Raw genomic sequence first — 278,003 nt, forward strand, 5'->3', positions numbered from 1 at the left:
GGTTCTACAAAAAAAAAAAAATCAAATAATATCTAATCTATTCTATTTTATAGTGATTTGAAGAGAAATACTTTATCTCAAAACAATCCACCTGCTTACGGTACTTTCACTTCTCCATGAAAATCTTGCTCAATTTCCCGTTTTATAAATTATTACACAAATTAAATGATGGTAAAGTTGAAGCAGGACGCGTGTTGGGTAACTTTGGTAAAATCTGGTGTCGGCAGGATAAAGAGCCCTGGGGTTTGCCAATTGCCATGCGTTTTCCTGGTCTGCCAAATTATCAATTTTGTTTTCTTGCGCTTTGTATTGTGTGGCTCAGGACAAAAGCCGTTTTTATTACAATTTGAAAAGAAAAAAATTATATCAATGATCTTTTAATTTTAATTTAATTTGAGCAATAGTTTATTAATTAAAAAGTTATAAATATTGATTCCTTAACTCATCAAAACGTGCAGCTATGATCATTTTCATTAACTCCATCAGAATTTCGTCAAATAAGTTATGTTGGAAAGACTATCACTATAGTTGGGTTGAAGTTTAGGGATCATTGCTCCAATTGATTAGAGTTAAAGGATCATTTCTCCAATTGAATTACAATTGAAGGACCATTGCTATAATTTTTCTCATTTGGTTTTCCATTTTTGTCCCTCGATTCATCCTCATGTGCGACATGTGACTCATTTTGAAGGAAGTTCTAACGAAGTTGATGAAAATGACCATAACTGCACGTTTTAAGGAGTTAAGGAAACAATAGTCATGATTTTTAGTTGAAATATCATTAATCCAATTAGATGAAAATTGAGGGACCATTTTATAATTTCTCTTTTGAAAAATTTACAAGTATTTCTTGCTTGTAGAAAGCTGCACACTCCCAAGAGTTTCACTTTAATGTTATGTAGTATTAAATGTTATGATTATTGAATAACCTGAATATACAAAATCACAATAAAAACAATATTTCTTTTTTATTTTGTCAAAATAAAAATAATAATTCAAATCAATACAAATTATCCAATTCTCATAACTTGTAAGAAGTTTTCTTATAATTAAAACAATAAAAGCACTCCTAGAAAGCAATCCAAACCAGATAGAGAAAAAATAAAAGCAAAAGGCAAAAAATTATGGGAATTGGATCCCCTCCTGAGCAAATGGTGGGGATCCTCATGACCCACAAGCAGGGGTCGTTGAATTTCGATCCAACGATTATAATTATTATAATTTTTAGAATGATCATCTGTTTTTAGCCGTTGAATCAAAATTCAACGATCTGTGTTAGTTGGTCATGAGAATCCCCATTATTTGCTCAGGAGGGGGTCCAATTCCAAAATTATGACCCATGGCAATGAAGATAGAGAAAAAATTGGAAAGTACAGCTTTCTTTCTGGTCGCAAAGAGGAGGGCTTATCATAGCAAATTGAATTATTGAAGAGCTCTGAAGTCTTTGTCGTCTGGAATCTGGATGGTCTGAAAACTTTCCTATACAAATCACCAACTGGGTAAAGCACAAAGTTTACAAATTTCCAATTGGGTAAGCTCAAAGTTGACAAATTCCCAATTGGGTAAGCTCAAAGTTTGAAGAGAAGAACCTTATCCCAATATAACCCACAATTTGTGATATTACACTCCATCGTGAAAATCTGGCTCAATTTTCATTTCTTAAACATCTATTCAGGATATGGCAAGTAACCTGTGGAGATTAGTTACAGCCCTTGTGACTAAACGATGGCAAAACGATGGTACAGCTGAAGCAGTCCGCAGTAACTTTGGTAAAATCTGGTGTCGGTAGGATAAAGTTTACCAATTGCCATGCGTTTTCCTGGTCTGCCAAATTATCAACTTTGCTTTCTTTTCTTGTCATTCCAGATGTGTGGCTCACGATAACTAGTACATTTTAATTTGCTCATCATTATAAATTATGATGTACTTCGTTATACATCTTAAATTTTGTCATGTGTTTTTGATCCAACTCTGGTTAACTTATATATATTGAACAATTGATATTATCTACATTAAAGAGAAATGTGAACTTAACCTCACAATAAACTTGTAATAATATGGTTCAAATTCACATTTGACGAGAATCAAACCTAAAACCTTTCACTTACCAGTGAAGATGAATACTACTAAACCACAATACTAAGTGATTAGTTAATTTCTATATTAAATATTCTTTTTTTTTAATTTTAAAAAGTACTTAGAAAAGCAAAAATTTCCCTTCTTTCTTCTTCATTCTAGCGCCTCTTCCTTCTCCGTATCAATAATTGGACTATTATTTGATAAACATTATGACCCCACGACAGTAAAGAGAGAATAATAAAGAGGAAAGTAACACTTTCTTTCTGGTCACAAGAAGACTTACATGGCAAATTGAATTATTGAAAGAGCTCTAAAGTTTTTGTCATCTGGAATCTGGATTTGTTGATTTTCATAAGCGATCAGATCAATGGAAACGCGTCCCTTAATCTTCTTGGTCATCTGAAAACTTCAATTGATGCAGTAAGTTCTTCCAACTATATCTATATGGGAAATCCATTATTTATTCATCAATTATTTCATTTTCTTCATCTTAATTGCAGCTCTATATATATATATATATATATATATATATATATATATATATGGTTTAATGTTCAACACTTTTTGCAGTCATAAGCTCGAGCCTCAAGATTCCATGGAACAACTTAAATCTTAATTGCACTAAAGTTTTCAACTTCAAGTCTTCAACTGATCCTCGGAAGCAAGTGTCCTCGTAATCTGACGACTTTCATGTAAGTTCTTGCTACACATCCGGTCTTATATCCATGCGAGTTTCGAGTTGTGTAACTTGTCGCGTCCTAAATTAATAGATACTTTAAAATTTTGACAATATATCATTTTTAACATATCTGATTGAGCCCCTGTGTACCCAAATAATTAGTTTCATCTGCTTAAATTGTGCAGCTGTGACTCCTTGTGAGTCTTGATTGGTATTGGTCAGGGGATCAAACTTCCCATTCAAGAACCTATGGGGGGAGAGGCTTTTCTTGTGGCATTCCTCCAAGTGCTGGTTGACAAGTTGGCGCATCGCGAGGTCTTCAAGTACTTTGGACTCGTAAAAGGCGTCGACAAGAAACTGAAGAAATGGAGTGCCACCTTGTCTGCAATTGCAGCGGTTCTGAATGACGCGGAGGAAAGGCAACTGACGGCTGAGAGCAACGCACTGAAGCTCTGGCTCGATGATCTCAGGGACTTGGCTTTTGATGCGGAAGACGTGTTGGACAAATATCATACTAAAATGTTGAAACGTCAGATACAACATGCTCATTCCAGCACAACAAACAAAGCATGGAAATCAATTCCTAATCGTGTTTTCAACTTCAAAATGAACTCGGAAATACAGAAGATTGCCGAGCGATTACAAGAGATATCGGAAATACAGAAGATTGCCGAGCGATGACGTCTTCATGGAAGAATGAGGGTAGACATACTTCCCGTGTTGAGACTAAGTTACTTTTATCTTCCTTCACATTTGAAAAGATGCTTTGCCTATTGCTCAATACTACCAAATGACTATGAATTCGGGGAGATGCAAATGATCCTTCTGTGGATGGCCGAGGGTTTGATTCATCATCGACCAGAAGATAATAAGCAAATTGAAGATTTAGGTGCTGATTATTTTCGGGAGCTCGTATCTAGGTCATTGTTTCAAAAGTCAACCAAAAATACTTCAAAATATGTGATGCATGACCTCATTGGTGATTTAGCACGATGGGCAGCTGGAGATATTTGTTTTAGATTGGAGGATAAGCAAAATGATGATGGTGTACAACTGAAACCGAAGGACCTCATTGGTGATTTAGCACGATGGGCAGCTGGAGATATTTGTTTTAGATTGGAGGATAAGCAAAATGATGATGGTGTACAACTGAAACCGAAGGCACGCCATTCGTCTTACCTTATGGGTTGTTATGATGGGGTTAAAAGATTTGAGGTATTTTCTGAAGTGAAATGTTTGCGAACCTTCTTGCCACTAGCAAAGGGTATGCCCTTCAATTATTTAAGTCGTCAGGTTACCTTTGATTTATTGCCAAAATTGCAGTACTTGCGGGTGCTCTCTTTTAATGGCTATAGAATAACTGAGCTGCCAAACTCAATTGGTGATTTGAGATATCTACGGTATCTCGACCTTTCCTACACATTCATAACCAGTTTGCCTAAATCATTAAGTACTCTTTACAACCTGCAGACATTGATATTGGAAGGTTGTTCTGAATTAAAGTCATTGCCTGCAGACATGAGTAATCTAATTAATTTGCGCCATCTCAACAACTGATCAGATGTATCTCGGTGGGAAGGAATGCCTCCAAAACTAGGTAGATTGGAGAATCTCCAATCATTGCCTAATTTTGTGGTGAGCGGTGAAAGTGATCAATCAGGGATAAGAGAGATAGGGCCCCTTTCGCAGCTCCGAGGAAAATTGTGCCTCTCAAGATTGGAGAATGTGACTGATGTCGAGGATGCCAGGAGGGCCAACTTGAAATGCAAGGAGAGGCTTGATTCGTTGGTCCTAGAATGGTCTCATTCAAGCGACACAGGAGAAACTGAATCCGCTGTGCTTGACATGTTGCAGCCTCATACAAAGATCAAGGAGCTCACCATCAAGAGTTATGCCGGCAAGGAATTTTCATCATGGGTTGGAGGTTCCTTCTTCTCTAATATGGTGCTTGTGCGCTTAGAGGAATGTAACAATTGTTTATCGTTGCCACCTCTCGGACAATTGCCTCAACTCAAAGAGCTTTATATTAGAGGAATGAATGCAGTGGAAAGTGTTGGTGCTGAGTTTTATGGCGAGTGTGTCTTGGCTTTTCCTCTGTTAGAGATTCTCGAGTTTGTGGATATGCAGCATTGGAAGGTGTGGCTTCCTTTCCAACTGGATCACGGAAGTGGTGTTTTCCCTTGCCTGAAAAGGCTTTCAATCAAAAAATGTTATAAGTTGGAAGGCAAGCTGCCAGAGAAGCTCGATTTGTTAGCCAAACTTGAAATTGTTGAATGTGAGGAATTGGTGGTTTCGATTGCCAACTACAAACAACTTCGTCAAATAAACGTTGACGGTTGTAAAGTGTTGAAACATACAGATGCTAAGGTTGAGTTTGAGTTATTAGAGTCCTTGTGGCTTTCAAACATTTCGGAGGTGATGTCTCTGGAAGCAGGGGAATTATTCAGGAAGGGATTAAAGAAGGTTAGAGATTTGAAGATTAATGGATGTGAGAAGCTGACGTCTTCATGGAAGAATGAGGGTAGATTATTGCAGCGGTTGACTAGTATTGGCCGTTTGGAAATTGAAGACAACTCTCGTCTAGTTGAAGAATTGGGAGAAGAAGCAGAGGAGTTGCTGCAATTGGAAATATTGGAGTGCAAGCTTGAATGTCTGGAGTTAATAAAGTGCGAAAATCTTTTGAAGCTACCAAAAGGGTTAAATCAGCTGTCGTCTCTTCAAGAGCTTCGCATATACGAATGTTCATCTCTAGTTTCTTTTCCAGATGTTGGTCTGCCACATTCTCTTAAAGACATCGACATTAGAAAGTGCCATTCGTTGATATATTTTGCAAAATTCCAGATTCCCCAAAATCTCAGAAGAATAGAGATAAGAGATTGCAAAAGTTTGAAATCACTAGTAGATGAGGAGGAATGTGAACGACTGGGTTTAATAGCACCGAACGGGTTCTTCAGCGACAACACCAATCACTGCCTTGAATATATTCACATCTGGGATTGCCAAAATCTGAAATCCTTACCGGATGGCTTATGCCACCTCAACAATCTTCAACAGCTACGTATTTACAATTGTGGAAGTCTTGTTTCCATCCCGAGACTGAGTGGGGGGAGAAGACCCTCCAACCTGAGAAAGATGGACATCTACGAATGCGACAAATTGGAGGCGTTGCCCGAAGACATGCACAATCTCAACTCTCTTGAGGAATTGAGCATCGACTACCGTGAAGGTTTGACTTTTCCTCCCAACCTCACGTTTCTTTCAATTAATAAGGTCAAGAGCTGTAAGTCATTGTGGGAGTTGGAGTGGGGGTTGCACAGACTCACCTCTCTTATAATCCATGGTGAAGACCCGGATACGGTGTCGTTTCCACCCGACATGGTACGGATGGAGACGCTCTTCCCCAAAACTCTCACTAGCCTCTCAATAGTTGGCTTCCCGAATCTGAAGAAACTGAGCAGCAAGGGCTTTCAATTCCTCACCTCCCTTCAATCTCTGCATCTCATGTTTTGTCCAAAGCTAGCATCCATTCCAGAGGAGGGTCTGCCTCCTTCACTTACGAAACTTTGGATCTTTAGGTGTCTAGTGCTAAAAGAGAGATGCCAACCAGGAAAAGGACGCTACTGGCACAAAATATCCCACATCCCTTACATATGAAGCTGATGGTCCAGGTATCATTTTCTCGAGGAATGTTTTAATATTATTATTATTATTATTATTAATCATGTTTATTCTTGTAAAGTAAAGTAATCTACAATATTTGGTTTGGGTCAAGGTTTTGGGGGTTGAGGAGTGGCTGCTTTGGGAGGCCTTCAATTGGCGACAACTTGGATATTTCTCGGCCAACGTTTATTCTCATGGATTCCTATATTTGCTTTTTTTTCTTTTTTTTTTGGGTAAACAATTGCTATGTTTGCTTGGTCCCTTTTCACTGATTTGTATTATAACTTTATAAATGTGCTACCTTTTCTCCTAAGTATGGAGTTTTTCCCATTCAGTTTTTTCCCAGCAAGATTTTAACCAGGCCACTTAAACCTGATCTTTTATTTTATTTTAGCAAATTTTGACTTATGAGCTAGTATTGCATTTTATTTAATGCATCGAGAATAAGCAATCAATAAAGAAATGGAAATGCAAGGGGCTCGTTGTTGAAGTTGTGTTGTCTCTAGTCTCTAAACGATGATTAGATTCTCAAAAAGTTGCATTAGTTTCGGTATACTGACTTGACCATTTTTTGACGTGGGAATTAGTTTCCCGATGTGGAATGATGACCGCTAACGCTAAATGACTTCCTTTACTACGTCTTGTCTTCCTGAAAGTAGAAAATATGTGCCAACGAATTTTGGTAAATCAAATCGTTATACCAAGCTTTCGTCACTTATTCAAAAAGTGCACTATTCATTGGTGACGATTATGCGTTTTAATTGAGTTCTAAGGAAAATAGAGGGTAGTAATACATCAGTACTAAAAAGTGAATTTGTGAAAAAACTGGTTCGATTTTATTCATGGATTTAATGTAGGATTGTGTCTCTGCAATTTTCCATTTTTTTATTGGACTCTCAATTTTATTCCAAGCGCACAAACCACGTCAGGGCTGACGCCGACTTAACGGCGATACGAATCATCTTTCTGTTCCCGTCAGCAAAATAACGCCGTTCATCCCGAAACAAAAACCGTTAAAGCCTCATATTCTTTTCCAGATTTCACAATACAATTTAGGCCCATTTCTGGCCTAACGTCTCTCTCTATGTGCTTTCCGAGTCATTTCATTTTCCCGGAAAATAAAAATGTTCTTTCTTCTTTGACCGAATTCATGTCGGTACGTAATCTCTTTCTTCAATCCGAATATAAATTCTTAATCTTTTGTATGGCTTTATTTGGTTTTTGTTTAAATTTAATCTTTGCGATGCTTATTTGCTGTGTTTCTGATTGGATTGAACTCTAATTCATTTAGATTTATTCGTTAATTTGTATTGACTTGATTGTAATTCTCTCAGATGCATTGGTTTTAGATTAATTTCTTAGCAAAATTCATGTTTTTAGTTTTAATTTTTTTGTTTTTATCATTCTTAAAGTAAATACATATATATGATGCAAAATTTGGATTCGTCAGAGGAGCAGATTATAGTTTTTCGGTTTGATTTATAGTTTTGTTTAATTAGGAATATAGTGAAAATGAAAATGAACAGAAAACGGTTAGTGAGAAAATGACAAGTTTTCTTTGTGTTTATTACAAAATTAGCAAGTTGAAATTTTTGAGAGTATATTGCTTCTTGGAGCAGGTATTGTTTCGAGAGTGTGAATCCCATGTCGAGAATTGAAGTGTTATGTAAATAGTTTGAATGATCTCGGGCATCTCCACCCGTTGCCAATTGGTTTCAGGTTGGATGCTCGAATTGTAATAGAATGAAAGGTATTGTTGTTTTTTTATTATCGTTCGTTGTTTGAGTGGCGAATATACAAATTGCTTCCTGATGGTGTTTATGACTTTCTGTATTTACTTTTAATGCTTAGTATATTAATGGCATCGCGTACTTCCTAAGATTTCATGGTCATGTGTTTGTATGGTTCTGTATGTATGTGTACAATCTTCATCCCGACTTTGAATGCATAAACTAGCTGGATGGAGAGGTTTTGTTGTTATTGCCTTGCCCAAAACAAGGATTTCATTGAGGGCTAAATAGATTTCTTTTAACTGGGTTATTATGTGGTCGGGGAAGGTTAGAGTTCTTATGTGGTCGGCCAAGTGCTTTGTGAAAAATGGATTTATGTTGTCTAAATAGTTGTGTTTCAATTGCCTTTTCTGAGCTTCTTCCTTCCTATCTGGTATCTATTTTCTATCCTTTTTCGTAGGATGTTAGCTCCATGGTGACATGGTGTGCTGGTTCCTTTATGTTTGTATATTCTCGTGTTTTTTCATTACAATGTTGAACTCAGTGAAATGCTAGTACTTGTACTTCGAGCCTCGACTAGAAAAAAACGTCGCGTGCACTCGGGATTTTCTCCAGGATGCCTTGTAATATTCTAACATTGCTGGATGCTAGCTACAGATGAGCATTTTTCCTTCAGTTTGTCTGCTAACTTACAGTCCAAGAAGAAGTTGCTTATCACAACATGTTGCCAATGTTCATGGATATATACAGTTATTTCAATGAGTTTCTTTGAAATTGTTTGTGATATTTTCGTGCCAAATAGGATGAGAAGAAAATTTCATATCTCAATTTTTTAGCTCATAAGATTTATATTAAATTATTTTTTCGCCTTTTATTAAATAATACGTTGAAAAAAAAAACTTAAGTGTTCGGGATCTTTTATTACCAATTTCAATACAACTATTAATTTAAGTAACATAACTTTTAGTTTAGGTACCAATAAAAAAATCAACTAAAATACTACTATAATTCAAAATAATTATATGATTGCCATGTTTTCCGACCACCCAACTGTATTAGCAACCATGTCACCCTTACAATCAATCTTAATAACCAGGTTTCAACGAACCTCCTTGTGCTGCATTGTGTTCGCATACATGAGCCCGGGGAGGAGCATTACTATTTGCATTATGATAAATAACCATGATTTTGATGAGTACTGTAGGCTAGAATTTCCAATCATTCCCAAGGGAGAATGGTTCAATATGACCTATAGACTACAAGAACTCAAATTCCCTTTTTGTTATCTTCTATAAACCATCCGCTAGAGTTCTTGGCATGCAGTGACCATATTTGGAGAATGACTAGACACATGTTGGGATGCCATTATGACATCATGGGTGAACAATACAATTTTCGCGTTTAAGTTTCTCTCCACATACATCGCATTAACTTTGTTTTTTTACTTTCTTAGCATGTTTGGGTGCATTTTCAGTTTTTGGAGAGTGGAAAGGTCAAGTTGGTAGCAGATTCACATGAGAAAGACATAAGTCTAAAATTCCTCGTCACTAATTCAGTTTACCGAGCTTAATTGCTCTCCCTTAATCTACCAAATTGTCATAATAAGCTAGTAATTTCACTTCATGAAAATCTTGCTTAATGTTGTTTGACTTGTTTCCTTTCTTAAACATCTAGATGTTCGTTAATTATATGCTAACAATAATTGCTCTTCATCTTCAAATGGATCATAAATTAATATAGCTCTGTGACTAATTAAGTAGTATAACTCCAAAATGGTAAAGCATAATCCATGATAACTTTGGTAAATCTGGTGTCAGCAGGATCATGTTCTTCTTGGTGTTGTGTGGCTTAGGTTGTTTAAGTGTCTTTTACTGTTTTAAATTGATTATATATATTATCTACAATGGCTTACAAAAAACTAAACCAAACACCGTCACAAAATAATATCATTGGTGTTGAAAGGGAATGTAGCTTAGTTGTTTACCAGCAGTCACATTTCCACCCGAAGTTTCATGTTTGATTCCCCCAAAATCGTTTGTATAACTGTGTAGGACATTGGCGATAAGAAAACAATAAAAAAGAGAACAATATTACCCCGCGAAAATTAAGGATAGAGAAAAAAAGAGGATTCTAACTTTCTTTATGGACAGAAAGATGAAGGCTTGTTATATTCAACACGTAATCGTCATAGCAATTGAAGAGTTCTGAAGTAGTTGTCCTCGAAAGAGGAAGACTTGTTATAGTCTTTCAAGTCAACACCTAATTCTCATAGCAAATTGATCCGTAAAGTAGTCAACAAAAACTCAAATTCCATTTAAACAACCTGTTTTATTAACGGGATGTGATATCCATACATCTATTTTTACTTTTCACACACCTCTTGTTAACTTCTGTCATTTGATCTACTTCATTTCGTGTAATCTGACGGTTGAAAATTAAAAAAGTGTGTGAGAAGTAAAAAGATATGTGTGGATATCACAACCCTTTATTAAATCCTAAATTGTATAACTCCTTCAAACATATCAATGGCGAATATGATATTTTCTGTAAATCATCCAGTAGAGCTCTCAGCAGGCAATGACCATATTTAGGGAATGACTAGACACATGTAGGGTCTCATCAAAACACCATGGGTTAACAATACAATTTATGTTTAAGTTTCTCTCCACTTACATTGTGTTAACTTAGTTTTTGTACTTTTCTAGCATTTTCGGGTTCGTGCATTTTCAGCTTTTGGGTAGTGAAAAAGTCAATTTGCTGGGAAACTTATTAGTAAAAAGCAAGTTCACACGGCAGGACATAAATCTAAAATTTCTTGCTGGGAATGTTTTAATATTAATATTAATATTATTATTAATCATGTTTATTCTTGAAAAGTAAAGTAATCCACAATATTTGGTTTGGGTCAAGGTTTTGGGAGTTGAGGAGTGGCTGCTTTGGGAGGAAAATTTTTTCAAGATATCGGGAACTCCAACTCACCTCTGCCGGTTGTTGTTCCGAACCAATGGTTATTAGACAACTGGATTTCTTTATTTTTTTTTATTTAATTCATTCTCTTAAATGCTGAAACTTCACTCCCAAAAAGTAAAAATAAACGGAGTTTACGCGTCCGTCAATAACCTTGCGTTCCGTTCTGTTCTCAGTAATCTTCTTTATTTTTTGATGAAATATCTTCTTGTCGCTGAAAAAAGGAGAAGGGGAAAAGCTGATTTGCTATCATGTTTGTTGCTTGGGACATTTGATGGTCTCTCCTTCGTGGTATGGATCTACTCAAATCTCAGTCCCTCTTCTTTTCTTGAAAGCTCTGCAGGAAATTTACGATTATTTCCGGTGATGGCTTCCTGCCCAACTCTCGTTGTTTCTCCTCCTCCATCTTGTCTGTATTGTAGGTTTCTTTTGGAGTTGGAAGGCTTTGTGGCTTGATTTGTTGGCTTTTATTGTTTGGGTTTTACACCAAAACAAATGGTTCGATACTGAGCAGTGGGTGATCTGTAGAGTAATTCTGTTTGCACTCGTAAATCTGTTCGACGCACACCCTCTCCCTCTCTCAGGCTAGAGTAGCCATGGCAAAGGGAGGAGAACTAGGAAGGCTTTTGAGAGAGAGAGAGAGAGAGTGTGTGTGTGTGTGTGTGTGCGTGTCGCTATCAGGTGAAATTCTCAAGTTTTGGTAGTGAAGTATTCAAGAATAGTACACTGCAATCCTTCTGTTTCATATTTGAGCGCTTTTATACGCACAGATTTTGAAGCTTTTCGCCATCGGGATAAATTCTCAAGTTCGGTAGTGAAGTGTATTAAGGAGATAAAGTATGTGCAATCAGTTATGGAAGAATTCGAACTGCTGTACACATACAGAACTAAGAAAGTGGATGAGTTCTTATGAGCACAAGATTTTGAAATTTACCGGATTCCTTGCGTCTAATTACTCGTGACATTATTCCAGTTCAACTCCTTTTTGATGTACACAGATAAAAACTGTGTACTAGGAGGCAAAGCCAAACCAGAACGTTCTGCAAGTAAGAACTCCGTGCCGATCAAGTAGTCTGCCAGGCCCAGACTCAAGGCAGCAAGCTTGGAGAAATGCTGAACCAGAATATGCAACTTCATTCTTCTCCCTTGGAATCGAATTATGCACAACATCAGTGAATTCTCGATTGCCCTTTTTGTGGTCTCCCTCTCCGATCCTGGTTTCGGATCTTTGTTTTGCAAACAGGCCTTTACTGTTCCATTTCACGTCGAGGATGAGCGAGGTGTATGGAACTTCAGAAGTATCCCTCACAACAAAGCAGATAACTGTATCAATCGCTAAGCGGTTTACAACATCAAGTTTCCGAAAAACATTTCAGTGTTGTGAAAGACCTGCAAATTAGCAGCAAACTGCCGTAGCTTATCAATTGACTGTGATAGAAATAAGTTAAACTAACCTTATATATTTGATCAAGAGCTGCAAAATAAGTCATAAATTCATAAGATCTAATATTAAAAAAATGTAAAATTAAGCAAATACACAGAAAGAAAACGCTTGTGGTGAAAATATTTTTGGAACTAATTTTTTTGTAAAAATACAAGTAAATCCTCGAAAGTATTTCTTAAAAAAAAAAAAAAAAATCTAAAAGAAACATTTCAGTCATTTTTTAAAAGCACTTCAACTTCTTCTCATGAATATTACAATATAATAATTTGTACAAAACTGACATATACTTGCTTCAACTTATTATCACTGCTCCAAGAATCATCTGCATATTATAAATACAAAATCCGCAAGGAAAATAGACTTTCACGGTTTACATAGGAATTAAACAATAATGCGCGCACACATACACAATATCCACAAATTTAGTGATTTCCCTATTAATATATATATATATATATATTTTTTTTTTTTTTTTATTTATTTATTTTTGTATGCAACAATGTTCCTTAATTTTGTGAGAGAATATCTTACTTTGAGGTTAGACTGATGCACATCAGACGACGGTGCTGACAGATGGGAATGTAAGAGATGATGACAGAAGAAGAGAGAGTACACTCCCAACAACGGTAAAGACTCCCTTTAGCCGATGGCGGGTTGTGCTCTCTCTCTTCTGTCAACATATATAAACTCTAACCTCATTCCCCATCGCATCTATACACCCTTAATGCCACAAAACTCATGCATTCATCCCTGTAGTGCAAACCATCAATTAATAGGGTGAGATAATGCATTTGGGCTCATATAAAGCTGATAAATTGTATACAACGCATATTAGCATGTCTACTACCCCTTACATACATACATACATACATATATGCGTATGTATAGATACTAGCGCAGTTGTAGAAGAGATCAGGCCCGGCCCAACACCAAAATTATTTGGGTAGGATATTTATATATGTTTTCATAAGTGTATAAATTTATAAAATTTCGTTTGATGACAAAGAAATTGAGCTAGAAGTGGTGATTTTGTCATTTGAAAATAATGATGAGGGCTTGGGTTCAAAACACTACATGTGCTTATTTACTTTCCAATTTTTACAAAAAAAAAAAAAAAAAAAAAAAATCGTAAGAATATAAATTTATAAAATTTTGTTAAATGACCAAAAGTTTAATTAGAAGCAATGATTTTTGTTGTTTAAAATTAACAAAATTTCCTAAGTTTGAAATGCTATTTGCGTGTTTATTCTTTTCAATTTTTACAAATATTTGTTTGATTATTAATTTATTTTTAGTTACTAGTTAGTAATTATATGGGTTGCTATTTTTAAATATTCGTTTGAATTCAAGTCTAATTTTCTACAAAGAGTAATACGTAGACCAAATTATTAGAGCAAATTCGCAAATCATATGATGTGTCCATTCAAAGGATTTAATTTAGTGTCCATTCATTACTTACACATATTAATTAAAGACTCGAAAACATCATTAATTTTTTTTAGTCTCATGTTGACAAGGTTAGTAAATAAGAAAAAACACCTCAATTTATATAAAAACACTTTAAAAATTCAGATGAAAAACAAAACTCATCATCTATCTACGTGCAAGCTTAGAGTTTTTGGGCTTCCTTCTCTAGATACAAAATATATTAGTCTTTATGTGTTTCTAAATGATTAAGTTTGAACTACTTTTCCATGTAAAATTTTATCGATGTTTTACGTGAGAAAATAAATAATTTTCTTATATGAAGTTAGGTCACATTTTTTAGAATAGTCCCAAACCTTAAAAATCTTTGAACCAGCCCTGGAAGAGGTATTTAACGGCACAAACCCGATTTAGTACAACTTTGGGTCTCGGAGTCAGATTTTGGCCCATGAGTTGCGGGGGACAAAAAGTTGCGCTCAACCGGGTTTGTGCCATTAAACACCTCTTCAACTTTGGGTCTCAGAGTCAGATTTTGGCCCATGCGCTGCGGGGGACAAAAAGTTGCCCTCAACCGGGTTTGTGCCGTTAAACACCTCTTCTACTCACATACACACCATACTCTATATAGATATATGATTTTAAATATCCATTAATTCATTATTATAAGCATAATTTTTGTTAACAGATAAATAATTAAACATAAGAACTTGCCTCTATATGTAGCCAAAAATTAACAATGATCTGGATTTTTTTTTTTTTTCATCAAGCCAATAAATATGTACTGATCATTATCAACATCCATCACCATGAAGGGGAAATTTGTGAGTGAAATCAATACTGAATTTATAAAATTTATATGTATATATAATGTGCTCAGATATGTACTTATATATACCTAATTTATGCATATGCATAAAAAATCAGATTAAAACAATATACCTATTTCCTATTTATCACAGGAACTACTTCATAAAAAATAAATATAATTTACCATGACAGTTTAATCAAAACACAGGCTAAAAATTGAGAGAGAGAGAAGGGGGGGGGGGGAGAGAGAGAGAGAGAGAGAGAGAGAGAGTTTTACTCTTAGGGTTCTTCAACTTTTGCTTCAAGAAGCTGGTCATCAGATATGATTTTCACTGCAGAAACTACTAGTTTCTCTTCACTTTCCATGAAAGATAAAGAGGAAAGAAGAAATACAGAAGTAGATAGAAGCAGAGAACAAGTGTGGGAGTGAGAGATACGTATAAGCTACAAATTCTATACCTCATTGTATCAGTTGTTGATGAATAGTGTTCATCTTATAGGGACCTGGTCCCTGCCTATAACCGGTGACTTGTATTATGACCGGCTAGTGAGGGCAAACTAGTTTCGACACTTGTTTTTATTTTATGATTTAGATGTTGTATTAAACATCATGGGATCGTCACCGTTTAAAATATCGATATAAGTACAAATATCGATATGTAAATTTATGAAAATATAGGTAGATATATCGATATCGGTTTTTTTCACAGATATTAGGGAAATTTGCAATATGGTATTTCTCATTCAGATTTAGTTGAAATTAGAAAAAATTTCTCATAAAATTTCAAAAGTTTGAAATTTGAAATGAGTTCTGGCAAAAAAAATATGTAGTGTATTGGTAAATATTGTAGATATTTATTAATTTTCTATATCTCGCCGATATAGGATGAAGTTGTAATTTAACCCTTCTGTATCGATTCTTAATTTTTTAGATATTTCAACGAAAATATCGATGATTTCGTAAATATTTTAAATACAAGGTAGTATATAGGATTTCAAATCTATTCAAACCCAAACGTTACTATTATCCGAAATTAAACTTACGTTTTAATTAAAAACAGGCTGCCTAATTAACATAACGGGATAAGAAAGAACACTTTTTTTTTTCTCGTGTATGCAAGCTTACCCGTTTGAACAAATTTGGAGTTGGGACTTGGGAGATTCCTTTCAATCGTGATGAAACTTTTCACTGTCAAAGGACTCAAAGTCGTTAATGGCACCAATAAAATTTAAAATGGTATTTAATTAAGGAGAAAATGACGTTGATAAAGAATAATAAGACCCGTGGTGTAAGCAACGTCATAAATGGGTAACCAAATATGGTGGGGGTGGATGTTGACCGGCTATTTCAGGTCAGCCGGATCCAAGAAAGGGTCTTTGTTTCTCTCTCACCTCACCTGACATCACCCGTGATAACCGATAAACCTGTTGCTTTCGTGACTGTGGAGAATATCGTGACGGTTGAGTGGTGACACGTGGAGGACATGCACGGGTTGTAGGCTGGTGATTTGGCATATGAACAGCGACGACCTTTCTCTCACGAATTGTGCGTACTTTATAATTTGCACTTTGAAATTATCATTTTACATATCAAATTTTATATTTAAAAAAAAAAATACATTCGTCAAAAGTGCACGATAAAATTTTTAAAATGTAAATAACAGTGAGCTAATTATTCGATCGGTGCCATGCCAATCTATATGGTTTAGTGAAAGTCTTCGTAATACATTGTTAATAGTATACCAAATCAAATCAAATCAAAATTTTCATTTACAATTCAAACATGTTACTCTTACCACATTTGTACCATCTTTATACTAAAAAGGGGATTTGTATATGTAGATTGACTTTACTTCTATTAAAAAAGTGGTACGAATATGATATGAAAATATAGTTAAGTGCAGCATTAGACTTCTTTTGAGTTCGTGGTACTGATTTTAATCTTCTACTATAATACACCTAAACTTGTTACTTCATCATGTTATTTATTTTTATTTAAATGAAAAGTATTAGGTTCAAATCTCGTAAATGACTATATTTACCAAATAATTTACTTTCCCACCCACCCAGATAGTTTAAATATCATCGTTGTAATGTCATTGTCCACCCTCTAATTCAAATTAGCAGTATTAGGGAGGTCCATTTAATGGGCTCATCAGCCGTGACAAGGAACTTAAAACATTAATAAACTCTGAGCATCTTTGATTGGTCAGTACTCACTAGGTCTTATTCTTGTAGCTATAACTAAAGAGATTTTTCAACGTGTCCAAAACACGAGACTATACATTACATGACATTATACAAATAAAAGAACACTTGAAAAACTTAAAATAAAACTTTTATCTATGTATATAATGACATATAATGTACTACTCGTCTTTTGCATATATTGCAAAATTTCTCAACGCATGTGAAAATAAATGTTTTCCTTTTAAGCCACACGTAAAATATATAGTTCCCAAAAAATTTCAAAAACCAAGAGGAAGCGTGCAATATTGCTATCAGACAGCTCCCCTTATCATCTCAGAGGGTCCTGGGGGAGAATCGATGAATGGATCACAACCGTTGGATCCATTGATTGAAATGTGGGGCCTTCTGCCATGAGACACGTGTTCATGCCCTAGAGATGCAAGTGAAGTTCATGCGCCGATACAGAAGAAAAATGAAAAGGCATTCTGAAAATAATTCAGATATTTTGATGCCTGAGAGCGACCGGAGACATATATCCATTGACGTCATACGTAAAAAAAGTGAACTAACCGTTCAACCTAGTTTAAACTGTGAATCAGCTTGATTATAATCTTGAGCAGTGTATAATTTCTAATTAACCTCATTCTTATTAATAAAAATAAATGAATAATCGTAATTTACCATCGATTATCCTCTATTTTTGAAAATATATCTTAATATATATATATATATATATATATTTATTTATTTATTATTATACGTGGTTGATTGATTAATTGGTGGCAAAAAAAGTATCTCCATTGATGCACAGCCTGGGGAAAATTTTTTTTTTAAAAAAAAACTAAATACTACTAACTTGCCAAAGCCTTGATACAATGGATTCAAGGCAAATGAGATTTGGAAATAACTGGCAATAAATCAGATCAATAATTCATATAAGTATCGGCCTAAAAAAAAAAAGCCATTTTAGTACAGATAATTACAGTTCTTTTCTTCCTAATCTCACGTTCCTAACAGTATAACAAAATCTCAGTGAAGTACAGAACCTACAGATTGCTTCAGGCCAACGTCACAATAAGTAGAAACTGTATGAATTAGTTTGAATCACTAAGTCAGCAAAACCTCCAATCCGGGTACTAATTAGTTCTGATTCGATCGCCTTCAGAAGTAATTAAAGTGTCTATGATCTTATAATGTGAGAGTCGCCCACGCAACGGATCATCTTGCGCATTATCTGTGTTACTTCTCAGTTTTTCGGACTTTGAAGCAGGATTCACATCACTTTTCTCATCGAAGATCTCTCGTTTTAGGGTCTCTGATGCTTCCTTAGATTCAACCAATTTAGTTTTCCAGTTAATACCAACTGCCTCCGCCTGATCTGCAAACAAGACTTTTGCGCTAGCTGAACTGCAGATTTCTTTGTAAGTTTCATAATTAGCAGCTCGGGTGCTTCCACCTTCCAAAAGTCCCGTGAGGGGATGCAAAACCGAGACTGGACCATCACTTCTCTCTAATGTTTCCTTCAACGCCAGAAATTCAGAGACAAATTTTTCCTTGCTAAACTGAATGAATACTGCAGTTTCATCCAAGTGGTAGACAGACGTGACAGAGGTCGGGCCAAAGACTTTTGTGATGCACTCCCTTATATCTCGTGCCTTGAGTTTTGATGGGAATCCCCAGATTAAAGCAATGTTCTCAAACATAATCTGAGCGTACCTCTTTTTGTGATTATTATACCCCGAAGACATTGCTTTCTTCTTACCGGTGGTTAAATCAATAATGTCTCCATTACTCCAACTGAGGTATAAAAGGTTGATCTGCTTCTGGAGCTTCTCAATGTGGGGAAACTTTTCAGATGACAAACAAGCCTGAAAATCAATCCCGAGATGACTGCATGTCTGAGCAAAGACACAGCCTGTCATAAAAGCATCATATCCCGCTTCATGTTTGGCTCCAGAATTCCAGTTGGAGGACCTGCAAAATAGATAATCGTGATATGAAAGACTTATTCCTTTGCTTTTCCTTTCATTTGGATATTAAACGGGCATTCTTAGTTACATTACTAAAACTATCTTTCTCCATATGTAATGGTTATTCTTTTAACCAATATGTAATGGTTATTCTATGAGAGAGAGCCACGTGGCATGCACAAGTATATACATCTCGTAAAGGAAGTAGAAATAGAAACAAATTGACAAACTTATACGAACTTGTTATCTGACAGATTTCCAAAGTTGGTTGCATCTAAAGAATGTAGTGTGTAATTAACCCCGGTCAAAAAAATATCATGCCAGCCTAGTCGTTTTCAGACAGATCTCTAAGCGCCTTACGCCATTATTGAAAGTTAATAAAAATGTTCTCCTTCATCTGTCGGTTTCAACTCTATATCTTTTTCCTTTCAAACTGTGACAATGGAAACCATGGAGACCAACTAAATGAATTGAGCATGGCCGAGATATCATTATGGACAGAGAACGGAAAAAGCAAACCTCAAATCATCCACCTGAACTTCAACTTTGACGCACAATTGGACTTCTGGATCAGTGCTTTTCTTCCCAAGGGCAATTTGCGGACATAACAAAGCAAATGCTGATGAAAGTGATGTTCTAGACTTCTTCATCCGTTGTTGGAGCACATTATCTGTATTCAACAGTACTTTGGTATCAATGATGTGTGGAAAATACTTGTTAACAGCAGAGACAAATTCTTCAGCAGTCGAAGGTAGAGGTCCCAAGAATTTGTTGTATATATGGGCAAGATCTGTATGACAACAAGAAGACATCTTAGTAATATATAAAATCAAATTGACCTTTTTATGAAAGTAACATCAATACTCGTACCAAGAAAGCAATTGTGACCAACAATCAACTTTTGTTCTGAGGAAAGAAGGTCAATAACATGACGAAACCCAACTGCAGCTTGAACTTTCACCTCTGCTTCCCTACGATGTTCGTCCTTAACCTCTTTCTGCAAAAGATTGCATACAGAAAACTTTAATTCCTCCTGTGTAGATGATCATCACATAATAACAAATACACTGACTTCCTTTGGCGATAATTTCTGTTCTCCCTAATGCACCCTCAGCATATGCAAAATTTATGCCCTGATAGTAATTATCATACACACTGCCGTTTGTTTATTAACGAGTGATTAACAGTGTTCAGACATTTTAGTTAAGACTTAGAAGAGAAGAGAAAGAAGAGTTTCAATATCTCTAATGTTTGTTTCGATGGCTATGATAGAAATCCAGAGAAAACTTGTTGATTGACTTATTGGAATACGAAAAAGTAAAAACAACTCCAGGCCCAAACTTCGGACCATCAAGACCTTTAGAAAGTAAATCATTTTCAATAAGAAAACGATCAAAATTCTAATAACCGAAAGTCTGAAAACTATTTCACAAAGTAAACATCCTAAGTAGTCTTTAACAGTTGAAGAGCATTTGAAAATTTCACATCATATAAACTGGAGGACACAGATTACTTACCAGAAGCAAATCCCTGTCATCCTTGGAATCTGTCCGCACAACTAGTTGCAGTTGACACGACTTTTCACCGTTTACCTGAACATATGAAAGATCTTGGAAATGCTTTCTAATGACCTGCAAACGTTAATTTTAATATTCAGCTTAACAAAACCATGACTAAGAAGAAGAAAAAATGTTTTTTATGCATATAGAGTCCATCTCGGCATTATTGTAAAAAGTAAAACAATACTATAACAAAAATTCAAAACCCGGTTTCAAGTTAATTTTCCTTGAACAACCAGGGAAAAGGCGAATAGAGTAAGTTTTTGATTTATTTGAGGCAATTACTAAAGATTACCTAGGATCATGTCATGGATCACATGTCCAAGATTAACTTGTTATAAGTGAGAATCTTATGATAGATGATCAAAATGTAGAAACCAAACCAACCATTTGAATCAACCTAAGCTGATGAGAAGTGAATCCCTTCAGACTAAGAGCTGGACGCATCTTGAAGAACATGGTTTGTAACTGTTGGGAATCATTTGAGTTTTGCTGAAATTGGAATCCTCCATTACTACTTCTCAAGTTCAACAAACCATCACGCCATTCAGTGAATGTGTTCTTCATCCGTTCAGCAAAGAGAGTATCAGCGATCTTCACCATTGGTATGTGAACAGGTTCCTTCAAGTTTGAATATCTAGTCAACAACTCATCATCATATGTCAAGCTCAAACGTCTCAGTGCCTCACTTTCCTGCCCTCTGGATAAATAAGATATTCCTGAGATTGTACAACCAATTAACTTTACAAACTGAAACCATCATAAAAGAAAAGCCAGGGAAGGAACTTTCACACCAGTTACAAAACCTTAACCATTACTTCAAAAAGAAATCAAACAATTTCACTACCTTCATGTATGCAGACATTAAAATCGAACTGGTATTTAGCTAAGAAATCAATTGATGTTGTCTGGCAGAGAAACTCATAAGTGGGGCCTGCAACTGGAAGCTCTTGACGCGGAAAAATGTAAAAATTGTGCCTGTCAGCACACCCATATTGTTACACAATAAAAACCACATAAAAAGTTCAAAACCAAAATACCATCGTTGCACAAACTTATTCATCTCGGAGATTGTGTGCCTTCGCATTTGCTTCAAACTATCCTAGATAGCAAACAAATGTATAATATAATTTACAAACCCGGCGAAGCAACCCATTTTACGTAAAAAAAACATTCAATTTTCAATATTTTTCTCCTTTTAAAGTTCAATTACCAACATTGACCAGAAAATCCAGTCACATTTAGCTTTTCAATCCAAATATCATGATCAAAGCAAAAGACTCAAACTTTAAATTTTCTCAGCAAACTAACAGGTAATTGCAACAGAGAGAGAAGCAATTGCCAATGTTTCAATAACAATAAAATCAAGCAAAATCCCTAATTTTTTTTTTTTTTTTTTTTTTTAACTTTCTTCCTCATTTTCTCGGCAGCCAAACAGAGCACAAACGAAAAACAAGAAAGGAAAAGCAAAAGGCACATACGGATGAGCAATGAAGGAGCGCTTGGAGGAGTCCCAGCAGAAGGGGCAAACTCCGAACTGAAGCACGGCGAACTTCTCGGCCGAGTCCTTGACCTTGAGGTAGCAGACGTCGGCGCGGTCGAACTCCAGGGAGTCACGCCACGGAGCGCTGGTGATTCCGGTCATCTCGAGATCGATGGCTACGAAGTCGGCGGCGGCGACATGGCGGCGCAGGTCGGCGAGGGCCGGCTCGAAGTTGGATTTGGTCACGTTTTTTAGAGGGAAGGTGGAGGATTGTTGTTGTACGGACGACGAAGAGGAAGAGGAGTGGGATAGGGCACGTGATATCGCACGTGACAGCGCCCTCGCCGGGCGGTTAGTGTTCATTTTCTGAGCATTTGCCAGAGCATTCGGCCTTCGGCGTGCAGAGAGTTTTAGACCCAAGGCAGAAGATGAAATGATACCGCCTACGACGTCGTTTCTGCAATTTTCGATAAATCTTTCCTGGGGGAATCGGGTTGGGTAAGCCCAACTTGAAAGCTATATAGAAGGGCCCAGCCAACAAAGGAAGCTGTAAGTTTTGTTTTCTGCCTGGAGAAATGATTTTTACGCATCATTTTCTCTCTTCACACCTTCATCCAAAATATGTATATTGCCGTTCTTGTATGATTCAGCTACTTCTTATTTTGATTCTGATTACAAATTAGCAAACGCATACTTTTGTGCTTAGAATTTCTTGTTACAATGAAACTACAGTTTTAATTTACTTACATTCATAAAGCTCGAATTAAACGAGTAGCTAATGCCCCATCGAGGGGACGCTTTGCTAAGGGGTTGGAGAAATAGAGACGACTAATAAAGGGGACTCCCCCAAAAAATTAACACATTTGATGATGATGCACGATCTAATAGAGGCAGCTCTATTATTGTATATAAAACTCACTTGTTATCATATTAAAAATTGTGTCAGCAAGTGTATCAATTTTGTATGTCTAAATAACATTCTCATTATTCAGTGAGGGAAAAAAGTAAGGACCAAGAACAAGCCATTGCTAGAGCACGTCCATATTGAAGGTTTTGAGGTTAATTTACAAGAAAGGAATAACTTACGTTAATGGCATACACTTTTTGTGCTTGCTTTTTTTCATTGTGATGAAGGGGAAAAGATGTTTTGGGAATATGTAAAGTAACAAGAAACTTGTGGTTTGGTTGTAGAGAGCTATACATATTTATTGTTAAATCTTTTTTGTGTTAGGCACATCTTATTGACGAATGATCTTTCAGTGTGTCGAGAAACAGCTTGATACACTAAATGTAATAATATAATTGGATATAAATTTTAAAAAAAAAAGTTGCGACCAATTGAATTGATACTTGACGCACCAATCGTGTTTCAGACACATTGAAAAATTTCTCTTATTTGACTATTAGGACTAGACAATATATGGCATGATTCCTGAATATGTAAGTGCAACATGGACAACACAAAAGTGTATGTAGGGTTGGAGTATTTATAATTTAAAATTTCTCTTAAGTCCAACTATTTTGCCAAACTTTTATGTAACTTTCTTCCATGAAATGAATTATAAAGAAAGATTGTCAAAGTATAAATTTTATATGAAACACTTAGAGGGAGTTGGAGAAAAAAAACTTATCAATTGGTAACTTGATGTTTTTTTAACTGTTTTTTAGTTGTGTGTCTTTCTGCCATTCTCTAATTTATTATGAAATAGACTTAAAACTCAAGTGGTAAGACACCTATTCTTGTGTTTAGTTTCCTCGCCTCTTAATAGATAAGTCGTAATTCACTATTTATTAATACAAACTATATTATTCTCTAATTTACACTAAAAAGGAGGAAAATTCTAAATTTGAAATATAGTAAATTAACCATCATGGGGTGGTCTAGTGGTCGGGGACAAATTACAGACTCGTATTTCACACGACACGTCTTGTATTCTCTTTTGAAGCTAATGAATCACACGATGGTGCCCCAGGGGAACCTAAAATGCCTTTGAGAGTCTTTTAGACTTTCAAAGAGTGGAATGTCACAACGAAGCAACCAACTGGTCCTTTTAATAAAAGAAACACAATAAAGTTGAAGATGAAAATCCAAACCACAAAATAATCCACTACTTACAATAGTAAATCATTACTAATACTAATATTAATTTTTTTAACAGACAATAGTATCTACATTAAAGGGTGGGAGAGTAGACCTCTACAATGGATTTGCCATAATAATGTGGTTCAACTTTGCCTTTGGCGATAATCGAATCTAAGACCTCTTACTTACAAGTGAAGATGAATACTACTAATCTCAAGTAATAAATGATACTAATAGCAATATTATTTACAATCTTATATGTTCATACTCTATATGCACTCAACTTCATCCTTTTATTCCTACAATTGGTCATCATTCAACAAAGCCCCACATGATGACCCTCCAAATGTCACCATTTAGGCCCTCCAAATTTTGTCCATGTTTCCAATTTTACTTGTTTTCTTTCACCAAAAAGAAAAAAAAAAAAAAAAAAAGCATATTTGGGTTCAATGTTTTGGTTGGTATTGGAATAAAGTTGTCAACCTCCGGAAGCTCTTTTCCTTCGCAATTAAGAAAGTCCCAAAAGTATAGAGCCGAAACATGCACACACACTACTAGTCACCACTAGCCATTTTCGATTTTACCAAGGAAACACACATCATTGCTTTTTTTTTTTTTTTTTTTTCTTTTCTCTTCTCTTCTCCCACGTATACGGAAAGAGATTTTTCAGTGTGCCAAAAATACGGTTTAATATATTAAATATCATAATATAATAATTTGAAATTTGAAAAAAAAAATTTCAATCAATTAAGTCGTGTTCCCGACATACTAGAAAAATTCGCGGTAGGTTATAGACCATTTTCACAAATGCAAACTTGATTGACAATCAAAATATGTACAATTTCTTACAATAAATCAAATTTTTTATGAATTTATTTGGTGGCGCTTTTGTGTGATAAACATGATAAAACAAGTATAAATTAGGCACAAAGAGGTTTATTGGAGAAATTATATGGGTGATGTTAGTAAGAAATCAGAAACCAACAAAAGTAAAAGATCAAAACAAAGAACAAAAGATCAAACACCATTTTTTGTCTGAATTTAGCAAATATTTACTTAGAAGGATATTGTAGCAAATTTTGATTCAAACATTGCTTAGTGAGAAAAAGAATTAATATTGTAATACAATTTATTTATTTTTCTGGATAATAATAAAAAACATAATTTAGAAAAAATTAAGCTACTTAACAAGCTGGACATAATTACAATTATACTTTTTGGACATCAAACAAGTTAATAATAGGGATGTTAACACAATAATCTAGAGTATTGTGTTTTTTTGTCATATTCAATTTAAATTATCTTATTCGTAGTATGAAGATTTTCATGATGGAGATGTGAGTTAAGTAAATGTGCTTATTTGCCACATCCAATTCAATTATCTTACTCGTAATAGGTGAACTTGATGTGCGTTAGACCAATTATCTAAATTAATATGTTACTTTGTCATATCCAATTTAAATTATCTTATTCTTAATAGAAAAAAGACTTTTACGACACAATTACATTGTCACCGTGATTTCGTATTAATGGTATGGTCTCAATAAAGAGAATGAGAGCACAATATATATTTAATTATCTTATTTTATTTTTTATGCAATTTTTTTATTTTTTATTTTTATCTCCTCCCTTTATCTATCTCTGTTTCTTTTTTATTTTCCGAATTTTCCTGTAATTTCCTGCCCCCTCTATATATGCCACACTCTAGCTTCTTTCTCAGTTATTCATTTCTTCTCCAATTCTCTGCTTCCCTTTCTGTCTCTGTGCGATCCTCATCAAAACCCTAATCTTGATCGCGAAGAAGCTCAAATTTCCTCTGATCACTCTCGAAAAATCGAAGTTTGACGATCCGATCGCCGTCAAACCGCCCCTACAAAACGTTCCTCACTTCAATTTTAGTTGCCGCAGAATTTTAATTTCCCCAATTCAGTCTCTGCTCTTCGATCAATTCTTGGTTTGTTAGTGATTGATCGGGTACCAATTCAAGGCGGTTCTCAATCGTGCAATGCTTTCAGTTCCAATATGAAGTTAAAGAGGAGGGCGGTTGAAGTGGTCAGTATATTTCACCTGTGGAATCGATTAGATTCTTTTATGCATACATGCGCATAATATATATATATATATATGTATGTATGTGTGTACATGATTAAAGTACTGGGTTTTCCCTATGTTTTGATTTCGAGAAGTTGATGGTTTTGGGTTATGTTCTTTTTCTCCTTTTTCTCATTTCCCAGTGAGTGGCACTTTTGTATGCAATTGCTTATATAATTCGTTTTGGGCGTCTATCAATTTGATGTTTCTTTGGTTGTTTAACTAGGGACTGATACAAGATAAGAAAGTTTAAATTTTTTTACCTATTTATTGAATTGTTTATATAATTCGGAGTACGAAAATGCAAACATATTCAGCTTATGAAGTGAGATTTTTGCATGAGGATTGCAACCAATACTAGGAAGATCTTAGAGATATGATTGTACATGTTTCATGACCAACCCAGTTGACTAGAATAGTTTCATTATTGTTTCTTAGTTCAAAGAGTTATTTTCTCCATCGAATGTCTATATGACTTTATATGTTTTTGTTGAAATTGCTAATATTGAGAGAGAGAAGAAGAGGAGGTGGCAGGGGGTTTGGTCGGTCCGTCAGTCTGTTTATCAGTGTGTTAACGTTCATGGAGCAAATGTCATGCATGGCAGATTATTTTGTCGAAAAAGAAGTTTTAATTTTTTATAAGGAGGCAATATCTAAATGGAACAAGATTAATTGGTTTTGACATTTATGCTTTAATATTTTGTAGAAAATGTGTGGAAACTGGATAATTGTTACAGCAAGGTGAAGTTCGGAGTTCGTCGTTTTCTTTAAGACTTTCGCTATGCATTAAAATATGTGTGAAGTTAGGAGTTCGTTGTTTTCTTTAAGACTTTTGCCATGCATTAAAATATGTGGGACTTAGATGCATGAATTGTTTTCAAGTTATAAATTTAGTACATTCACATCACACAGATTAAAATTTTGCTCAAACAGATACTGTGCTTAGCTAAAAGTGTGAGATGAAATGGTGAGTGCGTGAATGATCTTAGTTCCTTATATGCATCCCTTTGACGACGTCACTCTTAAGATTTTCAGTAATTAAATTTTATTAAGTGAACGTAACCATATTATGTTAAGGTTCATTAAGGTCAATCCAAGCCACCTCAATCCTTTCTTTAAAGGTACCAGACAAGTGTGGCACTATTAACAACATTTTAACTTGTGTGCTTCTTGAAACTTTTTGACATTAGTTTCAATGTTGTTTATTTCCTGTTGGTAGCATGGTGACTTCTAACAAAGTGATAGGGGGTAATGTGTGTTAAAACAAATTATCTCTAGGATATGGTCTTGTTTGCACTATGTTGTGTGTACCCTTCTCATTGTTTGCACACCTTGTACATCCCTTATTGCACTTGAAGAACTTATTGTTTACAAATAAGTCATCTATTTCTTGTTTATTTGTTGTCTCTGTGGTACATGGGTACTAATTTTATATAAAAGCAATTTGGCGAGTCTGCAAAGTACTAACAACTATTTGTACTTTTTTTTTGGTCTTGTTTTGTTTCAGCCCCCAAAAATTAGATCCTTCATCAATAGGGTCACTGCTGTTCCCTCTGAGAATATAGAGGAACCTCTGAAAGGTTTCATCTGGGAGTTCGATAAGGTGATTTTATTACCTTTAACTGTTACATTAATACAGTTATTTACATGCAATATGATTTATATGCTTTTATTTCTGGTGCAGGGAGATTTCCATCATTGGGTTGATCTTTTCAACCATTTTGATTCATTTTTTGAGAAGCACATAAAATCCAGGAAGGATTTGCAGGTTGATGATAATTTTCTAGACACTGATCCTCCTTTTCCGAGAGAAGCTGTTCTTCAAGTTCTCCGTGTAATAAGGATAATTTTGGAGAATTGCACAAATAAGCACTTCTACAGTTCTTATGAGGTAAAATTTCCATCATTCACCTCTCCGTCGTTGTTGCGTAATTTTCAGTTGTTTATTATTAGTTAGTTTTTATTCCTTCTAGATATACAATTATACCATTATTGCTTTTTGGGGTATTGTATATGGGATGAAGGCTTATTTTTAGCTGGGTTGTGATAATTAACAACTCTGATTATTGTGCATTTGATTGTGTTAATTTTTTTTCTTTACATCAGTCAATTTCATTTATTTTCAATTCCTCCTTTTCCCATTCATTAGTTTTATGTCTTTGTTTCATATGTTATTGCAGCAGCATCTTTCATCTCTGCTTGCTTGCACTGATGCGGATGTGGTTGAGGGTTGCCTGCAGACATTGGCTGCATTTTTAAAGAAAACAGTTGGAAAGTATTCCATTAGAGATGCTTTACTAAATTCAAAGTTATTCGCTCTTGCACAAGGTTGGGGGGGAAAAGAAGAGGGTCTTGGATTAATTGCTAGTGTAATACAGAATGATTGTGACTCTGTTGCTTACAAGTTAGGCTGCACCCTTCATCTTGAGTTCTATGCATCAAATGATTCAACAGGTGACATCCCTGCCAACCAAGGTTTACAAATCATTCACTTACCTAACATCAATACTCATCCAGAGACGGATCTTGAGCTTTTGTGTAAGTTAATTGCCGAGTACAAAGTACCCTCTAGCTTAAGATTTTCTTTATTGACAAGATTGCGGTTTGCAAGGGCTTTTGGCTCTGTAGCTACTCGGCAGCAGTATGCATGCATCCGCTTGTATGCCTTCATAGTTCTTGTTCAAGCAAATAGTGATGCTGACGACCTTGTTTCTTTCTTCAACACTGAACCTGAGTTTATCAATGAATTAGTGTCGTTGTTGAGCTTTGAGGATGTGGTTCCTGAGAAAATTCGAATTCTCTGTCTTCTTTCACTGGTTGCTCTTTGTCAAGATCGATCCCGGCAGCCTACTGTTTTGACTGCTGTCACATCTGGTGGGCATCGTGGTATCCTGTCCAGTCTCATGCAGAAGGCCATTGATTTTGTCACCAGAGATACGTCAAAGTGGTCTGTTGTTTTTGCTGAGGCTCTATTATCTCTTGTCACAGTTTTGGTGTCATCATCATCAGGTTGTTCAGCCATGCGTGAAGCTGGTTTTATTCCCACCCTTCTGCCTTTGCTTAAAGATACAAACCCGCAACACCTTCATTTGGTCAGCACATCTGTGCACATTTTAGAAGCTTTTATGGATTACAGTAATCCTGCTGCTGCATTGTTTCGGGATTTGGGTGGTTTAGACGATACAATCTCTCGCCTACAGGTGGAAGTGTCCCATGTAGAAAATGGCTCAAAGCATGAAGATGATGATTCTGACATCATTGGGAGTAGTGCACAAGTAGCTGTAGGAACTTCTACAGAGCTAGACAGCATGCAGCCTTTGTATTCAGAACCACTGGTTTCATATCACAGACGATTGCTTATGAAAGCTCTATTGCGTGCTATATCCCTGGGGACTTATGCCCCTGGAAGTACTGCTCATGTTTATGGCTCAGAGGAGAGTCTATTGCCACAATGCTTATGCATAATATTTAAAAGGGCAAAGGATTTTGGTGGTGGGGTATTCTCACTTGCGGCAACTGTCATGAGTGATCTAATACACAAAGATCCTACCTGTTTTCCAGTTTTAGATGCAGCAGGCCTTCCTTCTGCCTTCTTGGATGCTATAATGGATGGTGTTCTTTGCTCTGCAGAAGCCATTACATGCATACCACAGTGTCTAGATGCCCTATGTTTAAATACTACTAATGGTCTTCAGGCTGTGAAAGATTGCAATGCTTTGAGGTGCTTTGTGAAGATATTTACTTCAAGAACTTATCTGAAGGCCCTGACCAGTGACACACCAGGTTCGTTATCTAGTGGATTGGATGAGTTAATGCGCCACGCTTCCTCATTGCGTGGGCCTGGAGTGGATATGCTGATTGAGATCTTAAATGCCATTTCAAAAATTGGACATGGGGTTGATGCTTCATACATGTCAATTGATCCTTTGGGCTCTTCTACTCCTGTTCCCATGGAAACAGATGGAGAAGAGAGGAATTTGGTCATGTCTGATAACGGGGAATCATCCAAAACGGAAAGTTCAGAGCAGACTGTGGAGCCACCTTCTGATTCTTCAGTGGGGAATGTTGAAATATTTCTTCCTGACTGTGTGAGCAATGTTGCTCGTCTTCTTGAAACAATACTTCAGAATGGTGACACATGTCGTATATTTGTGGAGAAGAAGGGGGTTGAAGCTGTCCTGCAGTTATTTACCTTGCCCTTGATGCCTCCTTCTGTTTCAGTTGGCCAGAGTATTTCTGTCGCATTTAAGAACTTCTCACCACAACATTCTGCTTCTTTGGCTGGGGCAGTATGTTCATTCTTGAGAGAGCATCTGAAATCAACAAATGAACTTTTAGTTTCAGTTGGAGGGACTCAACTTGCTTTGGTGGAATCTGCGAAGCAAACTCAAGTTTTGAGACATCTTTCCAGTCTTGAAGCTATTCTGTCTCTGTCTAATGTTCTGTTGAAAGGGACAACTACTGTGGTGTCTGAACTGGGTGCAGCAGATGCTGATGTATTGAAAGATCTCGGGAGCACCTACCGGGAAATAATTTGGCAAATCTCTCTGTGCAATGATGTCAAGTCAGATGAGAAGACCAATGCTGAACAAGAACCAGAGATTGCTGAGGCAGCTCCGACTAATGCTTCTGGAAGGGAGAGTGATGATGATGCTAATATTCCAATGGTGAGATATATGAACCCAGTTTCTATCAGGAATCAGCCCTTGTGGGGTGGAGAACGCGAGTTTCTGTCAGTTGTTCGCTCTGGTGAAGGTTTGCACCGTCGTAGTCGTCATGGTTTTACACGCATAAGGGGTGGAAGGACAGGCCGGCATTTGGAGGCTTTAAATGTTGATTCTGAATCTTCCTCAACAGTATCAGAAACATCTACTTCCCAAGATTTGAAAAAGAAAAGTCCTGATGTTCTTGTGATAGAAATCCTCAACAAGCTGGCTTCCACACTGCGTTCCTTCTTCACAGCTCTTGTCAAGGGATTCACATCACCAAATCGGCGTAGAGTTGACTCTGGGTCGTTGAGTTTGGTTTCCAAGACTCTTGGAACTGCCCTAGCTAAAATATTTCTCGAGTCTCTTAGCTTCTCTGGGCATTCTACATCAACTGGGCTCGATACATCACTGTCAGTCAAGTGTCGATATCTTGGCAAAGTTGTCGATGATATGGTATCGCTTACATTTGACAGCAGGCGACGTACTTGTTATACTGCAACAGTAAATAATTTCTATGTCCATGGTACTTTTAAGGAGCTGCTTACAACATTTGAAGCTACTAGTCAGTTGTTGTGGACACTACCATACTCCGTGTCAACGTCAGGTATTGATCCTGAAAGGACAGGTGAAGGAAGTAAACTGTCCCACAGTTCGTGGCTGCTTGATACTTTACAGAGCTATTGCCGTGTGCTCGAGTATTTTGTTAATTCTTCTTTACTCTTATCCACAACCTCTGCTTCTCAAGCACAGTTGCTTGTTCAGCAGCCAGTTGCAGTTGGTTTGTCAATTGGGCTTTTCCCTGTGCCAAGGGACCCAGAAGTTTTTATTCGTATGCTGCAGTCTCAAGTTCTTGATGTGATACTTCCTGTCTGGAACCACCCTATGTTTCCAAATTGTAGTCCGGATTTCATTGCTTCTATTGTCTCGCTTGTCATGCATGTATATTCTGGTGTTGGAGATGTGAAGCAGAATCGCAGTGGCATTGCTGGAAGTACAAACCAGCGATTGACCCCACCACTTGATGAAAATACTATTACCACCATTGTTGAGATGGGTTTTCCAAGGGCTAGGGCAGAGGAAGCTCTTAGGCGGGTGGAAACAAATAGCGTTGAAATGGCCATGGAGTGGCTCTTTAGTCATCCTGAGGATCCTGTGCAGGATGATGATGAGCTGGCTCGAGCACTTGCTCTTTCACTGGGAAATTCGTCAGATGCATCTAAAGCTGAGAGTGTTGAAAAGTCTGTTGATGTGCTGGCAGAAGAGGGTTGTGTGAAAGCTCCTCCTGTTGATGATGTCCTTGCAGCGTCGGTTAAATTACTTCAAAGTAATGATACCATGGCATTCCCTTTGACAGATTTGCTTGTGACACTTAGCAACCAGAACAAAGGGGAAGACCGTCCAAGAGTTGTATCTTATCTTACTCAGCAGCTAAAGAATTGTCCATTGGATTTTTCTAATGATACCAGTGCGTTGAGTATGGTGTCGCATGTTATTGCATTACTTCTTTCTGCGGATGGAAGCACAAGGGAAGTCGCTGCACAGTATGGTATTGTGACTACTGCAACAGATATCTTGATGAACTTTAAGGGCAATGATGAGTCAGGCAATGAGCTTCTTGTCCCAAAATGTATCAGTGCTCTACTGCTTATTTTGGATAACATGTTGCAATCAAGGTCCATAATTTCTGAAAAGGTTGAAGATACTCAGACAGGGCCTTTACCTGAATTATCTGGAGAGCGTGTGTCAATCCCTGCATCAGATACAGAGAAAAAACAGCTTATGGATGCCTATGAAAAGGATTCTGCCACAGCATTTGAGAAAGTATTGGGGAAATCTACCGGTTATTTGACTATGGAAGAGAGTCATAAAGTGCTAGCAGTTGCTTGTGACTTGATAAAGCAGCATGTCCCAGCAATGATCATGCAGGCTGTTTTACAATTATGCGCACGCTTGACAAAAACTCATGCTCTAGCTTTACAATTCCTTGAAAATGGAGGCTTGGCAGCTCTATTTGGCCTTCCAAGAAGTTGTTTTTTCCCGGGATATGATACTGTTGCATCTGCTATTGTTCGCCATCTCCTTGAAGATCCACAAACACTGCAAACAGCAATGGAATTGGAGATTCGCCAAGCCCTGAGTGGAAACAGGCATGGTGGGCGCACTTCTGCACGAACATTCTTGACATCAATGGCACCTGTAATCTCTAGAGATCCAGTAGTTTTTATGAAAGCTGCTTCTGCAGTTTGTCAGTTGGAGACATCAGGAGGTAGAACCTTTGTTCTGTTATTGAAGGAAAAAGAGAAGGAAAAGGAAAAATCTAAAGCAGTAGGTGATGAGGCTGGATTATCTTCCAATGAGTGTGTACGGATTTCTGAAAATAAGATACATGATGGATCTGGTAAATGTGCAAAAAGTCACAAGAAGATCCCTGCCAATCTCACTCAAGTGATAGATCAGCTTCTTGAAATAGTCTTCAAATACCATTTCCCAAATAGCCAGGAAGACTATTCAAATAACCCATCCGCTATGGAAGTAGATGAACCCACTATGAAGGTGAAGGGTAAATCAAAGGTTGACGAGACAAGGAAAGTGGAGTCAGAATCTGAAAGATCTGCAGGGTTGGCTAAAGTTACCTTTGTTCTCAAATTACTGAGTGATATCCTTCTTATGTATGTACATGCAGTTGGGGTTATACTTAAACGGGATTTAGAAATGACTCAGTTGCGGGGATCTAATCAAACAGATGGTCTTGGACATGGTGGTATACTTCACCATGTAACTCATCGATTGCTTCCACTCACCATTGATAAATCTGCTGGACCTGATGAATGGAGAGACAAACTGTCCGAAAAAGCTTCTTGGTTCCTGGTAGTTCTGTGTGGTCGTTCCAGTGAAGGGCGCAGACGAGTAATTAGTGAACTTGTAAAGGCTTTATCCTCGTTTTCGAATTTGGGATGTACTTCCACCAAGAGCATCTTATTACCGGATAAAAGCGTTTATGCTTTTGTTGATTTGGTGTATTCAATTTTGTCTAAAAATTCATCATCCAGCAACTTACCTGGTTCTGGGTTTTCACCAGACATAGCAAAAAGCATGATAGATGGGGGAATGATTCAGTGTCTGACTGGTATCCTCCGGGTGATTGACTTAGACCATCCTGATGCTCCCAAAACTGTGAATTTGATACTCAAGACGTTAGAAAGCCTAACAAGGGCTGCTAATGCTAGTGAGCAATACTTTAAATCTGATGAGACAGGCAAGAAAAAATCCACAGGGTTGAATGGAAGATCTGATGATCAGGTAACTGCCCCATCAGCTGATACTACTGTGGGGGATAATCAGAATGCAAGCAGTGAACAGGGTGTGAGAGACGTCATACAGGTTGTTCAAGGGGATCAACGAACTTCTGAAAGTGAAGGTAATCCTGATGCAAATCCGAACCAGTTGGTGGAACTAGATATGAGGATAGAAGTTGAAGGACCAATAGCTTCTAATCCACCGATGGAGCTTGGGATGGATTTCATGCGTGAGGGGATGGATGAAGGTAATGTACTACACAACACTGATCAAATTGAGATGTCTTTTCGTGTTGAGAATAGGGCAGATGATGACATGGCTGATTTAGAAAACGACATGGGTGATGATGGTGAGGATGACGATGAGGGAGAGGACATGGCTGATTTAGAAAATGACATGGGTGATGATGGTGAGGATGATGAGGATGATGATGAGGGAGAGGATGAGGATGAGGATATAGCAGAGGACGGTGGTGGCATGATGTCACTTGCTGATACTGATGTGGAAGACCATGATGATACCGGCTTGGGAGATGGTTACAATGATGGGATGATTGATGAAGATGATGATGATTTTCATGAGAATCGTGTCATAGAAGTGAGATGGAGAGAAGCCCTTGATGGGCTTGATCATTTGCAGGTACTTGGACAACCTGGACCTGGAAGTGGTCTCATTGATGTTGCTGCTGAACCTTTTGAAGGTGTTAATGTGGATGACTTGTTTGCTCTGAGAGGGCCGATAGGTTTTGATCGCCGCCATCAGACAAGTAGGTCTTCCTTTGAGCGATCTGGTGCAGAAGCAAATGGATTTCAACATCCTCTCCTTTTAAGACCATCCCAGTCTGGGGATTTGGTCTCAATGTGGTCAGCAGGTGGAAATTCATCCAGGGATTTAGAAGCTCTGTCATCAGGGAGCTTTGATGTTGCTCATTTCTACATGTTTGATGCTCCTGTTCTACCTTATGATCACGTACCAAGCAATCTTTTTGGTGACCGGTTGAGTGGTGCAGCACCCCCACCGTTGACTGATTATTCAGTAGGTATGGACTCATTGCAGTTATCGGGGCGAAGAGGGCCAGGTGATGGTCGATGGACTGATGATGGCCAGCCTCAAGCAGGTCCTCAAGCTGCTGCTATTGCACAAGCAGTGGAGGAACACTTTATATCGCAATTACGCAGTCTTGCTCCAGCTGATATCCCTGCTGAACAACAGTCCCAGAACTCAGGAGTGCAGGAGAAACAGCCAGATCTCCCTCCTTTAAGTGATAGTCAAGTAGCAGGGGAGCGCAATGACAGCCATGAAAGAAACGAAGATCAGCGTCAAGACGGGGTTGATGAAACAACACATCAAGTTAACTCAAGTTCTGACACTGCTCCCTGTCAAGAACAAGTCAATCCAGAATCTATAGTCGAAGGTGCAGGGGAGTTCTTACAGGTACCTGAACCAATGTCAATTATGCCACCTTCAACCAACAGTACACCAAGCGATAGCATGGACATTGGTGATGGAAATGGTGCTGCTGGTGAGCAAGTAGGGTCGGTGGCAGGTTCTGTCAACTCGTCTGCAGAAATAAGTGCTGGTTTACAATGTGAACGGGGTTCTGTGCCTTCTAATCCCCATGATGTTACTGTGGAGGCTGTGGGTTATGATAGATCCTCCAGAGCAGAGGGTCAGGTTGGTAATGTGTCGGCAAGTTTGGGTTTCAATGTGCCTAATCCAGGTGATTCTCATACTTCTTTGGTGCCAACAAATATTGACATTGATATGAATTACATTGGTGAAATAAATGAAATTGGCCATCCCATGCCTACTTTTGAAAATCGTACAGATGAACCATCAAGGGAAAACACAACTGTTGCTCCAGAAGCTAATCAGGCTGAACAAGATTTGAATAATGAGGCCGCTGGTGCTAATGCAATTGATCCGACCTTCTTGGAGGCTTTACCTGAATATTTGAGGGCCGAAGTTCTTGCTTCGCAACAAGCTCAGCCAGTTCAACCTCCATCTTCTGCGCCACCTTCTGCAGACGACATTGATCCTGAGTTTTTAGCAGCCCTTCCTCCAGATATCCAAGCAGAAGTTTTGGCTCAACAAAGAGAACAAAGGGTTGCACATCAGGCTGAGGGACAACCAGTTGACATGGACAACGCTTCAATAATTGCTACTTTTCCTGCTGATTTACGTGAAGAGGTTTTCATCTGGAACTGCATCTTTCATGACCTTGATTGTAATGATTATTTGTCTTGCATATGTAATTTTTCTCTTGGTCCAGGTACTTTTAACCTCTTCAGAAGCAGTTCTGTCTGGATTGCCTTCTCCATTGCTCGTTGAAGCCCAAATGCTAAGAGACCGAGCAATGAGTCATTATCAGGCTCGCAGCCTTTTTGGAACCAGCCAGAGGCTAAATAACCGGAGAAATGGATTGGGTTATGATCGGCAGATGGTAATGGACAGAGGTGTTGGAGTCACAATTGGCCGGAGGGCAGTTTCTGCTCTTGCAGACAGCTTAAAGGTTAAGGAAATCGAAGGAGAGCCACTTCTGGATGCCGATGAATTGAAAGCTTTAATTAGGCTATTACGATTAGCGCAGGTAAATTCATATTCCAATTAATGGTAATTGGACTGTTTATAACTGGTTATGAAAGTTTTATGTTTCGTTGAAATATGAATTTTAGGTTTTCTTTTAAAAAAATCCATATATGGTTAGAAAGTTTGGAGGTGTGTACTATTCAAGTGTTAAAGCTCCTGTTGATGGAAATAATAATGTGTAAAAAACGTCATATGAAGAATTTTCGGTTGGCTGAAGAGTAGAAAACCAAGTGGGTTATATTTTCTCAATTTGTGCTTTAAAAGACCTCAAAATAACACATTATTTGAAAATCGCATGTACACATACATGTACTACATACTGTCACATAAAATCATTCATTAAATGACTATCTTCTGCTAACATGATCCATTTATTTTTTTGTGTGTGGTTAGCCACTTGGCAAAGGACTCTTGCAGAGGCTCTTGTTGAACTTATGTACCCATAGCGTTACACGAGCAATCTTAGTTCGTCATTTGCTTGATATGATCAAATCTGAGGCTGAGGGCTCAGTCGGTGGATTAGCAGCTATTAATGCCCAAAGGCTTTACGGTTGCAATTCAAATGTTGTTTATGGGCGATCACAGTTGTTAGATGGTAAGTCATCTGACGCTCCAACAGTTATCTGCAGTACATTTGTTTCTTCTATTTATGGACTAACAATTTGTTTGCTTTATATTCATTTTCAATAGGTCTTCCTCCCTTGGTGCTACGTCGAATTCTTGAGATCTTGACTTATTTGGCCACAAATCATTCTGCTGTGGCAAATATGTTATTTTTCTTTGATTTCTCTGGTGTTCCTGAGTCATTAAGCCCTATCCGTATGGAAACCAAGAAGGACAAAGGCAAGGAGAAAATTGGAGAAGGAGGATCTTCATCAAAACCGTCTGGAAACACCCAGGATGCGGACATTCCCCTGATATTGTTCCTGAAGCTCCTGGACCGACCTCATTATGGCACTGCTGATCTTGAGCAGGTACTACCTACTCTATGGTTAACCAGTTTAAAATGACCTCGTGGAGAGATTAGTTGCTGTTTGTCTATTCATTTAAAAGTGTAGTGTGTAAAATCCCTTGGTAGTTGTTAGGTATCCACATATTCAGTACTTCGACTATACATGAGAGCTTATATGAATTTAAGATTGGAGTAATTCAATTGTTTGTAATGTCTGACTTGTTAACCATTCTGGACAAAGGCTAGTACCTGCTCCATAATTTTATTTCTCTCCTTAAAAATTAAGAAAAAAACTAAGTATATGGTAGAGAACGTGCGTATTGCTTGCCTTATCTCCTAGTTGTACATATGGAGTCATAATCTTGATTATTTTATTGCTGAAGCATGTCCTACAGCATGATCCTTTCAAAAAATTTATAATTCAGCACCATCTCATGTTTTTATGTTTTTTTTTTTTGTGTGCTACAGGTGATGGGCCTGGTTCAGGTTGTTGTGTATACTTCAGCTTCAAAATTAGAGGGCCAGTCTCAATCTGAGAAGGCAGATAAGCCTGTTGGTGAAGCTTCAGGAGATGGTCAAAAGGTTCCTCCTTTGGAATCAGAATCTAATCAGGGAGAGAAGCCTGTTAGTGGTGAATCATCAAATTCAGATGTAAAGAGGAGTACGGATACATATAATGTTTTCTTGAAGCTACCAGGATCTGATCTACACAATCTTTGCAGCCTTCTTGGTCGTGAGGGGTATTATTAGCTCACTAATTCTTATATGTTCATTCTTTGAACGTAGATGCAGTATTTGTCAGATTAACTACTCTCTTCTTTGTGCTACTATATGAACTGTTTTTTTATGAGTGTCTAATCTGAGTCCATTTACTTGATTAGGCTTTCAGATAAACTTTATATGCTTGCTGGTGAGGTCTTGAAGAAGTTGGCCTCAGTTGCAGCACCCCATCGAAAACTATTTGTCTCAGCGCTGTCAGAACTGGCTCATCGTTTGAGTGCCTCAGCTGTTGGTGAGCTTGTCACTCTCCGGAACACACATATGCTGGGTTTGAGTGCTGGATCAATGGCTGGGTTAGCAATCTTACGTGTATTACAAGCACTTTGCTCTCTCACTTCACCTAGGGCTGGTGAGAATTCAGGATTGGAGAATGATGCGGAGCAGGAGGAGCATGCCATCATGTGGAAGCTAAATGTTGCACTTGAGCCACTGTGGCTAGAATTAAGCAACTGTATAAGTGCGACTGAAACAGCACTGGGTCAGAGTTCTTTTTGTCGAACCATGTCTATAGTAAATACTGGGGACCATGCACAGGGTTCTTCTTCGTCTCCTCTCCCTCCTGGAACCCAGAGACTCCTGCCTTTTATGGAGGCCTTTTTTGTTCTGTGTGAAAAGCTACAAGAGAACCTCTCTACTATGCTGCAAGACCAGGCGAATGTGACTGCAAGAGAAGTCAAAGAGTCCTCTGGAAACTCAGATCCTTCAACTACCAAGTGCCACAGTTGTGGGGATTCTCAGAGAAAGCTTGATGGTGCTATTACATTTACAAAGTTCGCTGAGAAGCATCGCCGGCTTTTGAATGCTTTTATCAGACAGAATCCAGGTTTGTTGGAGAAATCCCTTACTATGATGCTGAAGGCACCAAGGCTAATTGATTTTGATAACAAAAGAGCGTATTTCCGGTCAAGAATTAGGCAGCAGCATGAGCAACATCTCTCTGGTCCTCTGAGAATAAGTGTTCGGCGGGCTTACGTTTTGGAGGATTCTTATAATCAGTTGCGCATGCGGCCTACTCTGGACATGAAGGGACGATTAAATGTCCAATTCCAAGGGGAAGAGGGTATTGATGCTGGAGGTCTGACACGAGAGTGGTATCAATTACTGTCAAGGGTCATATTCGACAAGGGGGCATTGCTTTTCACCACCGTAGGAAACAATGCAACTTTCCAGCCAAACCCTAATTCTGTCTACCAGACAGAACATCTGTCTTATTTTAAATTTGTGGGCCGTGTGGTAATTCTTCTGGACTATTATTGACTTTTTGAAACTGGCTTTATAAGCTTCTTCCGTCTGTGTTAGATTTTTCTTTAACTTTTGCTGCTGTGATAATTTATTCAGGTTGCAAAGGCACTTTTTGATGGGCAACTTTTGGATGTTTATTTCACTCGATCCTTCTATAAGCATATACTCGGTGTAAAGGTGACTTACCATGATATAGAGGCTGTGGATCCTGATTACTACAAGAATTTAAAGTGGATGTTAGAGGTTAGCGTGCTTTTGATCACTCTGATTTTTAAGAGTTCAAGGTTGGATTGGAATGGGTTTCGTTGTAGGTTTTTATATCTTTTTAACTGATCTAAAATGTGTCATATTCGTTATTCTGAAATTCTGTTTCTGCAGGATTAAGACTCGGTTCCTCTATTGCGTATGTTTCTTTAATTTGATTTTTTTTCTCGTGTCCAGAATGATGTGAGTGATATTCCTGACCTGACGTTTAGCATGGATGCGGATGAAGAAAAGCATATCCTTTATGAGAAAAACCAGGTATTTGAATTTATATGTAACTTTTTAGTTCTGTTCTTTATTTTTGAAAGCTTTTGGGTTTTCACGTAGTGTTATTGTAAAGTCTTACTTCAATGCCAATCTGATTTTCATTCAATGTTATAACATTAAATTGAGCTCATGGGTTTGACTAATGTTGTACTTGTTTGTTGTGTTTTCCTTTCTTTCTACCTTCTTGAAAAGGTTACTGATTATGAGCTGAAACCTGGAGGAAGAAATATTCGGGTTACAGAAGAGACGAAGCACGAGTATGTTGACCTTGTAGCTGAACATATCTTGACAAATGCTATCCGACCTCAAATTAATTCCTTCCTGAAGGGGTTTGATGAATTGGTCCCGCGAGAGCTTATCTCTATTTTCAATGACAAGGAGCTTGAGCTACTTATCAGTGGTCTTCCAGAGATAGATTGTGAGTTGCATTTAAATTTTTAAAATGAGCTTATTACATAGTTGATATGGTCTTTTGTTTCTCTTGTGATATCTGAATGGTGGCATTGTCCTTACAGTGGCTGATTTGAAGGCCAATACCGAGTACACTGGCTACACATCATCATCTGATGTTGTTAAATGGTTCTGGGACGTGGTTGAAAGTTTCGACAAGGAGGACATGGCAAGACTACTGCAATTTGTGACTGGAACATCAAAGGTAACTGTTTGTACTACAAAAGAAATATGAAAATAGTATATATACTTCTCCATATCCGCTGGTTCACGACTAAAAGGGATTTTGTATGTGCTTTTGTACTTTCTGAGTGTATGCAACCCCTCTTTTCCCTTGTCCCATCCCTTTTTCCCAACAACCCAACCCCTCCCTTTATAATGTTCATAACTTTTTTCACAGGGTCCCTTGGAAGTGTGACCTACGTTGATTTTACCTTGATATCATTTGTCAATTTCATTTCCTTTTTTTCACAGGGTCCGTTGGAAGTGTGACTTGCGTTGATTTTACCTTGATATCATTTGTCAATTTCATTTCCTGTGAACATGGTTTTTGACAATGCGCATGTTGTCTCATTGAACTTTGCCATTGTATAATGATTGGAGATGGCATGCGTAGCTAATGATTTAAATGTATGCTTGCAACATGATGCGTATGTGGGGGCAAATTTTGGTACTCGGTAAAACTAACATATTTGTGACTTTCAGGTTCCATTGGAAGGTTTCAGGGCTTTGCAAGGTATCTCTGGTCCTCAGAAATTTCAGATCCACAAGGCTTATGGAGCTCCTGACAGACTACCTTCTGCTCATACATGGTTAGTGTAAACATAATTTGCTTTGGCCCCGTCTTTCCAAAAATGTTAGTTTCTTTGTCCCCTTCACATTCTCGTCAAGCTCGATGTTTCTAATGTAGTTCTATGTCTTTTTCAGCTTTAACCAGCTTGACCTTCCTGAGTACACCACCAAAGAACAGCTTCACGAACGATTGATACTTGCTATTCATGAAGCTAGTGAAGGATTTGGCTTTGGTTGACAGAAAGAATCTCAGCAGATATTTCCCCAGCATTCCAGTCATCGGTCGTATAGTTAGCATGTACATGTCAGTTCGACATCTTTTTTCCTTCCTTATTTCGAAAACCTTGGTTAATCTTTTCTGAAATCAACTTAAATTGTAATTCGTTTGTTTCTCTCTTATTCTCCACCATTCTTTGCGCAGGTCAAAGAACCGGTTCTGAATTTTGTCTTCCAGAATTACAGCAACTTCTGAGGAAACCGATGATGGATTTTGTAAAGAATTCCGAAAGCGTTATCTATTGACAGGAGGCCGGCAAGCTCCTCGGTGACAATGGATTGGAATCTTAGAAATTCTTTAGCGGATTCTTTACATGTCGGAAAATTGGGGATTCGGTACAGATGGATGTGGATAGAAAATCTGTTTTGGTGTTCATATTAGATATCTGTTTTAGATTAGTCAGTTTTCACTTTCTCCTACCTGAATGTTTGGGAATATATATATGTATAAGTAATTCCAGATGGTTTCTTTTGGGTTTCAATTTATTTAAAGGCGAGAAGGTGATTCCAATTTAGCTCTTCAATTTTATTTGTGCACTCGGACATGCTGACATGCCCTCTAGTTCGTGGTTCTTGCGAGAGAAACTCGTCTGGCTTGGGCAGTATCCTAAGCCAAACCGTGTTTTGACATTTGCTAATGGCAATGCGTGATTAGCTTAGGATACTGTAACAGTTACGTCCTCGTTCTTGAAAGTCCTTGTGATTTTCCGGGTTCGTAACCATTTTTCGACAATGCAGTATGCAAGGAGGAATATTTTGGCCAATTTGCCTGACTGACGTATGCACGACACCATCCATAAGCCTTTTTGCCATGATTTTCTGTAATTTTTCTTTGAATGTTCTAGAAAATTATACTTAAAAAAGCTCCACACACTTGAAAATTTATTAGTTTTCACGAATGGAGCAAAAATGCTTGATTTTCCATTGACATTTGCTTTGAAATATAGAGAAAAGAAGGGATAAGAAAGAAAGGGCTCGTTCGACATTGTTTTTGGATGCTTTAGGCAACGTACAATGTCGTTAGGATTATAAAAACATTTTTTCAGTACTTTTGGGACAAGGTTCTTCGATAAGTACTTCTAAATGCTCTTCCACAAGAAATTGGATTCTTCATGAAGAAAATGGAAGTGTTGTTGCATTCTCGTTTTCACCTCTACACTTCCACGTCCACCCCACCTCAGCCGTACAATTGATCCTAATAACCAGTTTGGCACTCACCTCCTCCTACTCCACTGTGTTCCTAGAGCTATTCTTTCCGGAAACGTCGCAATGTTCGCAAAGACGAGCCAAGGGATGAGCATTACTATCTGCATTATGACAACCATGCTTTTGATTTGTACTGCACTGCAAGCTAGAATTTCCAATGGTTCCCAAGATGAACGAATTAACACGTGTGGTTGGCATTTGTATTGGGCTGGTGTTGCTTGCAGTTGCAGATGATACACTCGCTTGGGCTAACACCTTCTTAATATTCAACCCATCTATGAGAAATAGGGCCAGCCTAGGCCCAGTGCTGGCAGGACGACCGTTTGGAGTCTGCACGTGACTTATTTTGACGGAAATTTTAGCGATGTTGACAAAAAGAATCACAGTTGCATATTCTGATGAGTTAAGAGATCAATAATCATAAATTTTGAATTAAAAGATTATTAATCTAATTAGGTTAAAGTTAAAAAACAATTGCCATAATTTTCCCAAACTTAAAAGAAAAATATAACAGTGTAGGACGAGATAAGAAAGCAATCAAAATGATAAAATAATGTGACCCCACGAAAAATAAAGAGAGGAAAAAGAGGAATCTAACTTTCCTTTTGGGCAGAAAGAAGACGACTTCGTTATGGTCTTTCAACACCTAATTATTGCAGCAAATTGAAGAGCTCTAAAGCAGTCCAGATCTGTGGATTTTAATGATCTATGGAAACAAGTCCCTTCATCTTCATCATCATCTGAAAACTCCAACGCAGTAAGTTCCTGTTGCAACTATATATGCCAAATCCATTATTTATTTATTTCATTTTTCTTCAAGTTTGTATGTTTTTTAATTAATTATTTCATCAATAACCAGCTATATAATTTGTGCACTTTTCAGGCTTAATTATTCCATCGTTCAGTCTGGATTTGTTGTTCATAAGTGCAAACAAGTGCCCTCATGACCTGATTGACTCCCATGAAACAGCTTCTTGCTACAGATCATGTCCAATATTCGTGCAAGTTCAAGTCTTGAAACGTAGGATTGCAAGGTAATCCCAAAACTGCCCATTTATTTGTTCAACATATTAAAATTTAAGAAAAATAATGTATACTAATATACGATTTTTGCAATCATATATGGTATGTTTTATTGTGGTTTTTCACTTAAAAGAGTAATGCTAGAAAAACCACATATTTATACTATATTAGTTTATCATCTCATATTTATACACTAATATAGTATACACATGTGGTTTTTCTAGCATTACTCTTTAAGTAATAAAGCAAAATGAAACATACCATATATGTCATCTCATATTTATTTTTTATTGGAACATACAATATCAAGTTATTAGAGTACTTGGTAGTACTATATTAGGGACTGTATACCTGGCGAGATGGTTATGATGTAGACAACCTTGATCTGAATCCATCCCGTTGCCATCTCTAGTCCCAGGTTGTCACCTCTAGAAATCCTTACTAGGAGTCCATTAATTGATTATTTCACTTTTACCATGAATTTGTTTATGATTGCGCAGGCATCAATAATTACTTCTCATCATTTTAATTTGTGCAGTTGTGACTATTTCTGAGCCCCAACAGATCAAGCTTCCAACTTTCCAAGAAACTAATTTTTTTACTGTTACTCTTCCCGAAGGGAGTCAGATTTAACTTCCAATGTAATTTCTTACTAGTCAACTGAATAATACATTAGTTGTTTTTTCATTTTACTTGAACTACTTTTTATTCATTTGTTTCTTCACTTAATTTGTGCAGTTGTGCACCTCAATATTGCTCAAGGACGGTTCGTTCACTATTTCTTCGACTGCTTGGAGTTCTCTTTGCTCTTAACATGGCACTCGGAGAGGTTTTTCTTGCGGCGTTTCTACAGTTGCTGCTCGACAGGTTGACTCGTCGCGAGGTTCTCAACTATTTTGGAAACTTCCGGGGCGTTGGAAAGAAGCTGGACAAGTGGAGGGCCACGTTATCTACAATCGCAGTGGTGCTGAGTGACGCCGAGGAAAGACAACTGGCTGACCATCTTGTGAAACTGTGGCTGGATGATCTCAGAGACCTGGCTTATGATGTTGAAGACATGTTGGACAAATTTGCCACTCAAATGTTGAAGCGTATGATAGAGGGACGTGTCAGCGCGAGCGACAAGGTGCGGAACTCACTTTTCAAAATTAAATTCAATTGGGATATGAACTCCGAAATGAAGAAGATTACGGAGCGGTTGCAAGACATATCTGCACGGAAAGTTGAGTTTGGTTTGAAAGATACTGGGACATCTGCTAAGGAATCGCGAAGTCTACCAAGTTCAGACGTGTTAGATGAAAAGCTTCTTGTTGGAAGAGATGGTGACAAAGGGAAAATTATTGAATTGTTGTCAAGAAAATACGAGCATGCAGGTGCTGTCAATTTTGGTGTAATTGCTATAGTTGGCATGGCCGGAGTTGGGAAGACGACACTTGCTCAACTTGTATTCAACAACAAAGATGATGCCATGAAGGATTTTGAGCTCAAGGTCTGGGTATCTGTGTCCGATGACTTTGATGTGGTGCGAGTGACAAAGGCAATTCTTGAATCAATCACATCCCGACCCGTTCAAGTGGAGGAGTTTAGTAAAATGCAGCATGATTTGAGTGAGCAATTAAGAGGAAAAAAGTTTTTAATTGTTTTAGATGATATCTGGGACAAAGATGACTATGATCTATACGATCTCTGGACAAGACTTCAATCCCCTTTTGGCGTCGGAGCAGGAGGAAGCAAGATAATTGTGACAACCCGTGACAGGAATGTTGCAAAGATTACGGGAGCCGCTGGAGTTCATAATTTGGAGTGTATGGCAGATGATGATTGTATGGAAATATTTGAGCGACACGCGTTCGGGGAAATTAATAACGGAAAACCAGTAAATTATGAGGTAATTCGGACGAAAATTGTTGGAAAATGTTGTGGATTACCATTAGCTGCAAGAACTCTCGGTGGTCTTTTACGTCGCCAAGAAAAAGAAGAGTGGGGAGAAATATTGGACAACAAATTATGGAATCTAGCAGATAAGAGTGGCCTTCTTCCTGTACTAAAGTTGAGCTATCACTATCTTCCATCACATTTGAAGAGGTGTTTTGCCTATTGCTCAATACTTCCAAATGACTATGAATTTGGGGAGAAGCAGCTCGTCCTTTTGTGGATGGCAGAGGGCTTGATTCAACAAAAACATGACGACAATAAACAAATGGAGGATTTGGGCCACGACTACTTTCGAGAGCTATTAGCAAGGTCGCTGTTTCAAGAATCAAGCAAAAACAATTCACGATATGTAATGCATGACCTCGTTAATGATTTAGCACGATGGGCAGCAGGTGAAATATGTTTTAGATTGGAAGATAAGCAAGGTGATAACTTGCAAAGCACTTGCTTTCGAAGGGCTCGCCATTCGTCTTTCATTGCTGGTCAATTTGATGGAGTTATGAGATTTGAGGACTTTCCAAAAGCTGAAAGTTTGCGAACATTCCTGCCACTTTCACTTTCAGATTCCAGGGGATGGGGCAAATTTTTGTCTCGTAAGGTTACTTTTGAGTTATTACCACAGTTGCAAAACTTACGAGTGCTCTCCTTCAATGGCTATAGAATAACTGAGCTGCCGAAGTCAATCGGTGATTTGAGGTTGTTACAGTATCTTGACCTTTCCTACACATTGATAACCTGTTTGCCCAAATCAATAAGCACTCTTTACAACTTGCAAACGTTGATATTGGAAGGTTGTGATGAATTGAATTCATTGCCCGTAAACATGAGGAATCTAATTAATTTGCGCCATCTCAACAACTCGGGTGCATCTTCGCTGGAAGGAATGCCTTTGCAACTAGGTCGATTGACGAATCTACAATCACTACCTCTTTTTGTGGCGAGCAAAGGTAGTGATCAATCTGGGATAAGAGAGATAGGGCCCCTATTGCATCTCCGAGGGACATTGTGCCTCTCAAAATTGGAGAATGTGACTGATGTCGAGGATGCCAGGAGGGCCAACTTGAAATCCAAGGAGAGGCTTGATTCATTGGTTCTAGAATGGTCTCATTCAAGCAACACAAGAGAAATGGAATCCGCTGTGCTTGATATGTTGCAGCCTCATACAAAGATCAAGGAGCTCACCATCAAGAGGTACGCCGGCAAGGAATTTTCATCATGGGTTGGAGGTTCCTTCTTCTCTAATATGGTGCTTGTGCGCTTAGAGGAATGTAACAATTGTTTATCGTTGCCACCTCTCGGACAATTGCCTCAACTCAAGGAGCTTTATATTAGAGGAATGAATGCAGTGGAAAGTGTTGGTCTTGAGTTTTATGGCGAGTGTGTCTTGGCTTTTCCGCTGTTAGAGATTCTCGAGTTTGTGGATATGCAGCATTGGAAGGTGTGGCTTCCCTTCCAACTGGATCACGGAAGTGGTGTTTTCCCTTGCCTGGAAAGGCTTTCAATCAAAAGATGTTCCAAGTTGGAAGGTAAGCTGCCAGAGAACCTCGATTTGTTAGCCAAACTTGAAATTGTTAAATGTGAGGAATTGGTGGTTTGGATTGCCAACTACAAACAACTTCGTCAAATAAACATTGACGGTTGTAAAGTATTGGTACATACAGATGCTAAGGTTGAGTTTTAGTTATTAGAGTCCTTGTGGCTTTCAAACATTTCAGAGGTGATGTCTCTGCAAACAGGGGAATTGTTGAGGAAGGGATTAAGCAAGGTTAGAGATTTGAAGATCAGTGGATGTGAGAAGCTGACGTCTTCATGGAAGAATGAGGGTAGATTATTGCGGCGGTTGACTTGTCTTGGCCGTTTGGAAATTGAAGACAACTCTCGTCTAGTTGAAGAATTGGGAGAAGAAGCAGAGGAGTTGCTGCAATTGGAAATATTGGAGTGCAAGCTTGAATGTCTGGAGTTAAAAAAGTGCGAAAATCTTTTGAAGCTACCAAAAGGGTTAAATCAGCTGTCGTCTCTTCAAGAGCTTCGCATATACGAATGTTCATCTCTAGTTTCTTTTCCAGATGTTGGTCTGCCACCTTCTCTTAAAGACATCGACATTAGAGAGTGCGATTCGTTGATATATTTTGCAAAATTCCAGATTCCCCAAAATCTCAGAAGAATAAGGATTGAAGATTGCAAAAGTTTGAAATCACTAGTAGATGAGGAGGAATGTGAACGACTGGGTTTAATAGCACCGAACGGGTTCTTCAGCGACAACACCAATCACTGCCTTGAACGTATTGAGATCTGGAATTGCCAAAATCTGAAATCCTTACCGGATGGCTTATGCCACCTCAGCAATCTTCAAACTCTAATTATTAGGTACTGTGGAAGTCTTGTTTCCATCCCGAGACTGAGTGGGGGGAGAAGACCCTCCAACCTGAGAGAGATCTGGATCAAGGGTTGCCACAAGTTGGAGGTGTTGCCCGAAGACATGCACAATCTCAACTCTCTTGAGGATTTGAGCATCGACTACCATGAAGCTTTGACTTTTCCTCCCAACCTCACGTTTCTTGAAATTAATAAGGTCAAGAGCTGTAAGTCATTGTGGGAGTTGGAGTCGGGGTTGCACAGACTCACCTCTCTTACAGACTTGGGAATCAATGGTGAAGACCCGGATACGGTGTCGTTTCCACCCAACATGGTACGGATGGAGACGCTCTTCCCCAAATCTCTCACTAGCCTCTCAATAGAAGGCTTCCCGAATCTGAAGAAACTGAGCAGCAAGGGCTTTCAATTCCTCACCTCCCTTAAATCTCTGGATCTCTGGTATTGTCCAAAGCTAGCATCCATTCCAGAGGAGGGTCTGCCTTCTTCACTAGAGAGACTCGCCATCCATAGGTGTCCAGTGCTAAAAGAGAGATGCCAACCAGGAAAAGGACGCTACTGGCACAAAATATCCCACATCCCTTACATAAGTATATGAAGCTGATGGTCCAGGTATCATTTTCTCGAGGAATGTTTTAATATTAATATTATTATTATTAATAATCATGTTTATTCTTGTAAAGTAAAGTAATCCACAATATTTGGTTTGGGTCAAGGTTTTGGGGGTTGAGGAGTGGCTGCTTTGGGAGGCCTTCAATTGGCGACAACTTGGATATTTCTCGGCCTACGTTTATTCTCATGGATTCCTATATTTGCTTTTTTTCTTTTTTTTTTTTTGGGTCAACAATTGCTATGTTTGCTTGGTCCCTTTTCACTGATTTGTATTATAACTTTATAAATGTGCTACCTTTTCTCCTAAGTATGGAGTTTTTCCCAGCAAGATTTTAACCAGGCCACTTAAACCTGATCTTTTATTTTATTTTAGCAAATTTTGACTTATGAGCTAGTATTGCATTTTATTTAATGCATCGAGAATAAGCAATCAATAAAGAAATGGAAATGCAAGGGGCTCGTTGTTGAAGTTGTGTTGTCTCTAGTCTCTAAATGATGATTAGATTCTCAAAAAGTTGCGTTAGTTTCGGTATACTGACTTGACCCCTTTTTGACGTGGGAATTAGTTTCCCGATGTGGAATGATGACCGCTAAATGACTTCCTTTACTACGACTTGTCTTCCTGAAAGTAGAAAATATGTGCCAACGAATTTTGGTAAATCAAATCGTTATACCAAGCTTTCGTCACTTATTCAAAAAGTGCACTATTCATTGATGACGATTATGCGTTTTAATTGAGTTCTAAGGAAAATAGAGCTTCATCCTTCCTGTCTGATATCTATTTTCTATCCTTTTTCATAGGATGTTAGCTCCATGGTGACATGGTGTGCTGGTTACTTTATGTTTGTATATTCTCGTGTTTTTTCATTACAATGTTGAACTCAGTGAAATGCTAGTACTTGTACTTCGAGCCTCGACTAGAAAAAAACGTCGCGTGTACTCGGGATTTTCTCCGGGATGCCTTGTGATATTCTAACATTGCTGGATGTTGGCTACAGATGAACATTTTTCCTTCAGTTTGTCTGCTAACTTACAGTCCAAGAAGAAGTTGCTTATCACAACATGTTGCCAATGTTCATGGATATATACAGTTATTTTAATGAGTTTCTTTGAAATTGATTGTGATATTTTCATGCCAAATAGGACGAGAAGAAAATTTCATATCTCAGTTTTTTAGCTCATAAGATTTATGTCTCTCACGTCACGAGACTTTTACAATAATTTTTGCTCCTAAAGTCTATCAAAATAATAATATTTTAGTAGAGACTAGTAGTTTATTACTGTAAATTTTGTGTTCAACTGAAAGCAGCAAGAACAATGTGTACGTTTTTCTTTTCTTTTTTCCCAAAGAATTTTTTATCCTCTTCCTCTGCAATCCTTACATGCTGGTTTGGCAGTAAAATAAGAGTTTCAGAGCATAAATTAATATAGCTCTGTGACTAATTAAGTAGTATAACTCCAAAATGGTAAAGCATAATCCATGATAACTTTGGTAAATCTGGTGTCGGCAGGATCATGTTCTTCTTCTTGGTGTTGTTTGGCTCAGGTTGTTTCAGTGTCTTTTACTGTTTTAAATTGATTCTCGATATTATCTACAATGGCCTACAAAAAACTGAACCAAACACCCTCACAAAATAATATCATTGGTGTTGAAAGGGAATATAGCTCAGTTGTTTACGAGCAGTCACCTTTCCACCCGAAGTTTCACGTTTGGTTCCCCCAAAATCATTCGTATAACCGTGTAGGACATTGGCGATAAGAAAGCGATAAAAAGGAGAACAATATTACCCCGTAAAAATTAAGGATAGAGAAAAAAAAGAGGATTCTAACTTTCTTTATGGGCAGAAAGATGAAGGCTTGTTATATTCAACACGTAATCGTCATAGCAAATTGAAGAGTTCTGAAGTAGTTGTCGTCGAAAGAGGAAGACTTGTTATAGTCTTTCAAGTCAACACCTAATTATCATAGCAAATTGATCTGTAAAGTAGTCTGCAAAAACTCAAATTCCATTTAAACTACCTGTTTTATTAAAGGGATGTGCTATCCATACATCTATTTTTACTTCTCACACACCTCTTATTAACTTCTGTCATTTGATCTACTTCATTTCATGTGATCCAACGGTCGAAAATTAAAAAAGTGTGTGAGAAGTAAAAAGAGATGTGTGGATATCACACCCTTTTACTAAATCCTAAATTGTATAACTCCTTCAAATATATCAACGGCGAATATGGTATATTCTATAAACCATCCGAGAGAGCTCTCAGCAAACAATGACCATATTTAGGGAATGACTAGACATATATAGGGGTGTCATCATGATTAACAATACAATTTATGTTTAAGTTTCTCTCCACGTACATCGTGTTAACTTAGTTTTTGTACTTTCCTAGCATTTTCGGGTTCGTGCATTTTCAGCTTTTGGGTAGTGAAAAAGTCAAGTTGCTGGGAGACTGATTAGTAAAAAGCAAATTCACACGGCAGGACATAAATCTAAAATCACTTGCTCAATGTTGTTTGACTTGTTTCCTTTCTTTAACAGCTAGATGTTCATTAATTATATGTTAATAAAACTTGCTCTTCATCTTCAATTGATCTAATATAGCTCTGTGACTAATTAAGTATAACTACAAGATGGTAAACAATAATCCATGGTAACTTTTTGTAGGATCAAGTTCTTCTTTGTGTTGTGTGGCTCAGGCTGTTTGAGTCTTTTACCATTTTAAATTTGTTGTCTCAACATTATCTACAATGACCTAAAAATTTGAACCAATCACCCTCTTAATATAATATAGGGTGTGCTATCCATACACTCATTTTTACTTCTTACACACCTCTTGTTAATTTATATCATTTGACATTCTTCAATCCATCTGATCCGACGACTGAAATTTATAAAGATGTGTGAGAAGTAAAAAAAAAAAATGTAGATATCATACCCCTATAATATAATCGATATTGCAAAAAAAAAGCAACTCAATGGTTTAGGAGGAATCATCCTTCCACCCTAAATTACGTGTTCGGTTCCTCATCTCCCAAAATCCTTCGTATAAAGGAAAATAAAAAGTATAACCGTGTAGGACATGGAAGATAAGAAAGCAATTAAAAAAAGATAAAACAACATGACCCCACAAAAAAATAAAGAGTAAACATTTTTCCTTCAGTTTGTCTACTAATTTACCGTACTAGAAAAAGTTGCTTATCGCAACATGTTGCCAATGTTCATGGATATGTACAGTTAACTTAATGAGTTTCTATGAAAATGCTGTTGATATTTTCGTGCCACATGTTGAGTGCATCATCTATTTGTTCTAGCCTTAATTTCTAGTTGCCCTCCAACTATCAACGTTGCTTTGCTTAATTGCAAACCTTTCATCTCTTATTGTGCTTTCTTCTCAGTATTCTCACATCTCCATAGGTTGAGAAGAAAATTGCATATCTCGGTTTTATAGCTCTAATAAGATTTATATCTCTCTTGTTACGAAACTTTTACAATAAGTTTTCCTCCCATGGTCTATCAAAATAATAATATTTCAGTAGAGACTATCTATTACCATAAATTTTGGTGCAATTAAAAGCAACGAGAACAATACCTTTTTATTTTATTTTTTCTCAAAGAATTTTTTTGGTCATTTTCCTCTTCAACCCTTGAGTTTCAACCCACTTTATTTATAAGAGTAAGGAGAACAAATTTTTAAACCAAATTTTGTAAATAAAATGATATGTCACCAATATAAAATAAGTACGTTAATTAATACTTGAATAATTTGGTCTTCTTAGTATTATTCTTAAAATAATGACAAACTAATTTTTTTTGTTTTTTTGTTTTTGTTTTTGTTTTTTTGTTTTTGTTTTTGTTTTTTAGTTTTACGAATGATAGAATAATTTATATTAAACTATTGTTTTGTTTTTTCTTTTTTCTTTTTGTGAACGATAAGACAATAAACTATTCTTTCGTTTTTTATTAAAGAGTACTGAAAAAAGGAAGTTTTTGAGGTCTTTTAGGTACCAATTCCAATAAAACTTTCAGCGTAAGTAACATGATTTTCAGTCTACAAATACTAATGAAAAAGTTAACCAAAATAAATCTACAGATATTACTATACAGAATTCAAAATAATTATACGATTGCCATTTTTTTTTTACCGGTCAACTGTATTCCCAACGACCTTGCCCCGCACAATCAATCTTAATAACCAGGTTTCCACGAACCTCCTTGTACTCAATTGTGTTCGCAGACATGAGCCAAGGTGGGTGCATTACTATTTGCATTCTGATAAATAACCATGATTTTTTATGAATATTGCAGGCTAGAATTTCCAATCATTCCCAAAGGAGAATTAGGGGTAGGTTCGGTTCAGTTTTTTGCGAAAACCGGAAACCGAACTGAAATTACTGTTCGGATCGGTTCGGTTCGGTTTTCTATCGGTTTGTATTCAGTTCGGTTTTCTCGGTTCGGTTTCGGCCCAGTTCGGTTTTTTTTTTTTTTTTTTTTTTCCAAGTAGCTTAAAAAAAGTATATGAAAACAACTTGCAGCCATTTTGTAATAAGTCCTATTTCAACATAATCATCAAAATAAGCATTCCAAATTTCTAATATAATCAAAGACAATGCAAATAAACATTCAATTCAAAGTTCAATTATAATCAAGTGTTCCAAAGTCCAAAGTTAAATAAACATCAAAGTTTAAATCTTCCAAAAGTCCAAACTTAAAATAAACATCAAGGTTCAACTATTCCACATCTAAAATAAACATTCCAAATTTCAAGTCTTCCACACCTAAAATAGCATTCTTTATGTGCTGAAGTGATTTTGGAAGGTGCCCCACAATGAGAGTGATCCACGTACTTTTTCAATGACAATTTGCTTGCTAACGCTTGGGTGGCCTAGGGGGCAACATATCACCTTTTTTTGAACTTCCACTTGCCATTTCTACATACAAATAATAAAAGAAAAGATACTAATTAAAATGTTATTTAAATTAATCTAACAAAATCAAATGCAATAAATAAAATTACCTTTCTCAACTTCTTCACAAAACTCCATCTTCTCAATGGTTGGCTCATGATGTAATGCAACATGAATGGACCTAAGCCAATTTTGAGTACATATCAAAGCCTCCACCATTTTTGGACTTAAAGAACTACGATATGGATCAATTATCCGTCCACTTGTACTAAAGGAGGATTCCGAAGCAATGGTTGATACGGGAATAGCTAAGATCTCTCTTGCAACACGTGCCAAAATTGGGTACTTAGAAACCCCATTCACTCTCCACCAATTCAATACATCAAAGTTCTCCTCTTCTTCTCCTTCATTAGGATCGGAAAGATACTTGTCTACATCATTATGCACAACCCGGGCTCTCTTTGCTTTTTTCATTTCACTTTTTTCTTTCAACTTTCTTTCTATTTCGGTCATGCTTGATGAAGAGTCTCTTCTTGTCGTTTGAGAACTACCACCACCACTTATACTTTGTTGTGTACTCAAAGACATGTCTTCATGAATCTTGTAAAGATCAATCAACAAGTCCTTCACCCCATTTGTGCACTTTCAACCTTTTCTTCATCCTCACCAAATTGTATCTCAAAATAATCAACGACTTTCTCTAATTTGTGGCGAGGATCAAGCACAAGTGCTATAAAAATATGTTGATTCATGTCCTCAAGTGAACCCCAATACTTGTCATATTTTTCTTGCATCAACTTGGAGATCATAGACAAAAGTTCATCATCTTTGTTTTCATGCAAGAGACTTTTGATCTTAAACAAATCACCAAAAGTAGTATGAACGGTTGGAGTATTAGAACAACATACTTTTAAAGTGACTTCATAAAATGGTCTCAAAAAGATTGCAAATATCCCCGCCTCACTCCAATCATTCATCGAAGGTGGCCCCTCCCTCATATTATCATGATTGTCTTTAACAAAGTACGGAAGGTAATGACCATCATCTACTTTTAATCTATCAAAAGCCATCTTGAACTTTAAAGCCGATTCCAACATTAAAAATGTGGAATTCCACCTAGTAGGGACATACAAAATCACAAGCCCTTTGCTCTCTATTCTCACTTTCTCAACACACCTTTTAAAGCTTTCCAACCTTTGGGGTGAAGATTTTACGTACCTAACCGTATTTCAAATGCTTTGTATAGCCGTATTCAACAATTTTATCTCATCATTCACAACCAAATTGAGGATATGAGCAACACACCTCATATGCAAATATTTTTCACCATGCAAGAGTGCATTAGGAATCCCCCACCCACTTATTCGGTGCACCAAGCCCCTTAAACCAGAATCATTTGCGGAAGCATTGTCAACCGTAATGGTTAACACCTTCTCTATATCCCACTCCACTAAACATTCCTCCAAAAGTTGAGCGATGGATTCTCCTCTATGATTTGGAATGACACAAAAATTCAAAATCTTTTTATGTAACATCCAATCATCATTAATAAAATGGGTGGTGAGAACCATATAATTGGTTTGTTGAATAGAAGTCCATGTGTCAGTTGTTAGACACACCCTAAATGTCTTCAATTGACTCTTCAATTTATCCTTTTCGGAATAAAACAAGCTAAGTACATCCTTAGCAATTGTCTTACGACTAGGCACTCTCCACATAGGACATGCTTGCATGCAAAAACGGTGAAAACCTTCTCTTTCAACAAAAGTAAAAGACAACTCATCTATAATTATCATCTCAACACAAGCCTTAGTTACTTCCTCTTGAGAAAATCCTATAGCTTCCAACTTATCTTTCGTGCCGGCAAAGGTTAAGATCTTTTGCCTATTTGCTGCAAATATTTCCTTATTAGGACCGTAGCTTCTACATCTTGCTATATGGTTTCTTAAATTAGTTGTACCATTTTTATCTGGGTCGGCCATATATGATTGAGCGCAATACTTGCACAACCCCTTAACTCTACCACCCTCAATTTTTCTTTCAAAATGCTCCCAAACAGTAGACCTTTCATGACTTTTTAATGATTCCAAAAGAGCTTCTTCTTTACTTACTTGGTCACGTTGGTCACCTTCTTTTGGAGTTGCATCGGCGGGATTTCCGGATCCACCAAGAGAACTAGGAGTTTGTCGAGGTGCCACCATGGTGTTTTGAGGCGGAGTTGATTCACCAACAATGTCCATCTAAAATAAGAGAATCATACAATTAATTTTTCAAATAAGAGATTCATCACAATTAATGAATTAATTATTAAACACAAGGGTAAAAGTAATAGAAAGATATGACTACTTACTTCCGATGGTATACTCGAAGATGAGTTTGTTTGATCCTGAGGGCTATTTGATTTTGATCTCATTGAGTTTGAACTTGAGCTTGAGGCCCCTGAGACCTTTGACGCCTTTGACTTCATCTAATTCACACAAAATAATAAGAGGATAGTAGTTAGTACTACAAACTTATACAAAAGTAAATTGGTGCATATTCGGTTCCCTTGGTATAAAAGTTAAAAAATGCAGCAAGAATGCAACAAGGCCAATGATACAAAAATGCAACAAGAATAAGACAGAACAGGCTTATGAGGTGTATACCGTGATAAACCATTCAAGCATATATCAAATGATATGTAAAATCCACTTAACACTAAAACTGCCTCACAAAATCTGACCGTTGACCATTATCAAAACCTCGTTAACCCAAAAATAACTGCAAACAGAAACTAACATCAAATATTGACATGTACATCCGTACACAAATCAATGAAAACATTTCCGCGTCTTCTCCCAATCTTCTCCGCATCTCCAGGCTCCAACATCCATCTCTCTCTCCATCTCAATCTTCTACTCTACAATATACGAGGATGGTAATATCCAGTCTGGTTTACATTTATGTTCTTTTTAATTTTCTATGTGGAATTTGTAATATCAGTCTAGTTTAACATATCTACTAGACAGACACAAAAAGCACAGTTTTACATGAAGAGGAAAGAACCATTCAGATGCAGCAGAGAACAAGAATTCACTTTCTGATGCACAGTTTTACTAATGCAATTAATGACTTAGGGCTGGTTTGGTATTGCTGTGCTTTGAAAAAAAGCTGCTGTGAGAATAAGCGGCTGTGCTGTGAGAATAAGCGGCTGTGAAATAAAGCAGCAAAGTGTTTGGTAAACTTTTTTGTAAAAGTGCTTTTGGAAAAAAAAAACAGTATGATAGTGTTTGGTAAACTTTTTTGTAAAACAGCTGTGACTGTGTGAAATGACCAAAAAGGGTATAATACTAAATGTGCTATTAATTTAATTTTCTTAACAAATAAAAGTGAATTACTAAATATATTTTATTTTTAGAAGAAAAATATTTATAAACTTTATCTTAAATATTAATTAGTATGATAAACTACTTTAATAAAAATATTTTAGAGTGAATAGCTAGGATTCATTAGTACAATATTGTTAATGTACTTGAAAGTAGTCTAATTAGATGCATTCATCAAACTTGTCGCTATTCTATTTCTTAATGCCTCTATCTCATATGATCCTTCAACTTGATAATTTTGATATTCATCATCATCATCATCATCACTACTTTCGCTTTCTTCGCAAAAGTCCCAGGGATCATCAAAATGACGATCACGTTCAGAATACCTCCGTATGTAGTTATGAAGAGTCATTGTAGCAATGACAATCTTCACTTGCTTATTGAACGGGTAATTAGGCATATCACTTGCGCTGAAAGCTTCAAATTACAAAGGTCAAAGGAATGAGTAAATGCTTTGACGCTCATTCCAAATAGAACATGTCCATTTAAAGAAAGTTTCTCAGATGCTTACAAGCATCGTTCAAAAGATTGGCAGGAAACAGAAATTGTCTTCAAACCTACCATCCGGCAAAGGATGTGTATTGCTAGCATCAATGATCATTGGATCACTCGTGTTGACATCAGCCCCATGAAAAGCTTTTGATTCCTCCTCTTTTATCAAACTAGCCTTTAGAGCTTCTTCCTTTCTGATTCTGTTCTGCTCTTCTTCATAAGCAATTAGTTCATCCCCAACCAAAGGGACCCTTTTGGATATGGTAACCTTAACAGCTTTTGGAGGCGGATCTGCCTGAAGCATGCGAGCTAAACTTCCAAACTACATAAACAGCTGAAGGTGTCAACATATGGTGCCTATTAATGCAAAAAAAGAAAAAAGAAACAAAGAATCTAGAATGCTAATCATAACATTTAACGCCTGAAAATGATAGTTATGTCCAGATAGGATACCTGGGCTCGTTCGTAAAAAGCACAAGATTCTTGGCATCATTTGCCCATTCAACAAATATATCATGAGAGAAACCAGCTTCTAAACTGGCCATGGATGCTAAAACAACCTGTATTGGAAGAATGTGTCATAGTCATTCAAATGGGTAGGCAAACTAGAGATAAAATACTAATGTATATATGCCTATATGGCAAACCTTGGGACCATCAAGAGCATTGTCAAGTTCACTCTTGTTAACTAAAAGTCTGATTTGCCCGCAAATGTTCGCAAACATACATGGTAAATTGTTCAGAAACAATAATATTCCACTTAGTGAATCAAAATTTCAAATAGTCAAGAGTGAACATATATAAAAAAGACCACTTACTTCAAATTAAAAACATTCTCACGTGTCTTCTCAAAGGACTTTGCTATAGCATCACTCATCCACTCAAGGAAACTTTTTACGTAATCGATTGTGCTTGATGCAACGTATGTTAGGAAGAAGATGGGATAGTTCAAATTTTCCTCTGTCCAACACTGCAATTGATGGGAAGAACCAAAATTAATAAATGCAACATACATGACAAGAGAAAACTGTTCTGTTGCTGTAATAAGGATAGAAAACAACACTCATCTCCCCTACCGATTCCAATATCTGGACAAGTTCCATAACCCGCCCGGCAGTATCAACAGGTAATAGCACATTCCCATCAGATCGCAGAGTCTTCTTTATAGTATCTGAAATAATAACCAGAAACTAACAGTTAAAGAATAAAAGAACCTCATATAGATAGTTGTTTGTTCCATACATGTTCTGCAACAGGAAAAACAGAAATAATGAAGAGAAGAAAAAACTTCAATTCCTGGTTCGTAAGAGTAGTTAAGAGACCTGTAAATTCCTTGTCCTTTTGGCGTCTATAAGGCTGATTGTTCAAAGCATTGTAGGCATCTGTTATCAGAACAGCAGGGCGTACGAAGGCTGATTGATTAATTCCATTCAAATGCCTGATGAAAATCACAGCAGTAAGCAGTTCAAAATCATCAATCTCTATTCCAAAACATCATCTACACATACAACTAACCAAATTTCCACTGGCAGTTGAAAAAAAAAGAGCGAAAATTACTTCTCTTTTCGATGGTTGAAGTCCACGGCATATATAACATCCTCTCCATCCTTTGTTATCTTCCAGACGGTACCACCCAAGAGATGTCCAGATACATGGGAAGAAATCACAATGCCCTCTCATTTGCCTACAAACTATATACATTAATACAATCATATCCACTCCACCAATACTTATATATTAATTATGAACAATGTATACTAATAATTAGGGTTTATGGGCATACCAGAAAGATGGTGATTTTGTGCATAGGTTAATTTGGTGACATTTTGGAATGCAGAATCAATGTCATCTAGTGTAAAAAGCTCAAAGTCCGATACTTGCTGCAAAATTAAACAAAAATTAAAACAAAAATAAAAATCCAAATACATCCAATCTTTGAAAGCGGCTTGTAGCTCCGTTTATTAAGAGCATTCACCCTTACACCCGTCGCTTCCGAGTTCGAGTCCCCCTTCCCCAATATCGATTGTATGAATAAAAAATACATACAAACTTTAAATTAGCATCAATTGTGATTTGTGAATTGAATGTGGAGCTACCTTGCGAGAGGGGAACTGATCATACATAGTGAGGAGACCTAATCTGTAAACCGGCTCGGTGGAGAAGACGGGAGCTGACAGGCCGAGCTGCTTCATGGCGTACGGAAGCGCGCCGAGGTGAAGTGTATCCGGATGCGACAACAAGACTGCATCCACCGTCGAAGCTACCCTGCAAACACCGCATTTCCGCCATTGAAGCTCCGAACAGAAGCAGGAATGCGAGAAAGAGACTGAACTGGAGAGAGAGACCTGGAGAGGGGTTGAAGGAAGGAGGGGTCGAAGTGGTCGTTCCAGCCGCAGTCGATGAGGAAGTTGAAGCCGTCGATTGAGACCAAATACGACAGCGGATTCTCGTTATATACGCCGCACAGCGGCGTCACCTGAACTGAAGTTCCCATTCCTCCCCATCCCCAATTTGAAAAATCCAAACAAATAAATAACAAATTTTTACAAGAGAAGCTTACCTGGAGAAACCTGGAGAACGAGAGAGATCGCTAGTGTTTGGAACGAGAGAACGAGCGAACAAGAAAGTGGTTTTCTCCTGGTTCGGGTTATGTGCGAGAGCTCTGAAAGGTGAGAGCGTAGCTGAAGGGAAAGGAGGGCAGTTTTGGGTTATTCAATATTTCATTAAACGTACACTGTTCACCCGTGTGTTTTGAAAATAAGCTGTTTTTGGAAGCTGCTATTTGCAGCTTCTTCTCAGCTTCAGGTTTTGGGCTTTTTTTCACCCCAAACTTTGAAACAAAGCTGCTTTTCAAAGTTTACCAAACACCAAAAATTCTCATAGCTTTTTTTCATAGTAGCTTTTTTTTTAATCACCTCAATCCCAAACTGCACCTTAGTTTATCCCAAACCAACCATTCATTCTGATGCAGTTAATAACTTTAACATCAAATCAAAATCAACATGTATAACCAACAAGGAAAGAACATATCGAATATTACAATTTCTGAAACATGGGTATTCTATGAAATTCAAAGCAATACCCACAACCACAAACAGGTTCTCAAAATCCTAGAAAACCATCAAAATCTTCAATCACGACAAAGAATAATTAATCAAATATTACAATTTCTGAAACATGGGTATTCTCTAATTCTGCATGCAGTTTTAATGATTGGTAAGCAGAAGCAGAAGCAGAAGCCCAGAATCGGTAAGCAGAAGCAGAAGCCCAGATATGAGAGTATGAGACCAACCTTTTGCAGTCGAGACTCGAAGTCGAAATGGCAAGAAGAAGCTCACGGCGAGATCAAAGACTAGCGGCGAGGGCAAAATGTGAGAGATTGAGAGTGAGAAAGGTCTGCGGGTCGCGTACTCGCGGGTCGCTTGGGATTCAAGACTGAGAGAGACTGAGAGTTTGAGAGAGACAGAGAGTGATTGAAGTTAAATACCGAGAGAGAGAGGAGGCTAACCTTTTGCTATCGAGACTTGAAACGGCAAGAAAAATCTGACGGCGAGATGAGAGAGAGACTGACGACGAGGGCGAGGTGTGAGAGATTGAGAATGAAAAGGGTCGCACCGTCGCAAGTCGCCTGAGAGATTGAGAGAGACAGAGCAAGAGAGAGAGGGGGCTCAGGCTGCGCGAGAGGGTTACTACTGGGTTTAAGCCCTAGGGTTCATGAAAGAACTCTGAACTGAAGGTAGGGAACGAGATAGAAGAGGCCAGGGGAATGAAAAATAAGGAGGATGAGGGTTACACCGTTACAGGGTTTTGTTAATTTCCCCATAAAAATTTAAAAAAATCTCACAAATCCTAGAGGCATGAGGGTTCGAACCCATGCCTCCAGCTTGTAAAGTTTCACTAAAACCAACTTGGCAACATGTTCTGTTTTGTTATGATTGTATGACTAAACTATTTATAAATATTAAAATATATATATATATATATATATATATATATATATATATATCGGTTCGGTTTCCGAACCTCAAAAATTGAAACCGAACTGGCCAGATTTGGTTCGGTTCGGTTTGACAATTTCGGTTTGGTTTTTTTGCGGTTCGGTTGTTTTCGGCCTTGGTCCAGTTCGGTTGTCGGTTTTTTTCGGTTTTCGATTTTTTGAACCCACCCCTAAGGAGAATGGTTCAACCATGACATCATGGGCTAAGAATACAATTTTAGGTTTAAGTGTCTCTCCACATACATCACGTTAACTTAATTTTTTCTACTTCCCTAACATGTTCCATTTCGTGCATTTTCAGCTTTTGAATAGTGACTTATTAGTGAAAAAGCAGATTCACATGGCGAAGACATAAGTCTAAAACTCCTTGTCACGAATTCAGTCACCAAGCTTAAGTCATCTATCTTAATCTTCAAAATTAACACAATAAGCTAGTAATTTCACTTCATGAAAATCTTGCTCAATGTTGTTTGACTTGTTTCCTTTCTTAAACATTTAGATGCTCATTAATTATATGCTAATAAAACTTGCCCTTCATCTTCAAATGGATCATAATCCAATATAGCTCTGTTACTAATTAACTAGCATAACTACAAGTCTCCAAGACAACTTTGGTAAATCTGGTGTCGGCAGGATCATTTTCTTCTAAATTCGGTGTCAGCATGATCATTTTCTTCTTCTTTGTGTTGTGTGGCTCAGGCTTTTTCAAAGTCTTTTACAATTTTAAATTGATTGTCTCTACATTATCTACTATGGCCTACAAACAATTGAAACAATCACCCTCCCAAAATAATATGATCGGTGTTGCAAGGGATTGTAGCTTTAGTTGTTTACAACAGATACTTTTTTTATTTTTTTAGTATATCGATATTTTTTTATATTAAGGAAGAGAAGAAGTTTGGTTGAGCCACACAATGAATAACCTAATTTGATATCGAATTCGTCATCTACGAGATTCGAACCTAAGGTCTCTACTTCTAAGTGAAGAAAAATATCACTAGATCGTGGTACTAAGTGGCGCAAGCAGTCATTTATTTGTTTAGAATAAATCTCATATTAATGAAATAAGAGACTTTATATGTGCTTATAATAAGTAGTTGAGGTACTCTTCCTAGTATTGATCGTTTTTATGATGGAACTTCAACCTCTTTTTCATGCTATCAAAACAAGTTGTCTCATGTATGAAGCATAACGGCCTCACGTGATCCACATCTTTCGAGTTGTGTTATCCATATGTTAAACTTAAAATTCGTCATATGTAATGGAACATATTAAGAATAAATTTCATATTAAAAAAAAAAAAAAAAAAAGGAAGACTTTGAAATCTCAACTTTCTTCTATTTCCATCCAAAGTTCTATATTTGATTCCCCATCCCCAAAATCGCTCCTATAAAGAAAAAGAAAAAGTATAACGTACGTGTAGGACTTTAGAGATAAGAAATTAAAAAAAAAAAAAAAAGACAAACAATATGACCCCACGAAAAGTAAAGAGAGAAAAAAGAGGAGTCCTTTGTGGGCAGAAAGATGTAGACTTGTTATCGTCTTTCAACGCTTAATCATCATAGCAAATTGCAGAAAGATGTAGACATTTTTACTTCAGTTTGTGTGCTAATTTACCGTCCTAGAAAAAGTTGCTTATCACAACATGTTACCGGTGTTCATGGATATATGTTGGCACTTGTGTTTTATGTGGGACTCCAAGTCCCACATCGCCCAAACTTTTGTTTTTCTTCACCTTAATAACTGAGTGAACTCACTTATAATTTGAAATGAATTGAGTCAAAGTTATAGACTTTAGAGTTGGAGGGTTTGGGTGTACATATTAAATGTTAAAGATGGGCTTTTGGGCATTTTGGGCTCGGATTGACAAAAAACACAAGTTACATTTTTGATTTTTTGGATTCAGTTTTTTCCGAAAAGATAAAACTGATTGAACAGTTGCATTTGGTTTTAAAAACTGATAAGCATGAATAGTTATATTTGTTAAAGTTATGCTTTTATATATATGGCAATAAAATCATAAACTCCATAATCAATTTCATTTTTTCCTTTCTCCATATTTCACAGAGAAACACTCAATCAATTCGCCAATAATCCAAGTTCGTGTGCAAGAACTTTTGGGCTCGGATGGACAAAAAACACAAGTTACGTTTTTGATTTTTTGGATTCAGTTTTTTTCGAAAAGATAAAACTGATTGAACAGTTGCATTTGGTTTTAAAAACTGATAAGCATGAACAGTTATATTTGTTCAAGTTATGCCTTTATATATATGGCAATAAAATCATAAACTCCATAATCAATTTCATTTTTTCCTTTCTTCATATTTCACAGAGAAACACTCAATCAATTCGCCAAGAATCCAAGTTCGTGTGCAAGAACTTGGATTAGATAGTTGTATCCTGCAAGATAAATGTCCATTTGAACTATTGCACTAGTGTAGGGGCGTATTTATGTCTTATGAGATTGCTACTGCAAGCTTCTATCTTCCTAACCAAGTCAATGTTTTGTGGTTTATTAATTCAGTTTTATTAATTGTTTAATTGTGAGATATATATTGTATCATTGTGAAATTTCTATTCGAAATAAACTGTGCAATTGTTGTATATTATATACTTGACATTTGATTGTTTCTAACAATATATACAGTAAACTTAATGAGTTTCTATGAAAATGTGGTTGATATTAGAAAAAGTTGCTTATCACAACATGTTACCGGTGTTCATGGATATATACAGTAAACTTAATGAGTTTCTATGAAAATGTGGTTGATATTTTCGTGCCAAATGTTGAGTGCATCATCTATTTGTTCTAGCCTTAATTTCTAGGTGCCCTCCAACTATCAACGTTGCTTTGCTTAATTGCAAACCTTTCATCTCTTATTGTGCTTTCTTCTCACATCTCCATAGGTTGAGAAGAAAATTGCATATCTCGGTTTTATAGCTCTAATAAAATTTATATTTCTCTTGTTACGAAACTTTTACAATAAGTTTTCCTCCCATGGTCTATCAAAATAATAATATTTCACTAGAGACTATCTATTACCATAAATTTTTGTGCAATTGAAGGCAGCGAAAACAATACCTTTTTATTTTATTTTTTCTCAAAGAATTTTTTTGGTTATTTTCCTCTACAACCCTTGAGTTTCAACCCACTTTATTTGTAAGAGTAAGGAGAACAAATTTTTAAACTAAATTTTGTAAATAAAATGATATGTCACCAATAGAAAACAAGTACTTTAATTAATACTTGAATAACTTGGTCTCCCAAGCATTATCCTCCTTAAAATAATGGCAAACTATTTTTTTTGTTTTATTTTTATTTTTTACGAATGATAAAATAATCTATATTAACCTGTTGTTTTGTCTTTTTTTTTCTTCTTTTTATGATCGATAGGGCAATAAACTATTATTTCACCTTTTATTAAAGAGTAAACGAAGTTTTTGAGGTCTTTTAAATACCAATTCCAATAAAACTTTCAGTGTAAGTAACAAGATTTTTAGTTTGCATACTAATGAAAAAGTTAACCAAAATAAATCTACAAATATTACCATATAGAATTCAAAATAATTATACGATTGCCATTTTCTTTCGACCGGGCAACTGTATTCCCAACGACCTTACCCGAACAGTCAATCTTAATAACCAGATTTCCACTAACCTCCTTGTACTCCATTGTGTGCGCATACATGAGCCAAAGGGAGGAGCATTACTATTTGCATTCTGATAAATAACCATGATTTTTTATGAATATTGCAGACTAGAATTTCCAATCATTCTCAGGGGAGAATGGGTCAATCATGACATCGTGGCTAAGAATACAATTTCAGATTTTTACTTCTCGCACATTCTTTGTTAACTTTTATCCCTTGATATATTTCAATTCATCCGATCCGACGGTCGAAAATTAAAAGGATGTGTGAGAAGTAAAAGAAGTGTGTGAATATCACACCCCTTTACTAAATCCTAAATTGTATAACTCCTTCAAATATATCAAGGGCGAATATGGTATCTTCTGTAAATCATCCGGTAGAGCTCTCAACAAGCAATGACCATATTTAAGAAATGACTAGACACATGTTAAGACGTTATCGTGACATCATGGGTTAACAATGCAATTTGAGTTTAAATTTCTCTTCACATATATCGCGTTAACTTAGTTTTTCTACTTTCCTAGCAAGTTCGGGTTCGTGCATTTTCAGCTTTTGGATAGTAGAAGGGTCAAGTTGCTGGGAGACTTATTAGCAAAAAAGCAGATTCACACGGCAATACATAAGTCTAAAATTACTTGTCACTAATTCAATTCTACCGAGTTTAGTTTGTCTCTCTTAATATTCAAACTTAACATAATAAACTAGTAATTTCACTTCATGAAAATCTTGCTCATTGTTGTTTGACTTGTTTCCTTTCTTTAACAGCTAGATGTTCATTAATTATATGTTAATAAAACTTGCTCTTCATCTTCAATTGATCTAATATAGCTCTGACTAATTAAGTAGCATAACTACAAGATGGTAAACAATAATCCATGGTAACTTTTTGTAGGATCAAGTTCTTCTTCTTTGTGTTGTGTGGCTCAGGCTGTTTGAGTCTTTTACTATTTTAAATTTGTTGTCTCAACATTATCTACAATGGCCTAAAAATTTGAACGAATCACCCTCTCATTATAATATAGGGTGTGCTAAACCCTATCCATACACCCATTTTTACTTCTTACACATCTCTTGTTAATTTATATCATTTGATATTCTTCAATCCATCTGATCCGACGGCCGAAATTTATAAGAGTGTGTGAGAAGTAAAAAAAAATGTAGATATCATACCCCTATAATATAATCGGTATTGCAAGAAATGCAACTAAGTTGTTTACGAGCAATCATCCTTCCACCCTAAATTACGTGTTCGGTTCCTCATCTCCCAAAATCGTTCATATAAAGGAAAATAAAAAGTGTAGGACATGGAAGATAAGAAAGCAATTTTAAAAAAAAAAACATGACCCCACGAAAAAATAAAGAGTAAACATTTTTCCTTCAGTTTGTCTACTAATTTACCGTCCTAGAAAAAGTTGCTTATTGCAACATGTTGCCAATGTTCATGGATATGTACAGTTAACTTAATGAGTTTCTATGAAAATGTTGTTGATATTTTCGTGCCACATGTTGAGTGCATCATCTATTTGTTCTAGCCTTAATTTCTAGTTGCCCTCCAACTATCAACGTTGCTTTGCTTAATTGCAAACCTTTCATCTCTTATTGTGCTTTCTTCTCAGTATTCTCACATCTCCATAGGTTGAGAAGAAAATTGCATATCTCGGTTTTATAGCTCTAATTAGATTTATATCTCTCTTGTTACGAAACTTTTACAATAAGTTTTCCTCCCATGGTCTATCAAAATAATAATATTTCAGTAGAGACTATCTATTACCATAAATTTTGTGCAATTGAAGGCAGCGAAAACAATACCTTTTTATTTTATTTTTTCTCAAAGCATTTTTTTGGTTATTTTCCTCTGCAACCCTTGAGTTTCAACCCACTTTATGTGTAAGAGTAAGGAGAACAAATTTTTAAACTAAATTTTGTAAATAAAATGATATGTCACCAATAGAAAACTAGTACTTTAATTAATACTTGAATAACTTGGTCTCCCTAGCATTATCCTCCTTAAAATAATGGCAAACTAATTTTTTTGTTTTTTTTATTTTTACGAATGATAAAATAATCTATATTAACCTGTTGCTTCGTCTTTTTTTTCTTTTTCTTTTTATGATCGAAATAAACTATTATTTCCCCTTTTATTAAAGAGTACTAAAAAAAACGAAGGTTTTGAGGTCTTTTAAATACCAATTCCAATAAAACTTTTAGTGTAAGTAACAAGATTTTTAGTTTACATACTAATGAAAAAGTTAACCAAAATAAATCTACAAATATTACTATATAGAATTCAAAATAATTATACGATTGCCATTTTTTTTGGACCGGGCAACTGTATTCCCAACGACCTTACCCGTACAATCAATCTTCATAACCAGATTTCCACTAACCTACTTGTACTCCATTGTGTTCGCATACATGAGCCAAAGGGAGGAGCATTACTATTTGCATTCTGATAAATAACCATGATTTTTTATGAATATTGCAGACTAGAATTTCCAATCATTCCCAAGGGAGAATGGGTCAGTCATGCCATCGTGGCTAAGAATACAATTTCAGATTTAAGTTTCTCTGCACATACATCACGTTAACTTATTTTTTTCTACCTTTCTAGCATGTTCTTTTTCGTGCATTTTTAGCTTTTGAATTGACTTATTAGTGAAAAAGCAAATCACATGACGAATACATAAGTCTAAAATTACTTGTCACTAATTCAGTCACCAAGCTTAAGTCGTCTATCTTAATCTTCAAAATTAACACAATAAGCTAGTAATTTCACCTCATGAAAATATTGCTCAATGTTGTTTGACTTGTTTTCTTTCTTAAACATTTGGATGCTCATTAATTATATGCTAATAAAACTTGCTCTTTATCTTCAAATGGTTCATAATCCAATACAGCTCTGTTACTAATTAAGTAGCATGACTACAAGTCTACAAGATGGCAAAGCATAATCCACGGTAACTTTGGTAAACCAAGTGTCGGTAGGATCATTGTCTTCTTCTTTGTGTTGTGTGGCTCAGGTTTTTTCAGAGTCTTTTACAATTTTAAATTGATTGTCTCTACATTATCTGCTACGGCCTACAAACAATTGATACAGTCACCCTCCCAAAGTAATATGATCGGTGTTGCAGGGGATTGTAGGTTTAGTTGTTTACAAGCAGATATGTTTTATTTTTTTTAGTACATCGATATTTTTTTATTTTTTTTAGGACATCAATATTTTTTATATTAAAGAATAAAAGAAGTTTGGCTGAGCCACACAATGAATAGTTTAATTTGATATCAAAATCGTCATCCACGAGATTCAAACCTAAGACCTCTACTTTTAAGTGAAGAGGAATATCGTTAGATCGTAGTATTAAGTGGCGCAAGCAGTCATTTTTTTGTTAAGAATAAATCTCATATTTAATGAAATGAGAGACTTTGTATGTTCTTATAATAAGTAGTTGAGGTACTCACCCTATTGTCAATTATTTTTATAGTGAAATGTCAATCTTTTTTATGATATCAGAACAAATTATGTGGCTCAGGCTGTTTGAGAGTCTCAACATTATCTACAATGGCCTAAAAATTTGAACCAATCACCTTCTCAAAATAATATAATCGGTATTGCAAGAAAGGCAACTCAGTTGTTTACGACCAATCACCCTTCCACCCTAAATTGCGTGTTTGGTTCCTCATCTTCCAAAAACTATTAGTTTAAGTAACATAATTTTCAGTTTAGGTATCAGAACAAGTTGTGTGGCTCAGGCTGTTTAAGTGTTTAGGAATTGGGATCTTTTAAATACCAATTTCAATACAACGATTAGTTTAAGTAACATAATTTTCAGTTTAGGTACCAATGAAAAAATCAACTAAAATAATTTTATAAATACTATTATAATTCAAAATAATTATATAATTGCCGCGTTTTCCGACCAGCCAACTGTTCGCAACCACCTAACCCTTACAATCAATCTTAATAACGAGGTTTCGACTAACCTCCTTGTACTGCGTTATAAACGCATACATGAGCCAAGGGAGAAGCATTACTATTTTTGCATTATGATAAATAACCATGATTTTGATGGGTAATGTAGACTAGAAATTCCAATCATTCCCAATGGAGAATGGTTCAATATGACCTATAGACTACAAAAACTCAAATTCCTTTTTTGTTATCTTCTGTAAACCATTCATTAGAGCTCTCGGCAGACAGTGATCATATTTGAGGAATGACTAGACGCATGTTGGGGCGCCATCATGACTTCATGGGTGAACAATAAAATTTCGCGTTTAAGTTTCTCTCCACATACATCGCGTTCACTTTGTTTTTCTATTTTCCTAGCATGTTCTGGTTCGTGCATTTTCAATTTTTGGATAGTGAAAATGTCAAGTTGGTAGCAGATTGACACGGCGAAAACGTAAGTCTAAAATTCATTGTCACTAATTCAATTTACCAAGCTTAATTGGTCTCTCTTAACCTACAAAATTGTCATAATAAGCTAGTAATTTCACTTCATGAAAATCTTGCTCGATGTTGTTTGACTTGTTTCCCTTCCTAGACATCGAGTTGTTCGTTAATTATATGCTAATAATACTTGCTGTTCATCTTCAAATGGATCATAAATTAATATAGATCTGTGACTAATTAAGTAGTATAACTCCAAAATGGTAAAGCATAATCCATGATAACTTTTGTAAATCTGGTGTTGGCAGGATCATGTTCTTCTTCTTTGTGTTTTGTGGCTCAGGTTGTTTCAAAGTCTTTTACTGTTTTAAATTGATTCTCTATATTATCTTCAATGGCCTACAAAAACACTGAACCAAACACCCTCACAAAAAGAAAGGGGTCCTCTCCGGATCCCTTCCACCTAATCCTCCTTATTAAATAATATGTATCCTTTAAATTTGATCTAATGGCTAAAAACACGGATCTACTTTAAAAGTTATAAGTTACCGCAGTCACTCTTCCAGCCGAAGTTTCAGTTCCCCCCAAAATCGTTCATATAAAGGAAAAGAAAAAGTATAAGGGAGTTTTAACGAAAAATCCGCGGTACTGTTCATTTTAACGAAAAATCACATTTTTACACTAAAAAATCAAACCTAGTACTATTTATTTTGCCCTTTATTTTATCTTTATCGTTAAAACTTAACAATTTTAAATTATTTTTATTAGTTTTCTTAAAATATAAGATATTGACGATAAGAAAGCAATAAAAAAGAAAACACTATGACCCCACTAAAAATAAAGAGAGAGAGAGAGAAAAAAAGAGGAATCTTTCTTTCTTTATGGGCAGAAAGATAAGACTTGCTATAGTCTTTCAACACGTAATCGTCATGGCAAATTGAAGAGCTCTGAAGTAGTTTTCGTCGAAAGAGGAAGACTTGTTGCGGTCTTTCAAGTCAACACCTAATTCCATTTAAACTACCTATTTTACTAAAGGGATGTACCATTTACACATCTATTCTTAGTTCTCACACTTTTTTTTTTACTTCTCACATACTACTTGTTAACTTCTGTTATTTGATCTACTTCAATTTATCTAATCTGACAACCAAAAATTAAAAAAGTATATGAGAAGTGAAAATGGATGTATAAATATCACACCCTTTTACTAAATCCTAAATTGTATAACTCCTTCAAATATATCAACGGCGAATATGGTATCTTTTGTAAATCATTCGGTAGAGTTCTCAGCAGGTAATGACCATATTTAGGGAATGACTAGACATATGTAGGGGTGTCATCATAACATCATGGGTTAACAATACAATTTGTGTTTAAGTTTCTCTTCACGTGCATCGTGTTAATTTAGTTTTTGTACTTTCCTAGCATATTCGGGTTCATGCATTTTCAGCTTTTGGGTAGTGAAAAAGTCAAGTTGCTGGGCAACTTATTAGTAAAAAGCAAATTCATACGGCAAGACATAAATCTAAAATTACTTGCTTAATGTTGTTTGACTTGTTTCCTTTCTTTAATAGCCAGATGTCCATTAATTATATGCTAATAAAACTTGCTCTTCATCTTCAATTGATCTAAATATGGCTCTGTGACTAATTAAGTAGTATAACTACAAGATGGTAAACAATAATCCATGGTAACTTTTTGCAGGATCATTTTCTTCTTCTTTGTGTTGTGTGGCTCAGGGTGTTTGAGTCTCAACATTATCTACAATGGCCTATAAAATTGAACCAATCACCCTCTCAAAATAAAATAATCGGTGTTGCAAGGAAATGCAACTTAGTTGTCTACGAGCAATCACTCCTCCACCCTGAGTTGCGTGTTTGGTTCCTCATCTCCCAAAATCGTTCGTATAAAGGAAAAGAAAAAGTATAACCGTGTGGGACAAAGGAGATAAGAAAGCAATTAAAAAGATAAAACAGCATAACCCCATGAAAAAAATAAAGATTATAGCTGCATATTTCAATGAGTTTAGAGGTAAATAATCATGAATTTTTAATTAAAAGATCATTATTATAATTTGGTTAAAGTTGAGAAACCATTACCACAATTTTCTTCAAATAAAAAAAAAATATAACCGTGTAAGACGTAGGAGATAAGAAAGCAATCAAAATGATAAAACAAGGGATGTGATATTCACACACCTTATTTTACTTCTCACACATTTTTTTAATTTTCGACCGTTGGATCGGATGAATTCAAGAAGATCAACAAACAAAAATTATCAAAGATTGTATAAGAAGAAAAATAAGATGTGTGTATAGCATATTCCTAAAACAATATGACCCCACGAAAAATAAAGAGAGAGGTAAAGAGGAATCTAACTTTCTTTTGGGCAGAAAGAAGGAGACTTCGTTATGGTCTTTCAACACCTAATTATCGCAGCAATAACCAGCTACATAATTTGTGCACTTTTTGTAAAACCCCACCCCCAAATTATTGTAATTTCTTTTGTTTCTCTAAAAAGTTCGTGAAGTTTACATTTTAGTCCCCATCCATTTGCCCCATCCGGATCACTTTTCAGATTTTCCCTTAAATCCTCACCCATCACTGCCTGCCACGTGGCAGTCTCTCAACTCACTCTCCCTATCTCCATTCTTTCCCCTATACTCTCCCTCAGCAGTCAGCACCCACTCTCTTCTCTCTCAGCTCAACTCTCTCTCTCTCTCTCTCTCTCGGACTCTCTCCCCGATCGAACCCGCACACACCCACGCACACCCAAAGTGGCACCCCGGCAACACCACCACCACCCTCACCCTCGCGAGGATCTCCCCTCCCTCTTCCCCGTCTCAGTGAAGCTCGGTGAAGCCCAGAAACCCAGGAGATCTCCGGCGAAACCCCGTGGCTCTCCAGCGAAAATCCGGCCACTTCCCGGCCACCACTCGTCGTGAAACAGGTACCAATCTCTTCCTCTCACCTCTACCTTCGTTTTGGCACTTAAATCGTAGACTAGGGTGGCGTCGTCCGGAGCTAGGAAGCTCCGGCCTCCTTTTCCCGGCGAGAAACAAACCCAGGCCCTGCGGGCCGTGTCCCAACTTCGGCCCTTTGGCCCACTACAACCTACACCCAACCCTTGTAACTACACAGGCCTTCGGGCCAAGTCACACGGGCCCTTGGCCCAATACTTGGGCCGGGCCTTAAGTCCAAACTCCTCAACTCTCTAAACCCTAAACGCTTTAGAACTAACTGCCCGTTTATTTGTTCAACATGTTAAAATTTAAGAAAAACAATGTATACTAATATATGATTTTTGCAATCGTATATAGTATGTTTTATTGTGCTTTATTATTTAAAGGGTAGTGCTAGAAAAATCACATATTTATATAATATATTAGTATCATCTCATATGGTAAGTGATGGACACAATCAACATCCAGTGAGATATATTCATAAATTGACGTGACATGTATACCTTACTTGCGACATCAGATGGTACATAAATATGACACAAAAATATGTGATCTTCCTAACATTTTCCTAGTAAGTAATATTATGTGGTGTGTTTTATTGTGCTTTATACATGCAATATCAAGTTTTTTATTTTATTTTTTATTGGAGTCCATTAATTGTCACCTCTAGAAATGCTTACTACGAGTCCATTAATTGATTATTTCACTTTTACTATAAATTTGTATATAATTGCACAGGCATCAATAATTAGTTCTCTTCATTTTAATTTGTGCAGTTGTGACTGTTTCTGAGTCTCAACGGGTCAAGCTTCCAAATTTCCAAGGAACAAGTCTTTGACCGTTGATCTTCCCTTCGTTGAGTCTGTATTTGTTGATCACAAGCAGAGTTAGATTTGAACTTCCATGTAAGTTCTTATTATTTATTTGAATAATACATTAGTTGTTTTTCATTTTATTTGAACCACTTTTTATTCATTTGTTTGTTCACTTAATTTGTCCAGTTCTGCACCTCAATATTGCTCAAAAGCGGTTCGGTCTTTCATTGATTGCTCGGAGTAATCCTCGCTCTTAACATGGCACTCGGAGAGGTTTTTCTTGCGGCGTTTCTACAGTTGCTGCTCGACAGGTTGACCCCTCGCGAGATTCTTGAGTACTTGGGCAATTTCCGGGGCGTCGGACAGAAGTTGGAGAAGTGGAGGACCACGTTGTCTACAATTGGAGAGGTGCTGAGCGACGCTGAGGAAAGGCAACTGACTGAAGGTGGTGTGAAACTGTGGCTGGATGATCTCAGAGACCTGGCTTATGATATCGAAGACATGTTGGACAAATTTGCCACTCAAATGTTGAAGCGCATGATAGAGGGACGTGATCAAGCCAGCCCAAGCAGGAAGGTACGGAGATCATTTTATAAAGTTAAATTGAGTTTTGATATGAACTCCGAAATGAAGAAGATTACGAAGCGGTTGCAAGACATATTTGAACGGAAAGACAAGTTTGGCTTGAAATATACTGGGACATCTGCTAAGGAATCGCAAAGTCTACCAAGTTCAGGCGTATTAGATGAAAAGCTTGTTGTTGGAAGAGATGGTGACAAAGGGGAGATTATTGAATTGTTGTCCAGAAAATACGAGCGTGCATGTGCTGTCAATTTTGGTGTAGTTGCTATAGTTGGCCTGCCAGGAGTTGGGAAGACGACACTTGCTCAACTTGTATTCAACAACAAAGATGAAGCCATGAAGGAGTTTGAGCTCAAGGTCTGGGTATCTGTGTCCGATGACTTCGATGTGGTGCGAGTGACAAAGGCAATTCTTCAATCAATCACATCCCGACCCGTTCAAGTGGAGGAGTTTAGTAAAATGCAACATGATTTGAGTGAGCAATTAAGAGGAAAAAAGTTTTTAATTGTTTTAGATGATATTTGGGACAAAGATGAGTATGATCTGTACGATCTCTGGACAAGACTTCAATCCCCTTTTGACGTCGGAGCAGGAGGAAGTAAGATAATTGTGACAACCCGTGACAGGAATGTTGCAAAGATTACGGGAGCCGCTGGAGTTCATAATTTGGAGTGTATGGCAGATGATGATTGTATGGAAATATTTGAGCGACACGCGTTCGGGGAAATTAATAACGGAAAACCAGTAAATTATGAGGTAATTCGGACGAAAATTGTTGGAAAATGTTGTGGATTACCACTAGCTGCAAGAACTCTCGGTGGTCTTTTACGTCGCCAAGAAAAAGAAGAGTGGGGAGAAATATTGGACAACAAATTATGGAATCTAGCAGATAAGAGTGGCCTTCTTCCTGTACTACAGTTGAGCTATCACTATCTTCCATCACATTTGAAGAGGTGTTTTGCCTATTGCTCAATACTTCCAAATGACTACGAATTTGGGGAGAAGCAGCTCGTCCTTTTGTGGATGGCAGAGGGTTTGATTCAACAAAAACCTGACGACAATAAACAAATGGAGGATTTGGGCCGCGACTTCTTTCGAGAGCTATTAGCAAGGTCGCTGTTTCAAGAATCAAGCAAAAACAATTCACGATATGTAATGCATGACCTCGTTAATGATTTAGCACAATGGGCAGCAGGAGAAATATGTTTTAGGTTGGAAGATAAGCAAGGTAATAACTTGCAAAGCACTTGCTTTCGAAGGGCTCGCCATTCGTCTTTCATTGCTGGTCGATTTGATGGAGTTATGAGATTTGAGGACTTTCCAAAAGTTGAACGCTTGCGAACTTTCCTGCCACTTTCATTTCCAGATCCCAGGGGATGGTACAAATATTTGTCTCGTAAGGTTACTTTTGAGCTATTACAAGAGTTGCAATACTTAGAGTGCTCTCTTTCAATGGCTACAAAATAACTGAGCTGCCAGAGTCAATCGGTGGTTTGAGGTTGTTACAGTATCTTGACCTTTCCTACACAGATATAACCAGTTTGCCCAAATCAACAAGCACTCTTTACTACTTGCAAACATTGATATTGGAACGTTGTTCTAAATTGGAGTCATTGCCTGCGGACTTGAGCAATCTAATTAAGTTGCGCCATCTCAACAACTCAGGTGCATCTTCGTTGGAAGGAATGCCTTCGCAACTAGGTCGATTGACGAATCTACAATCATTGCCTCTTTTTGTGGCGAGCGAAGGTAGTGATCAATCAGGGATAAGAGAGATAGGGCCCCTATTGCATCTCCGAGGGGCATTGTGCCTCTCAAGATTGGAGAGTGTGACTAATGTCGAGGATGCCAGGAGGGCCAACTTGAAATGCAAGGAGAGGCTTGATTCGTTGGTCCTAAAATGGTCTTATTTAAGCGACACAGGAGAAACTGAATCCGCTGTGCTTGACATGTTGCAGCCTCATACAAAGATCAAGGAGCTCACCATCAAGAGGTACGCCGGCAAGGAATTTTCATCATGGGTTGGAGATTCTTTCTTCTCTAATATGGTGCTTGTGCGCTTAGAGGAATGTAACAATTGTTTGTTGTTGCCACCTCTCGGACAATTGCCTCATCTCAAAGAGCTTTATATTAGAGGAATGAATGCAGTGGAAAGTGTTGGTCCTGAGTTTTATGGCGAGTGTGTCTTGGCTTTTCCGCTGTTAGAGATTCTCGAGTTTGTGGATATGCAGCATTGGAAGGTGTGGCTTCCTTTCCAACTGGATCACGGAAGTGGTGTTTTCCCTTGCCTGAAAAGGCTTTCAATCAAAAAATGTTGTAAGTTGGAAGGCAAGCTGCCAGAAAAGCTCGATTTGTTAGCCAAACTTGAAATTGTTAAATGTGAGGAATTGGTGGTTTCGATTGCCAACTACAAACAACTTCGTCAAATAAACATTGACGGTTGTAAAGTATTGGTACATACAGATGCTAAGGTTGAGTTTGAGTTATTAGAGTCCTTGTGGCTTTCAAACATTTCGGAGGTGATGTCTTTGCAAACAGGGGAATTGTTGAGGAAGGGATTAAGCAAGGTTAGAGATTTGAAGATCAGTGGTTGTGAGAAGCTGACGTCTTCATGGAAGAATGAGGGTAGATTATTGCAGCGGTTGACTTGTCTTGGCCGTTTGAAAATTGAAGACAACTCTCGTCTAGTTGAAGAATTGGGAGAAGAAGCAGAGGAGTTGCTGCAATTGCAAATATTGGGGTGCAAGCTTGAATTTCTGCAGTTAAAAAAGTGCGACAATCTTTTGAAGCTACCAAAAGGTTTAAATCAGCTGTCGTCTCTTCAAGAGCTTCGCATACACGAATGTTCACGTTTATTTTCTTTTCCAGATGTTGGTCTGCCACCTTCTCTTAAAGACATCGACATTAGAGAGTGCCATTCGTTGATATATTTTGCAAAATTCCAGATTCCCCAAAATCTCAGAAGAATAAGGATTGAAGATTGCAAAAGTTTGAAATCACTAGTAGATGAGGAGGAATGTGAACGAGTGGGTTTAATAGCACCGAACGGGTTCTTCAGGGACAACACCAATCACTGCCTTGAACGTATTATGATCTGGAATTGCCAAAATCTGAAATCCTTACCGGATGGCTTATGCCACCTCAACAATCTTCAAACCCTAAGTATTGTGAGCTGTGGAAGTCTTGTTTCCATCCCGAGACTGAGTGGGGGGAGAAGACCCTCCAACCTGAGAGAGATGGAGATCTATGAATGCGAGAAATTGGAGGCGTTGCCCGAAGACATGCACAATCTCAACTCTCTTGAGGATTTGAGGATCGACTACCGTGAAGGTTTGACTTTTCCTCCCAACCTCACGTTGCTTGTAATTTGGAAGGTCAAGAGCTGTAAGTCATTGTGGGAGTTGGAGTGGGGCTTGCACAGACTCACCTCTCTTGCATACTTGGCAATCAATGGTGAAGACCCAGATACGGTGTCGTTTCCACCCGACATGGTACAGACGGAGACGCTTTTCCCCAAATCTCTCACTAACCTCTCAATAGAAGGCTTCCCGAATCTGAAGAAACTGAGCAGCAAGGGCTTTCAATTCCTCACCTCCCTTCAATCTCTTAGACTCGTGGATTGTCCAAAGCTAGCATCCATTCCAGAGGAGGGTCTGCCTCCTTCACTAGAGAGACTTGTCATCCATAGATGTCCAGTGCTAAAAGAGAGATGCCAACCAGGAAATGGACGCTACTGGCACAAAATATCCCACATCCCTTGCATAAAGATAGATTTTAACGAGATATGAAGCTGATGGTCCAGGTATCATTTTCTCGAGGAATGTTTTAATATTAATATTATTATTATTAATAATCATGTTTATTCTTGTAAAGTAAAGTAATCCACAATATTTGGTTTGGGTCAAGGTTTTGGAGGTTGAGGAGTGGCTGCTTTGGGAGGCCTTCAATTGGCGACAACTTGGATATTTCTCGGCCAACATTTATTCTCATGGATTCCTATATTTACTTTTTTTCTTTTTTTTTTTTGGGTAAACAATTGCTATGTTTGCTTGGTCCCTTTTCGCTAATTTGTATTATAACTTTATAAATGTGCTACCTTTTCTCCTAAGTATGGAGTTTTTCCCATTCAGTTTTTTCCCAGCAAGATTTTAACCAGGCCACCTAAACCTGATCTTTTATTTTATTTTAGCAAATTTTGACTTATGAGCTACTATTGCATTTTATTTAATGCATCGAGAATAAGCAATCAATAAAGAAATGGAAATGCAAGGGGCTCGTTGTTGAAGTTGTGTTGTCTCTAGTCTCTAAATGATGATTAGATTCTCAAAAAGTTGCGTTGGTTTCGGTATACTGACTTGACCACTTTTTGACGTGGGAATTAGTTTCCCGATGTGGAATGATGACCACCAAATGACTTCCTTTACTATGTCTTGTCTTCCTGAAAGTAGAAAATATGTGCCAACGAATTTTGGTAAATCAAATCGTTATACCAAGCTTTCGTCACTTATTCAAAAAGTGCACTATTCATTGGTGATGATTATGCGTTTTAATTGAGTTCTAAGGAAAATAGAGGGTAGTAATATATTAGTACTAAAAATTGAATTTGTGAAAAAACGGGTTCGATTTTATTCATGGATTTAATGTAGGATTGTGTCTCTGCAATTTTCCATTTTTTTATCGGACTCTCAATTTTCTTCCAAACGCACAAACCACGTCAGGGCTGACGCCGACTTAACGGCGATACGAATCATCTTTCCGTTCCCGTCAGCAAAATAACACCGTTCATCCCGAAACAAAAACCGTTAAAGCCTCATATTCTTTCCCAGATTTCACAATACAATTTAGGCCCATTTCTGGCCCAACGTCTCTCTCTCTCTCTGCCTTCCGAGTCATTTCATTTTCCAGGAAAATAAAAAAGTTCTTTCTTCTTTGACCAAATTCATGTCGGTACGTAATCTCTTTCTTCAATCCGAATATAAATTCTTAATCTTTTGTATGGCTTTATTCGGTTTTTGTTTAAATTTAATCTTTGCGATGCTTATTTGCTGGGTTTCTGATTGGATTGAGCTCTAATTCATTTAGATTTATTCGTTAATTTGTATTGACTTGATTGTAATTCTCTCAGATGCATTGGTTTTATATTAATTTCTTAGCAAAATTCATGTTTTTAGTTTTAATTTTTATGTTTTTATCATTATTAAAGTAAATACATATACTTGATGCAAAATTTGGATTCTTCAAAGGAGATTACAATTTTTCGGTTTGATTTATGGTTTTGTTTGATTAGGAATATAGTGAAAATGAAAATGAACAGAAAAGGGTTAGTGAGAAAATGACAAGTTTTCTTTGTGTTTATTACAAAATTAGCAAGTTGAAAATTTTGAGAGTATATTGCTTCTTGGAGCAGGTATTGTTTCGACAGTGTGAATCCCATGTCGGGAATTGAAGTGTTACGTAAATAGTTTGAAAGATCTCGGACGTCTCCACCCGTTGCCAATTGGTTTCGGGTTGGATGCTCGAATTGTAATAGAATAAAAGGTATTGTTGTTTTTTTATTGTCGTTCGTTGTTTGAGTGGGGAATATAATCTTTATACAAATTGCTTCCTGATGGTGTTTATGACTGGTTTCAGTATTTACTTTTAATGCTTAGTATATTAATGGCATCGCGTACTTCCTAAGATTTCATGGTCATGTGTTTCTATGGTTCTGTATGTATGTGTGCGATCTTCATCCCGACTTTGAATGCATAAACTAGCTGGATGGAGAGGTTTTGTTGTTATTGCCTTGCCCAAAACAAGGATTTCATTGAGGGCTAAATAGATTTCTTTTAACTGGGTTATTATGTGGTCGGGGAAGGTTAGAGTTCTTATGTGGCCGGCCAAGTGCTTTGTGAAATATGGATTTATGTTGTCTAAATAGTTGTGTTTCAATTGCCTTTTCTGAGCTTCTTCCTTCCTGTCTGATATCTATTTTCTATCATTTTTCATAGGATGTTAGCTATCAAATATATCAACGGCGAATATGGTACATTCTATAAACCATCCGGGAGAGCTCTCAGCAGACAATGACCATATTTAGGGAATGACTAGACACATATAGGGGTGTCATCATGACACCATGGGTTAACAATACAATTTGTGTTTAAGTTTCTCTCCACGTACATCGTGTTAACTTAGTTTTTGTACTTTCCTATCATTTTCGGGTTCGTGCATTTTCAGCTTTTGGGTAGTGGAAAAGTCAAGTTGCTGGGAGACTTATTAGTAAAAAGTAAATTCACACGGCAGGACATAAATCTAAAATTACTTGCTCAATGTTGTTTGGCTTGTTTCGTTTCTTTAACAGCTAGATGTTCATTAATTATATGTTAATAAAACTTGCTCTTCATCTTCAATTGATCTAATATAGCTCTGTGACTAATTAAGTATAACTACAAGATGGTAAACAATAATCCATGGTAACTTTTTGTAGGATCAAGTTCTTCTTCCTTGTGTTGTTCGGTTCAGGCTGTTTGAGTCTTTTACTATTTTAAATTTGTTGTCTCAACATTATCTACAATGGCCTAAAAATTTGAACCAATCATCCTCTCAATATAATATAAGATGTGATATCCATACACCCATTTTTACTTCTTACACACCTCTTGTTAATTTATATCATTTGATTTTCTTCAATTCATCCGATCCGACGGCCGAAATTTATAAAGGTGTGTGAAAAGTAAAAAAAAATATGTAGATATCATACCCCTATAATATAATTGGTATTGCAAAAAAAAAAAAAAGCAACTCAGTTGTTTACGAGGAATCATCCTTCCACCCTAAATTACGTGTTCGGTTCCTCATCTCCCAAAATCGTTGTATAAAGGAAAATAAAAAGTATAACCGTGTAGGACATGGAAGATAAGAAAGCAATTAAAAAAAGATAAAACAACATGACCCCATAAAAAAATAAAGAGTAAACATTTTTCCTTCAGTTTGTCTACTAATTTACCGTACTAGAAAAAGTTGCTTATCGCAACATGTTGCCAATGTTCATGGATATGTACAGTTAACCTAATGAGTTTCTATGAAAATGCTGTTGATATTTTCGTGCCACATGTTGAGTGCATCATCTATTTGTTCTAGCCTTAATTTCTAGGTGCCCTCCAACTATCAACGTTGCTTTGCTTAATTGCAAACCTTTCATCTCTTATTGTGCTTTCTTCTCACATCTCCATAGGTTGAGAAGAAAATTGCATATCTCGGTTTTATAGATCTAATAAAATTTATATCTCTCTTGTTTCGAAACTTTTACAATAAATTTTCCTCCCATGGTCTATCAAAATAATAATATTTCAGTAGAGACTATCTATTACCATAAATTTTGTGCAATTGAAGGCAGCGAAAACAATACCTTTTTATTTTATTTTTTCTCAAAGAATTTTTTTGGTTATTTTCATCTACAACCCTTGAGTTTCAACCCACTTTATTTGTAAGAGTAAGGAGAACAAATTTTTAAACTAAATTTTGTAAATAAAATGATATGTCACCAATAGAAAACAAGTACTTTAATTAATACTTGAATAACTTGGTCTCCCTAGCATTATCCTCCTTAAAATAATGGCAAACTATTTTTTTTGTTTTTTTGTTTTTTTTTTTTTTACGAATGATAAAATAATCTATATTAACCTGTTGTTTTATCTTTTTTTTTTCTTTTTATGATCGATAAGGCAATAAACTATTATTTCGCCTTTTATTAAAGAGTAAACGAAGTTTTTGAGGTCTTTTAAATACCAATTCCAATAAAACTTTCAGTGTAAGTAACAAGATTTTTAGTTTGCATACTAATGAAAAAGTTAACCAAAATAAATCTACAAATATTACCATATAGAATTCAAAATAATTATACGATTGCCATTTTTTTTCGACCGGGCAACTGTATTCCCAACGACCTTACCCGAACAGTCAATCTTAATAACCAGATTTCCACTAACCTCCTTGTACTCCATTGTGTGCGCATACATGAGCCAAAGGGAGGAGCATTACTATTTGCATTCTGATAAATAACCATGATTTTTTATGAATATTGCAGACTAGAATTTCCAATCATTCTCAAGGGAGAATGGGTCAATCATGACATCGTGGCTAAGAATACAATTTCAGATTTTTACTTCTCCACATTCTTTGTTAACTTTTATCCCTTGATATACTTCAATTCATCTGATCCGACGGTCGAAAATTAAAGGGATGTGTGAGAAGTAAAAGAAGTGTGTGAATATCACACCCCTTTACTAAATACTAAATTGTATAACTCCTTCAAATATATCAAGGGCGAATATGGTTTCTTCTGTAAATCATCCGGTAGAGCTCTCAACAAGCAATGACCATATTTAAGAAATGACTAGACACATGTTAAGACGTTATCGCGACATCATGGGTTAACAATGCAATTTGAGTTTAAATTTCTCTTCACATATATCGCGTTAACTTAGTTTTTCTACTTTCCTAGCAAGTTCGGGTTCGTGCATTTTCAGCTTTTGGATAGTAGAAGGATCAAGTTGCTGGGAGACTTATTAGCAAAAAAGCAGATTCACACGGCAATACATAAGTCTAAAATTACTTGTCACTAATTCAATTCTACCGAGTTTAGTTTGTCTCTCTTAATCTTCAAACTTAACATAATAAACTAGTCATTTCACTTCATGAAAATCTTGCTCATTGTTGTTTGACTTGTTTCCTTTCTTTAACAGCTAGATGTTCATTAATTATATGTTAATAAAACATGCTCTTCATCTTCAATTGATCTAATATAGCTCTGACTAATTAAGTAGCATAACTACAAGATGGTAAACAATAATCCATGGTAACTTTTTGTAGGATCAAGTTCTTCTTCTTTGTGTTGTGTGGCTCAAGCTGTTTGAGTCTTTTACTATTTTAAATTTGTTGTCTCAACATTATCTACAATGGCCTAAAAATTTGAACGAATCACCCTCTCATTATAATATAGGGTGTGCTAAACCCTATCCATACACCCATTTTTACTTCTTACACATCTCTTGTTAATTTATATCATTTGATATTCTTCAATCCATCCGATCCGACGGCCGAAATTTATAAGAGTGTGTGAGAAGTAAAAAAAAAATGTAGATATCATACCCCTATAATATAATCGGTATTGCAAGAAATGCAACTAAGTTGTTTACGAGCAATCATCCTTCCACCCTAAATTACGTGTTTGCAAAATCGTTCATATAAAGGAAAATAAAAAGTGTAGGACATGGAAGATAAGAAAGCAATTAAAATAAAAAAAAAGCATGACCCCACGAAAAAATAAAGAGTAAACACTTTTCCTTCAGTTTGTCTACTAATTTACCGTCCTAGAAAAAGTTGCTTATCGCAACATGTTGCCAATGTTCATGGATATGTACAGTTAACTTAATGAGTTTCTATGAAAATGTTGTTGATATTTTCGTGCCACATGTTGAGTGCATCATCTATTTGTTCTAGCCTTAATTTCTAGTTGCCCTCCAACTATCAACGTTGCTTTGCTTAATTGCAAACCTTTCATCTCTTATTGTGCTTTCTTCTCACATCTCCATAGGTTGAGAAGAAAATTGCATATCTCGGTTTTATAGCTCTAATAAGATTTATATCTCTTTTGTTACGAAACTTTTACAATAAGTTTTCCTCCCATGGTCTATCAAAATAATAATATTTCAGTAGAGACTATCTATTACCATAAATTTTGTGCAATTGAAGGCAGCGAAAACAATACCTTTTTATTTTATTTTTTCTCAAAGAATTTTTTTGGTTATTTTCCTCTGCAACCCTTGAGTTTCAACCCACTTTATGTGTAAGAGTAAAGAGAACAAATTTTTAAACTAAATTTTGTAAATAAAATGATATGTCACCAATAGAAAACAAGTACTTTAATTAATACTTGAATAACTTGGTCTCCCTAGCATTATCCTCCTTAAAATAATGGCAAACTAATTTTTTTTGTTTTTTTTTATTTTTACGAATGATAAAATAATCTATATTAACCTGTTGCTTCGTCTTTTTTTTTTTTTCTTTTTATGATCGATAGGGCAATAAACTATTATTTCCCCTTTTATTAAAGAGTACTATTAAAAACGAAGGTTTTGAGGTCTTTTAAATACCAATTCCAATAAAACTTTCAGTGTAAGTAACAAGATTTTTAGTTTACATACTAATGAAAAAGTTAACCAAAATAAATCTACAAATATTACTATATAGAATTCAAAATAATTATACGATTGCCATTTTTTTTTTCGACCGGGCAACTGTATTCCCAACGACCTTACCCGTACAATCAATCTTAATAACCAGATTTCCACTAACCTCCTTGTACTCCATTGTGTTCGCATACATGAGCCAAAGGGAGGAGCATTACTATTTGCATTCTGATAAATAACCATGATTTTTTATGAATATTGCAGACTAGAATTTCCAATCATTCCCAAGGGAGAATGGGTCAATCATGACATCGTGGCTAAGAATACAATTTCAGATTTAAGTTTCTCTGCACATACATCACGTTAACTTAGTTTTTTCTACCTTTCTAGCATGTTCTTTTTCGTGCATTTTCAGCTTTTGAATATTGACTTATTAGTGAAAAAGCAAATCACATGACGAATACATAAGTCTAAAATTACTTGTCACTAATTCAGTCACCAAGCTTATGTCGTCTCTCTTAATCTTCAAAATTAACACAATAAGCTAGTAATTTCACCTCATGAAAATATTGCTCAATGTTGTTTGACTTGTTTTCTTTCTTAAACATTTGGATGCTCATTAATTATATGCTAATAAAACTTGCTCTTCATCTTCAAATGGTTCACAATCCAATTAATACAGCTCTGTTACTAATTAAGTATCATGACTACAAGTCTACAAGATGGCAAAGCATAATCCACGGTAACTTTGGTAAACCAAGTGTCGGTAGGATCATTTTCTTCTTCTTTGTGTTGTGTGGCTCAGGTTTTTTCAGAGTCTTTTACAATTTTAAATTGATTGTCTCTACATTATCTGCTACGGCCTACAAACAATTGAAACAATCACCCTCCCAAAGTAATATGATCGGTGTTGCAGGGGATTGTAGGTTTAGTTGTTTACAAGCAGATTTATTTATTTTTTTTTTTTAGTACATCGATATTTTTTTTTTTTAGTACATCAATATTTTTTATATAAAGGAATAAAAGAAGTTTGGCTGAGTCATACAATGAATAGTTTAATTTGATATCAAATTCGTCATCCACGAGATTCGAACCTAAGACCTCTACTTTTAAGTGAAGAGGAATATCATTAGATCGTAGTACTAAGTGGCGCAAACAGTCATTTTTTTGTTAAGAATAAATCTCATATTTAATGAAATGAGAGACTTTGTATGTTCTTATAATAAGTAGTTGAGGTACTCACCCTATTGTCAATTATTTTTATAGTGAAATTTCAATCTTTTTTATGATATCAGAACAAATTGTGTTAAAGGAAATAAAATAGTCAACTAACATATATGGCTTGGAGTGATTGTAGGACACAATAAGAGATTGGAGTAATTGTAGTGATTGATTGTAATTAGCTTTCTTTTTACCTAGAATAGCTTCGCATCCTTGTATAAATCACTACCTATGTACAGCTGCTATGATATACAAAATACATCAATACAAGCTATTTTATATGGCATCAGAGCACCGATCTTGGTGACTCTAGAAGGCTTATTTTTGCTTCCGCCACAAACACAACCAGTTCCTCTTCATCAAACCCAGCCACCATAGGCGACGAAAAATCAACTGAGATGATACCTCATGTATCTGATCCTCTCATTCTGCATCATTCAGACTCACCAAGTCTTGTCTTAGTCTCACAACTTCTTGATGGACACAACTATGGACAATGGAGCCGCTCTATGCGAATTGCTCTCAGCGCCAAAAACAAACTAGGGTTCGTTGATGGATCAATCAAGAACCCTGCAACCACTGATGCTAAATATTCAATTTGGCAGAGATGCAATGACATGGTCTTGTCTTGGATTTGGCAATCCGTGCAGGGCAACATTGCTCACAGTATACTCTACTGCAAAACTGCGACAGCAGCATGGAGGGACCTTGAAGATTGATTCTCGCAAGGCAACGATTCCAGGATCTATCAGATTCGACAAGAGATTGTCGAACACCGACAAGGATAGCTATCTGTTTCAGATTATTACACAAAATTAAAAGCTCTTTGGGATGAATTAGTATTATACCATGAGCCCATTGCTTGTGAATGCGAAGGATCCAAGGCACATGCAGACAGGGAAGAGAAAGAGAGAGTCATGCAGTTCTTAATGGGACTGATCGAGAACTACTCAACCATACGAGGCTCTATATTGATGATGAGCCCACTCCCGGATACACGACGAGTCCATGGATTGGTTCTTCAACACGAACGCCAATTGGATGTGGTGAATCGTCGTGAACCCACTGCCCATGCAATGCAAACCAGTCGTTCAACAGCACCAAAAGGAGGCTATGGCGCCCACAACCCTAATTCACGAAAGACTTTCAAATGCAGTTACTGTGACGGAGGACATCCAGTTGAATGTTGTTTTTTCCTTATTGGCTTCCCTGAAGGACACAAATGGCACAAAAAGAATGTGCAGCCCAGAAATAGGCGTGCATCTCCAGCCTCCAACAATGTTGAGACACTACCATTGCCAACTGCTCAGATTGACACAACCAAAGCACCCATCTCCAGCAATCAAACAACGTTCACAACCGAGGAATACCATCAACTCATGGCCCTTCTTCGCAATAAGAATGGTACCAATCTGCCACTTGTACATGCAACAGGTATCTATACACCCAATTGCAATTTTACACAACATTCTCCGCATTCAACATTGTATTGGATCGTGGATAGCGGGGCCACAGATCATATTTCTCACTTATCACCCAGCCATAATAACACTAGAACCCAACATGATTTTGTTGGGTTACCAAATGGCGGACATGCTGCGATTGAATCCATTGGGTCTATTAAACTGTCACCCAAGATAACCCTTGATGGAGTTTTGCATGTACCACAATTTCGTGTGAACCTATTGTCTGTGAGTAAGTTAACTTGGGCATTGAAGTGTGTTGTGATTTTCTACCCCGGTTTTTGTGTTGTGCAGGACATGGCTACGAAGAAGATGATTGGCCTGGGCAAGCAGTTTAATGGACTCTACTACCTCACTCCAACACAAAACCCTCATCTCGCCAACCATGTCAACCATACCTCGACACTGTGGCACCAACGTCTTGGGCACCCATCCTCGGCTCCTCTTCACTCTTTATCCCAGACCATTCCAGAAATTATTTTTGATTCTACACATGTTTGTGATATTTGTCCTTTAGCAAAGCAAACTCGTTCATCTTTTGTTTCCAGTTCAATAAAATCAGTTGCACCTTTTGATTTGATCCACTGTGATATTTGGTGGTCGCACCAAACCCATACACCCTTTGGGGCACGTTACTTCCTCACCATTGTAGACGACTTTACTCGATTCACATGGGTTCATCTCATGCGATTTAAATCCGACACACAAACCATAATACACTCGTTCTTTTCTTGGGTCAAAACACAGTTTAATCGTGACATTAAAACCCTTCGTGCAGACAATGGGGGGGGATTCATATCTCTGCAATCATTCTTAGACACTCATGGCACCCTTTTTCAACACACCTGTGCCCACACCCCTCAACAGAACGGGGTCGTTGAACGCAAACACCGTCACCTTTTGAATGTTGCCTGTGCCTTACGATTTCAAGCTAACCTACCCTTAAAGTTCTGGGGGGAGAGTGTACAAACTGCCTGTTACCTTATCAATCGCCTTTCAACACCCCTGCTTTCCCATCAATCTCCCTATGAAATCTTGCATGGGACACTACCTGTCTACTTTCATCTTCGGGTTTTTGGGTGTTTATGCTATGCTACCAACCTTACTCCCTCACACAAATTTGATGCTCGTGCTCGTCGCTGCATTTTCCTGGGATATCCCCTTGGTCAGAAGGGCTATCGTGTTTATGACCTTAATAGCAAGTGCATTTTCACCTCCCGCGATGTCACCTTCCATGAACACCTTTTCCCTCTTGCTAACTCACCACCAGAACCTGACCACAATTCCCCAGTCTTACCTGTTCCCCATGACGACCCCACTCCTGCACCTTCAGACCTCCTTCCCACTATTGATCTACCTTCCTCATCCACTCCCTCACTTCATTCTGACATCCCTCCTCCAACCCCAGACACCACTACCTCGCCAACTCCTGCGCCCTCGTCTCCTTCGCTGCCTCTTCTTCCCATTCGTCGCTCCGAATGCATTAAACAACCACCTGCCCACCTTCGTGACTATCAGACCCATCATGCTGCTTTGCTTCAGCCCAGCGCCATCTCTTCCACCATGTCCGGCACGCGATATCCTCTTCACCAGTATATTTCTTATGCTCGTCTCTCTCCTGCTCATCGCTCCTTTGTTCACAATGTCTCTCACTTAGTTGAACCAGCCTCTTATGAGCAGGCACGCCATGACCCTCACTGGCTTGCAGCTATGAATTCTGAGCTTGAAGCCTTTGAAGCAAATCACACCTGGACTTTGGTTCCTTTACCCCCCACCAACGCCCCATTAGATGTAAATGGGTCTTCAAAATCAAGTACCATTCTGACGGTACCATCGAACGCTACAAGGCTCGCCTTGTCGCCAAAGGGTTCACGCAGCGCGAAGGTATTGATTACAAAGAGACGTTCGCCCCCGTTGCTAAGCTCATTACTGTCTGCTGTCTCTTGACCATTGCTGTTGTTCGCAGCTGGTCTCTTCACCAAATGGATGTCCAAAACGCTTTCCTTCACGGTGCACTGCATGAGGAAGTCTATATGTTACCACCTCCTGGTTATCGTCAACAGGGGGAGACTATGGTTTGTCGACTTCACAAGTCATTATACGGACTCAAGCAGGCATCTCGCAGCTGGTTCCAACGTTTTTCATCAACCATTCAAGAAATTGGCTTTTAACAGTCTCATGCGGACTACTCATTATTCACTAAGGTTTATGGACACTCTATTACTGTAGTGTTGCTCTATGTCGACGACATGATCATTGCAAGAAATAATGAGGAAGCCATTAGTCAACTCAAGCAATTTCTTAGTGGATGTTTTCGAATTAAAGACCTCGGACCATTAAAATATTTTCTTGGTGTCGAAGTTGCACGGTCCAAAGCTAGGATCTCTATTTGCCAACAAAAGTATACCCTGGACATATTGGAGGAAGCTGGCTTGCTTGGCGTAAGACCTGCCAAGGTACCTATGGAACCAGATTTAGTGTTGACGACAACAGGTGGTGATGCCCTCAAGGACCCGACTCGATATCGACGTTTGGTTGGAAAATTAATATATCTTACCATTACAAGGCCAGATATTACATATGCAGTGAATAATCTCAGTCAGTTCACGCAAGAACCAACACTTCATCACCTTAAGGCAGCACATCATCTTCTCCAATATCTGCAAGAAGCACCAGGACAAGGGTTACTATTTCCTACGGAGAATCAACTTAATTTGATTGGCTACTGTGATGCGGATTGGGCTAGATGTCCGATCACACGTCGATCAGTGACAGGTTTTTGTATCTTCCTCGGTAAATCACTTGTGTCATGGAAAAGTAAAAAGCAAGTCATGGTGGCAAGATCTTCAGCAGAAGCCGAGTATCGCTCTATGGCTGCAACCACTTGTGAGCTTACTTGGCTGAGGAATTTGTTGAATGATTTGCGTGTAAACCATCCTGAGCCAGTAAGGTTGTTTTGCGACAATCAAGCTGCTCTACATATTGCAGCGAACCCTGTGTATCATGAACGAACCAAACACATAGAGCTGGATTGTCATACTATTCGTGAAAAGATTCAGAGGGGAGAGATCAAGACCTCTCATGTGCAGACGGGACGTCAAATAGCAGACATGTTTACAAAGCCACTGAGAGCACCTATCTTCCATTCACATCTTGGCAAGTTGGGTGTTATTGATATCCACACTCCAACTTGAGGGGGAGTGTTAAAGGAAATAAAATAGTCAACTAACATATATGGCTTGGAGTGATTGTAGGACACAATAAGAGATTGGAGTAATTGTAGTGATTGATTGTAATTAGCTTTCTTTTTACCTAGAATAGCTTCGCATCCTTGTATAAATCACTACCTATGTACAGCTGCTATGATATACAAAATACATCAATACAAGCTATTTTATAAATTGTGTGGCTCAGGTTGTTTGAGAGTCTCAACATTATCTACAATGGCCTAAAAATTTGAACCAATCACCTTCTCAAAATAATATAATCGATATTGCAAGAAAGGCAACTCAGTTGTTTACGACCAATCACCCTTCCACCCTAAATTGCGTGTTTGGTTCCTCATCCTCCAAAAACTATTAGTTTAAGTAACATAATTTTCAGTTTAGGTATCAGAACAAGTTGTGTGGCTCAGGCTGTTTAAGTGTTTGGGAATTGGGATCTTTTAAATACCAATTTCAATACAACTATTAGTTTAAGTAACATAATTTTCAGTTTAGGTACCAATGAAAAAATCAACTAAAACAATTTTATAAATACTATTATAATTCAAAATAATTATATAATTGCCGCGTTTTCCGACCAGCCAACTGTTCGCAACCACCTAACCCTTACAATCAATCTTAATAACGAGGTTTCGACTAACCTCCTTGTACTGCGTTATAAACGCATACACGAGCCAAGGGAGAAGCATTACTATTTTTGCATTATGATAAATAACCATGATTTTGATGGGTAATGTAGACTAGAAATTCCAATCATTCCCGATGGAGAATGGTTCAATATGACCTATAGACTACAAGAACTCAAATTCCTTTTTTGTTATCTTCTGTAAACCATTCATTAGAGCTCTCGGCAGACAGTGATCATATTTGAGGAATGACTAAACGCATGTTGGGGCGCCATCATGACTTCATGGGTGAACAATAAAATTTCGCATTTAAGTTTCTCTCCACATACATCGCGTTCACTTTGTTTTTCTATTTTCCTAGCATGTTCTGGTTCATGCATTTTCAATTTTTGGATAGTGAAAATGTCAAGTTGGTAGCAGATTGACACGGCGAAGACGTAAGTCTAAAATTCATTGTCACTAATTCAATTTACCAAGCTTAATTGGTCTCTCTTAACCTACAAAATTGTCATAATAAGCTAGTAATTTCACTTCATGAAAATCTTGCTCAATGTTGTTTGACTTGTTTCCCTTCCTAGACATCGAGTTGTTCGTTAATTATATGCTAATAATACTTGCTGTTCATCTTCAAGTGGATCATAAATTAATATAGATCTATGACTAATTAAGTAGTATAACTCCAAAATGGTAAAGCATAATCCATGATAACTTTTGTAAATCTGGTGTTGGCAGGATCATTTTCTTCTTCTTTGTGTTGTGTGGCTCAGGTTGTTTCAAAGTCTTTTACTGTTTTAAATTGATTCTCTATATTATCTTCAATGGCCTACAAAAACATTGAACCAAACACCCTCACAAAAAGAAAGGGGTCCTCTCCGGATCCCTTTCACCTAATCCTCCTTATTAAATAATATGTATCCTTAAAATTTGATCCAACGACTAAAAACACGGATCTACTTTAAAAATTATAAGTTACTCGCAGTCACTCTTCCAGCCGAAGTTTCAGTTCCCCCCAAAATCGTTCATATAAAGGAAAAGAAAAAGTATAAGGGAGTTTTAACGAAAAATCCGCGGTACTGTTTATTTTAACGAAAAATCACATTTTTACACTAAAAAGTCAAACCTAGTACTATTTATTTTACCTTTATCGTTAAAACTCAACAATTTTAAATTATTTTTATTAATTTTCTTAAAATATAACCGTGTAGGATATTGACAATAAGAAAGCAATAAAAAAGAAAACAATATGACCCCACTAAATATAAAGACAGAGATAAAAAAAGAGGAATCTTTCTTTCTTTATGGGCAGAAAGATAAGACTTGTTATAGTCTTTCAACACGTAATCGTCATGGCAAATTGAAGAGCTCTGAAGTAGTTGTCGTCGAAAGAGGAAGACTTGTTGCAGTCTTTCAAGTCAACGCCTAATTCCATTTAAACTACCTATTTTACTAAAGGGATGTACCATTTACACATCTATTTTTAGTTCTCACACTTTTTTTTTACTTCTCACATACTACTTATTAACTTCTGTCATTTGATTTATTTCAATTTATCTAATCTGACGGCCAAAATTTTAAAAAGTATATGAGAAGTGAAAAGGGATGTATAAATATCACACCCATTTACTAAATCCTAAATTGTATAACTCCTTCAAATATATCAACAACGAATATGGTATCTTTTGTAAATCATCCGGTAGAGTTCTCAGCAGGTAATGACCATATTTAGGGAATGATTAGACATATGTAGGGGTGTCATCATAACACCATAGGTTAACAATACAATTTGTGTTTAAGTTTCTCTCCACGTGCATCATGTTAATTTAGTTTTTGTACTTTCCTAGCATATTCGGGTTCATGCATTTTCAGCTTTTGGGTAGTGAAAAAGTCAAGTTGCTGGGCAACTTATTAGTAAAAAGCAAATTCACACGGCAGGACATAAGTCTAAAATTACTTGCTCAATGTTGTTTGACTTGTTTCCTTTCTTTAATAGCTAGATGTCCATTAATTATATGCTAATAAAACTTGCTCTTCATCTTCAATTGATCTAAATATGGCTCTGTGACTAATTAAGTAGTATAACTACAAGATGGTAAACAATAATCCATAGTAACTTTTTGCAGGATCATTTTCTTCTTCTTTGTGTTGTGTGGCTCAAGGTGTTTGAGTCTCAACATTATCTACAATGACCTATAAAATTGAACCAATCACCCTCTCAAAATAAAATAATCGGTGTTGCAAGGAAATGCAACTTAGTTGTCTACGAGCAATCACTCCTCCACCCTGAGTTGCGTGTTTGGTCCCTCATCTCCCAAAATCGTTCGTATAAAGGAAAAGAAAAAGTATAACCGTGTGGGACAAAGGAGATAAGAAAGCAATTAAAAAGATAAAACAGCATGACCCCATGAAAAAATAAAGATTATAGCTGCATATTTTAATGAGTTAAGAGACAAATAATCATGAATTTTTAATTAAAAGATCATTATTATAATTTGGTTAAAGTTGAGAAACCATTACCACAATTTTCTCCAAATGAAAAAAAAAAAATATAACCGTGTAAGACGTAGGAGATAAGAAAGCAATCAAAATGATAAAACAAGGGATGTGATATTCACACACTTTATTTTACTTCTCACACATTTTTTTAATTTTCGGCCGTCGAATCGGATGAATTAAAGAAGATCAATAAACAAAAATTATCAAAGATTGTATGAGAAGGAAAATAAGATATGTGGATAGCATATTCCTAAAACAATATGACCCCACGAAAAATAAAGAGAGAGGTAAAGAGGAATCTAACTTTCCTTTTGGGCAGAAAGAAGGAGACTTCGTTATGGTCTTTCAACACCTAATTATCGCAGCAATAACCAGCTACATAATTTGTGCACTTTTTGTAAAACCCCACTCCCAAATAATCGTAATTTCTTTTTTTTCCCTAAAAAGTTCGTGAAGTTTACATTTTAGTCCCCATCCATTTGCCCCATCCGGATCACTTTTCAGATTTTCCCTTAAATCCTCACCCATCACTGCCTGCCACGTGGCAGTCTCTCAACTCACTCTCCCTATCTCCATTCTTTCCCCTACGCTCTCTCCCTCAGCACTCACTCTCTTCTCTCTCAGCTCAACTCTCTCTCTCTCTCTCTCTCTCTCTCTCTCTCTCGGACTCTCTCCCCGATCGAACCCGCACACACCCACGCACACCCAAAGTGGCACCCTGGCAACACCACCACCACCCTCACCCTCGCGAGGATCTCCCCTCCCTCTTCCCCGTCTCAGTGAAGCTCGGTGAAGCCCAGAAACCCAGGAGATCTCCGGCGAAACCCCGTGGCTCTCCAGCGAAAATCCGGCCACTTCCCGGCCACCACTCGTCGTGAAACAGGTACCAATCTCTTCCTCTCACTTCTACCTTCGTTTTGGCACTTAAATCGTAGACTAGGGTGGCGTCGTCCGGAGCTAGGAAGCTCCGGCCTCCTTTTCCCGGCGAGAAACAAACCCAGGCCCTGCGGGCCGTGTCCCAACTTCGGGCCTTCGGCCCGCTACAACCTACACCCAACCCTTGTAACTACACAGGCCTTCGGGCCAAGTCACACGGGCCCTTGTCCCAATACTTGCGCCGGGCCTTAAGCCCAAACTCTTCAACTCTCTAAACCCTAAACCCTAAACCCTTTAGAACTAACTGCCCGTTTATTTGTTCAACATGTTAAAATTTAAGAAAAACAATGTATACTAATATATGATTTTTGCAATCGTATATAGTATGTTTTATTGTGCTTTTTTATTTAAAGGGTAGTGCTAGAAAAATGACATATTTATATAATATATTAGTATCATCTCATATGGTAAGTGATGGACACAATCAACATCCAGTTAGATAGATTCATAAATTGACGTGACATATATACCTTGCTTGCCACATCAGATGTACATAAATATGACACAAAAATATGTGATCTTCCTAACATTTTCCTAGTAATTAATATTATGTGGTGTGTTTTATTGTGCTTTATACATGCAATATCAAGTTTTTTATTTTATTTTTTATTGGAGTCCATTAATTGTCACCTCTAGAAATGCTTACTAGGAGTCCATTAATTGATTATTTCACTTTTACTATAAATTTGTATATAATTGCACAGGCATCAATAATTAGTTCTCATCATTTTAATTTGTGCAGTTGTGACTACTTTCGAGAGCTATTAGCAAGGTCGCTGTTTCAAGAATCAAGTAAAAAAAATTCACGATATGTAATGTATGGCCTCATTAATGATTTAGCACGATGGGCAGTAGGTGAAATATGTTTTAGATTAGAAGATAAGCAAGGTGATAACTTGCAAAACACTTGCTTTCGAAGGGCTCGCCATTCGTCTTTCATTGCTGGTCAATTTGATGGAGTTATGAGATTTAAGGACTTTCCAAAAGCTGAACGTTTGCGAACATTCCTGCCACTTTCACTTTCACTTTCAGATTCCAGTTGGCGGAGTAAATCTTTGTCTCGTAAGGTTACTTTTGAGCTATTACCAGAGTTGTAATACTTACGAGTGTTCTCTTTCAATGGCTACAAAATAACTGGGCTGCCAAAGTCAATCGGTGATTTGAGGTTGTTACAGTATCTTAACCTATCCTACACATTGATAACCAGTTTGCCTAAATCAACAAGCGCTCTTTACTACTTGCAAACATTGATATTGGAAGGTTGTTCTAAATTGAAGTCATTGCCCATGAACATGAGTAATCTAATTAATTTGCGCCATCTCAACAACTCAGGTGCATATTCGTTGGAAGGAATGCCTTCGCAACTAGGTCGATTGACGAATCTACAATCACTGCCTCTTTTTGTGGCGAGCGAAGATAGTGATCAATCAGGGATAAGAGAGATAGGGCCCTTATTGCATCTTCGAAGGACATTGTGCCTCTCAAAATTGGAGAATGTGACTGATGTCGAGGATGCCAGGAGGGCCAACTTGAAATGGAAAGAGAGGCTTGATTCATTGGTTCTAGAATGGTCTCGTTCAAGCAACACAAGAGAAATGGAATCTGTTGTGCTCGACATGTTACATCCTCATACAAAGCTCAAGGAGTTCACTATCAAGAGTTACGCCGGAAAGGAATTTTCATCATGGGTTGAAGGTTCCTTCTTCTTTAATATGGTGCTTGTGCGCTTAGAGGAATGTAACAATTGTTTATCGTTGCCACCTCTCGGACAATTGCCTCATCTCATGGAGCTTTATATTAGAGGAATGAATGCAGTGGAAAGTGTTGGTCCTGAGTTTTATGGCGAGTGTGTCTTGGCTTTTCCGCTGTTAGAGATTCTCGAGTTTGTGGATATGCAGCATTGGAAGGTGTGGCTTCCTTTCCAACTGGATCACGGAAGTGGTGTTTTCCCTTGCCTGAGAAGGCTTTCAATAAAAAATTGTTCTAAGTTGGAAGGTAAGCTGCCAGAGAAGCTCAATTTATTAGCCAAACTTGAAATTGTTGAATGTGAGGAATTGGTGGTTTCGATTGCCAACTACAAACAACTTCGTCAAATAAACATTGACGGTTGTAAAGTATTGGTACATACAGATGCTAAGGTTGAGTTTGAGTTATTAGAGTCCTTGTGGCTTTCAAACATTTCGGAGGTGATGTCTCTGGAAACAGGGGAATTGTTGAGGAAGGGATTAAGCAAGGTTAGAGATTTGAGGATTAATGGATGTGAGAAGCTGACGTCGTCATTGAAGAATGAGGGTAGATTATTGCAGCGGTTGACTTGTCTTGGCCGTTTGGAAATTGAAGACAACTCTCGTCTAGTTGAAGAATTGGGAGAAGAAGCAGATGAGTTGCTGCAATTGCAAATATTGGAGTGCAAGCTTGAATGCCTGGAGTTAAAAAAGTGCGAAAATCTTTTGAAGCTTCGGTTAAATCAGCTGTCGTCTCTTCAAGAGCTTCGCATATACAAATGTTCATCTCTAGTTTCTTTTCCAGATGTTGGTCTGCCACCTTCTCTTAAAAACATCGAGATTGCATCGTGCCATTCGTTGATATATTTTGCAAAATTCCCGATTCCCCAAAATCTCAGAGGAATAAGGATTAAAGATTGCAAAAGTTTGAAATCATTAGTAGATGAGGAGGAATGTGAACGAATGGGTTTAATAGCACCGAACGGGTTCTTCAACGACAACACCAATCACTGCCTTGAATATATTATGATCTGGAATTGCCCAAATCTGAAATCCTTACCGGATGGCTTATGCCACCTCAGCAATCTTCAAGAGCTATACATTCAAGAATGTGAAAGTCTTGTTTCCATCCCGAGACTGAGTGGGGGGAGAAGACCCTCCAACCTGAGATATATCTGGATCAGAGAATGCGAGAAATTGGAGGCGTTGCCCGAAGACATGCACAATCTCAACTCTCTTGAGGAATTGAGGATCGATTACTGTGAAGGTTTGACTTTTCCTCCCAACCTCACGTTGCTTTCAATTAATGAGGTAAAGAGCTGTAAGTCATTGTGGGAGTTGGAGTGGGGGTTGCAGAGACTCACCTTTCTTTTAATCGATGGTGAAGACCCGGATACGGTGTCGTTTCCACCCGACATGGTCCGCATGGAGACGCTCCTCCCCAAATCTCTCACTGAACTCATAATAGAAGGCTTCCCGAATCTGAAGGAACTGAGCAGCAAGGGCTTTCAATGCCTCACCTCCCTTCAATCTCTTCAACTCTTGAATTGTCCAAAGCTAGCATCCATTCCAGAGGAGGGTCTGCCTCCTTCACTAGAGCAACTTCACATCTATAGGTGTCCAGTGCTAAAAAAGAGATGCCAACCAGTAAAAGGACGCTACTGGCACAAAATATCCCACATCCCTTCCATAGAGATAGATGGCAGGGAGATATGAAGCTGATGGTCCAGGTATCATTTTCTCGAGGAATGTTTTAATATTAATATTATTATTATTAATAATCATGTTTATTCTTGTAAAGTAAAGTAATCCACAATATTTCTCGGCCGACGTTTCTTCTCCCAGATTCCTATATTTGCTCTTTTTTTTGGGGGGTAAACGATTGATGTGTTTGCTTGGTCCCTTCTAAACTGATTTGTATTATAACTTTATAAATGTGCTACTCTTTCTCCTAAGTTTGGAGTTTTTCCCATTCAGTTTTCTCCCAACAATATTTTAACCAGGCCACTTAAACCCAATCTTTTAATTTATTTTAGCAAATTTTAACTTATGAGCTAGTAATGCATTTTATTTAAGGAAAACTAATGAAAATGACTTCAAAACTTTGAATTTTAACAACAAGGACAAAATAAAAGGTAAAGTGAATAATACCAGGTTTGACTTTTTGATGTAAAAATGTGATTTTTTGTTAAAATGAACAGTACCGTGAACTTTTCGTTAAAACGCTCTTTTATTTAATGCATCGAGAATAAGCAATCAACAAAGAAATGGAAATGCAAGGGGCTCGTTGCTCAAGTTGTGTTGTCTCTAGCATCTAAATGATGGTTGGACTTTCAAAAAGTTGCGATAGCTTCGATTTGCTAACTTGACTAGTTTTTGATGTGGGAATTAGTTTCCCAATGTGGAATGATGACCACTAAATGACTTCCTTTACTATGACTTGTTTTCCTGAAAGTACAAAATACGTGCCAAAGAATTTTGATCAATCAAATCTTTATACCAAACTTTCATCATTTATTAAAAAAATACACTATTCATCTAATTAATAAGTGATAAATTGATGATAATTATGTGTTTTAACTGAGTTCTAAGAAAAATTAAGCGTAGTAATACATCAGTACTAAAACTCGAATAAGCTGGTTCGATTTTATTCATGGATTTAATATAGTATAGTGATTGTGCAATTTTCCGTTTTTTTATTGGAGTCTCAATTTTATTCCAAACGCACAAACCACGTCAGGGCTGACGTCGACTTAACGGCGATACGAATCATCTTTCCGTTCCCGTCAGCAAAATAACGCCGTTCAACCCGAAACAAAAACCGTTAAAGCCTCGTATTCTTTCCCAGATTTCACAATGCGATTTAGGCCCATTTCTGGCCCAACGTCTCTCTCTCTCTCTCTCTCTGCTTTCCGAGTCATTTCATTTTCCCGGAAAATAGAAAGGTTCTTTCCTCTTTGATCGAATTCATGTCGGTACGTAATCTCTTTCTTCAATCCGAATATAAATTCTTAATCTTTTGTATGGCTTTATTTGGTTTTTGTTTAAATTTAATCTTTGCGATGCTTATTTGCTGGGTTTCTGATTGGGTTGAGCTCTAATTCAGTTAGATTTATTCGTTAATTTGTATTGACTTGAGTGTAATTCTCTCAGATGCATTGGTTTTATATTAATTTCTTAGCAAAATTCATGTTTTTAGTTTTAATTTTTATGTTTTTATCATTATTAAAGTAAATACATATACTTGATGCAAAATTTGGATTCTTCAGAGGAGCAAATTATAGTTTTTCAGTTTGATTTATGGTTTTGTTTGATTAGGAATATGGTGAAAATGAAAATGAACAGAAAAGGGTTAGTGAGAAAATGACAAGTTTTCTTTGTGTTTATTACAAAGTTAGTAAGTTGAAATTTTTGAGAGTATATTGCTTCTTGGAGCAGGTATTGTTTCGAGAGTGTGAATCCCATGTCGGGAATTGAAGTGTTACGTAAATAGTTTGAATGATCTTAGGCGTCTCCACCCGTTGCCAATTAGTTTCGGGTTGGATGCTCGAATTGTAATAGAATAAAAGGTATTGTTGGTTTTTTATTATCTTTCGTTGTTTGAGTGGGGAATATAATCTTTATACAAATTGCTTCCTGATGGTGTTTATGACTGGTTTCTGTATTTACTTTTAATGTTTAGTATATTAATGGCATCGCGTAATTCCTAAGTTTTCATGGTCATGTGTTTGTATGGTTCTGTATGTATGTGTGTGATCTTCATCCCGACTTTGATTGCATAAACTAGCTGGATGAAGAGGTTTTGTTGTTATTACCTTGCCCAAAACAAGGATTTCATTGGGGGCTAAATAGATTTTTTTTAACTGGGTTCTTATGTCGTCGGGGAAGGTTTGAGTTCTTTATCCTTTTTCGTATTTCAGTCAATTGGTGTATCTTTCGACATCTGTGCTAAGTGCTTCGTGAAAATGGATTTATGTTGTCTAAATAGTTGTGTTTCAGTTGCCTTCGCTGAGCTTCTTCCTTCTCGTCTGATATCTATTTTCTATCCTTTTCATAGGACATTAGCTCCATGGTGTGCTGGTTGCCCTATGTTTGTATATTCTTGCGTTTTTCCATTACAGTGTTGAACTCAGTGAAATGCTATTATGAAGTGGAGTGGTTCCCATAGTCTTTGAGTGATTCCTATCACAACAATGAGGGAGGAAATCCCTCCCTTATTTTACTCTATGTCTAGGATTATCCAAATGATGCAGCACTGAACAAGAGTTAGGACTTCAACTCAGTGTCGCAAAAACTTACTACTAATAGAATGTTTGTAAGCACTTATATTCCGACTCAGATCCTTACCGAAGTTTTTTTGAAAGTTGAAACGACATAGCACTAGGCCCAAGGTTGAGACCAGGTTAGAATTGTTAGATTGGTGTTTGGCATGTAAAGACTAGTGGTATGATATTGGGATACGTTTTTAGGTATATGGGGCCAGTACCTGTAAGCTTGAAGACAACCTAGATAGGTTCGGGATATAACAGAGTGCTTGTCTATACTTTTGTTTTTGTAGTTAAGAGAATATGTAATTGCCTCGCAATCATTAGATTTGTAAACTTATTACTTGGGTGCCCTTTGCCTTGCTATGCTGAATAACAATGAGAATATATTACTGAATTCTAACAGGAAAAAGGCAGGCCACTCCCAAAATTTGGTGAATGGGACGTCAATGATCCTGCTTCGGCTGAGGGGTTTACTGTGATCTTTAACAAGGCTAGGGATGAGAAGAAGACAGGTGGAAAACCAGAGTCACCAGGAAAGGTTGATCCTAATATCAGGCATGGAGGAGTGGATCCTGGCACTGGCAGGCCTTCGTCTGTAAGATTTTTTTCTCATTTAACTGTTGTCTCGTTTCTTTCTCTAATGATTTGATATATACATGAGTCAGCCAATGGCAATGTATTATTTGCGGTTCTCTTAGGTGCAAGTTATTGCTTTTCAAGTGACGTCAGTAGTACAATATTCAACTATATGTAACACTGCCTTATCTGTCAAACTCAGCGTACCATTTGATGTGAAAATCAATGCAACTGACTTATACAGAACTCTATTAACGAAATGTGGCAAAAGACAGATCTAATGTTAGGGCCAAGATACTTGGAAAATAAAAGAATAGAAGATGATTCGGCTGTTTTATCTGCATTATTCCATTCGAGTGGAATTGGCATGCGTTAACTTAACTCGGGTTCTGTCTCCTTTTTGACAGATGTAGCCTAATTGGAAAATTTGTTTGTTTTATTGTGAATAATAGAAAGAACTAATGGCCCTGGAAATATTTGCTCTTGTCAATTGATCATTGTGTCGGCTTTTCGTTTTCTCTATATGCGTTTTCTGTATCTGCTGCATTTCCAATTAGTTGAATAATAGAACAAATAACTGGAGGGTGATTATTTCTGCTGCCAAAATCTAATATGCTTGAATTCCTCACTCTTTGCGGATGATTTGATTTGGTTTGGTTTGATTTCCTGGTGCACAGAAAAAATGGTTTTGCTGCATTTATCAACCACAGGCAGAGTCTTGACAATGTTGTTCTCCTAAGTGCTCCAATGGAGGAGCATGGTGTTCTGTAACTGGCTCCACCATATATTTCCAAAGAAGATAGGGAGCTGTATAGCAATGATGGATGGAATTTACCATGTGGCGTATAAAACCAAAACAAAAAAACTTGGTGATGGGAGAAGTAAGAACGACAACTACTTATTGTATCTATATTGTCCGTTCGATGTGATGATCGGTATTAGAATATACCGATCTGTTTCTTCGTCTTATCTTTGCTCCAAGCTTTAGAGCTTTGCTTATGACATTCTTTCCTTCTTCCCTAATTGTATTATCAAACCACTCCAGTGTGTGAAATTATTTTGTTTCCGATTTCAAATTCCGAAAAAACTTTCTTCTTTTCCATGTGTATCTAGTTTCGGTAAATAAAGTCTACATTTCAATAAAAAGAAGACGAAGGGAAATGATTTCTTGCTAGATTTGAATGTATGAGCAATACCGGAGGAGTCATTCCGCTTTACTTGCAAATCGCAGTTTAACGCATATGCACAAAATCATACGCATGGAGTAAGAATTGAAGTGTAAAGTTCTTCTACTGTGATTAAGTATTGTGGCTGTGTCAAGGTTAGACTCTGGTCACCCCAAGCTTCTGTCCAAAAAGGCCGCGAAGTAGGAAAACTTGGGGAACTCTGGCACCGACAAGCGCTGCTGACTCGAAAAAATCCCTTATGGATCGCCCTCTGGCCCGTTGCTTCGTTTGCTGCATCAACGATTGCAAGAAACAATTTATATTACGAAAAGATTGAGAAAGAAACTATGCTTACACGGTGCTAGAGAATTATAGCTGTTTATGCACACAATGGAGGATTAAGAATGAGGATATCTGATGTAAAGTAGAAGTGATATTTACATATCTTATTTTACTTCTCACATATTTTTTTAATTTTCAATCGTCGGATAAGATGAATTGAAGAAGATCAACAAACAAAAATTATCAAAAATTGTATGAGAAGAAAAATAAAGTGTGTAGATAGCATATTCCTAAAACAATATGACCCCACGAAAAATAAAGAGAGAGGTAAAGAGGAATCTAACTTTCCTTTTGGGCAGAAAGAGGGAGACTTCGTTATGGTCTTTCAACACCTAATTATCGCAGCAATAACCAGCTACATAATTTGTGCACTTTTTGTAAAACCCCACCCCCAAATTATCGTAATTTCTTTTGTTTCCCTAAAAAGTTCGTGAAGTTTACATTTTAGTCCCCATCCATTTGCCCCATCCGGATCACTTTTCAGATTTTCCCTTAAATCCTCACCCATCACTGCCTGCCACGTGGCAGTCTCTCAACTCACTCTCCTTATCTCCAGTCTTTCCCCTATACTCTCTCCCTCAGCACCCACTCTCTTCTCTCTCAGCTCAACTCTCTCTCTCTCTCTCGGACTCTCTCCCCGATCGAACCCGCACACACCCACGGACATCCAAAGTGGCACCCCGGCAACACCACCACGACCCTCACCCTCGCGAGGATCTCCCCTCCCTCTTCCCCGTCTCAGTGAAGCTCGGTGAAGCCCAGAAACCCAGGAGATCTCCGGCGAAACCCCGTGACTCTCCAGCGAAAATCCGGCCACCACTCGTCGCACACACCCACGGACATCCAAAGTGGCACCCCGGCAACACCACCACGACCCTCACCCTCGCGAGGATCTCCCCTCCCTCTTCCCCGTCTCAGTGAAGCTCGGTGAAGCCCAGAAACCCAGGAGATCTCCGGCGAAACCCCGTGACTCTCCAGCGAAAATCCGGCCACCACTCGTCGTGAAACAGGTACCAATCTCTTCCTCTCACCTCTACCTTCGTTTTGGCACTTAAATCGTAGACTAGGGTGGCGTCGGGGTGGCGTCGTCCGGAGCTAGGAAGCTCCGGCCTCCTTTTCCCGGCGGGAAACAAACCCAGGCCCTGCGGGCCGTGTCCCAACTTCGGGCCTTTGGCCCGCTACAACCTACACCCAACCCTTGTAACTACACAGGCCTTCGGGCCAAGTCACACGGGCCCTTGACCCAATACTTGGGCCGGGCCTTAAGCCCAAACTCCTCAACTCTCAAAACCCTAAACCCTTTAGAACTAACTGCCCGTTTATTTGTTCAACATGTTAAAATTTAAGAAAAACAATGTATACTAATATATGATTTTTGCAATCGTATATAGTATGTTTTATTGTGCTTTATTATTTAAAGGGTAGTGCTAGAAAAATCACATATTTATATAATATATTAGTATCATCTCATATGGTAAGTGATGGACACAATCAACATAAGATAGATTCATAAATTGACGTGACATGTATCCCTTACTTGTCACATCAAATGGTACATAAATATACATAAATATGACACAAAAATATGTGATCTTCCTAACATTTTCCTAGTAAGTAATATTATGTGGTGTGTTTTATTGTGCTTTATACATGCAATATCAAGTTTTTTATTTTATTTTTTATTGGAGTCCATTAATTGATTATTTCACTTTTACTATAAATTTGTATATAATTGCACTGGCATCAATAATTAGTTCTCATCATTTTAATTTGTGCAGTTGTGACTATTTCTGAGTCTCAACGGGTCAAGCTTCCAAATTTCCAAGGAACAAGTCTTTGACCGTTGATCTTCCCTTCGTTGAGTCTGTATTTGTTGATCACAAGCAGAGTTAGATTTGAACTTCCATGTAAGTTCTTATTATTTATTTGAATAATACATTAGTTGTTTTTCATTTTATTTGAACCACTTTTTATTCATTTGTTTGTTCACTTAATTTGTATAGTTCTGCACCTCAATATTGCTCAAAAGCGGTTCGGTCTTTCGTTGATTGCTCGGAGTAATCCTCGCTCTTAACATGGCACTCGGAGAGGTTTTTCTTGCGGCGTTTCTACAGTTGCTGCTCGACAGGTTGACCCCTAGCGAGATTCTTGAGTACTTGGGCAATTTCCGGGGCGTTGGACAGAAGCTGGAGAAGTGGAGGACCACGTTGTCTACAATTGGAGCGGTGCTGAGCGACGCTGAGGAAAGGCAACTGACTGAAGGTGGTGTGAAACTGTGGCTGGATGATCTCAGAGACCTGGCTTATGATATCGAAGACATGTTGGACAAATTTGCCACTCAAATGTTGAAGCGCATGATAGAGGGACGTGATCAAGCCAGCCCAAGCAGGAAGGTACGGAGATCATTTTATAAAGTTAAATTGAGTTTTGATATGAACTCTGAAATGAAGAAGATTACGAAGCGGTTGCAAGACATATCTGAACGGAAAGACAAGTTTTGCTTGAAAGATACTGGGACGTCTGCTAAGGAATCGCAAAGTCTACCAAGTTCAGGCGTATTAGATGAAAAGCTTGTTGTTGGAAGAGATGGTGACAAAGGGGAGATTATTGAATTGTTGTCCAGAAAATACGAGCGTGCAGGTGCTGTCAATTTTGGTGTAGTTGCTATAGTTGGCATGGCCGGAGTTGGGAAGACGACACTTGCTCAACTTGTATTCAACAACAAAGATGATGCCATGAAGGATTTTGAGCTCAAGATCTGGGTATCTGTGTCCGATGACTTTGATGTGGTGCGAGTGACAAAGGCAATTCTTGAATCAATCACATCCCGACCCGTTCAAGTGGAGGAGTTTAGTAAAATGCAGCATGATTTGAGTGAGCAATTAAGAGGAAAAAAGTTTTTAATTGTTTTAGATGATATCTGGGACAAAGATGACTATGATCTATACGATCTCTGGACAAGACTTCAATCCCCTTTTGGCGTCGGAGCAGGAGGAAGCAACATAATTGTGACAACCCGTGACAGGAATGTTGCAAAGATTACGGGAGCCGCTGGAGTTCATAATTTGGAGTGTATGGCAGATGATGATTGTATGGAAATATTTGAGCGACACGCGTTCGGGGAAATTAATAACGGAAAACCAGTAAATTATGAGGTAATTCGGACGAAAATTGTTGGAAAATGTTGTGGATTACCATTAGCTGCAAGAACTCTCGGTGGTCTTTTACGTCGCCAAGAAAAAGAAGAGTGGGGAGAAATATTGGACAACAAATTATGGAATCTAGCAGATAAGAGTGGCCTTCTTCCTGTACTAAAGTTGAGCTATCACTATCTTCCATCACATTTGAAGAGGTGTTTTGCCTATTGCTCAATACTTCCAAATGACTATGAATTTGGGGAGAAGCAGCTCGTCCTTTTGTTGATGGCAGAGGGTTTGATTCAACAAAAACATGACGACAATAAACAAATGGAGGATTTGGGCCGCGACTACTTTCGAGAGCTATTAGCAAGGTCGCTGTTTCAAGAATCAAGCAAAAACAATTCACGATATGTAATGCATGACCTCGTTAATGATTTAGCACGATGGGCAGCAGGTGAAATATGTTTTAGATTGGAAGATAAGCAAGGTGATAACTTGCAAAGCACTTGCTTTCGAAGGGCTCGCCATTCGTCTTTCATTGCTGGTCGATTTGATGGAGTTATGAGATTTGAGGACTTTCCAAAAGCTGAACGTTTGCGAACATTCCTGCCACTTTCACTCTCAGATTCCAGTTGGGGCATTAATTCTTTGTCTCGTAAGGTTACTTTTGAGTTATTACCACAGTTGCAATACTTACGAGTGCTCTCTTTCAATGGCTACAAAATAACTGAGCTGCCAAAGTCAATCGGTGATTTGAGGTTGTTACAGTATCTTGACCTATCCTACACATTGATAACCAGTTTGCCTAAATCAACAAGCATTCTTTACTACTTGCAAACATTGATATTGGAAGGTTGTGATGAATTGAAGTCATTGCCTGCGGACTTGAGCAATCTAATTAAGTTGCGCCATCTCAACAACTCAGGTGCATCTTCGTTGGAAGGAATGCCTTCGCAACTAGGTAGATTGACGAATCTCCAATCATTGACTAATTTTGTGGCGAGCGAAGGTAGTGATCAATCTGGGATAAGAGAGATAGGGCCCCTATTGCATCTCCGAGGGACATTGTGCCTCTCAAAATTGGAGAATGTGACTGATGTCGAGGATGCCAGGACGGCCAACTTGAAATGCAAGGAGAGGCTTGATTCGTTGGTTCTAGAATGGTCTCATTCAAGCAACATAAGAGAAATGGAATCTGCTATGCTTGACATGTTGCAGCCTCATACAAAGATCAAGGAGCTCACCATCAAGAGGTACGCCGGCAAGGAATTTTCATCATGGGTTGGAGATTCTTTCTTGTCTAATATGGTGCTTATGCGCTTAGAGGAATGTAACAATTGTTTGTTGTTGCCACCTCTCGGACAATTGCCTCATCTCAAAGAGCTTTATATTAGAGGAATGAATGCAGTGGAAAGTGTTGGTGCTGAGTTTTATGGCGAGTGTGTCTTGGCTTTTCCGCTGTTAGAGATTCTCGAGTTTGTGGATATGCAACATTGGAAGGTGTGGCTTCCTTTCCAACTAGATCACGGAAGTGGTGTTTTCCCTTGCCTGAAAAGGCTTTCAATAATAAAATGTTCTAAGTTGGAAGGTAACCTGCCAGAGAAGCTCGATTTGTTAGCCAAACTTGAAATTGTTAAATGTGAGGAATTGGTGGTTTCGATTGCCAACTACAAACAACTTCGTCAAATAAACATTGACGATTGTAAAGTGTTGAAACATACAGATGCTAAGGTTGAGTTTGAGTTATTAGAGTCCTTGTGGCTTTCAAACATTTCGGAGGTGATGTCTCTGGAAGCAGGGGAATTGTTCAGGAAGGGATTAAAGAAGGTTAGAGATTTGAAGATTAATGGATGTGAGAAGCTGACGTCCTCATGGAAGAATGAGGGTAGATTATTGCGGCGGTTGACTAGTCTTGGCCGTTTGGAAATTGAAGACAACTCTCGTCTGGTTGAAGAATTGGGAGAAGAAGCAGAGGAGTTGCTGCAATTGGAAATATTGGAGTGCAAGCTTGAATTTCTGCGGTTAAAAAAGTGCGAAAATCTTTTGAAGCTACCAAAAGGGTTAAATCAGCTGTCGTCTCTTCAAGAGCTTCGCATATACGAATGTTCATCTCTAGTTTCTTTTCCAGATGTTGGTCTGCCACCTTCTCTTAAAGACATCGACATTAGAGAGTGCCATTCGTTGATATATTTTGCAAAATTCCAGATTCCCCAAAATCTCAGAAGAATAAGTATAGGAAATTGCAAAAGTTTGAAATCACTAGTAGATGAGGAGGAATGTGAACGAGTGGGTTTAATAGCACCGAACGGGTTCTTCAGCGACAACACCAATCACTGCCTTGAACGTATTGAGATCTGGAATTGCCAAAATCTGAAATCCTTACCGGATGGCTTATGCCACCTCAGCAATCTTCAAACTCTAATTATTGGGAACTGTGGAAGTCTTGTTTCCATCCCGAGACTTAGTGGGGGGAGAATACCCTCCAACCTGAGAAAGATCATTATCAGAAATTGCGAGAAATTGGAGGCGTTGCCCGCAGACATGCACAATCTCAACTCTCTTGAGGATTTGAGGATCGACTACTGTGAAGGTTTGACTTTTCCTCCCAACCTCACGTGGCTTTCAATTTATAAGGTCAAGAGCTGTAAGTCATTGTGGGAGTTGGAGTGGGGGTTGCACAGACTCACCTCTCTTAGAAATTTGTGGATAAGTGGTGAAGACCCGGATACGGTGTCGTTTCCACCCGACATGGTACGGACGGAGACGCTCCTCCCCAAATCTCTCACTAACCTCTCAATAAAAGGCTTCCCGAATCTGAAGAAACTGAGCAGCAAGGGCTTTCAATTCCTCACCTCTCTTCAATCTCTGTGGCTCTACAATTGTCCAAAGCTAGCATCCATTCCAGAGGAGGGTCTGCCTCCTTCACTAGAGACACTGTTCATCAATGGGTGTCCAGTGCTAAAAGAGAGATGCCAACCAGGAAAAGGACGCTACTGGCACAAAATATCCCACATCCCTTCCATACAGATATGAAGCTGATGGTCCGGGTATCATTTTCTCGAGGAATGTTTTAATAATAATAATAATAATATTATTATTATTATTATTAATCATGTTTATTCTTGTAAAGTAAACTAGTAAAGTAATCCACAATATTTCTCGGCCGACGTTTCTTCTCCCGGATTCCTATATTTGCATTTTTTTTTTTTTGGGGGTAAACGATTGCTGTGTTTGCTTGGTCCCTTTTAAACTGATTTGTATTATAACTTTATAAATGTGCTACTCTTTCTCCTAAGTTTGGAGTTTTTCCCATTCAGTTTTCTCCCTGCAAGATTTTAACCAGGCCACTTAAACAGAATCTTTTAATTTATTTTAGCAAATTTTAACTTATGAGCTAGTAATGCATTTTATTTAAGGAAAACTAAAGAAAATAATTTGAAAATTTTGAGTTTTAACAATAACGACAAAATAAAGGGTAAAGTGAATAGTATCAAGTTTGACTTTTTAGTGTAAAAATATGATTTTTCGTTAAAATGAACAATACCGTGAGCTTATCGTTAAAACTCTCTTTTATTTAATGCATCGAGAATAAGCAATCAACAAAGAAATGGAAATGCAAGGGGCTCGTTGCTCAAGTTGTGTTGTCCCTAGCATCTAAATGATTATTGGACTCTCAAAAAGTTGCGTTAGCTTTCGATATGCTAACTTGACTATTTTTTGATGTGGGAATTAGTTTCTCAATGTGGAATGATGACCACTAAATGACTTCCTTTACTATGACTTGTCTTCCTAAAAGTACAAAATACGTGCCAAAGAATTTTGGTCAATCAAATCTTTATACCAAACTTTCGTCATTTATTAAAAGTGCACTATTTATCTAATTAACAAGTGATAAATTGATAACAATTATGCGTTTTAACTGAGTTCTAAGGAAAATTAAGCGTGGTAATACATCAGTACTAAAACTTGAATAAGCTGGTTCGATTTTATTCATGGATTTAATGTAGGATAGTGATTGTGCAATTTTCCATTTTTTTGGAGTCTCAATTTTATTCCAAACGCACAAACCACGTCAGGGTTGACGCCGACTTAACGGCGATACGAATCATCTTTCCGTTCCAGTCAGCAAAATAACGCCGTTCAACCCGAAACAAAAACCGTTAAAGCCTCGTATTCTTTCCCAGATTTCACAATGCGATTTAGGCCCAACATCTCTCTCTCTCTCTCTCTCTCTCTCTCTCTCTCTCTCTGTGCTTTCCGAGTCATTTCATTTTCTCGGAAAATAAAAAAGTTCTTTCTTCTTTGATCGAATTCATGTCGGTACGTAATCTCTTTCTTCAATCCAAATATAAATTCTTAATCTTTTGTATGGCTTTATTTGGTTTTTGTTTAAATTTAATCTTTGCGATGCTTGTTTGCTGGGTTTCTGATTGGGTTGAGCTCTAATTCAGTTAGATTTATTCGTTAATTTGTATTGACTTGAGTGTAATTCTCATTAACTTCTTAGCAAAATTCATGTTTTTAGTTTTAATTTTTATGTTTTTATCATTATTAAAGTAAATACATATACTTGATGCAAAATTTGGATTCTTCAGAGGAGCAGATTATAGTTTTTCAGTTTGATTTATGGTTTTGTTTGATTAGGAATATGGTCAAAATGAAAATGAACAGAAAAGGGTTAGTGAGAAAATGACAAGTTTTCTTTGTGTTTATTACAAAGTTGGTAAGTTGAAATTTTTGAGAGTATATTGCTTCTTGGAGCAGGTATTGTTTCGAGAGTGTGAATCCCATGTCGGGAATTGAAGTGTTACGTAAATAGTTTGAATGATCTCGAGCGTCTCCACCTGTTGCCAATTGGTTTCGGGTTGGATGCCCGAATTGTAATAGAATAAAAGGTATTGTTGGTTTTTTATTATCTTTCGTTGTTTGAGTGGGGAATATAATCTTTATACAAATTGCTTCCTGATGGTGTTTATGACTGGTTTCTGTATTTACCTTTAATGCTTAGTATATTAATGGCATCGCGTGATTCCTAAGTTTTCATGGTCATGTGTTTGTATGGTTCTGTATGTATGTGTGTGATCTTCATCCGGACTTTGAATGCATAAACTAGCTGGATGAAGAGGTTTTGTTGTTATTACCTTGCCCAAAACAAGGATTTCATTGAGGGCTAAATAGATTTTTTTTTAATTGGGTTCTTATGTCGTCGGGGAAGGTTAGAGTTCTTTATCCTTTTTCGTATTTCAGTCAATTGGTGTATCTTTCGACATCTGTGCTAAGTGCTTCGTGAAAATGGATTTATGTTGTCTAAATAGTTGTGTTTCAGTTGCCTTCGCTGAGCTTCTTCCTTCCCGTCTGATATCTATTTTCTATCCTTTTCATAGGACATTAGCTCCATGGTGTGCTGGTTGCCTTATGTTTGTATATTCTTGCGTTTTTCCATTACAGTGTTGAACTCAGTGAAATGCTATTATGAAGTGGAGTGGTTCCCATAGTCTTTGAGTGATTCCTATCACAACAATGAGGGAGGAAATCCCTCCTTTATTTTACTCTATGTCTAGGATTATCCAAATGATGCAGCACTGAACAAGAGTTAGGACTTCAACTCAGTGTCGCAAAAACTTACTACCAATAGAAAGTTTGTAAGCACTTATATTCCGACTCAGATCCTTACCGAAGTTTTTTTGAAAGTTGAAACGATATAGCACTAGGCCCAAGGTTGAGACCAGGTTAGAATTGTTAGATTGGTGTTTGGCATGTAAAGACTAGTGGTATGATATTGGGATACGTTTTTAGGTATATGGGGCCAGTACCTGTAAGCTTGAAGACAACCTAGATAGGTTCGGGATGTAACGGAGTGCTTGTCTATACTTTTGTTTTTGTAGTTAAGAGAATATGTAATTGCCTCGCAATCATTAGATTTGTAAACTTATTACTTGGGTGCCCTTTGCCTTGCCATGCTGAATAACAATGAGAATATATTACTGAATTCTAACAGGAAAAATGCAGGCCACTCCCAAAATTTGGTGAATGGGACGTCAATGATCCTGCTTCGGCTGAGGGGTTTACTGTGATCTTTAACAAGGCTAGGGATGAGAAAAAGACAGGTGGAAAACCAGTCACCAGGAAAGGTTGATCCTAATATCAGGCATGGAGGAGGAGTGGATCCTGGCACTGGCAGGCCTTCGTCTGTAAGATTTTTTCTCATTTAACTGTTGTCTCGTTTCTTTCTCTAATGATTTGATATATACATGAGTCAGCCAATGGCAATGTATTATTTGCGGTTCTCTTAGGTGCAAGTTATTGCTTTTCAAGTTACGTCAGTAGTACAATATTCAACTATATGTAACACTGCCTTATCTGTCAAACTCAGCGTACCATTTGATGTGAAAATCAATGCAACTGACTTATACAGAACTCTATTAACGAAATGTGGCAAAAGACAGATCTAATGTTAGGGCCAAGATACTTGGAAAATAAAAGAACAGAAGATGATTCGGCTGTTTTATCTGCATTATTCCATTCGAGTGGAATTGGCATGCGTTAACTTAACTCGGGTTCTGTCTCCTTTTTGACAGATGTAGCCTAATTGGAAAATTTGTTTGTTTTATTGTGAATAATAGAAAGAACTAATGGCCCTGGAAATATTTGCTCTTATCAATTGATCATTGTGTCGGCTTTTCGTTTTCTCTATCTGCTGCATTTCCAATTAGTAGAATAATAGAACAAATAACTGGAGGGTGATTATTTCTGCTGCCAAAATCTAATAGGCTTGAATTCCTCACTCTTTGCGGATGATTTGACTTGGTTTGATTTCCTGGTGCACAGAAAAAATGGTTTTGCTGCATTCATCAACCACAGGCCTTGACACTGTTGTTCTCCTAAGTGCTCCAATGGAGGAGCATGGTGTTCTGTAACTGGCTCCACCATATATTTCCAAAGAAGATAGGGAGCTGTATAGCAATGATGGATGGAATTTACCGTGTGGCGTATAAAACCAAAACAAAAAAACTACTTATTGTATCTATATTGTCATTTCGATGTGATGATCGGTATTAGAATATACCGATCTGTTTCTTCATCTTATCTTTGCTTCAAGCTTTAGAGCTTTGCTTATGACATTCTTTCCTTCTTCCCTAATTGTATTATCAAACCACTCCAGTGTGTGAAATTATTTTGTTTCCGATTTCAAATTCCGAAAAACTTTCTTCTTTTCCATGTGTAACTAGTTTCGGTAAATAAGGTCTACATTTCAATAAAAAGAAGACGAAGGGAAATGAATTCTTGCTAGATTTGAATGTATGAGCAATGCTAGAGGAGTCATTCCGCTTTACTTGCAAATCGCAGTTTAACGTATATGCCCAAAATCATAAGCATGGAGTAAGAATTGAAGTGTAAAATTCTTCTACTGTGATTAAGTATTGTGGCTGTGTCAAGGTTAGACTCTGGTCACCCCAAGCTTCTGTCCAAAAAGGCAGCGAAGAAGGAAAACTTGGGGAACTCTGGCACCGACAAGCGCTGCTGACTCGAAAAAAAGCCTTATGGATCGCCCTCTGACCCGTTGCTTCGTTTGCTGCATCAACGATTGCAAGAAACAATTTATATTACGAAAAGATTGAGAAAGAAACTATGCTTACACGGTGCTAGAGAATTATAGCTGTTTATGCACACAATGGAGGATTAAGAATGAAGATATCTGATGTAAAGTAGAAGTGGTTACTATTGAAGATAAGATGAGAAAAAATCGGTTAAGGTGGTTTGGATATGTGAAACAAAAATCTACAGATGCTCCAGTTAGAAAATACAATTACGAGACAAACTCAGGACAAAAGGATAGCGGAAGACCTAGGATGACTTAGAAAGAGATTTTAAGAAACGACAGGAATACTTGGAGCTAAAGAAAGACTTGGCGCAAAATTGAGTGCAATGGCATCTAAAATTGATACAGTCGATGCTACTTAGTGAAATAAAACTTTGTTGTTGTTAAATGCACGGATCAATATTAGTTCAATCATCAAGGTAAATAGAGTTGATCAAATACCGATTGCCTGTCGTTCGGTCTGAGCCTCTAGCCAATGCTGCTCAAATGAACGTTATAAAGGCTCCCTAGGACACAGTCCTACAATCTAGTGCCGGGAAGGCCTTGGATTCAGGGGAACTTTGTTTTTCCGTCCACCCAAGCGGACCGCTCCTCGCTCTTAGCCCTTCTCACCTTCTCGGCTGATAGAATGTGAATTATATAGTTTTGGTCCGAGTTTTGGTACCTGTTCTAACAATGGGTTAAAGTGCTCTGCATATCAATCGCTCACCATCTTTTGCATGTTGACCGTAGTACACGGTAAAATGGCTAACATGTATATCGAAATCTATGGTTTCATGATAGGGAGACTTGTTGGTGAAGCAAAACTGATGGACTCCTATGCAATGAGCGAAAAACTCAAACTTTTCAGTAGTCTTTGTCACGAAAAAATCATGAATCTGGTCACCGGAAGGTCCCTTCACCTGAAAATTTCAACGGCATTGTATGATCGATATGATCTTCGATGCATGGATACGGTGATATCTCCTCTATTCATCATGTCGTGCTGTGTCCTATTCTCGTATCATATATGTGTCCATGTCCATGCATCGTATGCTATGATCCATATAACGAACACGAACACAAGGTTTCTGTTTAGCTGTGTATCATGTATGCTCTGAGCTATCTTATCAATTTGGCCAGTAAATGCAGGATATCATACTTTGGTGTTTGTAGCCAAATCTAAAGATTTGGGGAAAGAAAAGGGTAGTGAAGAAATAAGACGAGCATCAACACAACGGTTTCATTTGCTTACTAGTGTTCGTAGCGAAGTTGGTTACAATAGTGTGCCCTTTACTATTAAACTAGATTGATTAATGTATCACTTGGATAAAAGCATGTATGGCAGTTGTTAAGTAATAACCAATGTTCTTTATGGCTTCACCTCAATATGACGTTTATTGTTCCATCTTTCAATTTGAGCAACTTTATGGTATTGTGAAGATATATGACGCATGTGGTCCAATATCTTAGTAGATAGGGTGTTGAGTTTCTACCTATGTTTTTCCGGTCCGAAAATTCCCCCTCCCTAAATTGATATAATAGTTTTGAACTCTCCCTCCTCCCCTTAACATATAATAGTAAAATTTAAAAAAAAAAAAAAAAAAAAAAGATACAAAAATGGAGCTTCAACCTTGTTCTGCGTTGTCACTTTAATTAGGTTTCAAGAGTACCAAACAAAATGTGGCGCATGGATTAAGCCGATGGGCTTGATGTTGCTTCATGTCCCATGAGTTAGATATACAGGCCATCGCCAATGCATACCTATTAAAATTTGGGTCAACAAAGTAGGTTTATTGCTCTTCAAGAAAGCGAAAAGGATGACCCATCTCTAAGTTTAGGTTTCGGATTGGGGAATAGAACATATGGACTTTCGGTTCGGAAATAAATGCTCTCAATTATTTGAGTTAAAAGTTATGCTCTCAATCATTTGAATTACAAGATCATTGCTAATGTAATTATAATTTGATCTATATATGTAGTTTTCCCACTAAGAATTAAACAATCTTTTTTTTAAATTTATTCAAAATGGTCTATGAGAAGTGATCTTTAAGTTTGTCCGTCATCAATTCTTTGGTCATTCCGTGTAAAATGTTTGTTAAATAAAGACCAAGATGACAAAAATACTTCAGTTTAATAAATAATGAACCAAAATAATACGACAAAAATTGGGATATTTTTGTCATTTTACCTTATTGAACAGAGATTTTTCATGGAATAATTAAAATGATTGATGATGAACAAATTTAAGAACCACTTATCGATTTTAAATCTCGGAGACCAAAATAAAGAGTTACGTCAATCTCATGGTCTATTTTGACTATCCTTACTATTTGGGTAAAATTCCGATTCAAAATTCATGATGAATCATTTATTATTCACACCATTTATGCTTGTAAAATATTTAATAGGAGAACATTTAGTACGTGAACGAGACGAAATAAGATAGAATGAAACTTAGGTCAATGGGCGTGGACGATAAGGAATGGAACAAAATGAAATGGGATTGAAAAGAGGTAAAGCAAACACCATTATCCATTATCCATTATCCCACATCACATCATCATATGCATTGGAGGAAAATGATCCTCGCCTTAGAGATTCCGTGATCCAGACCGTTCATCAAATATCGTGTGGTCAAAAATTATTTTAAAATTTAAATTTTAAAATTAAATATAAATAGTATTTAACGAAAATCGATCGTAAGATATACAATAGACAGTCTGGATCATTTAATTCCTAAAATCCTAGGAAAAGAATCCAGGATCCTTTACCATTGCCTCATTGGTTTGACATTTTAGCAAACAAACAACTAAAAGGCAAACTATTCCTTTCACAATTCACAATCTAACCAAACCCATCTCTTTCTCCCTTGGACGGTGCCACGTCATCACACTCACTTGCCCCTACACTCTTGCTGACTGATTTGCTTTAGAGCATTGTTCCTTTTACCAGCTGACCATTTCAATTTTAAAATCACAAGGGTAAAATCGTCCGACGCGTACAATTCGTTATGCAGTTAAAAGACAGGCAAGGACAAGAGAGATATCCCACGGGATACTTCTCCCTCTCTCTCTCTCCTCTTTCGCAAACTGACCTTCTGATGTAATATTTGTCTTCAACCAGCTTTCGAATTTTCAAACCTCTCTCTCTCTCTCTCTCTCAATCCGTTTCTAACGTCCAAGAAAACAAAAACCCGATTATATTTCAAACCCAAAGATCGGTTCTTTTCCCCCTTTTTCTCTGTTTTTATTTTCCAGGAAAAACACCGTCTTTGCTGAGAAAGTTTGAATTTTTCTCGGGAATTCTCGCCCAACTTAGAGATTTTTCTTGGTGGGTTTTGGTTCTTTGTTCGATAATTTGAAAGGGTTTCGGCTTCGGAAGGAAATGAAGATCGGGGAAGATGGTCGGAGTTCATCGTTGCGCGGATGATCCAAGTTGCGCTTGGGTTTCCGGACTCCGGTGATTTCTAGGGTTTATGGTGCGTAAATTTGTGGGGATTTGATTAGGTTTCTGGGTAAGCAACTCTCAGATATTTTCAAGCTTAAATTTTGCTCCTTTTTTTCTTTTTTCTTTCCAATTTGTCCGATGGCATGATGTTTTGATATTTTACCGAATAATTGTAAAGAAATGTTGGAATTTTCAATTGTTTAGATTTCTTTTGAATTTGTTTTGATTTTTTTTTTAAAGACTTGAATTTTGTAAGGACTGTTTCAGTGTTAAAGATGTGTGTTGGTGATTACATGGTCCCATTTTCTTGAAGAATTAAAATAATGTAATGATGTCTTATGATTATGTGAATGTTTATGAATTTTGTTGTTAGTCTTTGAACTCGTTGCGGCGAAGCATCATTGTGGAGGCCTTTTAGACTGTATTATGAAATCGAACTTTCTGGTATAAAATGTCAAATTGAAACTAGTTAATGAAAATTGATTCATCATGTAAAAGGTGAATTGAAATCGCCCCATTCAGTTACGTATAATCGTGTGTGAATCCAATGCCGTTAATGAAACGATAAATTTGGTGCATCCATGGAAATTTGTGGTCTTTTCTGAATTTAAAGACATGTTTCACCTATGGTGTGGACCGTCTTATACCTTGGCGTTGGTGAATTTTCAGAGCGCGAATGTTGTCAGAAATTTAGGTCGTTTCTCTATTACTCTACTGTTTTTTATCCTTGTAACCGTGTCCTGTGAGGCTGTTTGTCTTTCCTGTACTGTTTGTATGAAATCTAATGAGCATTTGGTTGAATTTCATGTGAGTTTCTGCGAGATTTGGTGTTGGCAGCATTTGGCTATCCTCCTTTCTCCTTCCTCTAGTATATTTGTTAAAAAATTTATTTATTATTTTCAGCAAGCAGTCGAAGTTTAAGAAAATAGTAGACCAGTATGGTTGCAAAAAGTGCTACAAGTTCTCCTAGTCCTAAAGTGGAGGTGGGAGAGATTGACACCAGGGCACCTTTCCAATCTGTTAAAGATGCCGTTTCACTATTTGGGGAAGGCGCATTCTCGGGGGAGAAACCTGCTATTAAGAAGACAAAAGCTCATTCGGCAGAGGTATTTCTAATTCCTTTACCCTTCCGTTTAGGAACCACATTTATGTTGTATGTATATTTTTGAAAAACTTCACATACGTTACTCTTGAAGTTATTCTTCAGATGTTGATAACTCATAATATGTCCACCTATCATGAGAATTTATTTTAGTAACAAAGCTTCTTTTGAAGTAAGTTTTATATTTGTAGCTATGGATGTGAATGGTTTAGTCTTGCTCATGTGTAAATCATGCATTCTTTTCCTCCATTCAGTCTATAGATTAATTGAAATTCTTTGTCCTTGTGAGATGATTAACCATACAGAAGTTCTACTCGTTGTAATGCAACTGCTTGGTTAATGCATGCTCTTCTAGTAACCAAATTTATCTTGAGGTGATGTTGTTTACAATTTTTTGTTGTTTTGATGCAGAGGGTGCTAGCCAACGAGACACAGCTTCATCTGGCCCAAAAAGAGCTGTACAAGTTGAAGGAACAACTGAAGAATGCTGAAACTACTAAAGCCCAAGCACATGTGGAGCTTGAAAAATCCAAGGCAATTCTTGAGGATTTGTCAAACAAGGTGAAAGCCCTCGGTGAAAGTAAGGAGTTTGCAAGAAAGGCGACAGAAGCTGCAAAAAGTCAGGCAAAGCAACTTGATGAAGCAAACTGTGGCAACCTTGCAGGAACTGATGGTGCTTGGAAACAAGACTTGGAATCTGCAAGAGCACAGTACAAGAGTGTGATTACTGAACTTAATTCTGCAAAGCAAGAGTTACAGAAAATCCGTCAAGACTGTGATGCATCCTTGGAAGCAAAAGCTGCTGCCATCAAGCAGGTAGCAGATGCTGAAGATGCAGCCAAGGCCAATGCGGAGAGGGTTAATGAGATCTCGATGGAAATTTCGGCTGTACAAGAATCAATTGGGGAAGTGAAGCTCGCGTCTATGGAAGCCCAGCAGGAGCAAGCAAAGAAGTTTGCTGAAAAGGATGTTTTGAGGCAGTCCTATAAAGGTACACTGGAAGAGTCAGAAAAGAAATTGCTTTCTCTGAAAAAAGAGTTTGATCCAGAACTTTCTAGAAATCTTGAAGCACAACTTTCTGAAACTTTGAATGAAGTTGGAGCATTGCAAAAGCAAATGGAGAAAGCAAAGGCTTCGGATTTAGATTCTCTCAGAAGTGTCACTTTGGAGATAGATGATGCTAAGGAATCACTGAATAAAGTAGCCGAAGAAGAAAGCAGCCTCAGAAACTTAGTTGAAGCCCTCAAGGTGGAGCTTGAGAATGTGAGGAAAAAGCATGTTGAACTGAAGGAGAAGGAAGCAGAAACAGAATCACTTGCCGGGAATTTACATGTCAAACTGCGGAAAACTAAGTCTGAGCTTGAAGCATGCCTATCAGAAGAATCTAAAGCAAGAGGTGCGTCCAATGAAATGATAGCCACACTAAACCAGCTTTCTTCGGAAACCAAGAATGCAAGACGAGAAGCAGAAGAGATGAAGATAAAAGCAGAGGAGTTGAAGAAGGAAGCAGAAACCATTAAACTTGCTGTAAAAGAAGCAGAAAAGAAGTTGAGACTTGCCTTGGTAGAAGCCGAAGAGGCTAAAGCCGCAGAAGAAAGGGCCCTTGAACAGATTAGAGTTATATCTGAGAGAACAAACGCTGCTAGGGCATCAACTTCCGAGTCTGGTGCCAAGATCACCATATCAAGGGATGAGTACGAGTCTTTGAGCCGAAAGGTTGAGGAGTCTGATACATTAGCAGAAATGAAAGTGGCTGCTGCCATGGCTCAGGTGGAAGCTGTGAAGGCTAGTGAAAACGAGGCCTTGAAGAGGTTAGAGGCAACCCAGAAGGAAATGGAGGAAATGAAGGCTGCAACTGAGGAGGCCAAAAAGAGGGCCGAAATAGCTGAAGCCGCGAAAAAGGCAGTGGAAGGAGAGCTCCGAAGGTGGCGAGAAAGGGAGCAGAAGAAAGCAGCTGATGCTGCACTGCGGATACTGGCAGAAACAGAGACGTCAGTGGAATCATCCCCACGGCATTACAGAATTCAAAAGCAGAACCCTCACACGAAAACTATTGAGGCCCGGAAGTTGAACAAAGATAATACATCCATTACGAAAAAGACACTCTTGCCTACTCTTAGCGGCATGTTCAACAGAAAAAAGAACCAGGTCGAGGGCGGCTCCCCCTCTTATCTCCCTGGTGAGAAACCCCTTTGATGTTTGCGTTTGCCACACCTGTGTCGAATTACGAACAAGTTTGGTTGCGTCGGCATTTTGTGAAAGTCTATGATCCTAGTATGTTTGGGCAGAAAGAGAAAAAAGAGTGATGTTAGATTAATGAGATTTGGATGTAACTCCAGGGAAGGTGTGATTTTGTATATTGAGACGAACAATTCTCGGATAATCGGTTGAAGATTTTCTGTGGAAATGAAGTGTCTAGTATTTATAGCCTTTTGCTTTCATCATATTCTTGTTGGCTGCAGCTTTTGGTCCACTATGTACAACCACCTAAAACTGCTACTGCACAACACAAATACTGAAATCACTCTGGTTCTGAACTTCTCTTGCTTTTACGACAGAATTATGTACATCACACTTCTACTTATGACACGTATACTTGCCTTAAATATGTATTAGAATTACTTTGATTCCTGACTTTCTCTAAGTTTACTTGGAACTGAAAAGTAAAATCATTTCGATTCTTAACTTCTCCCGTTTTTACTTGAAAGTTACGTACACATTACGTCTTATCTTGGTATGCTTACTTATAAAGTCACGATTGACTTTTCTTACGTTTAACCCATAAAAAATAAAAAAAGTACGTAAATTTTACAGGAGAATCCATTATGCAATCTTTGTAAAATAAGTAACTAAATTGATTAAGCAGAGTAGAGAGTAGTTGATCTCACACTCATTGAACTCATTCCCCACTCTTCTGATTCCTCGTTCCAAACAAGTAAACATTTTATATTCTTTCAAATCTAAATCTTTAGGTTTCTTATATATATAAATAAATATGTATATATATACACACACGTACCTCAAAGGGAAGACACTCCAAGCAAAATGCACGTGTCGTAATTGCCCATTCGGTAGACCGAAGTCTCTTCACTCCCCCACTCTCCACTTCCCATTGCACTGGAAAACCAAAACTCAACCCAAATCTGACCCAACTCGGTTTCCACTCGGACTCGACTCAGTCTCCAATCCCATGGGGAGCGCCCGAGACCGAGACGACTCACTCGCATTCACCAACCCATCCACCTCCTCCTCCCCAATTGTTATCTCCGACTCGCTCGAAAGCTTCCTCTCCGACCCCAATTCTCATATCGGTAGCACCTCCGGAAGCTTCCAGAACGATGGCTTGCTCGCCGACACCAGCGGGAGCAGCAGCGACGCCGAGTTCGGGTTCAACCGCCCCGAGTTCCGGACGAGCCAACTCGCCGGGACGGTGGAGTTTTACCAAAGGCATGTGTTTTTGTGCTACAAGAACCCGCAGGTTTGGCCGCCGAGGATCGAGGCCGCCGAGTTTGATAGGCTGCCTCGGTTGCTCTACGCCGCTGTCATGGCTAGGAGGGGTGATATGAAGAAAGAGGTATGCTTTGTTTTTTTGCTTTGTGATTTGATGGCTGTTGGTGCTTAATTTGGTGAAAAATCTGAGTCTTTTTAGGAATGAATTGGATTGACAATTGGTGGTATTTCGGTTTTTATCGAATTCGAATTCGCTTGTTGAAATGGGTTTTGGTTGCTTTGTGGATTGCTTGTTCTTTAAGTAGTGATTTCAAGGTGTGTGACTTACTGCTCGTTTGGATTTTCTTTTAAAATGACTGAAAATATTTTTGAGTTTCAAAAGAACTTTAACTGCTTATTACAAGAAGCACTAGTTATGTGCAGCAAGAACTTTAAGTGCTTTTCCAAGATTTACTAACATTTTTACTAAGGATTGTTTCCAAAAATATTTTCACCAAAAGCACTTTCAGTCATTTTAAAAGCACATCCAAACGAGCTTTTAGTGGGTTGAATACGAATTCTGATCACTCCAAGTGGATTGCTTGTGTTTTATTTCTGTATGATTTGGTAGGTTTCCGCTTTCGGGTTTAATGCGGGTTGCTTTTGAATGTGGCAAATGGAAATGGATCTTGGCTGCATGTTAGGTTTGCTTGTAATCTAAGTTTTGATTTGGAAGCATGCGATTTAGGGTCTAGCTTGAACATGAAGGGAGTAACTTTTGCTTTTAGTGCTGTTCAGTGGGTTTGTTTTTGGTGTCCTTTTGGAGTAATTTCGGAATCCCAAGGTGTAGAATTCAGAGAATTCTAAATTGGGTAGTGTTAAAGGGGTTGGGATATGGCTAAACTTGAGGTTGATTGATGGGGTATTTGCTGTGTACTTGTGGGTGCAGGATTTAGTTTGGGAGCGTGGAATAATGTGAACAATATGATTTCAGAAATAAACTAAACTGATTAAGCTCTTGGCATTGTACAACATAATATGAGAAGCTGGAGATTGTGTCTATAACAAAGTTCTATGGTATCGAATGATTTGACATATAACATGACAATCATATTTACATATGATGATTATGGGAATCGTGTGGTGGAAATTATTTATTTTTCATGCTATTTCTGCTACACAACTATTCTCTACGCAATTTTCACAATGAATGGGATGAAATGAGTATCCACTTGCAGATAAGTTACGTAGGCAGGGAAACGTGATATTGGTGTTTCCTTGGGGGGTGGTTGTTTACCGTTCATTGTTAGCAGTTGGATGTATTAGCTTTTTTGGTAAGTGGATGTAATAACTCTTTTGTGTCTTTCCTCTTCTAGACCCGCTTAACAATATGTGAAGGGCATGATGGAACTGAAACATCAAATGGCGATGTATTAATTTTCCCCGACATGATCCGATACAGGTAAGCTACAAGTTCCATTGGGATTTCCTTTCGATACTTTCTTGATTCCCCTTAAAATTTGATACTAACATAAACCTAACGATGAAATGCAGGAGATTGACACATTTTGATGTTGATACATTCGTTGAAGAAGTTCTTGTGAAGGATGGTGAATGGCAACCTGGAACTCCTGAAACTCTGAAGGGTTCATATGTTTTTGTATGTTCTCATGGGTCCCGGGATCGCCGTTGTGGAGTCTGTGGCCCTCCATTGGTCACTAGATTCAGAGAAGAGATAGAATTGCATGGGTTTCAAGGTAAAGTGTCCGTTAGTCCATGTTCACACATTGGGGGGCATAAGTATGCTGGAAATGTTATCATATATGGATCAAATTGCAACAGAGAAGTCTCTGGCCACTGGTAAGGAGATTTGTTATTCTCTTCATTTGTATTAGTTTTAGCACTCTTTTCTGTTATTATTGCTACAAGGTATATCTTTTCACTCTTTTCCGATGCTTTTACTTGGTTAATGATATTGGCAATCTGATTGTATTTCTGATAGGTATGGATATGTTGCTCCAGAAGACGTAACCGTATTGCTTGAACAGCATGTTGGGAAAGGAGAAATTGTAGACTGGCTATGGAGGTAATCCGTTTAAATTAATTCATAGGCTGGCTTTTGAAGCAATTTTGCACATATCTATGCTTGCTCTATCAGTGAAACACTGTTTAGCTGTAAATTGGTCTTAGAGGAAGGTCCTCTTTTGCCAGCAGTCAGAGTGGTTGGCTATGCAAATTTATTCTGATTGGCGCAGGAAGTTGAAAATATAGACGAAATGGTTGGTTCAAGTTCAAGCCATGCAAAATTAGAAGTAGATTATTTTCTAGAAGTTGTTTGAGATTTTTTGTTCCTAGTGTGTGCATGCATTGTGTAACTGTGATTACTGATGGAATCTATGGTTTGATTTCAGGGGTCAGATGGGTTTATCGGAAGAACAGCAGAAGGAATCTCAAGAACGAAGGCTCCAGCTTAACGGTGAGAGAAATGTGGGAAAAACCACTACAGAGTTGACACAACCAAAGGATAGGGGGAATGCTAGTGTATGTAGATCTCAAGTTGAGAACGGGGGCTTTTGCCAGGAAAATGGAAAGTCTTGCTGTCAGAATGCTATGATAGATAGTCCTGACTTGAATGAGATTGCAGCGAAGGCAACAGCTGAAAAGAAAAAAAGCAGCAGGAAACTACTTTCACGAAAGAATAGTGGCAAAGGGGCATCCACGCGCAAGGTTTGTGCAATGCCAACGTGGTTTCAGAGCTGGGAGCATGAAGATACGTTTGCAGCTTTAGCTGTTGTTTGTGCCGCAGTGTCAGTTGCCGTTGCTTACAAGTGCTACAAACAGTTGAGCTGAAACCGCGGATCCAATCAGTGTTGTTTGTTCATGTTACAGGTTATTGTCAACCCCTCTTTTCTTCGAAACGTTAGTTTTCGCTTCCAGTTCTAACCGTGATGCCCTTACCGAATGATCTGTGATGTGCTTACAGAAAGCGAAAGGGTTTGGATACGTTTGTGCATATGTATAAGAACGCGCAGGCAGGATACTTGAATTATCTTTGGTTTGGATATAATTTGTACTTGTGCATATATATCAACACTTTCGGTATATTTTGGATGCCCATCAATCTTAATTGGAAGCAAAGCATTTTCACTACTTATTATTGAGTTTTTTTAATTTCTAGTTTAAGAATTCAACAAAAAATACGTTACAACAAACAACAACAAAGTCTTATTCCACTAAGTGAGGTTGGCTCTATGAATCCTAGAACATCATTGCACTTGGTTTTGTGTCACGTCTTCCGTTAGATTCAAGTACTCCAAGTCTTTTCCTAGTCTTCCTAGGTTTGCCTCTACCCTTTCGGCCCCGAACCTATCTCGTAATTGCATCTCCTAACTGAAGTGTCTGTAGGCCTTCGTTTCACAAAAAGAATATGTTAATGACGCAAAAAATATGCGTTAACATTTCCCTTAGAGCAACTCCACCGTGGTGGATTGCTTAGGGGACAGCCCAGAGAAAAGGGCCCGAGGCCCTGTGGATCAGCTCCGGGGTGAAGGAGCTCGAGTGGAGGTGGAGGCTCAAGCTCTGGGCCTGTGAAGAATTGCCAGCCCGAGAGCCCGAGTGGATGTGACGCCAGGGCTGATGTCTGCCTGGCGTCGGGCCTTTTTTTATTTTTTTTCTGTCAGGTGCGTGCACCCCACTCGCGCGTGGGGAGCGCGTCACCGACACATTTTCAGAAAAATCAGCCCACTTTTTCAGATTCAAATGTTACCGTTGGGAAGCCACGTGGCTTCCCACGGTCTGTTCGATCTCAATGGCTCATTAACTTGGACCGTTCAATCTCAACGGTAAAAAAAATAAAAAAAGTCTTATTTAATATCCACCGTTTGATCTAAGATCAACAGTCGATATTAATATGCTTTATAAATAAATAAATAAAAGAAAAAATAGTTTTAAAATTAAGAAAAGTACACGTGGCACAATCTGAAGTGTTGGAATTCGAATTTTTTTATATCCAACGGCAGAGATTAATTAGTTGAATAAAAATTTTAAAAAAAATTGTAAAAAATTCGAAAAAAAATCTGAAATTTTTTTTAAAATAATTGTTTTTACTTTTCTATAAATACCTTCTCATTATCATCTTCCTTACACCACAATTTCATATTTTCTCAACTACTTTCAATCACATTCCTTTCTTTCTCTCAAAGTTTGAATCCATTTTTTTTCAACAAAATGACTACTGATGCAGGTATGAATTGGTCACTTTTTGAAGATGTTGCGTTGGGTACTAGTTAGGTTGAAGTTACTCATAGTTCGCTTACGGTTAATGAGATGCAATTGCAAGCAATGTGGAGTCTTATTCATACCAATTATCTTGAGAAAATTGGTGGGAAAAGAACCAAAGAATCGATATCCAGTCATTGGAAATTACTTAGCCAATCGTTTAGTACGTGGACAGACGCCTTGGCACAAGCTAGTACTAATATTCGAAGTGGGGAAAATTACTCGGATCTGGTAACAATATATTATTTATTTGTTTGTACTATACCCAAATTTACATTATAATTATTTGTTTGCATTATATATTTGTTACCTATTTTCATTATAATTATTTCTTCTCCCGCATTGTGTAGGAACTTCAAGTACAAGCTTGGTACGGTGCCAAAACCAAAAGCAAAAATAAATCATTCAACCGGTGGGAATGTTGGAATATTGTCAAAGATTGTCCTAAATTTAGAGTTGTGCCTATCAGTCCAGAAACTATGAATAATGATAGAGATCTTGAGAAAATTGGTGTGAGATTTGTGAGGATGGATGGTGGATTATATGGAGGATTCAGAAAGGATTAGGTTGTAGATAATACCACGTGGCATGCCATCATTCGTTAAAAATTTGATGGAAATTTATCCTCAAAGATTGTAAACAGATTATGACACGTGGCGCGACGTGATTGGTTAATAATCTTATCAGAAATCCATCACCAATAATTGTATTTTTGGATAATGACACGTGGCATGCCGTCATTCGTTAAAAATATGATGAAAATCTATCCTCAAAGATTATAAACAGATTATGACACGTGGCGCGACGTGATTGGTTAATAATCTTATCAGAAATCCATCACTAATAATTGTATTTTTGGATAATGACACGTGATGCAACGACTACGATTAAAAATCTTATCGGAAATCCATCCCCAATAATTGTCTTTTCGGATTTTATGACAAGTGGCGCAACGAGAACGATTAAAAATCTTATCCGAAATTACAATTAAAATTATTTTGTATTATTTTATAAATAAATAAAATACTAATATTTTATTGCCTATTACCAGGGCTATTGAAGTGTAACGGTGGCTATTGAAGTGTAGTCTGGGTGGAGGGCTCCCACGCTGGAGTTGCTCTTAGTGCGCATGTAAATTATATCGGGAAAACTCAAGAATTGCATTTTTCACAAAAAATATGGACAATTTGTCACGGTTTTTAAATTGTCACCAAAATTATGTTAAAACCATCACAAAGCATATTTTCGTGCATTTTGGTCGGACCATAAGCCTCCTAGTTAATGCAAAATATTTGCTCGTTAAGATCTTGCGCAAATTCAACAATCGCCTATTCGTAAAACCTATTTTTACAGCATTCTAGTCATTACTATAACGCCGAGTCTTGTAACGTAAACTTGTAATTAAGCAATACGTTAAAGTAATTGGTTATATGATGGATGAATCAAGTTGGTGAGTATTTCATTGTCACCTCATTTTAAGGTTAAATTAAGCACGTCCTAAGCTCTCAACTTAGTAGGATATGCCCCGCTCCCAACAGGTAGGTAACAAATCACCTTGTGTAATAGTAAAAACAAAATACTATAACACATTTTCGTAACCCGTCATAGGATCTACTACTAAAACTCGGGTTTTAATCGGCTTTGCAAAGTTCTACAAAAACCGTCATACAATCTATTAACTTGTAATAAAAAACCTGCATCGAGCTGATGCAAGGATTACACTAATACATAGAAATTAATTTCAGAACAACATTCATTCCTGCATCATGGCAATGGAAGAGTGTCGGGTACATTGGCATGTAAAAGGATCAGATGCTAATAAATTGCTATAAAATTTTCAGGCACCATGAACTCTTAGGCCACTTAGTGACTTGGTGAGACCATTTTGATTTTGATTTCCGAACTTGTGGAACTCAGATTCTATTTTCCTTGCAATCTCGGCGCCTTCTGGGGCAGCTTCCGGGAAATTAACATGGAAGGATCCCTGCTTGATTGGTGCAATGGACTCCCTCAAGACGGCTTGTTGCTTGACGAAATTGTAGAGCTCTTGATGGAATGGATGGTCCAAGGAGAAACAATTGTTAGTGCGTCCGTTGTCAGAATGCCGAGATGACCCGGATCCCTCTTTTCTACAAAAATGTGGGAGGGATGCATAATCCATGATCTGCATAACACAGATGAGCAAAACACAGATGAACAAATGCAGCCGGCAAAGAACGAGATTTTTGACCTATAGTTGAAGGGAGTTCGAAACTTGGCAAAAATTACGTAGGAAACAAGACTAAAATAAGTTATAAGAACATGCTTACTTTCAGTAATTCGTCTCTGCCACAACCTTGAAGAACCTGGATTTTCTTCCTTGTTCTTTCTTGCAAAAGAGGCTTTACCACCTGTCAAGAGTTCACATTAGGACTTCTGTCTCAAGATCGAATACCCACCAAATACTTTTCCCCTGTTTTCTGATGCATAATTTCAAAGTGCGAGTTGTTATGACACAAACCTTCCAACATGCCGAAAATATGTATGGGACATTGACAATATAGTATGTATCCGTCTTCTCTGGATAGTTTAAGTCATCTATTGTAGAGATAACAGTCAATAGCTGCATCAACAGATCATACCAAGTATCAATCTCATGGGTCCTCAGAAAAAGAACTAAACAAGTCGAGCTAATTATGTGCGAATATGGATATTCTTCAAAATACATAAAATAAAAAAATAAAAGGCAAAAAAACAGAGGCTCGTGCTAATAGCAAGAGATACCTTTATCTGGTTAAGTGCTGAGAGCCTTAAACCAGTCATATCCAAAACCTTCACACACGTCCCAATATATTGTCCATACTTCTTTGTTGCAGAAGGCTACCACAGAAGGCGGGAAAAATAAGGCTCCTAATAGAGTTACCCGTTAGAAAGATGAAATTAAACATTCTCAAGCACTCACCAACACAACACGATCTCTGTACTCGTTCATTTGGATGTGAGACTGGACATAGTAATTTACCTACAATGACAGTGAATCAAAGCAGTAAATATTACCGCGAGAATAAAATATAGCATAATGTCGTACAAACATGCACCTAACTCTATGTTTTAAGAAAATACACATCGGTACATAAAGCTCAGTATTTTAGAAAGTATATGAATCTCCGTATATGCATGTTAAATGCACAACCAATGTTATATCATCTCAAAACTCCATGGTATACTTAAATGACTCATTTTCTTAGCATTGGAAAGCTCAGTACCAGCTAAATATAGAGCATTATGCCCATAAATTCTAGTGCCCTCTCTCACATCAGACGACTCAGAAGTATTATGCATTTCTAATGTGTAAGTAATCTCGGATATGGCCCACAGCTTAAAGCCGAACATAAACTTATATGATTTCTTGTTCATGGTTTCCATCATTACATATCAAAACCAGAAATATAAAGTTATCTATGCCGAAGAAGATTAAACAGAACAAATAATATCATCCTTACAGAAGCTTTGTCAAATGTGCTTTGCCCGACACCAACAGCAATGACAGGATGACCCTGGAAAAAGAAATCAATATGGCAATGAGATTTAATGGTAAGTTTGAAATTAAAAATAAAGGAGCATGAGGAAGCAAAAGTTAATCATGTTTTGCAGTCGAAATAAGAAAGATTCAAGACTACCTCTTTTGAGTAACCTGACAACCCCACAAGCTGAGAATCTCGCACTGCTCTGTACAAATCAGTTGGGATGATTGGTTTCTGCATACAGAAAATAAATGCTTTGTCACCTCATTATATCCACTTTTCCAACATGGTTCACGTATCAAACATCTCCACTTATTAAACCAGAAACACATGAATATCAAGAGGGAGAATGGAACTAAAACAACTTCAACATCTATTTCAAATCTCCATTAATTTTGTGTCTACGTGGGGTGCACTTTCCCTACTAGCAAATGCTAAAATTCTTTGTAATGAACGCCTTAACCTAGAAGTGCCACTCTGCCGAGAAATAATGATTGGTCAGGAATATGAGCTCTTTGGAGTTAATGGCAGGACAGCAGAAAAAATTTCAACGATACTTCAATGTTATTACACCTCGTTTTCATGCTTCCACTTGTATGTCAATAATTAGCATATGAATCAGATTTGCCACAAAAGCTATTACCTTGCAAATCGAAATGTTGAGATCCAACATTGCAGTAGATATATGCTTCGAGGTTAATAGAAAGAAAAAGAAAAAATAGATATATGATATTGGAAGTTGGAACAGAATTTAGAATAATCTAACACCATGAAAATGGGACTATTTTCTTCCCCTGTACTTCAAGGCAGTCAGCTGCGGACATCTCTACTATTATAAAAGGAACACTAACAGTTTTCAGCAATCCCTCTTTTCAGTTGTTTCCATTAAAACCTTCCAAGTTTAAATTCAGAACTTTTTAGGAAATAATAAATTAATCAAGGTTTTATTAGCACTTAGTTTTAGATATTTGAATTTAAAAAAATTCTATATGCATCCTTTCACAAAACATTTTTGCTTTGCCTAACACAACATATTAAACAGACAAGCATCAAGAATTACATGTGATCGGTCACAAGATATCATGTTTATTTATTAATTTCTCGTTGAGAAAACTCACCGCCAATATATTGTCAATTTCGCTGTCCATCCTCCATTGTAAACAATCAAGCAACTGGAACAGTTTAGGCATTATTAGGAAAGCATTATAAGCAAAAGATGAACAGCTTGATATCATAAAACCTGAAACAGTATAACTATATTTAGTAAACTGAATGAATCTAACCATTTTATGGGCTTTTCCAACATTCATGTCCCGAGCTTTAAGAAAACGCATTAATGTCTCATTTGGATACCCTTGGTGCACATTCTGTAGATCAAGAGGCACCGATTGAATCTTGAGTTAAATTTCATTTATGCAAATCATAAACCACAAAAGAAAAGGGCAATAATCCACTCAGTTCAAGAATTTGAGGCAAAAGAAAATAATCCTCAAAATCATGCTACATTTCCTCAAAACTTTGCCAAATAGTTTAGCATGGCCAATGCTATCTCTCTTATTTTTCTTCTGCTTTCATTTTCTCCATCTTCTTTATTTTTTTTTTTCTTTTTTTCTTTTTTTTTTTTGTTTGGATCCCTCTGCCTGTCTCTCAGATGCAACAAAAGACATTCTTCAGCTAAATAATCGAAAAAATTCAGAAAGTAAAAACACTGTATTCCCCTCCTCCTCCTTCCTCCTCAACCAATACTTTCCACAACAAAGGGCTTCATGATGCAATGTCAATATAAATGCAACAAGTACATCATGACCAATTATTTGCAGTAAGGTACCGACACCAGCAGAATACTGCAGAAATTGTTGTTCAGCAATACAGAGCATAAACCTGACACTATATTTGCATAAAGATTCCATCTTTAATAAAACCCAATGTGAAGATCCCATGAAAGACTCACACTTTCCTCTCGCTAAGAGCAAAATATGAAGTTTCATCCCCCCAGAAGACGAACAAGATTAGATTGATGAAATAATAATCAATAAGCTACCGACATTAGTGATTATGATAACCGTACAGATGAACTTCCGTGGCAATAATCTAATTTTACAAATGCATTCACCAAGCCTAAAAGACACCAAAAACCCTAAAATGCACGACATCAGAGGCTCAGATCACATCCAAAAAACTGACTTATGAACTGAACTAAACAGTAAGCTACATAACTAAAATGTGGTAAAAAAAAAAAAAAAAAAAAAAAAAAAACCACAATTTAGTAAATTGAGTAAAGGGTTTTGATCTCTAATGCTGCAAATCATTAAAGTAACAAAATTTAAGAACTCCAAATCATTTTCTTGTTCAAACTTTCTGCCCAGTATCCAAACACAGAACAGATCGAGGAAAATTAAAAGAAGAAATTGTCCAACCTCAAATGTATTCTTCAGTGGCTCGTCAACTGTAATTTCAAAGCAAACAAAATATGAAAATTAGCAAAATATGAGATGAAATGAGAGAACTAAGCAGATTTGCAAGTTGGTTTAAAAAGCTCACCTTCTTCCATTAACAACCGAAACTGCTTGATAGCCTCTTGATTGGCAACACCCATTTTCTCTTTACAGTGATCTAAACGAAAAAAGGCCGCAAATTTAGTTCAAGATTGTGAAAAACAAAACTGGGTTGGCTTTCACTCTGATTCTCTCTCCCTCTCTCCCTCTACTGATTCACCAAAATCTAGGGAGAAAGAAAGAGAGAAGCTTAAGGGTGCGGTAAACTTTGAGAGAGAGAGGTGGCCTGTCCTTTTTCCAAGTCTAGTGCTTTTCTTAGTACCTTCACTCAGAAAATTTTCAATACGTCAGAATCACCTTCTATCATGCCAATTGTAACGCAATTGATTAGAAATTTTAAAAAAAAAAATTTCAACCAATTGTATTATCATTTAATCGTTTTTTTGACGTACTAAAATATTTTAAAGTATTTGTTGAAATGGATTTTTTTTTTTGTTTGGAAGCAACATTTGTTGAAATGTTTTATACGTACACAACTTTATTAAAATGAGTGGTTAAAAATAGGAAAGAATGTGAAAAGGACGCCGCATCTAGACCAACAACAGTTGTTTGTTTGGTATCTTCATTTTTCAACACATTTGTTTTTTCTACACTTTTTTGTTTCTTTTGATACCATATGAAATTTGTCATTTGATCCAAAGGTTCTAATTCATTGTTATTTGGGAACTCATATTCTTACAATAAGTTTTTAGTGGGATTAAATAGCAAAATTTAATATTATTTTAGTTTTGATGGGATTGGTCGATTCGACTTCAGTGTAATGTATTATTCATTTTATAAATAAAAAAGAAAATTAGAGCATTTGTCAATGACCGTTGATATAATTAGAAATTTCGTCATTGAACTATAAATTCATTAAGTTTAAGCTCTAAATTTGTCAAAAATGGGTTTGAATAAATGAAATCCCCAACAACTTCATCTCATAGTCATAAATTTCATGAATGAAGGCATATATAACAAGGTGCCAACTACTTGATTCTGGTAGTAGGTCTAATAGGTCAAGAGGTTTTAGACAAAACCTTTTGTTTCTTGCAGCATCATGCTAACGAGAAATTTTTCAGGCGGCCAGAAATACAGTTCGATACACTAAATGTCATTATACAAGTAGTTGTAATTTTTATTTTTCAAGTTTCAAAGCAATTGTATTATTACAATTAGTGCATTAGCTTTGTTTCGGCACATTGATCAATCTCTCCATGCTAACCACTTAACTATTTGACAATCCTAACAAAACAAAGAGTACACACAATGTTTACATCTTGGCATGATCTTCTTTCCCTTCACAAAGTCATGCAATTGTAAACATTAGAGGATTTGAATTCCTAGCTGAAGGTCTAAGAATATTTCTGCACCACAACTAATTGTGTAGGATTTATTTGAATTTTAAATGTGTGAATTTACGAGATTATTACTTGGTGGTGGAATTAGGAATTTATCTTTCAATTGAAGGGACTAACAAAAAAAATTGATACTTTGGATGCGGTCCTTAATCCTTAATATTCTTTGATTAAAACCTTAATAGTATTCAAAGTTCTATCAAGGTCCCTTGACTTTGTACACCTCATTATATTACTATTAATATTTTTATTTTTATAGTTTTGACATTAATTGTTTGATATTTTATGAGATTTATAATCCTATAAATTTAAAATCCCTCATTATAATACTATTAGAAACGGTTACAATAAAAAAATTCAAACATTTTGATTGAATAAAATGGATAAAAACTATGTAAAAATAAGAAATAATAAATGGCAAAAGAATGTATCCATAGTGTTTAAAAAAATTGGTACATTTCACATATAACAAAGTGGTACATTAATAAAGAAGAATGGGTACATTATAAATAAATTAGGGTACAGATAAAAGATTAAAAATTATGAGCACAAATGAATTTTTAAAAATATAGGCTCCAAAAGAAATTAATACATGGGTACAAAATAAAACTAAAAAGAAAATATTACAAATTAAAAAAAAATGTTGCAAATTAAAAGTGGGTACAAACTAAAAATATAAATATATGATACAAAGTTTAGGCATAAAACATAAATATACCATATGTAATTTTTCTATCATTGATTAAATATACAATGTCACGTGACGTTATACACATGGGTACAAACACAAATAAAACTTTAAAAAATATGGGCACAAAAAGAAACTAATATATGGGTACAAATTAAAAATGAAAAGAAAATTGGTACAAATTTAAAAAATATTTGCAAATTAAAAATAGGTACAAACTAAAAATAAAAATATATGATAAAAAATTTAGCCATAAATAAAAATATACTAATTGTAACATTTTTAACACTAAAGGAATATATTTAAAAATAAAAATATTTTATTATTCAAATAATTAATGATGTTATTAATACCCAAGGACCTTGATAAAAAATTCAAAATGAATAGGATTTTAATCAATGGAGTAACAAAAGGAAGGATGTGAACCTAATTTTCCCCAAAAAAAATATAATGATGAAGTAGTTTTCTTTTTCATATATGTTCAACTATAAAATCGAAATGCAAATTAATTGTAGCCTATGAATATATATGTACGATAAACTCGAAAATTACAAAAACAAGTTTACAACCATCAATTTATGAATTAAACGGTCGATCAATTTAATTATCTAGAAACAGAAATTGGAGAATGAAAACAAAACTAAAAATAAAGAATCTAGATGCCCGTTTTGTAACTATTTTGTTTAGCTCTTAGTTTTCTTTTTTTCTTTTTCTTTTTGTCAGAGATAAAAGGAAAAGCATGCAAAAATCTAGAGATGAAGAATGATCGAAGAAGTATAATGGGAGGGATGCAGAAGAAATGTGTATGGAATGACTTCAACTTAAAATTGAAAACCAAACGAATTAAAGTTGTTTCGCTTTCAAGTTTTATTTTATACATTAGTAATTTTTCTATCCTTCCTCCAACCTTCCTCCCCTTCCCTCCACCTTCTCCGAATCTCCATACCACATTTCTATCGTATACTTTCGTTTCATTTTAACACAAAAAATAAACGAAATTGAGACTTTAGATCCGATCCCTAGTCACTAACATTCTTTAACCAAACCCTTAAAAGTATACAATTTTTTATCAAAGTCCCTTAACTTTGTACACCTCATTATTGATATTAATATGTATTCTTATATGTTTGATATTAATTACTTGACATGTTATGGGATTTAAAATCTTGTATTATGTGGCATATAAATTAAAACTGACTACAATAAAAAATAAAATACTCAAAAATTTTGATTGAATAAATAGATAATGTCACATCCCGACCCGAGCAGGACCACTTCCCAGCCCCGACTCCACCGTAACACGATATTGTCCGCTTTGGGCCCCCAGCACACCCTCACGGTTTTGTTTCTGGGAACTCACATGAGAACTTCCCAGTGGGTCACCTATCATGGGAATGCTCTCACGCGCTACTCGCTTAACTTCGGAGTTCCGATGGAACCCGAAGCTAGTGAGCTTCCAAAAGGGCTCGTGCTAGGTAGAGATGGGAATATATACATATAAGGATCACTCCCCTGGCGCGATATGGGATGTCACAGATAAAAATAGGTAACATACCTTTGAAATAATAAATGTCAAACAAGTGTACCCATAATGTTCAAAAAAAATTGAATAAGGGTACAGTTTATGATAAATATGTACACATTCTTAACAAAAAATAAATAGATTTTACATTAAAAAATGGGTACATTTACAAAAAAAAAAATTTGGTACATTTTACATATAACAAAGTGGTACATTTATAAAGAAAAATAGGTACATTATAAATAAAAATTTAAAAAAATATGGGCACAAAATGAAATTAATATATGGGTACAAATTAAATTTAAAAAGAAAATTGGTACAAATTAAAAAAGGGTTGCCAATTAAAAAAGGTACAAACTAAAAATAGAAATATATGATACAAAGTTTAACCATAAATATAAATGTACCAAATGTAATGTTTTAACACTAATTGAATATATTTTAAAAATAAAATTTAATTTTGTTGATATATAAATAATTTATAACTGAAATAATGATATTCATTAAAAGTTATGGATCTTGATAAAAAATTAAAAAAAAAAAGGTTTTAATCAATGCAATAGAAGAAAGATGGATGGGAACCTAGTTTTTCCTAAACTAAAACTAAAATAATTATCAAATGAGACTTTAAGGTTGAATCCGATATTTTCTTTGTAAAATCCTCAAATTGAAACTTGCAACTTGAGTCCTTTAACTCCCGTACAGTCACGCTCTTAATATATACAGCCATCTAGGTTCGAATCATTGAAATTTGATGTGGTGTGGGTTCCCCATCATTTGACTTATTAATCCTATTTCCTTATTGACACAACATGCATTTATTATAATTGAACTTGTGCACGTTTAGCAAATTGTTAAAATTTGGCATGCTTGCAGTAAATATATTTCTTGTGTTGACGAATTTCACCCTTGAATGGTAAAACCAGAAACGTAATATTACATATAGCAAAAGAAGCGAAAAATCATAATAAATACTTAGATTTGACAAAATCAATTTGAATTGAATCTTCAATTTATAATTTATTATTATTTAAGTAAATTATTACTTTTTGTGTGAAATCAATTTTTTTCTAAGGAAATGGATCATCTCCGGATCTATTCCTTCTAATCCACCAAATCAGGGGATCCGGGCCATTGAAATTTGATGTAACGGCTAAAATTATTATAACTTTTAAAGCGAGCCCCTGTTTGTAGCCGTTTGATCAAATTTTAATGGTTCGAATCCTCTAATTTGGTGGATTAGGAGAAAGAGATCTGGAGATAATCTCTTTCCTTTTTCTAATACAAGAGGAATACCTTAACTACTAGAGTTGTCTTAAAAGTAATCTACCGTTTGAGAAATCTTAGAATTGTATGTATTTCTCTAAATTAGATTGTGAAAATCTTTTCATGCTCAAATTATTATTTTGCGTAAAGGTAATCTTTTATTGAAATCTAAGTCTAGCATTTATAGGCTCGTTTAGAAGTACTTTTAAAATAACTAAAAATATTTTTGGTGAAAATTTGATTTTAATTGTGTTTTTGAAAGAAGTTACTTCTTGAAGGCAGCACTTCAGGTTGGTTTGACATTGCTGAAATTATTTTAAAAGCAGCTCTTTTAAAAATATAGGGCTCAAACAGTAGCTGGTAAATGAAAAAAAAAAGGTGTTTTTTTTGGTCAAAATCATGGGTTCAAAATAGCAGACATCACCTTTTTCACAACACGGCAACCCCAAACTAACCTTCAAGTGTTTTTTCAAGATCCACTTGGATTTTTAATGAGGATTGACTTTTTAAAAATATTTTTACCAAAAACGCTTTCAATCATTTTAAAAGCATTTTTCACACGAGTTAACATTAACAGTTTTAAAATGTAAAATCATCTTTTAAGGGATGTAGTCAACTTAACATTTATGAAGATTTCAAAAAGATATTATAAAATCGTTTCTTATTCAAATTGGACTACGACCCCTTAAACTTCAGATACATGTACGATATAAGCCGTTGACTCTTTAGTTGTCTCTCTCCTCTTTAAGAAATGAAAATCCAAAGTAGTGGTCATTTGGTAAATTACTAAATGTTATTGCGATTTTCTTAGAACTACACCTGTAATTTGATTATCTTCCTATAAATATGTGGCAGTTCTTCTCGTGTTCAACCACATCCCCACTCAACCCAATTCTCCCCTCATTGGAGATCATGGACTATTCCAACTGAATTTTGCCTCTGCTGCGGATGTGCAAGAATTTAGTTTCAACACAATCATTATTATTTTTCTAATTATTGAAATCCAACATGAGCACACATGGAGTGCTGGTAGGATACTGCCCCTTGACGAAGCAGCCATGTGAGGACATGAAAGAGGACTCTGAGGCAAGTTTGGCTGCCTCTTGGACCTCCTGGTGGGTTGCTTGGTAAATATATTATATTTATTAAATTTAAATTAAATTAAATTTTAAAAAATAAACTATTGCTATCAAGGTGACCAAAATCCTCTATATCCATTTATTTGTAAGATTCAACATTTTAAACATTAGCCCTCCAAAATGTTGAACCGTGTTTTACTTTGGAGACAATTTTTGCTCTAATGATCATTGTTGTCACAATTTTGCGTTAATTTTGCTATGTGCAATGCTCGTACCAACTTTTAAGGACATATATATCAACATATTTGTTATTTTTAAAAGAAGAGAAATGTTAAGGAGACTCTCTCAAATTGGGATTCTCTATGGACTCTCTGCCATCTCATAACTTAACATCGATTCTCATGTCAATATTATAAAATATTGTGTAAAAAACATAAAATGACAGAGAGTGTATGGAGAGACTCACTTTTTGCGAGAGTCTCCTTATCATTTCTCTTAAAAGAAAATTAAATACTTGAAAGTTTTTTTTTTCTTTTCAACAAAAGTGGTCAGCTGGTGGCTTCATCACATCAGTGACTTTTTAGGACCCGAGAAGGCTCATAAAGACATTTCAGCATTCCTGACCACCATTTTGTGATTCACCAACACCAAGAATCGAACCCAGAACATCCAAATTTAAAAGAAAAGACATCTACATCAAATTTAAAGGTTTTTATTGTACAAAATATACGAAAATAACCATCAATATGATGATATTTAATAAAACTAATGGCAGGGGCATTCGCACAAATTGAAAGAGTAGAGACTCATAAACAAATTGAACATTAAGAGAGAAAAGTGGAACAAAACCTGTAACTTTAGAATATCGCTAAATCTTTTCCTCTTTATTTTTGTTTTGCTTGACATTTAAATTATAATTTTTATTGAATAAATGGTTAAATCTCAACCAAACAAGATAGGGAGCCATGATTCAACATGGAATAGATGCTGAATTTTGTAGCCTATTCCTTAAAGAGAAAAGTTAAGGAAACTCTCTTAAAATGAGACTCTTCATAGATTCTCTGTCGCCTTCTGTTATTTCCATAGCGTTTCATAATGTTGACACGAGAATTAACGTTAAACTTTAAGGTGATAGAGAATTCATAAAGAATCATACTTTGAGAGAATCTCCTTAACATTTCTCATTCCTTAAATTATTTAAAGGAACAAGCCTCAATGTGGCAAGAATGTTCCCATGTGTCCAAGTGTTTTTGAATTATTGTGCTAAGTTTTTTTTTTCTTTTCTTTTTTACCTGTGGGTTCCCATGTGAAGCCTTCACATGTTTGAGATGTGGTTCCAATGTCCCCGCACCCAATTTTTATACTTGTCAATTTATTGGACAAATTCTCATGGGTCCCAAGAATTTTATTTTATTTTTTATTAATTTTTTTTCTTCTCTTTTTAATATCATAATTGGTCCCATGACTTTGAAATATCACCGTTTTTCATAAATTTATGGCAATTTGATGATAATAAATAATAATAATAATAACAACAACAACAACAACTATATGCATAAATATGACATAAATCTTCTTCATGTGATTATTGATTTGAATCAAAGGAATACAAATATAACAGTAAATTGTGACATTACGATCTCGTTTGGAAGTTCTTTTAAAATAACTAAAATTGCTTTTAGAGAAAATGTTTTTGGGTTCCAAAAGTACTTGAAGTGCTTTCTGTATTCATTTGCATTTTTACTAAGAATTGATTCTAAAAATATTTTCACCAAAAAAGCTTTCAATTATTTAAAAGCACCTTCAAATGAGCACGTATATGTAGCTTTCTACTTTGTCAAGAGCAGTGACGAATCTCACCCACTTGACTTGCTCTTCATAAAACTACTCCCCTTAATGTTCAACTTAGTTATAACCCACGCTACAAGACCGGAAACTTTATACAAATATGTGTTGCAGCTCACCAACAACAAATATGAATAATTTTTTTTTTTTTTTTTTACAAACAATATTACTCACACTAAGGGAGAGGGGACTGGGCTTCGCCTCACAATGGGATAGCAATAATGTGGTTCAAATTCGCATTTGACGAGAATTGAACCTATGACCTCTCACTTATAAGTGGAAAGGAATGCTAGTCGACTATAGTATTAAGTGACAACAAATGTGAATTTTAAATTACATAAGATTTGATTTTCCTCAATCCTCACTTGAATGAGTATATGCTCTAATTGAGCAAGAGAATATGATACAAAATTCTCTTCATGAAATAGCTACTTTGGAATCACCTTCAATATTTTTGAATTTTCTTATTTGATATTTAGATAGCTGGGACAACTGAAACTTCATGAAAGCCCAAAATATCACAACCAAAGGTTGCCCAGCAAGTATTTTGACTTCCCCTTGTAGATCCATCAAAATACAGCTTCAAAGCACTATAGTAGGGTTGGGGGAAGCTCTTTTCACAGACGTAGGTTACACTAGTTGGCCGAACAACGTAGTCAGACCCTTGCACTCAAGTTCGAATTAGTGTATAGTTCGAATCCCCCTCATACAAATCCTTTAGCAAAACGTTACAATTCCTTGCTCCCGAATCAAGGTGTGAATGTTTTAGAAGCGTTGCAGCGGGGCAGGGCATCACAAGCTGGTGCCACCGCCCCGGTGCAAAAACATTTTCAAACTTCTTTTATTCTTGATAAAAACATAATCTCACAATCTATACGTATATTAAAGAAACTGGATCCACATTTTGGAAACAGCATTCAACATTTGTGCTGGAATACAAATCTGTGTTTCATAACATCAAACATATGGTCATGACCAACACTGAAAAAAAACCCTAAAATCCACATAATAATCAACATTTCAGAGAACTCTACATCTTTCACAACAAAAAAAAAGAGAAGGAAAATGGCGTTTCAGTTCCGAAAATAATTAGAAGAAATCGAATTCCAGATAATTGTTTTGATCTGGATGAGTAGCAGCAGCGGTAGCTTTATCACTGGCTGACACTGGGGGGGCTGAAATCCGCTCAAACTCGACTGGTTTTGGAATATCAGGAGGACTTGCGCATCGAATCAATGCCCAATTAACATCTTCAAAGAACGGATGCTGTTTAATCTCGGTTGCTCCTCGCTTATATGCCAACCTATGCTGTGGTTCTTTCACAAGTAGGCCCCTGATCAGATCCTTTGCTGAAAAGCTAACCACTGGTGCTTCCGGGAATTTCAATGGCTGACCTACCACGTTGAACAGGGTGGCTCGATTTCCTGATCCCTTGAAAGGTGTTTTACCAAACAACAGCTCATACAGAAAGATCCCGAAGGTCCACCAGTCAACAGCACTGCCGTGCCCTTCACCCTTGATAATTTCTGGTGCCAAATACTCATGGGTCCCAACAAATGACATCGAACGAGCATTCGTTGGCTCAGCCATGAGTTCTGGCAATGGGCGTACTTGGTTCCCCATTTCATTCTTGGGTTTCCGGTCTTTCTTAGATTTACTCGAAAAGAAACGAGGTGAGAAACATGTTGTAGGCATCACACAAGATGGCTGAATACAAGAGGGCTCGATGCAGGCAGGTTGCACACAATAAGCTGAGTTCCTTCGAAAAGGTTCAGAGTCAGGGGCTGAAGATTTCACGAGGGTTGGGCTGACAGCACAGCGCAGGGAAAGGTCAAAGTCGGAAAGCATTATGTGCCCATCATCTCTCACAAGGACATTTTCTGGCTTAAGGTCACGATAAACAATCCCAAGCATGTGAAGATATTCCAGTGCAAGGAGAACCTCAGCTACATAGAACCTGCATATTGGAGGACAAATATAATACCAAGAATCGTCAAAGTCAAATTACAACATGATAGAGTGACAGTATTTCTTTGCTAATATAACTGAGAAAGAAACATGCTTGGCAGCTTGTATTCATTCTACAACATTAAATGGGAAAAACTGGTGGTTTACGTTTGCAAAGGTCTACATCAAAACAATAGGAAGCACCCGATGATCAGCCTGCAAGTAGGTAGATCCCAGCAACAACTAAAACTGACGTGATAGGGGTTCAATGTCTGTGTAAGCTTTATTTAGCATTTTAATGAAATCAGATCATTCAATAGCAAGAGATATAAAACCTTTTATGTCACGGTATGAATTGTATTGGTATGCACCTGCCGATGACATAATAATAAACCAAGAAGCAGGGTGGCAAAAGGAAATTCAAAACAAAAATAAATGACTATATAAACCACACATGCTCAAACTGACAATGGAGAACAAGATCGTTTGCCACAGTTGAACTAATGGAGTACAGGAGAATACTTACTTCACTGCTTGCTCAGTAAAATGCTTTCCGGGTTGCCTCTGCCTAAGTGTGTGCAAGTCGCCTCCAGGGCAGAACTCCATTACCAGACATGAATACTTCTCTGTCTCAAAATGGGTATATAGGGTTGGAAGGAAAGGATGGTCTAAACATTGAAGTATTTCTCTCTCAGTCTGAGCACGAAGAAGTTTTTTACGGTTAGCCAAAGATGCTTTGTCCATAACTTTCATTGCAAAATAACATTTTGTTCCAGTCAACTCTGAAAGATAGACACTTCCAATATCCCCACAGCCCAGCTTCTTCAGAAGTCTGAAATGGCCTAAACCAAATACACCGTCCCTTGATCGGACAGCCTGAATAGCTTCCCAATGTATGTCATTTGCTTTGTGAGGTTTGTTGATAGCGCTACTAAAGCTGCTACAAGTACTTTCATCACTGATGTCACTGCTAGTACTACCTCTACAGATACTGCTCTTCCCACTCTCAACAAAATCAGCTCGACCACTCATCTTGGCACTTCCACTAGTCTTGGCAATACTGCTGGTCCTATCATCACTTGCTTTTGCTGAAGTTGGGCTGATTCCATTTGCTGATGTTTTCTTTTTTTGATCACCGCCTCCTGGAAAATTCCTAGTCTCACTCGCAACAGGATCCACATCAGCTGGCACCTGCTTTGCATCACCCAGTGATAAAGCTGAACCTAACTGATCTGCTAAAGTTTTGGCAGACTCCTTCTGATAAGGAATCTTGTAGTTCTTCTCTTCAGTAGTTTCTGTAGAAACTTGCTTTGGCGCATCTTGTTGCACATGCCTAGGAAGTTTTTTTGGAGTGACTGGCTCTGATTTGCTTGTCTTTGTAATCGGAAGAGGTGAAGGTCTGCGAAAATTTCTTTCTGTTGTTTGACTAGCAATTAATTTCCTCTGAGTCTCTGGGGAAGAACTTCTGGCACCGGATTTAGAGGCCATCGACATAATTTACACTTGATATAAAAGATCAAATTGAACAAATCCATTACACATCCCCCAACCTCACCAACTGATTCCCTCCATTGACACTCTCGATCAAATTCATCTTCAAGTCCATCAATTGCAAGTTAATTTCTACACACAAACAAAGAGTTCACCACTATGAAACAATAAATATAATACAGTACAAGGAACACTATCCAATCCTATCTATAAATAATAAAACTATAGTGATAACATTTCAGCCCGAAAATAAAGACATCGAAATCATTACTACATCAACACAACCTAATCTCAAGCTACAAAACCCAAAAAGACAATCACTCAAATTATTCCAAATGAATAACACACAAAAAAGTCGAAGAAACTGGAATTCTATAAGCAAGACCTATCTTCAAGAGTTTCAGACTAGCTTTTTGTTCCAGCAGACCAGAATATAACATTTCATAAACAGTAAGCAGAAACTGTAAAAACCCTCATAAAGAACTCAAGAAATGGGCATCAAAGCACAGAGCTGCATGCAACCCAGAAGCATCAAGCTACAAAACAATCTAAAACCCCAACAAGTGATGGGTCAAAACTGAATCAAAAGTACAAGAGTCACAGTTATCTACCTCAAAAATGCCAATCCTTTTTCCAAAAGCACAAAACTTTCAACATAAAAAATGCCATGGATCAACGAGCCATGGGGAAGCTAAGGAAAAAACTCAACTGAATGTATGTAATTGTGTATCTATCAATTATCTATAAATACACACAAAACCCATAATCTATAGCAAAAGATAAGAAGCAAAGGAAAGAGATTCATACAGATCTCAATCAGGGACCCAACACTTTGGATCCAAAAGACCCAGATGCTAAAAAAACAAGATAAGAGTGCAATAGAGAAGCAAAAATCACCAAACAAATCAGGACCAGTTAAAAGTGAACAGAAAAGGAAACCCAAAAAAGATAGATACCTGGGCTTGAGAGAGAGAGAGAGAGAGAGAGAGAGAGAGAGAGAGAGAGATGGAGAGGAGAGAGAGAGCCTTCCACCAAAAATCAGAACTTTGAAAGGATTTCTTGCTTTGGTTTTGCTTTAACAGAGTGGAAAGGAAAGTAAGAGGGAAAAGAGCACTCACAACTGTTGGGGGAGATAAAGGGAGAGAGAGCAATGTATGAGAACTCCTTTTTCCTGAAATGTGTGGAGAGAGAGAGAGAGAGAGAGAGAGAGAGAGAGAGAGAGAGAAGGTTCAGTAGTGAGTCAGATTAGAAAGACACAGAGAGTTGGGTCTGGGGGGGCTCTACTACCATGACCATCCATGTATTGAGGCATTGAGTCTTTGACAGAGAGAGAATTGGGGTCAAAGCAATACTGCTAAAGTTAGGCTTTTTTTTTTGTTTTTTTTTTTTGTTATTTTTTAAACAAACGATATTATCTATAAGAGAGGGTATGAGCTTAGTTACACAATAGACTAGTAATAATGTGTATTTTATTATTTGTTATTAAGTTGTATTTCTTAGTTACACAATAAGTTAGCAATAATGTGTATTTTATTGTTTGTTATTAAGTTGTTTTTCTCTGTCTTTTATTATTACAGTCTAATTTTTTATATAAGCTTGATTTTCTTTTATAATTAGGCGAGGTTGATCCCAAATTGTTATTTTATGTGAACTATTTGATTTAGTTCAGATTCTTCACCCTTTAATATATAATATAGACTCATTTGGAAATGTTTTTAAAATAACTAAAAATGTTTTAAAAAAAATATTTTAAAAACAAATACTTAGTAAAAATTCAATCAGATCATGTAAAAGCACTTTAAGTGTTTGTTCTTACAAGAATCACATACATGCTGCTTCTTCGACAAACTACTTAAAGAGTTTTTGAAATCTAAAATTAATTTTACCCAAGATGCTTTTAATCATTTTAAAGCATTTATAAACGAGTCATACATCGTTGTAGCAAAATAAATTCTCTCTTTTTTGCTAATTATTAAGTTTTCTTCTTTTTGGAAGTCAATTATTACGATGTATTTTGTCACAAATACAAGTGTCTGAATCAATTTATGGGCCCCACCAAGGCTCCACCCTGTCCCTCATGCTTTGGGAGTTTGAGCTTGTCTAATTATTTAAGGGTTTTGAGGACTTGGAAAATGACCAATTGACCAGGCATGTCCCCTGCTTTATGCCACTTTAAATAAGGTGTTTTTGTAAATTTGGGCGTTGATTAATATTTTTGAGGCAAATGGTCCGCGAGAGTGCTAGTTGACGGGATCATGATCCAATTGCATGGTTAGGGATTTGATTTTTTCTTTTTTTTTTTCAAAAAAAAAATAGTTGGTGATTTTATCATAACATTCTACAATTCAGAAGTCGACAAGATCCATATAGATATTTTAACATATTCAGGTCACCATCCATGTGATTCTTCAGAGTAAAAAATCGAACTTAAAACGTGCCGGATGAAATACGGGGGTGTGATTGATTATTAACATGTTGGAAATTTGGAGAGGTGGGATCAAAGTGACCAAATTTTATGATTAGTGCTTCTTTATGCATATAAACAACAGTAGTTGGATCATGAAGGAAGGGTCAACATTTGGACTCTAAACTATGTTAAAACAAATAAATTTGAGTTAGGTCTCTTATAGTGTGTTCGCTCTTTGTATTTAAATTTGAATTATCATCTTTATATATTGAGTTATTTGAAATAAAATTATATTGAAACAACTCATTCAACCTCATAACCATCACAAAAAAAGTTACTCACTTTTAAAAATGAATGAAAACTAAAAAAAAAAAAAAAGTAAATGTATAAATGTACGATACCATATTTGGAGAATGTTGTAAGATTGCATTATTACCATATTTAACTTGTCTAATTCAAATTGTGTACCTCAAACTCCTTATTTTCTTATCAAAATTAGTTTATAAGTTATATTTTATATACAACAAAAAATAATTAATCAAAAAATTTATTTTTTAAATTTCAATTGTTTAAATAATTATTTTCTCAATATATTTAATTTAGACAATTAGTGAAGATAATTAATATTGGAGGTTGTAGAAATGATCATTTTTAATAAGTTAAGTCATTTTGTATTACGGTATAATGATATTCATCTTCACTTGTAAGTGAGAGGTCTTAGGTTCGATTCTCGCCGAATGTAAATTTGAACCAAATTATTACTAGCTCATTATGAGGGTAAGCCCACCTCTTCCCCTTTAGTGTAGATAATATTGTTTGTGCAAAAAAAAAAAAAAAAAAAAGAAGAAGTTAATATCGACGACATAACGATCATACAACAATGATATACTGATCAACCAAATGTCAACAAATTATCATTTCTCCAATTTCCCTTTAAAATATTTAATTACAATATTGATAACCACTTCATATTGAGGTTTGGTGGTCTTAGGTTCGTGATCCTAGGAATGAGGTTTGATTCGTATCATTCTTGAAAAAAGTTATGAGAAATGTTAAAGAAATTCTCTAAAAAATGTGATTTTCTATAAACTCTCTAACACTTCATATTTTTAACACAATATTTTTAATATCGACATAAAAATTGACGTTAAACTATGATAAAATAGAGGTTACATAAAAAATTTCACTTTAACATACCTCCCTTAACAGTTCTCAAAAGTTTCTGTAAGCTTTCCCACTCCTATCTCCAACCACACTAAAAAATAGAGAGCTAGAACGGGAAGAGATCCCCCTCCCACCCAAGCTCACCAATTAATTAGTTCGGGTTCTTAAAATTTGATTCAACAGCTACAAAAAAGAGACTCTTTTAAAAGTTATAATTATTTTAATTGTTGATCAAATTTCAAAATACTGAATTTATTGATTGGTGGGCTTTGATGGGAGAGTTCTGAGCGGATATTTTTCCAGCTAGAACCTCCTAAAACCGCGTCAAGAGTACAACAGTCCAGCAAACCAAACAGGCCCCTTCCTTATAAACCTCACCTTCTTCACTTTTCAGGTTTAGGGTTAGGGTTTTGACCTGACGGAGATTCCGAAAATGGAGCCTGAGAGAAAGCTATCGGCGGAGGCGGGGCCCATACTCCAAGAAGGCATAGGATTGGCTCTGTCTCAGTGGTCGGAGCCCCAATTGACCGTCGAAAACGAGTGGGGCGGGCGTGACTCGTGCTGCAAAGCGGAGCAACTCGTCGCCGATATATTCTCCTGGTTCAATCACTCCACAGGTACTTTGATTCCCTCATCTCCTCTAGCTCGACTCATCAGATTTTCCAATTTTTTTTTTTTTTGTGTAAAGAATTGAGCTTGAATTTTGATTTGCTGCTTATTTTGTAGGGAATTATTATATAATTATTGTGTTTTCGTAATATTTTGTGAAGCATTGTTCTTATGAGGTTGGGTTAGGATTTAATAGGGGATTTGTAAGTGAAAGTAAGAACCTTTATCACTAAAAACTTCAATTTTGTGCTGAAATCTTCTTTTTTCGTATCAAATTTTGCGTTTTTAGTTCAGTTTTGGTGAGGTTTGCTTTGTCTTATAAATTATTTGTAGGAATATGATACAGTGCGTTAAGTAAAACTAGTAATTGAGTGGAGCCTAATTGGTAGTTATAGTCAAATTAGCAATTTTTCAACATACCGAATTGTATACCGAACTAATAATTTTTTCTGTGTCTTTTGACTGAAGATTTCTATTGTTCTAGCCAAGCAGAATGATTAACAAATGATGTGAATATTTTTGCCAGTCGTTGTTGTAACGAAATCTCACAAGTACGTGTTCATTCTCCCCAGAGCCTTTTTACGTAGATGATTTGGAAGATACGCTGAATGAAGCTACGCTTTCTCTCAACACTGTGACAGAGGATGGCAGCATTGAGGAGGTGTTCCTTTTATACTTAACCTCATCTTTTCGGAGAACACTTGATAGTATCTTGATGGGGTATGATGAAATGGAGAAGATTTAATATGTTATGCTTCTGGTGGGAAACTCAAAAGTACTTTGCTTCCTCTATGGATTGCGTTGGCATTGCTTTGAATGGGCCACCATTGCAAAGGTTTGTAATGTGTGTGTTCGAGACCACCCACACTTGGCTGACTATTCGACTTTTAAAAACTGAAACCTTTTAGCATCAACTACATTTAAGTTGGCAGCTAAGAATCAGCTGCATCTCCGGCCATTGGAGATAGACGGACAATTTACGGTTCATTATTGTTTCTATAAAGTAGATGGTACTAGGGAGTAGGGATGCAACCTTTACTTTTAGTAATGGTTTCTATCTTTATGGTGTTTGTGGTTTCTTTTTCTTTGGATTTACACAGGTAGCTGAAAAGCTAATGATTATGTATGAAGAATGTTGAGATTGTAATTTCAAGTCAATTGAAAGCCTAAGGGAAGCCAATCAACGAAAAGTTGCTGTTCCGCATGTTAGACAGGTAAAGCTTCATTTAAAACCCTCTGCCTTTAAATTTTTTGATATAAACTTCTCCTGTCCAGCATGCTTTTTTCAAATTTATTGAAGAGAACTTGTGGATATTGTCTTGAAAGTTTTCCTCTAAAGCCATAAGTGGCGGAGTGAGGATGATACTTTTGAATGATATGCCTTGCTAAAATCTCTTAATTCTCTGTCACTCATGCCAGGTTGCAAATGATGATGATGACGATGACAATAGCGATGAAGATAAAGATGATAGAGATCATAGCATGGGAAATGATGATTCCTCGAACATGATAGTAGACATACCAGAGGCTCATTCAAACTTAAATCCCGTACGCGTATCAGGCGATGAGCCAAAGCCCAAGCAAGCGGCCGAAGCAGAAGATGGATGGGAGGTAGTTGGACCTAGAAAACATTGGGGTAAAAGGAATTAGCTTGAGCCCCCTTCCCCCTCCCTTCTGCTCAACATTTTTTTCGTTGTATTCTCTGAAGTAGTGTGAATATGTGTGTAAGTTGGATCATATACCATTAATATACGGATAATCAATTCATTTATACGATATACGGTCCCAACTTTTGTACATTCTGAGCGTATCACTGTGTACAATCCTCCAATCTTATATTTCTTCGTGGATCTTGCATGCTTTGCGCAAAAATGTTAACCTCCCGCATGTATAAACTCTCGTTTGCATCGATGATGCTCTGAATGGGAGTGAAGGAGGTTTGGGTTCGATCAGTTGTGCCTGGTGCTTTGCTATCAAGTTCAAGTCCGTATTCTCTAGACAAAGATTAACTTAGAATATCGTCTTGAAAAAAAAATAAAAAAAGGCGAGCTTCATGCAAAAGAAACAGCAATAATTGTACTTGATATAACAAAAAGTGAGGAGAACAGAGAATCAGTATGGAGTTGACTAACCGCGTGATCCAGACCGTTCAAAAGAGAAAGAGATCTGGCTTTTGGTTTTTGTGAGGTAGGTCAGTATAATTGACTAATGGGAGCCGTAAAATTTGAAATAAGTAGTCTATATTACTAACTAATGAGGACCGTAAAATTTGAAATAAGTAGTTTAGATTACTCGGTTTGTCGTCTCAAGACTACAAGATCTAGAGAGAATCTGGATTGGAGAAAAGAAACAAGTAATTAATGCAAACAGTTGAAGACGGAACAAAGAGTGGCTTCTCGTGCTCTCCAACAGCAAACTATCTGGCAATGTCTTACGAAACATACCCAACACCCAACATCTAACGTTTTATGTTTCCACAAAAGATTTGATGCTTCACCTCTTTTCACATCCTTTCACAAACATGTCCACTTATTGCGACAATCATCCTCCCCCCAAACTTCATATGTAAGATAAATCGAGTTTTTCATAATCTCTTGTATGCATGGAATCATTACTAATCAGAATTTGGGACTCAGGCTATGGTACGTGGATTTATTTAGGATTTGTTTGAAAGTGTTTTTAAAATAACTGAAAATATTTTTATAGAAAATATTTTTTGGTTCCAAAAGGACTTGAAGTGCTTTCTGCAAGAAGCACTTCAAGTGTTTTTCAGGATTCACTTGTATTTTTACTAAGGATTGGTTCCAAAGCCATTTTCACCAGAACACTTTTAGTCATTTTAAAAGCACTTCCAAACGTGCCCTTGATATACGGACCATCTAACTGCAAATATGATCAGATATGATATATATGACCGGTACACGCGCAGAATTTGACATTATGTGTAAACAACTTTTGCAACGAGATGTTTTGTGTCGGACAATAGTTTAGGGAGTAGATCCTTACTTGTAAAAACCCAAATAGTGTTCTCCTATAATTGTACACCAAAAACCCCTTAGAATTAATCTAATTGGTGAGTCTTGGGGAAGGAAATGGTTTACAATTAGGTTAGGTCAAAAAGTTTGATTTATTGCGCTATGAGGAAAGTCGCATCATCATATGGGAGGGCCATAGAGAACTGAATTCTAGCCTTCGGATCGAATTAAAAAAAGGAGAATCAAGGGCTATATATTAACAAAAGTGCGCATAAGGAAAAAACAGTGTGTAGAAATCATTTCCCGCAGCCGTAGAATACTTTGATGGGCAAACCAAAACACATACACGAAGAAAAATGCCGCTCTTACCGCAAATTAAGAATTTCGCTTCACACTGGGATGTGGATTCATGATCTCAATAAACATATACGCTATCAAAACTAGATGTTTCACTGTTCTTTCTAGCCTCATTTTCTTTCTACACAAAAACCAGAGTTTCAAGAAAGATCAGAAATAACACGATCACACTTGTCTTCTAGAATCTTCACAGCTTCAGTAAATAAGACTTCGGGAGGCAATACCCCAGTCGATTCAATTTTAACTGTGCAAATCAGAGAGCGAGAGAGCGTTAGAACTCTAAAAAACATTCGGTGAAAGAATTTGTTGCTATATTAAAACTTATTGTTCCTATATAAACCTTACGCGTAAGCATCTACATTGAAGATAGCTGGTAAGCTTGTAACTGACAATGATCGAAGTCTGAGCTTACCAGATATTTCAAACTGAATTCAGACGTTCTGAAACCCGAGTAAGTGATTTCAAACTGAAATTTATACAGTTGTGTCATGAGGACTAAAGCTACAATTCTAGGACACCGTCAGCAATGAGAAAGCAAGAGAAATTTATAGTTCCAAACACAGAAGAAATCACTTACAAATGAAATGATCCTTCTTACGCTGCAGAGATATAGAATTCTCCCAACCCTTCCCTTCTCTGATGCACTCCCTGCACAGTGTGCAAGCTCGTGGCCTGGCTACAGTTGCCCTTTTCTTGCCTGCTAACCAGTCAAATTATCAATCAAAGCCGCTCCAGAATTGACAAAACAAGGCAAACTGTAACTAAGCAAGTGCAGATATAACAACATTTTTTAAAATCCAAATATTGGGACAAACCCACATGATTGTTTCATTTTTTCGCCATAAAAGGATAATCACTAACCGTTGCCAATATCTTCAACATCGAATACTTTAACTGGGCAAGTTGCCACAAGTTTCTCAGCCATCTCATCTTCAATATCTTGCGATATTATAACCTAATAAGCAATCCAAATCTTTTTATGATTACTTTGACATAAACTTCAGAGTGTTTTCAGAATCACTGAAACAACATCCCCTTACCTCAGGAAGCATCCTATACCAAACGGGGGCAACTGGAGACCATTTTGCATGTGTTTTACCAATGCCCTTAACAGCATGTGCTTCCAGTTCAATTACCTAAAAAGTCGTAAACTAACGTCACTTAAAAGTAAATTCACAAGAACAGTAAACATTATTGACTACTAGATAGAATAAATACTGAAACTGATAAGATAGTAGTTGGGTACAATGCTGCATAACGAAACACTATTTGAAGACGATTGCTCCACAAAATTTAGGAATGTGCTTAAGTTGCAGAGTGAAAAATGCAATCTATGATTTCTGAGCAATGACCATAACTATACAAAACAAATAGCGTGTTTACCTGACCAGGGCCTAGTCTAGCAATTATAATATCTCCACTCGTGGGGGCAATTGGATTGTCGGAAAATTCTGGCAAGGAATCCTGACTGCAAGTAAATGATGTATATGTTTTTTGTTTTGATGACGACTCTGACTTGGTATCTTGTGATTCCAATGGAAACTCACTCCCATTTGGCAACCAAATCAATTCTTTTGACTTTACTGCATAAAAGGTTGCAAAGTCATCATAACCAATATAAAAATTCCCACCAATAGCCTTGAAGAAAGATAGATCTATAAAACTTACTGATAATCTAAGACACAGTACTATACCTGAAATACGCTGCCCCCCTCGTTTACATTGTACATGGAGCTTAAAAACAATGGTATTCTTCTGATCTGGTGTATTATTTCCTACAAAGTAAAACATGACAGGAAAGAACTCAGTGACTCAAATATGTATAGGAAATAAACAAAATATGAATTTGGTTTATATAAAAGAATGGAAATACCAAACCATAGTACCTGTAAATTCAAATGATCTGGGGTCAACCTTGATCGGAATGAGACCCAACCTGTGGGCAAGTACTTCATCTTGGATTACTGATGTATTGTCTGCAATAAGAACTTTTTCAATAGCCATTGTGGGAACCTGCACTTGTATAATAAAACAAGTTTAGATCACCGTTGGTAATACATAGTGCCAACTGAATAGGAACTCTCATAAACACACCTAGCCTTAATCCAAGGAAACAAGAGAAGTACATACAAACTTCCATCTTATGTACATTTTAAAGCGGGAAAAATATTTAGGAGGGGGGGATTGAATAGCATAAAACTTCTCCCTCCCGTTGATGTACATTATAAAGTAACTCATTTACACAAGTTTTGTTCTTGGAAACAATGATGCAAACTTGTTACGTAAACATGAGAAATTAACCATGCAACCATTCAACCTTATAGAAGTAACAAGTTGAAAACAAAACGCTGAAGTATACGGATACAAATTCATTTTCTTGATAGCTCATGCATGATGCTTAAGCAGGAATCACTATGTCAATACAAAGAAGATGACACTTGGGCCCATGAAAATGGTATTCTTAATATAGAACTTATATTTGAACTCCATACAATATTAACCACTGACAAAGCATAATTTAATCAAGTATACTCAAGTATTCATGAATTTAATCAAACCTCAGCTATGAGGATTCTCCGGAATGCGTTGGCAAGTGCTGGATCAATGCCAATCATATCAAACTCCATTTCGTCCTCCGTAAGATTAATAACTTCAACTTTAAAGTTGTCACAGAAGCTATCCAATAAGTTATTATCGACTCTCATTGATGCATAAGCACCATTATACTGAAAAGTATCAGTCTGTAAACACCAAAAGTTAAAACAGTAAGAAATAAGAACACTAAAAACTCATCAATGCATTTCCTCACTCTCACATTGAGAAAAATGAAACAGACTTATAGCTAATATCTACATATGCAGGTCTATGCCACTTAGGCAGATTGCTCACTTCGGTCTCGCCACTTCCACAATTTTTTCAAAGAAACAATCTTGCTAAAAAAGAATTATTTTCTTCTTCGAAAAATTTACATCTATGCATAAACACGGGTCTAGCTTATGTTTTCTGGTAACCCAATTAGAGAAAAACTCCGAAAACAAAAAAGAAATTCACTTTCCCACATTTTCTTAGCAACCTAACATGACCATCAACAAAAACCAACATCCAAAAGAACCCAAATTTCTACTCAGAACGGTCAAAATTTATCAAAACTAAAAGCAAAACTCCGAAAACGAAAAAAAGAGGGCAGAAACAAAATCATGGGCACGTACAGATTTCTCATTTCAGAAAACAAAAATTGAAAAATGCAAAAAAAGGGATGAAAAACTTGTTACATGAATGGGAGCATCAGCCTTGCACTCGACACGTGTCCTCTGGAATTCGATATTTGGGGGCAGCCGCCCCATTGGCACATCTGAGAGCTTCTCTATGAACTCCAGCGTGGAGTTCGCCTTCGCAGAGTCTGCTGCTTCGGACTCTGAACTCGACGTCGTATCTTCGGTACTGGACGACATCATTTCTTCCTTCACCTTCACCGGCCACTTTCAATCTCTCTCTCTCTCTCTCTCTCCTCCCTCCACCCTCTCTTCGTTCTCTATGACTGTTAAATTTAGGGTTTTTGGGGTTTAGTGAGATCAACAGTATGCAAAGTTTGGAGTTCAGGGTTTAGCAGAGAGGGGGGACATGAGATGATGCAAATGGGCCTTTCATAATTGCCATGGGCCGGCCTTATTGTAAGGCCTCAAGAGCTTCTCTAGTGACGGTTGAAACGAACAAGGATCCTCTCCGGATTTTCTGGTAGGATATTGATGATCAATTAATCGTGTCTGTTCATCATATATCGTGTAGTTAATTTTTTTAGGTACTGTTTATATTTAATTTTAAATACAAAATTTAAAATAAATTTTAACCGCATCTTATTTCGGTTGAAACGATTATTATTTCCGCCACGATTGGAATTATATCGAAACGAGTGCTGAAGAGGCTGAGTCTGGGCAGCAAGGACTAGTGGAGATAGCATAGGAAGCAATGGTGCCTGAGACTGCACAAAGAATGCATGAGAATGCTCAGTTGCAGATGAAGAGACTGCTTGCTTTTGACGAGCCATAAAGAGTTCCTTGGTGAGTAAAAGACCATGCAAATGCAATTTATTGAGAGAGGTAGATGAGAGACGAAGCATGACTAAATCAACAAAAGGATTCAAATCCATAAGACTATCCATAAAGAGTGGCTGCAATTAGGTCACTAGCAGACACTGAAGCTCCAACAATGAAGGGAATAATTTCTTCAGAGAGAGAAGAATTCAACCATATCAAGAGATTTTGATATTTTTCGTACCACACCTCAAACGTGAATTGAGAGAGTGATCAAGTAGAAGAGGTGCATGACATGGGTCAGATCTATCGATGATTCCAAGAAGTTTGTAACGCCTGAAAATTGGAATGAAGAGAGCATGCCATGGAAGGTAATTAGCACGCTTAAGTTTGATCAGTACCATGCTTTGCTTCCAATGTTTTGGATTGTAAGAGAGGCATACGAACTGGAAGAAAAATTAGGATTTGAGAAAGAGGGATTATGGTTAGAAATCGGTAAATTGAATCAGTCGGAGAAGAAGATTCAGACGGAGAAGCTAATAAAATTTGAAAATTGAAAATAATGTTTAAATTTGAAAATTGAAACAAGCTCGACCTGATAAAATTTGAAAATTGGAAAATAATAAGTTGCTTGGCATGACAAGTTTGGAGATGCTTTATGCTTCCATAGTTTGCTATCCACTCTTTTGAGGGCCTACAGCTTAAAAGTTCTGAACGGAGGAAAACTTTACATGAAACAAAGACATAAAAGAGTCAGACGATGAGAGGCAGATATTATAGCTATGATACCGGGATATGCATGTTTTTCTTGACCTATAGAAGTGTAAAGCTTCACATGAAAAGACATAAGATTCAGTCAAGAAGAGCAATGTTGGTGGTGCCAGGGCACTTAGAACAGATGATGCACTCAACAATTTGCACAAAAATATCAAAGAGCAGCGGATCACACACTGTTATGGTAAAATGTTTTTTCCAGAACTGATTAAATTGCGACGTCAAACATGTTGTAACAATTAAAATATCTGTGTAAGGCATAATGCCTAGTACAAGCGATGTCCTTTCATCTCCTAGCGAAGAGAAAGGTACAAATTCCTCAAGGATTGAAAATCTTCATAGACTTCCGACAAGATCACAACTTCGCAGCTACAGTACGAGTCGTTTTGAAGTCCTAAATCCCACAGTGATGGGAGGACGAACCTTGCATGAGTTTAAAGTATGTGGGATTATTCTCAGGATTTGCAAGAAAAGCGGGAGAAGTAAACCTTGGCCTAGAAAGATTGTCTTCAAAGAATTGCTCTCAAAGCAAGAAAGTGATGAAATTGAGGTTTCATCATAAAACCAATTGGTAATATGAGAAGTAACTCAAGACCATATAAGTACATAGCAAATCTTGTCCCTCACCAACGTGGGACAACTCTCAACACGCCCCCGCACATGTGGCGGATTTTCAAGCCTACACGTGGACAACAACTGGATGACGTGGAGCATGTGTGGCCGTTGAGTTTCACATGTAGACAATCTTGCTCTTATACCATGATGAAATTGAGGTTCCACCATAAAACCAATTGGCAATATGAAAAATAATCCAAAATCATAGAAGCACATAACAAATCTTGCCCCTCACTAACGTGGGACAACTCTCAGCAGAAAGAACCAGCCCAACTGTGTCAGCCAAATTAACGAAGGCCTCCTGAAACCCCAAAATCTTTAAAACATTTTAACAACTTGAGAAATATTGTGGATTACTTTGATTACGAGAATAAAGATGATTAATAATAATAAAACATTCCTTGAGAAGATGATACCTGGACCTGGAGAATTGGATCGAATAAACCATCAGCTTCAAATCCTTTTCCCAACTATGTCTATGTAAGGGATGTGGGATATTTTGGCATCTCTCTTTAGCACAGGACACCCATGGATCCAAAGTTGCCTAAGTGAAGTTACTCCTCTGGAATGGATATTTTCACTGAAGTAGGTAGACACTCCCTCTGGAATGGATGCCAGCTTTGGACATTTGAAAAGGCTTAGAGATTGAAGGGAAGTGAGGAATTGAATCCCTTGCTGCTCAGTTTCTTCAGATTCGGGAAGCCATGTATTCGGAGATCAGTGAGAGATTTGGGGAGGAGCATCTCTATGTAGACCATGTCGGGTGGAAACGACACCGTATCCGGATCATTGCCGTAGATCCACAACTTTCTAAGAGAGGTGAGTTTGTGCAATCCCCACTCCGACTCCCAGAATGACTTACAGCTCTTGACCTTCCAAATTGTAAGTGATGTGAGTTTGGGGGGAAAGGAGCAACTCAAACCGTCACAGTAGTCAATCATCAATTCCTCAAAAGAGTTGAGATTGTGCATGTTTTTGGGCAACGCCTTCAATTTGTCACAATCAGTGATCTCGACCTCTCTCAAGTTGGAGGCTCTTCTCCCCCCACTCAGTCTTGGGATGGAAACAAAACTTCCACAGTGATATATATCCAACGTTTGAAGATTGATGAGATGGCATAAGCCATCTGGTAAGGATTTCAGATTTTGGCACTTCTAGATCCTAATATATTCAAGACAGTTATTAGTATTGTCGCGGAAGAACTTGTCCTATGCTATAACTCCAGCTGTGGACCCTTAGGTTGAGCCCTAGATTGTCCATGTACCCTTTTTGGAGAGATTAAGTCACTCGTAGTCCTCAGATGTTTTGATTTGAGATTTTTAGTGAGCAAACATCCACCAAAGAAAAAAAAAGATTTGGTATCTGGTTTATTTGAACAATTTGGATGTGTTGGAGTGAATTTGGTTTATATACACCAGGGATTTGATTTGGTATTTTGTTTTTGTGATTGTATCTGTAGTATGGTACTAGATTACCTATGTACCATTGGCGAGATCAAACCGGCGTAGTTAATGGATGAATTGGTTCGGGATTTTCAATGAGTGAATGACCCACTGAAAAAGAAAGATTTGGTATTTGGTTTTTTTGAATGCTCTGGATTTATTTGAGTGAACTTGGCTGAACTAGGGATTCGATTTTGACTTTGTAGGGAAATTGCATCTAAATTGAGTCTCTAGATTGCCTACGCACTCTTAGCGCGGGATCAAACTGACGTAGTTCGAAAATGAATTTGGAATTTAATTTGTGTGGCTTCGTACCATTTGAGAATTTTGAACTTTGGAATTTGATGGGTATTTTGTATCAGCTATTTGCTAACTGAGAATTTTGAAATTTGGAATTTGATAGCTAATGTGTGTCAGCTATTTGCTAACTGACACATGCATTGTAACGCACCATTTTATGTGACTTTGTATGAGTTTCCCACCTGTTATCAGCTAATTGGCATTTAGCTAACCTTAATTTTGAGTTTTGACGACAAGGCCAACTAATCTGGAGGACCGTACACCTTTTTCTGGAGTTTTATTCTTTGAAGGATGGAGCAGCAGCAGCGTGCCAAATTCTTGGAGACATGTTCTATTTTTTATTCAACTTTCGCCAACAAGCTTCTGGGTAATTTCTCTAGGTGAAGGAAGAGAACGTGGGATCATCTCGAATGTCTCCTTCTAGCTGCTTTCTTTTTATTGTTGTTGGCTGGCGATGATAACAGTAAAACTTCATCAAGGTATTGCTTAACTTCGGATTGTTGTTGGCTGGCGATGATAACAGTAAAACTTCATCAAGGTATTGCTTAACCTCGGGCGCTATGTTGAGAACAAATCCCATATCAATTGGAGGAGAGGCATTGCCTGAGCTTATAAGTCAGTTGGTTTACTCCCATACTGCTAATTGTTTTTATAGTAGAATCTCACTCTTTTTTTTCATGGTATACAATGAGACCGGATAACTTCAATCCACCTCACCAAATTGCCAATTTTCCCAGTCCTCTGCCTCCCAGGCCAAGGAATCATATTCAAATTCAACAAAACTCTCCTACTCACTCAACTCGACACGAGATCCCACGGGCTCCTAATCAACAGTTCAGCAAGAGTCTCACATTTGCCTCTGGAAAGTCGGCATCTGATCTTGGAGGAGGAGGACAACTATATGATCCATTCTCGCCCAATTCCGCAAGTCATTAGCAGGGAGGTAATCAGGGAAAGAGATGGAAGCAAGAGAATGATCTATTTTTTACTATTATTATTTCTTATACAAGTAACAATGCGGAAGGGGTATTCGAGAATAAAACCTGAGGTGCAAGAGTAAAAACACTCTTTTACCCACTTGAGCAATAAGCCCCTTTCCTCTTGTTAATTGCCTAATTCTCGACACATTAAATTAAATGCACTATTCGCTCACAAGTCACAAATTGCTAAAATAAAATAAACTGGGATAGGAAAACGGTGATCCCATAAACATCCATCATAGGGAAGAATTACAAAAGTTTAGGTTTAAGTGGCCTCATTAAAATCTTGATCGGAGAATACCCAGTGGGAAAAACTCCAACTTAGAAAAGAGTACCACAGTTATATTACAAATCCGGCGAGCTCATACACTAGAGTTGCGAGCAGCGCGGGAGAAGAAACCTTGGCCTAGAAACAGGCATGGTTGTCTTCAAAGAATTGCTCTCAATGCAAACACAAAACCAGCCCTACTGTAGTTTGTCAGCCAAATCCCAAATGAATGCCTCCCAAACAGTCACTCCTGAAACCCCAAAATCTTGAGGACACAAATAAAAAAAACTTTAAACATTTTACCAACTTGAGGAATATTGTGGATTACTTTAATTATACTATTGAGAAGATGATACCTGGACCTGGAGACTGGGATCGAATCGACCATCAGCTTCACATCATCTTAAAATCTCTCTACGCTATGTAAGGGATGTGGGATATTTTGTGCCAGTAGCGTCCTTTTCCTCGTTCGCATCTCTCTTTTAGCACAACACACCCAGAGATGAGAAGTTGTGTAAGTGAAGGAGAAAGACCCTCTTTTGGAATGGATGCTAGCTGTGGACAACTGGAGAGATGCAGAGATTGAAGAGACGTTAGGGATTGAAAGCCCTTGCTAAGTTTCATCAAATTCGGGAAACCACAAATTAATAGTTCAGTGAGAGATTTGGGGAGAAGCGTCTCCGTGTGGACCACGTCGGGTGGAAACGATACCATATTTGGGTCATTGCCGTAGATCCACAATTTTCTAAGAGAGGTGAGTCTGCGCAATCCCCACTCCAACCCCCACAATGACTTACAGCTCTTGACCTTCGAAATTGTAAGTGATGTGAGGTTGGCGGGAAAGAAGCAACTCAAACCTTCACGGTAGTCGATGGTCAATTCCTCAAGAGAGTTGAGACTGTGAATGGCTTCGGGTAACACCTCCAATTTGTCGCAATCGGTTATCTTGATCTTTCTCAAGTTGGAGGCTCTTCTCCCCCCACTCAGTCTGGGGATAGAAACAAGACTTCCACAGTAATAAATATCCAACGTCTGAAGATTGATGAGGTGGCATAAGCCATTGGGTAAGTATTTCAGATTTTGGCACTTCCAGATCTTTATATATTTAAGACAGTGATTAGTGTTGTAGCGGGATAACCCTTCCTCTTCGATTAACTCCAGCTGTAAACAATCGTATATCTCAAGGTGTTTAAGCGTCCTAAGAAGCTGGCCGCTCAATGATAACGACGTCAGAGATTGACATTCCTGGATTTTCAAGTACTCAAGACAAATGTGAGAAGAAGACAACGGAGAAGAACCAACAACCTCCTCATCTACTAGTGATTTCAAACTTTTACAGTCTCGTATCTGTATTCTTCTGAGATTTTGGGGAATCTGGAATTTTGCCAAATATATCAATGAATGGCACTCTGTAATCTTGATGTCTTTAAGAGAAGGTGGCAGACTAACATCCGGAAGAGAAACTAGACGTGGACATTTGTGTATGCAAAGCTCTTGAAGAGACGACAACTGATTTAACCCTTTTGGTAGCTTCAAAAGATTGTCGCACTTCTTTAACTCCAGACATTCAAGCTTGCACTCCAGTATTTGCAATTGCAGCAACTCCTCTGCTTCTTTTCCCAATTCTTCAACTAGAAGAGAGTTGTCTTCAATTTCCAAACGGCCAAGAGAAGTCAACTGCTGCAATAATCTACCCTCATTCTTCAATGAAGACATCAGCTCCTCACATCCATTAATCTTCAAATCTTTAACCTTGGTTAATCCATTTTGGAACAATTCCCCTGTTTGCAGAGACATCAGCTCTGAAATGTTTGAAAGGCATAAAGACTCTAACAACTCAAACTCAACCTTAGCAGCTGTATGCACCAACACTTTACAACAGTCAATGTTTAACTCACGAAGTTGGTTGTAGTTGGCAATTGAAACCACTAATTGTTCACATTTAACAATTCCAAGCTTTACTAAAGAATTGAGGTTCTCCGGCAACCTACCCTCCAGTTTTGAACATTTTTTTATGAAGAGCGTTTTCAGGCAAGGGAAAACACCACTTCCATGATCTAGTTGGAAAGGAAGCCATTCCTTCCAATGCTGCATATCCATAAACTCAAGAGTCTCTAATAGCGGAAAAGGCGAGATGCACTTTCCATAAAACTCAGCACCAACACTTTCCACTGCATTCATTCCTCTAATATAAAGTTCTTTGAGATGAGGCAATTGTCCGAGAGGTGGCAACGATAAACAATTGTTACACTCCTCTAACCGCACAATCACCATATTAGAGAACAAAGAAACTGCAACCCACGATGAAAATTCCTTTCTGGCATAACTCTTGATGGTGAGCTCCTTGAGCTTTGAATGAGGCTGTAACATGTCAAGCACAACAGATTCCATTTCTCTTGTGTCGCTTGAATGAGACCATTCTAGGACCAACGAATCAAGCCTCTCCTTGCATTTTAAGTTGGCCCTCCGAGCATCCTCGACATCAATCACATTCTCCAATCTTGAGATGCACAATGTCCCACGGAGATGCAATATGAACTCTATCTCCCTTATCCTTGATCCATCACTGCCACCACTGACCACAAAATTAGACAATGATTGGAGATTCACCAATCTACCCAGTTGTGGAGGCATTCCTCCCAACGAATATGCATCCGAGTTGTTTAGATAGCGCAAATTAATTAGATTACTCATGTTCGCAGGCAATGACTTCAATTTAGAACAACCTTCCAATATTAATGTTTGCAAGCTGTAAAGAGTGCTTGTTGAGTCAGGCAAACTGGTTATATCTGTGTAGGAAAGGTCAAGATACTGTAACAACCTCAAATCACCGATTGAGTTTGGCAGCTCAGTTATTTTGTAGCCATTCAAAGAGAGCACTCGTAAGTATTGCAACTGTGGTAGTAACTCAAAAATAACCTTATGAGACAAATATTTACTCCACCACCTGGAATCTGAAAGCGAAAGTGGCAGGAATGTTTGCAGATGTTCAACTTTACGAAAGTCCTCAAATCTCATGACTCCATCAAATTGACCAGCAATGAAAGACGAATGGCGAGCCCTTCGAAAACAAGTGCGTTGCAAGTTATCACCTTGCTTATCTTCCAACCTAGAACATATTTCTCCTGCTGCCCATTGTGCTAAATCATTAACAAGGTCATGTATTACAAATCGTGAATTGTTTTTGCTTGATTCTTGAAACAACGACCTTGATAATAGCTCTCAAAAGTAGTCGCGGCCCAAATCCTCCATTTGTTTATTGTCTTCAGGTTTTTGTTGAATCAAACCCTCTGCCATCCACAAAAGGACGAGTTGCTTCTCCCTAAATTCATAGTCGTTTGGAAGTATTGAGCAATAGGCAAAACACCTCTTCAAATTTGATGGAAGATAGTGATAGCTCAATTTTAGTACGGGGATAATGCCACTCTTATCTGCTATATTCCACAATTTGTTGTTCAATATTTCTTCCCACTCATCTTTTTCTTTGCAACGTAAAAGGCCACCGAGAGTCCTTGCAGCTAATGGTAATCCACGACATTTTTAGACAATTTTTCTTCGAATTAACTCATAATTTACTAGTTTTCCATCATTAAGTTCCCCGAATGCATGTCGCTCAAATATTTCCAAACAATCATCATCTCCCATGCACTCCAAATTATGGACTCCAGCGGCTCCCATAAACTTTGCAACATTCACATCACGGGTTGTCACAAGTATCTTACTTCCTCCAGCTCCGACGCCAAAAGGGGATTGAAGTCTTGTCCATAGATCGTATAGATCATAGTCACCTTTGTTCCAAATATCATCTAAAACGATTAAAAACTTTTTTCCTCTTAACTGCTCACTCAAATCATGCTGCATTTTACTGAACTCCTCGACTTCAACGGGTCGGGATGTGATTGATTCAAGAATTGCCTTTGTCACTCGCACAACATCGAAGTCATCAGACACAGATACCCACACCTTTGGCTCGAACTCCTTCATGGCATTATCCACTCAAATGAACAATAATAGACCCCAGTGAACAGTAATAGGCCAAAGTATCTCCACGCCTAACAAAAAATAGCCTAGTCAATTTTAATAAAATATTATTAATTTTTATTATAAAATAATAATTTTGTTTTTTAATTTCTGACTTCTTCTCTTTGACTTCCTTCTTCTTATTCTCTCTGACTCCCGTCTTCTTCTTCTTCTTGTTCTTCCCACTTTTCCCACTTTTTTCTTCTCCTTGTACACCACGCCGTTGAACCTACCCTACTCTGAATATGGACACCCACCATCCTGGACCTGCGCACACTTTAAACCCCCAAAAATCAACACCTACATATTCAAAAATTCATCCAAAATATACAAAACGGAAAAAAATTTCCAGTTGCAAGAAGATCACGATTTGGTAGGGGGACATGATGTTGAATATATGGATTTATCAGGGGAAGGGGGTTGATGGGGTTCCAGGGATCGGGATGGGGTTCCAGGCGTTGGATGGGGTTCCAGATGAGAGAGACGATAGCCATGACGTTAGCATGGCGTCAGATGAGCCGCCTCCTTCCTCTATCGATTTTAGGCCGGCCTGTGGACTGGCTTGGGCTGGGTGCCAGTCTATTCCACGAGCTGGAGTGGATTGGTTAAGTCTCAGCCTATTTTTTCCATTGGGTGCAGGCCTTTTTTGCTTCCGGTGGAAGTGCTCTAAAGGTCTGTTAAAAATAGGGGTGAGATTTATTTTCAATTCCAATTGGCACCAAAAATAAAAAAAAAACTAAAAAAAAAACCCCCGAAAGGTTAAACCCAACGCAGGCAAAGTAGGTACAAAGGTCAAGGGGAGAGCCAAAAAGGCTCTAATAAAAAACTATAAGTACAGTGAAGTCGATACAAACTAGGAAAAACTAGTCATCATAGAAACAGACATCCACTTGCATAACCTTAACGGTGTCCAAAAGATATGAGGCTGATAGATCGGCTGAAACCATCAGCAGCCCTGAATGGTGAGCCTACTGTGATTACTAGATATGCTTTGCACCACAAAAATGTGCAAACCAATTTGATTTTGGGTTTCTAGTAGTATCTTTCTTTTCTTATTTATTTATTTATTTTTAAACAAACGATATCTACACTAATGGAGTGGACGAATAAGCTAAGCTTCACAGTGGACTAGCCATAATAATGTGATTCAGATTTACCTTTAGCGAGAATAGAATCTAAGACCTCTCACAAGTGAAAAGTAATACCACTAAATAGTAGTATTAAGTGACTTATTTTCTTAATTTTAAACAAGAAAGAATGCCCATCGACTCTTTGTTTTCTCTTTGCCTGAAGTGTGTGCCCAGTTTATATCGATTCGAACAGGAACGTTAGGAGCGTATCCTTTTCACAAGTTTACCAGACTTACCAAAAAGAGTTCCAAGTGGGGGTGGGGTTTGAGCCGTCTCTTAGTAAGAGTTTGATGAAGGTTGTAGTACAGGTGGTCAGCGGATTGCATCACCAATCACTATCTTCGTGCAAAAATGAGTTGTTATCTTATATTATCTTGCTACAATTCATAAACATCATATCGTACTCTAGTAGTTCTTTTCCAACGATATGTGTTTGTCTCAACGCATCTTTCCACTACTTCACTACATGACCTTTTTGTTCATGAGTGCGTGGATGTCGAAACACTTCTAGCAGATTTGATCGGTGCGTTATGGAACGGTACGACAGCGCGATCGAAGCAAGAATCGAACGATCTTTGCACACTCTCAAGTTGCGGGGAAAAATGGAAAATTGTGCACCCTTGGGAAATTACTGCTTGCTTATCGAGACAACAAATGTGTGATCGATATCGCGGGTGGCCGATTGTTGTATCGATAACTTATTCGTTGGGTTTGTTAAGCAAGTGGGCAGGTAGACCCGTCTACGGTAGATGTTACTGAGTAGTCATTGTTAGGGCTTGACCCAAAAAAATTTCTCGAAGTACATGACGTTACGTATGCTTGGGCGAGACCCACTTTCATTTTCGGTTTGGTTTTCAGTACAAGTATTTTAAATTACCTTATTATAGTTATATATATTGTAATTTTGATACTTATATATGTCTTCGGGTAGGTGCTGTAAGAGCCTACGGGCGATTGATACTTATATATGCCTTCACTGGGAGGGGGGGTGCTGTGTAGAAGCCTATGGGCAATTAATACTTATATGCCTTCGCAAGGGGAGAGGCTGCTGTAGGAACCTACGGGCGAATGAAGTGTTCTAAATGAAATGTTCTAAATGAAGTGTTCTATATGCCTTCGGGTGATACTAATACCACTACTTAGCACACTATATGATATATGTTTTACAAAAGGTTTCATGGCATGCTAGGGTTTTCGGATAACCTATTACTTATTATGCTATATGAGTTTTCATAAACTTTGGGGGTTAGTACGTTATTAAAGATTAACTATGTTAGTACTACTTATATATCAACTTGGTCCACTCATGTTTTGTTTTGTGCCCCCTCAAGACTTAGAATCGAGACGTACAATCCCGATGTCAAGGCACTCTCGCATCGACATCTTCGAGTCCTCTCGGTGTAAGACCCTTCCTTTTGTTCATTCAATTTTATATTATTCATTTTTAGTGTCTCGGATTAGTTGTATACTCTAAACACGTTCCACAATTGCATATTCATTATAATTAAATTTACAAGTTTTATTTATGTTGGTTAATTGTTTTTAGTTCTCATGCATCCTAATATGGCTTCGTCACCTTCGGGTGTCGGCCAGCACGTGCCTACCCTGGTGTTTGAAGAATATCAGGGTCGGGCGTGTCACAATATCTTAATTGTTCTCTTAAAAGAATTCTTACAATTGAAAATAGATCAAACAATCTGTTTGCAGAGTTGAATGTCAAGACAAAATATTCAGAGATGATGGAAGGATTCTATCAATGTTTCATTGTTTTTCCTAATGTTTAATGTTATATTTAATTGAAAAAACCCATCCCTACTTTTACGATTTTATTAATTTTAGAAGAGTGAAAGGACGAAAATGCCCTAGAAGCAAGATAGTTGGCTTTTGTTGACCATCATTTCGTGACGTGTACAAGTTTCTATTTTACCTTATTCTCAAAGTACTCGACGATACAAACGCGTAGGTGCACGCAAACCGAAATCAGAACTACGGTGGATGTTTTACGGAACTACAAAGTCGAAAAATACTTTTGCATATAATTACTATTTTACATTTTATATATTTCTCATAATTATTATATTACTTTATATTATTATTTTAGTAATTTTATGAGATATTTTATTTCTTTAGTAATATTTCTGGTCGTGGGTCTCGCACCTCAACTCTCCACTCCACTTATCCCGTGTCTCCCTCTTTTTTTTGAACTCTGTCTCTCATCTCTCTCTCTCTTTTCTGCCATCCCATTCCGTTTCTCTCTCTATCATTTCACTCCCCCTCTCTTTCAAACTCACCTTATCTCTATCATCTCTGTAAATACAGAGCTGCATAACACACACCGGGAGGTTTTTTCCCCAGTTTTTTGGTAACTGACCAGTCATTTTTGGAGCACTTTTCCGACCGGCTCCAACCGTGTTTTGACCTCAAGATGGTATGATCCTGTTCCCCTCATTACGAGCTTCAAATATATAGGTAGAAGACTAAAAATGGTTAGGTAGCGAACTAGAAATTTTCCTTCAAAGTTGGGATGAAATACCTTAAATTCTGGAAAACTTAAACCATGACCATTTGACCACTTTCAAGCCATTTTTCCGGCCAACACCAACCTTAAGGCGGCGCATGCAGCAGTGCTATAAGGAACCCGAGGTCCCTCCTTAGGTTCCTGGAAGTGCCGAACCCGAATCCACCCTTCGTTTTCCGAAATTCGACCGTTTTAAAATAGTTTCTTTAATAGTTGTACTTTGTACAAAAAATGCGGTATACGTTAATACGTTAAATAGTTATGTTAAATGGTTTTGTTTCTAGGCAAAACGCATCGCAATGACTTTCGACGTTGCAAGGTAGGTTCCACTCGACGACATGATTTGTGAGTGGGTTTTTTTTTTTTTTTTTTTTTGAGAGACTGGAAATATGCATAACTAGGGAAAAAGCCAACAATACAAGGAAAGTCCACTGGGGGGACAAGCAAAGCAAAACAGAAGAAGGGCAATGTGAGGGACAACAGCCAAGAGACGCTGCCACAAAGGCCAAGCGTCGTCCTAACACACCACAACACACAACACTTACGAAGGGCAATGAAGGCCATCCTTGTTAAGAATGTGAATCAATGAAGATGGGGGTTGTCTGACCCAATTTTTATTGCAGATCTCCATGTTCTTCCTCGATGCCAAAAGGTCCGTTGTCTAGTTGGCCCGTCTTGGAACCCACAGCGACAACCCTGAAGAGAGGTCCCCACTCTTAAGATATTTTGAAATATAGGGAACACTTCCCAGCTACCATTAGAGATATCCCTATTCAAAGAAAAGACTACCTTTAAAGAATTCAATTCCACAACAACCCAACCAATAGCAAGGTTGGCTGCCAACTCGCACCCCTTAAGCATCGTCATCGCCTTCGCGAAAGGATAGAGCCAAAAATAACGAGCTTCTAAGCTGCCACAAATTGGCCCTGATGATCACGCAACACCCAGCCAAACAAGCCCTACCATCCACTGGGGACCAGTTAGCATCCACGTTGATTTTGATGTAGGGGTCGACAGGGGGACACCAACGAGGAACAGGTCTGGTAGAAGCAGTGATAGATGTAGCAATTTGGGAGCGTGGAGCCTTTGCCTCCTAAAATGAAGCAACAGAGAAAGAAATAACATGCACCACCTAGGAAGGGACAACAACCATAACATTAAAGACATAATTACACCTAACCTTCCAGATGTACCAGCAAGAAAAAGCAATAACTGAGAGGATCCTCAATCTATCCTGTTGGTGGAGGCCCACATTAATCATTCCACGGATCCAGTTGAGAAAGGAAGAAGCTCCACCACCAATAATCTGAAGGCTGAGCAGACCACCAAACCAAATTGGTGCCACCCAAGGACAAAAAAAAAATCATATGTATAACTGATTCCTCCTGATTCTTACAGATTGGGCACACGGGTGAGGAGACCGACCATCTCAAGAATAAATCCCTCATTGTGGACAACACCTCATTTATATATATATTGGTTAGTTTCCATATATACAATTATTAATAAATTCTCTACGTGATTGCCATGATTAAACTTATGTTTATAAGAAATGCCTTATTGTTGGGAAATGATGAAATAATCCTATGGGATGCACAAGTAAGCTCACTATAAGGGGATGCCTTAATTATATTTATGGTCATGAATAGTATCATATTGACTAGAATTGTCAAATCACTGTGGCATGTTTGTATTTATGTAGTCTGCTCATCATTGCTGCACCTTGGTGTTAGTGCTCACCCAGGGTCAGGGCCAGTCTTTCGCGTGTATGTTCACATCCACACCATATGCTCACCTTGGATCCAAGTATGCCAGTCCTGTCGTACAGGTTGCATTAGGCAACTCCGACTCGTAGGTGACCACGAATAGCGTCAGTCTTCATGTGATTATAGGACTAGAACGTATGTTATGATTACACCCAGTCATGTCGTACAAGTCGTATTAGGTGACTCCGACTCTTGTGCTAGCATGGATTGATGAGCATCAGTTCAATCGTACAAGTTGCATTAGGCGATTTCGACTTGTGTGCTAGAATAGATTGATGAGCATCTGATTTTATTATACTACTGTTGAGATTTCAAATAATGGTTGTCACGCTTTTATTTATGAGATATTGTGCTATAATGAATTCTTGAGATTTTGCAGGCTACGGTAAGTATTTTTATACTATACATAGTAATTATATTTTAGAAACTATACTTGTTTTACGACGAGGGGTTACGATGTTTTCAAAAAGGTTTTTATAAAACTTTATTTTTAGGCCCTCTCACCCTTATTTTTCGCTCCTCTAGGTCTTAGCAGCGAAGCTTTCTTATCGACGAGGACTCTTGGAAAATCTCAGTATAAGTGGATATCTCTGAGGGTATAACTCTCAATCCACTCTACTGTACTTTACTTATGTTCTGACGTCACGTGTGAAATGGGTTCATTCCCGCTCACCAGCGCACTCTTATATTTAGGCACATTCAGGTTTAAATTTATTCACATTTTCCACATCACTACACTTTATGGCTTTGTCACCTTCTAGGTGTCGACCAACACAACTCGATTCGGAGTCTTAGTGGACATTCCAGGTCGGGGTGTGTCATTAATTGATTTTCTTTTTCTTATTATTTATAAAAGTTTTTAACTTATTGAGTAATTAAGTATAAGGGTAAATTTGTCTTTTTATAGACAAATTTTCGACCAAATGGGTATTTGTGAAAGTGTATTAAAATATGAAGGGATGTTGGTGTAATGTTTCAAATCTGAAAGAATTTTGTGAAAATTCAAAAAACCTCAAGGAGGTATTAATCTCTACTAATTAATAAAACACTCATTGTCAACCAAAATCCTATGAAATTACAGTTTAACCCTTTAATTAAAACAAAACATAAATAAGAAATATGAGGCAGAAATATAATTTCACACAACCAAATTTTGTTGTTTTTTTCAAAGCCTCACCTACATGTAATCCTAACATATCTCTAATTAAAAAAAAATAAAAAAATAAAAAATAAAAATAAAAAACTAGTGTACTTAACACTAAGAGGGTTTTCGTCAGATTAAAACTTTTTTCCAAATTTAGATACATGGTTTTATATGAATTGACTAACAATCTGCAGAGACTTCAGCAGATGGTTAGTAGGCCAAAACACCTAGCATTTCCTTATTTTGAAGTGCAACAGTCTGTCTCCTAACAAGCTAACAAAGTAAACAATAAGGAATTTGTATATAAAGAGTGCCATTTTCTTGTAGCCATTGAGGGGTTTGAAATGAGTTTCGATCGAGAAAAAGGAGGGGGAAAGGAGACCAGAGAGAAAGCGATAAAGATGGTAGGCGGCTTCAATGGCTTCGATGGAGTCTCTGAAGCAAAGTTGCCCGGCAAGCTTCAATCGGACATTGATGTCATCGGTTGGTAAACCTAGCCAAGTAGTGCCCCTTATGATCTCTGTATATTTTTTTCTCAACAAATTTATCCACAAAAACGTAAATTTTCTGGGATATACACTAAAGTGAAAGGGTTACAGACCTTTATTTAAAAATAAATAAATAATAAAAAAAAATTAAACAAAAAAAACTCGAAAGACACTAATAAAAAGGCAATAAATGGACGGCTTATTGTCTTTTTGTAACTATTTTCCTAGATTTTTAATTTAAGAATATATTGTTGAAGTTGTCAAAGAGTCTAGCTGATAGGTTTCCTTGTTTCTAGGGTTCATTCCCTGGATGTGCTAATAACCCTCCTATACTTGAGGGACAAGTTTGTTATCTGTTTTGAATTAGTCATTTACCACGATTCTAGGGTTGTTGTTATCGTGGGCTGTTATTTCTTTATTGATGTAAAGCTATTTAATAGCTGGTTGAAGTCTTTGAGTTTAATAAGAATGCTTCTGAGTTTTCAAGACTAAAATACTTTCTGTTCATATTCATACAAACTTCACGTAAACCTAGTTCAGTTTCAACATCTGGTATCAGAGCCCCATCACAGGGGCCTGACCAAAACCAGCAAACACAGTTGCTTACGTGAAAGAACAAGAATATGACGTCCGAGAACAGTTTTGTGCAACCGGCCATTCCAAGGCTCGACGGGCACTACGATCACTGGAGCATGCTTATGGAAAACTTTCTGCGTTCCAAGGAGTATTGGAACCTGGTGGAGACAGGGATCACTGCAGTCGCAGGAGGAGCGGACTCGAGTGATTCACAGAAGAAGGCACAGGAGGAACTGAAGTTGAAAGATCTTAAGGCCAAGAACTATCTGTTTCAGGCCATTGATCGTTCTATCCTTGAAACGATCTTGAAGAAGGACACGGCAAAGGACATATGGGACTCTTTGAAGCAGAAGTACCAAGGGACTGCACGTGTGAAGCGAGCTCAGTTGCAAGCACTTCGAAAGGAGTTCGAAGTATTGCATATGAAGGCTGGAGAAACCGTCAATGATTATTTTGGGAGGACACTCACTATAGCTAATAAGATGAGGGTACATGGTGAAAGAATGGAGGATATAGTGATCATTGAGAAAGTTTTGAGGTCTATGACGTCAAAATTCGATTATGTGGTCTGTTCGATTGAGGAGTCGAATGATTTGGATACTCTATCCATTGATGAACTTCAGAGCAGTTTGCTTGTGCATGAACAAAGGATGGGTCAACATGTGATGGATGAACAAGCTCTCCAAATCACCACTGGTTTCCAACAAGGAGGAAGGAGTGATGGCCGTGGCTCCTATCGGGGAAGAGGTAGAGGAAGGGGTAGATTTGGGTTCGACAAATCTATCATAGAATGCTACAATTGTCACGAACTAGGACACTTTCAGTGGGAATGTCCTAAGAAGACTAGGGACTCCAATGCTCACTTTGCAGAAACAAGTGAGGAAATGCTGCTAATGGCATTAGTGGATGACAAGGAAACTGAAACGGAGCAGATTTGGTTTCTTGATTCAGGATGTAGCAATCACATGTGTGGCAGAAATGAAGCATTTGTCGAAATAGATGCTAATTTTCGAGAGTCAGTCAAACTGGGAAATAACTTCAGTCTCAGTGTGCAAGGAAAGGGAAAAGTACGAATGGAGGTGCATGGGATCGTGCATGTGATCACAGACGTTTTCTTTGTTCCTGAATTAAAGAATAACTTGTTGAGTATTGGTCAACTGCAAGAGAGAGGACTTGCAGTGCTCATGCAACATGGAAAGTGTAAGATTTTTCACCCTGAGAAAGGTCTCATTCTCGAAACTGAGATGACATATAACAGGATGTTTGCCTTGCATGCTCGCTGCCCAGGAAATGAACAAAGTTGTCTCTCCATGACAACCACAGATCAAGCTGATCGCTGGCATCGTCGATATGGACATTTAAGTTGGAGTGGTCTGAAGCTGTTACAACAAAAGAACATGGTCAAAGGCTGCCAAAGCTCAAAGCTTCTCAGAACGTGTGTGAAGGCTGCCTTGTGGGGAAGCAACATCGCGAATCTTTTCCTAGGGAAAGTACATGGAGAGCCTCAAAGATCCTACAATTGATACACGCTGACATCTGTGGTCCTATAAACCCAATTTCAAACAGTAAGAAGAGATATTTCATCACTTTTACTGATGACTATAGTAGAAGAACTTGGGTTTATTTCCTGGTGGAGAAATCAGAAGCTTTCACCGTGTTCAAAACGTACAAAGCCAAAGTGGAGAAGGAAACTGGATCATTCATAAGAGGTTTGAGGACAGATCGAGGTGGTGAGTTCACATCAAATGAATTCACAGATTTCTGCAATGAGAATGGGGTTCAAAGGCAGTTAACAACTGCTTATACGCCCCAACAGAACGGGGTTGCTGAACGGAAGAATCGAACCATCATGAATATGGTTCGATGTATGCTATCAGAGAAGCGAATTCCAAAGACCTTCTGGCCTGAAGCAGTGAACTGGGCTGTCCACGTGCTAAATCGAAGTCCAACCCTTGCAGTAAAGAGCAAAACACCTGAGGAAGCATAGAGTGGGCGCAAACCCTCAGTAGAGCACTTTAGGGTTTTTGGTTGCATCTCTCATGTGCACGTACCAGATAGCAAGAGATTGAAGCTTGATGACAAAAGCCTCAAATGTATACTGTTAGGGGTAAGTGAGGAGTCCAAAGCTTATAGACTGTTTAACCCTATTTCAAATAAAATCATTATAAGTCGAGATGTAGTGTTTGAAGAAGATCAACTATGGAATTGGGATGACAGTCATGAGCAAGATATTTTAGCTGATCTTGATGAAGAAGCAGGTACTGGAGATGAAGGAAATGAAGAAGAAACTGCTGTTCAGGGGTCAGATGACAATAATTCGTTTGAATCAGAAGAAGATGCCATAATTGAAGGCAGTGCACCTCCAGAGGGACGGACTCGAAGGCCACCAAGTTGGATGAGAGACTATGACACTGGTGAAGGTCTCTCTGATGAAGAAGGTATGAACTTGGCTCACTTAGCTTTATTTACAAATGGTGATCCTACTAGCTATTGTGAAGCTGTGAAAAGTGAGAAGTGGAAACAAGCAATGGATAGAGAGATAGAAGCAATAGAGAAGAATCATACATGGGAATTGACTGACCTACCAACAGGAGGAAAAACCATCGGAGTCAAATGGATTTTCAAGACAAAATTGAATGAAAATGGGGAGGTGAACAAGTATAAGGCCCGGCTTGTTGCAAAGGGATATTGCCAACGATATGGAGTGGATTTTTCTGAAGTATTTGCACCAGTGGCACGAATGGATACAATTCGAATGGTAATAGGGATTCAGCAAATGTCCCTTTGAACACACACTGTTTGTCAAGACAGCCAGTGAAGGTAAAATTTTGATTGTATGCCTATATGTTGATGATCTCATTTTTACTGGAAATGATAGTGTGTTGTTTGAGAAGTTTAAGAGATCCATGATGACAGAATTTGATATGACTGATCTTGGGAGTATGAGATTCTTTCTTGGCATTGAAGTAACACAGAAACCAGATGGCATTTTTATAAGTCAGCGTAAATATGCACAGGAAGTGTTAGACAGGTTCAACATGGGTCAGTGCAACTCAGTGCACAACCCTGTGGTACCTGGATTCAAACTCACTCGTGATGAAGGGGGAGCAAAAGTAGATAGCACGCTGTATAAGCAAATGGTTGGGAGTCTTATGTATTTAACAGCTACACGACCTGATCTTATGTACGCTGTAAGTCTAATTAGCAGGTATATGGAGAATCCCACAGAGACACACTTGTTGGCAGTCAAAAGGATCTTAAGATACGTGAAGGGAACTGGTGACTTTGGGGTATTTTACAAGAAGGGAGGAAATGAAGAACTCATTGGCTATACAGACAGCGATTATGCTGGTGATCAAGATGACAGAAAGAGTACTTCAGGTTATGTATTTATGATGAATTCAGGAGCAGTTTCATGGTCCTCGAAGAAGCAACTAGTGGTCACTCTCTCTACTACTGAAGCAGAATTCATTGCAGCTGCTTCAAGCTCATGTCAAGTGGTGTGGATAAGAAGAATTTTGAGTTGCTTGACTCTGAGGCAAACTGGTCCAACAAAGGTTTATTGTGATAATGTATCAACCATTAAGCTGTCAAAGAATCCAGTAATGCATGGTCGCAGTAAACATATAGATGTAAGGTTTCATTTTCTTCGAGATCTTGTCAAGGATGAAATAGTGGAGCTGCTGCAGTGTTCTACTCAGGAGCAGATTGCAGACGTGATGACAAAGCCACTGAAACTTGAAATATTTCAGAAACTGCGTGACCAAATGGGTGTATGCAGATGGCCTGGAATAAACTGAATCAACAGTATTCAGTTTAAGGGAGGAAATGTTGAAGTTGTCAAAGAGTCTAGCTGATAGGTTTCCTTGTTTCTAGGGTTTATTCCCTGGATGTGCTAATAACCCTCCTATACTTGAGGGACAAGTTTGTTATCTGTTTTGAATTAGTCATTTACCACGATTCTAGGGTTGTTGTTATCGTGGGCTGTTATTTCTTTATTGATGTAAAGCTATTTAATAGCTGGTTGAAGTCTTTGAGTTTAATAAGAATGCTTCTGAGTTTTCAAGACTAAAATACTTTCTGTTCATATTCATACAAACTTCACGTAAACCTAGTTCAGTTTCAACATATATGTATATATGCATTGTGTATCCAATGATTAATTATATCAAGTTGTCCGGAAAATTTCATGACTAACATCGTGGACGGTGAGGGGCCAAGTAATTCTGGCATTTTAATCCGAACTGTTTTCGATTTGTCGATGTAGGTGATGATGAAGTGAATGACAGCCCCATTGAGGAAGTTTGGCTAACTGTTCCAATAAACGACGACCCTTCACAGCCAACCTTGACATTTCGGACATGGGTTCTTGGGATTTTATCGTGCGTGATTCTTTCTTTTGTCAACAAATTCTTTGGGTTCCGAACGAATCAGCTGTCCGTTTCTTCAGTCTCCGCACAGATTGTTGTCCTTCCTCTAAGAAAGTTGATGGCTGCGACCCTTCCAACCAGAAAATTCCGAGTCCCCTTCACAAAATGGTCGTTTACAATGAATCCAGGGCCTTTCAATCTGAAAGAACATGTGTTGATCACCATATTTGCTAACTCGGGAGCAGGCGGTGTTTATGCAGTACACATCATCACAATTGTCAAGGCCTTCTACCACAGGAAGCAGCATCCTGCAGCAGCCTTCTTGTTAGCACAGACTACTCAGGCAAGTTTGGATACCAAAGGCTGATTTACGACTAGGGTTTCTTTTGTCTGTTTTCTTGTTCAGCAAGTCTTCTTTTGTTGTGAAATTTGAAAGCTTTCAGATGCTTGGGTATGGATGGGCAGGCTTATTCAGAAAATACCTTGTTGACTCCCCTTACATGTGGTGGCCTGCAAATCTGGTTCAAGTTTCTCTCTTCAGGTATTTTATTACTAAATCCTCTATAATGAGAAAACTTCTCTGCAACGGAATGTCATTGTGTAGATATTTCAGTCAATCATGCACTGCTATGTGGAAAAGTTATGACCTACATCTGTGCGTGATTGGATTGAAAAAAATTATCACTTAAATAGAATGACATTTCTTTGGTTTTCTATCTTGACTGAAGAAAATTATAATTTTGAATGGCAGGGCATTACATGAGAAGGAAAAGAGACCAAAGGGAGGCCTTACTAGGCTGCAGTTCTTCCTCATGGTTTTCGTATGCAGCTTTGCTTACTACATTTTTCCCGGATTTCTCTTCCCCTCCATCTCTGCTTTCTCCATTGTTTGCTTGATATGGAAGAGCTCCATCACTGCTCAACAGATTGGTTCTGGCATGAATGGCCTTGGCATTGGCTCTTTTGGCTTCGATTGGTCCACCATTGCTGGCTTCTTGGGCAGCCCTTTAGCCACACCAGGGTTTGCCATTATCAACTTGTTAGTTGGTTTTGTCTTGATCCTCTACATTATTACCCCCATTTCTTATTGGTCCAATGCGTATGATGCTAAGAAGTTTCCAATCTTCACCTCTCATACTTTCGACTCGAAGGGCCAGACCTATGATCTTTCCCGGGTTCTGAATCAAACAACTTTCGACATCGATCGTGAAGCGTATAACAATTACAGTAAACTCTATCTCAGTACCTTCTTTGCCTTCAGTTATGGCTTGAGCTTTGCCACTCTTACAGCTACTATTTCACATGTTGCCCTCTTCCATGGAAAGTAAGTTCTTATTTCTTTTCAGCATCATTTTTAACTTTGGGAAGTGATTTTCGAACTCTTGTTCTTCATGTGCAATTTCGACTTGTTTTCTAGCCTTTGGATTTAATAAACCAAAGCAGACTTATCGAGGACAAAAACAATGAGAGGAGTGCCGAAGGAGAAAACAGGAGCGTGAAAATCAATGCCCTCAATTCATACTCTTGTTCAAAGCTAATTAATAACTTGTTCATACATGATCAGATCAATTTGGCGTATGTGGAAGAAGACAACTAGTGTCGTGAAAGATCAAGTTGGCGACGTCCACACCCGGCTGATGAAAAAGAACTATGATTCCGTCCCTCAATGGTGGTTTCAACTCATCCTTGTTTTAATGGTTGGCCTTTCCATCTTTGCTTGTGAAGGTTTTGGAAAACAGCTCCAACTTCCATGGTGGGGAGTTTTAATGGCTTGTGGCATTGCCCTATTTTTCACCTTGCCCATCGGCATTATTCAAGCCACAACAAACCAGGTATGATCAGCGTGTTGCGAATTTCATCCAAAGAGACTCATAAAAAGTTTCGATTTACCATTTAATTGTATTTGTGCAGCAACCGGGGCTGAATGTGATCACGGAGCTCGTTATCGGGTATATTTACCCGGGGAAGCCTATTGCTAATGTGACATTTAAGACATATGGATACATCAGCATGGTACAAGCACTCACTTTTCTTGGTGACTTCAAATTAGGTCACTACATGAAGATCCCGCCTAAGTCAATGTTTATTGCACAGGTAACTATAAATCTATCAATATTAGCAGCAATATCCTTGTTTTAATTGTTCGTATTTGTGATATAATTACTCTTACAGTTCTTCTCTGGACTAGATGCCCATTCTTAATTAAAGGACCGACTGATAATGTGTTGATATTATCGAAACAAAATCCATCCTAAACTAAGGACGTACACCTTGCATAGAGAATTTCTAGTTCATTACACTCATATGATGAAAGTATTCCCTTCTATGATAAAAGCGCACCAAACTTTGGTTTATATATGGCTTATTATTTGTTCAGTGTCCCTCACTTTTACTTCCGATTAAATACCTTTGTTTTATTGTGCATATATTTTTTTATTTATTATAATCACGCTTATATGATCTGGGATGTTTTTCTTATATATATGTTCAGCTAGTGGGAACTGTTGTGGCTTCAAGTGTATACTTTGGCACAGCATGGTGGCTTCTCGAATCTATCGAGCATATCTGCGATACATCAAGTTTGCCAGAGGGAAGTCCGTGGACATGCCCGGGAGATGATGTGTTCTACCATGCTTCGATCATATGGGGGGTCATAGGCCCACTCCGAATGTTTACCAGCTATGGAGTCTACAAGGAGATGAACTGGTTCTTCCTCATCGGCCTCCTTGCACCCGTTCCAGTTTGGTTCCTCTCAAAGAAATTCCCCAACCACATGTGGATCAGGCTCATCAACATGCCCATAATCCTCGGTGCAACGGGCTCCATGCCGCCGGCTAAGGCCGTGCACTACATAACATGGTTTACAGTTGGTATTTTCTTCAGCTTCTATGTGCACAGAAGGCACAAGGGCTGGTGGGCTAGACATAACTATATTCTCTCTGCTTCTTTGGATGCTGGCCTTGCGTTCATGGGAGTTCTCATGTATTTCTCCCTTCAATCTCAGGGGATCAATGGGCCTCAATGGTGGGGTCTTGGAGGCAGTGACCAATGCCCGTTGGCCGAGTGTCCAACGGCGCCCGGGGTTGTTGCCAAAGGCTGCCCACTTTAATGAGATATGCTTTCAAGGAATCCCATCATTTGTGTTCTTAATTTCATTGTGGATGCCATAGCCCAGTTTCTTTTCTATCGTTGATGATGATAATCACGTTTCATCATGTACAGTTTGATTTGGTTTTAAACTACTTTAATTTCAGTTTAAGCTTAATCAAGGTTAATGAATCTGATTTCTCTGATTAGTTATGTCTTATCCTCTTAAGGCATTTATAATCATGCTCTCTATTTTAAGTTAAATTTTAGCTAAAAAGACTATAAAGTTATTTTAGGAACTCTAGAAAGTTACTTTAGGAGCTCCCTGAAAAAATTTATACCCCAATCACACTCTAGTTTAGAGAGTTAGTTTAGAGAGTTACTAGAAAATGTGTCGGTGCTTTGTTGTGGACATTGAATGTATTAGTCACAACAGGCATGAATAGTTTCCCCACAAAGCAACTAAAACGATGTAATACCTAAGATCCAATGAAGTCAAATTTTGCTTGCTATATATGGATATGCATGCTATAAGAAACATCCATTTGTAGACAGCAATGTGTCATCAATATCATAGTTTCAAGTAATCAATCTACTACATGGAGGAAAAACACATAAAAGGGAAGTAGAAAAGTAGAAGACATAATACTTGGGCATTTGGCAGGAATAGTAAGTTTCTGAAAAAATTGATAAATCATCTTACAAATTCAATCGTTAAACTTTATACTGTAACCCAATACAAAGATAAAGTTATACAGTTTGTTTACAAATCAAAACGAAATGCTGCTATAATCTGCAACTGCTATGAATCATAAGATGGTAAATGAGAGAGAGAGAGAGAGAGAGAGAGAGAATTTGAGAAGCAGCTGCTAACTTTACCAAAAAAATTGAAAATGGTGGAATTTTTCATATGAAGATAAGGCGCCTAATATGAAATCAGGGCACGAAAATTATAATTAAAAATTTTGTGTAAGGTTAAAAAACTAAACATTGATTAATTAAGACAAATGACTAAAACGTCAACTTTTCAAATTACACATCCTCAGTGAAAAAAACAGAGACCTTAAAAGGCTCTCTTCAGCCAAACTGGAAACATCCTAAAGAAAATAGAAACATTAAAAAAAAGATTCATTGACGGAATAAAAACTGCTGAGGAAAATGATCATTACCCAAAATTCCATTCTGAACAAATATATGGACCAATCTGAGGATGAATATAGGGCCTTGCCTTGTAAACCCTCTTTGTGAACCGAACCAAATCGTTCCTCCCCTCAAAATTAGACTACAATCCCAAAATTGTAAGAACAATATATGTTTTATATTAAAACAGAGAAAGGGATAATATGCACGAAATTCAGAGAAATGTAAGAAATTAAGTGAAAGAAAAGCAATCAATACATTGCCAGGAGAAGGTCCGCGAAGATTCCGAAAGACACAGGTGTCAATGACATCCAAGCCACCATCTTCGGCCTTCTGTATAAGACGTTCCCACATATGCATTTCACATTTGGTCAGAAAAATAATTTAGAATTTATAAAAAGTGGAACTTTAAATTTAGATGGGGAAAAATGGTACCTCAACAGTACCTCAAGAGCAAACAAATCAAACACACTGCATTAGCAATTTGATTTACAAGGCAGAATGACATATAATCCATAGATAATTAAATCATTATACCGTATGCTATTTTCTACTGGTTCTTGGTTATTAAGATCAAAGAGAACATTTTGATTAACTTTGATCTCGTTGATGAAGTCCGTCAAACTTCTAGAGAGCCTAATCGGCGCTCTTGCTGACGTCGGTGCTATCGCCGTCTCGACCCTCGACATGCTTCTGGCCGTACTCGATGACCTTGGTGACAATGTGGCTGGTCACGTTGGGGAGAGGGATCGCATTAGCGGCGCAGTCGTCCTCCAACTTCTACTTGATGGTCTCCGACTCCATAGCAATCGCCTCATCGACCTCCAACGCCTCACGGCTGGCGAGACTGAGAATGGCCAGAGAGACTCGGTGAGGGATTTGAGGGAAATTACAGAGTGAGAAAAGGGAGGGATGAGGGGATTTGATGGATGGTTACGGAGAGAGTCGGGAGAGAAAAAGAGGAAAAGAAAAGGGAAAAGGATCCTCCCTGGGATCTTAGGGATCCCGTGATCGTGATCGTTCATAGTACATCGTGCGGTCAGTTTTCGTTAGGTACTATTTATATTTAATTTTTTGATTTCTGACCGCACGATATACGATAAACGGTCACGATCACGAGATCCATAGGATCCCTGATATGCTCATATTTATATATATTTTATATCAAATTCACTTGTCTTTTCTTAGTTAGTTCCTTATATTTTTGAGCTATTTACTTTGTTTTTGTGTTTTGTAGGATTTGTCAAGTAAAGAAAAGAAAAATAACACAAGTGAGATTTTAAGTAACAAATTCGTCAAAACTGCATGTGCATGTCAGCTAACTTTGGAAGCAAGTTTCGGACAACTAATAATGAATTAGAGAATGATCTTTATATGCTTGGAAAGCTACAGATGTCTATTTTCTGGAGCATTTTGCGGATTTTTAATATCATTTTTCTAGAAGAAGTTATGGCCATTTTAACACTAAAAGGTTCCCAAGAGGCTGAGCAGTTTGTAACTGACAAGAAAGCATTGAAAGCAATAAATCCAATAATTCTAACAGCCAAAACTGATGCAATCAAGAACAAACCAGCTGACAGAAAATGGAATTAAAGATGAGGATTAAGAGGGAGTAATTGGTATAAAGGCTACCCAAGGAGTTACAACTGTTTTACATTTCCTCTCACTTATTGTCATTACTAAATGGCTATTAGTGGGTGAGTTAAGGAAAATAAAATGATGCAGCAAGAATTGGTTTAAAAGTAGTGTTGGGGAAGGAAAGAAAGAAGGGAGCCTTAGACGATTTCTTTCGGTTCTATTTTCTCAAACTCATGTCTATTTTTTGTTTTAACTTAAGGATTGTGTAACTAAATTTTTAGTAGTTAGGGGCTGTTTGAAGCCCCGAATATGATTGCAAGTTTGTTATGACATTTCGTTTGAATTACTTTTATGAATGGATGAAAATTGGTTCACTACTTGTCTCATTGATGAATTCTTTATGTGTTTTCTACGGATGCATACTTAGTAAGCATATCTAGGATTCTAATGCTATGAATATGTGTGTGTCTGCCCTTGTCAAATGAGGACCTACATATGTCCTAGAGTAGTACTTGTTAATTGCGATTAACATGTGAACCAATTTCTAGGATAAGTAAGACAATGCCAGTACTTACGATGCCTTGTGATGACTCAAACTCTTTTTGTTCTTAATGATTTCTACTTGTTAAATGTATGAACACGCCATTCTAGATTGCATGCTAGGGACTAAGTTAAGTTGAAAACGTCATTCTCTTAACATACTACATAAGAAAGAGTAATAGGTTAAGTTCTAACATTGAGCCAACTTGAGCATCTTCATCCGGAAATAGAAGGAATTTGAATGAAACTTAACATGTTTGCATGATTATTTGGTGGTGGATAACAATTCCCCTAACTCGTTTTTCTTAATTTGCGAACTACTTAAAATTTGTTTTTGTCCTGTTTTTGTTCGATTTAATTTAAATAGCAAATCAACTCCAAAAATCCCAAATATTTGTATGAGTGTAGCTCTGTGTGTCCAATATCTGCATATAAAATTTTGTAGACTTTAGATAAGTGTAAGTTGGTCTAATAATTATTTTTCGGTGGCTGGTCAATAGGGAAAGCAGCCTAATTTTTGTGACATTTTAAGTAGCTAGATAAAACAATCTTCTGCGGGAAAGACTCTTATTTTCATATGCTACAATTGACAAATATTATTGTTAATAATGAAAATTAATAGGACATTTGTGTCCTACTTTGTGGTGTTCTTTTAATCCTATCAATCCCCAGGAAAAGGATCGGATCCTTTTCCAAAGAAAAGGGGATGGAAATGGACGAAATAGAGCAATTCACGATGTTTGATGTGTGGGCGCCCTTTCAATGTGGAAAAGTGGTGGCAATTTCATAAATAAATCGTAACTTCCAATTTGAATGTCAATGAAGAGGCAGTGGCAATTTTGTAATTAACTCAAAATTCATCCCAAAACACTATTTATTGGAACTGTGCAATTTAAAACCTTACTTTTGTTGAAAATACTGGTGGTTAATGAATGCCCACAGTGATATTGAAAAATTGGTAGATTTTTCAATGCCCACCCAAAGTGATATTGACTTGGGAAATGAAGAAGGATTGTATTGTCAAAATGTGTGTGCTATAAATTTCAATGTATAATTAATACGTTTGTTTGAATTGCTCCATAAATAGAGCGCTCCGTATGCTTTCAAGATACATAGAGAACAAGAAAAGATCAATAACATCAGTATATATTCCTCATTCTTTTATTTGTCATCCCCTAGTGTTATAGTTACAGTGTGATATTTTACACTTGCTACGCTCATGTCACTAGTAAATGTTATCTCTCTAACTTTTACCTATTTATAACACGTTATTAGCACGACTCTCTAACCATTTCTCATTTCTCTTCGCCAAAAGAAAGAAAACAAATGTTTCCTCTAAGAATTTTACTGTTCTTCTTCTTACTATGCCTCAACTGCTGGACATACCCTTGCGAAGAACTATTTGCACCATGCCTGCTTCTAGTTCTCAACCTAACATTTTACATATATCTTTGATTTCTTGTTTGGTGTAGCTCTTGATTACTAACCCAGTGTTTATTTATGTTGATTTTACTGCAATCCAAGATGGTGCGGTACAATCATCCATCTTGAACTGTAAATTTAATCTTACTGCAATCTAAGATGGTGCAGTATCATCACCTATCCTAGATTGCAAATCTAATTTTACTGCAAATTTTAGGTAGAGCAGTATAATCGTCAACCCTACCTTGCATATTTAATTTACCTGCTGTCTAATTTCATTGCAATTTTAGGTAGTGCGGTATAATTGCCCACCTTACTCTACGTATTTAAATTTTCCTGCTACTTGAGTAGTGCGGAATAATCACCTATACTATTTTAAGTTATTTCAATGAGAATGGTGCAGTACAATTGCCTTCCTCATTCATTATGTAAATCTCGAGCCAGAAGTTTCGAGTGCTTATCAATTTGGCCTGAAGATCAAAATGAAAAAAAAAAAAAATTGTAAGAACGAGAAGTTCTAACACTACATACCTCTAGAATGCATATTATTGCAAGTTCTTACATATCTCAGTTTTTCTTTCAGAAAAGAAAATGGCGAACTTGGCAAAACTTGATTTTGTTGTCCTAGACATTATTGGGAAGAACTACCTTACCTGGGTAGTGGATACCAAGATCCATTTGGAGGCATGGAGTCTTGGAGAAACAATCAAGGAGAAGAACGGTGCATCTTCTCAAGATCGGGCAAAGGCTATGATTTTTATCCGTCGCCACCTTGATGAAGGACTAAAGAGCGAGTACCTAATAGTTGAAGATTCGTTAGCTCTCTGGAAGGCATTGAGAAACATATACAATCACCAGAAAACGGTGATTCTTCCAATAGCTCGTTATGAGTGGACTCACCTAAGGATCCAGGATTTCAAGTCACTGGCTAAGTACAATTCTGCGACGTTTAGAATTAGCTCCCAGATGAAACTCTGTGGGGAAACCATCACTGAGGAAGATATGCTGGAAAAGACCTTCAACACTTTTCATGCCTCAAACGTGCTCCTACAGCAATAGTATAGAGAACAAAGTTTCACTTAATACAACCAGCTGATATCTGTGCTCCTGGTAACTGAACAAAATAATGAGCTCTTGATGAAAAATCATCAGTCCCGACCTATTAGATCTGCACCATTCCCAAAAGTGAATGCTGCTTCCCTCGAAGTGAACGCCACATCCTCTGATGGCAATAATCATAAACGAGGACGTGGCCACAAGTGAGGACGGTGGAACTGGAAAGGCAAGAATCATGGTGTCCAGTTTCACAACCAGCTTCCAATGCATAATTTGGGCCCAAGCTTCAAAAATGTAAATCGCCACAAAGGCAAAGTTCATATGAATAATGCTCTCAGAAACTCTGAATGAGCCTGCCATAGGTATAGTAGCAATGGGCATTGGCTGCGTACTTGTCGTACCCCAAAACATCTGATGAATCTATATCAAGCCTTCATCAAGGAGAAGGGTGTTGAGATCAATTTTCTCGACCAAACTAAACCAATGGATATACATGATCTAGTATGTGACTTATTAGGGCAGTTGAACATAACCCACCTAGATGTCTCAGACTTTATTATGGAAAAGGGAATGAAGTGTACCGGTCTGACTGAATAGTTTATGTTTGATGTATTGAACTTGTAGTTTAAAACTAGCATTTCAAATTCAATAAAAGTGGCATTTAAATTTTCTGTTATAAATTGCTTTTAACCATGATCCCTTTACTCATAAAGTATAGATAAACACTATGGTCATTCTCAAAACAAGAGCAATGGTAGAGATATTTGTCTTGCAGACAACGCAACCACACATACAATACTTCGAGATCGAAAGTATTTCTCAAGATTGATGCTTACAAAAGTAAGGGTAACAACAATATCAGTTCAATCAGATGTAATTGAAGGCTTAGGGAAAGTCCAGATTATGTTACTAAATGGAACAATATTGTCAATACAGAATGCATTGTATGCTACTCGATCTACTCGAAATTTGTTGAGTTTCAAAGACATACGTTTAAATGGATACCACATTGAAACGAAAAGTGCAAAAAATGTGTAGTATCTATGCATTACCTCCAATGATACCCAAAAGCGTATATTAGAGAAGTTGCATGGTTTGACGAGTGGATTATATTATATGTTTGTACCATACTTGACCAATCCCGAAACTACTAAGCACCGGTCAACAACATACCGTCAAGGACCCACAAGACTTTTCCTCCAACAGGAGGCCAATCACAACACGACACATGTCGGTATCAGAGGCCAATCACAACGCAACACGTGTCGATATCAGAGGCCAATCACAACATGACATATGTCAATGTCAGAACAAAGCTAGAAACTCTCTTCTATAAAAGGGGATCATTCTCCCACAATAATCCATAATGTCATTTGTACTAAACTATTCACTAGAACTCACAAAAAGAGAGCTTGAACCTATGTATTTGTGTAAACCCTTCACAACTAATGAGAACTTCTCTACTCCGTGGACGTAGCCAATCTGGGTGAACCACGTACATCTTGTGTTGTTTGCTTCCCTGTCTATATTCATTTACATACTTATCCACACTAATGACCAGAGCAACCTAGCGAAGGTCACAAACTTGACACTTTCTGTTGTACCAAAGTCCTCGCCGATTTTGTGCATTAACATTATACATACATAAAGACAGTTGAATCATATACTGTCATGAACCAAAAGTTCATTAATTCAAAAGTTTACATGCTTTGGCATGACCGTCTGAGTTACCCAGGATCTACCATGATGCTTAGAATCATTGCCAACTCTAATGGACATCCATTATTAAGCAGACACATTGTTATCTCAAATGATAACCCTTGCAAGGCTTATTCTCAAGGGAAGTTGGTAATTAAACCATCACAACTAAAGGTTGATGCTGAATCTCCATCATTTCTGCAAAGAATTCAAGGGGATATTTGTGGGCCTATTCAACCATCTTGTGGACCATTCCGATATTTTATGGTTTTGGTTGATGCATCTACCCGATGGTCACATGTTTATCTCTTATCTACTCGGAATGTAGCTTTTGCGAGACTTCTTGCTCGGATAATTAAGTTGCGAGCAAAGTTCCCAGATTACCCCCTTTAAGTCAATCTAACTTGATAACGTTGGTAAATTTACGTCTCAAACTTTTGATGATTACTGCATGACATTGGGCATTGATGTTGAACACCTTATTCCTTATGTCCATACTCAAAATGGTCTAGTAAAGGCATTTATCAAACGGTTTCAATTAATAGTTCGCACTCTGCTCATAAAAATAAAATTGTCAGTTTCTGCATGGGGACATGTCATCTTACATGCTGCATCATTGGTTCGATTGAGACCTATAGCCAACACCAATACTCTTTAGTACAACTTATGTTTGGGTATCAGCCAAACATTTCACATTTACGAGTTTTTGGTTATGCTGTTTATATACCTATTGCACCACCACAACGCACTAAGATGGGACCTCATGGTAGACTGGGAATTTATGTGAGTTTTGATTCACTGTCTATCATTAGATATTTAGAACCCTTGACATGTGATATATTTACAACTCGTTTTGCTGATTATCACTTTGATGAGACAATCTTCCCATTGTTAGGGGGAGAAAAGATCATTCCAGAAGAAATGCAAAAGCTGATATGGGTTGTTCCCACCTTATCTCATTTTGATCCACGTAGCACTCAATGTGAAAATGAAGTGAAAATGATCGTTCATCTTCAAAGTATTGCCAATCAAATGCCAGATGCATTTAATGATGCCATGAAAGTGACCAACTAAAATATACCAGCTGTAAATGCACCTGCAAGAATTGATGTCCCTGTTGGACAAAATAAAGTGGCAACGAATGAATCATCTGGTGCATGCTTGAAACGTGGTAGACCTCCAGGTTCAAAAGATTCAGCCCCTCGAAAGAGAAAGACGAGGGCACAACTGAATCCAAATGAAATCATTCAAAAAGAAAAATGAATGACAAATCCACAATTCATGATTCTCTATTTTCAGAAAAAGAAAATGTCCTTGGTGAGACACATGTACCTAAAGAAACAGAGGTACATGAAAGCAAAGAAATCTCCATAAATTATGCTTGGATTAATGAATTGTGGGATCAAAATGAAATAATCATCGACGACATGTTCGCATTCACAGTAGCCACCGAAATCAATTAAGTGATGATATTAAGCCCCGCTCTGTCAATGAATGCAAACAGAGATGAGATTGGCCTAAGTGGAAAGATGCAATCCAGGCAAAATTAAATTCCTTAAAAAGGCGAAATGTTTTTGGACCGATAGTCCAAACCCCGCCTAGTATAAACCCTATGGCTTACAAATGGGTATTCATAAGAAAGCGAAATGAGAAAAACGAGATTACAAGATATAAAGTACGACTCGTTGCACAAGGTTTTTCGCAAAGACCTGGAATTGATTATCAGGAGACATACTCTCCTGTAATGGACGCAATTATGTTCTGTTACTTAATAAGTTTAGTGGTTTCAGAAAAACTTGACATGCGACTTATGGATGTCATCACCGCGGATCTATATGGAGAATTAGATATTGACATATATATGAAAGTTCCAAAAGAACTTAAGTTGCTTGAAACAACTAATAAACCACGAGGTATGCTCTCAATCAAATTAAGGCAATTATTGTATAGGCTGAAACAATTTGGACAAATATGGTATAATCGTCTCAGTGAGTATTTGATCAACGAAAGGTATATCAACAATGTCATTTGCCCTTGTGTGTTCATTAAGAAATCCAACTCTGGATTTGCTATAGTGGCAGTATATGTCGATGATATGAACCTAGTTGGAACTCTTGAAGAGCTCAATAAAACTGCTGAATATCTGAAAAGCGAATTTGAAATGAAAGACCTTGGAAAAACAAAATATTGTCTCGGCTTGCAGATCGAGCATTGTGCTAGTGAAATTTTGGTCCACCAATCAACTTACATTGAAAAAATCCTGAAGCGATTTGGCATGGACAAGGCTTATCCACTCAGCACGCCAATGGTCGTTTGTTCTCTAGACATTAAGAAAGATTTATTCCGTCCAAAAGAAGATGATGAAGTGCCCTTGGTCCAGAAGTACCATATCTGAGTGCAATAGGTGCTTTATTATATTTAGCACAATATACTAGACCAGATATAGCTTTTTCAGTCAGCTTATTAGTAAGGTATAACTCTGCTCCAACAATTCGTCATTGGAAGAGAGTTAAAGATGTATTGCGATACCTTCGTGGGACAACAGACATGGGTCTTTTCTACTCAAAGAAATCCATAAATGACCAAGTCCTAGTTGGATATGCAGATGCTGGTTTTCCCTCTGATCCGCATAAAGCCTGCTCACAAACTGGATATGTGTTCAAGAATGGAGATACAACAATCTCATGGTGCTTAACAAAGCAAACATTAGTTGCAACATCTTCAATTTGCTTTACATAAAGCAAGTTGTGAATGTTCTTGGCTAAGATCAATGATTCATTATATGCGGAATTCATGTGGTCTAACTTCGAAGACAGACAATCCAACTGTCATCCATGAAGATAATGCAACCTGTGTTGCCCAAATGAAGGAAGGATTCATCAAGGCGATAAGAATAAACACATATCTCCAAAAAATTTGAATGCACATGAGCTTCAGAAGGCTAAAGTTATTAAAATCAGACAAATTTGTTCCAATGAAAATCTGGCAGACCTATTCACCAAGTCTCTACCAAAGTGCACGTTTCAAAAGTTAGTGCGAACTATCAGATTACGTCGACTTACCAATCAGCTAAATTTGGAAAATGTGGAATCAAGAGGAAATACGTATCAGGAGGAGCACCCATGATAAATGCATGTTGTACTCTTTTTCCTTCGATTAGGATTTTTCCCATTGGGTTTTTCCTATCAAGGTTTCAACAGGGCAACATAAGCATATTTAACACTATATCAACAATCCAGGTAAAGTTGTACTATTTTTCCTTCGCTATGGTTTTTTCCCACTGGGTTTTTCCGAGTAAGGTTTTAATGAGGCAGCTGATGTTGATATGTAGGCATCCAAGGGGGAGTGTTGAAAATACTAGTGGGTTAATGAATGCCCACAATGATAATGAAAACATTGGTAGATTTTTCAATGCCCACACAAAGTGATATTAACTTGGGAAATGAAGGAGGATCGTATTGTCAAAAGGTGTGTGCTATAAATTTCAATGTATAGTTAATACGTTTCTTTGAGTTTCTCTATAAATAGATCGCTCTCTATGCTTTCAAGATACATAGAAAACAAGAAAAGATCAATAACATCAGTATATATCCCTCATTCTTTTATTTGTCATCCCCTTATGTTATAGTTACAATGTGATATTTTACATCTGATTCGCTCCTGTCACTAGTAAAAGTTATCTCTCTAACTTTTACCTATTTATAACAACTTTAGACTAAAGTAATATTAATTGTGGACCAATAATAGAGTTTTTGTTTAAATCATTAGGTTTGTTTGATTTTTGGTATAGTAGTGACTAGTGAGCTTTAGATGATGATTGCTCAAGTGAGAGATTCTGATTATAACATGTATTTACTAACAATTTATTAATCACAACTCAATGAACAATGAGACTTTCAACGTGCACCTAAGAGCATCTCCAAGGGAGATGTCAAAATGTCCACATAAGTTATAACATTAATAAAAGACCACACTAATATTCTCCAACCGAAATGCAAATTCCTATGTGGCGCTAACATGGATTGGCAGCAAACAGGTTGCTGTCAAATTTAACAGCAGTTTCATATATTTTTAATTAATTATTAAATGTCTTCTATTAATTTAATCATTATTATAATTAATGTTGAATGTTGACAGTGCATCTGGTGGTAATTTAATCATTAAACTTAAAAGATGTCAAAATATCATATAAATTATTAAATTTAAATTTTATGTTCAAAATTTGACCTCTTTTAAAGATGGTTTAAGCAGTGTTCTTTCTAAACTCACCGTCATGGTTGCATCATATTTCTATACATATGACGTTTCCTTTACTAAAGTCCAAAGAAATTTTGAACCATCTTAAATATTGAGAGTCCCCAAACAATGTCACCCATTTGGTGGGAGCAGAGTTGGTAAGAAGAATTAAAAGATAACCCCTTCAGCTTTTAAGGGGACAGATTACCAAACTCCAATCATTATGCGGCCCAGGAAAAGCAGGCTCATCATCAAGAAGTAACGAAAATCATTGTCATCATTGACATCGTATCTTAAACCAATCATCTATTTCACCAACACCTATGCAAGATCACTTTTTGGCGGAAAATTTAAACATCATCATAACTTCGCAATCCCTTCAACCACTTTGTCTTTTGCCACAAAGGGATAACGTTTTGAGTCTGACAGATAACACTGTCTGTGCTCACTACTCACTGGTAGCAAACAACCAACAATTGGCCAAATAAAAAAAAAAGTTTTTTAATCTGATTTTTGAAATTTGCATAACTCATCATTTTGATTATTAAGATTTGAAATCAACAGAAGTGGTCTCTGAGTTTATCCACCATCAATCATTTTGGTTATTCCATGAAAAATTATATTAAATAAGGACCAAAATGATAAAAATACCCTCAATTTAATAAATAAGGGGCCAATTGATTTGACAACAATTGAGGATATTTTTATCATTTTAGACTTATTTAATGGAGATTTTTCATGGAATAACCAAAATGATTAATTGTGGACAAACTCAGTAACTACTTCTATTGATTTCAAATCTCATAGACTAAAATGAGGAATTATGCAAATTTGAGGAACCATTTTGGCTAAAAAACCTTAAAAAAATGGCAAATGGTAACTTCAATCGCTCATGAAGGCGTTTAGGGCTTTCCGGTTCTTATTGTGCATGCTTTTAGTAATAGGGTCTACATGCATTTGTAGTTAGGAAGAACCACAATCAACATAATTGGCAATTTCCACGAAAGAAACGGTCTAAGATCAGTCACGTTGCACTTTCTTACTCATATTACCTATGCTTAAGATAATTAGGGTTACATACTTTTGCAACACAAAAAGCACACTGATTATTAAGATCGGTTGCGTTTGGGCACAATCACGCTTTCTAATTGTATTTGTAGTCAGGAAGAATGCACACACCGACATGGCTAACAATTTCTATGGATGAAGGGGATATTTAGGTCAGTCGCGTATGAGCGCTTTCGGGCTTTCCAACTCTTATTGCCTGAGCTTTTGAAATTAGTAACACATCATTTGTTTGCAAATTTGATTTAAAATTTAAATCTTCTTAGCATTATCCTACTTGAAAGGATATTAACAACTAGGATGAGGTTTATACGTAAAAATTTATAAAAGAAGCTATACTATATATGTAGATATTACGTAGGTTCTAATGTTCCAGAGATAAGGACTTTCATGGCACAAATACATCATCACTATCATATTTAATATCAATGATATAAAGATACGTGTATAAGTTTTCATCTGTATATCGAAGTCTCTGACATTAATAAAATAATGTATTTTTATGTAGGTTATTATTATTTATTTAAAAATTGAAATTTGGAGTTGTTTATATTAATGAGATTTTGAATAAAAACCCATAGCTTGTGGGATTGAAAATATTAAAAGATGAATTATACTCTCAAATATATTCTACCACACATATACGTGTACACACACACACACACACACACACATATAAACATGGGTACAATCATCAAAATTAAGTTACTTAACAAAACAATTATTGTACCAAAAAGTTGTTACATTCTTCAAAACCACACCCCAAAAAAATAAATAAAGAAGATATTAGGCTTAATAAGATTAGTAAATTTTCTGATTAAATTTGACATGGATACATTCTCAAATTAACAAAAAAGAATGTACCCATATAAGTTTCAAAATGAATGAGGAAAAAAATTGAATGAATTTTATATAATCATATTTAAAAAATGGTAGATTTTACATATATTATTGAACATTAATTAGAAATTTAATAAAGGTGTGAAGATTAAAACCTTATATCAATTATTAATTTGTATTTTAAACAATTATATAACTGACATGTAAATTATTAATACATTAATTGTCACATCCCGGCCCGAGCCCCCACCACATCCTGGGCTCGACTCCACTGTAGCACAATATTGTCCACTTTGGACCCCGACCATGACCTCACAGTTTTGTTTCGGAGTCCAAGTGGACATACCGGGTCGAGGTATGTCATTAATTCTAAAGACTTGGATTAAAATCTGAAAACTAAGAAGGTCTTCGTTAATAATCATAAGTAGCTAAGAAAGGATATGCTAATGTTTCCTTATTAATATTACTGGCTACTTGGTACTAGTTGCATATTTGAACACCATTTAAAAAGTGATGGTTGAGTTAGCCTACTCCCCCACCCTTTAAGTGTAAATAATATGCTCATAAATAAATGGTGCATGTGGCCATTTGCTTGACTTTGAGATTCTTGGTATTGGAATCTGGCAGATGGCCAGCTAGTCCAATAATGTATAACCGGCTAAAAATAAATTAATATAATGCAAACCCTTAAATTGTACGGCGTCTCCAATAATATAAAGTATTCTATTCATATTCATAAAATATAACACTCACCTCACCCATCCTTTACTACCAAAAATCTAAAATTCATGAATTAAACATTTCATTATGATAAGTAGGGCCCTAAAGTTGAAGATGAAATTGAAAAGTGACAACTCCAGCTGTTTGCTTTTAACCTACTGTACATTAATATATGGAAACGAAAATTCAAATATGAGTGTAAGATGACAAACATGTTACGTTGATGAATTCGTTTAATATACATTTTAAGTATAAGCGATATTTTATACTATTCTGTAGTAAGAGGAGGGAAAAAGTTTGAACTCATAATGCAATGTGTTAAAGAGGAAGCCTATAACCCCCTAAGCAATCCACCACTTGAACTCATTCCACGCACCTATATTTTATGATTGTTTAAAATTGTTGCAAGGGATGGCTACTCTAAGAAGCATATGAATTGCATCAAGAACATATTGGAGTTTTCTCAAATTTCCTTTATGTATTAATTTAGATTAGAATTGATGAACAATCTAATAGAATTTAATTATTCTTTAAGGTCTTAATTTGGTCATTAGGTCTAGTGAAATAATTCTCAGCTGGCTAGTGTGAGATTTTAAGCTTAACTTTATTTAATCTTAACACTCATGAATGTTAAGTTTGATATTAAAATTACGTGATTAGTCAAACTCAACTCTTATTGTAAACTATTATTTCAACAGAAACAAATTATTAGTTTTTCAATGAACTATATGTAAAATACACAAAACTTTAAAACAACGTAATTTCAAACATAAACACCACGCTAGCATGAATATATAACTCTCCAACTCTCTTAAAGTTAAGTAAATAATGTCATGAATGAACCTTGTCTTATTTATTTTAATAAATAAAAATTCGTACCTTCGAGTTGTATTAAAAAAGTTGAAAATCACTCCCATATCCCATCGTGGGCAAGAAATCTACCACTTTTGAATTGTCATAGTGTCTCACATATCCTTACTACTCATTTATTTTTTTGGGTTATAAGTAATTTTTTAGTGCAACGATATATTTTATACTAAAGGGATGGATAATTCAGCTAAGTCACATAATGGGCAATTTAATTTGATATCGAATTCGTCATCCATGAGATTCGAATCTAAGACATCTCACTTACAAGTGAAGATGAACACTACCAGATTGTAGTACTAAGTGGCTTGAATTATAAATAATTTGGATGCTTTATTTTTTTCTTTGATCCACATGTTACATTTGACCGCTTTGTTTAGAGGTTAAAATATACTGACCCCTCTTGTGTAGGGCTCAAATCCCCAACTTTAATCATGTTCTCAAGGATCTGAGAATAAAAAGATAATCTAATAGTCTTTAAAGGGTTAAAAAATTTATTTTTAAAACCCTTTCCATTATTTATTTTCCCCCTAGCTAGCTTTTTTCTTCGTGTCACAAAGATTAATCTTGATAGGTGGAGTGGAGTTGACAAATATTATTATGGGAGTTTTAACGAAAAACCCGCGGTACTGTTCACTTTAACGAAAAATCACATTTTTACACTAAAACGTCAAACATGGTACTATTCATTTTACCTTTTATTTTGTCCTTATCATTAAAACTCAAAGTTTTCAAGCCTTTTTCATTAGTTTTCCTTATTATATACTCTTATTCAAGCATTTCCAATGGTCTAAGCAAAAATAGGAAATCTAGAGTTTGTTATAACTTCTCCTTTTGACGCAACGAAAGTTACCAGTTAAAGGATCACACAGAGATGCAAATAGTTTTGAGCTCCAAAGTAGGAGCTAAATGGCAGGTAATCCAACTACAAGATGTTATATACTCCGGCCAGATGTTGTGGTTACACTCATTTTCTCTCGCCCAATATTGCAGCAATAATAAAAGAGCGTTAAAAGTAATGGTATGTTCATGCTTACGTACACTCAAACACTTAAAAAAGCTCAATTAATCATTTTGTTTATATCTAATATTAAGTACTTGTACAACTCAGACATCACGTTGCTTAGTCGAATTTGGATTATGTATTTATTTTTCTTTTGCTCACAATCAAATGTAGATGGCTTGTGTACCGCAAAAACTGCGTTTAAAACTAAAAGCCAAACCATTGGTTTATTTTTCAATAAACTACGTACCGGCATTGCTTTGTTCCTCAATTGCAGAGATTCTGTAATGCATAAACTAAGGGAAAATTGAAAATAACTTTAACAAAGATACAAGAAATAACCAAATAGGATGTGTACATAAATAATGCAGAAAAATATTCTTCGTCTAAATTAAGAAAATAGAAAAATGACATGCATGTTACGTGAAGGTTGGGATCTCTCTAGCCAAGTAGCCGGCGAGGCCGGCGAGGGAAGGATTCTTTCAATCCAGACCTTGAATTAATTAGTAATAAGTTCGGATGGCACGAAGGAGTAGTGACCAAAGGAAGGAACAAGAAACTGTATATGATGGCAGTATATGCCAACTTGTAATTTTTATAAATTATATCCCATTTTAATTCCTCTTGTTGATGGTGACCAGCATGGCAGATTATTAAATATAATTCTTTATAATTGTCACTTAGTATTACGGTGTAGTGAAATTCTTCATCATTGGTATGTGAAAAGACTTAAGTTCGAATCTCGTGGATAACAAGGTCAAAATCAATTTATTCCTACACTCGTTAATGTAAATATATATTTGTATTAATAATAATAATAATAATAATAATAATAATAATAATTAAACATCGTGTATAGTTTTTATATTGCTCTCCTCAAGTAAGATGAAACTCCCGTTGATTAGATTTTGATTTTGGTTCTTTGTTAGGTACATTATTATAAGTTATGTACCTACGTATGTGCATTATCATAGTAATGTACCTAATTCAGTGACCAAGCTAAAATCTGATTTAACATTGAGCTAGGCTTGTTTGAGATTGTTTTTATACAAAATGCTTTGGTTAGAAGTGCTTTTGTTGGAAGAAAGCCGATTTCCATGCATTCTTAGTGCTTTATGGAAACCACTTCAAGGCTTTCGAAAGAAGGTCCTAAATGCTTCTTTGGAAATTACTTTTACAACTCATAAGCAATTTTAAGTATTTTTGTCAAAACGCAATCAACAACCCATTAAATTTGTTAAAGAATATTTTTAATCGGTCTAAAAGTACTTCCAAACATACCTTTAGTAAATACCTGTCATCCATAAAATTTATACACCAAATATTGAAAATACTTATTAAGTTGTACTTTTTTGCCACCTAACTTAAATTGTATATGCTATATAAAATCAAGTTAAAGCTGTATATAGTGAACTAGTCTGCATTAATTTGCATGAAAAATAATTTATTCATGCATTATTTGAAGCTAGTATGTGACAAGGGTCAAAAAAAAATTAAATAAAGTGGCGTATCTTTATATGTCCTTCTAGATAAAGTATGACAATCCCCCTTCCCTTCCTTCCCGTGTGTCATGGAATGATCGGTGAGAAAGCTTTCACGTTTGAATATTCACACCTCAAATTTCACTTCTCATATCCTTTATGGATCATTGTGTTTGAAGTTCAAGGATTTAAAAATTCGGATTATTGAAAGAAAAAAAAAGAAAAAAAGTTATGAACTCTTAATTTATGTGAGATGAGTCAGTGAAATAGACTAATGAGAACCGTAAAATTTAAAATAAATAGTATAAATATCCAGATCCGTCCACTACAAACATAGAAATCTGGCGGAAAGAATCTCAATTCCTCAAACTGTTGTAGCTAATTATTATTGCCATCTTCCGAAGCTATTGACTTGGAAGTTATAAGTAGCTCTCAATTAGTCCCATTAATAATTTCAAATTTCCAACCACCTTTGATTTTAATTTTGCATTTTTTTTTTCAATTAGCTGTCCTCCCCCAAAATGGGAGTCCATATCTAGCTCTCATTGTCATCACACGTCTACTCCACTGTCCATCTTTCACAAGCATTATTTTGGACAAAATCAATAATGTTCACTGCAGATATTCACAATCTTTTTTTTTTTGGACGAGATATCCACAATCCTAAATATCAACCTTTTATTACTTTATTTTTTTTTTTCACAGACAAGTTTTCTAGCATGACGATTACACTGCCATATGAGGTTGGAGGAGAGAGTATTCAATGAGGTTGCCGCAAACCCGTAGGTGGGACATGGTCGAGATGCTCGTATTGAAGCTTGTTTCTTAGGGGCATGACGAGAATTATATTACTAATTCACATGTGATAAAATGAATGAGCAAATAAGTTTAATATTTTATGAGATATAAGATAATTGTTATAACATGAATAAATTGATAACATTACGCCTGAATTCCACCGAAAAATTTCTTGTTTGTTGGGTTATGAGATGTTTGTATTAATCTTTAGCGGAAAAAACAAAGAAGCAGTCATGTCCTGCGCCGCACATGAAGATTTGTCCAAGATTCCTGCACGCCCAAGAACATGTATTTAGAAGCCCTCCAAAATCCACTGTGTGCAAGTCCATTTTTTATTCAAGTTACTCATGCTATATATACACAATAACCATCATCAAAATTACACACACACACCAGAAAAATAAGGGCAAAAGAAAAGAAGAATATATGGTTTCTTGAAAAAGAAACTACCAGCACTGTTTTTTTTTTGCTTTCTAAATTCTCCATTTCAAGCTTGTGAACTGCAAAATTTGACCAAACAAAGAAGAAAGTTTGCATCTTTATGAAATTGGTGTTTTGAGTTTGCAGCCATTGAGGGGTTTGCAGTGGGCATTCTTAGTCCAAGGGGAGAGAGAGAGAGAGAGAAAGAGAGATGGGTACTTATGTAGAGGATGGAGTTCCTCATGAAGGAAAGCTGCAATCAAATGTTGATGTAATTGGTAAGTCCCTCTGATTAAGCCGGTAGTAATTAATCTTATCTGTTTTATTAATCTCAACATGTTTATGCAAAACTGGAAAACGTCAAAGATTATATTAGATTTCAGGGAGTTATGAATTTTTTCTTTCTTCAAGTTTTGGTGTATAAATTTGCATTTTTATGTAAACAAATCTATATGCAGTTGCCAAAAATGTGTTCTTGAACAGATGTCAGAGAGAGAGAGAGAGAGAGAGAGAGAGAGAGAGAGGGTTGAAAGCTATGAGAATTTTGACTTTCTTGAAATGTTTCTTAAGTTTGAAGAAATGGGATCTATATACTTTTAGCAAAATCTTCCAAGAACAAGTAGTTTTTGCAAATTTTAATCTGGAATATTGTTGCCAATTTTGTTGATGCATCAGATGATGAAGTGGATGACAGCCCAATAGAGCAAGTGAGGCTAACAGTTCCAATAACCGATGACCCTTCAGAGCCGACCTTGACGTTTCGAACATGGGTTCTTGGGATCATTTCATGCTCAGTTCTTGCCTTTGTCAACCAGTTTTTCGGGTATCGCCAGAATCAGCTTTACGTTTCTTCAGTCTCAGCGCAAATTCTTGTCCTGCCTCTTGGGAAGCTGATGGCTGCTACTCTTCCGAAGAGAAGAATCCGACTTCCGTATAGAAATTGGTCTTTTTCATTGAATCCGGGGCCTTTCAACTTGAAAGAACATGTGTTGATCACTATATTTGCCAACTCAGGATCGAACAGTGTTTATGCTGTTAACATTATCACGATTGTCATGGCTTTCTACCACAGACCAATGCATCCTGCAGCTGCCTTCTTGTTAGCACAAACCACTCAGGTAAATTTGGACACCAATTGCTAATTTGTGACGAGTGTTGTTTGATAACTGTGTAATTTTTCGTGTAGCGAAATTCATACTTTCTGGAATGTGTGAAAACTTTTCAGATGCTTGGGTATGGATGGGCTGGCATTTTCAGAAAATACCTTGTTGACTCTCCTTACATGTGGTGGCCTTCAAATCTTGTTCAAGTCTCTCTTTTCAGGTATTTTATTGAACCGGTTTATCCACTTAAAATTGAATAGCATTTCTTCGATTTCTCTGTAATTAATGGAAGCGTTTATGATTTGAATGGCAGGGCACTGCACGAAAAGGAAAACAGACCGAAGGGAGGCCGAACCAGGCTGCAGTTCTTCTTCATGGTTTTCATCTGCAGCTTTGCTTACTACATTGTTCCGAGTTTTCTTTTCCCCTCCATTTCCGCTTTCTCCTTTGTTTGCTGGATATATAAGGATTCCATCACCGCGCAACAGATTGGTTCCGGCATGCATGGCCTTGGCATTGGCTCATTTGGCTTTGATTGGTCCACTGTTGCCGGTTTCTTAGGCAGCCCCTTAGCTACGCCTGGATTCGCAACCATTAACATCTTAATCGGTTTTGTCTTGATTGTCTACATTGTTACCCCCATTGCTTATTGGAACAATGCCTACGATGCTCAAAAGTTTCCAATCATTACGTCTCACACTTTCGACTCCACTGGCCAGAGCTATAACATTTCCAGAGTACTGGATCAGAAAAATTTCGACATTAACATGGTAGGGTATAACGGTTACAGTAAACTCTATCTCAGTACCTTCTTTGCCTTCTCTTATGGACTGAGCTTTGCCACTTTGACGGCTACTATTTCGCACGTTGCTCTCTTCCACGGAAGGTAATTAAGCGCATTTCCAACATCACTTTTAACGTCAACTGAGCAAATATTACTTTAGAGCTAATAAATTGTACATTTTTTCCATGTGACATGTATACATGAACAGAACAATCTGGAAGATGTGGAAAAAAACAACTAGTGCAGTGAAAGATCAGATCGGTGACATCCACACCCGACTGATGAAGAAGAACTATGATGCAGTGCCTCAATGGTGGTTTCAAATCATCCTTGTTTCAATGGTTGCTCTTGCTATCTATACTTGCGAAGGTTTCGGAAAACAGCTCCAACTTCCATGGTGGGGAGTTTTAATGGCTTGCGGCATTGCCCTATTTTTCACCTTACCTATCGGCATTATTCAAGCCACAACGAACCAGGTACTTTCATCTCACGCAGATAAACGTTAATCATGAACAATATTATCAGAGTGCTCTGCATACTTTTGTTGCAAATTTTCTTCGAAGCATGTCAAGATTAATTCCAATGTCTCATTTGATTATGTTTGATCTGCAGCAACCAGGGCTTAATGTGATCACGGAGCTACTCATTGGGTACATTTATCCGGGGAAGCCTGTTGCTAATGTGGCTTTCAAGACCTATGGATATATCAGTATGTCACAGGCACTCAATTTTCTTGGTGACTTCAAATTAGGCCACTATATGAAGATCCCTCCTAAGTCCATGTTTGTTGTGCAGGTAATTTAATTGCATTAATCGCATTAACTAACGGTTGGTTTGATAACCATTTCAGTTTTCAGCTCCTCAAACGGACCCTATTTGTGAAATAACTAATTACGTATACCTATTTTCCCCCTTATCTGCTTCTTCAGTTAGTTGGAACGCTAGTAGCTTCAAGTGTCTACTTTGGCACATCCTGGTGGCTTATCACAAGCATCGAGTACATCTGTGATCCATTGAAGCTGCCAACGGGAAGTCCATGGACATGCCCGGGAGATGATGTGTTCTACAATGCTTCAATCATATGGGGGGTCATAGGCCCCCTCAGGATGTTCGCAGGCAAAGGTATCTACCCGGAAATGAACTGGTTCTTCCTCATTGGTTTGCTTGCACCTGTTCCAATTTGGTTCCTCTCCAAAAAATTCCCCAACCAGAAGTGGATTAAGCTCATAAACATGCCGATAATTCTAGGGGCAACGGGCTCCATGCCGCCTGCTAGGGCTGTGAACTACTTGACATGGCTTTCAGTTGGGATTTTCTTCAACTTTTATGTGTACAGAAAGTACAAGGGGTGGTGGGCTAGGCATAACTACATACTATCTGCTGCTTTGGATGCTGGTGTGGCCTTCACAGCAGTTCTTCTGTATTTTACCCTTCAATCCAAGAATATTATGGGGCCCGGCTGGTGGGGTCTCGAAGCGGATGACCATTGTCCGTTGGCCGAGTGCCCCACGGCGCCAGGTGTAGTTGCCAAAGGCTGTCCGGTTCTCTAAGATTTGATTCAAAAATCAAAATCCTAAACCCTAAATGTGTGACATTATAATTGTGCAAAATCATATATATATATATATATATATATATATATATAGGCCAATTCTGGCAGATTGGTAATGAAATATATGAATCTGTACAGTTAAGTGATTAGTCTGAATCACCTTTGCAGCTACACACTGAGATTTTAGTCTTCTGTAATTAAACAAGTTGTTTTTAGTTTTCATAATTTGAAACTGGTGGATGCAAACAAACTTTTAGTTCTGAAATAAGCGGCATATAATCGACAATGACATGATAGTGTAACAACATAATATTATCAAATATGAGGCTAGCAACTCAAATGGTTAGTAGCATTCACGCCTAAACTCGAGGTCCAGTATATTCAGTTTTCCCCTCCCCAAATCGTTACGGACAACGTTTTATTATGAACAGTACTATAAGAAATATACACGCTGACGTCTTTAATGTCAAGTTTACATTAAGTCAAAACTTTTCCAATCATAGCATATAAGGATCACGTTAGATTTGTGTCTTTGACCATTAGCTTCATTACAAAGAGTTTAGGCTGAACCTGATTTTAGGCCTAAACACCGGTTTTTTGAAAGAGTGTTGCTATTTGGACCACAATTTTTTCTCACCCTATCTCCGCTGGTCAGATTTCAAATAGAAGAAGTGACACCAATGGACGAGTAATTCTCAACTCTATAAGTGATCAGTAAATGTATTTCAAATAGTTTGAGTCTTGGAAAAATGAAAGGATCAAGAATTCGACGTAAGTGTGTGCTCACTGATGACAGTGAACTACAACGATGACATCCCTGGCGGGAAGTCTCACTTCAACATCGACTATTGGTAAGCAGCCTCCCTAGCTAACAAAGGGTAATGTTGACGATCTTATTGATTCACTACTTACAGATATATCGGAGTTTAACATGATTTTTATTTTTATTTTATGCTTTTATAGTGTTTAACGAGTCAATTTGTATACGTGTCATGCATGCAAACAGATGAAGAAGTGAATGACAGCTAGCCCAATTGAGCAAGTAATCTAACGGTTCTGACCACCGATGACCCGTCGGAGCCAACCATGACGTTTTGGATGTGGGTTCTTGGCCAATTATCTTGCGTTACTCTCGCTTTCGTGAACCAATTTTTTGGGTACTGGAAAAACCAGCTATACGTTTCTTCAGCGTCAGCACAAAACTTAGGCGTCCCACTCAGAAAGTTGATGGCTGCGGTCCTTCCGGCGACAGAATTCCAAGTTCCGTTTACAAGGCCATTCTGTGTTGATACTATATTTGCAAACTCTGGATCAAACAGTGTTTATGCAAACATTATCACAATTGTCAAGGCTTACTACCACAGAAATATTCATGTCATGGCAGCCTTCTGTTATCTCAAACAACTCAGGCAAGTTTTTTTACCACATTTTGAATAAAAGTTAGCATAGGCGGGCTCCGCTTGTAGAAAAACTTGAGACTAGACCTCCCATATATGGCGGAATGAGTGACAAATGTTGTCTAGTTAAAACATAACGTGTGTTACAGAATCTGAATCATTGAAAAAAACTTGCAACACAAGCTAGGTCTCAGCTGGAACATAACTCAAAGTCTCAAACTGACGCATGGTGGGGTGAAGTAAGGTCCTCACCTAGGGTTTCTCCAAAATGTGGTATCACATTACAATTTTTCGTGAATACCTACAAGCACTTTGTGCCAACACATGTTTGACCTTTAGGTTTGACCCAGCAGCCTCACTTGATCAGTTTAACTCGTTGAATCAAATTCAATGGTCAAATATAGAGGGAAGTCCGTGGACATGTCCCGGAGATGATGTGCTCTACAATCCTTCAATGATATGGAGAGTCATAGGCCCACTCAGAATGTTCACTAAAAAGGAAACTACCCCGAGTTGAACCAATTCTTTCTCCTTGGCTTTTTGTTGCCTATTCCCAGTTGGCTACTCCATAAAAAGTTCCCCGATAAAAAGTGGATTCAGCACATAATCATGCCTATACTTCTTGGATCAACAGGTTCATTACCACCGGCAAAAGCCGAAAACTATTTGTCATGGTTTGCATTTGGACTTGTCTTCAACTTTTATGTTCACAGAAAGTACAAGAAGTGATGGGCAAGGCATAACTACATCCTATAAGCTGCTTTGGATGCCAGTGTGGCCTTTACAGCAGTTATCCTATATGTCACACTCCAATCCAGGGATATTGTCCAAAGTGGTTGGGTCTGGAACAAGACAACCATTGTCCGTTGGCCAAGTGTCCGACAGCACCAGTGATAGAGACTAAAGGGTGTCCAGTTCTCTAATAAGATATGCTTCTAAATCATCCTAGAACGTAGCAAACCATAGCCCAGTTGTTCTAATTTTGACGATGGTGATGATATTCACCATCGTGGCTGGTTCGGAAAGATGTAGCGGTTTAGTTAATTAGTTTGAATTACTTTGCAGACAAGTTTTAGTCTTGTGCACTGAAATAGTTTGTTTATTTTTCATAATTTGGAGCCATAGATACAAACCATGCTTTAAAACTAAAAAAATAATCCAATGATGTCAGTTGAACCGTATAATGTTCTTAATTAGGAGTCTAGATCCTCTTACCAGTAATCCTTGCAGGAGCAAGAACCATCTTTGAAACAATGGAACCGATTCCGGTCACGTACAACAATCTCTCTATCAACAATTGCTGATATAAGTTTGAAAGCAGCATGACAGTCCTCACAAACACGAAGATTCTTCAGAATTCGAATTGGTGTTCCAGGTAATGTGTTGATCAACCCGAAAACCAGTGCTAGTTTCTCGCTGTGACGATAGACAAATTTTTCCTTCTGGTCCTCTTCTATGTCTAGCAGAACAACTGAGGTGTTAGGCACATAACCCTTCAGCTTCATTTTCTCAACTAGTTTCTCCCACATTTGGACAATCTCCTGAGCTTGCGGATGGGTTTCATCCCCAGCAACAAACTCATAAACTACTCCATCCAGTGTGATTGAACTCCAGCCGGGAGTTTTCTTCACACCTCGATCCCTCATTAACTTTCTCACTCTTGCTGTGTCTTCCCACCGTTGTGCTTCGGCATAAATGTTTGACAAAACGACATAGTATCCATCATTAAGTGGATCTAATTCAGAAAGGTGCTTTGTTGCTTCTTCAGCCAGTTCAATGTTTTTGTGAACTTTGCATCCGCCAAGGAGAGCTCCCCATACGACACTATTGGGCTTGATAGGCATGTTAATGATAAACTCGTGAGCCTCTTGAAGGAGCCCTGCCCTACTCAAAAGATCAACCATGCAACCGTAGTGCTCAATTTTAGGAACTATACCATAATCGTTAGTCATGCTGGTGAAGAATTCACGACCCTGATCCACATACCCAATGTGGCTACAAGCATGCAACAGTCCTACAAAGGTTACATCATTCGGATCCATGCCTTTCTCAATCATCTCAGAGAAAAGTCTCAAAGCTTCCTCAGCTTGTCCATGCACGGCAAGCCCTGCAATCATCGCTGACCATGACACAACCGTTCGCCCTTTCATCCCATCGAAAACTTTACAGGCATCCTCCAAGCATCCACATTTGACATACATTTCAATCAAAGTATTGGAAACGCGAACATTTCTACTAAACCCACTTTGGTTCGAGTACTCATGAATTCTCCTACCCAAATCCAAGTCCCCCAAATCAGCACATGCAGCAAGAACAGCCACTACGGTCACCTCATTTGGCTTCACGCCAGCCTCTTCCATCTCCAAAAACAAACCAATAGCCTCCTTAGGCTTCCCGCATTGAACAAACCCCGAAATCATCAACGTCCATGACCTCACACTTCTACCGGGCATCTGCGAAAACAAGTCATACGCCCCCTTAATTTCACCCCTCTTTACCAACTGGGTTATCATTATATTCCACGTCACAACATCCCTCTGCGGCATTTTATCAAACACCAACCGCGCATCTCGCTCTCCGCCACACAAAGTATACAAATTCAGAATCATATTCATCAGAAACAAATTCGACTGAAATCCAAGTTTCTCTACATACCCATGTATCCCTCTGCCTTTGGAAACGTCCAACAAACGTGTACACGCCTTCAGAACGAAAGAAAGTGTAAAACTATCCGGCGAAACACAAAAGCTCTGCAACTGGTTAAAAAGCAGAATTGCATCAATGGGGTCGTTGCCTTCGGCGAAGGCTTTCAGGCACGAGTTCCAGGCTTCTGTCTCGGGGGTTTCGAGATGTTGGAAGAGTTTCCGGGCGTAGGAGAAGCTGGAGTTGAGAGAGCAAACGAAGGCGATTCGAGAGGGAGGGAGGGAAGTGAGAGGAGAGTTGGTTTTGATGAGGTGGGCGTGGAGTTGTCTGAGCTCTGATGGGGAGGCGAAGCTGTGGAGGAGGTGGGTTGCTGTGAGGGTTTGGGGAGTGTGAGAGTCTGTATTGTGGTTCAGAGGAGGAAGATGGAGGCAAGTGACCGTTGAAAGCATTGAGACTTTTCAAAAGGTCGTTGCCTTTCAACGGTTTTTCTTCACTTTTGATTCTCTGAAGCGTCGGCCTTGGGTTTTATATAAGGCGCTTCTAAAGCTTTGGGGTTTGGCATTTGGTTTTAAAAACGTCAACGGTGTTTGCTATTGACATGTTATCTACTAATGCTATCGTTATGATATATCAAAAATTCGTTCATAAAATTGGGAGAGCCTATTGACTATGAAATCTTAAATGTCAAGACTTGACATCACCAACCTAACACTTGAGTGCAAGTGCAAATGCTTTTAACCACTTGAACTATAATTTTCTTACGAGTAATAACTAATGTAATGCCACTCAGTACTACGCCCTGATGGTATTTCTCTTCACTTGTAAGTGAGAGGTCTAAGGTTTGAATTTCGTGGATGACGAATTCGATACCAAATTATGTTGTCCATTATGTGACTTAGCCGAACTCCCCCTCCTCTTAGTACAAAATATATCTTTGTACTAAAAAAAAGATAACTAATGTGATGTGGTTTACTTGATATTAGGCCTCGCAATTTCTAGCACAACTTGTGGATCCGATAAAACAACACAAGAATGACAGATTTTGAGTCAATATGTTAACAAGTTAGATCATTATTGGATCACCCTTTAAAAATAATTTAACAAGTCTGGTCACTATCAGCCCACTGGCTAAGGATTTAAAAAGATATCGTTTACCAGATCTAGACATCAGGCATAAAAATTTCTTGTATAATCTGTTAACCCAATACAAAACAAAACGACACAACCCGCTAACAAATGAAGTCGGTATCGAATCACCTATTAAGATAACAAATTTGCCACAGCATGACAGATTGAGATAACGGATATTACACGAAAATGATACACACCACAAACTCTTCCACCCAGTATTCTAACAGCATAACTTTGTAAACCCAGTCAACAATATAATTTGATGAAAAGGAAAGATAACTTCAGGTGCAAAACTGAATTGACATTTTTGTTCCAATACCGCAACCAACCATATACTGAAACCCTTTGGTGTCGAAGGTAAAAAGTATGAGAAGATAACTGACATCCAGTTTTTTACATCTCGAAATTTTCTACAAACAAGAAAGAAATGAAAGTAAGGTAAATCTATCTGAATTCTCTTGTAAGTCACGTGTGTCCTCTTAAACCCAGCACGAGAAATTGAGTTAACCATGAAGCCATTTGCGATGACAAAGGCCGACGATGATGGCAGGTTTTACTTGAATAGTTCTGGGTTCAGCCAGTCCCTGTCATACGCAATTCCAACCGACATCAGTTTCAATACTAAAATTGCTTGAAGATAAGATAACATGGACAGTGGTGTATTGCACTCACTTGCTAATGTCATCAAGGTGATCATCAAAATCTACAACATCCTGCCATTTTTCAGTTGAGATATAATCCAGTAGAACAACATTTGCTGATGGCTCCTTGATGGTCAACTGGTTTCCATCAGATCCAACTAGCTTCCAAGTCCTCGACGCATCCTTTGTGTAGATCTGATTTTTCATAAGAAAAATAAAGGTCAAAAACTTGAACGAGATTAGGAGGGAGAATCAAGGGAAAACTATGCTGCAACTAACAAACCATGTAATACAAGATTAGATTAACATTAAGACAAAAAATATGTCAGAGAAGATGGAGGAGTCCGAAAGGATAATAATATTGAACTTCATGTGTGACGTTACTTGAAGAACATTAAGGATGATTGCAAATTCCTCAACCAACTCTATAAGGTAAGGAGTCCGAAAAAGATTCTCCAAAGCACCTCTTCAAGATGTAGTAAGTAAACAGAGATTTTATTAAAACTTCTAATGAAGACAACAAAATGGAACTGGACAATACGATTTTCACAGACAACGTAGAATACAGCATAAATAAGCAACTGGAAAAGATTGATGCTTGCGTATATTTGTAGAAAGTAGGTGAATTATGGTATTACCAAATTTCAGCGATAGCTTATGAAACCAGAAAAATGTACATTCGCTAAATTATATCGGTACTAAGAAAGAAAACTAAATGGTGTATTTACACAACAGGGAGGAAGGAGGAGCAAGGGAGGGAAATATGGCAATGTATATGACTAATAAAACTGTCAGCTCAGTTCGCGAAAAAATAAAAACTTTACTAGCTTAACCTAGCAAACATGACCAGCCCAACCTAGGAGAATACATTCTATGCTCTTAAGTTGTAAAAGAGGGTTAATCAAGAAGGTCCAAAGCCTCATCCACCTTATATTTAGGTTAGGACTGACCTCCAATGACACGGGTGGTGTTCCACTTGACAAACAACTTTATAGCTCGTTGAGTTTACCTTTATGTAATTCATTATATTTGAGTAGGACGACTACCATCAATCTATCCAGTCTTGGAAGTGTTGAAAAAAACATAATAGAAACTTCGTAAACACACAAACTACATAATTTGAGCTCCCAAACCATCTTACATGCCATAGTTCACTTCCCACGTTTATCAACATCCATCATCAACAAGTCCAAAGCAGTACTCTAATTTAAAGCCAGAAAAGCATAAAAACCGATACGTACAAAATTCTCAGACTTTTTAGCTAAACCCAGACTACAAGCAGTTCACCCAATAAAATATACTCGTACACTTACCATATCATAAAATCTTTAAAAAAAAAAAACAAACCGAAGATACATGCTTTTCCATAACCGAAAAATGTAAAAGATACCGACCTGCACTACCGGGCTGCGGTCCTTAGTCTTCGACAAAGCTTCAAGCTTCCTGTTATCTAGCTAGAAATGGATAAAATGTCGACAAAAATAAGAACCCATGCCAAAAAGACTAAAAACACAAACAGAACTTCATGGACTGAGGAATTGCATACCAAAAGAATTGCGGCTTGAGGAAGGTAGCGATAAATGTGATCGCCGACATTCTTCGCGATGCCACCGAGCTCGTGATCGTCAAACCTCTCGTTAGCGTGGAAATACCCCACAATGCTCACTCCTTTAGCAGCAAAGTGCTCCTCTATCTGTCCAAATTCAATCCCAACAGTCAAATTAATCAAATTACAGAGTTAGGGCACCATTTTTTTCCCGGGAAAGTCCCAATTCGAGTTTCTGAAACCCTAAAGGAACAAAGTGGCGAGAGAGAAAGAGGGGATTTAGGGACCCACCAGGATGAGGGAGATCTCGAGCTGGGGGAGGAGGCCGATGTGGGAGTGAAAGAGAGGGACGGAGTCGGTGATCACGACGACGTCGCTCCGGGGGGAGACGCGGCCGAGGAGGATGCCGTTGACGGCAGAGGTCTTGTGCTTGAGAGCGTGGAGCACCAGCTTTATGTAGGCATTTTGTGCGATCTCGTAGCGTAACTCGCCGCCCATCACTCACTGTGTTGGACTTCACTTGCTGAATCTCCGGCAACAGAGAAGAGAAAAGGAGGGGGAGAGAGAGAGAGAGAGAGAGAGAGAGACTGAGGAAGCAGAGGAGAGAGTCCAATTTTCAGTGTTTCTTAAGGTTGGAGGATACGTCGTTGATCGTTCTGCGAATATTTCTAATGTTTTTATTTTAATTTTTAATTTTTATCTTTTATTTTTGTTGTCATAATTGTAAATTTTTGTCTAATGAAACAAATATTTTATTGTTTTTCTTGGCCACAAAAATAATATTTTTTTAGAGTCAACATGTCACAAAAAGGAGAAATTTTTTATCGGAACACTACACTATGCTTTTATACAAGTGATGTAAAATTTTATTTTTTAAATTATTAACGTTTTAACACACATATCTCATCATTTGTGTTTTTATATAAGTGCTGGAAAGTTTTATTTTTTAAGTTATTAACGTTTTAACACACAAATCCATCATTTGTACAGTTACACATCATATACCATTCTGTGTACCAGTCATGAAAATCTCTCCACAAAAAAATTGATAATATATATTTTTTTTTGTTACAAGGCAATAATGATTGTAAATCAATCTAATTTACGAAAAAGAGCTACAAACTTGAGAGTTAGGAGGCGTTCACACGAAGCGAATTTGACTAATAGATATATGTAACCCACACACTCATCTCAATTTTTTTACCGTTGAATTAAATAAAATAAAAAAAAATCAAATGATAAAAATTAGCAAAATGTTGTGTAAATAAAAATTAGCGTGCGTATAAAACCGTCCTATGTAAATAGATGTTTGAACTTGAAACCATATGATGATACATGTGTCCTCTATTTTCTAAAACAAATTGGCTCAACTTTTTGTCTAGATTTCGTTTTTGGCTCATCTTTTTGTACAATACCGTGTTCCGGTTACACTGAAATTTCTTGAGTAGGAGGGCCTACATAACAACAGCCTTGTGGCTAGTTTCATCCTGAGCCACTGGCCGAAGTACAATCCTTCTGAGTGATGCTTTGGAACAAGATCCACAATGCTAAATAACCATGCCTAGCACACCAGGCAATTAACTCGAAACTCGGCAGGAATTTTGCAACATGGCGTCTTTCGGCCAGCAAGAGAAAAAAAATAAAAAATAAAAAACCGACAAAAAATCCTTAAAAACTTAAGTTTTAATCAGAAAGACAATAAAGGTGTAAATGAATAGAATCAGAAATGACTTTTTAAGATAAAAATATCATTTTCGTTAAAAATGAACAGTACCAAAAATGTTTCGTTAAGATTCCTTTACTATAACAAGGGACATTGCCTCAACCAAGAAAAAAAGAGTGCTAGAGGGTAAATATAATTATATAAAAGGAAATTGTTATTAGCACATCAATAATCTCATTTGGCACTCCAAACTTTTTATAATTAGAAAGAATAATACACTTGTGAAAAGTGTAGAATAAGATTTTTGAAATGCTAATAATAGTTCCTTGAGGAATTACCAAGTTCAATGTATCACATTGTTCAGTCGAAGGGATTGATATCCACTCAAGACTCTGTCCAAAGATTCGGACATACCCACTTCATAAAAATCCAAAAACTTGAACAGCCTGAATCTCTCTCTCCCTCTCTCTTGAACGGTTTGGATCTCTCAGTCCACAGCTCCGGACACAAAGATCCGGAGTGAATGTCATTGCCAATCAAAAATACAGTCATCAGAAACACAAAAAGAAATTTGAAAACAAAGAACTAGGACAAACTGTCAAGCTCAAATATGATAAATACAATGAGGAAATCGCTCAAATAGTAAAGAATCTTAACGAAAAAACATATGCCCCTGAAGTCTCATCTACATTAAAATCATGTATCTTGGTAATTTTTCTATTCCTCACAAGAACCCTAATGAATGAGCACATACAAACTACAGCCCTGGACAGGAAACGCGAATAATAGTATCAACGCATCAAATTATAAGTGACCAAATGCTAAAGCGAACATCACAGGCTAGGCTAAACAGATAAATTAAACCATGGAGCATCTATCTAGATAACTAATTATACTGTAATAAACTCCACAATACGATACTATAGTCTACAACATACTAAATCAAAATGACACTACAAGACGTTGTAGCAGACACCAAGTGTTTCAATCTACATAGTTTTTCTACACCATACAATATAGAAATCGACTAATAAACTCTTCTGGCCATAAAAGTTTCCCAAACTGCAACGATAGGGAGCCTCTAGCGGTTCCAAGAAAGTGCCTAACTGAGTGCCAGACACAAATCTAAGCAACCTGTGTGAAACTTCTAGGGAAAAGCTTAAGCAAATGCATCGGAAATCCTTCATCACTATCCTGCATAGGGATGGTAGCGGCTATCGCCGTCTATTTCTACCTTCCATAGGGGTGGTACCGACTACTGCTACTATATCCCCCCCTTCCATATGGTCCACCTGCTCCTCCACCATAAGTAGCACCAGGATAAGAGTCATAGCCACCACCACCATAGTTTGAACCTCCGTAACTTCCATAGCCTTCACCGCCTCGGCCATAACCACCTAAACCACTCGCACCATAGCCCCCACCATAACCACCACCATATGGTCCAAAGCGGCTAGAATAACCAAGAGAAGACTCACCACGATAGCCACCTAAGCTACTGCTGCCAAAACTCCCATAACCACTGCCAAATTCCCCACTATCACTACCATAACCGTAGCCATAACCACCACCATATCTACCACCAAGACCACCTGGTGTCCTATAGGGTCCAGGGCCAAACCCTCCATCAAAACCACCATAAGAACTGCCATATCCACCAAAGCCATCATTAAAAGAACGAGCCCTAGAATTGCTACCATATGCAGGAGCAGATGGTGGATTTGAGGCTTTCTTTGGTTCAGCTTTCTTGATCTCCACCTACAACAAAGCAACTTAGTTAACCTAGGTTTTTAGAAATGGAGCTACTGTGATCACCCTCTCCTGAGAAGTCCTATACCTGTAACAACCTCCACCTAAAATTAGTTCCAAATAAATAATTTGAATTATTAAAATAACTAACGGAAACGAAAGATAACAACCCTTTAATGCATAGATTTAACAAAACAGGAGGATGCAAACATTGATGCTCCATGTCAAAAAGGATTTTGTATACATGCTGTTTACCCGGAGACCATCTAAACAAGCTCACCTGGGTACCCGCCATATCAATCATGTTTCCTTTAGATAATAATTCATCAACAACTTCCTCATTGTCAAAAATTACAAACCCAAAGCCTCGAGATCGATTGGTCTCATGATCTCGTATGATCTGGTGTTCTACCACTTTCCCATACTCAGAGAAGAAACTTTTCAACTCATCTGCACAAATTTAGCAAGCCTAATCAGAAACCAACAGCCTTCCGAGTTGAAAACATGGAAAGCAGGATAAAACATAAAAGCATACCCTCAGAGACTGATGATGGAATGCCACCCACAAATATCTTCTTTGTCCTAAAATCCTTTGATTGCCCTTGACCTTTCGGAATGGTTCTCTTGATCTCAACCTACATTTCCACATATAATTAAAGTCGTAGATAAAATTAAATTGCGTAAAAAAAAGTAATAGCAGCAATCCATGAGCAAGATATATCTATAATAAACCAGACAAAGACGCAGACTTAAACATCTAATTTACCTCCTTTCCATTGATAACATGAGTTTCCTCAATAACTGTATCAACAACTGATGGATCAGCGTAGGTTATAAACCCAAAGCCCCTAGGCGTACCCGTGAAGCGATCTTTCATTATCACTGAGTCCACTATCTCTCCATATTTCCCAAAGTGCTTGGTAAACGTAGCTATTGATTCAAAGCAAATAGAACAAATGAGAGTGCAACACATCAGTAACATAACAAAACAATGAATCGAATTTAATCTAAAACCATACAAAGTCAATTAACCAAGCAAAATCTCGTATCTCAGGAGATATGGCAAGTAAGCTAAAAAATAATCTAAAACTACCCAAATTCAATTAGAACACCAAAAATTCGCCATTAGCATTCTATATACTTCATTAAATTTCATGCCACATAATTTCGCCGCACAATGCCTGGACCCGAATTTAAATTTACTTCTTAAAAAGGAGAAAGAAAAAAACAACCTTGCTAATTTACTTTGCTGAACACAACAAAAAGGTCAAAAAATTGTTAATATTTACAATTAAAAAAAAGGACATACCATATGTAGTGTCTTTTGCTAATCCACCAATGAAGATCTTTCTGCGAATAACGAATCAAATATTACACAAAAATTAGCAAAAGTGAGGAAACGCAGCAAACGATGCCCCAATGCTTGAATAATGATAAAATACAGGAATCAAAGAAAAACCCAGCTAAAAAAAGATAAAGATACATAAAATCGAAGTTCTCAGAAAGATCCAATCTTCTCGAAAGTCAAACAGAAAACAGCTAAATTGGGCGTGGGTATGTGTGTGAGAGAGATACAGAGGGAGAGGGAAGACGTACCCAGGGCTGGCGCCGTCGCCTGAGTGAGGATGGCCGGGATTCGACTTCGAACCCATTGCGTTCGGGATCGGATTTTCTCGGGAAAATTTGAGGAAAAGGGACCAGCTTTGAGAGTTGCGAGCGACGAGAGGAATAAAGATTAGGGCTCTTGAGTGGAGAACGTTATTTACCCCATCGGAGGAATTTACTGAAATGCCAAATTTACCCCGAATCGTTTTTATATCTAACCTTTTATATAATTCGAACAGTCTAGAGAGGAGGAAGAGAAACTGAACTCACCATCTCGAGTGCATTGTGTTGTGTTGACCTAAATGTTTGAGATTTTCTCTATAAACAAGTGGAAATTTTTGTTAAAATCCAGTAATTATTAGAGAGTGATGTTATTTTCATCTCAATGTCTTATTTTTTCATCTGTTTTTTAATAAATTTTTTAATTACAAATTTGTCTATTTACAAAAAGATCGATAAGGACATTAATTATTTTGCTTTGCTTAATTAAAAAAAAAAAAAAAAAAAAACAGAGGTTGGTCATAGGAGACAATTTGTCTATCTTAAACCCTAACTCATATTTTAATCTCCTTTCATTCAGATAAAGTAAAAAAAATAGCAATGGACTTAAAAGATGACTTTTTCATTGAACAGGTAGAAGATGACGCTTCTACGGAAGAGGTAGAAGATTATGTTTCCATTGAAAAGGTAGAAGAGTAATTTGTGTATAGGTCATTTGAATTTGTCCATCGTATTTTTAAATTTGTCGTTGTCGAATTCTTTTGAATTTGGATACTTCTGTCGTTTTCATTTGAATTTGCAAACCTTAGTGATTTTCATTTACATATTATTTGTTATATTTTTTAAGAGACAATTTTATAATTTTATATGTACGTATATATTAAAGGTTATTTTGGGAATAATAGTGGATGGGCAAAATAGCATTTTAATTTTTTAACTTTTTTAAAGGAGGTGGGATTATAAGGTGGATGAGAAAATAAGACAATGAGATGGATCTAGTAACTCTCTTATTAGAAAACCACTTGAAGTGATCCATAAAAAAGCATAAGACATGTGCTTCTCTATAAAGCGCTTCTAAATTATTCTGTAAACCACAATCAAAAGTGCTTTTGGCTGCCAAAAAGCACTTCTAAATTTTTCTCTTTTAACCAAGTGATTGTTTTTGTGACTAAAGCATGGATGATATCAATTCAGTACATTGAGAAGACATAAAAAAATAAAGAACATCCCTACAACTCTCTGTCTGAATGTGCAGGATCTGCAATAGTATGCCCTTTTACTTGGGGCAACACCTTCTGCAATTTCTTTATCATCTGCTTCAGCTTCCTCAGCTTGTCCATCTCACCTTCCTGAAGCAGCAAGCTCTCCAATGTCCGAAACGATGCTTCGCTCATATGTCTACCCCTCTCCACCATTTGTGTGGAGCACTCAAATGCTTCGTTTACCCTACCCCGGGAGCACAATCCCGTTACCAGAAGGTCCAATGCATGATTGTGAGGACAATATCCTTTCTCCACAAGGTATCGCCACAAATGCAAACCCGAATCAAGCTGATGGTTTACACAGAAAAATTTTATTATCATCACAACCGTTCGTGTTTTGGGCACAAAACTTCTATCAACCATTTTGTGATATAGCCTAGAAACGCCTTCAATATCAGATGTCCTCATCAAGCCCGAGAATATGGTGTGGTATGTCATATCGTCCTGCTCAATATGATTCTCTTCCATCTCATCCATCAAGGCAACCGCGGACTTCAGATGTCTTGATCTAATAAGTGAACTCATCAAAGCATTATAAGAGCCAGTGTCCGGAAGCAAGTTTCTCAAGCGAATCTCTTCAAATAACTGCCGTGCCTTGATTGGATTTCGAACAATCCCTGCTCCATGGATCAGTGTAGTGATTGTTTCCAACGTAGGTGACAAGTTTTCCCGTTCCATTCCTTCAAAAAGTCTCAATCCATCAGCGAAGCAACCTTTCTTACAGTAAGCATCAATTCTAATGTTATAAGTTATACTATTTGGCTTAAAGCTTCTTTTAACCAGTTCATGGTAAAAGAGTTCTATTGCAGTAATATCTCCTGATTCCTTGAACCCTAGGAGCAAAATATTCATGGTCTTGGTGTTGGGTGGAAAGCGAGAACACATCTTCATGAACACTGAACGTGCCTCCTTCATCTGCCTTTCTGTGCAAAATGCTCGGAGGAGTACATTGAACTCATCAGTACCAAACTTCCTCCCAGCAAAAATATCGTTCTCCAATTTTTCAAATGCTTCAAGGACATCTTCATACAATTTGAATTTTGCTATTTTTGACAGAATGATGCTCATTGACTTAAGGGTAAGCAAGGAAGGGTGCGTCCTGCTTATTTTTGCCATCAACTCCCACGCTCTATCAAAATAACGCATCCTGGTAAGGATGTGCAGCATCTTTTCAAAAGCGTCTGAGCTTGGACATAACTGGGAATGACTGAGGGAATAATTGAAGAATTCAAGGGCTTTAAGACCATTGGAATGGGTTGCAAAAAGGTGACCAAGAACATTCTCCACAAAACTGGTGGAAAGAACTTGTGGTGGGATGTGCTGGAGAAGAGTCGGTTGAAGTGGTTGATCAGGGTAAGGATGGTTGTTAATTATTCTGGTGATTGTATCAATTTCAATGCTGGATTCTGACAACAGAAGTATTTGGCTGGATAATTTAAGGACGTTAATGACAGAAAAATTTAGCTTTTGAGGAGTTTCAGTAAGTTGATTGGATATCTTTAGTCTCGTCAAATGGAGCATTCTCTCCTTGGTTGAACCTAATGACAAGCGCAACTGAGTTGGCAATTTGAAATTTCCATTTGGAAACGCTCACTAGTACCTCAATATCCTGGATATCCAAGCAAACAAAAGTTAAAGGTCCGGTAAACCTAATGCGAGACAAAACAAAACAATTACAAGTATGAGTGGTAAGCAGCTATAACAGTGCAACCTATGGCCAAGGTTCTAGGACTAGTATTGAAAACACATGAACCACTTCACGTAGCATAATAACTCACAAAAATAATAACATCACAGTGATTACACACACTAACTCAAGCTACAAGCACGAACAAGCTATTAAATTGGTCTAAACTAATTTCGGACTCATGATTTGTAATGATTAATCCAAACTCTCATAAAACTCTGGATTTTAGCTACACCCATAAATTCAAAAGAGACGACCAATGCATACAAAGAATAGTGCTTTCATCGGATTTCAACATCAGCTGTATATTTTTTGATCCAAGATTAATTAGGAAAAAATCACAAGATTGGACACCACAAGAAAAGGTATAGCACTAATTCTTTCTAAACCAATCATCCATATCGTGCACTACCTCTGTGATTTCTGAAATAAATACTCAGATACCCTGAAACCCTAGTAAGAATATTGAACAAAATGATTGGATAGGACTTGCAAATTTCATTCTCTTGAAGAAAATTATATGGAAAAATCCCTCACCTAAAACCTTCCAAAACCAATTTAGCTCGCTTTGTTTCATTCTATTACTTTCGAACTATGAAAATTCATCTATTGCATCCATACGTTTGTGTAGCAAGAGAGAGTATGACTCTATACATAAATACATTTACATAGTATCTCTTAAGAATCAAACCATTCAAACACAAAATTCTGTTATACAAACCAAAGCAGAACGGCATAAACGCTAAAAGATAATATTTTTATGAGCCCGAATACTGATGCAGGAAAAATACGAGTTACCCAGTAATCAAAATCTTCCCAATGACACATTTTTCATACCAATGTCAAGAGAAAGCAAGCAAACCATGAGGCGCACTGTATGTGTTCGACCAAATGCATCAAAGAACTATAAGAAACACAAACCCAGAAAGTGAAATCTAAAGAATCGGAGTTCAATGCAAACACTAGGCAGACCCGCAGTAGCACTTACCGGGAAAGGGTGTTGGTGCTGTGTTACTTGCTTCAGCTTTTACAATTTTTTCCGTTATGTTCCGTTTTTGGTGGTTAGAGAATAAGGCGAGCATATCGACTGCACAATCGACTTAGGAGGGCTCTGAGATTTGTTTAAGCTGATTAGCCAAATTTTCATTGGGCCTATTGAGTATTGGATCTATTGGAATTTGGGCCTCTTCGTATTGAATGATCTTTAATTCCGTTGGAAATGCTCCCGAACATTATTTTTCACGAGTGAAGGGTTGAGAATTAACCGTTTAGGCTATCTTTAACCAACACGGTCAAAGGGTCATAAGGCTAAAAATAGCTTAGAATGACACAAAAAATGTCTCCAACCGAGGGCTAGGCCAAAGGGCTTATGGGCCCCACCAGGGCCCAACCCCCAAATCAGGCTAGCGGGCTAGCCATTTCCAGCCAGCCAGCTAGCCTTCTAGCGACAGAATGTCAAGCTTAACATTTTGCCAGCTCTCTAGCTCTACAAGGTCAAGCTTGACATTTTGTCAGCCCTCCGTTCCAGCTCATTTGAATGTCAATGGCTACTTGGCGTCAACATTATGCCAGCTAGCAACGGCTAGCTAACGTTATGCTGCCGTCAGGTTACTATTGAAATTTGAAATTTTTTTTTTGGATGAATTTTAAAAAAATTAATTGTTTTTCCTATTACCTACAACATTGAAAGCTGAAGATAAGGAGTACCACGTAGATAAGAATCTTAACTAAAATTATATCTCAACAAGTGGCACTTGAAATCCTATCTTGAAATCCTATCCGAAAAATTATTAAGATTACATAAAGATAAGAAATATGGAGAGTTACTCACTTTAGTGACACGTGTCACTCGAAATCCTATTCGAAAAATTATTGAGATTACATAAGATAAGAATTCTGAAGAGTTACTCACATTAGCGACACGTGTCGCTCGATATCCTATCCAAAAAATTATTGAGATTATATAAAGATAAGAAATCTGGAGGCTTATTTATTTGTCAACAAGTGACACTCAAAATATGTCCAAAAACTTTATTTTAATACAGTAGTTTAATTTAATTTACCATATTAATTTAATTAAAATAATAAATTATGTTTGGCCTATGACCCTTTGGTCCCCTCGGTTGGAGATGGTTTTTTGTCAAAGGGATACGTTTGGCTTATAGTCATTCAGCCCCCTCAGTTGAAAATAGTATAAAATATGGCCCAGCATTGTTTATTAAAATATAATTTCTTGCAGAGCTATAGGGCTAAAGGAAGCCCTTTGAACCTCCTTCGGTTAGAGATGACCTTATTATTCTAAAATAATGTGCAAGGAGACTTGACACACCACAATCGAAATCAAGGCGTGTTGGCCAAGTCCTCGTGAGCCACCAAAGCGCTTCTAACTAGAACCTGAAGGGGCACAAAACAAAAAGTGTGAGTGGACAAAAACAAAGCTTTTCAAAATCATTTCAATCTCAAAAGTTCTAACTCATCTCCGTAAAACCCGTATAATTTTCTAGAAAATAGAATATATAAATATATCATAACCATGCTAAGAGTAGCAACATTCACAATATGTATGTATGTAAGCCATGTCAACTAGCAACATTCACAATATGTATGTATGTAAGCCATGCCAACTAACTCAGCATATGATGTAAGTAACCCAGGTAATGTCAATCAATGCAGAATATATGTCAGCCGGAGTCACCTAACGTGACCTGTACGGTTGAATGTAGAGCTCAAATCCACAACTCAATCACTACACTTGCACACGAGTCGGAACCACCTAAAGTGGTCTGTACGACAAGACTGGGTGTAAATAAATACGCTCAAGTGCTACGATCACATGAAGACTGTGCGAATAATCGCGGGTCACCTACGAGTCGGAACCACCTAAAGTAGTCTGTACACTTTGTAAAGAAAATGGAAGAAATCTGAGAGAGAAGAGAGAGAGAAAGGTCACGGGAGTGTATGGTATGGGTATGGGTGTGTGTGTAATTACTATTCGTTCTTCTGGACTGCACTTAGGCTTTCTGTGCTCTGAATATTGTTTATCACACTTAGTCTTACACTTGCGTTTTACTTTAACTAGCTTCTTTAGTAGTTTGGTTTTTATTTATTCGTACTTTTATTATTATTTTTGCTTCCGCACTGTGCACATGACTACGTCATCCTCACGTGACGGCTAGCACGCCTTGATTTCGGTTAGGGTGTGTCAAGACTGATATTCCATACCCAAGACAAGGGTTAGTCCAAAATTCCCAAACTAAAATGCACATTATTTTTCATTTCTTTGGTACATATACATTTTTTCATTTTTTTCATGTATGAGAAGTACATGGATGACAAACTAATCTCCTCAGTAGCACATGAGGCGGTAGCGTAAATTTGGTCCATGAGTCAAACCATACACCAAAACAGAACCAATGTCGCCAAAAAATACATTTGTAGGAGTTCGAACTCGAATTGAGTGCTCCAACTCTTTGCTAGCTTCCTAAACTACGACTATGGCCGATACATTAACAGTTAATGGATTTATAAGGGTATAGAGAGTCACTTTTTTTGGTCAAATGGTAACTTTTATTCAATCAAATACGAAAAGTAATGTTACATCTTCAACAAGAATATTGAAAAGAAATTCAAGAAACAAGATTTCCCATCTACGAGAGATCCCTCTATTATTGGTAGGGGTGTGTTATTCACACACCTCTTTTTACTTGTAACACACCTTTTTTATTTTCGACTATTGGATCGAATAATTTGAAGAAGATCAATAGCTAGAAGTTAACAAAAGGTGTATAAGAAGTAAAAATTTGTGTATGGATAGCACTCTCCTTATTGGTTTACGATGCCACCAAACGAGCTGTCCTATTGCAAGCTCGAGGCACAAAAGCAAACTCCATGGAATTCAATTGGTTGGCAAGCTCTCGAATATCAAAGAAGAGTATACCTTCAACAATCAACAGCAGCAGTCGAAAGCACAGCAGTCTGCAGGCAGTAAACTAAATTTACAGCAGCAGGAGGAAATTATCATGCAGTCTCTATAACATGGCTGCAACAAATTATTACATGCATCTAATGTAATCCTCAACAACATTTGACTGATCGAGTCTCGAACACCAATTACGCAGAACTGACCATGAGACGGATCAGTAAAACGTACTCATGCCTTCTTCCAACTTGTTAGCCTCATTCCCTTGGTCTGACTCGTTCGATATATGTGTGTATATATAGGGGAATGCTAAGGAGAGACTCACTCAAAAATGAGAATCTCTATAGACTTTCTATTATTTCATGTTTTTGACACAATGTTTTTTAATGTTAGTACGAAAATTATGCTAAAAACATGAGGTACTAAAGAGTCCATGAAGAGTCCCGCTTTGAGAGAGTCTCCTTATCATTTCTCATATATATATATAAATGGTTAGGATCCGGAGACACATTTTTGACATATTTTTATACCTATTTTGTAGCCTCACTTTGGAATATATTTTAGCAACCCGAATCTTACATATTTTTAGTACATCATTCATAAATCATCTTTTAAAAAAAAAATTAGACAAATCCAAAACCACTAAGACAGTCATTTGTAATGAAAAAAAAATAGACAAATATGGTTCTACAAATAAACACTAAATTTATCAAAAGACCATATGATTTTGAATTTAAATGATTTTTTTTATAGACATCATATTTAAGATAAGATATAAAAAATAGACGATTTAATCGATGAAATATATTACGAAATGTACTGTACAAAACGTGGATCCTGAATTACCCGTACATATACCCAACGAGAATAAATAAATCATTTTTTGTATCCAATAGACAAATAATATGTAATCATGTTTCCAATAGACAAATAATGGCAACACTCGTGCCAAAAGGGGAGTAAAAAATTGTGATTAATTGCTCTTTGCCCTAAAAAATCAGCATTACCAACGTAAAGGAATGATGCTGAAAATATGCTTTCATTGTTCAGAATACCACTTATGATTAGGATGGGGAAAGATAAATGTTGAACTTATATAGTTTAACGGTAATTTACTTTTCTTGATTGAGTGTAAATATGGTAAGAAAGAGTGGCCAAAATAGAATATAAGATCATAGAAAATCGGTTAAGATGGTTTAGACATGATTTGAGACGGAAGTTCAGGACAAAAGATGTAAAATAAGACCTAGGAAGACTTGAAAGAGATTTTAAGAAAAAACATGAAGTACTTACAGTTAATGTAAGCTTTGGCTCAAAACCAAGAGCAATGACATTCGAGAATCATACAACCGATCCCACATAGTAGGATAAAGTTTGGTTGTTGTTGTTATAGTGTTATTTCGTTTCATAAAAGAAAAAAAAAACCAAATCTAATTAAAAATTATTATTAAACGGAGGGATAGGATTCAAAATTATCAAAATTTAGGGGAGGGAGAGTTTCAATTCTGGGATTATGGGTGGAAACCCAATGCTCTATCTATTAAGATATTGGATCGCATGTAAGTGAATGAAGTGGGACGGTTTCCAAGGTAGTCTTAAGTTAAACTCTTCCTCTACACTTACAAAAAATAAGTGACGTGTCAATTTTTTTTTTTTTTTTGTGGTATGCTTTACACCTCCGAGTGTCATTTTATTGTTGTTGTAGAAACAAATATTGAAGAGCGGAGAATTAAAACTTGGGCCTACATCAAATAAGAAAAGATAGAAAAAAAAACCTACTAATGCTCACATCAAGAAAGAAAAAAACCAATAGTTGGAGGAGGGAGGGAGGGGGAGCAGCGGAGGCCGGAGGGTGCTAGGTTTTGGCAAAGTGACAACAGACCATTTTGCCACACTATCTATATAAGTTGATTGACGATGAATTGAAATACCATACCACAAATACTTTTTCTATTATACCAATTAATAGTTGTGAGTTTTAACGCACATTGCGGCATGTGAATGTAGGTAGTTGACAAGATTCAATGCATTAACTAATTGTCATTTATATATCGAATCCAGATTGTACAATAGAATGAAAAATATTCAAAATCATTTAAAATTCTCGTAGGTTGGTTTGACCCACCAAACGTTTTTATAAGATTAAGTTATCCACAAAGATGTATACAACTATGAAATGCACTAGTAATTCTTCATGAGATTCGCATGATTCATTCGATGTCTGTTAAAACCCATATTGTAACACGTGAGTCAAATAAAATTCATATCATAACTCAAGAGTATAGGCAAAATATGCAAAATCATTTGAAACTCTTTTAGGTTTGTTTAGACCCATTTTACAGGTTGAAGTTATGCACACAAACGGACAACTATGTAATACACTAGAAATTTCTCACGAGATTTGCATCTTTCAACCCACGTTAGTTAAAATCCATAGCGTAACTTATGAGTATAGGTAGTTAGGATAATTAAACCCTACACTAGCAAGTCATTTATACCAAATCTAGAATGCACAAGAGTTTCATACATAAAAATCCAAGAATATCACAACAATTCTAATCTATATAATTTAGTAGGGTAACCCTAATTCTCCCACATCAAACGTGGTCTGTTTTCCTCACGATCCCTTTTGGACCTCCCCTAAAATCCCAATTACATCTCAATCCTTAGTCACAAAGTAAAGACACAGACATCTCTCTCTCTCATCCAATCACACTTTTTCCTGTCACTTTCTCTCTCTTTGTTCTTACCCTTTTTGCCCATTTCCTTTCAATTCCCCAGCAAACAACACACAAATCCAAAATCTGTGTCTCCCAAGGTTCTCCATGTCCAAATAAATTTCTCAATTCCTTCCGCACACCAATATAATTTTTTATTTATTTTCAATATTAGAAACTTTTTCATCATTTAATATTACGAGCTATTAGTATTTTCGTTTAATTATACAAAAAACGTAAATTTGAATCATCCTATTACTATTATTATGATAAAAACCCATATCGTAAATACCAACCTTTGTTATAAAAAATAAAATAAAAAACCCCACCTATTTATTATTTGAGCTGCCTCTCTCTCTCACCCAAAGTCTCTCCCAAAACACCAAAACAAACACAAGAAACACTCTCTCTCTCTCTCTCTCTCTCTATCTCTGTCTGCAAACCAGACCATGAGCGGCGGTGGGGAGACTAGGGTTTCAATCACGGACAATGTAAAGCTCACGATCCAGAACATCAGAGATATGACCGGGAAGCAGCACGGCGACGATGAAATCTACGCCGTGCTCAGGGAGTGCTCTATGGATCCCAACGAGACCGCTCAAAAGCTCTTGTATTTAGGTAATAAAAAGGGGCTATTTTTCTGCATGGGTTTTGTGTTTTGCATTAAGTTTTAGGTCGATGGGTTTCTGGGTTCTGTGTTTTTGGCGCATAGTTTTATTGGGTTTGTTTTGTTTTTGCCTTGTGATCAATGGGTTTTTCTGGGTTTTGATTTTTCTTTAATGGGTTCATCTCTGTTTTCGGAGAAAATCGAAGATACAAAAAATAAATAAAATTGAAGATACGATAAGAAAATTGAAAACCTTTACTTCAAATTTATGAAGTGGAAAAGTGTTTGAGTAGTTGAAAAGAAGCTTCGTTGTTGTTTTTCTTGTTGTGGTTCTCTTTGGCTGCTGCGGACTGGGTCGGGGAAGGAGTGTGTTTAAAGTTTGTGTTTTTTTATGCTAGTTTTTGCACTGAAAGATATGAAATTCTGACCCTAGAAATGTAAAAACGTGAAATTTAGCTTTCCCCCCTTACAAAAATTGGTAAAAGTTAATGAGAATCATTTTCAGCATGTTATTTTCTTCGCGGATTTTATTTTTCACGGTTCACTAAGATTTGAAAGCATACACTGACAAGAAAATTGTTGTCAAAGTGCAAGATAACTTTTTGTAATGTCTTTGTTTTTGCATTGACCATTAAGACTATGCTAATAATGCTGTTGTGCTTTTTTTTCGCTTATCTGCATGAACGCGTGCGCTTCCAAATTCTGGTTATCACAGGGTTGAATTCATTAGTTGGTTTCTTTTGTACTTAATCTTGCAAAGTAGTTCTGTGAAGTATAGGTTTTCGAGTAAGATATGGTATTATTTGTCACATAATGCACCTTGGTTTTGATGGGACATTCTTATTGGTGGACTCATATCTGTGGTAGTAAATTGGGTTACTTTGTTAATACATGTGTTTCCTTAAATTATTTATGGTGACATGTTACTGCAGAAGATTCCTAGTTTGCATGTAAATTATTCTTGCATTTTGTTTGAAGCAATTGAAATATTTGGAATTCACGATTAACTTGGGCCACATATATCCTTAGGGAATTTGACTTGATATCTACATGTCTGAGGTGGATTGCTCCTTTAGTTGTCTTACTGCATATTGCCTGAGTTGGATTCTTCCTTTAGTTGTCTTACTGCCTATGGATTACCTTGTCCATCTCTACTTGTGTCCTTCCTCATCATTGTTTTGTAGAAGTTGTCATGCATAACACTCATGCTTCATGCACGAAGCACCTAACAAAAGTTACTCAACTCCTGAAACTAATGAACATATTGTTTCTGTTGGCAGATACCTTTCATGAGGTCAAAAGCAGAAAAGATCGGAGAAAGGAGGTAAATATCTTGTGTTCGTCTATAAGGATAAATACATCCAGTAATGCATCCTTATTTATCAATGCTGTTTTAGTATAGTAGTAGTTAATATGTTTCTATTGTCTTTTCATTTGTGCGCACATGTACTATGTGAAGCTAGCTAGGCTAGTTTATAATGAAGAGCTGTTACTGTTACAGAATTCAAAAGACAGAGCATCTGAAGATTCTAGAATGCCACCAGGCACACAGAGGCGAGTGTCTAGGGGTGGTGGCCAAGGGAATTATTCTTCTAACTTCTCTTCTGGTAAACTTTCGATCTGTTAAATACATACATATATATTTTCTGTGTAATATCTTGCTAGTTCTAGATTTTGTGATGGTATTGTTGTTGGTATGGATTTCTTCATTATCTTGATGTGAAGTTGCTTTTATTGGTATTTATTACCTTGTTTTATGAATTAAATTTCAGATGCTGGTGGTGGGAGGAATTATTCTGCTCGGAGGGAAAATGGGGCCAATCACTTTGCAGATAGAGGTCCCATGCCCTCTCCTGTTAAGCCAGTTCAGAAAACAAAAAATACTGCTCCAGCTCCAGGCCCAAAGTAAGCTTTTGCCAATCTTTTGAATGCTTTTTGAATCTTTGAAGAATTGTTTTGTGTCCTAGACCTAACCCTACTGCATGCATAAGAAGAATATTAGGTCTTATTTTTCCTTTTAATTATGATATACATCTCTATCTATAGAGCTTCAACTGGCTCACCAAATGGGCTAAAAAACCTGCCAAATGGAAATTCTACTCATGGTGGTTCCCCCAAATCCCCTACGGATGTTGACAACAATGTTCATGAAGGATTTTCAGCTATAGTTGTAAAAGTGTCAGGGGCTGCAGCACCTCCTCCTGCTGTTGTGGCATCTACACCTACCTTTGGCTCACTGGATGATGAGAAGTCTGTGTCAATGCCTAACCAGAACCCAGTTTCTGCTACATCTGCCCCTGCTTCAACCGTTCCTTCCTCTGCGTCTGATCCTGCTCTGTCAAATCATACTCAGGGAATCCAAAAAGGTTCTGGTAATGCTATTGGTTTAGAGTTGTCCAAAAGTGAAAAAACGGCCCCAAGATCTGTTAATTCTATGCAAAACGGAAAAACTTCAAATGATTGCAAGGTGGCTGAAAACTATGGAGATATTAAGCATGATGGCTCCTTGGCCCAGATGCCTTCCAATAGTGATAAACTGTCACAGTTAAAGCCTAATGTTCCTGCCAAAGGTATTTTGATATGTTACAGACTAAGAGTTGCTTTTTATCTTCATGCTTTCACGTATTGTGCATGCATTGAAAGTGATTTAATTCATCATGTACTCCCTGGCAATGCTTGCATAAGTCCCCGAAAACTCTAGATTGGTTTTCTGCCCCACTGTATTTATTGCATCAATTTACCTTAGACTGTAAGGAAAGTTCTTCAGACTTGATTTTCCTTCTTTTCCCCTCAATTTTGTTAGTCAATCATAATTTGTATCCTTGCATGTGCTGCATCTGTAATTTCTTTATCAGCAATTATTTTGTCTTTGTTATTGCTATCCTTGTGTGTGTGCTCAGTATGTGCTGTCACATTTATGCAATGCTCATTGTGTTTAGTATCTGTTGTTGGTATCCTTGTTTGTGCTTAAGTATCTTTCATTGCTTTTTTAAGTAAGTTTTTCACTTATGTTTCTTAAACAGTGGTCGCACCGGAGGTTGCAACAAATGCCGTTGAAGCTACTTCTCACTTGCCTCGTGACTTGAGAGCCTCAGTTGCAAAACATGTTACTTTCCCAAATCATATCCAAGTGCCTGAAGCTTTGAAAAATGTATTGACCTTTGGAAGTATCGATGCTCCTTTTGGAGTGAGAGTAGACTCTGTTAAGGGTACTGGTGGCGATAATTTCTCTATGGGTGCAGTTGAGTCTTCCCAGGATACTGATGAAACTGCTAAAGAACCGTCTCCTAGGTTGGTGATTTTTGCTTATGCCTATATCTGTTTTGGCTTGTTTGATGTATGATTTATGTGCTTTTCTCTTCTGCTTGGTGATAAGAGAACATAAGTTTGAAAGTTTTATCCAAATATTTTAATCACAGTTTATCTTCCATAGCATAAAGTATTTATATTTATCTATAACAGGACCCTTTCTAAACTGTGGAATTATTTTCTTAAGAAATTTTTACTTATCTCGCTTTTTATTTTATTTTATGCAGCAATAATCTTGTATCCACTTCTGTTCAAGGAGATTATTCTGAAAGTTTAGCTGACGCTCTTGAAAACTTACCACCTCTGGATAATGTATCTTCAAGTACAAACTCAAAACTTGAACTGCCGAAACAGGACTTGCAGTTGCCACCAGAAGGTCACCAGAACCCAACAGCTTTAAATACCCCGACTTATAGTCTGGGTTTCTTTCCCCCTATGCTAGGGAGCCAACTTTTACAAGTCGAAGGGCATGATAATCCGGCTCATGAAACAGCCCGCCTTCCAAGCTTTGTTGTAAGTCCTTCAATTACTAAGAGTAAATTTGTACTTGAAGTGTAGCTTTCTGGAGAAAGTTTCTTTTGTTGTCATTGTATGTTCTGATCTGTGTAATTCATATTGTAGGGTGACAATCCTGCTGCTGTGCCTAGCCCGAACTCAACTCCACCCCTGCCAAGCTCGGCAGCTGTCTCTCAGCAGTCCATTCCTATGTACAGGCAGACTTATCCCCCAAATTTCTACCCATACGGTCACTATCTCTCTCCATATTATATGCCACATATGCAGCAGTTCTTAAGTCACAACGGCGGCTTTCCTCCACAGCCTTCTACTGGGAATGTTTTTCTACCACTGCCACCACCAGGGGCGGCTGCTTCCGGGGTTAAGTATTCTCTTCCGCATCTCAAGCCTGGTGCCAATGCTGGAAATCCAACACAATACAGTTTTCAATCTGGTGGTCCATTTATCACCACCGCTGGTGGTTATGTTCCGGGTCCAACAGTTACATCTGGAAGCTCTGTTGGTAATGAAGATCATGGAGCATCTCAACCGAAGGAAAATCATATCTACACAACTGGACAGCTGGTTGGTCTTTGATTCCATATAATTGAAGTTTTTAATTTCCTTGCAGGACAAGAAAGCTTGAATCTGTGTGGGGTGTCATCTTTATGAAATATATTAGACTGACCGTCATATTACTTATTTTCCGTCTTATTTTTCTTATAAAGTGTACCTTTGGGTTCTCTGACTAATACAGTTCCTTTCGGTAATGTGTGTGCAGACAGAAGGCTCATCTGTGTGGATACCTGCTCCAGGACAAGATATATCCGGCTTGCAGATGAGTTCCATGTACAACCTTACTCAGGGGCCGCGTTTCACCTTCTCACCTATGCAGGCTGGTCACGGTGGCATGCCTGGGATGTATCCACCAGGGCAAACTATTGTTTCTCCGACATTTCTGCAACAACAGTCTCCAGCTGTGGCGGGAGCTGCTGAAACGATAGGACCCCAGTCCGCTCCTTATCACCAGGCTCAACAAACACAGACAAATTGGAATTAGGTATCATTTGTTTTGGCAGAAATACATGCGAGAGGCGACGATACATCTTCCGAGGGTCACGTGTAAACTGGGTATCTGATATCGGGCATGTTTTGAGTGTATATATGAAATGCTGCCCAGAAAATTTTGGAATACCTGCTTGAGTGACCATCTGAAGTTGAAAGAAGATAGGATGTTTGGGTTTTCCCAGTGGTCAGCTTTTATCCTTTTTTTTTTCTTAGTCTTTTCTTTTTCCTTTTATAATTTTAATTCGAAAAGTAATATTTTGGTGGGAAAACTGAGGAGGATGATAAGAGTTTAGAGGTGGGTGGGATTTATCAAGTTTTCATTTTCTGATGTCTCACCTGTATATTATGATGATATATTATGATGATAGCAAGAAAAATGTCGAATTATACGATTGTAATTTGTACATTGAGAATTGGCTTCTCTATTTGTTTGGTTGGTTAGAAATGTGGTGTTTTTATTTTAGCTACGTTTTCTGGAACTCGATTTTAATCATACTTTCCTCCTTGTAACTCAAACGTCGCTACTTATGAAACTCAAAATTCGTTTTACTTGTTGTCTCTTGCAACTTGACTTTGATCTGATTTTTTCCTCTGAAATTTAAAAGTTGTCATTGTACTATATTAAACTCAAAATTTGTTTCATAGTCTTAATTTGTAAATTCCGTTACATGGGTTTGATTTGGTGCTTCAAGCTAATCAAATTTTTTTCTATCTCTGTAACTCAAGCACAGGAACCAAAAAAAATTTAATTCTTAATTTCTTCTTTTCATCTTAGTATTTTTTATTGTTGAAGATTAAGGTATAATGAAGATTTATAATTAAATTAATTGGTACGTGTGGCATAGTTTTATTTCGTGGTGTGTAGCGCACATGTTTTAGGAAGGGACAACTTTTGAGTTTCACGGAGAAGAGAGAGACAAGTCAAAGTAGAGAATTTTGAGTTTCAGAAATAGGGAGTTCACTTTTGAATTACATATAATAACAAGCGATCAAAATCAAATTTTAAAAATCTAGCTAAAAATAAGCCTTTTAATTATTGAACCCAAGCAAGTACCTTAAAGAACAATGCATTGTTTTGTCAACACTCTTTTTCATTGACTAAGAATTCAATTGCACTTTGTCTGTCCTAAAGTGTGGGACATGATTTAAACACTGTGATTAGCCTCTTGTAACATAATTACCAATCCCATGTGTCTAATTCCATTTTCTAAGCCCGAACAAGAAACAAAGTAATCAAATTGCACAAATTGCTCGCCCTCAAACTCAATCGAGAAGCCAGCACTGCTAGTCAAGAATATTAATTGGAAAGTGCTCGAGGCATTTATTTTTGCCTTCCACACATTCTTGTTAATTATCGTATTCAATTCATTTGATTTGAAGACAGAAAATTGAGAGGAGTGTGTGAGGTAAAAATAGGTGTGTGAAAAACACTACTCTATTAATTAATATTTATGCATATTACAAACAGATGTTTCTTGCTACTATATATGCATCATTTGAGCTTCTGAACTCTGAAATCTCAAGGTTTATTTTTATTTTTTATTTTATTTCATGCACAATTGCATTTGCTAGGGGACCATTTTTTATAAATGGGTACCTACAAAAGTCAAGCAAAGACGCGATGGCGTTTCAGGTTGGAGGGGGGGTGGTGCGGTCTGAGACTTCATCTCCATGGTGAGCATTTTGAGAGAAATTTTCCATAGATAATCCGGCTGAAAGAAAAAATGAAAAAAAAAACAGAGAGATTCACACACAATTTTGATTATAAAGCTATCCACGATACAACTTTCTGGTTAAAGTGGTCCATGAGATTGTCTAAATCAATCATTTTGATCATTCCGTGAAAAATTTCCGTCAAATTGAGGGTATTTTTGTCAAATGAACCCTTTTACTTGAAATGGTGGTTTCTTCAATTTAACGTAAACTTTTCACAAAATGATCAAAATAATTGAAGGTGGACAATCTCCGAGATCACTTCTATCAATTTTAAATCTCAAGGACCACAGTGAGAAGTTATGACAATCTCGTGACTATTTTGGCTAAAAAGCCTATAAATAAAGTTGAAAAATAAAGATCTAGGCATATGTAATATTGCAATGCAAAGACAAAGGAGATTTGAAGTCCTTGAATTCTTGAAGTACCTGGCTTGAGGCAGCAACATATATCTTTTCCTCAAGCCCTCCGGCAATCCTCTCGAGTTCAAGTAAATGGCTCCTCGCCCTCGGACGGAATGAGCCTCTTAAACGTTTCAACTCTTTGTGTGTAATATATATTCAATAAGTTATTGTCCATGATTAACAAACTAAAGTTCAGGACCCATTTCGAGATGCTTTTGAAATGACTGAAAGAGCTTTTAGAAAAAATATTTTTGCATTCCAAAAACACTTGAATTGCTTTATGCAAGAAACACTAATTATATGCTTTAAGTGCTTTTTAAGAATTTACTTGCATATTTAATAAGGATTGCTTCCAAATATTTTCACTTAAAACGTTTTCAGCCATATTAAATGGACTTCCAAATGGGCTATAAATTAGTGAATAAATTGTCTCACGTGATGAAACATATAGGGAAACATGAACAAACGTAACTAATCACAAGCTACTAATAAAAATCGAAACCGGGACACGAAAAAGACAATAAACATTATATATAACAAGATTTGGAACCCCTTGTATTGTATTTCCGTAAATTTTGGATTAAAAGTTTGTAACCAATTTTGTTTATGTATCTACTTGAAACAATACTTATAGCTTGTTAAGAACTCTGCGTCGTAAATCTAGCTGGAATTGGCTTCTCCAATCACGTGCCTCCACTTGAGCAGGTCTCTGGTTATTAAGACGAACTCCAACCCTTGGAGTAAAACCTATAATTTCCCTTCTATTCCCCCTCCCCCATTCCATTCCAACCCTAGTTCTAATTTGAAGTTAGAAGCTAAAACCGGAAAAATTGCTAGATTTAGGCCAAGAAATAGCCCAAAGAAACGTGTGGGGCCCACCAGTGAGAGTGGAAATGGGTGCCTGAATGCCAGATGCAAAGGTCAGACATGCGCATGCGAGCGACGCGTCAAGGGCAAGCAACAACATGGCCTTATCCACTTGGGCATGTCGACCACTTGCATCAACAGGTAACAGCTACTTTTTTGATCGAACGACTTAAATCAACTGAGTCGTTCTATATTCAAATTTTTTTTTTTTAGTTTTGTATTTATATATTTATTGAATCCAACGGCTAAATCGAATATAATTAAATCTTAAGGTAAAAAAAAAAAAGACCTAATGGCCGAAATTTAAATCCATCTAAAATAATTAAAAAAATTATTTAACTCAAAATTCGCCCAAAAACTCTATAAATACCTATGTATTTGTTCAAACATCCACATAAAACTCATTTTTCTCCTACAATTCTTCCAATTGTTCTTTCTGCCATTTCTTCCCATTTCCAAATTTTTCTTCCTATCATGTGTTTTATATGTGCTTCATATGTGTTATGTGTCTCTTGTGTGTTTCATGTATTTTGTGTTTATACATTTGTATCAAGATTTTCATATTCTTCCATAGTGTTTCACAAGTTTCATGTATCGATTTAGTGATTTTTCCATATTTATCGAAATTTAAATATTTTTAGGATAGGATAGTCTACATAATTTTTTTTTTAAAAGTTAATTTTAAGGGAAAAAAAAGTCTAAATTCATTCTTTTATAATATGGGATTAAAATTGACACACCCCGACCGAGATCAGGGCGTGCTGGCCGTCACGTGAAGGTGACGTAGCCATGTGCACATGCGGAAGCTAAAGAAGGTAATATAAAAGTACGAATAATTAAAAACTAGCATACAAAGTACTAAGACAAGTGCTAGGGTAAGTGAAACGCTGAGTTCAGAGCATAAGGTCTACAACAATCCAAAGAAAATGATACGACAATAGTACACCCGAAGGTGACCCTACAATGGTGAGTATCTGTCAGAAATGCCGGGACGCCCTCTGGGAAAACCACCGAAACTGCTAAGCAACTAGAACCTGGAGGGGCGCAAAAACAAAGGCGTGAGTGGGCAAAAACAAAGCTCTTTGAAAACCATTAAACAAAATACATTCTAACCCCTCGCCGTAAAACCTGTATACTTCCCAGAAAATAAACATATATATGTATGTATAAGTATTCCAAACATGCTCAAGGGTATACCAATCACGCTCAAGAATATGCCATGTCAAAGCCTCTTAATAAATATGCAAGTGCTCAGGTATCAATCACATCAATAGCATAACATCTGGCAGCCGGAGTCACCTAACGTGACCTGTACGGCTGCATATAGAGCTCCAATCTCAAACTCAACAACTGAACCTGACCACGAGTCGGAACCACCTATAGTGGTCTGTACGACAGGACTGGGTGTAACGTATACATACGCTCTAGTGCTACGATCACGTGAAGGCTGTGCGAATAATCGCGGGTCACCTACAAGTCGGAACCACCTAATGTGGTCTGTACGACAGGCCTGTGCACCTAGCTTGGATCCAAGCTGAGCATGAGGTGCGGGAGGTGAACATCACGTGAAGGACTGTGCCCTGCTCAGGGCGGGAGCACTAACACCGGGGGTGCAGGTTATGAGCTCTCTAAGCATCTCAAACTACTGCTGAATGTAAATATGAATAACATTTACCTGGCACTTACCTGTGCTTTCACAGCACCCAATACGCATATATGTATGTATGCCACTACTAATACATGCGATGATGCGTAAACGACATTCATATGATGCATGGCATAAAACAAATAACCTTTTTTATTTAATTTCTGGGAATATAAATGTATATAGGTATATACGGAAAACCAAAAGCCCACTCACTGGTATGTGGAAGGGTCGTAGCCCCCCTGCCTCGAGTGACCACGCTCATCATCGGGATACGTATCACCTATACGCGAAACAACTACAAAAACGTTAATTTAAAAGCACATAACCAACTTCTCGTAATAACTTCTCATATATTGCTCAAAATGGACAATTGAATATACCAACGTGCTCTACACAACCTCAGGATCACAATCATATTTTTAGAATAATTTTCCTCCGCCGCACGCGCCCCCACGCGCGGCCACGTGCCATGCACACTGACGGTGTCAATTGACGCCGTCAGGAATATTCCGTTAAAATTCTGGAATATTCCGTTAAACTTAACCGGGTACCGTTACTGCCGTTAGGAATATTCCGTTAAACTTAACGGAATATTCCTGTTTCTTCTCCGGCCTACCCTCGCCGGACTCCGGTCACCGGAAAACTGGAAAAACTTTAAACTCACTATTCTCCTTCGTTTTTCATCTATTTTTCACGTACTTTATACCAAAATGAAGCCCTAATCATAATCTACCACGTTGGACAAGTTTTAGGGCCTAAAAACAACGGGATCAAACTTTCCAAAAATATGAAAAATCGGCCAAACTTACAGTTCGTGGTCCCGACGTCCAATTCCGTCCAACGATGCACTCCCAAGCTCCTTGGGACCTCACCAACACATCTACAAGCTTAAAAATCCCAAAAACAAGCTAGATTAAGTTTGCATGAATAGTGCTCGAATCGGCCAATGTCGAATCGACGTGAAAACGAATGATTTCTTACCTGAAAATGGTATGGTTGCACTCGTACGAGCTTCACGAGTTCGATGGTGTCCTTAGTTTCCTCGATGGGTGATGGTTTGAGGGGTTTTGGTGCTTGTCCGTGCGTTGAAGGAAGAAGAGGAAAGAATGGAGGACTCGGGGAGGGAGAGAGAAGAGACAGAGAAGGGACAAAGGAAGAGGAAAACACGGGAGAGTGAGACAGGGTGTATGAGTGTGTGTGTGGTCCTACAACACCACACCACACAACACTAAACGTAAACGAACAAACTAGGGGTAAAATGATCAATTCACACATACGTTTTTATGAATTTGGGACGGGATATCACAAAAATTATAGGCCAGAAGGGTTAGAACGGAAAAACTGTTTTTGAGTTAAAACTTAAAAATTTTTGGGCTAAATTTTTTAGATTTTACTCTAAGGGTTGAAGATGGTTTGATATCCATCAAAATTGGCCAACCAAACACGATCATCAGACTTCAAGACAAAATTCAAATGGAAAAAACCAACTAAGAAAATAAAAAGTCAACTATAAACATGTTCTTGCCTTGATCCAGACGATAGAGAGCGATTACTTAGAGGCTTAGAGTTGCAGACAAGATGTAAACAAAGTCATGAACACCCAATTAAAGCCGAAGGGAACAAAAGGTGACTCAACTTTCCAAGGTGCTTAACCTTTTTTTTTTTTTTTTTGGTAATTACCGTCCTTTATTTATTTATTTATTTTTCCTACAACTGTCATTCCACTCTACTTATCTTTATTATTATTTTTTACAAACGATAGTGTTGTCGAGTATCTTGTTCGTTGTTATGAGGGAGGAGATCATATCCACATCATAGTGAATAGACGTTGATGCTTTCTGCCACTATGGTAAAACGAGATTTGCTACTTATCTCCACTATTTAATAGAATTCTCTTTGTTAATTGCAAGAAGGTGAACCAACAATTCTATCCCCATCAACTAAGCTAAAGAAAAATAACCTAAATGAAACTGAACACAAAATAATTTTACTGTTTTTTTCTTTCCCTCAGACCCAAGTAACCATATCAGTTGTCCCAATCTTTTCTCCCACCTCCCTCTCTCTTCCATGTTTTTCTCCTAAATAAAATAAACTCTTAGTGATGAAATAGTTACCTAAAAACAATTGTTAAAAATATGAACAACCTCTTCAGCGACCAAACATTGTTTAAAAGTCGTCACCAAAAAGCTTTAGCTACCAAAACATTTAGATTTTCTCTTTTATAAATTTTATTTTCAAAATTTTAACAACCACATACATAGCATATGTACAGATGCTAATATACCAAGTATAATCTTTATGTCATTCACTTCAACGTGATTTGTTACCCACCTATTGGAGGCTAGGTTTCAAGGACTTAGGGTATGCTTAATTTGACCTCAATATGAAGTTACAATGAATCATTGACTCATCAAATAAAACCAATCACTTTAATGCCTGGCTCAGTTATAAATACACGCTACTAGGTTTGACTTATATTCTTGAAATTATTTATTAAATAAAGATAAAACATTTGTCGAATTGTTAAAATTTCAAACTGTATTTGTACCAAATGTATATTATTTCCAATTATTTGCCACAAAGTGATCAATAGTAAAATAAGTTGTGAAAAAAAGCCAGTTATTTCAAATAGGTCCAATTATATCACTGGATACCAGATAGAGAAAGGCTTGGCTCCTTAAGATTGAGGTGGAGTTCCTCCTCAAGATACATTGTGACCAATTTACAAAATTTTGTATTTATAATTGAAACCGCTCATATTATAAATCATTCTGTAAAGATTATCTCTGCAAAAATTAAAAAAAAAAATTAAAAAAAAGATCATTTAGTCAACCAACAATAGCAAATAGATAGACTCTTCATAGTTCTTTTACTTTATTTGTCCATATGTTTTTATATGGTTTGATGACTAAAAGATCTCATATTTTATGAATTTTTTTTTTTTTTAGCGGAGATACTCTTTAGAAAGTGATTTTTAATATGAACGATTTTGATTATAATCACGAAGTTTCGTGAGTCGGTTACAGATTATCTTGAGAAGGAACTCCTCCTTAATCTTCAATAGCCAAGGTAATTCCTATTAGAGATAGTCCACTTTCTTATCTTGTCAATCGCGGTCCAACGGCTCTGCCTTTCCAACCAGGCAACATGTTACGAGTCTGAGTGTATATATGAACTGCTGCTGAAAATTAGCGAAGGGAAGAAAAATGAAAGAATGTATAATATTTTAAGAAAGTAGACTGTCGAAAAATGTGTTGCCCCCTCCCTAATTGTTCCACCCTTACGTGGTACAAAGTTAAATAACTTTCGTGAAATTTGGAACGTTCAAAAAATTTGAAACGATACAGAGAAGATTAACACGGTTTATATGTCATCTTGTGCAAGGATTACAGGTATAAATCAAGGAAGATATGAACTCTCGGACTTGAAGACATGCTTCATGATGAGCAAACTGTTGCAATTCGGGAGAGGCAGAGTCTCGAGGTAGGCTGGCAGACGCTTCTGGCTCACTCATTCACGGCGTTTCATTGATTTATTAATCACTCTTCTGCAAACTGAGCTTTCTATTGAAGAATGTGGCATGATTTGAGCTTGTATGTCTCACAAATCTCATGTTTTAGGGACTAAATTTAGGCCTGTAAATTGTTTGGGACATACAGTAACGTTCATTGTTGATGTAGGACAAGATTCAGGTGAATCTTTAGGAGTAAAACTAAAGAAAAAGGAAGCACTTTAAAATTAACAAGAAAAAAGAACGCAACGGAAATTTACATATTTAGCGTCCTAGCTTCGTTTTAGCCATTCGAGGTCGTTTAGACTTCCAAAAACGCATTATGCTTTCTGTAATTATAATCAGACTTTTTGTTGGTCGTTTGATGAATGTCGTTTTAATTTCGTAAGGCCTTTACCCCAAAGTGTTGTAATTATGTTATTTAAATCATCGGTCGGCTCCTATTGGAATCATCATTTTCAATCTTAATCAAAACCCCATTTGGGATTTCTCTAAAAAACTAATGGATTCCGGACTACCTGTTCTTCAAGGATTTACGCCTGTAATCCTTAAGCTTCGTAGTGCGTCAACTGTTAATCAACAAATATGATATTCTGGTCAATTATATCTAAAAACTCTGCTTAACTATACTCTTCTGCCTCATCTCTCTTCCCTACATCACATGAAAAAAGTTTAAAAGCCTCTTCTTTCGGTTTCAAGTTCAGACAACGGTACGTTGTGGTGTCCTCTCCATCTCTCAAACGCCAAAAAAATTGTTTTGTAGGCCTGATGCTTGGCGTTCTGTCTTCAGACAACAGTTGCAGTATCTTCTACTTCTGACTCTACACTTTCTCCGTCAGTGGCTTTGGGTTTTGACGTCGGTAAGCTTTGCTTTGGGAGCTGTTTGCTCGTGCTGTCTTGCGGCTTTTTCAGGTTTAGCGACGTGTAAACAGACATTCCGCAGAGAGCTGCGACAGCCCCGCAAATGCTCACAAAGCCCGGATCCGAGTTAAATATAAGGTAGCCCCCTAGTAGTATAACACAAGTCTTGAACTGCCCTAGAACAACGTGGGAAGTTGCTGAGGTTGCCCTGCATATAACACAGAACAAGAAAGAGTTTAAACTTCAAGCCAATTCTAGTAAATCCAAACTGCAGAAACGAAGCCCTCGCGGTTAGATTTAGCGGTGAGGGAGGAAAGGTAATGGGTCAGGTTAAGATTAGGATGAGTTTCACCAATGTAAGCGGAAAAAAAGGGCGAAAACAGACTCACCCGAGTGCCAAAGCTCCGGACCATTGGACACGAAAAAGACAATAAACAGTATATATAACAAGATTTGGAACCCCTTGTATTGTATTTCCATAAATTTTGGATTAAAAGTTTGTAACCAATTTTGTTTATGTATCTACTTGAAACAATACTTATAGCTTGTTAAGAACTCTGCGTCGTAAATCTAGCTGGAATTGGCTTCTCCAATCACCTGCCTCCACTTGAGCAGGTCTCTGGTTATTAAGATGAACTCCAACCCTTGGAGTAAAACCTATAATTTCCCTTCTATTCCCCCTCCCCCATTCCATTCCAACCCTAGTTCTAATTTGAAGTTAGAAGCTAAAACCGGAAAAATTGCTAGATTTAGGCCAAGAAATAGCCCAAAGAAACGTGTGGGGCCCACCAGTGAGAGTGGAAATGGGTGCCTGAATGCTAGATGCAAAGGTCGGGCATGCGCATGCGAGCAACGCGTCAAGGGCAAGCAACAACATGGCCTTACCCACTTGGACATGTCGGCCACTTGCATCAACAGGTAACAGCTACTTTTTTGATCGAACGACTTAAATCAACTGAGTCGTTCTATATTCAATTTTTTTTTTAGTTTTATATTTATATATTTATTGAATCCAACGGTTAAAATCGAATATAATTAAATCTAAAGGTAAAAAAAAAAAAAAAAAAAAAAGGACCTAATGGCCGAAATTTAAATCCATCTAAAATAATTAAAAAAATTATTTAACTCAAAATTCGCCCAAAAACTCTATAAATACCTATGTATTTGTTCAAACATCCACACAAAACTCTCTTTTCTCCTACAATTCTTCCAATTTTTCTTTCTGCCATTTCTTCCCATTTCCAAATTTTTCTTCCTATCATGTGTTTTATATGTGCTTCATATGTGTTATGTGTGTCTTGTGTGTTTCATGTATTTTGTGTTTATACATTTGTATCAAGATTTTCATATTCTTCCATAGTGTTTCACAAGTTTCATGTATCGATTTAGTGATTTTTCCATATTTATCGAAATTTAAATATTTTTAGGATAGGATAGTCTACATAATTTTTTTTAAAAAAGTTAATTTTAAGGAAAAAAAAAGACTAAATTCATTCTTTTATAATCTGAGGCTAAAATTATAGGCCAGAAGGGTTAGAACGGAAAAACTGTTTTTGAATTAAAACTTAAATTTTTTGGGCTAAATTTTTTAGATTTTACTTTAAGGTTGAAGATGGTTTGATATCCATCAAAACTGGCCAACCAAACACGATCATCAGACTTCAAGACAAAATTCAAATGGAAAAAACCAACTAAGAAAATAAAAAGTCAACTATAAACATGTTCTTGCCTTGATCCAGACGATAGAGAGCGATTACTTAGAGGCTTAGAGTTGCAAACAAGATGTAAACAAAGTCATGAACACCCAATTAAAGCCAAAGGGAACAAAAGGTGACTCAACTTTCCAAGGTGCTTAACCTCTTTTTTTTTTTTTTTTTGGTAATTACCGTCCTTTATTTATTTATTTATTTTTCCTACAACTGTCATTCCACTCTACTTATCTTTATTATTATTTTTTACAAACGATAGTGTTGTCAAGTATCTTGTTCGTTGTTATGAGGGAGGAGATCATATCCACATCATAGTGAATAGACGTTGATGCTTTCTGCCATTATGGTAAAACGAGATTTGCTACTTATCTCCACTATTTAATAGAATTCTCTTTGTTAATTGCAAGAAGGTGAACCAACAATTCTATCCCCATCAACTAAGCTAAAGAAAAATAACCTATATGAAACTGAACACAAAATAATTTTACTGTTTTTTTCTTTCCCTCAGACCCAGGTAACCATATCAGTTGTCCCAATCTTTTCTCCCACATCCCTCTCTCTTCCATGTTTTTCTCCTAAATAAAATAAACTCTTAGTGATGAAATAGTTACCTAAAAACAATTGTTAAAAATATGAACAACCTCTTCAGCGACCAAACATTGTTTAAAAGTCGTCACCAAAAAGCTTTAGCTACCAAAACATTTAGATTTTCTCTTTTATAAATTTTATTTTCAAAATTTTAACAACCACATACATAGCATATGTACAGATGCTAATATACCAAGTATAATCTTTATGTCATTCACTTCAACGTGATTTGTTACCCACCTATTGGAGGCTAGGTTTCAAGGACTTAGGGTATGCTTAATTTGACCTCAATATGAAGTTACATTGAATCATTGACTCATCAAATAAAACCAATCACTTTAATGTCCGGCTCAGTTATAAATACACGCTACTAGGTTTGACTTATATTCTTGAAATTATTTATTAAATAAAGATAAAACATTTGTGGAATTGTTAAAATTTCAAACTGTATTTGTACCAAATGTATATTATTTCCAATTATTTGCCACAAAGTGATCAATAGTAAAATAAGTTGTGAAAAAAAGCCAGTTATTTCAAATAGGTCCAATTATATCACTGGATACCAGATAGAGAAAGGCTTGGCTCCTTAAGATTGAGGTGGAGTTCCTCCTCAAGATACATTGTGACCAATTTACAAATTTTTGTGTTTATAATTGAAACCGCTCATATTATAAATCATTCTGTAAAGATTATCTCTACAAAAAAAAAAAAAAAAATTAAAAAAAAGATCATTTAGTCAACCAACAATAGCAAATAGATAGACTCTTCATAGTTCTTTTACTTGATTTGTCCATATGTTTTTATATAGTTTGATGACTAAAAGATCTCATATTTTATGAATTTTTTTTTTTTTTTTTAGCGGAGATACTCTTTAGAAAGTGATTTATAATATGAACGATTTTGATTATAATCACGAAGTTTCGTGAGTCGGTTACAGATTATCTTGAGAAGGAACTCCTCCTTAATCTTCAATAGCCAAGGTAATTCCTATTAGAGATAGTCCACTTTCTTATCTTGTCAATCGCGGTCCAACGGCTCTGCCTTTCCAACCAGGCAATATGTTACGAGTCTGAGTGTATATATGAACTGCTGCTGAAAATTAGCGAAGGGAAGAAAAATGAAAGAATGTATAATATTTTAAGAAAGTAGACTGTCGAAAAATGTGTTGCCCCCTCCCTAATTGTTCCACCCTTACGTGGTACAAAGTTAAATAACTTTCGTGAAATTTGGAACGTTCAAAAAATTTGAAACGATACAGAGAAGATTAACACGGTTTATATGTCATCTTGTGCAAGGATTACAGGTATAAATCAAGGAAGATATGAACTCTCGGACTTGAAGACATGCTTCATGATGAGCAAACTGTTGCAATTCGGGAGAGGCAGAGTCTCGAGGTAGGCTGGCAGACGCTTCTGGCTCACTCATTCACGGCGTTTCATTGATTTATTAATCACTCTTCTGCAAACTGAGCTTTCTATTGAAGAATGTGGCATGATTTGAGCTTGTATGTCTCACAAATCTCATGTTTTAGGGACTAAATTTAGGCCTGTAAATTGTTTGGGACATACAGTAACGTTCATTGTTGATGTAGGACAAGATTCAGGTGAATCTTTAGGAGTAAAACTAAAGAAAAAGGAAGCACTTTAAAATTAACAAGAAAAAAGAACGCAACGGAAATTTACATATTTAGCGTCCTAGCTTCGTTTTAGCCATTCGAGGTCGTTTAGACTTCCAAAAACGCATTATGCTTTCTGTAATTATAATCAGACTTTTTGTTTGTCGTTTGATGAATGTCGTTTTAATTTCGTAAGGCCTTTACCCCAAAGTGTTGTAATTATGTTATTTAAGTCATCGGTCGGCTCCTATTGGAATCATCATTTTCAATCTTAATCAAAACCCCATTTGGGATTTCTCTCAAAAACTAATGGATTCCGGACTACCTGTTCTTCAAGGATTTACGCCTGTAATCCTTAAGCTTCGTAGTGCGTCAATCGTTAATCAACAAATATGATATTCTGGTCAATTATATCTAAAAACTGTGCTTAACTATACTCTTCTGCCTCATCTCTCTTCCCTACATCACATGAAAAAAGTTTAAAAGCCTCTTCTTTCGGTTTCAAGTTCAGACAACGGTACGTTGTGGTGTCCTCTCCATCTCTCAAACGCCAAAAAAATGGTTTTGTAGGCCTGATGCTTGGCGTTCTGTCTTCAGACAACAGTTGCAGTATCTTCTACTTCTGACTCTACACTTTCTCCGTCAGTGGCTTTGGGTTTTGACGTCGGTAAGCTTTGCTTTGGGAGCTGTTTGCTCGTGCTGTCTTGCGGCTTTTTCAGGTTTAGCGACGTGTAAACAGACATTCCGCAGAGAGCTGCGACAGCCCCGCAAATGCTCACAAAGCCCGGATCCGAGTTAAATATAAGGTAGCCCCCTAGTAGTATAACACAAGTCTTGAACTGCCCTAGAACAACGTGGGAAGTTGCTGAGGTTGCCCTGCATATAACACAGAACAAGAAAGAGTTTAAACTTCAAGCCAATTCTAGTAAATCCAAACTGCAGAAACGAAGCCCTCGCGGTTAGATTTAGCGGTGAGGGAGGAAAGGTAATGGGTCAGGTTAAGATTAGGATGAGTTTCACCAATGTAAGCCGAAAAAAAGGGCGAAAACAGACTCACCCGAGTGCCAAAGCTCCGGACCATTGGAGGAGAAAACCAAGGACTGCCGATGTAAGAATAGCGGTTGAGTTACTGAAATTCCACTTGAAAAGTAGGACGCCTGGTGGATCCAACCAAGGCATCAGAGCCAGCAAGAAGAATATCGTGACCGGGGTTGTCTTCCACATCAGCCTACAGTTCCACATCAGAAATTGTAATTTTCGTGGGGGTGTATTATTTGACTGATTGCTTCATTGATCATGTTTAAGGAGGAAGTAATTAAGGAGAGAATTCTTACGCAAGCGCGGTCCAATTGCCTTGCTGCTGAAGGTTAGACCATAAGATTTTGTTTACAGCACTTGGGACTATCCATGCAATTGCAATCAAAGCACCAAATAAATTGAACTCTAAATCTGTTACAGTTGCTACTGCCACACCCGCCGAGACTACAGCTAGAGCCAAAACCTGCTCAACACAACCATTGAGATAGGAAATTGAAATCCAAAAATATATGTTTCTTTGAATCGTAAAACATTTTACTCACCTTGTTAAAAGAAATGGTTTTTCTGAAGAGAATGAACTCGGCGAAAACAATAGTTGGAGTGACAGCAATTTTAGCCATCTGGTAGAAGCCAACACTGGAGGAAGCAGATCAAGGTGAGGAAACAGGACATTATACGTTTCTAACAAGCTGATTTTTGTGAGGGAACTGATTCTCGCACTCCCTTTTCTCTCTCTGCACTTGTCCCTTTTTTTTTCTAGGGACATAAACAAAGGGAGGAGTGCAGAAGGAGAAAACGGGAGTGTGAAATCACTACCATTTTTGTAAAAGATGAAAGAAAGCTCACAAAACCTGTTATGTTTTAGGCTGGTGTTTGCAAGACCGGATGCAAAAGCCATGACCGCGCCTAAGGAGAAGAGAGAAGTGAAAGGAGTGGTTCTCGAAGGAGGAGCAACAGGAAGAATTGAGAGCGACTTGAAAATGGCGAGAAGCAGCCATGCTGTCACATAATGGATCAATGTGAGAAAGATTGGGAACTTAAATCCAACTCTCCCCATTATCTGCAAGCAGAGAAATGCAACTTAATCATAAGATCGATTATCAAACATAAATATTCGGGAACTCTTTCCGAACGAAAGCCTATTGACCCTGCTTAATTGCCAAAGCATAGTGACTGAAAAAAGGATCTTACTAGTTTGTTTGCAAGGATGATCCCCACAGAGACTGTGAAATTGAAGGACATAGCCACAACCGGACCACAAAAACGCTGCTGTTGGCGCTTGGCGCCTTCTGATGTTCGGAGGTCATTGTAGATAGAGCCTCGGAGTTCTTCGAGCGCTCGACCTGATAATTTGCAGTAATATGAGAAGAGAACTACAAGAACTTGAAATTTCGTCAATTTAACTAATTTGACAAGAAAACATCAAGATATAACATATTGCTTGGTGAGTCCTGCCCATTGTTTCAGTACTCACAAAGAACAATTTGTTGCCTTGTTGAATACTTTCATCCAAATCAAAGCATTCAATCAAACTCTTCTATTATTTATTTCTCTTGAAATAAAAAGGCAAACGCCAATAAGGCTCTCTCCCTTTGCGAGAGTCGGAAGGAGCGTCTATTGTTTATTTTTCTTGAAATAAACAGAAAATTATTATATTAAATAAAACCGGACAAACCATTGTAATTACAGCACAAACAGATGAAAAAGTGCATTTAACCAACATATATTAAAAAGGAAAGAATAATTTAAAGGAAAAAAAATACTACAAAACCCAGTAAACAATGTGCATCAGAAAAGAATGAAAACCTGAAGCAGCAATAGCCACACCAGAAACAGAGCCAATCATAAAGAACAACAGAAACCAAGCGTTATCCCACTAAGGGGTATCGGTTGTATGAATACTCGAATGCCACTGTACTCGGCATTCCACCAAGCCTTTCGTTAGCAAACAGAACCGATCACAAAAGAAATATAATATGTAAATAAAAAAAAAAAATATATATATATATTTATGATGCAGCTGAGAATAATGTGCATTAGATTTTTCAAACCTGCTTCTCCTGCATCACTATCTTTTCGTTTGAGGAACTTCTTAACTTCGTTCCCCACCAATGAATCCCACAGCCCCATACCAAATGGTGGGATCACGCAGCAGCCATCAAGTTTATCACCAGAAAAACAATCAGCAACCCTTCAGAATTGTTTCTCCACACGGAAAACGAAAAGGGTTCTGCGAAAATCGTGGGAGAGAAGGAGGAAAATCCAGTTGCATTAGAGTTCTTCAATCCTATAAACACTGGCTTTCATATTTTTCTACCTAGTTTTTTTTCTTTCTAATTTAATGATATAAGATCACGTAAAACAAAATAATTTAATAATAATAATAATGATGCTTAAGAAAAAAGAAATGAGTTTGTTAGGCTTTTCTTTTTGCTCAGTTGCAATGTATGTATGCAGAAGATTTGATCTCATGCTCCGAGACGGACAGGTGGGGGAGCATATAAGTATCGACGGGCGGAGAATTCGAAATGATGTAGGTTTCCGGAGAAGTAAAGGAAACAATAGGGAGAGAGATTTGTATAAATAATGACGAAATGGTCAAGATGCATAATATTACATGTCCTAGAGTGCCCGCCAAGTGCCCGCCAAGTGCTCGCTTCTCATTAGTTAGAAAGCCATGGAGTGCTCCTAATCTCATGGACTAGAGCATACGTTAGATGGATCTTTATCATTTATTTAATAGAGCGTGGCACCACATTTTTTATATAATTTTTTTGTGGAGCATTCTTTGTATTGTATTTTAACGATCCGAGTCATCTATCATTTAGAACACCATTCATATATTATCTTTGCAAAAAATTAGACAAATCCAAAACCATTAAGACATTCATTTGTGGTGAAGAAAATGAACAAATACGGTTCTACAACGAAACCCTAAACTCTCAATCCATCGATCATATGGTTTCATACTTGGATGATTTTTGGTAGATATGATCTTTGAGTGAAGATTAAAAAATAAACAGTTCGGGTCGTTGGAATATTTTACGAAGTGAGCTCTACAAAAAAAGTGTGTCAAAAGTTCTGTAAAAAAAACATTGTGCTACTGATCTGTCCCCTTTTTTAGTTTTAATTTTACTTTTAAATTTATCAAATATATCATTGAATTTGATGACACATCCTATAATCATCAACTTTTTCACATAAATAATAATTTGGTTTAACTACTAATTAACATGACCTATAAGTCATGATCATCTGACTGATAAAAGAAGCGAGTTTAGGTAGAATTAATTTGCTGCTACGTTATATTATACATACAAAAGGGTATCTTTTAAGCCAAATATCAATCTTTCGGATAGATGGGAAGCTTTCACGTTAGCTGGATATGATAGCATGACATCTTAACCCAAAATTTTCATGCAAGTGACAAACTTTCGCATTAGAAGAGAAATTAATCTATATCAAATTCGGAAATCATAACGTTTGGTGAATGCAGTCATTCACGCATGTGTAAGTAATTGTGAGCTGTTAATTATTGTAGATAGGGTGAGGTTCGTGTCAATCAATGATTGTCAAATGATTAATGCTAAAATAAGCTTAGAGGTTGCTTGAAGTTTTTTCTCGAAAGAGCTAAAAGTGTTTTATGACAACTAAAAGCGCTTCAAAATATTTTTGGCATAACAACTTAAAAGTTCTTCTGAATTACATAAGCATTTTCTGAAGTGCTTTCTACAACAACAATCCCAAATGGAATCTTTAATCCAACTACCTGTGGGGTATTTCACAGAGGCTGTGGGAGTTATTTATCCAACATCACAATTCGTACCACTTGTATGATTTGGAGCCAACATGGATCAGGCTGTGGGAGTTATTTATCCAACATCACAATTCGTACCACTTGTATGATTTGGAGCCAACATGGATCCAAAGACGGAAAAGTGAGATGGTGGCATCCTTAACGTTGAAGTTCCAACGAAACAAGTTATACGTTCAACTGTCCCTACTTCTTCTACTTTCCCAACTACCAAAGCATTCGTTAGCAAACAAATGCAGCACCATCTTCAAATTTGACGCTCCACCTTACTTGTGGGCTCTCTGCCCTCCCATTTGCGAAGGAGTATGATTTTTTTCCCTTTAAATTTTCTTCTCTTTTTTTTTACTCTCTTTTTATTTGAACGGTCACAATTAAATCATGTTAACATCTGGTGTTGACTTCTTTACAGAGAGAGAAAGAAAAAGATGAATGTGAGAAAGGAGAGGAGGGAAGGGAGGGGGAGAGAATGTGGAGAGGGGAGGATCCTAATTCTTTCACAAAACCTATTGTGCTTGGTGAAAATTGAGTTCATGATTGTTTCTCGCCTAATTTTTTTCTATTTTTTATTTCTTTTTTCAATTAAGATTTGGCGGGGTCATTTTTGACATGGACTTGTTAGGTTCACATTTAGGCTCGGCTTTGGGGCAGATTCAAAATTTTGGAAAATAAATACGTAAAACTAATTACAAATTTTTAACCGAAACAAAAAATTTAGATGCGTAATAGATAGGTAGCAATCCAACTAAATATGTTTAAGTGAGTGGGAGGAAAGTTTAGGCTTGAGATTAAATGGGCTGAAACTTGATTATAAGAAGAAAATTAGAAGTCTTTGTTGGACAATATCTTGTCATTAGCCTACAAGCAAATCTTGTTAAATGGGTGCTAAACCGTGGTTAATTTACGACCCATTGTCTTGTAGTTAGAGTTGGTTTGACATTACTGAAATTATTTCAAAAGCAGCTTTTTAGAATAGCTAGGGCATCACTTAGTACTACAGTCTAATGATATTCCTCTTCATATGTAAGTGAAAGGTCATAAGTTCAATTCTTGCCAAAGACGAATTTGAACCACATTATTGCTAATCTATTATGAAGCTTAGTCTACCATTCTCGTGTAGATAATATTGTTTGTTAAAAATAAAAAAAATAAAATACAAAAAAGCTAGGGTTAAAATTGTGTTTGGCAAATGTAAAAAAAAAAGTTTTTTTTTTATTTTTTTTTATCAAAATCTTGGGTCCAAAACAACAGAAAACAAAAACAGCTCTACCTCTTCTTCTTAAAACAGCGCTTTTTTTTTTTTTTTTTTTCACAACACAGCAACCCCAAACTAACCCTTAGTAAGGTCACTGTGCTGGAAGAATTAGTACAAATATTTCAATGCTTCCTCTTAATAAATGAATACAATCAAGTAATTACTGTGTATAAATTCAAAACTGAAAGAAAGGATTATAGTTACAAAGAGTGCACTTATTTATCCTCTGAGACATTTCTCTACGTACTCATTTTCCCTCCTAATGGCATCGAGATCGGCTTGTAGTTTGTCTACATTTAAGCTTCGCGAAGCCATGGCTGCTAGCTTCTTCTCATGCTCACCCACTTCTCGTCGGGTTCTATCGGTTGCCAGGATTTTCTCACGAATTTGTTCGAAGCTCTCGTGGATGCTAGTGAGAAGCCTATAAGCCTGCCTCCCAACTGCATCTTTCTTTGCTTCTCTGCAAATAAGTACCGGGATGGACTTGTCAATGTCATAACTGTGTACTTTTAAGGCACAGACGGTTTATGGGTAAATCTCGTACCTGAACACCATTTCATCTACAACAGCATACGTTCGATGAAGACGTTCTTGAATAGAATTACTCTCTAACTGAAGCTCCCTGGTGTCTTTTAAGATCTGCTCTATGTCAGCTTCTTGCTTCCGACTGTTCTTGGTGATCTCCTTTACCCTTTCAACGTAGGACCTTCTTGATGACAGTTTAGGCTGCTTCTCTAGATCCGTAGACAGTTTAGAAAGTTCCTCCTCCCTACCGAAAGACAAGACATCAATGATAAGCAAGCAACTGAAGTTGTGAAACTGATTAGTAAGTCAATGAAACAGACAATGGGCAATCTTTTATTACAATTTATACAAGAAAGTTCTAAATATCCCCTCCATCTTGTACCTTTAATAAAGAAATATGTTACTTTTTAAAAAAGTAAAGATTCCCAAACTTTATCATGAATCACAGAAGTTCCGTAGACAGCAGGAGCATATACAAATATGACCCAAAATGCAATTATTTAATTTTAAGAAACGTACCTTTTCCGAATTTCAGATAAGATGGATTCTTTTTCCAGTTCATAATCTTTCAGCTTTTGGAGCTTTTCCTGAGCGTATGGGTTGTTTGCATATACAGACTCCTGAAGACTTTTCATTTTCTCTTCCAAAGGCTTTCTGACTGCTTCCCTGCGAAAAATCATTGGTAACAGATGAAACAATACATACATAATATGCTGGCAAAGGTAGTACCATTTCCAATATTTATAAGTTTTTATAAAGGTAGATTTTAGTCCCGATATACAACTTAGTCGTCATGAACAATTTAAAGATTTACATCTTACCACTGTGATATCAACTCCCCAAGGTGATGCTTTCGAACATCTACTTGCTCATTAAGTTTCTCAAGGTGAAATTCAACAGAATGATGGACATCAAATGCCATATCTGCTGCTTCTTTTAACAATTTCAACTCTTCTTCAAGGTGTTCTAGTTCTGAAGTTTTTGCTTTAACCTCCTCCATGAGCAGTTGCTCCAGATTTTGCACTTTTTCAGTCGAATGATTCCCGCTAAATACATTAGTTCGTCTGTCCTTGTTGAATCCTTCCATGCTAGAGCTGCACACATCATTGACAGCGATTTCAGGCACTTCACCGATCAATGTGACTTTGTCCAATTTGGTTCGAGATTTTTCATGACTAAGATCTGGTCCCTCATCACGAGTTTTGTGGTCCTCCAAACTGCTTTGAAAGCCATCTTCTTTCACTTCCCTTTTATCACTGACACCCTTGGGACCAGCTTTTTCACCAACTTCAGACAAATCTGAAAGCCTCTCCACCAAGAATCTTATTAACTTGTATGAGTCCTCTTCAGACGGATACAAGAACTGCCGTAAGCAACACATATAGTCTGTTTCTAAGCATAATTTCAGAATAATAAGAATGACATGAACTACAATCAGAAGAAAAAGAACGCGCACACAAACACAAAACTTAAAACAAATTAGACAATCTCACATATTTCATATAGATTCAAATTAATATACTGGCAGTTAGTCAGTCACCATACAAATAAACCAAAACCAGAATTTAATCAAGACCGCAAAGTTAAACATGATTTCACTCAATCACAATGGTCATAAACGAGAGTCTGGATGCTTTATTTCTGTTACTTTACATTCTCTCATTTTCTCAAGAAACAAACAACGAAACAAGAACTGCCGTAAGCAACACACATAAGAATGACAAGAACTACAATCGGAAGCAAAACAAAACACACACAAATTTTGACTCAAACAGGAAGCAATTACAATCACTCAACTGCATATACTGGCAGTTCCAAGACGCCTTGGAAATTAATCAAGACTGCATATTGAATTCAAACATGACTCCACACCAAATGCCGGTCCCGAATTTACATATATAGTTCAGCGTCACTTCATTTGTATAGCTTTTAAGAAAAGCATGGCTGAATTTCATGGTTAATTTTGCATCTACATACCATAACACAAACATTATGACGTCAGTATATGCTTCTAGTTCATAAACACAATTCAATTCAATCCAATTCAGTTCTGTTAGTTTTTCTTCCACTTTATCGCATTTTCTCGGGAAACAAACACCAAACACGGAACCTAAAAATCGAAACTTGGCAAGCAAACGATGCGATTCTTACCTGATGGAAGCTGAGGTCCGCGAGGTAACCGAGGCTCTTGATCCCGGAAGCGATGTCCGTACAGAGCTTGAACTGGTCGCCGACGGAGGAGTCGGGGAGGGAGGTGGGAAACGGCGTGGTCCTGCCGATGAGGTTGAGAGACCGGGCGCAGATCGAGACCAAGGTCGCCGGCGTCAGGTCCTTGACAGACGACACGTCGTCCGGGAGGCAGACGCCGGAATTCTCCAACGACTTCAGCAGTATTTCCCGCGAATCTTCCATCACCGATATTTTCGAGGGAAAATCTGATGAGATTTTCGGGGATTTCGGGTTTTCAGTGTTAAGCGGTTGTTTGACTTCTTTGAACATGTTCTTTATGGTGTTCTGTTCGTTTGGCCCGAAAAGTTTGATTCGGCGTCGTTTCCTAAGCAACTTCGTATTTTCTTAATTACAAAAAAAAATTATTTTACGAATTTGGACTAGGCCACATAATAAGTTCGTTGTAATAGTGCCGTATCAAACGCTTTATTAATGAGAGTCGAATCTGATATGTTTTTTTTCTTAGAAAGGGCACGTAAGGTTATGGCAGTTCACCTTTTTAGGGGCTGGGACAGAAGCATTTTTTCAGCCTTCGTTGTCAACAATTGTGTAATTCACACTTTATAATTTGAATAAGTTAACATAGTATAGTGAGTCTTTCGTGAATGCTTGTCCACCCTTCTGTAAATTTTTTCGATTTTTTGAAAAAGTAGACTGTCATGATGAAGCTGTCAATTGGTCTCTTTTTAAAAGGAAATTATAAAGGACGTGTATATCTATTTGGTTTAGGGTATGATTATAGAAGGAACAAATCAGAAAATCATAGTTCAAATGGGAGAAATTAAGCAATACAAGGGACTAGAACGTTAGATTCCTGAGAAGGAAATGACGTTTCTCCTATACCATGGCAAAATCTAAAATACAACCGGTTTGTTGTAAAAGTTATAGGTGTGAATGCTCATATGTTTTAGTCAAAGATGAAAGGTCAGGAAGACTTAAGAATAGTAGCATTGTTGTCGTTGTAAGATGTTTTTCAAAAAACACTCATTTCACTTTTATGATTCTTCACAGATATGACTCTATATAAGGAACATTCTGTGTATCATCACAATACACAGAAAAGAAAAAAAGTAAAAACAATAATATCAATATCTCTTCATTCTTCTCTTTACCTGCAATCATTTTATGTTATCTTTACGAAAATAAACAGTTTGATACATTGCACCCGCTTCGCTCTTGTCCCTATAAAATATTATCTCTCTAACTTTTACTTATTTATAACACGGTTGTATATCTTTTTTTTAATCTCTCTCGTCATGTGATAAATCATGCAATAAAATGCCCTTCCAAAAGACGGTGTGCCACAAAGAGCTAATTCCTAGTCATGTTCTTGGTATGTTTACCAAAGCAAAATTTCATATTGGTTGCAATAAGAGTAAGAAATAAAGCAAGCTTGTCATGTCCAAAAACTAAGCACTGAAAGCATGTGGCTCACCAAACAACACCCTGCCTCGAAACTATATAGGCAAGCTTTTGGTTTGTTACAGTTGATTCACCTTCCATAAAAACACAGTTTGATCTTCTACCTAGCTCAGCTTGGTCCGGGTGGGCGCGGTGGTCCGAAAACATGGAAATTAGGGGAGAAGAAGAGATTGAAGACATTCCAATGTCACCCCCAACATTGGGGTCTATGCAGATTGCAGGGAGCAGTGGCTTTGGTCACAACCTAGAGTTCATGTCCCAAGCTTACCTCAGAAATAGGTACACGGAGATCGATATTGTAGAAGACGAGACTTCTAATGCCAACAGAGATGGCCCTCTTCCGATTTTTCTTAAGGTAGCAAAGTCCATGCAATTAGCTCTTTTGATTTTTTAAGATCAGACCGGAATTGTTATCAGTACTCCAAAACAGTCATACTGCACTTCTCCCTAATAAAAAGCAGACGAGTGGAAGGGCTACATGATGACTATTTTGGAGTGTGAATATTAATTAGCACCGCGTTTTAGTCCAGTTAAAACTATGGTGCATGTTTTTCTGTTGCTTATGATCTTTCATGTGCCTGTTTTTGCAACGCAGTTTGAAGATGTGGAGTTTAAGGTGAGAAACAGCAAAGCTTCGAGCAACACGGTGAAGGCAATGGTGTCGAAAGTAGTGTCGCAGCTTAACATGGAACATAACTACAAGCAGATATTGAAGGGGATAACAGGAAGCGTAGGGCCAGGGGAAATTCTTGCTCTGATGGGTCCTTCTGGCAGTGGGAAAACTACTTTGTTGAAAGTGATAGGAGGAAGATTACTAGACAATGTCAAGGGAAAAGTAACTTACAACGATATCCAATATAATCCAGCTCTGAAAAGGAGGTTAGCCAACTCTATGAATCTCCTCTATTTGCTCACGGCATAAAATTTTTCGTTCGAAACACGTAGATGATGTACCAATGTTGTGATCTTGATTCGGTTTTTTTTTGGTTAAACTCAACAGGATTGGATTTGTGACACAAGATGATGTGCTGTTCCCACAATTGACAGTAGAAGAAACCTTAGTTTTCGCTGCATTTTTACGGCTTCCAAGCACCATGACCCGACAAGAAAAATATGCGAGGGTGGAGATGATTGTAAAGGAGCTTGGTCTTGAAAGGTAGATTATATCTGCCTGAAATTTTGGCGAACCCCCGAACTTTACTTTTGTTCTAAATTTCTCTCCCATATGATCTTAGATGTCGTCACACCAGAGTAGGTGGAGGATTTATCAAAGGCATATCAGGAGGAGAAAGGAAAAGAACCAGCATAGGTTATGAAGTTCTTGTTGATCCTTCATTGTTGTTGCTTGATGAACCGACTTCCGGCCTTGATTCGACCTCAGCAAATAGACTTCTTCTGGTTCTTCAAGGACTTGCAAAGGTAACATAGTTTTAAGTTTATTTTCATATGCCATTGTGATGAAGAAAATAAACCTAAATCTGGGAGCCAATCACGCACTGCTTTGCCTTTTGGGTTTTGACTTTCCTACGTGACAATGTGTGATTGACTTGAAATACTGTCATAGTGGCATCCCCCTTACATGGAAATTCCTTCTCCACTGTGACATAATGATCCTTGTGAATATTTGAACATTGGAAGAAGTGCTAAAAGTCGCTTTTGGCGGTTTATAGGGTGGAAGGACAATAATCACAACAATCCACCAGCCATCTAGCAGAATGTTTCACACATTTGACAAACTTTTGCTAATATCAGAAGGCTACCCTGTGTACTATGGAAAGGCAGGAGAGTCTTTGGAGTATTTTTCGTCTCTGAGATTCATCCCGGAAATTCCCATGAATCCTGCAGAGTTCTTAATTGATTTAGCCACTGGACAAGTTAATGGCATCAGTGTTCCTGAAGATCTCTTGGTGCCTCAAGAGCAAGGGACTCTTGACTCCGAAAAGGCTGTTGTCAAGGTATGATAACTACTACTTCAAACTTTCACGTACCTAAAATCTTTGTATCTTCCTCTCAACATTTGTTCTATGTTCATTATAGTACCTACAACTCAAGTACAAAACACTGCTGGAGACGAAAGAAAAGGAAGAGAATCATCGAGCAACGAAAACACCCGAACATCTACGAGTGGCTATTCAGGCGAAGAAAGATTGGACAATCACTTGGTGGGAACAGTTCACCATATTGTTCAAGAGAACATTTAGAGAGAGATGCAGGGATTACTTTGATAAACTAAGGCTAATTCAAGCTGTCGGAGTTGCAATCTTATTAGGTCTTCTTTGGTGGAAATCAAATACTGACACCGAGGCTCAACTCCGAGATCAGGTAAAATTCTCCATGATCCTGGTCACAAAAGAAATTAGAAAAACATACAAACCTCTCAATATGTAAAACATTTGTGCAGGTTGGCTTACTGTTTTACATCTGCATTTTCTGGACGTCTTCATCAATTTTCGGGGCAGTATATGTGTTTCCGTTCGAAAAGGTCTTCTTGGTGAAAGAAAGGAAAGCAGACATGTATAGATTGAGTGTGTACTATGTTTGCAGCACTTTGTGTGACATGACGGCACATGTGTTGTATCCAACATTTTTCATGACCATCGTGTATTTCATGGCCGGCTTTATACGAACAGTTCCTTGTTTCTTCTACACATTGTTTGCCATATTGTTGGTAGCTGTCACAAGCCAAGTAAGTCAAAATATCCAACAAAATTAAGTTATTTCATCGCGGAGATAGGTAGCAGGAGACTAAGAGCTAGTTGTTTATTTAATTCTGATTTAATTATTTCCAATTTAGGGGGCAGGAGAACTGTTTGGATCTCTAGTTTTGAGTATTAGAAGAGCTGGAATGGTTGCCTCTCTGGTGCTAATGATGTTTCTACTCACAGGAGGCTACTATGTGCAGGTAATCTAAATCAACTTGTTAACCTAATTCCGATGAACTGCATTTTCGGGCAGTCATTGTGTTTTGTCCCGAAATCACATCCACCGTGGTTTTAATCTGTCAATCTGGTCTCTACGTTTGGCATTTCAAGGGCAAACTTTTAACTTCCGCCAACTCGCTTGCACTACAAGTAACCTACTACATAGCCTCTTGCATGAACATCAGACAAAAATTTATGCAGTGGTTGAAGCTCTAATTAACTACATATATACATGTTTCTTTATTTAACAACTGTACGTCCATATATTTGAACATGTCACGCGACGCTACATGTTTGTTATGGTTGCAGCATATACCGAAATTTATCCAATGGTTGAAGTACTTGTCGTTTATGTACTACGGGTTCCGGCTGCTGCTGAAAGTGCAGTATTCTGGAGACAAGTTATATGAGTGTGAAAGCAAAGGAGGGTGTAGGAAGCTGCAGAGCTCACCTTCATTTGACACGGTGAACTTGGATGGTGACATGAATGAAGTCTGGATTTTGCTGGCCATGGCAATGGGTTACAGAATTTGTGCCTACTTTTGCCTTCGTAGAAGAATTAGCATAAGCAATATGTAACAGTGTAAATTCCAGAGATATATCTCCATCTTTCTATATTTCTCGTCATGGAACTCAAGAATCTACCTTTTTTCCCAATTGCAAAGGTTCAAAGGTGAACTTTTGGTGTTTGATTAATGGAATCTCTGAGTATCAATTGAATTAATTTACCTTCCTATTTTTCTGACGCAACCAAAACCAAATAAGGAAATCCCAACTATAAAAAGAGATCTCAAAATCGAATTTCTCATGCATTGTAACCACAAGTTATATTTTGCCTATTAGTTCCATTGATTTGTGAGATAGCCACCAATGTCATATACTTCCATTTTTTCTTTATGTATTCATCATTTTATGGATGTGTTGTTTAATGAGATAGCCGGTCATTTTCTTGGGGCTGCCATTGCAATATGGTTTATGTATTTTGAGCAAATCAACTTCTAATTATTACAATAATTTGATCAAACGGATATCCTATTTAATTTATCGTTATAATAATAAGAGACTTATAACTCAAATATTAAAAATATTTAACCTTGCACTCGAGCCATATGTTTGATTTCTCACCTCTCCAATATTAGAACAATTATTGATATGTGGAGAGAAACTGATGTGTTGTATAAAATAGTGTCTCTAGCTTAGAGCTCTCTCCTCATCGACAATGTTGTGAGAGACACTTCCCTATATACAAAAATGTTACTGTAGTGGTATTCCAACTTCAATGTTATGAATTTTTACTTCTTCACATAACAGTGCGTGATTGGTTTGAAATACCGTTACAATGACATTTCTGTCGTATGAAAGTCCTCTTCTCTAGACAAAATTGACCTTAACCTCATATCAGTTAGGAATCCATGATCAATTTCTAACCCTTGGATTACTCTATAATTAGATTAAAAAAATCTAGGATGGTGATTTGAGTTATACAACAACTTTACTCTTTTTAGTCGGCCTCTTTGACACGCCCTCCACAAACTATAAGAACAACACAGACTGACACTGTCACACATCATCCTCCTCCAGTTCTCCCTCTTCCACACAGTTTATGGTCAATACCCCACCATTTCATCCTCCCACACCCCACCTGAGCTCTCTCTCTCCTCTCTCTCCCTCTCCTCTCTCTCTCTCTCTGTCATCCACTTAACTGCCCAATAATTCCCCACCTGAAGTTCTTATTCTCTCTGAGCTCTGTTTTTCTGCACTCCAATCCAGCCCACCAACACAAAACAAAAAACCCAACATTTTAGAGCTTCAAAGATTCAAACTTTATCCTCTCTCTCTCTGACTTTCTCTCTCTAAAACGATGGCTTTAGTTGCCTACTCAGACCCAAGCTCCGAACCCCCCTCAGCAAACCCTGCTTGGCAAGACATGTTCCGATCAGCCTCAATCCGAAAATCCTCAACCCCAGAGCCCCAGGCGTCCGAACCCCAGGCACGGCCGCCCAAGGGCCCGCCAAAATCCGCCGACCCAGATCAGAAAACCCCCATCTCCGGCGATCCCCAGGTACGATTAGCCCTCTACATAACCATGGCCCACGCCGGCCTCGCCTTTACTATATTCATATTTTACGCCGTCGGCAAGCTGTTAGAGGAATACTTGCGGCCAATTCAATGGGCGGTGCTCTGCTCGATCCCTCTGAGAGGAATACAGCAAACCCTTGTGGGGTTTTGGTCGGAGCCCTTGAGGCTTGGCCTCACTGAAACTGTTCTGGCAGTTCCGGTGGCCATTTTTCGGGTTTTCGTAGGTACCCTTATCGAAATTAGGGAGGTTTGCTTTCGGGTTTTTCTACGAAAACCGAAATCTGACTACAGGAGGAGGCACCGGAGTGAGTTCTCTAAGTTGTTGAGGTGGTTGGTGTCGTTTTGGATACTTATACTTGCTTATGAGAAAATTGGTGGTGTTGCTTCTCTGGCAATTCTTGGACTAGGCTTTATGTTTAGTGCCAAAGGCGTGGAGTCGACAATGTCAACTGTTTCCTCCTTGAGATGCAGTAGCTTTCGCCGTAGCCCGATTAGTGCGTTTTTCACCAGAAGGATATTGATAAGGTTGGAGACCATCGTTGCAATTGGGTTGATGTTTGCTATGATTTTAGGGTTTTTGGTTGGTGTCACCTTTTTTTCATATAAGATTGGGATCGAGAGCAAAGATGCAGTGATTTCGTTGAAGTTACATGTGGAAGAGAGCAATTACACGGAGAAGATTGGCGTTAAGCAGTGGATGGAGGAGAATGATGTGCCTGGAATGGTGGATAGGTACACTTCGAAGTTTTATGAAACTGTGTCGGACCAGCTAGATAGTTTGGCGTTGCATTATAATATAACAGAATTGGCAACTGGAATTAAGCATTTTGTAGTAAGACAGTCTGCTAATTCTTCCGAGCCTTCAACAGCTTTAGCTAGCCCGTCTCAGTACACAGAGAAACTTGTGAGTTTGAGGGATCGGATTAGTAAGAGGGAATGGGGACTTATGTACACAGAGGTTGATGCAATTGTTAGGGAATTGGTAATCACCAGAGAGGATTTAGTTGAGAAGGCAAAAGGGTTTGCCATGCGAGGTATGGATGTATCACAGCGCATACTTGCTAGCAGTACATCAGTCCTTGGAGGCAGCGCAAAATTCATGTTCTCTATCGGTAGTTCCATTGTTTCTGGAGCAGCTGAGGTTTTCAATTTTGTGTCTCAGTTAATGGTGTTCTTCTGGGTATTGTATTATCTGATCACATCCAAATCTGGCGGAGTGACTGAACAAGCAATGAGTATGCTTCCAATTTCAAAGTCCGCGAGGGTTAGATGTGTTGAAGTTCTTGATAATGCTATATCCGGTGTTCTTTTGGCTACAGCCGAGATTGCAATTTTTCAGGGATGTCTCACATGGCTTTTATTGACGCTATTCAAAATACATTTCTTGTACACGTCCACCATTCTTGCAATCCTCAGTTCTGTGCTACCAATCTTTCCATTGTGGTTTGCAACCATCCCTGCAGCTCTGCAACTGGTGCTGGAAGGTAGATATATAGTAGCCATTACCTTGTCCGTTATTCATCTCGTGCTTATGGATTACGGAGCGTCTGAAATTCAGGAGGACATACCTGGGGGCCATAGTCAATATCTTACCGGACTCAGCATCATCGGTGGAATGACTTTGTTCCCATCCGCATTTGAGGTAAATATACCATGGATGATGACTTTGGGTTTACTTTACAAAATAAACCAATTTAAGTGTTTAGCTAGTTTCGAGTTTTACTTTACAAATACGCGAATTGAAGTGTTTAGCTAGTTTCAAACTTATATGTTTTTTTAACTGGATTCGAGGAAGAAATTCTCTTTCCAGTTTCGACAAATCAAAAACTTAAGTTCATCATTCTGGAACAAAATTTTTGAAACAATCTTCATTACACTGGGGAGATTCATGCAATGTTGATAACCAGATAGGTTAAAGGTTCATATATTTAGCCAGATCACATAGCCTTTTCAACTTTGTCATCCTTGACCATTACATGATGATACCTAGTCCATTTCTGTTGTCGATACCTAGTCCATTTTCTGTTGTCGATACATCCATTCACTTCTTAACATGCTCCCGATGAATGTTGGACTGTATTGTTTGCAGGGTGCAATTATGGGTCCGCTCATAACAACGGTCGTGATTGCTATTAAGGATTTGTACGTGGAATTTGTTCTGGACGAAACCAAGGATAAAGCCGAGTAGAAGGCATGTTTGCTCCTTTTCCCGCAGTTTCTATTTATTTGTTGGCAGGTTACTCTGAAGTATGCAAGCACATTATTCATTGTATCTTAATTTATGCCATCTGAGGCAGGCTGTTGTGAGTTAATTTTTTTTTTCTTTTTCATATGTATTTTCTGTATATTTATGAGTTCATCTCTATCGGATTGGTTTCTGTATATGTATCCTATCAATTGCTGGCAATGGAATGAAATTTTGTAGATTTTATCCAATACCAGTATCGTCGGGTTGATGATATCCTTTGCTGTTGTGCTTTTTTTTTTTCTTTTTTTTTTTTTTTTTTTGTGGAAACTAGGAATAACATTCCAAGACCAAGAAGCCAAAAGTACAAGAAAGCCTACAAAGAGGCAAACACCAAGGGGAAGGCAGAACGAAAATGACAGCGATGAAAGGGGATACAACCAGAAGACGCATCAACCAAGTTGAGCGTCACTCCAAACACGACCCCAACAAATCAATGCGGACAGGGAAGATCATCCTTGTTCAAAACGTGAACCAACGAAGATGGGGGCTGATTGGTGCTGTTTTATAAACCATTCATTTCATCCCTGGCGCATCAAAACTCATAAACTCGAGCCCTCGTGTTTATCAGTACTTTCGGGACCTCAAAACTCATAAGAGCGTCCTTAGGGACACTGTTTCGTAAAAGCGATTTACGTAAACAGAGATATACAAACAAATAGAAGCGAGTATAAACAATCGCATTACCAAATTCAAGAAATTCATAAGCAGGTAACACTCAATCTCAAGATCCAGCTTGGATCTTTAATGTGCATTCAATTCCAACATTACAGTACATACAACTGTTAAAGACGAAAAGTTTCTTTGGTCTTCGATACTTCAGGGTTACATCTCAAGAGAGCGATTGATTTCAAGGTCTTACTTCATGTATTTCTGCAGGAATTTGCGGTGAAAGTCACTCCTGACGGTATCATTGATGAAGCGCTTAGGAGTCTTGGTTTCACCACGGGCCTGGTTCTTGAACACCACATCGTCATCCCATCTGCGCCAAAAGATCCACAAAGAAGAGAGCTATTAGAGAAGTGACCGAATGGAACCACCGGAAAATCCTAACTTGATCACAGAACAAGCTAGGAGTAGAATCTTGACTAACCTTCTTTTCACACTAAACGATGCGGGTGCTGCACCATTAAGCAATGGGTTTCCTCGGAGAAGCTCTGCTTCCTTGACTTTAAGCTCTTCCTCCCTCTCTAGTCGTTCCTGTGGAAGCATAAAGTACAATTTTTGTTATATTCAGTGATATCAAAGCAATTGATAATTCCGTCACATCACTTCATTGAAAGCTCACCTTCCGTAACTTCTCCTCTGCTTTTTCCTTCTTTATTTGTTCAAGCTCAGCCAGTAGAGCTTCCATGTCATCCTCCTCGTCATCGTCATCTTCACCACTATAATCAAAGTAATTGTTCCACATATATTAGGGAAACACGTAGTAATATCATTACACCTCATGAAATGGGTTGAACTATACAAGCAAAGGTAAAATTACTACCAACAAATTAAAGGCTTGTTATTAGTCTGTAAGTATCTATTTTTGAGATGCCGATATTGTTATTGTTTCAAATGGAAAGTCGGCAACCATGAAGTTACATAACTACACAAACGAACCCCTACCATAAATGGATGTAATATTTACTGAGAAAAGTCCAAACCAAACTGTAAGCAGACAAGTCATGAGTGATTGTAATAAACCATGAAATTCTGTGCATTGTTCTCCAGTTTGGAGTTAAGCTAATAAAGCCCATCGCAACCATGAAAAAAACAAACTGGAACACATAACTGTTCATCTAGTCAATACATAATGCCTTATAAACAATTCTTCTTGCTTAAATTCACAAAACCATTAGAGTTATATTTTATATATCCAAGCATGTCTTGCATCAGAAGATTTGATAGAACTTTAATAATTCAACATCAAAGCTACGCTAGCACTTGACTGAAACTATTTATACATTTGGATTCGAATATATCTGCAAAGAATACTGACCTTTCATCATCACTTTGAGCTTCCACGTCAGAATCATCAGCATCTATATTACGTGGCACAATTTCAGTGTCCCTTCTGCCCCCTATGAGCAAAAATATTTTTAGTTAGTAATTGAGCATTACTTATTTATCAACTTGCTACCTTAAAATGTAAAATATAAGATTTAGAATATACACCTTCCAACAACAGCTGGTTTCCCCTCCTGCGATCTCTGTCATCTGCACAATGCACATATCAATTAGAAACGATGAGGAAATAACATCACATCCCCTATAGACTCGAGAAATAGAAAAAAAAGAACTAGTCAACCCGCCCCCAAGTGCTTGTAAAAAATCTGAGGAAGATATCATACAACTATAAGATTTATCCTTTGATGAATAATGCTTTCTTTCGCTCTCTTCCAGTTCCTCCCGGAGGTTCTTCTTTTGCAACTCATCCTGGGTGTCTTGCCCCGGCTTTCTGTATACACGCATACCAAGAAAGGCAAAGTCCAAAATTAGAATCCCAGGAAAACCCACTCACATATTACCATAACCAGAAAGATAAACAGAACAACGGAAATTTGGAGGGGAAAAAGAGGTATAAACACATGCAGAGTTGCATTGTACATGATGCACTCTAAAAATGTTTAACACGCATAAGAATCAGTAACAATGACAAATCTACCTGGGCTTTAGAGATGTATGGGCAGCCATATCCCTGGATGAGTATTTCTGTGATGGTCCAAAAATCCGAGTACCACCTTGTTCATCACCACCTTTCGCAGGTGCCCACGTGGGTCGAGCAGCCGTCGTCATGTCTTCTAACTGTCTTTACAACACCTGATAACCAAACAATAAGCACAACATCCAACAATCATCCACAAGCCTGCAATGACTTCGTACACTCGCAGAATGCTCATCACATACATCTGAGTGCAACGAGCACATCAAAATACAGTGACTACGTTCGTACATATAAACGGGAAAGAGAGTATTCAAATTCAAGTTCAAGTTCATTTCCTATAAATAAAAAACACACACCAATTCGACAATGGTGCTCTTTTCCTAGTGGTAGAACGACAAAAACAAAGCCGATGATGCGGAATGATTCTAGCAAAACACCCAATAAAAACCGAACCCAAATTCGAGTTAATGAAACCCAAAATTTCAATTTCTCTTCGTTTTCATGCTTTTCTCAGCAACCAATCAAACAAATTCATGAAAGATTATATAAAGTAACCAGATGGTTAACAATCCCATCTTAATTTCCCCAATTCTTCGAACAAAATTTTGAATTTCTATCAGGTTTTTTTTCTCAGCATCCAAACGTAAACCTAAACAAAATCGGGATTTGTTTCTAGAATTCAATAATTTTAAAAGTACAAAAATTGGCACGAACAATCGATTGAATACATGGGTAAATAAATGAATTCGACTTCCTAATTGATTGGAAATTAGGGTTTTTACCTGGTTGAATTTTCGTTCTTCGAATTGACTCAGACCAGACAGAGAAGCTTGCTGTTTCCGAACAAATGAGGAAGAACAAAGAAAACGAAGCGTTTTGTAGTTTGTAAACATATAAGAAAGAATGGCGGCGGTGCCGGGTTAGGCCCCCGGGTTTTTAATCGGGTTGGGCCATACTTTTTTTCTTTTACTTCTATTTAATGAACCTTGTTCCAATGGGCCTTCTTCTTAGTGAAAATCATTTTCCTAGTCATTTTAGTCATTTCCGAATCACTTTTTCTGTACAAGTTAGGTGGAATTCTGAGTGGGAAAGAGGGTGAGAAGTCTTGAATTCGAGTGAAGAGGATCATAAAGGTGCTTGATTTTCACCATAACATAAAAAAACACTTGAGAGATGATTCTCATTCAATACTATAAATTCGTTATACATCTAATATTTGTGAGCTTTAAAATGCAATGCCAACCAGTAAGAATTGTTGTGTTATTGTTACATGTGATAATTTTTCGAGTAGAAACTTCTACACACAATGCACAACTAAATGGAATAAGGGGGAAAATGAACCTCATTCCTTTTTTTCACATTTGTTTCTTTTGCGCTCACTGATTATAAATTTTTTACTGAAAGACAAATTATTTAAAAGTGGTAAAATATATTTATTATCTAAAAGGAAATTCAAGCATTATCCATTATTCTTTTTACAAACATAAAAATTCTTTTTTAGAATTAGAAAAGTACTAGAAATTAAAATTTTATAGCCCTTCCTTATGTACCACCGCTATCTCCAACTTTCTATTTTTACAAATTGAAAAAAAATGTATAAGTTCATATGCTTAGAATTTCTTATTTTCAACCTTAATATCCTTGCAACCGACCACCTGTGAATGCAGGTTGTCCTTCATGGAAAAGGGATCCTCTCCGGATCCCTTCCACTAAATCTAACAATCCGAGTTTTTGAAATTTGATCAAACGGCTAAAGTTATTATAATTTTTAAAAGTGGCCCCTGTTTTTAACCATTAGATTAAATTTCAAAGAATCGAATTGGTAGATTTAATGGAATGAATCCGGAGATGATCCATATCCATCCTCCATTTTATTGATGGGAAAGGCACGTGCATTGCACGTGATCATTTAAAAAACTTGGCGCATTTGGTGCTCCGGTAACACAGTTGGAGGTCCCTCGATTTGCGCGCTCTTGTTCGTTTTTTGTTTCTGTTCGGAAACAGCTAAGCTTTCTCTCTCTGGTCTGCTCCGAGTCAAATCGAAGAACCCAAATATCAACCAGGTAAAAACCCTAATTTCCAATCAGTAGGAACTCAAATCCAATTGAAATTTACCTATCTATTCAATCGTTTTGTGTCCTCGATCCCCGTCGCAGCCCACATTGCCCCGGATCCCACCGCCGCATTTCTAATTTTTGATTCGACTGTTCTTGGAAGTTGTCTGAATGCGATTTGATTCTTTGTTTTAACATTCGGTTTGATTTGGTCAGCGGTTCGAAGCTGATTGGATTTGATTGGGAAATTTCTGAGGATCTGAGTTTTGTAATGATTTGAAGGTGTTTGGGAAATTGGATTGGATTGGATTATTTTGTATTAGAGAGAGATGGATCCGTTATCTTCAATCAGCGAAGAGCTAGCGGAGATCGACGGACAAATCACCGACATTTTGCGCGCATTATCGTAAGCATCTGTTTGGCTTTTGATCGAATTTCTGATTATTTTATGGTTCCTGAAGAGTACAGGCTTTCTAATACTCTTACGTGTTTGAATTTATGGCAGAAATGGGTTTCAGAAGCTGGAGAAGATTAAGGACTCAAATAGGCGGAGTAGGCAGCTGGAAGAGCTCACTGAAAAGATGCGAGACTGTAAGAGGTAATTTAGTTTTCACAGTTTCATCCTCTTTGTTTCTTGTCTTGCTTAATGTGGGTTAATGTGGTGCAAAACTGAGCGCAGTGGTGTTCTAGGATTCATACAGCCGACCACACGTAGTGGGATAAGGCTTGGTTGTTGTTGTTGTCGTTGTTATTGTATAAGTTGGTGAATTTCTGTGCTGAGAGTTATTGAATGGTAAATTGGGTTTTTGATTGTGATGGGAGGTAATGCAATTGAATTAGCTTAAATATCAGCAGATGGGTAGTTGACCAAGAAATAAATGAGTTTCAGTCCACTAAGCTCCATTAGATCTTGATGTTATAGAATTTTGTTCATTTCAATATTAAGGGTTCGATTTTGACTTATGTATTGACATGCCATTTGAGAAACAAGTGCTATAATCTTATGGAACCCTGCTTAGTTTACTTCTTTTGGCCAGCATATGGGGTTTCCTGCCATCGATTTTCTGGCATTCATCTGTAGGAGATGCGGCTTGAGAAGGAGTGCCTAACATAAACTGACACTATTCAATGTCTCGAGGCCAATTGCCCGCTACGTCCCCATCCAATTCAAGTTCTTTCTGTTAATAAGGTTATATGTTGTGTTGTTTTCAGGCTTATCAAAGAATTTGACAGAGAGGTGAAGAATATGGAGAGAATAAATGATCCAAATACCAGTAGAATGCTGAATGAGAAAAAGCAGTCGATGGTGTGTTTTCAATCCTTACTTTATTTCTGGAGTCTGCTATGCTTACTTTTTATTCCTTTTCTAATTTCCTTTGTTTTAATTGTCATCTTGTATCTATTAATTGTTTTTACCACGTTACATGTGTGTTAATAGTTTTAACTTTTATGCAGATTAAAGAGTTGAATTCATATGTGGCTCTGAAAAAACAGTAAGTTAGCATCAGCAAGAAATTACATTAATTGATTCACCATCATTTTTTAATAGAAGAAGAAGCCTAAGTTGTACTATACAGGAAAATAATTTGTTTTTATTATTTGTTGAAAAAGAACTATATTATTGTCCCATTGGACGATCAAAGTACTGGTTTATATTTGGGTCAAAGTTGTTTTCTAAATTGAAGATATATATTTTTCTTAAAAGAATTTATAAAAACATTTGGTGTGCCTTTGGTACAGGTATGCATCAAACCTTGGCAACAAGAAAATTGATCTCTTTGATGGACCGGCCGAAGACTTGGGGGAACAGAATGTCTTGCTAGCCTCGGGTAACATGAAATCCAGCCCCGTATACTGTTGCACTAATTATGGGTTTAACAATCCACTATCAACATATTACCCATCTGCTGAGATGCTATGGTTTTATATATAGCTCTCACAAGAGTGCTCTTGTACATGCACACATGTGCTGACTCACACATACAGACACTCGTACAACTATATAGTGGATGCCATAACGTCCTGCATAGTTGATGTGGAAAGGAAAAAATACACACTTGAGGGGCACTAATTGAAATGCAAAATTTCCTTATACAGCTTCTCTCTCTCTCTCTCTCTCTCTCTCTCTTCTCTCTCTTCTCTCTCTGACGCTCAAAAGGACACCACATACAACCTTTTACCTTTTTTCCTCTATTTGTTTGGTTGCATTATATATATGGTTTGGTGGTCTTTATGTATGTGCTTTGTCACAACTCTAAGTTGGAGCTCATTAAATCAATTGTAGATAAATTTGAATACCAAAGTACTTGTCTTGTCTACATTCACTGATAACATTGAGAAATAGTAGGAAGTGTATTCCCATCCTGGAATGAATTGTATTGCAGTAATTCACCATTGAAAACAGTGACTGCATAATGGATGTATGCCTTTGGTAACCAATTACACATGTGCCTTTGGTATAGGGTTAGAGGTTAAACTTGATATCATAACAAAAAAAAATAAAAAAAAAACTAAGCATATTAACTTTTAGAGAAGTTCCTAAGAGAAATGTATTTAGGTAATAACTCTGACATTAGTATTTTGTTTAGATGGAATGCTGAAAATGAATGATGCATTTTGTTAAACGTTCAGAAACTCTAGAAACTCTGCTTGATATAACAAGTCATACCATGTTGTCTTACCTGAAAGACAATAAACATATATTCCATATGAATTATTTGTTAACTGGAGTCCATATGTTTGGCAGCTATGACGAATCAACAACTTATTGATAATGGAAACCAAATGATGGATGAGACAGATCAAGCCATTGAGAGATCAAAGAAGGTGGGTGCATCTGCAAAAGATCGATTTGATTATTCAAAGAAAACCTTTGTTCCTGCTATCAGGCGTTGTTAAAAGTGATTCATGTATAACGTTTCTTTGTGTTCCTGTTTTGTAATAGGTTGTTCATGAAACCATCAATGTTGGAACAGAGACAGCACAAGCTCTCAAGGCTCAAGTATGTAGTATTCAATTATGTTTCCTCATATTCCTTGTAGAAAATTGGAGAGGCATGGTAACTAAATTTTTTTTTTTTTTTTTTTTACGTGTTTAGACGGAACAAATGAGCAGGATAGTCAACGAGCTGGACTCTATACATTTCTCAATCAAGAAAGCTTCTAAGCTGGTCAGGGAAATTGGTAGGCAGGTCATCTTCTGAATTATCCACTTTCTTTTTCCATATGTTGATGATATTTGCTACTTTTATTACTCATTATGATTGTTTTTTCTTTCCTGTTAGGTTGCAACTGATAGATGTATTATGGGATTACTCTTCTTGATTGTCGTCGGAGTCATAGCCATCATTATTGTGAAGGTATGAATATGCTTGCTTCTAGTTTTGTTACCAATGTGTATTAAATTAAATTCCATCTACTTAATTGTGTTCTTAATTTTTTTACGAAGTGTAGCCTGATAGATGCTAGAGAAGTATTGTTTTTAGCCTCCTTTATTGCTGCTGACACCACTCAGGTTATTTGCTTTTGTATGCTGAAAATCGATCCCTGATCTTCATTTGCATACAACATTTTTAGTGCTTCGATGCAGTTTCTTTTTCTAAATACTTGAAGTATGCCTTGTTTGTTTGAAATTTTAGAAGTACATACGATGCTTCTGAAAGCAGCATATCCTAGACTTGAAAGCAAGTAATACTTTGGAAGCGATAAGGTGTACTTGAATGTCTCTACTTGGTTGCAAGTATTCTTCTGAAATAATTTCCGACTAAATCTTTGTTTAGATTTTGAGTTTCCTAGTTACCTAGTTCGGCAATGAACTAATTTTCCTTTGATTATGGAGTAATTGTTTCTTCTATTTCTTTTAACTTACGTAGAGTTTTAAGTGAATTTGAGAAACTTAGTTCCCGTTTATTAACAAGAGTGCCTGGTGGATACATGGTTCAATTGTTTTTATATCTTAAATTTCAGCTGGTTCATCCAAACAACAAGGATATTCGAGATATTCCTGGATTAGCCCCTCCCGCAATGACTCGAAAGCTGCTGTGGAATTCTTATTGACGAGAGCTCAAAATAGACCGTGTCATGAGATTGCCAAGATGGTTCGCATCATACTCAAATGAATGTTAAACTTTCACCTTGTGATGCCGTTCTTGGCGCTGTTTTACGGAGCAGAAATGAAAACTTTATCCCCTCAAGTTTTGCTTTGGAGACGGGCTGGTTTTCTAGGAAGCAGCCTCGCTACTGTTGTTGTGCCGTTCTTATCATTGTTTCTTCCGTGACTGTAATACAATGTGTATTTTAGGTTGTATCGATTCTCATACATTACCTTGTAATTGTGTAATCACACTGTTTGGTAAATTATTTCATGTACCAAAATTAATATCTTGTTTCTGGCTAACATCGTTCGTCGATTTAGATACCTTTTCATGAATATTCAGTCATTGACTCAATGCTCCTTGCAAACTTTCCAGTTGACATCGCTGGAATACTGCACGCATTGTGCGGCATTTTCAAGCCGACGAAAACATACAGGCGATCAGAGATGATTTGCATTCTTGTGGCGTTGGGATATGAATAAAACATGGATGATGAGTGATCTCTGAATTCCTCTTATGTTGTATGGTGGCTGAAATCAAACACCAAAAAAGAAAGATACCGAATTTGGTGTCATAGAATCCTTGATTACCATCCTTCACTTAATACTAGCGGTTATATCACAAAAGTTCCCGGTAATATGAGAAATGAATTTTTCCCATTTAAACTGTATTAATTTGTTATATCTCCAATGTAGGACTCAATTCTCCGTTGTGTATTAGTTTTCGTGTCTGTAGTTGACGAGAAACTCTAAGATTCAATTTTCGGACTAACTCACCAATACGAACCCGAGCCAAAACAAAAAACACTCACTTACCCCACCTTCCTGATTTGTCATGCTAACCTAGCCCACTTTTAGTCCCCGTCCCACCCCTCTTTCTTCTCAAACAATCCAGATTGGGGGTGTGTCGTACCCAAGGGAATTGGATCCACTCCGGACAACATCCGAAGCTTAGGGATCAATTCATTTGAACTGCACAAATTAAATCCAACGGTCTCCATTAACTTATTTTCCTGGTCCACCACAACCAACAATTCTAATTTCTTTTACACACCAATCAACGGCCTAGATGATTTAATCCCTAGGCTCCATCGAGCAGATCCAATTCCCTACCAAAAAACCTCTCGTAGTTGACGTGTTGTGATACGCGTCGCTAATGCTAGTACTTCTCGTTACCAGATAAAGATAAAACTTGGATGATGAGTTCAACGACGTCATTCATGAGAGGATATTTTACAAAAACAGACTCCATGTATTTTGATTTCACCCGACTCCATGCTGCCAAGCTCAATGCAACTTTCGCCACTGAGATGACATTCCTGGATATCTCCATCTTATAAATAACCTGGGAAAATATTGACACAATACTCTTTACAAACAGACTGCAGAACACGGCAAGATGCCACATTTTCAACAAAACGGAAACATACAGACAATTCCGAGATGACTTACAGTATTTCAAGTAAATCACGCAGAATTAACCTCAGATAAATTCACCACCAAGAAGCTAAATAACATCCCCCAAGATTATTCCCCACACATACTAAGGTAAGTTCCTCCTATACATGCCTGCCCATAAAAATGCTTCAATCATCACAGAAAAATACCATCGCGGTTATCACGACAACCCTTGGAATAACTCTGTTCAATGAATAAACAGAGGATCGATCAAGTAGCGCTCAAGCAGTTCTCCCATGTCCCGTACTTTGAGCTGAAACTTCCTCCACCGCTCTGCTGCGCGTGCTCAGAAATAACTGCACGTGCACAAACATCCCAAGTCCTTGCTATCTCCCCAAGGGACATGGGTTGTGAAATGCTTCTTAGAGATATGCTAAACCTCGACTTGGCCTTCACAGAAAGATCTTCATACTCCTTACTGCAAAAGTAGAACATTTACAGCGAATTTATGCTTTAAAATTTGGCACATGAAAGCAAAAGGAGTACATGAAACTCAAAAGAGGAACGAAAAATAATTGAGAGACTCTGTCTCATCGTCATGGCACCACATACTTTTACCAAGACAAACTATAAATTGAATTGGGAAATAGGGCATGCATCTAATGAGCGCATTTTTTTCATCGAGAAAAATGACATTTGAATAAGGATTTCACCAGAATGCGGTAAAAGAAAAAGGGCACAAGCCCGTATGGCTGAGAATGCACATTGGGAAACGTCTATGTAACAGCAGCAACATGTAAAGTCAGAATAATTGTTTTCTCACCTGACTTCAACTGGAAACTTGTCCAAGAGAACCGGAGAGCAGTTGGGATAATTTGTAGGAACAAGCAGTCTTAATGGCTGAATTGGTGACTGCAAAATATTAAAGCCAAGTAAATACCATATATTTAGTATTTTGGAGAAATGTAAAAAATCATGGCATTAACGTTTGACAGCCCACCATTTGTGCTGAAGCATACTGCGATTTCAAGCTTGGACTGAGAGCCACGGCATCAAAAGAGCACTTGACAACAGTACCCTCACCCCCTTCGGCAGCGGCTGCACTGGGGTCAACATCTTCATCACTGATATCAACAACTGTGTCGATAAGCCGCCTATTTATTTCTCTTATTTCTTCCAGAAGAGCATGATTAGCCTGCAAGATAAGCCACACAATTATGTTCAATGAAGAAGCAGGAATAAGCCTTTTTATCAGACAATGAAAAACTACGAGTTAGAAATTCCTTAAATAAGCAAACATTGAGTCCAGATTAGCAATGGAGAGACGTACACACACCCGAAATAAAAATCATTCAACAAAAGTTATCATCTTGAACAGTTAACTCGCATGCAGGCAATGCCACTAAGAATGTACCAATTGTCAAAGCACGCCAGTCCAGTCAGATAAAGTGTATGCATAGGTGCGCAGCAAAACAATTAGCTTTGAAGTCTTGCTGGAAATTTCCACTTTTTTATGTAAAACTTTAACTATTTCAAGTTTCCCCAACCACTGCTCTAACAATTGCAACAGCTATAATTTCTAGGAGTATATAAGAAAGATAAATACCTCAACCCTAGGCCTCTTAATACGAGATGTTGCAGTTGACTCCAGGTCAGATGTCTCTGAATTGATCAACTGCTTGAAACTATCATTCATACTACCAGCTGAAGACACAACATTTAAGGGCATGGCACTAGTGTAGCGCCTCATCTTCCTAGTCCCATTTGATCCATCCTGAGTCATAACATTTCTTGCTTGCAGACGACACTTTGTCATTGCAACCAAATCCTCACCAACTGCAGCTCTAGATCCATTACCCGGGGCTGACCCTGCTATCCTATCAATCATACTAACTACTGAGCCAATGTCACTGACAGATGCACTCAATGCATTAGGCGACATCGATTTCACCTGCAAGTTCAAAATACAGATTTAATTTAAGCACAAGTGAGGGAAGGAAACGTAGTAAATACTGAAACATCATTATAGCACTCAAAAAGAGAAAAATGTAAAATAAATCACTTTACTTACCGCCTTAATCAAGCGTTCAAGAGGCTGCTCGGTAACACTCGACTTGCCAGAAATAGTTGACAAAGCATTAACATGAGTAGCGTCTGGTACACTAAATTCAGCAAGCAAAGGAGAGGCTGATATCCCAGGGGTGCCAATTGCAAGGGACTGGACCGGTGCTCCCACCCCAGCTGCTTGTTGATGTCCAATATTCCCAGCATTCGATAGTGAGGAAGGTTTCTCAGAATCCCCTGGCATGGGGGATGGGGCCATGGGAGTTGAAGGAGATGGGATGACAAAAGGTGAACCAGCAGTTTGCAAAGGGGTTCCAGCTTTCGGGTGAGTCAGTATATTCTGCTGGTCAACTTGGGGAGAAGAATGTTGCGAAATTTGAGGAGATGCAGCCTGAAGGAGTTGGTTTGTTGATGGAATAGGAAATGGAGATCCTGATTTCAACTGCTGTTGCGGATAAGCACGCTGGCCTGCGGGCATATGTTGCTGAAAAACCCCTGGCTTAACACCCATCCCCTGTCTCATCTTCAAGTCATTTACATCATTCATTTGATGAAGCTGTGGCATTTGGTGTTGGTGCACCTGCATCTGTGCCGGAAGCTGTTGCTTTGCTTGCTGCAATTGTTGTTGCTGCTTCTGCATAAATTGCTGCTGCATTCGCTGTTGATACTGTTGCTTCAGTTGATTCTGTAACATTTGATGTTCCTGCTGTTTCATTTGCTGGTGTTGAAGCATACCAGAATTTGACTGAAGGGAATTAATATTTGGCTGCAGCATACTAACCCCACTCTGTGATGACAAGGCATTCATGTTTGCTTGCTGGGGAGCACTGACAGGAGTTTGTTGGATAGATCCCACCGGAACTTGCTGCAAAGAGTTCAGTGCATTTCCCTGTCCAGAATCCAAATTTGTACTCGGCTGCAATGAATTCATCATGTTCTGCTGTGCTGTTGAAACCCCAGATATAGAAGACATCGAATTTTGCTGCAAGCTTGTCATATTGTTCTGCTGCATTGTTGGCACAGAACCTTGTAAATTCATTGTTTGCAACTGCGGGTTCATTTGATGTTCATGCGACTGCACTTGAGTAATTTGGGATTGCGGCTGCTGCATGGAGTGCATATGAGGTGGGGGGAGCTGCCCTTGTTGCAGAGGAGGAACTTGCTTCCTCGGTCTATTCGTATTGATAAAATTTACTATCTGCTTCTCGTATGTACCCAACTTCTCTTTCAAACCAGGTGTAATGTTACTCTTGGGAATCTGTAAGACTGATATGAGGCGCTCCAACATGGTTTTGAACATTTTTAGCTTCTCAAGCTGCTCTGACTTTGGTTGTTGTGGAAGAGAATCGTGCTGGCAAACAGAAAGAACAGACGTCAGTAAGCAAAAGAACAGCAATATAAGGAGTAACAAGACTTTGTTGCAAAAAGTTATTAGCATTATTGGTGAGGTAACAATCACATGTTGACTGTCTACAATAGTTAAAAGGGAGATCTACGTAGAATCTATCAGAGAACATCACCACAATAACCTAGCAGGGAAAGCCCGCTTATTGGTAAAAGTTCAAACAACATTATGAGAGAAAGAAAAAAATTGAATTGATTACATACCTGCTGAAGTTTGGTAGCAATTTTCTGATACATTTCATTTAGTTCGGGAAAGTACAATTCCTTCATGCTTTTGATCTGCAAATGAAAGTCATAAGTACAAAGATGATGAGAAAGAACTTTGCTGCATCTACATGCTTGCCAACACCATCATATCATCAATGTCAATGGAAAAGATCCCGTATGCAACCATGAATTCAGACAGCATGAGATCATGTATGCTTGTGTCTAATGAAGCAAGTTTTAATTAACTCCCAACCGATGGAAGCTTAACAAAGCTGCCCCACAATCAAGTTTTAGTTAACTCCCAACAGATGGAAGCTGAAGTAGTATGTATTTCTTTAAAATCCCCAATCAAGGCAATTTTGGCATTAGTATAATTATTTTCCAGTGGCTCTATTCCCAACCCCCACACCTAATTATTTGTATTTTATGTTAAAATGTTGTATGTGAAAGCCATCAATAGGCAAGAAGTCTGGCCATCTTACTTTTTGATAGACCTCCTCTTGCCAATCACCCCCAGTTGCATGTCCAGTCTGAGCTGTGGAATCTAGAGATGCTACAAAATACACAGGAATATATGTCAATGTTTGCACATGAAAATAACTTTGGGCACGAGGATTAAAAATCAGAAGAAAAAAAAAAAAGAAAAGCATTGCATTCAAACATTGACAAAAATGGAAAACAATCGTTCCCAAAACAGTTGAACATGTATTTTTTGTAAAACAAAATATAAATATCATTCCAACATCATAAGCAACCTAGGAACAGACTAGAAGCTTCATGAGCCAAAGGGAACAGGACCATGCATGCACAAGATTGTAGATGATACATCCACAGGCAACGACATTTAGTAAACATAGAAGTCCACCAAAAGCTCTTTATCTATAAACCAATAGAAGCAAGACTGAAGAATAAAAACCCATATTTTCAAAACCAAAGGTATGAAAGGCACTTCAGATGCGATTTTGTTCCTACTTTATGCTTATGAAGGCAATTACTTCTTTTATGGGAAGATTTTCAAAGGTTCTATTTCTTTTGTTTAAAAGTAATTGTGGAGTTAATTATCAAGAGAAAAAGGGTTAACATTATGTAAGAACATAAGAATAGCCTCTCTATCACAATAGCTCATGAAAAGCCAAAGATGCAAAACTAAAGTCAAAGGCAACAGAAGCTTCAGCTTCCACCAGTAAATTGCTCGAAAGAACTCTGATGGCAAACATGTAGCACCAGAGGTGAAAGGTAAACTTATGGTAATTACGGTGGTCCATAAACCTAATTTTAGGCATAGACGCAAAACTCATAACTAGGCTATTTATATAAATTCTATTCTGTTAGTCGGGTTTAATAATTATGTCCTTATCCTCGTGGACTATTATTTACTATAATTATTTCATTTCCTTGGGGGTTTTACTTTAGATTATATAACCACGTCAATCTCTATTACTCAACCCTAGTTCAGCCTATGGATATTAAGAATACAAGATTAACTTTGAATTTATTTTTCTTTCAGTTTGTATTTAACTTCTTTTATTTTTCCTCCACTGTGCTGCAACATATAGTATAATAGTAGTCAATGCCCTCTGTTCCTTTTATATACACTTAAACCACACTGATCATCCAATTACCAAATATAAATCTCAAGTCCACTACACATATCAACCTCTACAAAGAAAAGCAGGGAATCAAGAAAGACCAAGGCTTGCTCTAGCTCTACAGTTTCATGTGACCACATATTGTGCATAGGAATCTGGTTCTCCATTCCATGATGGCCAGATGCTGAAGGAATTAGCAAAGAACAGAAATTATCGTGTTTGACAGAGAAGGATGATGCATCTCTTTAAAAGTGATGGTGACAACAAACATGTGATGGGAAGGTGGGATACACCTACTTGGCATGATAGCCATGCGTACAAAATTCTATTGACCAAGTCCAATGCACATCCATGTTATTTTCTAATACAAAAAGTTACATATGGTAAAGATAAAATTCCAAAACTAGATTATTTTCCATAGACAGTCTAGACTCCTACATCTGGCAACCATAACAAAATAATATATTACCAAAGTCATGCAAAAAAATTGTTCCCCCATAAAAACATATAATGAAGACCGTTTTTAGTAACAAAATCAGATCATCACATAAAAATGACTGTTATTTACTCATAATATAATATGTAAACTGATCCAAATGGCACATAATATGAAAGTAAAATAAAAATATAAAACAAGATTCTGTCCAAAATGTGCAGCTATGATAATCCAGATATCATGAAAGCACATGCATATAAGAAGGAAAGTGCATAAGCGCAAAAAACCATACTCGATGATGTCTCAGGATGGGCTCTTTGAGTTTGATATAACTGCTTTTGCTGATCCATTACGTTTTGTGATTGAAGCATGGTTCCTGATATCTGACCTGATGCTTGAAGTCTTTGTTGCATATCTCGTTGCAGTGGATTTGACTGCTGTTGCAAACTCATTTGTTGCATCTGGGATGCCTGAGGTTGTGACTGCTGTCCTTGAGAAGGTAACATGTTAGATGCATTCTGATGTTGTTGTTGCTGCAACAAGTGTACAGAGTGCTGATTTGGTTGCATGCTAGAATTACCACTTTGAGTTCCGAGGTGCTGCTGTTGCTGTAATCCAGTAACATTACTCTGAGATCCCAACTGTTGCTGATGCATATTTGAAGGGTTGCTTTGCTGCTGTTGCTGTAACCCGGTAACATTACTCTGAGGGCCCAATTGTTGCTGATGCATATTAGAAGGGTTGCTTTGTAGAGCCATTAACTGCTGGTGTTGTTGCTTTTGCTGTTGATGCTGCTGCTGTTGTTGTTGCAGGTTTAAAAGATTATTCTGCTGGCTTAGCAACCTCTGTTGTTGCTGCTGCTGCTGCATATCACCGACATTGTTTTGTTGTCCAATCATCTGATTCTGGGACAAGTTTGAAGCAGTTGCCTGTTGCACCATAAGCGGCTGCTGCTGCTGTTGCTGGGGTAATATTGGCTGTTGTGGCATTGGTGTTTGCTGTTGATGAACAGCGGGCTGTTGAGCCTGCTGTTGCTGCCTGAGAACTGGCTGTGAATGCTGCTGAAGCATGGGTTGTGATGACTGTTGCATAACAGATTGTTGATTATGCTGAAGACTCGAGAGCGATGATTGAACCGAAGGCTGCATAACAGATGATGTTGGCATAACAGATTGCTGTGAAGACTGCAGCTGAGTCGGTTGTAATAGGTTTTGCTGCTGTTGCTGTTGCTGTTGCTGTTGCTGTTGCACAAGTTGTGGCATATTTCCCTGCTGATATTTGGGCTTCAAAAGCGAATGTTGCAGCTGTTGTGGGTACACATATTGCTGCGAATTCTGGGATTGCTGCAGCTGCTGCTGTTGGGGAACTACCTGTTGCCTTCCTGGCACTTGCCTTGAATTAGCAAACATATTGGAGGGTACCCCCTGGCCCATGGAGTTCCCTAATGAGTTCTGTGAACTTCCAGACATATTTTGCATGTTTGGATTTTGTCCAACAATACTTGGGATAGAAGTCTGGGTTAAACCGGAAGAAGGAGGTAGTGCAGATGATAAGCCAGACGAACTTTGAACTCCAGCAGGCGGAACGTTATTCTGGATGTTCTGTGATAGAAGTTGTTGGCGTCCTTGAGATTGATTAGCTGGCAACGGCATAGAGAGTGATTGCCCTTGATTGGGGACTTGGGGTTGCATAGCAAAAGACCCTACTCAAGTAAAATAGAAAGAATAAACATCACATAAACAAGCGTCAAAACAAGAATACATTAAATGTCATTTATACTCATCATTTGACCCATTAAATACGAGCGAATAAAGACATCAAGAACGAATCATTTCAGTTAAGAAATGCGGAAGTAATTAAGAAAAACAAAGAATGTTTCTAGCAACTAATTAATGATCACGAAGAAAGCTACCTGGGAGAGAAAAGGGTAGCTGAGAGCATAATTAAAATTTGCATCAAATAGGAGTGCAGTTTTCAATAGTTGTTTTTACCTGGATCCGGAGGCCTGTTGCTGTTACCAGCAGAGTTAGATTGTAAGGAATTGGCCATTGAATTCTGAGACTTGGTCTCCATTGTGAGCATCTTCAGCGAAATTTTCCGTAGATAATCCGACTGTAAAAATAAAAGAAATCCATGCTAAACTTAGAATACAATTCTATCCAAAAACAATGAAAGTTCAAACATAGACAACATTTATTTAAGAAATGACATAAGTAATAGATCAATACGTATTAAAGTACGCATACATGTCATGCACAATGAAAAATTAAAACCCAATATCATGGATGTACCTGGCTTGTGGCTGCAGTATAAATCTTTTCCTCAAACCTTACGGCAATTTTCTTGAGTTCCAGTAATCCCTCCTGTCCGGAGAAGGGAAGATGCCTCTTCAACGTATCCATTCTATACATGCAATAAATCAACATAAGTTACTGACTACCAATGCATGGGGGTAGCGTTGATAATATCAAAACTGGAATCATATTCAATCCCCTAAAATCTGTTTTAAGTTCAAATTCCTCTCCCCTTAGTTTCGATTAGATTATGCTAGATTACACTACAGCTCAAATAAAAAAATTCCAGACAAAGAAAAACACTTACATCTTGTTGACAATTCTTTGCCTTGAATCAGCCTGCAGCTGACTCCTCCAATCACCGGCATCCATGGCAGGCTCTCCACCTTGAGGAGGCCTCCAGTTGGTATCCATCAAATCCAATGAACCCAACAAAACTGCCAAACACAAAAGCACAGGATTGAGCAATTTCAACCAAAACCTACGAAAAGAGCACAAAATTCGTACAAAAGTTGGATATTCGAACGACGATACAGTTTATAATTACGCAAGCATTTTTTGCATCAGAAATTGCATTCATTCAAGCTGATTCTAAACACGAATCGATTTAGGTAGGCATGAAAAATCAAAACCTTGAAATTCATATACAATCGAAAACCCGATACGATTTACGCCAATCAGATCACAAAAAAACCAACAAAACGAATTTCACACATAACACTCGATCGATCAACATCTGAAACAAAAAAACCCAACAAAAATTGATCGAAAATTTACCTCTTCTCTTTCAACAGGAGAGTTAAAGATTGGAAGGTCCAGGCACCTTGGAGTGAGAAATGGAGAAATTGCCGAACTGGGAAATCTAAGGATTGGGAAAGGAAGGAGGGTTCTTGCTCAAAAGCTTCAAACTTTGAGAAGATTGAATGGATTGATGCGTCCGAATGTTGTTATTTTCGTTTAAAGTAGGAAGGAGAAACAACGAAAGATTCTATTTTTGCCAATGTCTGATTTTTTAAGTTTTTTTATCTTATTTTTTAATTTTGATTGTGGTAACAAAAAGACAATAAAACCACTGTCCTTGGTCTTTGTAAGTTACCGGTTGCCACTTTATTCTAAAACCTTCTAGGCTTTCTAGTCAAAAACCCAAGAGGATAGGAAATCTTCCAACTGAGTCAAATGAACAAAATAATAGTACCCTTCCAGTGGTTATAGATAACTAGCTTCTCAGCAAGCGCTCAAGCGTGCAAACTGACTTTTAAACTACAATTGATACGGTGGTGTTTCTCTAGTTTTGTGTTTTAGTTGATCGCTTTGAAACTTATTTATTCATAATAAATAAGAAATTGGTGTATTAGTTGTTGGTGTAATAAGTTAGTGTATCTAAATAGACTCAATTTCTTATATTTATTAAATTATTAAATTTATCATTTATACGGATAGTGTTATTCATACACACATTTTTACCTCTTACACACCTTTGTTAATTTTGGCTCTTAATCTTCAATCATCCATCTGATCCAACAATCGAAAATTGAGAGAAGTGTGAGAAGTAAAAATGGGTGTCCAGATATCACTATCATAATTATATAACTTTACACTTTACTCTTTTTGGAAGAAGAACAGAATGAGAATGCAATTAACAATTTCTCAATTAATCTAATTCTTGACTTTTTAGGTATTAAATCACATATAGTAAGAGTGTCATGCAACTTTCATTTTCATGTGTTAATAAACGTAAGAATCCAAATGACCATTAGTACAAGGGTAGAAAATGTCAGATATTATGAAAGACGGGCCATTGTCCTACTCCTGACCACACCAATATTTTCAACTTAACCATTTATTACTAGGTTTTAGATTTTATTACCAAAAACCTCAGTTTTATTATGAGTGAACCATACACTTACCTATTATGTTTTATTTTCTCAATCCCCCTAATGTGGGACTTATACTCAACAGAAAACATAACCAAACCCTAGGGATTGCAATTTTTCTTCTCTTTAACAAAAGTCAATACATTTGATATCCCCTATGTAAAGACATGTCCCTAAATATTTCGGTTTTTATAATTTTATCGCATACGACTCTT

The 278,003-nt window shown here is 37.3% G+C and overlaps 28 protein-coding genes, 4 long non-coding RNA genes and 4 pseudogenes across 56 annotated transcripts; 16 read left to right on the forward strand and 20 right to left on the reverse strand.

Annotated features, from left to right (window-relative positions):
* Window positions 1-3,587: 3,587 nt before the first annotated feature.
* Window positions 3,588-3,965, reverse strand: LOC148692658 (uncharacterized). The gene is made up of 2 exons (XR_015953456.1): window positions 3,827-3,965; window positions 3,588-3,730 (listed from the first exon to the last, which is right to left on the reverse strand). It is a non-coding gene; the product is annotated as an uncharacterized LOC148692658 (long non-coding RNA).
* A 374-nt stretch (window positions 3,966-4,339) lies between these two features.
* On the forward strand, window positions 4,340-6,752 carry LOC148692659 (putative disease resistance protein At3g14460). Of its 2 annotated transcripts, XR_015953455.1 has the most exons (3): window positions 4,340-5,984; window positions 6,334-6,426; window positions 6,531-6,752. XR_015953455.1 is itself a non-coding variant. In XM_088679993.1 (2 exons), exon 1 carries the CDS (start codon window positions 4,340-4,342, stop codon window positions 6,410-6,412), a length of 2,073 nt encoding a protein of 690 aa, XP_088536119.1. In that variant the 3' UTR covers window positions 6,413-6,426; window positions 6,531-6,752. The 2 variants fall into 2 exon arrangements, 1 of the variants encoding a protein (XP_088536119.1); XM_088679993.1 differs by having other exon boundaries at window positions 4,340-6,426.
* Window positions 6,753-11,904: 5,152 nt separating this feature from the next.
* On the reverse strand, window positions 11,905-15,248 carry LOC137742128 (uncharacterized). 4 transcript variants are annotated; one of them, XR_015952974.1, is made up of 4 exons: window positions 15,069-15,241; window positions 14,390-14,604; window positions 13,091-13,309; window positions 11,905-12,522 (listed from the first exon to the last, which is right to left on the reverse strand). It is a non-coding gene; the product is annotated as an uncharacterized LOC137742128 (long non-coding RNA). The 4 variants fall into 4 exon arrangements; XR_015952973.1 differs by having other exon boundaries at window positions 14,390-14,528; window positions 15,069-15,236; XR_015952975.1 differs by having other exon boundaries at window positions 11,905-12,504; window positions 14,390-14,528; window positions 15,069-15,235.
* A 2,629-nt stretch (window positions 15,249-17,877) lies between these two features.
* On the reverse strand, window positions 17,878-22,663 carry LOC137742127 (poly(A)-specific ribonuclease PARN). The gene is made up of 7 exons (XM_068481886.2): window positions 21,992-22,663; window positions 21,358-21,488; window positions 20,898-21,229; window positions 20,469-20,582; window positions 19,822-19,948; window positions 19,471-19,741; window positions 17,878-18,955 (listed from the first exon to the last, which is right to left on the reverse strand). The coding sequence occupies exons 1-7, from the start codon at window positions 22,354-22,356 to the stop codon at window positions 18,118-18,120; spliced, it is 2,178 nt and encodes a 725-aa protein (XP_068337987.2). The 5' UTR covers window positions 22,357-22,663; the 3' UTR covers window positions 17,878-18,117.
* A 3,074-nt stretch (window positions 22,664-25,737) lies between these two features.
* LOC137742123 (E3 ubiquitin-protein ligase UPL1) lies at window positions 25,738-42,296 on the forward strand. Of its 4 annotated transcripts, none has more exons than XM_068481879.2 (17): window positions 25,738-26,128; window positions 27,675-27,770; window positions 27,852-28,058; window positions 28,348-35,893; window positions 36,002-36,363; window positions 36,446-36,763; window positions 37,156-37,357; window positions 37,453-37,736; window positions 38,183-38,454; window positions 38,596-39,727; window positions 39,833-39,979; window positions 40,178-40,258; window positions 40,460-40,685; window positions 40,783-40,922; window positions 41,423-41,529; window positions 41,645-41,813; window positions 41,931-42,296. In XM_068481879.2, the coding sequence occupies exons 1-16, from the start codon at window positions 26,099-26,101 to the stop codon at window positions 41,745-41,747; spliced, it is 11,253 nt and encodes a 3,750-aa protein (XP_068337980.2). In that variant the 5' UTR covers window positions 25,738-26,098; the 3' UTR covers window positions 41,748-41,813; window positions 41,931-42,296. The 4 variants fall into 4 exon arrangements, with proteins under 4 accessions (XP_068337980.2, XP_088535431.1, XP_088535432.1 ...); XM_068481880.2 differs by having other exon boundaries at window positions 25,799-26,128; window positions 28,351-35,893; XM_088679305.1 differs by having other exon boundaries at window positions 28,348-36,363.
* A 1,588-nt stretch (window positions 42,297-43,884) lies between these two features.
* Window positions 43,885-49,258, forward strand: LOC137742122 (putative disease resistance RPP13-like protein 1). The gene is given in 3 exon segments (XM_088679997.1): window positions 43,885-44,025; window positions 44,553-44,655; window positions 44,753-49,258. A coding segment is annotated over 1 exon segment (4,092 nt). The 5' UTR covers window positions 43,885-44,025; window positions 44,553-44,655; window positions 44,753-44,828; the 3' UTR covers window positions 48,921-49,258.
* LOC137737820 (putative disease resistance RPP13-like protein 1) lies at window positions 43,897-112,663 on the forward strand. Of its 2 annotated transcripts, XM_088679995.1 has the most exons (5): window positions 43,897-44,025; window positions 104,090-104,218; window positions 104,315-108,498; window positions 111,450-111,642; window positions 112,280-112,663. In XM_088679995.1, the coding sequence occupies exon 3, from the start codon at window positions 104,387-104,389 to the stop codon at window positions 108,482-108,484; it is 4,098 nt and encodes a 1,365-aa protein (XP_088536121.1). In that variant the 5' UTR covers window positions 43,897-44,025; window positions 104,090-104,218; window positions 104,315-104,386; the 3' UTR covers window positions 108,485-108,498; window positions 111,450-111,642; window positions 112,280-112,663. The 2 variants fall into 2 exon arrangements, with proteins under 2 accessions (XP_088536121.1, XP_088536122.1); XM_088679996.1 differs by lacking the exon at window positions 112,280-112,663 and having other exon boundaries at window positions 104,315-109,771; window positions 111,461-111,642.
* Window positions 57,672-60,281, reverse strand: LOC137746607 (cleavage and polyadenylation specificity factor subunit 2-like; annotated as a pseudogene). Its single transcript, XR_015953000.1, has 10 exons — window positions 60,048-60,281; window positions 59,799-59,967; window positions 59,486-59,582; window positions 59,260-59,386; window positions 59,025-59,140; window positions 58,779-58,873; window positions 58,520-58,672; window positions 58,350-58,406; window positions 58,156-58,262; window positions 57,672-58,024 (listed from the first exon to the last, which is right to left on the reverse strand). The product of XR_015953000.1 is annotated as a cleavage and polyadenylation specificity factor subunit 2-like (transcript).
* LOC148692660 (putative disease resistance RPP13-like protein 1) lies at window positions 72,402-78,229 on the forward strand (annotated as a pseudogene). Its single transcript, XR_015953457.1, has 4 exons — window positions 72,402-72,690; window positions 73,480-73,608; window positions 73,705-77,902; window positions 78,007-78,229. The product of XR_015953457.1 is annotated as a putative disease resistance RPP13-like protein 1 (transcript).
* LOC137736870 (protein NOI4-like) lies at window positions 77,811-101,899 on the forward strand. Of its 2 annotated transcripts, none has more exons than XM_088679999.1 (3): window positions 77,811-77,902; window positions 100,631-100,822; window positions 101,481-101,899. In XM_088679999.1, the coding sequence occupies exons 1-3, from the start codon at window positions 77,885-77,887 to the stop codon at window positions 101,523-101,525; spliced, it is 255 nt and encodes an 84-aa protein (XP_088536125.1). In that variant the 5' UTR covers window positions 77,811-77,884; the 3' UTR covers window positions 101,526-101,899. The 2 variants fall into 2 exon arrangements, with proteins under 2 accessions (XP_088536125.1, XP_088536126.1); XM_088680000.1 differs by lacking the exon at window positions 77,811-77,902 and adding an exon at window positions 97,696-98,934.
* LOC137736868 (putative disease resistance protein At3g14460) lies at window positions 93,863-101,899 on the forward strand. Of its 2 annotated transcripts, XR_015953458.1 has the most exons (4): window positions 93,863-94,182; window positions 94,978-97,689; window positions 100,631-100,822; window positions 101,481-101,899. XR_015953458.1 is itself a non-coding variant. In XM_088679998.1 (2 exons), exon 2 carries the CDS (start codon window positions 95,522-95,524, stop codon window positions 97,673-97,675), a length of 2,154 nt encoding a protein of 717 aa, XP_088536124.1. In that variant the 5' UTR covers window positions 93,863-94,182; window positions 94,978-95,521; the 3' UTR covers window positions 97,676-97,690. The 2 variants fall into 2 exon arrangements, 1 of the variants encoding a protein (XP_088536124.1); XM_088679998.1 differs by lacking the exons at window positions 100,631-100,822; window positions 101,481-101,899 and having other exon boundaries at window positions 94,978-97,690.
* Window positions 112,664-115,992: 3,329 nt separating the features above from the next.
* On the forward strand, window positions 115,993-120,009 carry LOC137742030 (WEB family protein At5g55860). The gene is made up of 3 exons (XM_068481763.2): window positions 115,993-116,547; window positions 117,384-117,586; window positions 117,994-120,009. Exons 2-3 carry the CDS (start codon window positions 117,419-117,421, stop codon window positions 119,776-119,778), a joined length of 1,953 nt encoding a protein of 650 aa, XP_068337864.2. The 5' UTR covers window positions 115,993-116,547; window positions 117,384-117,418; the 3' UTR covers window positions 119,779-120,009.
* A 456-nt stretch (window positions 120,010-120,465) lies between these two features.
* On the forward strand, window positions 120,466-124,161 carry LOC137742029 (uncharacterized). The gene is made up of 5 exons (XM_068481762.2): window positions 120,466-121,156; window positions 122,388-122,473; window positions 122,566-122,871; window positions 123,014-123,097; window positions 123,423-124,161. Exons 1-5 carry the CDS (start codon window positions 120,578-120,580, stop codon window positions 123,859-123,861), a joined length of 1,494 nt encoding a protein of 497 aa, XP_068337863.2. The 5' UTR covers window positions 120,466-120,577; the 3' UTR covers window positions 123,862-124,161.
* A 2,717-nt stretch (window positions 124,162-126,878) lies between these two features.
* On the reverse strand, window positions 126,879-131,798 carry LOC137742024 (phosphatidylinositol/phosphatidylcholine transfer protein SFH1). Its single transcript, XM_068481755.2, has 11 exons — window positions 131,334-131,798; window positions 131,210-131,238; window positions 130,076-130,159; window positions 129,911-129,964; window positions 128,949-129,026; window positions 128,772-128,825; window positions 128,231-128,290; window positions 128,053-128,148; window positions 127,790-127,891; window positions 127,599-127,679; window positions 126,879-127,453 (listed from the first exon to the last, which is right to left on the reverse strand). Exons 1-11 carry the CDS (start codon window positions 131,386-131,388, stop codon window positions 127,127-127,129), a joined length of 1,020 nt encoding a protein of 339 aa, XP_068337856.2. The 5' UTR covers window positions 131,389-131,798; the 3' UTR covers window positions 126,879-127,126.
* An 8,188-nt stretch (window positions 131,799-139,986) lies between these two features.
* On the reverse strand, window positions 139,987-143,872 carry LOC137742394 (serine/threonine-protein kinase D6PK). Of its 4 annotated transcripts, none has more exons than XM_068482252.2 (3): window positions 143,479-143,872; window positions 141,558-142,654; window positions 139,987-141,041 (listed from the first exon to the last, which is right to left on the reverse strand). In XM_068482252.2, the coding sequence occupies exons 2-3, from the start codon at window positions 142,523-142,525 to the stop codon at window positions 140,174-140,176; spliced, it is 1,836 nt and encodes a 611-aa protein (XP_068338353.2). In that variant the 5' UTR covers window positions 142,526-142,654; window positions 143,479-143,872; the 3' UTR covers window positions 139,987-140,173. The 4 variants fall into 4 exon arrangements, with proteins under 4 accessions (XP_068338353.2, XP_068338355.2, XP_068338354.2 ...); XM_068482254.2 differs by having other exon boundaries at window positions 143,641-143,796; XM_068482253.2 differs by having other exon boundaries at window positions 143,134-143,793.
* A 2,542-nt stretch (window positions 143,873-146,414) lies between these two features.
* Window positions 146,415-148,473, forward strand: LOC137743547 (uncharacterized; annotated as a pseudogene). The gene is made up of 4 exons (XR_015952909.1): window positions 146,415-146,710; window positions 147,275-147,363; window positions 147,803-147,916; window positions 148,122-148,473. The product of XR_015952909.1 is annotated as an uncharacterized LOC137743547 (transcript).
* Window positions 148,474-150,026: 1,553 nt separating this feature from the next.
* LOC137743569 (uncharacterized) lies at window positions 150,027-153,672 on the reverse strand. Of its 4 annotated transcripts, none has more exons than XM_068483492.2 (10): window positions 153,307-153,672; window positions 152,593-152,775; window positions 151,921-152,047; window positions 151,729-151,809; window positions 151,418-151,617; window positions 151,075-151,170; window positions 150,896-150,989; window positions 150,612-150,731; window positions 150,447-150,500; window positions 150,027-150,278 (listed from the first exon to the last, which is right to left on the reverse strand). In XM_068483492.2, exons 1-9 carry the CDS (start codon window positions 153,487-153,489, stop codon window positions 150,496-150,498), a joined length of 1,089 nt encoding a protein of 362 aa, XP_068339593.2. In that variant the 5' UTR covers window positions 153,490-153,672; the 3' UTR covers window positions 150,027-150,278; window positions 150,447-150,495. The 4 variants fall into 4 exon arrangements, with proteins under 4 accessions (XP_068339593.2, XP_088535032.1, XP_068339592.2 ...); XM_088678906.1 differs by having other exon boundaries at window positions 150,612-150,734; window positions 153,307-153,614; XM_068483491.2 differs by lacking the exon at window positions 150,447-150,500.
* A 2,088-nt stretch (window positions 153,673-155,760) lies between these two features.
* Window positions 155,761-157,776, reverse strand: LOC137743225 (uncharacterized; annotated as a pseudogene).
* Window positions 157,777-158,352: 576 nt separating this feature from the next.
* On the reverse strand, window positions 158,353-162,431 carry LOC137741368 (putative disease resistance protein At3g14460). Its single transcript, XM_088678944.1, has 2 exons — window positions 158,801-162,431; window positions 158,353-158,709 (listed from the first exon to the last, which is right to left on the reverse strand). The coding sequence occupies exon 1, from the start codon at window positions 161,460-161,462 to the stop codon at window positions 158,859-158,861; it is 2,604 nt and encodes an 867-aa protein (XP_088535070.1). The 5' UTR covers window positions 161,463-162,431; the 3' UTR covers window positions 158,353-158,709; window positions 158,801-158,858.
* LOC148692661 (putative disease resistance RPP13-like protein 1) lies at window positions 161,985-162,428 on the reverse strand. The gene has a single exon (XM_088679526.1). It carries the CDS (start codon window positions 162,426-162,428, stop codon window positions 161,985-161,987), a length of 444 nt encoding a protein of 147 aa, XP_088535652.1.
* An 11,909-nt stretch (window positions 162,432-174,340) lies between the features above and the next one.
* On the forward strand, window positions 174,341-177,731 carry LOC137743822 (oligopeptide transporter 1-like; the record flags this gene model as incomplete). The annotated part of the gene is made up of 6 exons (XM_088679527.1): window positions 174,341-174,799; window positions 174,900-174,997; window positions 175,208-175,780; window positions 176,021-176,288; window positions 176,368-176,550; window positions 176,948-177,731. Coding segments are annotated over 6 exons (2,199 nt in total), but the record flags the coding sequence as incomplete, so codon positions are not given.
* A 959-nt stretch (window positions 177,732-178,690) lies between these two features.
* On the reverse strand, window positions 178,691-179,614 carry LOC148692662 (uncharacterized). Its single transcript, XR_015953658.1, has 2 exons — window positions 179,119-179,614; window positions 178,691-179,016 (listed from the first exon to the last, which is right to left on the reverse strand). It is a non-coding gene; the product is annotated as an uncharacterized LOC148692662 (long non-coding RNA).
* A 16,136-nt stretch (window positions 179,615-195,750) lies between these two features.
* Window positions 195,751-199,967, forward strand: LOC137742269 (oligopeptide transporter 1). 2 transcript variants are annotated; one of them, XM_088679884.1, is made up of 8 exons: window positions 195,751-195,975; window positions 196,555-196,685; window positions 197,083-197,525; window positions 197,633-197,730; window positions 197,824-198,396; window positions 198,503-198,770; window positions 198,907-199,089; window positions 199,224-199,967. In XM_088679884.1, the coding sequence occupies exons 2-8, from the start codon at window positions 196,619-196,621 to the stop codon at window positions 199,842-199,844; spliced, it is 2,253 nt and encodes a 750-aa protein (XP_088536010.1). In that variant the 5' UTR covers window positions 195,751-195,975; window positions 196,555-196,618; the 3' UTR covers window positions 199,845-199,967. The 2 variants fall into 2 exon arrangements, with proteins under 2 accessions (XP_088536010.1, XP_068338194.2); XM_068482093.2 differs by lacking the exon at window positions 195,751-195,975 and having other exon boundaries at window positions 196,324-196,685.
* Window positions 199,968-202,321: 2,354 nt separating this feature from the next.
* Window positions 202,322-204,461, reverse strand: LOC137742270 (pentatricopeptide repeat-containing protein At5g66520). The gene has a single exon (XM_068482094.2). It carries the CDS (start codon window positions 204,333-204,335, stop codon window positions 202,455-202,457), a length of 1,881 nt encoding a protein of 626 aa, XP_068338195.2. The 5' UTR covers window positions 204,336-204,461; the 3' UTR covers window positions 202,322-202,454.
* Window positions 204,462-205,275: 814 nt separating this feature from the next.
* On the reverse strand, window positions 205,276-207,853 carry LOC137743392 (ER membrane protein complex subunit 8/9 homolog). Its single transcript, XM_068483274.2, has 5 exons — window positions 207,496-207,853; window positions 207,205-207,351; window positions 207,053-207,112; window positions 205,690-205,853; window positions 205,276-205,601 (listed from the first exon to the last, which is right to left on the reverse strand). The coding sequence occupies exons 1-5, from the start codon at window positions 207,700-207,702 to the stop codon at window positions 205,571-205,573; spliced, it is 609 nt and encodes a 202-aa protein (XP_068339375.2). The 5' UTR covers window positions 207,703-207,853; the 3' UTR covers window positions 205,276-205,570.
* Window positions 207,854-209,453: 1,600 nt separating this feature from the next.
* Window positions 209,454-212,505, reverse strand: LOC137742205 (RNA-binding (RRM/RBD/RNP motifs) family protein). The gene is made up of 6 exons (XM_068481997.2): window positions 212,213-212,505; window positions 211,926-211,966; window positions 211,383-211,546; window positions 211,152-211,251; window positions 210,897-211,066; window positions 209,454-210,625 (listed from the first exon to the last, which is right to left on the reverse strand). The coding sequence occupies exons 1-6, from the start codon at window positions 212,266-212,268 to the stop codon at window positions 210,098-210,100; spliced, it is 1,059 nt and encodes a 352-aa protein (XP_068338098.1). The 5' UTR covers window positions 212,269-212,505; the 3' UTR covers window positions 209,454-210,097.
* A 706-nt stretch (window positions 212,506-213,211) lies between these two features.
* On the reverse strand, window positions 213,212-216,307 carry LOC137743768 (pentatricopeptide repeat-containing protein At3g61360). Its single transcript, XM_068483710.2, has 2 exons — window positions 216,159-216,307; window positions 213,212-215,092 (listed from the first exon to the last, which is right to left on the reverse strand). Exon 2 carries the CDS (start codon window positions 215,002-215,004, stop codon window positions 213,451-213,453), a length of 1,554 nt encoding a protein of 517 aa, XP_068339811.2. The 5' UTR covers window positions 215,005-215,092; window positions 216,159-216,307; the 3' UTR covers window positions 213,212-213,450.
* A 5,646-nt stretch (window positions 216,308-221,953) lies between these two features.
* LOC137742330 (GBF-interacting protein 1) lies at window positions 221,954-227,730 on the forward strand. Its single transcript, XM_068482171.2, has 9 exons — window positions 221,954-222,424; window positions 223,694-223,737; window positions 223,915-224,020; window positions 224,186-224,318; window positions 224,460-224,983; window positions 225,437-225,704; window positions 225,950-226,235; window positions 226,344-226,802; window positions 226,999-227,730. The coding sequence occupies exons 1-9, from the start codon at window positions 222,256-222,258 to the stop codon at window positions 227,275-227,277; spliced, it is 2,268 nt and encodes a 755-aa protein (XP_068338272.2). The 5' UTR covers window positions 221,954-222,255; the 3' UTR covers window positions 227,278-227,730.
* An 8,270-nt stretch (window positions 227,731-236,000) lies between these two features.
* On the reverse strand, window positions 236,001-236,714 carry LOC148692663 (uncharacterized). Its single transcript, XR_015953715.1, has 2 exons — window positions 236,679-236,714; window positions 236,001-236,497 (listed from the first exon to the last, which is right to left on the reverse strand). It is a non-coding gene; the product is annotated as an uncharacterized LOC148692663 (long non-coding RNA).
* Window positions 236,715-240,580: 3,866 nt separating this feature from the next.
* On the reverse strand, window positions 240,581-243,949 carry LOC137742522 (Nucleotide/sugar transporter family protein). 3 transcript variants are annotated; one of them, XM_088680071.1, is made up of 8 exons: window positions 243,857-243,949; window positions 243,291-243,469; window positions 242,431-242,582; window positions 242,091-242,299; window positions 241,782-241,875; window positions 241,536-241,702; window positions 241,259-241,429; window positions 240,581-241,077 (listed from the first exon to the last, which is right to left on the reverse strand). In XM_088680071.1, the coding sequence occupies exons 2-8, from the start codon at window positions 243,367-243,369 to the stop codon at window positions 240,795-240,797; spliced, it is 1,155 nt and encodes a 384-aa protein (XP_088536197.1). In that variant the 5' UTR covers window positions 243,370-243,469; window positions 243,857-243,949; the 3' UTR covers window positions 240,581-240,794. The 3 variants fall into 3 exon arrangements, with proteins under 3 accessions (XP_088536197.1, XP_068338512.2, XP_088536198.1); XM_068482411.2 differs by lacking the exon at window positions 243,857-243,949 and having other exon boundaries at window positions 243,291-243,830; XM_088680072.1 differs by lacking the exons at window positions 243,291-243,469; window positions 243,857-243,949 and adding an exon at window positions 243,046-243,169.
* A 2,474-nt stretch (window positions 243,950-246,423) lies between these two features.
* On the reverse strand, window positions 246,424-249,354 carry LOC137742521 (uncharacterized). The gene is made up of 5 exons (XM_068482410.2): window positions 248,982-249,354; window positions 247,652-248,193; window positions 247,350-247,496; window positions 246,850-247,074; window positions 246,424-246,765 (listed from the first exon to the last, which is right to left on the reverse strand). Exons 1-5 carry the CDS (start codon window positions 249,327-249,329, stop codon window positions 246,525-246,527), a joined length of 1,503 nt encoding a protein of 500 aa, XP_068338511.2. The 5' UTR covers window positions 249,330-249,354; the 3' UTR covers window positions 246,424-246,524.
* A 1,117-nt stretch (window positions 249,355-250,471) lies between these two features.
* ABCG26 (ABC-2 type transporter family protein) lies at window positions 250,472-254,126 on the forward strand. Its single transcript, XM_068481311.2, has 9 exons — window positions 250,472-250,836; window positions 251,077-251,360; window positions 251,482-251,637; window positions 251,717-251,900; window positions 252,152-252,436; window positions 252,519-252,803; window positions 252,883-253,167; window positions 253,276-253,383; window positions 253,712-254,126. Exons 1-9 carry the CDS (start codon window positions 250,627-250,629, stop codon window positions 253,979-253,981), a joined length of 2,067 nt encoding a protein of 688 aa, XP_068337412.2. The 5' UTR covers window positions 250,472-250,626; the 3' UTR covers window positions 253,982-254,126.
* A 797-nt stretch (window positions 254,127-254,923) lies between these two features.
* On the forward strand, window positions 254,924-257,917 carry LOC137742204 (transmembrane protein C9orf5 protein). Its single transcript, XM_068481996.2, has 2 exons — window positions 254,924-257,123; window positions 257,571-257,917. The coding sequence occupies exons 1-2, from the start codon at window positions 255,264-255,266 to the stop codon at window positions 257,667-257,669; spliced, it is 1,959 nt and encodes a 652-aa protein (XP_068338097.2). The 5' UTR covers window positions 254,924-255,263; the 3' UTR covers window positions 257,670-257,917.
* A 468-nt stretch (window positions 257,918-258,385) lies between these two features.
* Window positions 258,386-261,354, reverse strand: LOC137742460 (uncharacterized). The gene is made up of 8 exons (XM_068482334.2): window positions 261,159-261,354; window positions 260,377-260,531; window positions 260,063-260,169; window positions 259,887-259,928; window positions 259,711-259,792; window positions 259,015-259,111; window positions 258,820-258,926; window positions 258,386-258,708 (listed from the first exon to the last, which is right to left on the reverse strand). The coding sequence occupies exons 2-8, from the start codon at window positions 260,505-260,507 to the stop codon at window positions 258,585-258,587; spliced, it is 690 nt and encodes a 229-aa protein (XP_068338435.1). The 5' UTR covers window positions 260,508-260,531; window positions 261,159-261,354; the 3' UTR covers window positions 258,386-258,584.
* Window positions 261,355-262,316: 962 nt separating this feature from the next.
* Window positions 262,317-266,825, forward strand: LOC137743611 (putative plant SNARE 11). Of its 2 annotated transcripts, none has more exons than XM_068483536.2 (11): window positions 262,317-262,439; window positions 262,647-262,836; window positions 262,936-263,028; window positions 263,643-263,736; window positions 263,886-263,923; window positions 264,171-264,259; window positions 265,177-265,256; window positions 265,375-265,431; window positions 265,528-265,620; window positions 265,714-265,788; window positions 266,396-266,825. In XM_068483536.2, the coding sequence occupies exons 2-11, from the start codon at window positions 262,760-262,762 to the stop codon at window positions 266,483-266,485; spliced, it is 786 nt and encodes a 261-aa protein (XP_068339637.2). In that variant the 5' UTR covers window positions 262,317-262,439; window positions 262,647-262,759; the 3' UTR covers window positions 266,486-266,825. The 2 variants fall into 2 exon arrangements, with proteins under 2 accessions (XP_068339637.2, XP_088535545.1); XM_088679419.1 differs by having other exon boundaries at window positions 262,326-262,439; window positions 262,713-262,836.
* Window positions 266,826-267,905: 1,080 nt separating this feature from the next.
* LOC137741591 (mediator of RNA polymerase II transcription subunit 15a) lies at window positions 267,906-277,091 on the reverse strand. 2 transcript variants are annotated; one of them, XM_088679418.1, is made up of 13 exons: window positions 276,692-276,943; window positions 276,222-276,351; window positions 275,912-276,023; window positions 275,612-275,732; window positions 273,913-275,322; window positions 272,078-272,148; window positions 271,593-271,667; window positions 270,766-271,335; window positions 269,992-270,669; window positions 269,527-269,871; window positions 268,921-269,115; window positions 268,744-268,832; window positions 267,906-268,398 (listed from the first exon to the last, which is right to left on the reverse strand). In XM_088679418.1, the coding sequence occupies exons 2-13, from the start codon at window positions 276,326-276,328 to the stop codon at window positions 268,191-268,193; spliced, it is 3,981 nt and encodes a 1,326-aa protein (XP_088535544.1). In that variant the 5' UTR covers window positions 276,329-276,351; window positions 276,692-276,943; the 3' UTR covers window positions 267,906-268,190. The 2 variants fall into 2 exon arrangements, with proteins under 2 accessions (XP_088535544.1, XP_068337387.2); XM_068481286.2 differs by having other exon boundaries at window positions 269,992-271,335; window positions 276,692-277,091.
* Window positions 277,092-278,003: the final 912 nt, after the last annotated feature.

Source organism: Pyrus communis, chromosome 11 (genome assembly GCF_041283825.1).
Source record: "Pyrus communis isolate YQ-2024b chromosome 11, ASM4128382v1, whole genome shotgun sequence".
NCBI lineage: Eukaryota > Viridiplantae > Streptophyta > Magnoliopsida > Rosales > Rosaceae > Pyrus > Pyrus communis.

What these genes read in the sequence shown, in the direction of transcription:
- LOC148692659 (XM_088679993.1), top strand. Translation starts at nt 4,340, where the DNA reads ATGCCTCCAAAACTAGGTAGATTGGAGAATCTCCAATCATTGCCTAAT.
- LOC137742127 (XM_068481886.2), bottom strand. Translation starts at nt 22,356, where the DNA reads ATGAACACTAACCGCCCGGCGAGGGCGCTGTCACGTGCGATATCACGT. An exon ending in TGGTCACAATTGCTTTCTTG is followed by an intron (nt 19,742 to 19,821) that starts GTACGAGTATTG and finishes GTTGTCATACAG; the next exon opens with ATCTTGCCCATATATACAAC. An exon ending in GTTCAGGTGGATGATTTGAG is followed by an intron (nt 18,956 to 19,470) that starts GTTTGCTTTTTC and finishes TCTATTTTGCAG; the next exon opens with GTCCTCCAACTGGAATTCTG.
- LOC137742123 (XM_088679305.1), top strand. Translation starts at nt 26,099, where the DNA reads ATGAAGTTAAAGAGGAGGGCGGTTGAAGTG. An exon ending in ACTTCTACAGTTCTTATGAG is followed by an intron (nt 28,059 to 28,347) that starts GTAAAATTTCCA and finishes ATGTTATTGCAG; the next exon opens with CAGCATCTTTCATCTCTGCT. An exon ending in CTGCTGATTTACGTGAAGAG is followed by an intron (nt 36,364 to 36,445) that starts GTTTTCATCTGG and finishes CTCTTGGTCCAG; the next exon opens with GTACTTTTAACCTCTTCAGA.
- LOC137736870 (XM_088679999.1), top strand. An exon ending in GCACTGGCAGGCCTTCGTCT is followed by an intron (nt 100,823 to 101,480) that starts GTAAGATTTTTT and finishes CCTGGTGCACAG; the next exon opens with AAAAAATGGTTTTGCTGCAT.
- LOC137736868 (XM_088679998.1), top strand. Translation starts at nt 95,522, where the DNA reads ATGAACATGAGTAATCTAATTAATTTGCGCCATCTCAACAACTCAGGT.
- LOC137737820 (XM_088679995.1), top strand. Translation starts at nt 104,387, where the DNA reads ATGGCACTCGGAGAGGTTTTTCTTGCGGCGTTTCTACAGTTGCTGCTC.
- LOC137742030 (XM_068481763.2), top strand. Translation starts at nt 117,419, where the DNA reads ATGGTTGCAAAAAGTGCTACAAGTTCTCCTAGTCCTAAAGTGGAGGTG. An exon ending in CAAAAGCTCATTCGGCAGAG is followed by an intron (nt 117,587 to 117,993) that starts GTATTTCTAATT and finishes GTTTTGATGCAG; the next exon opens with AGGGTGCTAGCCAACGAGAC.
- LOC137742029 (XM_068481762.2), top strand. Translation starts at nt 120,578, where the DNA reads ATGTATATATATACACACACGTACCTCAAAGGGAAGACACTCCAAGCA. An exon ending in CCCGACATGATCCGATACAG is followed by an intron (nt 122,474 to 122,565) that starts GTAAGCTACAAG and finishes GATGAAATGCAG; the next exon opens with GAGATTGACACATTTTGATG. An exon ending in AGAGAAGTCTCTGGCCACTG is followed by an intron (nt 122,872 to 123,013) that starts GTAAGGAGATTT and finishes TATTTCTGATAG; the next exon opens with GTATGGATATGTTGCTCCAG.
- LOC137742024 (XM_068481755.2), bottom strand. Translation starts at nt 131,388, where the DNA reads ATGGGTGTTGCCAATCAAGAGGCTATCAAGCAGTTTCGGTTGTTAATG. An exon ending in ACAGAGATCGTGTTGTGTTG is followed by an intron (nt 128,149 to 128,230) that starts GTGAGTGCTTGA and finishes CTTCTGTGGTAG; the next exon opens with CCTTCTGCAACAAAGAAGTA. An exon ending in TATTTTCGGCATGTTGGAAG is followed by an intron (nt 127,680 to 127,789) that starts GTTTGTGTCATA and finishes AACTCTTGACAG; the next exon opens with GTGGTAAAGCCTCTTTTGCA.
- LOC137742394 (XM_068482252.2), bottom strand. Translation starts at nt 142,525, where the DNA reads ATGTCGATGGCCTCTAAATCCGGTGCCAGAAGTTCTTCCCCAGAGACT. An exon ending in TTTACTGAGCAAGCAGTGAA is followed by an intron (nt 141,042 to 141,557) that starts GTAAGTATTCTC and finishes TCCAATATGCAG; the next exon opens with GTTCTATGTAGCTGAGGTTC.
- LOC137743569 (XM_068483490.2), bottom strand. Translation starts at nt 153,489, where the DNA reads ATGATGTCGTCCAGTACCGAAGATACGACGTCGAGTTCAGAGTCCGAA. An exon ending in AGGGGGGCAGCGTATTTCAG is followed by an intron (nt 151,618 to 151,728) that starts GTATAGTACTGT and finishes CCTTTTATGCAG; the next exon opens with TAAAGTCAAAAGAATTGATT. An exon ending in GGTATAGGATGCTTCCTGAG is followed by an intron (nt 150,990 to 151,074) that starts GTAAGGGGATGT and finishes ATTGCTTATTAG; the next exon opens with GTTATAATATCGCAAGATAT.
- LOC137741368 (XM_088678944.1), bottom strand. Translation starts at nt 161,462, where the DNA reads ATGAGATTTGAGGACTTTCGTAAAGTTGAACATCTGCAAACATTCCTG.
- LOC148692661 (XM_088679526.1), bottom strand. Translation starts at nt 162,428, where the DNA reads ATGAAGGAGTTCGAGCCAAAGGTGTGGGTATCTGTGTCTGATGACTTC.
- LOC137742269 (XM_088679884.1), top strand. Translation starts at nt 196,619, where the DNA reads ATGGGTACTTATGTAGAGGATGGAGTTCCTCATGAAGGAAAGCTGCAA. An exon ending in ATCAAATGTTGATGTAATTG is followed by an intron (nt 196,686 to 197,082) that starts GTAAGTCCCTCT and finishes TTGATGCATCAG; the next exon opens with ATGATGAAGTGGATGACAGC. An exon ending in GTTCAAGTCTCTCTTTTCAG is followed by an intron (nt 197,731 to 197,823) that starts GTATTTTATTGA and finishes TTTGAATGGCAG; the next exon opens with GGCACTGCACGAAAAGGAAA.
- LOC137742270 (XM_068482094.2), bottom strand. Translation starts at nt 204,335, where the DNA reads ATGCTTTCAACGGTCACTTGCCTCCATCTTCCTCCTCTGAACCACAAT.
- LOC137743392 (XM_068483274.2), bottom strand. Translation starts at nt 207,702, where the DNA reads ATGGGCGGCGAGTTACGCTACGAGATCGCACAAAATGCCTACATAAAG. An exon ending in TCGAGATCTCCCTCATCCTG is followed by an intron (nt 207,352 to 207,495) that starts GTGGGTCCCTAA and finishes GAATTTGGACAG; the next exon opens with ATAGAGGAGCACTTTGCTGC. An exon ending in ACCGCAGCCCGGTAGTGCAG is followed by an intron (nt 205,854 to 207,052) that starts GTCGGTATCTTT and finishes ATGAAAAATCAG; the next exon opens with ATCTACACAAAGGATGCGTC.
- LOC137742205 (XM_068481997.2), bottom strand. Translation starts at nt 212,268, where the DNA reads ATGGGTTCGAAGTCGAATCCCGGCCATCCTCACTCAGGCGACGGCGCC. An exon ending in GGCGACGGCGCCAGCCCTGG is followed by an intron (nt 211,967 to 212,212) that starts GTACGTCTTCCC and finishes CGTTATTCGCAG; the next exon opens with AAAGATCTTCATTGGTGGAT. An exon ending in TCCATCATCAGTCTCTGAGG is followed by an intron (nt 211,067 to 211,151) that starts GTATGCTTTTAT and finishes AAATTTGTGCAG; the next exon opens with ATGAGTTGAAAAGTTTCTTC.
- LOC137743768 (XM_068483710.2), bottom strand. Translation starts at nt 215,004, where the DNA reads ATGCTCCATTTGACGAGACTAAAGATATCCAATCAACTTACTGAAACT.
- LOC137742330 (XM_068482171.2), top strand. Translation starts at nt 222,256, where the DNA reads ATGAGCGGCGGTGGGGAGACTAGGGTTTCAATCACGGACAATGTAAAG. An exon ending in TCAAAAGCTCTTGTATTTAG is followed by an intron (nt 222,425 to 223,693) that starts GTAATAAAAAGG and finishes TTCTGTTGGCAG; the next exon opens with ATACCTTTCATGAGGTCAAA. An exon ending in GCTCCAGCTCCAGGCCCAAA is followed by an intron (nt 224,319 to 224,459) that starts GTAAGCTTTTGC and finishes CTCTATCTATAG; the next exon opens with AGCTTCAACTGGCTCACCAA.
- LOC137742522 (XM_088680071.1), bottom strand. Translation starts at nt 243,369, where the DNA reads ATGGGGCTGTGGGATTCATTGGTGGGGAACGAAGTTAAGAAGTTCCTC. An exon ending in TAGTGATGCAGGAGAAGCAG is followed by an intron (nt 242,583 to 243,290) that starts GTTTGAAAAATC and finishes GCAAATTATCAG; the next exon opens with GTCGAGCGCTCGAAGAACTC. An exon ending in GGCAATTGGACCGCGCTTGC is followed by an intron (nt 241,430 to 241,535) that starts GTAAGAATTCTC and finishes GTGGAACTGTAG; the next exon opens with GCTGATGTGGAAGACAACCC.
- LOC137742521 (XM_068482410.2), bottom strand. Translation starts at nt 249,329, where the DNA reads ATGTTCAAAGAAGTCAAACAACCGCTTAACACTGAAAACCCGAAATCC. An exon ending in CGGACCTCAGCTTCCATCAG is followed by an intron (nt 248,194 to 248,981) that starts GTAAGAATCGCA and finishes TGCTTACGGCAG; the next exon opens with TTCTTGTATCCGTCTGAAGA. An exon ending in GGGGAGTTGATATCACAGTG is followed by an intron (nt 247,497 to 247,651) that starts GTAAGATGTAAA and finishes GATTTTTCGCAG; the next exon opens with GGAAGCAGTCAGAAAGCCTT.
- ABCG26 (XM_068481311.2), top strand. Translation starts at nt 250,627, where the DNA reads ATGGAAATTAGGGGAGAAGAAGAGATTGAAGACATTCCAATGTCACCC. An exon ending in AAGGAGCTTGGTCTTGAAAG is followed by an intron (nt 251,638 to 251,716) that starts GTAGATTATATC and finishes ATATGATCTTAG; the next exon opens with ATGTCGTCACACCAGAGTAG. An exon ending in CCGAAAAGGCTGTTGTCAAG is followed by an intron (nt 252,437 to 252,518) that starts GTATGATAACTA and finishes TGTTCATTATAG; the next exon opens with TACCTACAACTCAAGTACAA.
- LOC137742204 (XM_068481996.2), top strand. Translation starts at nt 255,264, where the DNA reads ATGGCTTTAGTTGCCTACTCAGACCCAAGCTCCGAACCCCCCTCAGCA. An exon ending in TGTTCCCATCCGCATTTGAG is followed by an intron (nt 257,124 to 257,570) that starts GTAAATATACCA and finishes TATTGTTTGCAG; the next exon opens with GGTGCAATTATGGGTCCGCT.
- LOC137742460 (XM_068482334.2), bottom strand. Translation starts at nt 260,507, where the DNA reads ATGACGACGGCTGCTCGACCCACGTGGGCACCTGCGAAAGGTGGTGAT. An exon ending in GCTCAAAGTGATGATGAAAG is followed by an intron (nt 259,112 to 259,710) that starts GTCAGTATTCTT and finishes CTTTGATTATAG; the next exon opens with TGGTGAAGATGACGATGACG. An exon ending in CAGAGGAGAAGTTACGGAAG is followed by an intron (nt 258,927 to 259,014) that starts GTGAGCTTTCAA and finishes ATGCTTCCACAG; the next exon opens with GAACGACTAGAGAGGGAGGA.
- LOC137743611 (XM_068483536.2), top strand. Translation starts at nt 262,760, where the DNA reads ATGGATCCGTTATCTTCAATCAGCGAAGAGCTAGCGGAGATCGACGGA. An exon ending in ATGAGAAAAAGCAGTCGATG is followed by an intron (nt 263,737 to 263,885) that starts GTGTGTTTTCAA and finishes ACTTTTATGCAG; the next exon opens with ATTAAAGAGTTGAATTCATA. An exon ending in TCAGGGAAATTGGTAGGCAG is followed by an intron (nt 265,621 to 265,713) that starts GTCATCTTCTGA and finishes CTTTCCTGTTAG; the next exon opens with GTTGCAACTGATAGATGTAT.
- LOC137741591 (XM_068481286.2), bottom strand. Translation starts at nt 276,328, where the DNA reads ATGGATACCAACTGGAGGCCTCCTCAAGGTGGAGAGCCTGCCATGGAT. An exon ending in CAAAGAATTGTCAACAAGAT is followed by an intron (nt 276,024 to 276,221) that starts GTAAGTGTTTTT and finishes TTGCATGTATAG; the next exon opens with AATGGATACGTTGAAGAGGC. An exon ending in CAACAGGCCTCCGGATCCAG is followed by an intron (nt 275,323 to 275,611) that starts GTAAAAACAACT and finishes TTACTTGAGTAG; the next exon opens with GGTCTTTTGCTATGCAACCC.